The following is a 288,358-nucleotide window of genomic DNA, read 5'->3' as shown; positions in this document are numbered from 1 at the left end:
ACATCTCTCAAAATCTTCTGACTTTTATCTTGAACAGAATATTATATTTCCTTGGTTAATAAATTCATGTCATAGTGCCATTCTGCAATGAGCAACTTGTTTAGCAATTTCCAGTTTCTAAGTATGGTTTCTTGGCCCCTGCAAAATACCTCAACAAAATCTGAATTTGAGACTTGCTTCAGCTCTTCACAAGTTTGAAACCATGCAGCACAAAGATCTTTTGGCCTACAGGGTTATCCCTTCTTAATATTAGTGATGGGCCTGTACCAAAATCCTGAATCTGAAAGTCTAAAGTTCAGATGTGTTTAAAATCCATATCGTGATTGCAGTTTCACAGCTGGTCACTCCTCCTCTCTATGGGACCAAATCAAAATCCTGGATCTGAACACCTTTGAACTTTTGGGTGTTCAAAAATCCAGACGAACATTTTATGGCTCAGGTCTATCTCTACTTAAAAGTATATTTACTCACCTTCCAACCTTTACCCAGTACCCAGGGGCATTAAGACAATTCTACAAGAATCATAACATTTCTTTCTTCTCCGTTGCTTCAGCAGAGGTCCAGCACTTGTATCCTTACATTTGCCAAGTTGTATCCTCAGTTGCATGTGTATGTGTGCCCCATTGAAGAACTTGCCCCCAAGTGTTTAATGCTGCACATTCAAGAAGATGTGAAGGTTCTTTCATATCTGTGTTTCTAGCAATATGAGACTAGTCAGCATAATGCCTACTTTAGTGGAAGGGTCTCCAAAGTCTTAATGCAGATGCCCAGTGTTTCTTTAGTAGGCTCTGATTAGTAAAATACGTTATTCACAGAACCACATAAAAACGTAGAGATAGCTATCAAGTCCATCCCTGCTTAACACAGTATTCCCTACAATAACAAATAAAATAAAATAAAAGTTTAATTAGAAATATCTATGATTCTTATTCATAATCTGTTGCCACTAAGAGCTGTCTTTCTGTTTAACTGCTGGATGCTTCAAACTATGCACAGTTTAAACAAGTAACTCTAAGATTTTCTCTTAACAAAAGGATTCTCTATCATCAATAGCTCCTGCCTCTGCAAATTATAGTTGTCATTGAATGTAAACTAGTCTTTCTTAATATATGTGTATTGTAAACTTCAACTGATCGTCTTTCCCTTTTGAGTTTGTTCAAGCCACATAGATCATTCAGCAAATGTCACAGTCCAACCTGGACACAGTGTATACATAATGGAGAAATAATACTGAAAAATCAGTTTCCTGTTTTTTGGGGTTTTTTCCCCTATTGTAACAAATTTAGGGTTGTTCCCCCCCCCCCCCATCACTTATGTTTATTTTCTCTAAATGTGGGTACTGAACAGCTAAACTTTAAGTTTATTAGTGCTTCTGAAAATGATGCAATAAATAGCTCAGGGGCTCTCTGGACACGACTGAGGGGCAGACTTCTTAAGAGGGGTAATCACAACACAGACATTTGTCCTTTAACTGGTCCATTAATTTTGAGGGCTTAAGTGAGACCTAAAGGATGGACAGGTCTTGTGCTGGCCCTCTGGGGGGGAGTGAATTTCATCCCTTAATCCTGATTTCTCTTGCAACACACTTGAATTTCTAGTAATGGGCCTCTATCCAGAAAAGACTGCTTGCAAACACCCCAAATTATGATGTATACAAATAGGAAATTAGTATAAATCCATCAGTCCAATTTTCACTTGTAAGCTGTTAGAGAATTTGAATTCAGATTTCCTGAAGTGAAAGTCTAATACAGTAATTTACTGTTCTACATTACTCCATGGCCCTTTTCTACTTTTAGCGAACATAATGACAATAGACTTTTGTTGAAGACACTACTTTGTGTTAACTGGATTATTTTCTGTTTTCCCATCAGATCTCTAACAGAACTAGAAGCCTTGTTTCTGTAGATTTGTGTGGTGGTGACTTCCAGATCTAAGTCAAATGTAGCTAAATATTGCAGAAATCTCATTATAACATCTGATCCTACATTCTTTCCACCATTCAAGATGGCCAAAATCTTGCAAGATTTCTGCACTATTGAACCCAAACCTTGGAGTCAATTTGGACTCTAACATCAAAATCCTAGTTTAAACCTAATCCAGATTCAAGCACCACCCACTTGATCCATCTCTAGTTACACTATACCAAATATGTTTCACCTTATTTTAACTTTCACTTTGTTACCGCTATGTATTTTTTAAAAATAATTTTGTAAAGTATTAGACTAATTGGATGTTTTTAAATTCCATCCAGCTCTCTCAACAGTTGAGAGCTGAGAGTGGGCTATTTCAGCAACCATTAAGAATCTCTTCTTTTTACTTTCAAGTTTTTCTTTCTTGTGAAAATTATAAAATATAAGACCATAAGACATAGAAGCTGAAAAATGTGTTTTTAGTTTTATTAAAAACCTCAACATCCCTCTTAGTCACCAAAGGAAAATAATTGCATTGTATTTTCAGATATCTGAGGAGACAAGGAGTGTGTGGCAATGAAAACCCAAAAAAGAGAGAGAGTAAAAATGAACTTTGTTTTGATCAATAAATTGGTTAGTCTCTAAGGTGCCACAAGTACTCCTTTTCTTTTTGACTTTGAAAAGCTACCTACTGGAAGTAAAAATGAAACAGTATTCCATGCCACTACTGATCTTTGAAGAGAACTTGTTTTAAGAATTCCCTAAAAGTGCTTCGTATTTGACGACAGCACATCCGTAATTCAGTTAATCAAATCGGCTTTCTACAAATGAGTTAGCTCATGAGTCAATTATTTTCAGTACAAATAGGTTCTGAAGTGTCATCATCAACTCAGTATTACCAACTGAAGTGTTAATAAATTGCTGCTATGGCTCTCCCAAGTTTTCTGGAGGCGGTATTACGGAACAGGCTGATGCCTCTAAATGTGGTCAGGATTGTCCAGGCCACAGATTCCACTATAGAAGGCCATTCTGGCATGCCTTTTAGCTGAGGGGAAGGAGGGTTTTCTGAAATGTAATCTATAGAGGCATGTTGAGAGGAGGGTTTAGGTTGTTGTTTTTTGTACAATGACCGTTGAGCAAATCTTCACAGACAAGAATAATAGTGGTAGTGAATGAAACACAATTATACCTCTTATACCACATCTTAAAAATATCTAGTCTTTCTGAAGAAAGAACATGATAGGAAAACAAAATGAAAGAGGAACTTTTATAATATGATCTATTGAACATGCAGTTGGAAGGCTTTGAAAAGCACTGTGAGTTGAAAGTGAGTAAAACCTAGGCCCTTTCTGTACAGTTCAAACAACCTTAGACACAGTTTACTTTCATTTATGGAAAACCAGGTTATACTAATGTATATAGTTGTTCTACCCAAGTAGAAATTTAGACCAGGACACAGTTTTTTAACCTGATTATACCATGGTTGGTCCTGGGGCCAGACAAACTGTATTTAAACCATGCTTAGACTGCAGTTCAGACATGAAAAGTGGCTCTATAGAAATGGCGTTTAGGGGTTCCATGTTGTATTGTGTTCCAGTAATTTGGAGCTTGTTCACCCTACAAATTAAAAAAATATAATAAAATCTAAGCATCAGCCCTTCAAATTCAATCTGCACTCTGAGAATCAAATTGGGCTCTTCCCTTCTCATGTGTCCTCATCTGTAATTGATGATTTTGCAGGCTCCCAAAAAAGATCAGTGCAAACCATTGTCTTCAAGTATAGCCCTAAATTAAACTTGTACAAATGTATGGAAAGCTGATGGTTTTGCACAGCTGTAACTGAGAGATCAACATTGCTTAATTGTTATCTGACTCGCAGCTAAAGCAAGGTACATATACAAATCCTGATTCTGAAAACACCCTTTTAGTGCTTGAAATGTTACCATTATCTTTTAATTTGCTGTGTGAATATCCTTAAGATTAACAGGGATGGATTGGGGATAAACATGACCTGCTTTAATTAAAAATGTGGAATCTAAAACTTTTCTCTGGGGAGAGAATGCTGATGAAAAAGAAAATGGAGGAGATACGGTAGGTGGCTGAGAAACAAAGTCAATGGTCACTGAATGATGCTGATATTAGAAAAACGTGGGTGGGGGTGTATTAAAGCACAGTATATGGTCTGGATGTGTCCTTCATCCAGCGCTCATCTCAATTGACAAGGGTAAATACTAAATGAAAGTGCCCATTAGCCCTGCTTTGAGCAATGCTGTCCATGTTACCCTTAGCTGCTTCACATTAGATTTGTGAAAAGGATGGTGGTTTCTGTTTGTCATGTTTCATGTGCACAGTTTCTTCAGTTATGGATTGTGTGAGCCCATAAACTGCCTCCCCGTGTTTTCAGTTCAAACAAGTCTAAATTAGTCATAGGGGAAATTCAGTCAACACTACCAAATTTCTCTGGGTTTCATATCAAAACCATCTAGTATCATGTGGCTTCAGAAGTTGGCCCAACTGGGTCCAGACTTTTTCTACAGCAGAGGTTCTCAAATTATGGTCCATGGACCACTTGGTGGTGGTCTGCAGAAAGACACCAGGTGCTAGCTTGCTGAGGCTCTCTCTAGGGAAGTGTGGTTCTGCAGCACTCTCTTGTTCCTTGATGCAATATCAGACATTCAAAGAAGGGTTGGATTTGTTTGTTTGTTTGTTTTTAAATGTAATAGATTTTCTGCTACAGATTTGTAAACTGAGATGCATGTACCTTTATTAGGTAAACAGGTAAAGGCCATGGAATTTTTTTATCTAATACGTGCATAGCGTAAATGAACTGTTGTATTTGTTTTCTGGGTGAAAGTGTTATGAAATATTGAACTGCTCTACATTCGATTGATTATTTCAAATGCAATGTGCTGTTCAAAAATTCATTTTTCATAAAAATATGAGTTGCTTCAGTTTTGATTTGTCTACATGGGGGGAAACAGTTTAATGAGTTGGGCTTCCCCACTGCCCCAAAAAGCTTTATTAATGATTTATTGGGTTTTAAAATAATCTGTATATATATATTTTTAAAACCCTTTGCATTTTGCCTGTAAGAAATTTTAATATGACAACTGATATGAACAGAAAATAGTGATAGTTGGTTATTAGTAAATCTTTATTTTAGTTTTTAAAATATAAGGATTGTGCCCATGGAGTTAAGCAATGATATTGGGCTACATTAAATACATTCCCAGCAAACTTTCTCAGAAGCTGAATATGACTTTTTTGAAAACTTAAAAACCATTACAAAGCATTGCGGGTGGAGGAGTTGGTGGGAACAGCTCATTTAATATTTTATATTATATAATGTAAAGGGTTTTTTATTTGTGTTTTACTCTAGAAACACCAGGACTGTCAATCCTGGTCTTCGCTGGTTTTCTTGGAAGACTTGTTGAAGTTTTCAGAATATGCATATTTTTTGCCTTTACACCTTAATTCGAAGGAACAGGATGGTTGGATATTTTAACAAAAACATCTTTTCTTCAAAATGTCAATTCCTTTTTGAAGTTTTAAACTTTAAAAGTTTTGAAGTTTTAAGGCTATTTTTCCACGCTTGCCTCTTGTGATATCTTAATTTTACTAGTTCTCCACTTGCCATAAAATATTCCAAGCTAGTCATGGTATGAATTTCTAATGTTAAAAAAACTTCTTTAAAAAGTCATGTTTTCTTTATGCATTGTAAAGAAGCAAATAAGGACACTTTTTTTTTGTTAATCACCTTTCTTGTGGATTGAGGAGACATGGAATTAACTTGTTAGCAACATGATGTTCCCTTGGATACCATCTCTGTGTAAATCCACATGTTTCTGTGGTATTTAGCAGTGACATAAGAGAGTTTTCCAGTATGTGTTACTAATCCAAGTGGCGTGGCATTGTATAGAAGCTGCTACTCTCTAGTACAAGCATTTGGTGACTTAACTAGTGATTGTATCATCTTTTGTATCAAAGCAATCCTACATTGGTGCTCATATGTAAGAGGCTTCTGGCCATTCAGACAATTGACTTCAGCAATGCAGTTCTTTAGAAGTAGGCAAGTAGAATACATTGACGTCCTCTCTCTGCGTTACAGTAAGTGATGTCTTTATGTGAGGCTAATTTTTCTCATTGTATACAATTCTAGTTGCCAAGTTAGTACATGAAGGCAGACTTTTTAAATATGCTGTTTGGTATACCACAGCCACAGAGCAGTCAGAGGGAAATAAGAAATTGGCATAATCTTCTCTATCACAGTTCACATCCATCATCATCATCATCAAACTTAGTGTGTACCCTTATAGCAATATTCACATTCCAGGTTTTTCATGAACATTAATTTAACTTCTCAACATTCCTGTATTATCCCAAGTTTACAGATGGAAAAAACGGAAGTATAGAGGCTAAGTGATTTTCCCGAGATCACAGAAGCAATCCTCATCAGAGCCAGGATTAGAATTAAGAACCACCGAATTTCTAGTTCCCTGTTGAAATCACTAGACCTCTCCCTCTTCATTGTGTAACAATCCACCTTGCTCCTCCCTTTCTGGATCCTGCCTTGAGATAGAATTTGGAGTTTGCAATGTCCATGAAATCTTATTTTCACAAGTGGTCAGTGAGATTGCTCAGTCACATGAATGATCCAGCCAGAGGTGGGGACAAATTGGCAACTTTGCATGAAGATTGGCTTTGGTTATGCTATGGGTGGGTTTACTTCCCTTGAATTTTGCTTCAAGTTTCTGGTTCAGGCAAATGAAAAACTCAAACTAAAACTCAATTGATACCACCATGGTTCACCTAGTTTTGCATTTAACCCCACCTGCCAACCCTTGCCCAAAAAACAAAACAAGCAAACAAAACCCCTACAGCTTTTGTGTGGTTATATGTGAAATTATAAATTAATACTATGCCCACACTTCCTTGGGAGGCCTGGAAACTTTTTGATACATGTAACAAAACCAGGTGAGTTTCATAAGGTTAGAGTTTTTATTATGAGCATGAGGCCTGTCTCCAATTTCAACAGGTCTCTTCGGAAACAAAAGACACCTGTAGACAAAAAATCTATCTCATGGACCACCCCATTTCAGACTAGGGCAGGAAGAATGTTCTTTTCAAGTATGAATTATTTTTCCTTTCAATCAAAACTGCTTGTGCTTTACAAAATATTACTAATCACTTCTGATAAAGTTAATTTCTTTCTTTTAGGGTCAGTGTGTACACATGAGGAAAAAACTTCCCAGTTTTATTTCTTGGTCTTTTCTTCTTGACCAAATTGTTCATGTGACAATGTTCAATACCCAAAGAAATATCATTAAGTAGCATTTAATATATAAAATAGAATGTGTGCATTTAAAAAATAAAATAAAATAAAATAAAATCCTACCAAAACAACCACTCTGCTCTGCACACAGTTCTCCCTCTGGGCAGTGGATGAGAGCGAATGAACCACATGTGACAGATGTCAGACAGGTTGCTTAATGCACTACTGCAGGCCACTCAGATACTACAGTGATGAGGATAGTATAAATTCTAGGTAGAATAAAGCAGAGACAAGGATATAGGTCAGGGGAGTTACTGTAAGAATGAACTGCAGAAATCATTTGGGGTATCTTTATAAAATTAAGTACTGTGTATATGAATTGCATTTCAGGTCCTCCGACTATACTATGGGCACTCGAGCCTTTTCCCATGACAGTATTTTTATACCTGATGGGCAAGCAGAGAGTGAGCAGGCAGTCCAAGCAATGTCACAGGACAAAATCCTAGGCAAAGTCAAAACCCTTCAGGTAAGAAGGAACAAGCATGTGACTATGCAGGTGTAAATGTTAAAAACAAAATGTTTTTTTCATCATGTGCCATAGCATGCTAAGCATGTAAGAAGACCAGTCACTTCCCTGAAGAACTTAGGGGCAGATCCTCAGCTGGTGTAAATTGGCATCGCTGCAGTGGAGCTATGATAATTTACACCAGCCGTGGATCTGCCTTTACAACCTATGGCCCCAATCCTGTAAGTAAATATGTGCGCCCTGCAGCCATGTGGTGTTCCATTAAAGTGTACGGGGGGAGGGGACTTCATATGGATGTATATGTTGACCCCCTTGGATCAGCCTGCGTGGTCGGGGCCTAAGTAAACAACAGAGGAGAATAATGGAATACAAGACAAAGATTTCCTTTGTGTTTTTTCTTGTCATTTAAATATTTTTTTCTCTTTTGCCCTCACATATTTCCCCATTAATTTTTGTTAGTCCTTGCCTTTTAGTCACTTAACTCATGTCCATTGGTTTCTTGATTACCAGTTTGTTTGTATGCTTTCCCATTGTTTTTCAAATGCATTAGACTTTTTGCATGATGTAGAAATAGTCAATCCCCAAAGGTCTTACTTTTCATTTGCCTTCCATTTTTGTCCTTGAAGTTCTAAATGCATACAAAACAAGGCTCTTGAGGAACCTTCCCACTGCTCTTTCCCCAGTCCACCTGCATTTCAGATACATTTAGTCTTCAAAATAAATTAATACATAAATGGCTTCCTTCTTAAATAAAACCATACCCTGCTGTTAAGAAATTACTTACCAGCCCTCCTTTCATGCCTGGCTTCCATGATTCCTGTCCCATTAATGCACTAATTAATTTTGTGCTCTGTAATATACTTGAAAGATTTGCTCCATATTCCTAATTGGACTTTGGAAGAGCTGAAGAAGAGATACCTTTCAAAAATTCATCTGTTTTTACAGTGGGCACAGGACATGTTGGGGCAGGACTTTGAGAGCTTGTCAGTGTTGTGTAACTGCCCACTCACAGGGGTTGAATTGGAGGGTGGGGGGAAATTAATTGTATTCCTCTAAACTCTGCTCACAAACCAAACTGTGCCCACTTGAGATGCCAAAATGAGATACCAGACAGGATAATAGCTGGAAAGTTCTTCATGGTCAAGTAACTGGCTTCTTTTGCAAAAAGAAAAGGAGTACTTGTGGCACCTTAGAGACTAACCAATTTATTCAGTTTATTTATTTAACCTTAGTCTCTAAGGTGCCACAAGTACTCCTTTTCTTTTTGCGAATACAGACTAACATGGCTGCTACTCTGAAACCTGGCTTCTTTTGGACTTCTTTCATGTTTCAAGGAATTGGTAGGTGTGCTTCTTAGAAGCAAGCATTAACAATTCCCATTAATAGTGGGTATAGTTTTTCTTCACTGGCTTTCATCAGCCAGGAGAGGCATGGATCTCTTAATGTTAATTCAAAATACATTGTTGCATTGAGAAGAGAATAGTCTTCAAAAGCAATGCATGAGGATACTTACAAATGGCAGGTAGCTTTTAGAATTAGGTAGCCAGAAAACATAGAGATACAGGAAATTTGGAATCATTCTAAACATGTCTCAGGGGACTATTATATATGCAGTCTTTCAGATTCTGCCCTTGGTTCAACAGGAAAATATTATAAACTAGTAAAGGGAACATAATATTTTCCTTGTCTGCATCTCACTTTCAGATGACAAAGTAATAATGAGCTGTTTGGGATTTTGACATTTAGCGGTCAACATCAGCTCTTGGAGATTAAAACGTTGAAAAAAAATTGGCCAGTGGAAAGTTATTAATAGAGTTTATTCAATTAAAATAAATGTATTTAAAAATGCTAAGAGTAACTACAGAAAAGAGTGTTCTGTTCCCTGAGGAAGCCAGCTACATGCAGAAATGTGGGCATTTGTAGACTTTCAGCCTTCAAACTAATTTTTGTAAGTCTGAGTGAATAAATCTTTAATCTTGGGAGTAATTTTGAAAACTGCATATGTGCCACAAAGTACAAATGTTCTACCTCCTGGGAATATCAATAAAATAATAAAAAAAACTCATACATATGGAGAGGCATTTTTACAGCCCATTTCTCAAACATTCCAGATTACAATAAAATTCTTTAATCTGAACAAATAAAATAGAGCTTTTCTTTTATTGCACATACCATTCTCTACAATAGCTCTATTCATAGGCATCCTCCAGTGTTCACTGCACAGTTTGTACATGTGAAATGTCATAATATGTGTAGAAAAAGGCACCCCATCCATCCCTCTATTCCTCAGCACTGTAATTAGTATATAGTCAGGCACATTTTATAAGCAATAGATCAGTGGTTCTCAAATTTTTGTACTGGTGACCCCTTTCACATAGTAAGCCTCTGAGTGCGACCCCCCTTCGTAAATTAAAAACACTTTTTTATATATTTAACACCATTATAAATGTTGGGTTTTGGAGTAACAGCCGTGTTAGTCTGTATTCGCAAAAAGAAAAGGAGTACTTGTGGCACCTTAGAGACTAACCAATTTATTTGAGCATAAGCTTTCGTGAGCTACAGCATCCGATGAAGTGAGCTGTCGCTCACAAAAGCTTATGCTCAAATAAACTGGTTAGTCTCTAAGGTGCCACAAATCCTCCTTTTCTTTTTATTATAAATGTTGGTTGCAAAGCAGGGTTTGGGGTGGAGGCTGACACCTTGCAACCCCCCGATGTAATAACCTCATGCCCCCCAGTTTGAGAACCCCTGCAATAGATCCAGAGAGACAGCAGGCACATTTTCTCACCGCGAGCCAGATTCTGATACCCTTACTCACATTGAATACCTCACTCTGAGAGTCGTACCACTGCCTCCAGTGGGGCTACTCAGAGCAAGACCACTATCTGTTGTAAGGGTATTGGAGTCTGGCCCTAAATTAAGGGTTCATTTTTAATTTAAGAAAGAAATTACTAAATGAAAATTTAGGTTCTGTGGGTCCTAGATTCACCTAGATCTGAATCTAGGTCCCGATTCAGTTTCCACTATAATCAACGAGAGCTGAGGGCACTCAGCAGTTTACTGGATGATACCTTCCCAGGGCCATTGTTTTGCTCTGCATGTGGAATTGCTGTTTATTTCAGTGCGGGTGTTATAAATCCAAGGTAGAATGCAGACCTAGAGAAGGTAAAGTCTGAAAAGACTGGCACCAACTGACTCCTCTTAAAAGGAGTTTTCTATTGACTTCAGTGGGACCAAATTTCCTTCTGGGTATCTAAGCAGGTGTGACTTTCTGCCATTAACTTGGTCCATTTAATCACACAAGTTATGTTTGATCATCCACTATCAGGATGCAGATGGGCAGCAGCAATACCCGTGCATACCTGAGTGAGTTGGTGGAGGAACATCAATCCTAGTTCATCAACCTAGTGATAGAGAAATTCTCTCTTTCTACACTCCCTCCCCCCCACCAACTGGTTTTGCGCTATGGGACATTAATGGCTTCAGTTAATCTGACTAAGATTTAGACACGAAATGCAAACTTCTGGATAGTTATGTGAATTGAGATTGACCTTTGTGGTTTACCACTCCTATTAAAAACTGTGTTTCCGTGCCAAGTTCTCACCTAAACCATGCTATTGATTCAGAGCTGAAGTCATATTTTTACTTTACATAATTGCTACTGTAATCTACATTGTGTCTTTCTTAAATTCAGAGGGGTAAATTCACGGCAGACGTCTGTGCTTGTAATTGACATTCACAGGAAGGGAAGTTACTCACTTGAATCCCTGCTATGAGCATTAACTTGTGGAGATTTTCACAGTGATAGGAGATCCTCTTTGGAGAATTTCCTGTCCTTGAAAGAGAGTAAGAAAATTACCACACGGTCTTATCTCTTTTAACTGGGTGTGGTTCTTGTAAATATTCAGAAAGAAAATCAAATACTAAAGCATCCTCTTTCCTATTCATTACTTCTTCTAAATCTCATGCTAAAATATGTTCTCTTTCAAACATTTGATTCTTTTAGGCATACATAACAGAAATTAATTTCTGTACATTAAAGGAGGATCTTATTCTGTGATCTCTGTGTAAGCCCAAAGTCATTACTGCCGAAAAGCACCAGTCAGAGGCTCTGTCTCTAGACAGCCATAAAATGCTCCTTGTTTTGTTAACTTTATCCTTGGTGCAATTCAATCTTACTTTATTTATAGGTCTTTCAGAGAGAAGGTTTTAAATCATCTCTGGAAAAGAAACAGGATTAAATGAAAATAAAAAGGGAAATAGAAAAGTAAAAGTTGAATGATGGAAAAGCTACAAAACTCACATTTTCTGTTGACCTATGTGTTACAGTTCTCCTTATGACATTAGTCTCTGCAGAGCCTCAGTGTGGGATTTCTGTGCTCTCTTGTACACGAATAGCCTTGTGGCATGGCAGAAGGGGATCTGCAGTGGGAATACATCTGGTCAAGATTTGCAGAAGTGACTAATGACTTTGGTAATTGAATTTTTGGGAACTCAACCTGAGATACCTTAAAGGGGCCTGATTTTCAGAGGGTAGATGCTCTGCATTCTCTGAAAATCAGGTTCCTTTAATATGCAGTATTGCCGATCCTCAAACATTTAAAAATCATGTCTGGTCCCTCAAATTGTGAGATTTTTTTTAAAAAAAATAATAAATGTAGGGTTCTTTTTATGGCCTTCTGGATTGAGACCTTGGAGGATGCACGTGGGTCATGAATTCAAGATTTTCTCTGCAACCATGAAGCCTAGAAATATACCTTTTTGTTTTTGTTTTAATGAAAGCTTGATTTTGGTGTGTCCACATGACTCCAGAAAACACCAATATTATGAAAGTCATAATAAAACAGCGAATAATAATAATAATAATAATAATAAAACAAAGAGTCTTTGTTAACTCTTGATTGAGGAGGACAATAGTTGCTACTGATAATTATGCTTCCTTTTCTCTGCCTTGTTGCGGCTGTTGAATCTGGAGTTGGTTTGCCTTTTAGCCCTGGTAATCGGTCTGCGTATTTCAAATTGTTTGCAGAGTATGCAGATTCCATGGGGAGAGAGGGCATGTGCAGTAGAGTCAACTTATTTCATTTGTGACATAAATACATTTTTCTTGTTTTTCAGCAACAGTTGTCCAAGACTATTAAATTTGGACAACTACCACAAATGACCATTTCTGAGAGGACAATGGAGGAGGCAAATGCTAGTTTAGAAGAGGACTTATTACTCAGTAGCCCAATGGAGATTGAGACTCAACAGGACACAGTGCTCTCGGACAGTGATAACAAAGTAAGCATTTTAAATGGACATATTCACTACATCACACTATCATTGAAAGCATAGAACTCATTGGGGCATAGACGCAATGTCCAGTAAGCCAGGGCAGAAGGCTTTTGATGTGCGGACACACACATTTAGTAGGACTTTTCAAATTCTGCACCCTAGACTAATGATAAGTATATGCACTGGGGGGTGATGTACTTGGTGTCCTGGGAGGGAGGCCATGATATTAACTATTCTAAAGGCCCACAGTTAACATCCCACAGAGCAGGTGGCAAACATAGCCTCTCTCTAAAGGTCAGGAAAAGGCTGGTGAGAGAAAGAGAACACTGGATTTCCCAGAGTGGGAAGTTGAGCACAGGTGATGCATAGCAGCCTACAGGGGAAATCCTGTGTGAGAGGGATTGGCGCCAAAGCCAATTTGCCTGTGGGCCAGTTACAGGACAAATGTCTGTGCTGTGATCAACTCTCTTCAGAAGTCTGCCCCTCACAGATTGGAGTGAGAGCCGGGGTAACCTCCTCTGATGATAGCAGTGTCTACACTGACATGACACAGTGGCACTACTGCACCATTTTAAGTGGAGAAAAACCCAAAGCCAGTGGCAGACTGAAAATAGAACTGGCTGTCTAAAGCTCAAGCCACTGTACCTCCCAAGCCTCGGACATACCGGGTATATGGGGTAGTCTATGGGTACGTTAACACAGCAGCTTGGCATGTGCTTCCCAGTGCGGGCAGACTGACGCACGCTAGGGGCTTGTCTACGTTTAAAACCTTACTGCAGCATCATTGCAGCTTTGCCACTGTAGTGCTTCAGTGTAGACTCTGCCTACCTTGACAGGAGGGGTTCTCCTATCGGTATAGGCAGGTGGTCACCAGCTGGTAGGTCATGATCGACTGTTCAATCCTGGAGCCTCTGATAGTCGATCACGATCTCCGGCCGCTAAAAGTCCAGCAGCACAGCAGGGATAAGGCAGACTCCCTGCCTGACCTCCCCCTGCACCACTCCTGGAAGTGACCAGCATGTCCCTGCGACCCTTGAGGGGGCGTGTCTGCATGCGCTACTCCTGCCTGCAGGCACCGCCCCGTCAGCTCCCATTGGCCGGGAACGGGGAGCTGTGTGGGTGATGCCTGCAGGGAGGGGCAGTGCGCGGAGCCACGTTCTCATCCCCAGGGCCACAGGGACATGCTGGCCGCTTCTGGGAGTTGCATGGGCCCAGGCAGGCAGGGAACCAGGAGCCACCCAAGGTAAGCACTGCCCATCAGGAGCCCACACCCCAATGCCCTCCCTGAGCCCCCTCCTGGAGCCAGCACCCCAAACGCCCTCCCATACCCCAGCCCTGAGTCCCCTCCCCCACCCCACCCACTGCCCCAGCCCTGATTCCCCTCCCAGAGCCAGCACCCCATACCCCCTCCTGCACTCCAACCCTGCTCCAGCCCTAAGCCCCCTCCCAGAGCCTGCATCCCAAAACCCTCCTGCATTCCAAGCCCCCTCCCAGAGCTTGCACCCCAAAACCCTCCTGCAACCCAACCCTCTGCCTCATATCCCCTCCTGCACCCAAAAGCCTTCCCAGAGCTTGCACCCCTCTCCCACATCCCAACCCCCTGCCCCAGCCCAGCAAAAGTGAGTGAGGGTGGGGGAGAGAGAGCGATGGAGGGAGGGGGACGGAGTGAGTGGGGTGGGGCCTCAGGAAAGGGGTGGGGTAGATCCTGGGTTGCCCTTAAATTCAAAAAGTGATCTTGTGTGTAAAAAGGTTGGAGACCACTGGTATAGGTTAGTCCACCTCCCTGAGAACTGGTAGCTAGGTCCATGGCAGAATTCTTCCATCAACCTAGCACTGTCTACACAGGGATTTAGGTCAGCTTAAGGACAGTGCTTGGGGGTGTGGATTTTTCACACCCCAGAGCAACATAGCTATGCTGACTTAATATTCTAGTGTAGACCAGGCCTAGCTCTTCTGAGCTAGCACACTGAAAATAGCAGTGTGGACACAGGCAGTAGCTTGGGCTAGCCCAAGCTACCACCTGTGCTGCCAGCCACGCCGCTCCTTTTAGCATACTAGCTCAAGCAGACGCTATCTATGCTGGGAAGCAGGCTCCCAGCTACTGTGTAGACAGACCCTCTGGGCAGAAGGAAAGCATCTGTTCCCACCTGAGCATTTATCAGTTGTGTTTTTCTGTATATTTAAAACTGTAAACTCCTGGGAGCAGGGACATAATCTCCCTGTGTATTTGGAAGGTACTGTATCTATCCATCTTTAAGAAATGATCATGCTATTAATGGAGAAAATAGCAAATACTGCAGCCTTCCTTCACTACACAAATCCTCAACAAACAGTAGCACTTCCAGATGAGTTAGCACCTTTCTCTGTCAACTTGGAGCACACCGAGTGACATTTGGATCCCTTGCACAATGCCCTAGCAAAGGAGCTTTGTGCAGTGGGTGGTTGAGGAACATAAGAACGGGCCATACTGGGTCAGACCAAAGGTCCATCTAGCCCAGTATCCTGTCTAGCGACAGTGGTCAATGCCAGGTGTCCTGGAGGGAGTGAACCTAACAGGTAATGATCCAGTGATCTCTCTCCTGCCATCCATCTCCACCCTCTGACAAACGGAGGCTAGGGACACCATTCCTTACCCATCCTGGCTAATAGCCATTAATGAACTTAACCTCCATGAATTTATCCAGTTCTCTTTTAAACCCTGTTACAGTCCTAGCCTTCACAACCTCCTCAGGCAAGGAGTTCCACAGGTTGACTGTGCGCTGTGTGAAGAAGAACTTCCTTTAATTTGTTTTAAACCTGCTGCCCATTAATTTCACTTGGTGGCCCCTAGTTCTTATATTATGGGAACAAGTAAATAACCTTTCCTTATTCACTTTCTCCACACCACTCATGATTTTATATACCTCTATCATATCCCCCCTTAGTCTCCTCTTTTCCAAGATGCAAAGTCCTAGCCTCTTTAATCTCTTCTCATATGGGACCCATTCGAAACCCCTAATCATTTTAGTTGCCCTTTTCTGAACCTTTTCTAATGCCAGTATATCTTTTTTGAGATGAGGAGACCACATCTGTACACAGTATTCAAGATGTGGGGGTACCATGGATTTATATAAGGGCAATAAGATATTCTCCGTCTTATTCTCTATCCCTTTTTTAATGATTCCTAACATCCCATTTGCTTTTTTGACTGCCGCTGTACACTGAGTGGATGTCTTCAGAGAACTATCCACGATGACTCCAAGATCTTTCTCCTGATTAGTTGTAGCTAAATTAGCCCCTATCATATTGTATGTATAATTGGGGTTATTTTTTCCAACGTGCATTACTTTACATTTATCCACATTAAATTTCATTTGCCATTTTGTTGCCCAATCGCTTAGTTTTGTGAGATCTTTTTGAAGTTCTTCACAGTCTGCTTTGGTCTTAACTATCTTGAGCAGTTTAGTATCATCTGCAAACTTTGCCACCTCACTGTTTACCCCTTCTCCAGATAATTTTTGAATAAGTTGAATAGGACTGGTCCTAGGACTGACTCTTGGAGAACACCACTAGTTTCCCCTCTCCGTTCTGAAAATTTACCATTTATTCCTACCCTTTGTTCCCTGTCTTTTAACCAGTTCTCAATCCATGAAAGGATCTTCCCTCTTATCCCATGACAACTTAATTTACTTAAGAGCCTTTGGTGAGGGACCTTGTCAAAGGCTTTCTGGAAATCTAAGTACACTATGTCCACTGGATTCCCCCTTGTCCATGTGTTTGTTGACCCCTTCAAAGAATCATGGAATCTCTTCCCACTAATTCACAGAGGGATGTAGAGCCTCAATCTGTCCACAAAGCCTTCCTCCTCCCCACCCCCCAGCACTATTGTGGAGTTAAGCTCTGAACTCTGAAGTGTGTTCTGGAATCTCCTTAATTGATCTCTCAGATTCACAGCTCCCCTGTGCAGCAGAAATGTATTGTTTCCACTGTATTTGTATCCTCCAGGGCTGTACAGGAGGTAGGGTTTGTGTGTCTCTCAGTATTTTCCTATCTGACCCATGGGTTCCCTGCAAAAAGATTTGTCTATCCACCTCCCATCCTACATCCCTACCCTTGCAGTAGGATGTTTGAATAGAGCTTGAGGGCCAGATTGTGTTTTTAAGTCACAGCCCTTCCTGGAGGGAGGTTCAGAGGAATTATGTTGCAGCCTGAGGAGGAATTTGGGTTGTCTCAGCCAGAATTCTTCCCAAGGCTTCTCAGGGAGAGCATACCAGAGCTGCAGTGGTCACTCATTCGCTACCACTAGTTGGCTTGGTACCACCTCTCACTGGCTTTCAGGTGTTGCCATGCCCCTACGCGGAGCCATTTGGAGGAGAAGCCATACTACACTCCCCCAGATGTGCACATGCCCAGGGCCAGGCTCCACCATATTCTTTATCATTGGCTGATTTTCCTTTTCTCTTTCATTCTGCACTCCCTGTTCACCTTGAGTACAGTTACTGAATCATACAGAGCAAAATCTGCCTGTTAAAGGATTTCCAAAGAACTCACAACTTTTTATCTGTTTTTTGCTCTATTTAAACAAGCCCATCTACTCGCCTGAAGCTTTACAGCGTGTAATATAAAAATATTTTGGATTTTTCACATCTCGAGTGGTGTAGTTATGCCTACCTAATTTTCTAGTGTAGATCAAGCCTTTGTATCCTCTCTGTGCTTCCATTTGTACACAGGGAATAAGAAGGCATATGCATTTTATGCAGCACTTGGAAAGCTACAGATTAGAAGTGCTAAGTATTGTTGGTGTTGTATTTCTTATATTCCATGTGGTTTTTCATTATTATTATTTAGGTAAATTGGATTATTGGCTTCAGTTCTCAATTTGATTTGGCATGTGTTTGAAATGCTAATTTTGAGGCTATCTACTAATATCTGCTAATGAGTCATAAAAGGAGAATCACAGAGTGTACATAAAATAGGTCAGAACTGAAAAATGTGGGATTAAAAATCAAGCCCGTCATTTTATATCAAAGATGCAAATAGGCTATAATTCATATCACAGAAAGCTTCACAAGCTCCTAGCTAAAACGAGTCACTTAAATACGCTCTATAATGCATAAACATAAGAACAATTATAAAAAGAAAGACTGTTAAGTTAATGCCCATAAATGATACAGTAATACCAAATGTAGGGCCCCAGTACTTTCCCATGCACCCAGGGATTGCTTTTTAGGGGGCAGAACATAGGGGAGTGTTGCCTCCATGGCATGGTGTCCACGTCCCTCTTGGCCCCACTGAGGACCACTCCAGATCCATGGAATTGGAGGGCACAAGGATGGGGATTGGGAAGGGGATGAAGGTCAAGTTTCATTGAATAATTTTCCCCACCAAATCCACAGGCCAAAGCAAAGCAAGTTTGTCTGTGAATAAGGCATTGGACTAGAATGTAGCAGACCTGGGTTTTGTTCCTGCCTTAGCTACTGACCTTGGGGAAAGTATTTTGCCTTGGTTTCCTCTTACCCTTTGTGTGTCTTGTCTAGTTAGATGGTAAACTCTTTGGGACAGGGACTGTCTCTTACCGCATGTGTGTGTACAGCACACAGCACAATCTTGGTTAGGGCCTCGAGGTGCTATACTAGTACAAATGGTTAATAATGAAGTTCCCTCAGTCTTCAGGAATTAATGTAGTTCTTCCTCCATGGTTTAGAATCCATTCCCATAAGATGGGTTCTGATGGCCCTGGACAGCACGACTCTTGCAGCATTAATGAACCCTTACGGATGGAACTAAAAGGTCAAAGGGGCCTCCCTGTGGATCCCATTTGGCTCCAGAGGAAAGGAGTTCACAGGAAGCACTGGGTTGAAATGCAGTATTTCCACTCCTCTATGTAGATAATGTCTGCCTAAGAGAAGATAGGACTCTTAATTCCATTTTATTCTGGTCTATGCTTCAGTCAAGTTAATACATTGATTCTTAATATGACAATATATCAAAACTGCTAGAAATCATGATAGGTTGCATTTTGCTTTGGTGTTAAATCTAATTATCTAGTGCTAAAGAATAAGAGTGAACTCTTATCATTTAGCCTGTGTAGCCTGTAGGGTCTCATTAGTTTGATATCTACAGACTCTTCCTTATAGGCAGCTATAAGATTATAAAAGTGTAGAAGAGAAAACTGTGTTAGACCAGGAAGCAGAACTGTGCATCCGTCAGACCTATGGTGCTAGTGGGGGTGGAGGAAAAGTCCTAACCGGCCTTTTCACTCTCACTTTGTGATTTCACTAGTTCTTTTAATCATATTTATTAAATCCTTTACATTCTAATATCTAGCTGTGCTAATCTTATTTTCCAGTTAAGTGACACTCCGGATTCATTAAGCCCTATGAGCGTGCCTGGGACAGGACATGAATCGGAGAAGAAGGTAATAAGACATGAATAGTTAATTGAATATGTATCAAATTCTTTTCTATTTTAATTACTTTTTCCTCCTTTGTTTTAATTTATTTTTTAGTAAACCGCCAGTTATTTTACTGCAGTATTCAGTTTCATTGTCCCAAATTCATCCAAACCTGCAGTGAGGCTGTACAATTCTGAGGTACTGGATTTGAGGAGACACTGGTAAATGAGTAGTGACTGAAGTTGGGAAGTCTGTTACTATGGTAATAGATGACTACAGAAAACTGAACATAGCTCTATCTCATCTGCTCGTCAAACATTCAAATTATTGCAGAACCATCATTTTCATAAGTACTTTTACTACTTTATTATGCCTAGATGTAATTTAATAAGGCTATGCAAAATATTTCAAGATCTTTAAACAACTGGCTCTCTGATAAACCTGGGTTTAACCTTTGTGGTTTTCAGAGCTGTCTTGAAAAAAAGATACTAATTTTTCCTCTGTAGAAGACTTTTCCTCCCTTTCTGAGTTCACACCAATTGCAAATCTAACAGTGGTAGCTAAATGGACCATATGGAGACACTTTTGATTTTTGTCACCTCTTAAAGGTTACTTTCTTGTGTACTCACTTGTAATTTCCCCAAGATAACAGCATCTGCTGTTGCGAGACCTACAGTGGATACAGTAAGATTCAAGTGCTTCAGCCAAGCATTGTAAGGTTTTTTCTTTTTGTAGGGTGCAGCGTGTTTTCAGTATGGCTGGAAAAAGTCCCAGTCCTGCAAACAGTTAGTTATATGTACAACCTTATTCATGAAAATAATCCTGTTGTGTTTAATGGCAGCTGCCTACATGAGTGAAATTACACTCATGCATAAGTATTTGCAGTATCTGGGCCGAAATATTTGCAGTCCAAAAGACATGGGCTCTGATTTGATTCTCTGATTTCAACAGGAGACTTTCACATGCAATGAGAAATGTTACTTGTCACTTTATGCTTAGAACTCAACACCTATTTTGAGGAATGTATACTTTAGTGTTGCCTTATACCAATTAAATATAGTTTTGGAAACTCAAGTAGTAGTAAGTCCAACCCAACTGATTCAGGCCTAAAGGCTGAACATAACTAAAATACCTGAAATACAACACGCCCTATGTTAGCAAACCTGAGATTTAAAAAAATAATAAATGTTAGGTTCTTGTTATTTCTCTGCTGATTTCTCAGCTTCTAGTGTGCCCTCATGTAATATTTTCAAGCTTTTCACCACAACCATGAAATCTAGAAACTTAATTTTGTTTTAAATAAAAGCTGAGAGTCTCTCATAAGCACTTGCCTCCAGGTTGGGCGTAAAGAAAAACATCAAAATATTGTGAAAGTCATGATAAAATCATGAGAGCTGGCAACACTAAAAAATGTGACCCGGCTGAAACTTTAGCTGCTAATCTGTCTTCAGAACTGATTCATTGGCATTTATAAAAATTTGTAATGTTAGTTATGCCCCAGTTGGGGTATCCAATTAGTATGAATGAAAATTATTTCCTTAGTCATTGAGTGTTTCTTTAAAACAAAATACCAAGTTCTTTCTTGAAAGTTGTTAATAAATGAACACATCTGAAGATAAACCTTTTTTTTTTTTAACTGCTTAAAACTGACCAGCTGTCCTCGTTTGGTTCAGTGTGTGTGATCCAGGAACCTCTTGGTGCCAATTGGTGGAGGGCACAGGGAATGCATAGGATTTTACAGGGATCCCTGGGTCAGACATGTCCATATCAAATTAACCAATGGGTGGTATGTAAGGTCTCTATCAAGAGCCAGTAGCCCAGTGATCATTATAATCATTCTGAAATGCTATGTACGATAATATTTAAGAAGTTATGTATCCACACTGGAAATTCTTCTTTGAGTGCTGGTCCCTGTGTGTATTCCACTGTGGGTAGGCATGTGATCCATGAACCTGGAGCTGGAGTGTTTTGAAAGCAGTGTCCATTGGTCTACACATGCGTCCTGTCTCACCTCATGCCTCTGACTGAGGAGATAAAGGTTGGAGTGGACCAACCATTCCCCAGTTCCTTCTCACCACTGCATGATCTTGGTCCAGTGTCCAAAACTCCAGTGTCCAAAGCTTTGGTTTTATTCCTTTATCTGTGAACATATATATAGATATCTGTAAATTGGTTTTAGAAGTTTTTACAGTTTCAAGTTTTATCTGATAGTTTTTAATGTTTTATAGTTAGCCTCCCTGACCTGGGGAGCCCCCTTCCCCCTCTATTACCCTGCTTTGGGTATTGGACTATGCCCAGGACTTGGGGCTTCAAAATCTGTGCTTCCTGCCCAGGCTCCTTCTCCATCAGTGATGAGTACCAATGCTGTCTGTACTGCCTTGAGGAAGCCCACTTTGTAGCAAGGTGCACTATCTGTAGTTCATTCCTCAGTTGCACCTGGAAAGGGCGGGAACTTTGCCTTAGGAAGCACCTAATGGAAAAGACCTTAAGGCCACTGTCAGACTCAGGCCAGGGGACCCACCCTGTACAGCCAGACTCTGCAAGGAGTGCGCTTCCTGCCACAATGTTCAACTCAAGAGTGAGGAAGTCCACACCCACAGATTCCTCAGCAGGGTTTTTGGTGGAAGAGCAGGGAGCCTGCCTAAATCAAGCAAGTCTCATTAGAGATTCCAGGGAGGGTGGCACTGAAGCAGAGGGGAACTGGTGGCTGAATAAGTGCAAAGGTTCAAGGAGGATTTAAAGCAGGGGTGGGCAAACTAGAGGCTGCGTCCAGCCCATCAGACCTTTTAATCTGGCCCTTGAGCTCCATTGCCCCACTCCAGCCAGGAATCAGGGTCGGGGGTTTGTCCCACTGCTCCCGCCTGGCACTCCCGTGTGTTCGTGACTGCCGTGAGGGCACACATGTTATCCAGCTGCACAAACCAGACATGCCTCATGTGCCATCAGAGCCTGGAACGTGCAAGCCCACATGCCTGCTGCTTGTTGGCTTAGGTGACTCTGATGTTTTAGTAGTGTTAATTTTCCATTATTGATGAGAAAACAGAGTAGTTGGCCAGGGAGTGCTCAGTGGTGGTTTTCAAAGTTGTGGGGTGTTGGGACCTACATGGGAGGAGATTTCTGAGAGCAGGGGGCTGGTGAATCTCGATAAGTTCCAGTGACTGGAATCTGGTGCCCAACAAGTCAAGGCTAGAGAGAGAGGGCGTGGAAAGGGGGTAAATTGAGTTTAATTATTATAATACATTGTTATGATGTGGTGTATTTATAATAGTAGTTAAAGTTTTATATTTATTTCCACTAAAATGTATCTTTATTAAATAAAGTTTATTTGAGTATCTCTGAATTGTTAATTTCATGAGCATTCATGGCCCACCATACAATTTCCGTACCCAGATTTGGCCCTCAGGCCAAAAAGTTTGCCTACCCCTGATTTGAAGTCTGTGCTAGGGATGGTGCAGCAAAACCTCACAAAAAGCCACACAGCTCAGAATCTTTTTTTTTTTTTTATTAATTAAACCTCTCTGTCTAGTTTTCTTGAACCTGTTTAATATTCATTGTTGAAAACAACTTGACCTATTTTCCACCAACATTTGTTGTAATGGGTTATTGCAGGGATCAGCAACCTTTGGCCCGCGGTCCGCCACAGTAAGCCCCCTGGCAGGCCGGGCCGGTTTGTTTACCTGTCCCGTCCGCAGGTTCGTCTGATCGCGGCTCCAAGTGGCCGTGGTTCGCTGCTCCAGGCCAATGGGGGCCCCAGGAAGCAGAAGGGGTGAGGGATGTGCTGGCCTATAGGTTAACCAGTGGCTAACTCTACTGCATCAATATAAAGGGTGAGCTATAAGCCAGGAACTTCTTGGTGCCAACTGTTAGCGGGCATAGGGAATGCATAGAGTTTTTATAGGGATTCCTCGGGTCAGATATATGCATATTAAGTTCACCAAAGGGTGGCATGTAAGGTCTGGATCAGGAGGCAGTAGCCCACTTGTCATCATAATAATTTCAAAATTTATGTACAGATAATATTTAATGGGTTATGTATCTATACTAGAAATTGTGTTCTCAAATCTTTGGAGTTAAGGCAGGTAACCAAGAGGTGCCATGTCTTAAACGGGTTACTTTCAAACAGTAGGTACAGACGCTTATCTTTCTGTCTGGTCTTGGGTAGTGAGCATTGTAAGTCTCACAATGGAAGACTGTCTGCATACTGAGCATGAGACCAGTCAAAATCTACAGAAGAGGAAATTTACAGGAAAAAATAAACAGCAGGAGGGGATCCTATTTACTAGTAAAGACAATAGATTGTGGGGGGATATATCTGAGAACTAAGAGGATGCTCTCGTTCCTTCATCTAGGAGACAAGCTATGTAAACACAAACACATATACCACTTGAAGCACATTAGACATGAGAGGATCTTGTTAATTAAGTCTAGGTTCTAGAATGCCTGTTACAATTTTATTTTATATGTAACTAATTGTTTCCAATACTACTACTTGCTGTCACTTGAATCTCTATACTTTTTAAAATAAACTTCTACTCATTTTCACTATAAACTTATCTAAACGGAGCAGTTATCTAAGATGTAATTAGTAAGCTGGGGTGTTCTGCTTATTTGGGAGCAGCAAATCTGTGAATACTGCGAATGTCCAGTGGACCAGGAGCTGGACACGCCAGGTGAATGCTCAGAGGGCTTGGGGGTTGGAGTGTGTCTATCGCTATGCGTTCTGTGACATGTAGAGACATGACCTATATTACATATGCATTTAGGGCTCAGTTGTGCCCAGCCCTGCACAGGAGGAGGGTGGGTGAGAGGTTGCAAGGAACATCTCTTCCCCTTGTATCCTCTGGTAGAGCTAAGTAGAATGGCAATCCCTGTGCTTCCAGCAGCACAAGGATTGCTCCAAGCTAGTTCCACTACTACTGCTAACCTCTCCAAATGAGACAGAGAGAGGCAAAAAGGGGCGGGAGAGGCATCTTGTTGCCCTGCTTCTGCATCAGTCAGCACAGCTGGCCACACATGAGAGAGTACACCAAGCATGATGCACTGGCCATGCTCCCACTGTGCTCCACGAAGCATTGTACCTGCCTGAGGCATAAGGTTTCTAGCATTTCCCACTGGGGTGGGGTGGCTCTGCAGCACTCCCTACTGTAGGCTCTGTTGTAATGCTTAGATTGGTTTATCCTTCCTATCTTTCAGCCATTTCTTGATGTAGCCTTACTCAAACGAGTGTGGTGGGCAATACTTACAGAAGAATTAATTGATTAATTGATTTAATTGGGGATTGGTCCTGCTTTTGAGCAGGGGGTTGGACTAGATGACCTCCTGAGGTCCCTTCCAACCCTGATATTCTATGATAAGAATTCATGTCTTTTTTTTTTACCTTTGGCAAACTTAAAATGTCCAAGGGAATATTGCTGGAAATTCTTTCCTCGTTTTGCATGTTTTCTACTAACCACTCTCTTGAATGCATACATACAGAAATGTTTTTTGTTTTAAATCTTTTTGTATGGTTTTAATGAGAGTTACTTTGTATATATGGTACAAAACAGGTCACTCCAGTCAAATCGTCTCGGTCAAAAAGACACATTTCCTCTGCTGGCACAATTGAATCAATCAATCTTGATGCGGTCCCCCAGGCAATCGCTCGTCTGGACAACAGCGCGGCTAAGCACAAACTCTCCATAAAGCCAAAAAAACAGAGGCTGTCAAGAAAACACAGAAGATTAACAAAGGTATTGAACTGATTTGGGTTGTCAAATGATGAGATGAGATGGTCTGCTTTAGAAACTGTAGTAAGTACTCACAAAATAGTTGCAACTGAAAATAACAAGATGAATGGTAGGTATGATGCAGGTACAGACCTGGCTGGGTAACACCGGGGAGATCTTTGGGAAACTTTCACAACGTTGACTTTGTCTTCACTGCAAAACGAGGCATGTGGTTTTTATATTGAGAGAACTCAAGATAGCTGTCTGAATGTAAAGTTCTAGTGGAGACAAGGGACAGGTAGTGTTTAGCTCCGTGTAGCTATCTGGGGCTGATGATGTGCTGCACCCATCCAGGAGAGTTCCAGGAGGCACTGTGAGGGTGCAATGTGCTCTCTTCTCCACAATCAGCCAGCTTCATTGACCTGTGTGGAGGGAGGGTGGGCCATGGTCCTTTCTCTTTTCCCTTCCTCACTCCCTGTGCACCCTTCCCATCCTGGTGTGCCCCTGCCATAATCTGGCCATTGGGCTTCCAAAAGAAATACTTCACAATCCAAACAACGATAGGAAAGGAATGATGGAAGGAGCCCTACGTCTCTCCCACACTGTCTTCCCTCCTCTCCAGGAACCCGAAAGAGGCCAGTGGGCAGCTTCCCTGGAGTTAACAGGAATTTCCAGATAAGGGAGGGTAGGTGGGGCAGGGAGGGAGCTGCTGGGCTAAGACATTTATTCACGGGAGGACAGCAGGACAGAAAAAAGAGCCCAGCCACCCCTTTGTTTTGCTCTGTCTATTCCCTCATCCTCTCTCCCTTCTGGTGAGAAACGTGTTGGCCCAGCATCTCCTTCCCCCTCAACTAACAGAAGGCATTTTAATGGTAATGGTGTTGTCTGAGGAGCTGCAGAGTCTTGGTGAGCCTGTTATGTCTACGGAAGGTCCATGTAGCTGGGAGGAAGCACGCCCTGTACTGGGCAGAGAGTGAGTCAGCTGCTTGCCTAGAACCAGCAAGACTCCTGAAGTGGCGTGTGGAGCTGACATGCAGGAAACAAATTGGCAGTCAGAAAGAGGCAGCAGCGAAGGACTTCATACAGCTTCTGCAGGTATTGCAGCTTAGTAAAAGCTGTTGATAGAGACGGAAACGTGGAATCAACAGGAGACTGAGGGTACATCTCCACTGCAGCTGGGAACCTGCTTCTCAGCTTGGGTAGACAGACACATGCTAACTCTATTTGAGCTAGCACACAGCAAAATAGCAGAGTAGCCAGGAGTAGCTCTGGCTAATGGCCTGATACAAACCCGTCTGGAACCTCTGGGTACATACTTGGGTGGCTAGTCCAAGCTGCCGCTTGTGCTACCTCCCGACTACAGTGCTATTTTTAGTACATTAGCTTGAGCAGAGCTAGCACATCTGTCTACCCAAGCTGGGAAGTACGCTCCCAGCTGCAGGGTAGACATACGGTCCCTGAAACAAACAAAATACCTCTTGTACCACTAACCCACCTCATGGTATCCCATTTAATCGCAATGGCTACCTTCATTAAGCAGCAGTCATCACACCTCTCCACTAGCATAGAAAAGCTAGGGATCTCCAGGTTTTTCATGATTTTTAGGTAGCTCCCAGATTTCTGCATTGGAACCACCAGCGTGGGGAGCCCCAACTAACTGGGGTTTAGCCAGGCAGAAAGTAGCAGCCAAGCAGCATTTCCTTTACCATTGTTCCTCCTGTCCTTGCCGTCACCACACAGCTGCTCTCTGCAGGGCTGCATGCTCATTGTGTGGAAAGAGCCAGCCCTGCAGAGAGAACTGACACAGACAATGCTTTTGACCAGATGCTTAATGTTTTTGAGCCTTAACAGAACAAATTCTGGAGCTTACAAAGTGGTTAAATGTGGGACAGTGCTGGAAATGTGAATGTCACATTCTAAAATCTATTCACATCATGGGTGGCCAAAGAGAGGCCCGTGGGCCGGGTGAAGCCCCTGTGTGATTGTGGCCACCTTCATGTGGCCTGTGGTGACTACAGATCCCAGCATACAATATTCCCCAATGAGCCCGGTGGCCTCCTTAGCTTTTGGCTTTGGTGGTCTGTATCAGTACGCTCTGCGCTTCAGACCCAGTTTTATGGTGAGGGTGGCTGCTGCCTACTCCATTTTACACAAATCAGCGTGGCCCTTAGACTTCCCTGAAGGTGCTGCTGCAGGTCTTGGTTAGTCAGAATTTGGGCACCATTGATTTACCTGCATTAGTGTAAACTGTGATTTATTATTTAGTATTACCATGTTGTTGGTGCCAGGATGTGTCCTTTCTTTTACAAAATATCACTCCTGTAAAGTGGTGAAGCAGATCAACCCACATGTTGTTCAGTTACTCTAATATGTCATGGGTTATGATACTGTAACTCATGAGTTAGTGTGTGTAGTCTCTGTACTCAAATACAGTAAAAATATGACTTTCTAACAAAGGACGAAAATAAAATGATCTATATCTCAAGCCAATTGTTAAAAAATAGAGACTAGTCAGTTTGCAACTGATCAGTTCACCATTCTGTACAGTGAAGAAAGGGAACAATAACCAATATTAAGTAACTCTGCTTTTGTTTCCCAACATTAGGAGTCACAAAGCGTAACAGTGACAGAGTTTGAGCAAGAAAACCCAGAAACCCCCCAGTACAGAGAGAGATACCCAGATGACCATGGGCGCATTGCCACAGCGAAGCCAACCCAGAACAGAGAGGGCCGAAAGCATCTTGAGTTAGCAGATGAGAAAAGAAAGCAAGAAGATCACTGGAGAATCCTCGAGGCTGAAGAGAAAAGACAAATGGCAGAAGCAGAGGGAAAAAAACATTTGGAAGAACAAAGATGCCAGGAAATTGAAGAGATGCAAAGGCAACAGGAGAGAAAGCATTGTGAGAAAGAGAAAAGGCAGCATCTCCTTAAGGAGGAGAAATATTTGAAAATAAAAGAGCAGAGGCACCAGGAGGAGGAGAAAAGTCAAGAAGAAGAACGGAGACAACAGGAACTGGAGGAGCAGAAAAGACTGGACGAACGGAGACAACAGGAACTGGAGGAGCAGAAAAGACTGGACGAATGGAGACAACAGGAACTGGAGGAGCAGAAAAGACTGGACGAATGGAGACAACAGGAACTGGAGGAGCAGAAAAGACTGGACGAAAGGAGACAACAGGAACTGGAGGAGCAGAAAAGACTGGACGAACGGAGACAACAGGAACTGGAGGAGCAGAAAAGACTGGACGAAAGGAGACAACAGGAACTGGAGGAGCAGAAAAGACTGGACGAAAGGAGACAACAGGAACTGGAGGAGCAGAAAAGACTGGACGAAAGGAGACAACAGGAACTGGAGGAGCAGAAAAGACTGGACGAACGGAGACAACAGGAACTGGAGGAACAGAAAAGACTGGACAAACGGAGACAACAGGAACTGGAGGAACAGAAAAGACTGGACGAACGGAGACAACAGGAACTGGAGGAACAGAAAAGACTGGACAAACGGAGACAACAGGAACTGGAAGAATGGAGACGAGTGGAACTGGAGGAGCAGAAAATAAAAGAACTGGAAGAACAAAGGTGTCATGAGATTGGAAAACAGCATCAGGAGGAAGAAAAAAAGAGACAAGAGGAACAAAAAAGACAAGAATTGGAAGAACAGAGACAAGAATTTGAGAAAAGGCATCTTCAGGCTGAAGAGAAGTTGCAGCAGGAGGAAGAAGCTAAGAGACTGGAAGAACAAAGCCAGCATCAGAAGGAAAAAAAGAAGAGACAAGGAGAACAAACTCTACAAAAACTGGAGAAGCAAAAGACACAAGAAGAACAAAAAAGACATGAGCCAGCAGAACAAACACCCCTGGAGAGTGAAGAGAGAGAACAACAGGGGAAATTTAAAATAAGGCAAGAGGAATCAAATGAACAAGAACTGAAAGAACAGGCAGAAATACACGTGGATGGACAACAGCATTTGGAAAAGCAAAAAGAACAAGAGCAAGCCTTAAGACAGCAACAGGTCAAAGAAGAAGTGTGTTCTGGGGATGCTGGTAGTGAATCTATGGAGAAGCAGCTTCAAGAAGAATCAAACCAACAAAAAACAAAAGAGTCACAGAAAGGGAAAGAAACAGTGCTTGAAAAGCTAACACCAAAACAGAAGAGAGAAGTCGAAGCTCAGGAGCAGAAGACAGGTGAAGAACTAAGGTGGCAGGAAGTAGATGAAAGGCAGGCTATGCACAGACCATTCACATTTCAAGTGTCATCGGGAGAGAAACAGATCATATTTCAAAAAGTGAATTTGAGCCCCGTTACTCCTGTCAAAGAGGCAGCGCACCTTTCTGCCCTCAAAGAATCCAAGACCCACAAATTTAGCAAAGGTTCTCCTGCACTTCCCTACTCTTTGTGTGTCCCACACACAGCTATTTTGGTTACTGGAGCACAGCTTTGTGGCACTGCCGTAAACCTGAATCAGATCAAAGATACAGCTTGTAAGTCTTTACTTGGTTTGACAGAAGAAAAAATAAACCTGGATTTTCCCCCACCAGAAAACACCCAGAAAACTACTCTTGATTCCAAATCTAGCCGCAGTAAAATGAAGTATACACAGGAGACATTGAACAACCAGGATGTATTAGCTGAATGGGCTTCTATTAGATCTAGAATCCTAAAGAGTGCAGAAAACAGCAAGCTAAATGAAAAAGACCGAGTAAGTGTCTGTAGATACAGTGATGACTGGACTCCCAAAGGACGAGGTGCTTCCCATGCCAATTTAAGGAAAACACTTTCTGCGAATGCAAAATTTTCCATAACACCAGCATGGCAGAAATTTTCAGAAACCTCAAAAGCCAGTGCAGATGCTGAGAGTGCCTGTGGTACAGAAGGTACTGAACCAGAGAACACAAGAAAAAAGACAGATTCATCCAATGATGCAAATGATGATGTGGCTGCTCGCAATGAGACTCCAGCTTGTAAAGATAATGTGACTGAAATGGCAACAAAGAGTGAAACACACCTTGAAATGGCAAACTACACAGAAGGCTATAAGTTTGCCAAAGATCTTCCATCTTTCCTTGTTCCAAGCCTCTCTCATTCTTCAGGAAAAGAACTGCCCCCATCAGAATCTCCAGCTACTTTGGAAAGTCAGCAGAACACTGGTACAAGAAACCTGGATAAAACAGCACCACATGAAGAAGAAAATGTTTCTCCATTTGGGATAAAGTTAAGAAGGACAAATTACTCCTTACGTTTTCACTACGATCAACAGGCGGAGCAAAAGAAAAAGAAAAGATACAGTGCAGGAGATAGTTTTGATGGTGTACCTGCCCCACTATTTACAACAGAAAGTGGAAAAGAAACCATTAATACCACTCTAAAAGACAATATATCCCCTAGCCTAGAGAGAAGGGATGCCACTGTTAATGTTTTAAAAGACTCTTCAAATAACGTTTCGGAGAACTCAGACACAACAGTTACACTTCTATTCCCATCGACCAACAGCCAGATTCCTTTACCTAGTCATGAGAAACCTGTGTGTAAATCGTCACTCCAACAAAAACCTGCATTAGCTCCAAAGCCCACAAACCAGACCCCGCCATCCTCTCCTCTCTCTAAAAGGAACAGATCAAACTTAGCTGACACATTAGGTCAAAAGACGGCTAAACCAGAGTTAGACACCACCTGGAAAAAAGAAGACAGTAAAGTGAACGTGATGCACTCACCAGCACAGAATGAGAACAAAAATGAAGAGGAAGAAACCAGAGAAAAGAAGTCATTTTTCCCATCTATCACCATGCCATGGAGAGAGAAAGCTGATAAAAAGGCTGAGCCACTGAAAAAAGGTAGGCAACATGAAAGTGTCACATGTAACTATGGGCCATGTTTCCAGAATGAGAGGCTGGAGGTTTGTGTGCAGAATTTTGGCCTTAAATGTAGACTATTATTAATCCTTATTTGGCCTGGTAACAACTTAGTGCAAGTGGTGTACAAATAAATCAGGAGACTAATTCCAGTCACAACTAGCTTACAGTCTAGTTTAGACACAGACAAAACAGATCAAACATAAATAATAAGTGATATACTGGTGTGTCTGGTAGTGGCAATCTAGACATCTAATTGTGATCTCTCAAGGAAGTGTGTTTTAAAGAAGCAATTGAAGTCTCTTGTTCAGTCAGGAGATATGCATATGGATGGAGGCCCCCTTAATATTTTTAATTAAATAAATACTACTGGGAATTGTGTGATTATGGGAGACTTTAACTTCCCAGATATAGATTGGAAGACAAGTGCTACTAATAATAGTAGGGCCCAGATTTTCCTGGAGGTGATAGCCAACAGATTTCTTCACCAAATAGTTGCTGAACCAACAAGATGTAATACCATTTTAGATTTGGTGATTTTAGATTTAGATTGGTGAGTAGTGAGGACCTCGTAGAAGAACTGGTTGTAGAGGACAACCTTGGTTCAAGTGATCATGAGCTAATTTAGTTTAAACTAAATGGAAGGATAAACAAAAATAGATCTGCAATTAGGGACCTTGATTTCGAAAGGGCAAACTTTAAAAAATTAAGGGAATTAGGAAGTGGACTGAACTGAAGAACTCAAGGATCTGAATGTGGAGGAAGTTTGGAATTACTTTAAGTCAAAGTTGCAGAAACTATCTGAAGTCTGCATCCCAAACAAGGGGAAAAAATTCATAGGGAAAGGTTGCAGACCAAGCTGGATGAACAAGTATCTCAAACAAGTGATTAAGAGAAAGCAGAAAGCCTACAAGGAATGGAAGAGGGGATGAATCAGCAAGGAAAGATACCTCTTGGAGGTCAGAAAGTGTAGGATTAAAGTGAGAACAGACAAAAGCCAAGCAGAGTTGGACCTTGCAAAGGGAATTAAAATCAATAGTAAAAGGTTCTATAGCCATATAAATAAGAAGAAAACAAGGAAAGTGGAATTGCTAAACACTGAGGATGTGGTGGAGATTAAAGATAAACTAGGCATGTCCCAACATCTAAACAAATACTTTACCTCAGTTTTTAATTAGGCTAATGAAGAACTTAGGGGTAGTAGCAGGGTGGCTAATGGGAATGAGAACATAGAGGTAGAAGTCAAAGTCAAACTCAAACAGTTTATGGTGACTAAATTGGGAGGTCCAGATAATCTCCATCCAAAAATATTGAAGGAACTGGCACATGAAATTGCAAGCCCAATAGCAAAGATTTTTAATGACTCTAAACTCGGACATTGTACCCTCTGACTGGAGAATTGCTAATATTGTTCCTATTTTTTTAAGAAAGAGAGAAAAAGTGATCTGGGAAACTACACACTTGTTAGTTTGACCTCAGTTGTATGCAAGGTCTTGGAATAAATTGTGAAAGAGAAAGTAGTTAAGGACATAGAGGTTAACAGTAATTGGGATAAAATTCATCATGGTTTTACAAAAGGTAGATCATGCCAGACCAACCTGATCTCCCTCTTTGAGAAGATAACTGATTTTTTTAGACAAAGGCAATCCAGTAGAGCTCATCTACCTGGATTATAGTAAGACATTTGATACAGTTTCACATGAGAAATTATTAGTGAAATTGGAGAGGATGGGGATTAGTATGAGAATTGAAAGATGGATAAGGAACTGGCTCAAGGGAAGACTACAACAGGTCATACTGAAAGGTGAACTGTCAGGCTGGAGGGAGGTTACTCAGGATTGCTCTTGGGACCAATCTTATTTAGCGTTTTTATTACTGATGTTGGCACAAGAAGTGAGTGTACTAATAAAATTTGACACAAAGTTGGGAAGTATTGGCAATACGGAGGAGGACTGGAATATCATAACAGAAGATCTCAATGACATTGTAAACTGGAATAATAGAAACAGGATAAAATTTAATATTGCGGAATGAAAGGTCACACATTTAGGGACTAACAAAAACATTTGTTATAAGCTAGGGACATATCAGTTGGAAGTGACAGTGGAGGAGAAAGACCTGGGTGTATTGGTTGATCACAGGATGACTAAGCTGCCAGTGTGATGTGGCTGTGAAAAAAAGCCTAATACAGTCCAAGGATGCATCAGGCGAGGTATTTCCAGTAGAGACAGGGAAGTGTTAGTACCATTATACAAGGCACTGGTGAGACACATCTGGAATAGTGTGCAATTCTGGTCTCCCCTGTTTAAGAAAGATGAATTCAAAGTGAAATATGTGCAGAGAAGGGCTACTTGGAGGCTCCAAGGAATAGAAAACCTATCTTATGAGAGGAAACTTGTTTAGCCTAAACAAAAGAAGGCTGAGGGATATATGATTGCTCTCTATAAATACATCAAAGGGATAAATACCAGGGAGGGAGAGGAGTTATTTAAGTTAAGCGCCAATGTGGACACAAGAACAAATGGATATAAACTGGCCAACGAGTTTAGACTTGAAATTAGGAGAAGGTTTCTAACCATCAGAGGAGTGACGTTCTGGAACAGACTTCCAAGGGGAACAATGGGGGGCAAAAAACCTTCTGGCTTCAAGGCTGAGCTTGATAAGTTTATGGAGGGGATGGTATGGTGAGACTGCCTACAACGGCATGTAACTGATCTGTGATTGCTAGCAGCAAATATATCCAGTGGCCAGTGATGGGATACTAGATGGGGAGGGCTCTGAGTTACTACAGAGAATTATTTCCCAGGTGTCTGACTGGTGAGCCTTGCCCACATGTTCAGGGTCCAACTCAGGTCGGCAACCTTTCAGAAGTGGTGTGCCAACTCTTCATTTATTCACTGTAATTTAAGGTTTTGCGTGCTAGTAATATATTTTACATTTACAAGGGCCGACGGACGGAACCCCAGACTGGCAGCGGGCTGAGCGGGGCCAGCAGCTGGGACCCCGGCTCACAGGGGCTGGCGGATGGAACCCCAGACTGGCATAGGGGGCAGCGGATAGCCCACTGCCGGCCTGGGGTTCTGTCCATCCAGGCCGGCAACAGGCTGAGTGGGGCTGGCGACCAGGACCCCAGGCTGGCAGCAGAGTGCCATTGTAAATCAGCTCGCATGCTGCCTTTTGCATGCGTGCCATTGGTTGCCGACCCCTGGTCTAACTAATCACCATATTTGGGATTGGGAAGGAATTTTTCCCTGGGTCACATCGGCAGAGACCCTGGGGTTTTTTTGCTTTCCTCTGCAGCATGGGGCATGGGTCACTTGCAAGTTTAAACTAGTGCAAATGGTGGATTCTCTGTAACGTGAAGTCTTTAAACTAGGGCTGTCAATTAATTGCAGTTAACTCAAGCAATTAATGCAAAACAGATTAACTAGATTAAAAAATTATTTTTGATTAATCGCCATTTTTATTGCACTATTAATAATAGAATACCAATTTAAATGTTCAAATATATTAATTTCAATTACAACACAGAAGTGTACAACACTATACAAAGTGTACAGTGCTCACTTTATAGTATTATTTTAATTATCTTTTTACAGTTCAAATATTTGTAAACAAAAGAAATAGTATTTTCAGTTCACCTCATACAAGTACTGTAGTGCAATCTCTTTATCATGGAAGTGCAACTTACAAATGTAGAATTAATTTTTGTTACATAACTGCACTCAAAAACAAAACAATGTAAAACTTGAGAAACTACAAGTCTACTCAGTCCTACTTCAAGTTCAGCCAAGTTTGTTTACATTTACGGGAGATATTGCTGTCCGCTTCTTATTAACAGTATCACCTGAAAGTGAGAACAGGTGCTCACGTGGAACTGTTGTAGCCCACGTTACAAGGTATTTATGTGTCAGATATGCTAAATGTTCGGATGCCCCTTCATGCTTCTACCACCATTCCAGAGCACATGCTTCCATGTTAAAAAAAAATATGTCAATTAAAATTGTGACTGAACACTGTGGGGGAGAATTGTATGTCTCCTGCTCCATGGTTTTCTGCCATATATTTTGTGTTATGGCAGTCTCAGATGACAACCAAGCAGATGATGTTCTATTTAAGAACACTTTCACTGCAGATTTGACAAAATGCAAAGAAGGTACCAATATGAGATTTCTAAAGACAGCTACAGCACTTGACCCAAGGTTTAAGAATCTGAAATGCCTTTCAAACTCTGAGAGGGACTAGGTGTGGAGCATGCTGTGAGAAGTCTTAAAGAGCAACACTCCAATGCGGAAACTACAGAACCCGAACCACCAAAATCAACCTTCTGTTGGTGGCATCTGACTCAGATGATGAAAATGAACATGCATTGGTCCACACTGCTTTGGATCGTTATCAAGCAGAACCAGTCATCAGCATGGAAGCATGCCCTCTGGAATGGTGGTCAAAGCATGAAAGAGCATACAAATGTTTAGTATATCTGACACATAAATCCTTGCAATGCTGGCTACAACAGTGCTATGCGAATGCCTGGTCTCACTTTCAGGTTACGTTGTAAATAAGAAGCAGGCAGCATTCATAGAATCATAGAATATCAGGGTTGGAAGGGTCCTCAGGAGGTCATCTAGTCCAACCCCCTGCTCAAAGCAGGACCGATTCCCAATTAAATCATCCCAGCCAGGGCTTTGTCAAGCCTGACCTTAAAAACTTCTAAGGAAGGACATTGCACCACCTCCCTAGGTAACGCATTCCAGTGTTTCACCACCCTCCTAGTGAAAAAGTTTTTCCTAATATCCAACCTAAATCTCCCCATTATCTCCTGTAAGAATAAACAAACTTATTTGTCTTAGTGATTGGCTGAACAAGAAGTAGGACTGAGTGGACTTGTAGGCGATAAAGTTTTACATTCTTTAATTTTTGAGTGCAATTATGTAAAAAAAAATCTACATGTGTACGTTGCATTTTCATGATAGAGACTGCACTACAGTACTTGTATGAGGTGAATTGAAAAATATTATTTCTTTTATCATTTTTACAGTGCAAATATTTGTAATCACAAATAATAATATAAAGTAAGCACTGTACACTTTGTATTCTGTGTTGTAACTAAAGTCAATATATTTGAAAATATAGAAAATATCCAAAAATATTTAAATAAATGGTATTCTGTTATTAACGTGTGATTAAAACTGCAAATAATCATGACTTTTTTTATCTCACAATTAATCACAATTAATTTTTTAATTATTTGGCAGCCCTACTTTAAGCCATGATTTGAAATCTGCGGTTAGTGGTTATTACAGGAGTCGGTAGGCAGGGCCGGCCCACAACATTTTGGCACCTCAGGCGGGGAGCTCAAATGACACCCCCATGTCCCCTTGCTTGGGCCAAAACTTTGAAAGGTCTCAATTATGCCTTCTTCCTGTTCTACTCTTCTCATGGTACTGCTCTGCTTCCTACCCCAATAAAGGAGAACTAACAACTTAAAATGCTTTGTTCAAAAATTTTAAGTAACACTTAACTTTCAAACGCCTGAACAGCAAATGTAAATTTTCTTGTCTGCATAGTAAACACTGGCATTTTAATCTGTTTGAATAATCAAAGTCGTGCTTTCCGTGCCTTCTTGGTTGCAAAGATTTGAACTGCTTCCTGCTGAAGGTCCACGGTTTGGGCCAGCTCATGCTCTGTTGAGATGGTTGCAAGGCCGACCAGCCTCTCCTGTGTCATTGTGGAGCGTAGATGTGTTTTTATTAACTTCAGCTTGGAGAAGCTGCGTTCTCCACTGGCAACTGTTACAGGAAGTGTTAGAAGTATGCACAGAGCAACAAAAGCATTTGGAAAGAGGGTGGTCATCTTATCTGTGCACATACATTTCAGCAGGATCAACTCCAAAAGCTGTTCTGGAATATATCTTGAAAGGGCTTTCAATTCATCACCTAAATATCACGCATGTCATCATGTGTCAACACTGGCTCTAGTGCCCTGCATTGCTGGTGTAGGTCTTCTTCTGGTATGGTGAAGAGTTTTGGAATATCAAACAACATCCCAAATATACTGATGTGTTCCTTAAGCTGCATGAAACGTTCTTCAACTGACTGTATTGCACAATCTAGCACCTGGTTAAAGAATTCAACTTTGAATTGTTGTTTGAGGTCTCTTATGGGATTATCCCGTGCCTCGTAATCAAAATGTCGTCTTCTTTGGTGACTCTTATATTCTTGAATGGGTGGGAAAATAACTTCAGTGTGAAGTTCCTCTGCCAACTTCTGTGCACTCTTCAGAACGTTTTGAAATCCCTCATCTGACTGGTAAGACTAAAGATATGACTTTGTTTTGTCCAGTTGTTCCATTGCTCCAGATATATATCAAGGTCAACACCTTGGAGTCTCTTGCTTACAACATTTATTTCAAACAGTATGTCATGCCACAACACTAAGCCACACAGAAATTTGAAGTGATGTATGTTTCTGGAGATTCCATTTCCCTCTGACACTGTTCTCCCACGAACAGTTCCTGTCATAGCAGTATCCTCCATAATGGCAACTATGCCATCATCTATCTTCCCAATTTGGTATTTGATAGGCTTTATCGCCTCCACTTGACTTTCCCATGAAGTGAGCTGTAGCTCACGAAAGCTCATGCTCAAATAAATTGGTTAGTCTCTAAGGTGCCACAAGTACTCCTTTTCTTTTTGCGAATACAGACTAACACGGCTGTTCCTCTGAAACCTGTCAGTGGTTTCAGTGTCAGAGAGGATGTTCCCAGATGTTGCTTCAAAATTTGCCATTGATGAGAAAAATACATAGATGCTTCGAATTACATTAAAAAATTCAGCAGCCTCTCTAGAAGCTGATGCTGCATCACTGACCACCAAGTTCAATGATGAGAACTGCAGGGGACAAAAAAAGCTCGAGGGTTTAACTCTCAGATCCATGCCTACACTCCTCTATTCTTTCCTCTCATGTTGGCACCATTATCGTAGCCGTGACCTCTCATGTCAGCTGTCACAATTCCCGTAACTTCCAGCGTTTTAAGAAGCACATTTGTCATACCAGCTCCTGTAGTATCATCAATGTCAATACATTCTAGAAAATGCTCTCTGACCATCACCATTGCAGGGACATTTTCACTAGGTTCTGTTATTGTTACAAAATGCACCATTAAAGTCATTTGTTCCGTATGGCTGATGTCAGGTGTGCAGTCCAGGATAACGGAGTAATATCTTGCTGACTTCAGATCTGCCACAATTTTCTATTGGACTTTTGTTGCCAGTAACTGTATGATCTCATTTCGAATTGTTTTTCCAAGGTAGTGGTGTGTGTACATTTCTTGGGTGGTGACTCTTCTTAGATGCTCCCGGAGTACAGCATCAAATTCAGCCATTAGCTCCACAATTTTAAGGAAGTTTCCATTGTTTGGTACATACAGCTGATCTGAAGTGCCACACAGTGCTAGGTTTTGGTAGCAAGCAGTCTCACAATGGCAATGAGCCTTTTCAGAACATTTTGCCTGTATAGAGACTCTGATGCAATCTTCTCTTGATGCTGATCATCTATGGTGGCCTTTAACCTTAGTCTCATCTCAAGCTCTTTCCACCTAATGAATGCTCTCTGGTGATTTGCTGGCTTCTCATGGCATGCCAGATTTCCAGCCAGATTTTTCCAGTCCTTTGTTCCTCTAGAACCCAATGTGGCTGGAACATTAGACTGGCAGAGTTTGCAACAAAAACAGTATGCAGCATTCTGGGTTTTTGAGTACATAGGCCATGGCCTCTCCACTTTGTCACCATTGGGGATTTCACGCCAGTAATGCTTTGGATGGAAACGTCTATTTTCATTGTCTTTGGGGAACATGAAGTTTTTCACTTGCTGTGGCCTAGGCAGTACAAGGAAGTCCCTCAGGCTACTGCTCAAGTGGGTCCACAGTCCTGGATCATCTAGACTTAAGGAACTAACCTCAGCAGCAGCTGTTTCTTGTGCCTCCACCACACTCTTCTCTGATCAACACTTTTCTTCAGGAATGTGCATGGTTACATCCATTTCAGATGGAGATATGGATGCTGCAGTAGCTGCCAGGTCACCTGCACTCTGACTAAATGGAAGATCAGGCATCTCCTCACCACTCACATCCTCACTGGAGCCGGAAGGCTCACCGTGAACATTTGTGTCTGTGTATCTCAGGAGAGTTCCTTCCTGCTTAGATAGAAAAGCTTCCTTTGCTTTCTTTTTCTGAATGCTGCCCCAGAGGGGCTTTTTTTTCTTTCACTCATGACTGCTGTTCTGTGCCAGCTAGAGTGGCTCTCAACACTCAGTTGAAGGGGACAAATAAGCAGGCTGGTAGCAGGGCCTGAGGGAGGGAAGATATCAGTGACTTAAGGGCCTAACTGGCTCCTACTCTTTCAGTTGACTGCCTGTTCTCCTCAAGTGGGTTCAGGGAAGCAGCAGGAAACAGGAAGCTCCCTGAGAAGCTGGTGTTAATCAGTGCAGGCTCCTGGGGGTGCTAGAGAGGTACATAAGAGGCTCCTCCTCCTCTCTCTCCCTGCAGCTCTGGCTGCTTTCTGTTATTCCCTCTCACCTTTTCTCCTGCCTGCCTGTTATGTCTCTTGTGCTCTCCTTCCTCCTGCACAGCACTCCACTATCTCTGTGCATCTAGAGCAGAGATAATACATATGCGCCAGCAACAGACGCAATTTTCTACACTCTGGGTCGTAGTGGCGCCCCCCCACAGTTTGGCACCTGAGGCAGCCACCTCAGTTTGCCTCATGGTAAGGCCAGCCCAGTGGGTAGGTGAAGTTCTGTGCTGTGCAAAGTGCAGGTCAGACTAGATCAGTGTTTTCCAACTGGTGTGCTGTGGCACACTGGTGTGCCATCAGGCCTGAACAGGTGTGCTGCAGAATTTTTTTTAAAACTATATGTGGAGTGGGGATAGGACAGGGGGAAAGAAAGTGGGGGAAGCCATCTTCTGATTGTCTGCCTCATTGCCCCATCTCCTCCAGGGGCAGAGCAACCAATGGGAGCTCAATCTCCCTCTCCTCCTCACTCTCCTTTTGTGAGCAACTGGTCGGTTCCTCTGTCTCTCCCTATCCCTCCTGCAGCCCCCCTCCTCCCCCAGGATTGGGAGGGGGAAGAATCTCAGGAGAGGAAGGGGGACTGAACTTGGGGGTGGGGGCAGAACTGGTGTGTGTGTGGGGGGGCAGAATTGGGGTGAGGTGGGGGCTGGACAGGCTGGGGGGCAAAGATGGGCGTGTTGACCCCCAAACTCAATAAGTTACAGAGGCAATGCATGCGTCTGGGGGACAGAGTTCTGCCTTCCATTTGGCCCTCCTCCCTTTCCAAGCCCCGTGCCCCTCTAGGGGTGTGGCCAGAGTCCCTTGTGGGGGCACAGAGGAACATTTGGGGATCGGGGGGGCACGAGCAGTGATGACAGCTGCTGTGTGTGTCCAGGTCAGTTTCTCCACCTGGGCTGGGTAATGACCACTGCGCCCTCCAGGCTCAGATACACAGTCCCCTGTGCCGCAAACCACTGGGTGCCGGTGGCCATGGGGACTGTGTAGGACGGCATGGCCAAGCCCAGCCCAGCGTGCACATGGCCACGAGTGGAGCAGCCTCCACTGTGCCAACTAGGGACTGATCACATGGCTGGGCCCTGTAGCGGCAGCACCCCTTAGGACACAGTCCCACCTGCACCCTGAGCTACATCCTCTCTGCACACAGCCCCTAGCTACCCCCCACCTACATCCTGAGCTACACCCCTCTGCCCACAGCCCCTAGCTTCTCCCTGCCTACACCCTTCTCTGCACACAGCCCCTACAGACTGTGAATGGCAAAGGTAGTAAACAGCTTAAACCAAGGTGATAAGGAGGCCAGTTCATTTGGAGACAATATGATGGTGTGCCTCAAAATAATTAAAATTCTGAAGGTGTGCCGTGGCAGAGAAGTGGTTGGGAACCACTGGTATGTAACACTACCCTTCATGTATTATTCTTCAGACAGCTTGTATATATCTTTATAAACGGCTATGTTCTAGATCCTGTTGTAATTCAGTGGCTTTGTGCCCTACCACTGGCAGATTGCCATAAACCTCACAACCCATCAGAGAGGGACCCTGCAGTGGCAGCGAGATAGGATAGTGGCTCCTCAGCCATCTTCCTTCCCCGTTGCCAGCAAAGGGATATGGTCAGAGCTTCCCTGTGTCCCATTACTCCTCAGTTGTTGCATTGTGGAGGGAGATCTGTAGCTCCAGCATAGTGAGAATGTAATTTGTAATTTCTAGGCTCTAGAAATATGAGACCATGCAGAACTGTGTCCCGTTGTCAAAAGTGGGCCAACATTAGGATAACCATATGTGGTCCAGTGTGTTATGTGAGATCAACAGCTATCATTTGTTTTGAAATACAAGTTGGGCCTGAAAACACGACAGCTTCCAGCATGTGATCTCCACTGTGATATTGTTCAGATTAAGATGAAGCATTGCATACTGGGACCACCAGTCTCTGTGGACTACCCAGCTGACCTCCATTTTATACAAATAGCATTTATGGCAAGTCGTCACTTGAGCCCACACTTAGGCAAAGCTGGGCACATCTGGTCTAAAGGGATTAAGAATCAAAATAGATAGAAGGCCAAAAGTGAAATGGGAGGTTGCGGAAATCCATCCATGAGGGCTCCTTCACCAAAGGATGCAAGGATGTGGTTGGGTCCATATGTCAAATTAGGATACAAGACTGAATTCCTGCCTGGAGTAAGATCACCAGTGAAGTTAAACCAAGGATGAATTTGGCCTTCTAAGTATTAAGGCTGGACTACTGTAATGTCTCTTCTTGATGAGTAACAAAATCTGCTTCAGAATGTGATAAATGCTTGAAAAGCTGTGACTGACACTGAGTTCAATGTGTTTAAACAATGTTTACTGTCTATATTGCTGTATTTTATTTTTTTAAGGTAAGGGACTAAGGAAAAATGAACACCTTTTGTATTGCACTCAACCAATCTCCTTGTCCTTTCCTTTTTCTTACAGAAAAGCCAGTTCTCCAGAGCAGGCATTCTTTAGATGGTTCCAAATTGATGGAAAAAGTTGAATCTGCACAACCGCTGTGGATTACATTAGCACTACAAAAGCAAAAGGGATTTCGTGAGCAGCAAGCTACCAGAGAGGAGAGGAGACAAGCCAGAGAGGCAAAGCAGGCTGAGAAGCTCGCTAAAGATAATGTAAAATAATAAACAAAGAAGCTTCAGAAAACTTTTTTTAAAAATAACACTGATATCTTGATTTAGTTGTATTTGAATGCCTGTTCAGTTTGTGAAATTTTATAAAAAGCTTAAGTGTCAGTCAGTAAAATCAGGTGGTAAGTCTGGCGTTTAACTTTGCACAAATGAAGAACGTTGCAAACCAATTTTCAGTACAAAATGCTGTACACTGTTATTGAATTTCAATCTGATCTCCAGCCCTTCATGAATTTCACTAACATTTTGCATGTTTTTATCATCAGTTACGTATGAAAGATGTGCACATAAAAGCATCATTGTTCATTTGGGGGTGCTGTCACTACAGGCCATCATCTATATCAGGGGGTTCTCGTTTTTCTTTCTAAGGTTCCCCCCCACCCCAACATGCTATAAGAACTCCACCATCCACCTGTGCATCAACTGTTTTTCTTCATATAAAAGCCAAGGCTGGCATTAGGGGGTAGCAAGCAGGGCAGTTGTCTAGGGCTGCATGCCATAGGGAGCGCTGCCAAGCTAAGTTGCTCAGGCTTCGGCTTCAGCCCTGGGGGGGGATGCTTTGGCTTTCTGGCCCGGGCCCCAGTGTGTCTAATGTTGGCCCTGCTTGGTGGACCCCCTGAAACCTGCTCATAGCCCCGCCCCAGGGGCCTCGGATACCTGGTTGAGAACTGCTGATCTATATGAAAGCCAGTGAGAGCCCTGCATCTGCTTCTGAGGGTAGTGTTTGGTACTAAAACTTTTCTAGGCTGTGCACCAGAAAGAGGAGTGTACGTCGCACGGTTCTTCAGAGCTCAAGCAAATATATGTTAGGAGGGTAAGGCATCGTATTTGGGATAGCATCAAGTATGAGATCTCTTATTTGTATATAATAGACCAGGGGTTCTCAACATTTTTCTTTCTGAGGCTCACCGCCCCCCACCCCGCTATAAAAACTCCACGGCCTGCCTGTGCCACAACAACTGGTTTTCTGCATATAAAACCCAGGGCTGGCATTAGGGGGTAGCAAGCGGGGTATGAAGCAGGGAAATTACCTAGGGCCCCACACTACAGGGGCCCCCTTGAAGCTCAGTGGCTCTGGCTTCAGCCCCGCATGATAGGGCTTCGGCTTTCTGCTCTGGGCCCCAGCAAGTCTAACACTGGTCCTGTTTGGTGGCTCCTGTGAAACCTGCTTGAGGCCCCCTAGGGGGCCCTGGGCCCTTGGTTGAGAATGACTGTAGTGGACAATACATAATGGATTGGTTCTGATCTAACACTTTTCCTTTTCCATCCTAGGCTGCTGTAAGCAATCCGTCAGATGATAAAGGCAGCAATATCAGCAAAGCAAGTGTACTACAAAAACCTACACCTCAGGAAGATGAGAAGAAAATTGAGATGGCTATGTCAAGACTAGAACGCAGAGAGCAGTTCAAAAAGTCCAATACCCTTCCTACTTCTGTGACAGGTACAGTGATAGATTTAGGTTTTCAATAGTGCTCACTTTCTTTTAGTGGTAACATTGTAGAGCTCTCAGGAGGGAACTAGATTCTTTTTTGGTTTACACATCATCATCAGAATTGTAAACTAAGTTCCAGCTGCAGCATCTTTATTATTTCAGCAAGGAGGAACCCAGCTTGTCTGTCAGATCCCTGGTAAAGTCTGATGAGCTGGCAATTAAGTAAGATCCTTTTTCTACTTTTAAAATGACCACTGGAAGGCCCATGAGAGACTATAAGTGTGGAATTCACAATGTAATTTTGACAGATGCTTCCAGATTAGCACTTCTGTTTCAAGATTTGGTTTATAGGGCTGAGACTAGGGTTGCCAGCCATCTGCAGCGGGGCTAAGGCAGGCTCTCTTAGCTAAGACCCAAAGCCCCCTCCTGCAGCCCAAATCCCCAGTGCCACCCTGGAGCCCGCACCCCCAAACGGAGCCTTCCTGCCCTTCCACCCCTTGCCCCAGCCTGGTGAAAATGAGTGCGTGAGCAAGGGTGAGGGAGAGCAAGTGATGGAGGGAGGGGGGATGGAGTGAGCACGGGCAGGGCCTCAGGGATGGGGCAGAGCATTTTGTTTTCCGTAAATAAAGTTGGCAACCCTAGATGAGACTGGTACTGTATGTATGTCCATAAAGCAAAGAGGCCATACTATTCCAAGGTTTTGTTTAGTTATGAACTTTGCCAGATCCAGACACAGGGCTGGCCTTAGGGAAAATGACACTCTGGGCGAACTTGGTGTCCCTGGCCCCTGTGGGTGTGGTGCCCCCCCCATGGGCTCCCCACACTCCTTAACCCCTGCAGTGTGCCCCCTTTGCCCTTACTGCCTGCTCCCCCTTTTGCACCCCTAATCCTTACATCCCCTTCACTCCCAAGATCTGCCCCCCTCCTGTGCCCTAACCCCTACACTGTGCTACCTTCACCCCTAATCCCTGCACTCCCTCCTTAGCCCTAACCCCTTCACTGTGTGCCCCCTCACCCCAGCCCCTGTACTCCCTTCATTCTTACCCCCTGCACCTCCCTCCTGCACCCCTAACCCCTACTTTTCTTGAAGTAACTGGCAAAACATTACAGGGAAAGCACTTTCTAAATTTACAGAATAGTGTGAAGTGGAAAAGGGTGTGATGGGTGTCTTAGACATCTGTATTTTAATAATGTGCTTCTCCAGCTATGTTAGGGCTATAATCAATAGGGCTTTTCAAATATTTCTCCACACAGCATACTTGTTCCTTGCGTGTTTCACTGTTAAATCCTGTCTATGCAATGAAGAGACCAAATTAGCTGATACAAACCATTGTGCTGTGCTGATCAGGGCAACAGTGCAGGGACCAGGATTTATTTTACCGACTGATACAGGACCCATGTATGTTTTGGTGTTGATCACAGTATTCTATAATACACGGCTATAAATTAAAGCTAAATTGAAATGGGATTCCTTATTCACATATACATGAAAAACATTTTTACTACTACTACTACAAATAATAGATAATGTTTAAAATTTAAGGTACTATAATATTTATAATAAAATAAGGATTAGTATGAAGTATTGCTAATGCTCTTTGGTTAGAACTCCTCTGACATAGCACATTTGTCTCCAAATAGTAAGTCATAAGAAGGCTGAGAGAATGTTGCTAAACGTTACGTAGTATCTGATTTATGTATTCTCAGTAGAAGTCGGTCTGAATCTGTATATTCTGTACTACTACGTGCTAAGGGTTATGGTTTATAGTTGGCTGAAAAGTGATGAAGTAATCCAGTTAGTGTTGTCTAATGCCTCATAGATCAATAATAATGAATACTGTAACATTATTAACCACTCAGCCAATATATACCAATGACTATATCTTGATAGCAGAAGAATTCAGTGAAACACATTTACCTCTGAACTGCCCACCAACTATATACTAGACTTTTTCCTAATTAGATCATTGGAAGCTAGTTATAATTTTTCTGGCCCTCTTAACTCAGCCTCACCGCCCTAAAAACTGAGTTTCACAGGAAAAATTACTTTTGCAATTCATAATGTAGAGATTTTCAAACAGGGTCTGAATGTCTTCAGAAATATGTAACAATGCCTGTGCTGACACCTCTTGTTTTGATCAAAATTCATTGTGCCTCAAACATATATTGAACTAGATTTCATCTTGGTCACTATTTACCTCTGAGATCAAATAGCGATATTGGAAGAACAAATATAACAGGCATCATATCTGCTTATTATGAATATAGATGTGGTTGATGAAGGTTATGACCATGCAGTCATTTAATATAAAGGCCTACACTGGAACTTGGCAAATCTACCGTCCCTTATGACATTATGCATGTTAAAGATATCTTTAGAGAACTGAAAAATATTTGAAAACCAAGATACTTCAGCCTTGCACTGAAAGCAGCTACAACAGGGGCTGTTTGGAAAGTGATATTTCAAACACTCTACCTAGAGAAGCAACCATCTTTCCAAATTCTCTGCTACCAGCTGTTGTGCAGGCTTATAGAATTCCTACTGACAAAAAAATGGGTCAGATAGAATTTTAGAGAAACACTGATTAGTTTAAAAACTGTGGGAAACAGTCTGCTTTTTAAAGTTTTGGGGGTTTTCCCCCACACCCTGCCCCACCAGTTACAGATTCTTTTTTTAAATCTGTTACAAAAGTTGGGCAGACTCAGTCCCATAGATAGGGGACAGCTGTCCACACAAAGTGCCTCCACATCTGATACTTATTCCAGTGGTGCTAATCTAGAGGTGGTTCCTTTAGGTCAGGGTTGAACAGGATAGGGCTGCTTGCACTATACCTGAGCCATGAAAATAAAGACAGGGGTTATAGAGTTATCTTTTAGTGTGGGAGCATAATGTAGTAAAATCTCATTTTGTGGGCAAGTTAGCAACAGAAAGGTAAGGGAGGGGCCATCTGGTTTGTAAAAAAAATCTACAGAATCATAATTCCAATAGTGTCATACTTTGCAGCGGGGTGAAGAGAGAGAGACGACATGCTACATCCCAGCTCCTCCGGTTGGTGGAAATTTTAATAATACAATGTTGTTAGAAATGGGTTGAGTTGGGTATATGTCAAAAGTCCTTTCTCCTGCAAACACAGTGGTACCAAACCTAGAACAATTAAATATACACATATATACATACACATATATATACACACACACGAAAATGTTTAAAAATCAATGTTTGTTTTTAAATGATACTTTAACAGTGATTCATTGCTTACATAAAGAGAGATACTGATCTTTCACTGATCCTAATGAAGTTAGCCTTGACATGTAAGACTGAAACCATTTGTTAATCAGTGTCATCTCAGTCTAGGGCTTCACTGCTAGACACGGGACACTGATCCTCATCTGCACAACACACTCACATCTCTGTACAAGGCAGACTTCTGGCCAAACATCTGCAGGATGGTGAGCATCTGGTCTTTGACACAAGCATTTACTTAGTAGAAGGATTGTTCGGGGACCACATAGTATTTCACACATAACTGGCATGATCAGTCCATTCTCCAAGACTCATTTATGTCCCGTTGGGAAGGGTAGTTTCTGGATGTCCTAGAGCCATTCTACTGCATGGAATTTTCCCTCTTGACTCTTGTCAGTGGCAGTTTTTCTCCTTTTTCTCCATCTGCTTTTGGAAAACATTCAGCTATGTAGCTGTGCATGTGCGGTAATGCTGGCCTTCAAATGGTAAACTCGGCATATGAACATCTTTAGTGCTTTTGAATAAGATAATTTGGTCTTTTCAGCCAAACTTCCAGTATTGTCACATCCTGAAAGGGCATGGAAACTTCGCAGTGTGGCAGCTTTTAATGGTCCAAGGGATAGGAACACATTTCTGAGGGACATACAGCAATTGTTCCCTAGCACCAGCCACAAAAACAATCTTGCAGAAATCTTGGGTAGCATTTCACAGAGAGCACTAAAACATCTGTGTCTTGTGCAAAAATCCAGAGTTTAGTAGTACCTCTGTGGCACTGACGGCATTCAAGATAATTTTAGTATCAGCCTCCTCACAGGAACTAGGAAGAAACTGCACTGAACGGAAAGAGGTAGCAGCTTCATTATGCCATGCAACAATGAAATTCTTCAAGCAATTCTCCATGGTACCAGGATTGATGTGGAAGAACTCGGAGTAGTTTGTTGTAATCAATGGAGGAGCCAATGCTGTGCCTAAGCTGCTTGAGGAATTTACTATTGGTTCTGGAATGAATTGTTAAAGCAACAGCCAATTGTAGTGGTAGATTATGCACATACCACAACATTGTTGTGTGTATATTGGAAAACTGCCTTTCACTCAAGCACTCATCCATGAGGCTTTTCGATAAAATGACAGCTGTGTGCTCCACTTGCTTACCTTCATGCTTGCTGGTGCTGAAGTCAGTGCAACCATCAATGCACCACTTAAAAATGAAGTACAGGTCATGGGGTATTATTTTTTCAGGTTTGGCATCAGCTATGGATCCTTGAAACTCCTATGTACTACAGGACAAAATGCTTTTGTTTAAAAACAAATTTTAGTAGCTGCACCTGGAGTCTTCATACTATTGACGACATCAGTGATTTCACTTCTCACACCACACCTTTTGTAGCTGTTAAGGACATACGCAGTGATTCATTTCTGCAGACAGGATTGCTAAAAACTATGTCCCTATCCCACAGTTCAATAACTGCTTTATAAGCCTTTCTGCTAAGCATACGTTCCTCCTCACTTTCATTTACAGCACATATTTCTCTGTACTTCACCTCTGCATTGACCATCTCTACCACTTTCCATCCATTAGAGCCTGAGGGAATTTATGAACTCCAGCTGAGTCACACACTTTGCAGTAGTAAAATCAGTATTTGTTTGTATTGTTTTTTTCTTGATACAACACATTAGATACATTTTCGGTGCAGTCCTCGATGGGATAAGCAGTGGTGTATTCATGCGTATCCTTTGGGTCAATGCACCAACTTAACTTTCCATGCAACATTCTCACAAAGAGCGACTGCTTCATACAGTGTCTTATGTTGAAACTGTGCTTCATGGAGGCCTCCATGCTTTCAGTTTAGGGCAGAAGGTGGTGGTCTTCTCAATATAAGTACAAGGCAAGTCTTGTCCACACCCAGCACTTGTCCCAGCATCTTCAACTTTTTTCTGATGGTCGATGTACCTCCGCTCCAGCCTTGCCAAATTCAGTTTAGTGGGTGCTCTTCTTATAGCAGGTAAGGTGCCACTGAATGTTGTGTTTTAACCAGGTCCTCTTCAGTGGTATTCTCCAAAGTGGTGTTCTTCAGCTACTAGTTGGTACTCTTCACCTCCCCATTGATACCTAAAAATGATCAACTCTTTTGTAATAAATTACTTTGATTCTAATTACGTAATGTAATGCATGTTATGTAACTACGTGCATGCAGTTTTCAGATGAATTCCAGTGATTTCTGGCTCGATGCTGATGTCTTAACCAGTGCCTCATTACAAGTCTTTTGGCCTGATAATCAATACTGAAATGTTTCTTTATCGCCAATGACAACAAATCAACTTGAAGCACTCCTTCCACTTTTAGTAATCTGTAAACATGAAAAAAATTAATCAGGTATTCTCAGCATTAACTGATAATACAACACCGTCAGTTGAAGCCACAATTTAATTTTGTGAGGGCTGCATATCTGACATACCTCCATTAAAGTATAATTTTTTTTTAAAAAGTTGATTTTTAAACATTTTCTCAAACATAATTTACATAATTGTTCTAGGTCTGTAATGTCTGATACCCTTGTATTCATGGGAGACAGGGCTTTTGGTTGATACCCATTTCCAGTGATGCTGGATTATAAACATTTCCACCACCCAGAATACTGGGAAATGGAGCAGGCAACGAGTCCTCTCTGCCACACTGCAGAGGGTGACATAATTGAAATTATGATTCTGTAGATTTTTTTTTTTTGACTCAACTGACCGCTCCCTTACCTTTCTATCATTAACTTGCCCATGGAATTACACATACTCCCAGCCCATTGAATTCTACAGGCTTTGATCAAGGAAATTTATTCTAAAATTTCTAGTCATAAAATAATTGGGGGTAAAGCAGAGATTGTCCCTGTATTACAGAATAATAGACTTGCAAAAGTCTATTTAAGGGTTTTTCTATAGCATCCATCAGTATAGTATTTAGTAATGTTGTCATCTGATCCCTGCATTATACTTTATGCAGTTCTGCTCTGAAAAGTGACTCTGCAAAAGGCAATTTCTTATTCAACAGATACGCCACTTGTATATAATCAGAGATATCAGTTTGTTTTAGTGATAAATGGTTTTGGTACTTGTTAAGCTTGCAGACAAGTAGCTATGGGAAGGGGAGCTAGATTCTACTCCTACTTAAACAGTAACATCAGAATTGATAGCTCTGCAGTTTCTACTTAGTTACATTTTTCTGTGTAAATGTATTGACCTTGATTTGCCCAGGTGTCTCAGAGGGCACAATTTGGAGACAGTGGGTTGCATATGTGTAAGAGAGCAGAACTGTGCCTGGAGAAACTTGGTTATTGATTATACATAAGGAGGAAAAAATCTAGCTTGTCAGGGTGGGGAGGTTCCAAGATTGACAACAAAATTAAAAACAGCATTTTTACTTATAATCAGAGCAAATTTGCTCTGAAAACCATTGAGACTATAAAAAATAGTGTCCTACCATTCCATGTTCGCTGAGTTACTTTTCAGCGTAGCACCATGTTCAAGTGTGTGGGTTAGTCCAATTTTAAATGACCAATTTTCTTCATCTATAAATCTGAGCCAAATTAATTTGGTTTTCAACATATATAGAAAGTTAAAAAAAGGAAGACTGAATTATAGTTTTAAAAAACAACAAGGAGTCCGGTGGCACCTTAAAGATAAAGTTTTAAAGATACGGTATCTGTACATTTTGTGAACACATTCACAGCAAAGTTCATAGTTCTCTATTATTCTACAGTGTAGCATGTTTCATCTGTTTTATTTTTTTCTCTCCCAAATCAAACAGTGGAGATTTCAGATTCTGTTCCATCAACTCCATTAGCAAAAGAGGTTACCAAGAGATTCTCTACTCCTGATGCTAACCCTGTGTCAACAGAACCAGCCTGGCTGGCCCTAGCCAAGAGGAAAGCAAAAGCCTGGAGTGACTGTCCACAGATCATTAAGTAAACTAACCTTTTTGCTTTTTACTTTTGTTTCTTAGTTGTTTTCTCCTTTTTATTGATTCAGCTTTTTACACAGGACAAAAGAAACTGAACAAAATTTAAATGCATTCCGTGAAGGATTTAAAACTGATCACCATTTTGCTCTAGGTACTATAGTGTGTGCTCACATCATAGATCCCTTTGCTTTGAAAAACTAGGTAGAGAGTGGGCCCAGGCATACAGTTCAGATCCAATTTATCAAAATTCAGTGCTACTCAAATGTGAGATTTTGGTTTTGCCCGGTATAAAAAGAGGGGACAGAACTTCAGATCAAAAGCTCTTTCAAATTTTGTGAGCATTTGAGTCTGAGGTTTTGGATCTCTCTTCTCCATGCAGACAAAGAAAAGGTTCTGGCCACTCAGGCATTTTACATTCATTTTTTATATCAGTTCCCTCCTCTTAGCCCCAGTGGTCGCTTTTGAACTCTGTTTGATGCAGTTTATTTGCAATTTGAAAACCTCTCCCCATCCAAGGCATTTTGGGAGACTTCTTCCCACCTGTGAATGAAGTGATAGCAAGTGATGGTAGCATCCAATTACTGAGGCACTATTGTCTTTCATGCTGGGGACTCAACACAATTGCTGTACCTCCCTCCTCAAAAAAAGTAAATAATTTGCCTATCATTCTAGTTAACATTCATATGGCAACCAAACAAAAAGTGATGGAGCAGGGATACAAAAAGTGTTTCCCCCGTTCACTCAGAGGCAAAGTCCATCCATGTGCTCAGAGCACTTGCAATCTAAGACCCTATTCCTACAAATAACTGTGTCCATGAGTTGCTTTACATACCTAATGAGTCTCCTTGAGTTTAAAGGGACTGTTGACAGGTGTAAAGTTATTCATGTGTAAATGTTTGCAGGACTGGGGCCTAAAAATCAGAAAACCAAGGCTCTGGGATCCTCATGACACGGTAGTAACTTAAACTTATTTAAAATTCAGTTTCCTGAACAGAGAATAAAACGGGTTTGGAATGCTAATTCTTGCTAAGGTTGTTCCCTGAGTGACTTCAGACAACCCAGCTGTAAAATTGAGTAAAAAATTTACTTACATGGGGAGTTGGAGGAATCAGTTGTTGCAGCTGAATTTTTTTTAAATTAGTCTTTAAAATGTAATAAAAAATGTTAGCATCCTTAAATTTTCTACCCAGGAAGTTGTGCTTTTTTTTTTAAAATGGCTTTTTACACATAGTAACTACACCAACAAAAAGCAAGCGTCATCTTCCTTAAAAAATTCCTGTGTTTTCAATGAACTTTGCATATTGCTGCAAATCCCCCTCTGTTTAAAAATATATGTTTTCTTTTGAGCCATAAGAGCATTTTAAGAGGAGGCAATTTCAATGAGAGAGGAAAAATTGCATTACTACAGCATAATGTATCTGATAACTTCATATTATTACTTTTCTTTAGCCACATTGCTATACATCGCATGAGGAGGGGAGCAAACTGTAAATAAAGCAGAAAACAATGAGCCTTGTACTATCATCCTTGTTCTAAGAACTGAAAAAAGCTAGTCAGCAAAAGTTATTGAATAGACTGCATCCTATGTAGGAAACAAAGGTTCAGCAGCACACTTAAAATAGCACAAACACAGACATTAGATTCAATAGAGGTGCAGCTGGAAATAGGTTTGCTCTTGTGGCTCTTGCGCAATCAGTGTTCCACTCTTTCATATTTAAACTAGAACCTTTAAAAACTCTCTCCTTGCTCCTAACATATTAAGTATTTAAAATTTTTATACACAGAGGAACAAGTGAGCTCTCTGGTACCTGCACACAACTCCTATGGACTTCAATGAGAGGTCTGTGGTTATCTGAAGGGGGGATTGGGCCCATAATATGTGTGTGTTTAATTAGTCCCATAAAGTAGCACTACTTAATGTACATTTATATCTCATCTGGGTTTTGAAGTGTGCAATAGAGTTGTTCTTGTAATTATAACTCTAAACTGCTTGAAATCAAACACCAGAATTTTGGATGCAGTTTTAGAAGGGGGGTGGGGGTACCAGGAAGGAGATGCAGGGGGTTGGTGGGAGCAGGCCAACCACAAAGGTAGAGAAAAAACAGTAGTCATGATCAAGGAACGTTCAATGATTTAAGGTGCTATTGTGCATGACAAAATGAACTGACCTACCAAAACAACATTAGGCATATTTATAGCACAGTTTGAATTGATTAAGGATGGTTGTAACCTAAAGATTCAAAGCAGAGTCTTTCCAAGTGTAGGGTATCTAGTATACTAAAAACTGCACTCAGTAGGTACAGTACTTGCTTGGAAACACTTCTAAAAAGTCTACAAGTTGAACACTGACACTTCATGTAAAATCAACACTGAAATTTGCACTAAACACCTGTGAAGTGTTACTTTGCTTTAACTTTGTTGCGTCTTCTGAACAAATTGTCAGAATTCTGTAAAATAAAAAAATTGTTACTACTGAATTTATTCAAATCAGCAAAAATGTTTTAAGAACTGAATGAACCACTATGTAGAAGGTCTCAATTTTTTTGTAATTTATAAACACAAAATACCATTTCTTCTGAACAGGTTATATATGATTAACCTCTATGTTCATATAGTAATGTACAAAATGTATAATTGTGAGGTTTTTGTTTTCTGTACTTTTTTAATTTTTCAAATGTTTTACAGTGCAATTGTTTCTTATACAAACGTCATTTTAATTCCTATTAAATTATAATCCAGTCAAAATTATCAGATGATGTATGTATTCACTGTCTCCTTCTGTTAATGATATAGGTCAGATTTATAAATAGAACTTTTAGTGCTACAGGTGTCTTGCTATGTGTTTTTATCAACAATAAAACTGAGTAACAAGACCTATGAAGAAAGGATACATTAGTGTAATTTCTACTTTATTTTCATATTTTAACGTAAATGGTCCCATTATTGAAAAACGTTCTACTTAAATAAAAAAATGGTTCCTGAGTTTAAAATACAGCTTTTGTCATTGATAGACACTGGAAATTTAGATGCAACAAATTCACATCACTGCTGCTGGTTACTTTGAACTGGGAAAAAATGACAATACAAAATTAATTTCAACATCACCATTTTAATTGTTCATGCAGAAGCTTTAAAAGTCACTAAGCTCAATGGCTTCACAGCTGGACATATGTTGAACTGAGTCTTGAGTTTTACTCAATGATCCAAGCTAATTAGTAAATGCTTAGTACAAAAACTGCTAAATTTTTTTAAATGGGTCATTGTATTCAAAGCCTAATACATTAGAATACCATTGGTAAGTATTATTAATGTTTCAAACCTTTGTCAAGGTTGCTACAAAAGCAAGCTTACCTCCTCTCCTTCTAGCTTGTCAGGAAATTGAATGTTTAGCTGTAGTCAAGTCAGCAGTAGTACTGCTGAAAAGGATCTGGAGTCAAAGTGGATCACAAATTGAATGAGTCAACACAGTGATGCAGTTGCAATAAAGGCCAATATTCTGGGAGGTATTAACAGCAGAGTTGTACATAAGACGAGTGGTAACTGTCCCACTCTACCCAGCACTGATGAGGCTTAACCTGTCCAGATCTAGGTGCCACACTTTAGGAAATAGGCAGATGATTTACAGAGAATCCAGAGGACATCAACAAAAAAAAGATTTAGAAAACCTGATTAAAAAACAACAACAAACCAACTGGGCATGTTGAGTTGAGCCACAGCAGGTGGCAGGCAACCCTCGGAGCACCAAGCAACTCCCTGCGGTCCTGGAGCGCTGAGCCCACAGGCAGTGGGGACCCACAGCTCCCAGCTGCTGTGAGCAGCAGCAGCAGAGGGGTGCTAGACCCCCCTATCCATTGTGTCAGGGTTATTTTTAGTAAAAGTCAGAGACAGGTCACAGATGTCCATGATTTTTGGTTATTGCCCATGACCTGTCGGTAATTTTTAGTAAAAGTCACTGACAAAATCTTAGCCTTAACTGCAACTACAGCTACAGGAAAAAGGTGAAGACAGTACTTGTAGCAAGCTAAGAGCACCAAGGAACAGAGGTTCTGACTCTGGCCATGTGGCAGTAAGAGGAAACTGGACCTGCATGGCCTCTTAAAGCCTCAGATGTGTCACACAGTTGACGCATGACCCACATGCGGGTCAACCGACACTACTATGAACAGTTCTGGCTCCAGCACATGGCACGCATGCGCACCCCACGGTCGGAATCCAAACAGAGATCATTACTCGGAGAACTATTGAAATCTGACTTATGAACAGCAAACACAGCCTTTGTGCAGAATGCAGGGATATCCTGAGCACACAAGGTCCGCACAGCACTGCGTGATGCAAGTTCCTGTTGTGCATGTGCTGCTAAAGCCCTGAGTCTGGGAACCTCCTGCGGGGCTGAAGGCCCGAGCCCCAGCTCACCGCACTAACACTAAAAGAGCCACATGCAGTCATGAGGTGCAGTTTGGCCACACCTGGCTTAGATCAAAAATGTCTACACAGCTGTTTTTAGAGCATTAATGAAAGCTCCACTAGGCTGAGTCTGTCGACCCAGGCTCAGAGCTTGCTCCCACCTGCTCCAAAATGCTGCATAGACATATCCATTGAAATATCCTGTATTTAAAGTCAAACATGGGCTTATAACAATCATGCAATTTTGGAATGGGTTCCAGTTTAAAGTTCATAATGTTGAAATCAACTATTTTTGGGCTAAGCATTTACTAATGGACTGTGTAAAACTGAAGATTCAGTTTATTCTTGCAAGTTAGGTTAGCTTCCCTAGATACCATAAAATGATCGAGACATGGTCTCCAAACTTTCCACTTCATGTCCCCCCTTACCCGTCTGCTCCCTCCCTTTCCCCCCAAACCCGGGGGGGGGGGGGGGGGGCGCGGAGAAGGAAGCTGCAGCTGGGGACCGAGGCTGGGCCACGCTCGTCTCCCCCCGCCCCCCCCATCAGGGCTGGCCCAGGCCCTGCTGCATCCCCTGAATGCATTTTAAAAACCTATATAGAATAGAATAATCGGCCTTGAAGGATTCCCCACAACAGGTAGCAAGCTCAAGTGGAAGGTGCTGGGAGGGGCAGAACACCTTGGTCTATGCATGTGAGTAGATACACGGAGACACAGTTATCTGTTTACAAAATATGTTAATACAGTCAATAAAAAGACCAAATTTCCCAACCAAATACTGGAAAACTTGAGGCCAGACAGACAAGCTATTTTCACATTTTCATGCTAGACATGACATATGGCACAAAATTCAATATAAATTGCCAGAAACAGTTATATCAGAGCGAACACATTTATTTTCCCACCAAAATTCATCTTAAATCAGACAAGTGATGCTGAGATATCATTAAGTCAAGTGCCCTCTCTTGATTAGGAAAATCGCTTGACTTGGAAAACATGTTAGCTAGCACCAATGTCCACCTAATGCAGACACTAACACCTTAAAAATGTGTTCAGAGATCATGATTGGGGGGATGGGGGGGAGTTTAATGTTGACCATGACCACATAACTTTTTTTAAAAATATTACACACTGTTGCCGCTAAGCACTCTCGTGTTTTTAACAGCACATAGGCACAATTTTAAAAGAAAACCACACATTTTTCCTACTCCAGGCATGAAAACAGGTACATTGACTCTGCGATAACAAACCTGCAGAAGCAAGTCTCAGAGCTCAGGGTCAACTGACTCGAGCTCCCATTACGGAGCTAAACAGAGCTCTTTTTAGCCGCACAGCATGAGTCCAAGTCAGTTGATCCAGGCTCTGAGACTCACTGCCACAGGTCTTTTATTGCAGCGTAGACATGCCTGTTGGTGCAAAATTGTTAACTAAAATGTTTGCAAACATGATCAATTTTACAAAAGTAGAATGGGCTAAGAGCAGGACCGCACAGGCCTGGGTGCTTTAAAGTACAATTCAAGGATGTTCTTAACATCCAAGTGTAAACACTAGAGATGAGGCAGTTTAACACATCCTAGTAGTTCTTGTTTTTTCAGCAATGCACAAATCCAGGCAATAAACGTAATCATTTCTACAGCCAACAACAAGCCTTGAGCCGCATACTACAGGGGAAGAGAATACTTCTCCTGGAAGTTTCTCGACACCTGCTACCAATCCATTTTTAGCATTCAGGACCCACACTGTACCATCTGTAGATGTTGCTGCCAGCAGCGTTTCACTCTCCAAGTCATGACTATGGAAAACAAAGGGAGTTGCATATACACTTGAAGTGGTTTCAAATTTCCACAGTAAATTACCTTCCATATTACAGCAGTAGATAAAGCAGTCATGGGAGCCAAAATATATTTCTTGCTTAATTAAACTTGAGATACATGGGGATGAAAAGACTGGTCCACTGGTGGAAAACTGCCAAACCTACAGAACAGTATTAAAAAATTAATCCATTATTGCAGGTTGTTCAGGTTATCAATGAGATATCATCTAATCTTCAGGGACAAGCTGTTAACAGAGAGGACAAATATACTGCATCATCTGGATTCTGGCATATGCTGTATATCATACATGGCTAGAAAATATTTGCAACATTCACAAGCTAAGCTCCACACATACATTCAGCAGGCAGGCATTCACATGATAGTTTCCTATAATGCAGTGTTGTAGCCATGTTGGTCCCAGGATATTCCAGAGAAAAGGTGGGTGAAGTAATATTTTTACTGGACCAACTTCTATTGGTAAGAGACAAGCTTACAAAGAGATGAACTGAAGAAGAGATCTGAGTAAGCTCAAAAGCTTGTCTCTCTCACCAACAAAAGATATTATCTCAACCCCCTTTTCTCTCTAGTTTCCTGTAAATTATTCACCTATGTGGAGGCTCTACTGAAAGGAGGCTAAACAGGCAACACAATTAGTACCTCAAGGCCATTACAGTATAGGTGTCCCTCCAGCAGGGCAAACCCCACATCCTCTCTCCATGCAGTCTATAGAGAATCTTTTCTCACTGTATTGGTGTAGTGCAACAAATCCCCGTCTTGTGGGATTTCCAAGAATCACCTACATAAAGGTCCCTGCAAGCCAATGAAGAGGGGGAGGAGTCCTAGCATCACTGTTTTAGAACATCAGACACCCAAGGCTGGGAAAGCTATCCAGCTAGAGAGGGCTGCGGTCATGCCACCCTGAGAGGAGGATATGGCTTTGTCAAAGGGAGGACACTGGCTGTTGGTTACTTCTTGCAGCAGGCAGTGCTCCCCCCCTACTCCCACCCCACCCACCACAGTGATGAAGAACCATTATGCTGCCCTGACAACGAGGAATCACCTGCAAATATGGAGGAGGAGAAGCCATGTACCCCCAAGGCTGGGAGGATCGCAGTTCCCAGGAGGAAACGTAGGATAGTGGTGGTTGGTGATGCTCTTCTGAGAGGGATGGAGGCACCCATCTGTCATCCTGACGTATGCTGCCTGCCAGGGGCCCATATCCGAGACGTTACGGAAGGGATGTCAGGGATCATCCGGCCTTCTATTACCCCAAGCTACTCATCCATGTGGGAATCAATGGTACTGCAAGGTATGACCCTGAGCAGATAAAAAATGACTACAGGGCTCCGGCAGTAAGGGTGAAGGAGTTGGTGGCACAGGTGGTGTTCTCTTCGATCCTTCCAGCTAAAGGTAGGGGCCCTGGCAGAGACAGTTACATCCTGGAGATGAATGCCTGGCTGCGAGGATGGTGTCACAGATTTGTTGAAAGTCTCTGAGTAAGGATAAAAAGGTAAAAAACCCAAGGGTGGGGTCATGGTAGGGGTCTACTACAGACCACCTAATCAGGAAGAAGTGGATGTGGCTTTTTTTTAAAACAACTAACAAAATAATCCAAAGAAAAGGACTTGATGGTAATGGGGGACTTCAACTACTCAGACATCTGTTGGGAAAATAATATGGCAGGGCACAGATTATCCAAGTTCTTGGAATGTACTGGAGACAATTTTTTATTTCAGAAGGTACAAAAAGCTATGGGGGCCAAGCTGTTCTAGATTTGCTTTTGACAATTAGGAAGGAACTGGTTGAAAATCTGAAAGAGGAAGGCAGCTTGGGTGAAAATGATCATGAAATGGTAGAGTTCATGAATTTAAGGAAAGGTAGGATGGAAAACAGCACAATAAAGATAATGGATTTCAAGAAGGCAGACTTTAGCAAACTCAGGGAGTTGGTAGCTAGGATCCTATGGGAAGCAAGTCTAAAGAGAAAAATAGTTCAATGGTTTTTCAAAGAGACATTATTAAGGGCACAAAATCAAACTATCCCACCGCGTAGGAAAAATAGGAAGTATGGTAAGAGACCACCCTAACTTAACCAGGAAATCTTCAATGAGCTGAAACTCAAAAAAGAATCCTACAAAAAATGGAAACTAGGTCAAATTACAAAGGATGAATATAAACAAGTAACACAAGTACGTAGAGACAAAATTAGAAAGGCCAAGGCACAAAACAAGATTAAACTAGATAGAGATATATAGGATAACAAGAAAAAAGTCTACAAATACACTAGAAGCAAGACGAAGACCAAGGAGAGGGTAGGCCCGTTACTCAGGGAGGAAAAACAATAACAGAACATGGAAAAGGCAAAAGTGTTAAATGACTTTTTTTCTTCCAATTTTCATCAAAAAGGTTAATAGCAATTCAACATCAAACGTGAAGAATGCCAGTGAAAATGAGGTATGATCAGAGGTAAAATAGGGAAAGAATAAAGTTAAAAAATTACTTAGATAAATTAGATGTCTTCAAGTTACCAGGGCCTGATGAAATATATCCTAGAATATTCAAAGAGCTGACTGAGGAGATATCTGAGCCATTTGCAATTATCTTCAAAAAATCATGGAAGACAGGAGAGATTTCAGAGGACTGGAAAAGGGCAAATACAGTGCCCACCTATAAAAAGGGAAATAAGGACAACCCAGGGAATTAGAGACCATTCATCTTAACTTCACTGCTGGAAAGATAATGGAGAAAATAATTAAGCAATCAATTTGCAAACATCTAGAAGGTAATAAGTAAGGCTACATTTTAGTGACGGGTATTTTTAGTAAAAATCATGGACGGGTCATGGGCAGTAAACAAAAATTCAAGGCCCTGTCACCTGTCCATGACTTGTACTATATATCCCTGATTAAATCTTGGGTGGGGAAGGTGGCCCAGGGGATGGTGCGGGTGCTTATGGTGGGGCAGCCTGGGGGTACTGCAGGTGCTCAGGAGGGGAGCACCCTGGGTCCCCTGCTGGTGCAGGGGGGAGAGGGCAAGCAGCAGTGCACGATCCTCGCTGGTGCTGGGTGGGGGGGGTGGTTGGCAGGGCTGGCAGGCTCCCTATCTGGCTCCTTGCAGCTCCACAGAAGCGGTGACATGTCCCTCCCTCAGTTCCTAGCTCTATGCGCTGCCCCACCCCCAAGCGCCAGCTCCACAGCTCCCATTGGCTGGGAACCATGGCCAATGGGAGCTAAGGGGGCAGTGCCTGCAGGTCCCAGAAAATCATGGAAACCGTGACAAACTCACAGCCTTAGTAATAAGTAACAGTTAACATGGATTTGTCAACAACAAATTGTGCAAAACCAATCTAATAGCTTTCTTTGACAGGGTAACAGGCCTTGTGAATAACGGGGAAGCGGTAGATGTGGTATATCTTGTTCTCAAAGAGTAGTTATCAGCCGTCCACAGTCAAGCTGGAAAGGCATATTGAGTAGGGTCCCACAGGGATCAGTTCTCACTCCGGTTCTGTTCAATATCTTCATCAATTATTTAGATAATGGCACAGAGAGTACACTTAAAGTTTACTGATGATACCAAAGCTGGGAGGGGTTGCAAGTGCTTTGGAGGATAGGATTAAAATTCTGAATGATCTGGAAAAACTGGAGAAATGGTCTGAAGAAAACAGAATGACATGCAGTAAGGACAAATGCAAAGAACTCCACTTAGGAAGGAACAATCAGTTGCACACATACAAAATGGGAAAGGACTCCCTAGCAAGGAATACTGTGGAAAGGGATCTGGGGGTCATAGTGGATCACAAGCTAAATATGAGTCAACAGTAAAGCAAACGTCATTCTGGGATGTATTGTAGGCATATTGTAAGCAAGACTAGAAGTAATTCTTCCATTCTACTCAGTACTGATTAGGCCTCAACTGGAGTATAGTGTCCAGTTCTGGGTGCCACATTTCAGGAAAGATGTGGACAAACTGGAGAAAGTCCAGAGAAGAGCTACAAAAAATGATTAAAGGTCTAGAAAACATGACCTATGAGGGAAGATTGGAAAAAAAAAAAAAAGGGTTTGTGTAGTCTGGAGAAGAAAAGACAGAGGGGAGATAATTTTCAACTACATAAAAGATTGTTACAAGGAGGAGAGAGAAAAATTGTTCTCCTTAACCTCTGAGGATAGGACAAGAAGCAATGGGTTTAAATTGCAGCATGGGTAGTTTAGGTTGGACATTAGGAAAAACTTCCTGTCAGGGTGGTTAAGCACTGGAGTAAGTTGCCTAGGGAGGTTGTGGAATCGCCATCATTGGAGATTTTTTAAGAGCAGGTTAGACAAATACCTTTCAGAGATGGTCTATAATACTTAGTCCTACCATGAGTGCAGGGGACTGAACTAGATGACCTCTCAAGGTTCCTTCCATCCTACGATTCTATCAGTGACAATTTTTACCAAGGACAACACTTTTGAGTTAAGTACGCTATGGCTGTACCCAGGCAAACAAACAGTTTCAACAGCAAAAATTAAACCAGAGGTGCAGATCTTGTACATGTCTGAGAAAACAAATCTTACCATCGCATCCAAGATTCTAAGAACGAGACCAAGCCACACAAACACTTACACAGATACCTCTGCCATGACACCAGCACTTTGTTTGACACTTTGATAAACATGTGAGTGAAACTTTAATTCCAGTCAGTACCTTTATAAAACAAACCTGGAAGAAAGGGATGGGACTTGAAAGCAAGAGTTGCTTTCAACCCTGCTGTATATGTCCCTGGCATCTGCTAACAGAATTCAAACCAAAAATGTCACCATCCCTCTCATCCTCCCCTCCCAAATTAAATGATTAGAATTTGAACTGAGGTGCTCAAGATTTTTACCTGTGCATTAGAAATGGAGGGATGGCTGGGGAGAGACTGGGATACTGGGTTCCCATTTCAACTCTGCCACTGACTTGCTGGATAGCCTTGGGCAACCTGCTTTACCTCTCTCTGTTAGAATTTACCTTTCTGTAAAATGGGTTCACACTAATACTTGTTTTATCTGGCTGGCATAAGTAAGAGCTAATATATGTTAACCACTGAAATCCTCAGAACAGTTTATAAAACTGTGATTTATTACTAAAAGGTAAATCAAAGCAAGAGTTTGTGATGTAAGAAAGTACAATAATCTAATAGTGATAGTTTTTCACCTTTTCTCCTGAGTGGCTAAAACAGTGCACATTCCCATCCACACATCCAATGCACACATACTGCTCGCTGCAGTGGGGAGAGGAGAAGAGGGGTTTTCCACAGGAACTTTTCCAGATCTTATTCCCCGTATCCTGTGAATGACAAAGTACAAGACATGGCATTTAATGTGACTGTAGAAAGCTGCACAAAACTACTGGGCAAATCTTCTCCCTAGTAACTGGGCTGGGCCCTGGGACTAGCCACAAGAAAAGAGAATTCAGTCCCCCAAGCGGCAGAGCAAGAGCAGACCTTCTCTCCAGAGATTACTCCAACTTAATACCTAGAACAGACTGTGACCCTCATGCCTCTATCCTATCCTCCTCCAGGGACAGATGAGAAAGGACCAGAAGATCCACGCAACTAGCTCCTAATAGCATAAAACTTGTTACTGCACATGGTGTTAACCCTAAACAGCGTATGAACAGCGGCAACCCATAAATCACAATCATCACTATAGCTCAGTAATATAGCTGGTACATTAACAGTTGTAATGTAGTGAATTATCTGAGCCAGTGCCTCTGCTACTCTGTGCCATTTCACTGTGTTAACACATACAGCTGACGAGAAAACTTGGATGAAAGCTTGTTGAAAGCTGCATGTGGAAGCTCAATTGTGGGGCTGACTGCTAGTGATGGCTGTTTCCTTTCCCTCTCGCTTCCCACACCCATACAGCGCTCAGCTCTGGACTATTGTTCCTTCAACAAGCCATGAAGCTGTCTCCACAGCCTCTAGAAGTGCAACTTCCCTGGAGTGGTGTACTGTATGGGAAGCCGGGTGAAAGAAGTGGAGAGTTCCACTGGGATTGGCCTCTGCAGGTGAGAGACGTGGAGTGGTGACAGTAGAAGGAATGGCGGGAATTAGTTTCTCCTTTATTCTCCCCAGGCTTCAAGAGATTTTGCAGATTTTTTTCTTTAGCTAGGGAGATGAAAGCTAGCAGGCACTTTCTCACAAGCCCCTAGTTCAGAAACACTGGTTCAATGGACAGAGCAACAGATGGGGAGTCAGGAAACATGATTTCCTACAGATATAGAGCAGGTTGCACAGAGGAGCCAAGAGACCAGTGAAGAAGCTTGGCAACATGTGACCTCCAGAAGAGGTAAGCGGAATGTCCGGGTTCCAGTAACACAGACACAGGTAACTAACCGCTTTCATGTTCTCTCCACAGGTATCGTTGCGGAGAGTGGACCAGATGATATGTCTGGGGCGAGAAAGCAGAAGGAGACTCCGCTGGTTGGAAGGCATGAGATGCGCTGTCCTGAGGTTGGGGGTTCCACGACCACCACCCCCAAGAGGAGAAGGCGGGTGGTGGTGGTCGGGGACTCTCTCCTCCGGGGGACTGAGTCATCTATCTGCCGCCCTGACCGGGAAAACCGAGAAGTCTGCTGCTTGCCAGGGGCTAAGATTCGTGATGTGACGGAGAGACTGCCGAGACTCATCAAGCCCTCGGATCGCTACCCCTTCCTGCTTCTCCACGTGGGCACCAATGATACTGCCAAGAATGACCTTGAGCGGATCACTGCGGACTATGTGGCTCTAGGAAGAAGAATAAAGGAGTTGGAGGCGCAAGTGGTGTTCTCGTCCATCCTCCCCGTGGAAGGAAAAGGCCTAGGTAGGGAGCGTCGAATCGTGGAAGTCAACGAATGGCTATGCAGATGGTGTCGGAGAGAAGGCTTTGGTTTCTTTGACCATGGGATGGTGTTCCATGAAGGAGGAGTGCTGGGTAGAGACGGGCTCCATCTTACGAAGAGAGGGAAGAGCATCTTTGCCAGCAGGCTGGCTAACCTAGTGAGGAGGGCTTTAAACTAGGTTCACCGGGGGAAGGAGACCAAAGCCCTGAGGTAAGTGGGAAAGCGGGATACCGGGAGGAAGCACAGGCAGGAATGTCTGTGAGGGGAGGGCTCCTGCCTCATACTGGCAATGAGGGGCGATCAACAGGTTATCTCAAGTGCTTATATACAAATGCACAAAGCCTTGGAAACAAGCAGGGAGAACTGGAGGTCCTGGTGATGTCAAGGAACTATGACGTGATCGGAATAACAGAGACTTGGTGGGATAACTCATATGACTGGAGTACTGTCATGGATGGTTATAAACTGTTCAGGAAGGACAGGCAGGGCAGAAAAGGTGGGGGAGTAGCACTGTATGTAAGGGAGCAGTATGACTGCTCAGAGCTCCGGTACGAAACTGCAGAAAAACCTGAGTGTCTCTGGATTAAGTTTAGAAGTGTGTGCAACAAGAGTGATGTAGTGGTGGGAGTCTGCTATAGACCACCGGACCAGGGGGATGAGGTGGATGAGGCTTTCTTCCGGCAGCTCACGGAAGCTACTAGATCGCATGCCCTGATTCTCATGGGTGACTTTAATTTTCCTGATATCTGCTGGGAGAGCAATACAGCGGTGCATAGACAATCCAGGAAGTTTTTGGAAAGCGTAGGGGACAATTTCCTGGCGCAAGTGCTAGAGGAGCCAACTAGGGGGGGTGCTTTTCTTGACCTGCTGCTCACAAACCGGGTAGAATTAGTGGGGGAAGCAAAAGTGGATGGGAATCTGGGAGGCAGTGACCATGAGTTGGTTGAGTTCAGGATCCTGACGCAGGGAACAAAGGTAAGCAGCAGGATACGGACCCTGGACTTCAGGAAAGCAGACTTCGACTCCCTCAGGGAACGGATGGCCAGGATCCCCTGGGGGACTAACTTGAAGGGGAAAGGAGTCCAGGAGAGCTGGCTGTATTTCAAGGAATCCCTGTTGAGGTTACAGGGACAAACCATCCCGATGAGTCGAAAGAATAGTAAATATGGCAGGCGACCAGCTTGGCTTAATGGTGAAATCCTAGCGGATCTTAAACATAAAAAAGAAGCTTACAAGAAGTGGAAGGTTGGACATATGACCAGGGAAGAGTATAAAAATATTGCTCGGGCATGTAGGAATGTTATCAGGAGGGCCAAATCGCACCTGGAGCTGCAGCTAGCGAGAGATGTCAAGAGTAACAAGAAGGATTTCTTCAGGTATGTTGGCAACAAGAAGAAAGCCAAGGAAAGTGTGGGCCCCTCACTGAATGAGGGAGGCAAACTAGTGACAGAGGATGTGGAAAAAGCTAATGTACTCAATGCTTTTTTTGCCTCTGTTTTCACGAACAAGGTCAGCTCTCAGACTGCTGCGCTGGGCATCACAAAATGCGGAAGAGATGGCCAGCCCTCTGTGGAGAAAGAGGTGGTTAGGGACTATTTAGAAAAGCTGGACGTGCACAAGTCCATGGGGCCGGACGAGTTGCATCCGAGAGTGCTGAAGGAATTGGCGGCTGTGATTGCAGAGCCACTGGCCATTATCTTTGAAAACTCATGGCGAACCGGGGAAGTCCCGGATGACTGGAAAAAGGCTAATGTAGTGCCAATCTTTAAAAAAGGGAAGAAGGAAGATCCTGGGAACTACAGGCCAGTCAGCCTCACCTCAGTCCCTGGAAAAATCATGGAGCAGGTCCTCAAAGAATCAATCCTGAAGCACTTGCATGAGAGGAAAGTGATCAGGAACAGCCAGCATGGATTCACCAAGGGAAGGTCATGCCTGACTAATCTAATCGCCTTTTATGATGAGATTACTGGTTCTGTGGATGAAGGGAAAGCAGTGGATGTATTGTTTCTTGACTTTAGCAAAGCTTTTGACACGGTCTCCCATAGTATTCTTGTCAGCAAGTTAAGGAAGTATGGGCTGGATGAATGCACTATAAGGTGGGTAGAAAGCTGGCTAAATTGTCGGGCTCAACGGGTAGTGATCAATGGCTCCATGTCTAGTTGGCAGCCGGTATCAAGTGGAGTGCCCCAAGGGTCGGTCCTGGGGCCGGTTTTATTCAATATCTTCATAAATGATCTGGAGGATGGTGTGGATTGCACTCTCAGCAAATTTGCGGATGATACTAAACTGGGAGGAGTGGTAGATACGCTGGAGGGGAGGGATAGGATACAGAAGGACCTAGACCAATTGGAAGATTGGGCCAAAAGGAATCTGATGAGGTTCAATAAGGATAAGTGCAGGGTCCTGCACTTAGGACGGAAGAACCCAATGCACAGCTACAGACTAGGGACCGAATGGCTAGGCAGCAGTTCTGCAGAAAAGGACCTAGGGGTGACAGTGGACGAGAAGCTGGATATGAGTCAGCAGTGTGCCCTTGTTGCCAAGAAGGCCAATGGCATTTTGGGATGTATAAGTAGGGGCATAGCGAGCAGATCGAGGGACGTGATCGTTCCCCTCTATTCGACATTGGTGAGGCCTCATCTGGAGTACTGTGTCCAGTTTTGGGCCCCACACTTCAAGAAGGATGTGGATAAATTGGAGAGAGTCCAGCGAAGGGCAACAAAAATGATTAGGGGACTGGAACACATGAGTTATGAGGAGAGGCTGAGGGAGCTGGGATTGTTTAGCCTGCAGAAGAGAAGAATGAGGGGGGATTTGATAGCTGCTTTCAACTACCTGAAAGGGGGTTCCAAAGAGGATGGCTCTAGACTGTTCTCAATGGTAGCAGATGACAGAACGAGGAGTAATGGTCTCAAGTTGCAGTGGGGGAGGTTTAGATTGGATATTAGGAAAAACTTTTTCACTAAGAGGGTGGTGAAACACTGGAATGCGTTACCTAGGGAGGTGGTAGAATCTCCTTCCTTAGAGGTTTTTAAGGTCAGGCTTGACAAAGCCCTGGCTGGGATGATTTAACTGGGAATTGGTCCTGCTTTGAGCAGGGGGTTGGACTAGATGACCTTCTGGGGTCCCTTCCAACCCTGATATTCTATGATTCTATGATTTCCTTTCCAAATTTTGCCTTTCACTCAGCATGTGGCCCTGGGCCAGGTTCACAAAGATTCACAGTATCTCTGGGCCAGATTCACAAAGACACACTTAGGCACCTTACTGCTCTTTAGATGTCCAAGGCCAACATTTAGGAAGCAATTCACAAAATGGCTGTTCAGCTGCCACCTATTCCTTTATGCACCCAAGTTTCTGCCAGCACCAATGCACAAAATACCTAAATCCTGATGCTGCCCCCCAGCTAACAAGCTCCTTGGATCATTAAGCACTGGTGAGACTCTCAAACTAGGCATTCCTAAGAGCATGCTTAACTTGCACAAAGACAACCAGTATCTAGCAAATCAGGAATTTTTTTTTTTTTAGGCGGGGTGCAGGGGGAGTAGAGTGAGAGACCCATTAAAAATCCTGCTCTATTTGCCTGATTCTGAGCAGTGACTTGAACACGACTCTCCAAACATGCCAAGTAAGTATCCTAACCACCTGGTTATAGAGTCTCTCTCTTGCTTCTCTCTTCCTCTCTATCCCAATGAATATTTAATTATTTATACAAAGTGGAACAGCTTCAGCATGAGAAATTGAGACCCAGCCCAGATTACCCAATAGCCCATTGGTTAGGGCACTCAGCTGGGATGTGAGTTCAAGTCCCTGCTCCAAATCAGGAAAAGCAGGGATCTGAAACTCTCTCTCATATCGTAGGCAAGTACCCACTCTGCCATGGAGAGGGTATCTGTGTGTATGTCTTTCCCTCTCTCGTTTTTCACATGAAAGAGCTGACTTGGTTTAGGCAGCCAATTCCAGGAGAAGGTTCATGGCCGAGAATCCTGAGAAGAGACAGACACCTCCCTCTGGCCCAGAGTTAGGCTATGCCCGTGCTGCTACAAGGCGCACAGTGTAGCCGCTATTTGTCGGCAGGAGAGAGCTTTCCTGCCAACAAAAAACTCCCACCCACAATGAATAGCATTAGCGTTGTCAGCAGGACAGCGCTCCTGCCAACAAAGTGCTGTTCACACCAGCGCTTGTTATTGACAAAACTTTTTTGGTCTTTTGGTGGGTGGGTGTGGGTTTTTTTTTTTTTGTTTTTTTAATACCTGTGAACGACAAAAGTTTTACCAATGTAGACAAAGCCTTAAACACCGAAATACCTTTGAAAGGCAGTGCTCAGGCCACACCCCTCTCCTCAGCATCTCCTACTGGCTAAGTTAGGCAGACCCCGCTAGCCTCCATGAATCCCTTTCTTAGGCACCTGACTCTCCTCACACATTGTACAGGAAAACTGGACAACTACCTTAAGGCCAAGAATCCCACTGGGAGGTAGAGGATCTCTGAGTCAGGAGGTTCACAGAGTCCTTTTGTGAATCTAAGGGCTTGGCTACACTTGCGAGTTAGAGTGCATTAAAGCAGCCCTGGGCACACTAGCTCACTACCTGTCCACACTGACAAGGCACGTAGAGCGCTCTGACTCCACAGCAAGAGTGTTTCTGGTACTCCACCTCAGCGAGAAGATTAACGCTTGTTACCTCTTAGCTGGGGGTCAGTGTGAATGAGGTGTTGCATTACTGAGCTCTGATCAGCCTCTGGAAACGTCCCATAATCCCCTTAAGTCAAGTGGCCACTCTTGTCATTGTTTTGAACTTGCTGTAGGAATGCGGATATGCCCTCTGAAAGCTCCATTTCTGACAGGTGGCATGCTTATCTGCTCCGAGACAAAGCAACCATTACTGTGGAATGCTGTGTGTGTGAGAGAGAGAGGCAGACGGGGGGGAGGGGGAGGGGAGGTCTGCTGCTATCTGAACTTACAAGACCGCATGCTGACATGCTCTCAGCCCCCCCCAAAACCCACTCTCTCTCCCCCCACATACACACAACACACTCCCTGTCACACTCTATTTCCTCCCCCCCCATTTGAAAAGCACATTGCAGCCACTTACATGCTGGGATAGCTACCAAAATGCACTGCTCTCTGTGGCCATTGCAAGAGCTGCTAATGTGGCCACGCCAGTGAGCTTGTAGCTGTCGGTGTGGACAGATTGCAGCGCTTTCCCTCCTGCACTCTATGAAGGCTGGTTTAACTCAAAGTGCTCTACATCTGCAAGTGTAGCCATGCCCTAAGTCTTCATCTCTCTGCGCCTCAGATTCCCCATCTGCAAAAATCAAAATAATACTGCTCTCTTTTGAAACGCAGTGAGATCCTGGGATGAAAAAGATTGTTATTAGAAAGTATGACCTTACAGTCCTTACTGATGCAAAACTTCTACTGACTTCAGAGCAGGTTTTGGCTGAATAAGGATTCAAGATCTGGCCCAGAGATAGCAAGGAAGGTACATACTGGATTTACAGCCAATAAAAGTCCGCCTAGCGTAGCAACATACAGGTGATCTGGCAAGATGCTTAGATATGGAGACGAAAACACAGCTCCACCTTCACAATGCAGCTTCCAGACACGCTCCTCCTTCTGTCAATCCAAGAAAAAAGTACATAAAAAGCTATACAATCTGATAACTGAGAGTTAAAGTTCATTATGCTATTTGCAAGGACTCAAATGTCAAAGTTTTATCAACAGCAAGTTTAGTATTTTCCAAGTAGTTATTAACTGAAGATTATAATTTGCCAGCAATCAAAGAGACCCATACAGCTCAAGGCAGTTTCTTCTTTCATAGAGCTAAATATTGGAAACTCAGTTAAGAAATACGTAACACTCACCCACATCACTTTCCTTCTCTCAACACATTCTGGAGAAAGGGAAGAGATTCAGTCTCATCCACACCAAATTGTGGGGTTATTACAAGTTGCCAGCACTGGGAGCACACATTTTAGATTTGCCCTAACCACCCAGTTCCGTACTAGTGATAGAGGGTAATTTGCCATATAGTTCTCAACTGGCATTGGCAGTGCTGGGAGTGTAATGTAGGGAGGCCACAGACTGCCAACAGCACTTTTAATCACTGTCATTTAACTCTACTCCAAGCAGTCCTAATTAACTCAAGGCTAAAATGAAAGCAGTTGGCAGTCTGTCTACATTAGGGCTCCCAAGATTGCCAACACTGATGGAGCTTATAGATATGGTTCAAGAGGGTCAGATGTTTTACTTTTGATATACATAAAGTTAGTCAGGGTGACTTCTTACATAAATATCCAGAGCATATATGTGTTGGTCATGCGATCCAATGTAGACTAGTCCAGTGGAAGGATGCACAACTGCAGAGCTTTTCACAGCATCTTCAGTGGTAAAGATACAGTGTATTTCCCCATTCTGGCTTCTGAGTACATACACTAAGCCGTTATAGCAGCCTGCATAAAATAAAGTGCAATAGGGAAAAAACAGGTAATGATATTTGGATTAGCATTTTCACTGCATCATTGCTGATCAAAAGATAGCTCATGAGTCAACCCATCACCTCCAAACATATTTCCCAGCACTTTTTGCATTCAAGCTTCTTGCTGAAAATAAAGCCTCACAAGTGCATTTGACATTAAGCACTCAGTGCTCTTCTTCTGAGTCATTTTAAAGCTATGCCTATTTTTACTGTGCTATTACTGTGAAGTTTGTTGGAGGATAGGGTGAGCTACTGAATATGGACAAGGGAAGTGCAAAGTTTGTGCATATTAATGAAATTACTTTTATTCTCATTTATGTTTCTGGCAATAAACACAAAGCTTGCCTCTCTCACCAACAGAATTGAGTCCAATAAAAGGTATTATCTCACCTACCTTGTCTCTCTAATATCCTGGGAACAACATGGCAACAACTGTACATCTGGCAATAAAGACCCTCCATTTTGTTTAATAAAATGCAGGCTCTGCTTCAAGACACGTTAGGGCATAACACAATATCAGCACAATTTTGTTACCTGCAGGCTCAACAGCAATCAAAATATCAGCCAAAACTTTGGTCACCACTACCTTATGTCAAGCCAAAAGGCAAGAGATCCAAGCTTTGTATTATTTAACCTGTTAGACCACAGGTGGTCAAACTATGGCCTGGGGGCCACATCCAGCCCTTCAGACATTTTAATCCAGCCTTCGAGCTCCCACCAGGGAGCGGTGTCGGGGGCTTGCCCTGCTCCAACCTGTTATGGCTCCACACAGCTCCTGGAAGCAGCAGCATATCCCCACTCTGGCTCCTATGCATCGGGGCAGCCAGAGGGCTCCGCATGCGGCTCCCAACCCAAGCACTGCCCCCACAGCTCCCATTGGCCGGGAACCGCGGTCAATGGGAGCTGCAGGGGTGGTGCCTGTGGATGGGGCCACGCGCAGAGCCGGAGCGGGGACATGTTGCTGCTTCCGGGAGCTCCTTGAGCTAAATGCCAACCGGAGTCTGCACCCGAGCGCCCCTTCCCCATGCTCCAAACCACCTGCCCTAGCCCTGATCCCCCTCTGAACCCCTTGGCCCCAACCCGGAGCACCCTCCTGCATCCCCAACCCCACCCCAGAGCCAGCACCCGCAGCCGGAGCCCTCAGCCCCCCCCCACACACACCCCAATCCCGTGAGCATTCATGGCCCACAATACAATTTCCATATCCAGATGTGGCCCTCGGGCCAAAAAGTTTACCCACCCCTGTGTTAGACATTTTATATTTTATATATATATCTCAATGTGCATGCACCACATAGAAAAATAATATTAGTAAGTATTTAATTACTCTCTTTTCATCTAAGCAGATGACAAAAACCCTCCTGATTTTTCATGGGGAAGTCAGTTACAGGTGACATATTAATCCTGTATGAGGCAATTATGGCCACTTTGACTTGCCAACAACAAACTGCTTTAAAATTCAGACAGCATACACCGATGGGGTGGAAAGTGAATTCACCAATATCTTGTATAAGTGACCTTTGCTCAAAGTACCCACAAAACGCTTAAAAAAAAAAAGATTATTTTGCATCAGATTTAACTATCTGAGGTATCATATGCTAAGTTCTACTGTAACACCGAGTCTTCGGCAGGCAGGATTGAACCTGGGACCTGGAGCTTAGTACATGAGCCTCTACTGTAGGAGCTAAAAGCCATATGGCTGTAGAGCAGACTCAATCTCTCTCTCTAAGTGGTCTCAGTGCCACTAGATAGGACAGAGCACCGCACTCAGGAGGTGTGTGGTTACATTACCTCTTAATTTTTAAAGCTTACTTTCAAGGCAATTTTAAAACTTATCCCACGCTTTTCTAAGCAGTTCAATGATCATGTTCTAACTAAATTCTTCAAATGGAACTTGTACCTGTTGATTATCATTGTACTAGTACAATACAGTTAAGAAAAGGAGAATCCATTGGTGCATAATAATCCTACTTGATTGCAATACTTTAAATAAGTTGTCCTTCCATTATTTTTTATGCCTCCTGAACACCTACTCAGGGGACCTTAAAAAGTCCATACTGTCTAGATATTCCCTTCCCATAGTTCAACGTATTAAGTGCTGCACAGAGTCATTCAAAATAGAACTCAAACCTACAGAATCTTCACCCCAGTTTCAATATGGGCCCAGCCCGTCCTCCCTGAGTATCTGTCTTCCTTTCAGAGTTCAAACACAAACAGGCTCCTCTACGCAGTCCCCAGCTGAGCCCAGATCCTCCCACCTGCAGATCTGTCTCTCTAGGTCTCCAAAGTCTTCCTCTAACAGAGGAGCCTCACAGTTCCCCTCCTTGGAGCTGTGCTTATTCCTGTCAGCTGTGACCTTGGATCAGCTTCCCTCAAATGGTTGCTCCTTTTCTCAATCTTATTCCTTTCTAGATTGGAAGAGATCAGCAGACAGACCTCTTTCCCCTCTGCTGATTCAGGGCCCTGCAGGAGCTTTCTTTCTACCTGAGGAATCTGCAAACACTCACTTTCTCTCTCTAGGCCTCTTGCTTATCTGCCTTAGGGCTGATTCAGCCACCTGACCCACTTGTTACATGACTTCACTCACTATCACACATCTTCCTCACCTGGGGAGATGAGCCACACTTGTCACAAGTGGACTGGAACCCATCTCCCTTTAAAGGGCCCAGCCACCCTCAATAGTGGCATTGAAACTGCTTTCCCCTTTTGTTCCCATTTACTGCAGTTTAATTTTAGACAGACACAGAACACGGGTTAGTGGAAGCAGAGATGCCAGCTACATATTGCTTGACATTGAACAAGCTGCTGTGTAATTTGGTTACAATTTTGGGGGTGGGGGGGTGGAAGGAAAATCATTTAAAATACATACCAACAATAATGAAGTTTCCACACTTAGACACACATGCAGACGATTCAATACGATCTCCAAGGATTCTCTCCCACTTGATTTTTCCTGAGCATAAATCAATTGCCTGCATTGTGTGAGAATGGGACCCAACATATACAGTTGCAGATAAATCATCCGTGGCTGGTATTATAACTAATGGGGAGGCATCAACACATTTGCCCATATTTGACTTCCATCTTACATGTAATATCAGCTTCTCAGGCATTTTTGAGAAAGTCTCTTCTGAAGGAGCTTGTTCTACAGAATGAGTACCTGTTTCATTTGCCTTCCTTGCAATTTCTGGACTGCTTCTGCTCTTTCCAGATTTATTCTCTGTCACTTCATATTCCATTGTATTAGAAGTTACAGCAGATGAATAAGATGCTTGTTGTCTTAACATTTTTCCTGCCTGTCCTGCATTATATGGGTTCATAAGAGACTCAGGGGAAGTCATCGACAACATCCGATTTCCTCGGTTTAGTGCAATAAATGCAACCGATCCTGCAGCAGCATTAAAGTACCTTCTAGATTTTTGTTGTGTGTGTTCTCCATGGAATTCCCCTCCACTGCTCTCAGTCAGTGTTCTTTTCACAGTGTTACGATCCATTATTTGGTCCTCACTTGGGAATACAGCTTTAAGAACATGTTGGTAAACCTGAGCAATGGAGCTGCTGAGAATAACTTCCAGGAGCCCAGGGATGGCTTTGCCTGTCAAATTCTCAATCTCATCATGAAACCGTAGTGACTTCAAGGAGTCTCCACCACTGTACAGAAACAGTGAATCTTTGGAAATGCTGGGTGAATCATCTGGAAGATTCAGGAGAGACTAGAGAAGAAGCAGAGAACAGAGCTTGTGAGGTGAACAATGTCCCAGTGCCACAGGGAAAAGATGGTTACTCACCTTTGTGACGGTTGTTCTTCGAGATGTGTTGCTCATATATATCCATTCCAATTAGGTGTGCGCACGCCACGTGAACGGCCGTTGGAGAATTTTTACCCCAGCAACACCCGGTGGGTTGGCTGTGGAGCCTCCTGGAGTGACGCCTTCATGGTGCTGTATATATACACCCCAGCCAACCCAGAGCCCCCTCAGTTCCTTCTTGCTGGCTACTCCGACAGGGGAGAAGGAGGGCGGGTTTGGAATGGATATGAGCAACACATCTTGAAGAACAACAGTTACAAAGGTGAGTAACCATCTTTTCTTCTTCAAGTGCTTGCTCATATTGATTCCAATTAGGTGACCCCCAAGCCTTACCTAGGCAGTGGGGTCAGACTGAAGTACCGTGGATTGAAGGACCGCTCTACCAAACACCGCATCGTCCCTGGCTTGTTGGGCGATGGCATAGTGAGAGGCAAAAGTATGTACTGAAGACCAAGTAGCAGCTCTGCAGATCTCCTGGATTGGCACCTGGGCCAGGAAAGCCGCTGATGAGGCCTGGGCCCTTGTAGAGTGAACGGTGAGGGGCGGGGTTGGAACACCGCCCAGATCATAGCAAGCACAGATACAGGAAGTGATCCAAGAGGAGATCCACTTGGATGAGACCGGGAGGCCCTTCATCCATTCCGCCACTGCGACGAAGAGCTGGGTCGTTTTCTTGAACGGCTTTGTATGCTCAACGTAGAAGGCCAGGACCCTACGAACATCTAGGGAGTGTAGCCGTTGTTTCTGACGACTAGCATGTGGTTTTGGGTAAAAAACCGGGAGGAAAATGTTCTGGCTGATATGAAAGGTTGATTCCACCTTGGGAAGAAAGGCCGGGTGAGGTTGTAGCTGCACCTTGTCCTTATGGAAGGTCGTGTATGGTGGTTCCGAGGTAAGAGCTGCGAGCTCGGATACACACTGTGCAAACCCATTTTCCAACAGAGGTATAGGAGGGAACAGGTGGCCAACAGCTCAAACGGGGCCCCCATAAGCCTGAAGAGGACCAGGTTCAGGTCCCAGATGGGGACTGGCTGTCGTACCTGTGGGTAGAGATGGTCCAGGCCCTTAAGGAACTTACTGACCATGGGGTTGGAGAAGACAGATCAGCCATTCGCTCCTGGGTGGAAAGCCGAAATGGCAGCCAGGTGAACCCTGATGGATGATACTGTCAGGCCCTGCTGTTTCAGGCTCAGGAGATAGTCCAAAATGAGAGGCACGGACGCCCTGGGGGGGTGTGTGTGTGTGCTGCGGTGAGTGCATAAGCATGAGAGTCACCCCGAGTGGAAAGTTTCCTGCTACCCAAAAAAACCTGCTGTACCAAATGAGAACAGAGTAGCTCAGAATGGCTCAGCCATGCAGCATCCACGCCGTGAGGTGGAGGGATCGTAGGTCAGGGTGACAGAGGCGGCCGTGATCCTGAGTGATCAGGTCCGGGAAAAAAAAGGCAGCAAAACTGGGGCGTCCACCAAGATCTCCAACAGCGTGGTATACCAATGCTGTCTGGGCCACGCCGGGATGACCAGAATCAGTCATGATCTGTCCCTGCGCACCTTAAGCAGGACCTTGTGTACAAGAGGAAATGGAGGGAAGGCATAAAACAAACTGCTCTTCTATGGGAGTAGGAAGGCATCTGTGGAAGAGCCCGGGGAGCGACCCTAGAGGGAGCAAAACACCAAGCATTTCCAGTTGCTGTGTGAGGCAAACAGGTTGACCTGGGGAAACCCCCACTTTAGAAAGATGGAGTGAATGACAACAGGACAGAGTGACCATTCATGGGATTGGAAGGACCTGCTGAGGTGATCCGCCAACATGTTCTGGACCCCTGGGAGAAACGATGGCACCAGGTGAATGGAGTAGGCTATGCAGAATTCCCACAGTCGAATGGTCTCTTGACAGAGGAGGGAGGAACGAGCCCCTGCTTGCTTGTTGATGTAAAACAAGGCCATGGTGGTATCTGTGAGGACCACCATGCAACAACCATACAAACGCTCCCCTAAGGCTTGATACGCAAGAAGCACAGTCATCAGCTCCCATATGTTGATATGGGGAGAGAGAGAGATCGGATGGGGCCCACAGACCTAGTATCTGGATGTCCCCGAGGTGGGTGCCCCATTCCAGGGCTGACGCATCTGTGATGAGGGACAAGGAAAGCTGAGCGGTATGGAAGGGGACTCCTCCGTATACTGCCTTTGGGTCTAGCCACCACTGGAGGGAGGCCAGGGACTCCCTCCGAAATAACCACCAGGTTTAGGCTGTCTCGACCTGGGTGGTAGACCGATTCCATCCAGGCTTGAAGAGGGCGGAGCCATAGTCTGGCATGTCTGGACATGTACGTGCAGGACATGTACGTGCATGTGTCCTAGAAGACTCAATAACCTTCTTGCCCTTGAGGTTGGGAAGCTTTGAAGGCTCCTGATGAGGCCTGAGAAGGCTTGGAAGTGAGCATCCGGAAGGAGGGCTCGAGCCCGCACGGAGTCTAGGAGCGCCCCGATAAATTCTATTCTCTTGGTTGGCTCTAGCGTTGACTTCGCCATGTTGAGCAGAAGGCCTAACTGTTGAAACGTGTCTGTGATGAATCGAAGAAGGTGAACCTGCACTTGCTCTTTGGTGCGCCCTCGGATGAGCCAGTCATTGAGATACAGGTATACCTGTATCTGTCGTCGACGAAGGAAGGCTGCCACTATGGCCATACATTTGGTGAACACTTGAGGGGCCATGGAGAGGCCGAAGGGAAGGACCGTGAACCGATAATGTTCACAGTTGACAACAAAGCGGAGGAAGTGTCTGTGAGCCGGATGAATCGCAAAGTGGAAATATGCGTCCTTCATGTCGAGGGCGGCGTACCAGGATCCAGGGAAGGTATAATGGTGCCCAAGGAGACCATGCGGAACTTCAACTTTACCATGAATTTGTTGAGTCCACACAAGTCCAGGATAGGCCGAAGCCCGCCCTTTCCCTTGGGGATTAGGAAGTAACAGGAGTAGAACCCCCTACCCCTTAGCTCCCTTGCAACCTCCTTGATCACCCCCATAGCGAGGAGTGACTGCACCTCCTGGATAAGCAGTTGCTTGTGATAGGGGTCCCTGAAGAGGGACAGGGCGGAGAACAAAAATTGGAGAGAGTATCCCCTTTCCACCGTGCGAAGAACCCAAAGGTCTGCGGTTATGAGGGACCAGGCACGGTGAAAACGAGATAAATGATTCAAGAATGGGGTAGGATCCGGAGTGAGGTTGGGTACACCGTCCTCAGGCGTCCCTTCCAAAGTTTTGTTTGGGACCCGCTAAGGGCTTGGAAGGACCTTGGGCCTGGCTGGATTGGTGGTTGGAGGGTTTTCTCCTGCCACCGAGCCCCCGTCTCCTATAGAAGTCCTGCCTCGGCCAAGGAGGAGGGTAGGAGCATTGAGGCTGCATTTTAAATATGCCTCATTGCTATCCCTGAAGAGAGGGTCCGAGCGGCAGAGTCCACAGTGACCAATGAGGCCTGCAAAGCGGTTCGCGCGACCGTTTTGGCCTCCTCTACCAGACCCCAAACTCTTCTCTGGACTTCAGAGGAGCCAATTCCTTGAACTTCACCATGGAGTTCCAAGAGTTAAAATTGCATCAGCTCAGGAGAGCCTGCTGGTTTGCAATCCAGAGCCGGAGCACCCCTGAGAAGTAGACTTTGCGCCGAAATAAATCGAGGCTCTTGGCCTCTTGATTTAGGTGCTGGGGCTTGCCGACCATGACATTCCTTCTCATTCACTGAGGCCACCACCAGTGAACAGGGCTGTGGGTGAGTGTAGAGAAGTCATATCCCTTGGAGGGAACGAAATATTTTTGCTCCACCCCCTTAGCAGTTGGGGGAAATGGAGGCAGGTGTTTGCCAGATTGTTCTGGCCGTGGTTTGAATGGTCTGGATAAGTGGTAAGGACACCCTGGAAGGAGCCTCTGAGGACAAAATGTCAACCACAGGGTCCTCCACCTTGACCACCTCCTCTGCTTGCAGGTTCATGTTCCGCGCCACCCTGCGCAAGAGTTCCTGGTGAGTGCGGAGGTCTATGGGGCGGGGGTAACGGAGGGACAGACACACCAATATAGTAGTCCCCGCCGCAGCCTCATCGGGCGAAGATGTGGAGGATGCCACAGGAGGGAGAGGATCATCTGGGGCCTCTAGCTGAGCTGTGCCCCACTGCTCCAGTCCCGAGACCTCAGTGTTCGGGCCGGAAGCTGGAGCAAGAGGAGCTGGTGCCTGTAAGGACGATGCCACCATCTCCATGCCTCCAGGAGCAGGACAGCTGGCAGAGGTCTCAGGCACTTGCGGCTCGGACAAGGCCGAGCGAGAAGTCCCAGAGGGAGCACCCTGTGCCTAGTGGTACACGCAGGGTGTCCAAAAAGGTCCACTGGGTGGACCCTTGAGCGGGCTCCAGTTCTTGTGTCTGCCACTAATCTGCCCCTGAGCCCAGTCGGCCGTGATCAGAGTGGTGGTGGTCTGAGAAGCGTGACCCTGCCTCAGACCGTGATGAGCGAGAGGTGGAACGCGATGGCCATGGTGGTGCTGAGTGGGTCTGCGCCAAATCACGTTGATGAGATGAAGTTGATCGGTACTGCAAAGCTGGAGATCGGTACTGAGATGGAGAAGAACGGTGCCGCGACGCTGGGGAGTGGTGTCTGAACCTAGATCGGTTCCAGGACCTGGACCAGTGCCTAGATCTGGACCTGGGTCTCAACGACAATGACTGGTGTCGGGAGCGGCGTCGGGACCGGGATCTACTCCTGGATGGCGACTGGCAGACGTAGCAGTGTCGAGACCGGTGCCGGGAGTCGGAGCGGTGCAAAGGCTCAACTGACAGTGCCAACAGGTGAATAAGAGTCGGCTTGCCCCTGGATGGTGCCATGGGGACAGGTGGCGGTGTCTTGGTCTGTTGAGGAGATGCTGATACCGTCAAGGCAATCAGATCCCTTGTCGCCACAAAGGTATCTGGTGTAGATGGGAACTGGACCTCAACCACGCTGTGAGTCGGGGAGTCCAGTCACACCGGACTCAACGGCTCTGTCCTTGGTTCTGGAGTCAACGGTACCGAGGCCGTCACCTGTGTCCCCGGACACTCTGCTGTGGGATGAGGTTCTGTAGGTGGATCCGGAAAGGGTGGTGCCTGCTGAGGTGAGCCAGCCTTTGCCGGCTTCCAGTGCCACTTCGGCACTGCTCTCGCTCGCCTGGTCAGGACTGAAGATGTTGGTTGCGGTGCCGGGGAACCTCAGTGCCGCGGCTCTCTATCAGAGTCCGACCGCAGTACCATTCCTGTAGCTGAAGCCAAGGTGCTGCATACCGAAGTGCTCGGCATTGGGTCTTGCCGCACCACTGGAGGCTGAGGACTAAGAGCCGCCTCCATAAGGAGCTGTCTCAAACGAAAGTCCCGCTCCTCCTTCGTTCGGAGACGAAAGCTCTTGCAAATCCTGCACTTCTCTGCCTCGTGAGATTCCCCCAGACACTTCAGGAAAGAGTTGTGGGGGTCACCCGTTGGCATGGGCTTGGAGCAGGATCCGCAGGGCTTAACGCCCAGAGCTTTGGGCATGAGCCCAATCAAGTAGGGGGAGGAGGGGAAACCCCCTTCTCTCCCACTAATACAAACTACTATACTATAACTAGAACCACAACTATTAATCTATAACAACAAACTATGAACAAACCGTAGGGTAAACTCTAGGGAGAGTAGCAAAGCCAAGCTCCACAGTTCCAACGACCATCACGGGCGGTAAGAAGGAACTGAGGGGGCGCTGGGTCGGCTGGGGTATACAACTAGCACCATGAAGGCGCCACTCCAGCCGACCCACCGGGTGTTGCTAGGGTAAAAATTCTGCGACGGCCGTGCACACAGCGCACGCACACCAAATTGGAATAGATATGAGCAAGCACTCGAAGAAGAAGTAGGGTCTGAGCCTGTCAGTGTCTCAGACCCCCACTGAAATCAACAGGGACTAAAAGTATTCAGCACCTTGCAGGATTTTATTTGCACTTTTTGGTGCTCTTTGAGAAATGCAGGCTGATCAAGCCATGGGGGAAGTGTCAATTTCAGCAGTGCTAACCAAATTTTAGGCTTGATTCCGATTCTGCAGTTCATTCCACAGCCAAAGAATTAAAACAGTTGCAAAGAACTCTTTAAAAAATGCATATCAGAGCACTTTACTCTAAGATGCATTTTTTAAAAAAAAACTTTAAAGGAGTTTCTGCTGCTCAGATCAAACATTGTTGCCTTTGACAAACAATTTTATTTACAATTCCTGAAGCACTTTTTTAATGTAATTTTATTAGGGAGGCATGAGACTAATTATTATGGCTTTTTTATTGTTAAAATAATGTAACCTACCTGGCTCTGAACAAAAGCCCTAACCCCCTTCCAACAATGTCACAAAGGATTCTGGGTGCAGCACCCCCAGCACAGAAAGAGCAACATACTGTGTACCTCCTGCTGCTGCACCTCTGCTTGTGAAAACTAGGCCCTGTTCTAGAAAGCCCCGTTCTCTAGCACAGCAGATCTAGGCCTAGGATGTGTCCACCAAGATCTCATTCATGTCCAATCTCCCAGGGCTACTAGGGTAGTCATGCAGCACTACCCATTGCAAGTATCTGACAGGGCACAATTTATAGCCACACCTGCTTGCCTTTATCAGAGAGGCCTCACCCACACATAGGGGTTTGTGGAGAGAAGCTCAGGAGCCCACTTCTGAGGCACAATGAGCACTGTTTTCATTTGCAGCTTAAACTAAATACAGAATTCTTCACTTTCTGTCTGGTGATGTAACATTGCCATGTGCTGTGAAACAGCTACTGTGCTCCATATCAGTAATAGCTGAAGTGACTCTTGTAGTCATACATGAAGGGCACGGCCTAAAGGCAATATGTTTGTTATTTTACTGCGATGCTGCTGCTGCTATTATGAACATGTATATCACCACCACAGGATTCAGCATATAACAAAACCAGATTGCTCACAAGATAATTATGACAATAATCTCTCATAAAAAAATTAAAAAGTTAATAAAAAGTAATATATATAAATTGGGGGACGCTGGTAACACAGCAGTTTGTTTGTTAAAAACTCCATGCCCCAATTATTGGCCTCCCTTATGGATATCTTGCTTGGCATGGGAAGAAGTATTTAGAAACGGCTGACAGATTATGTGGTGGCATTCACCCTACATACACTAACATCTTAGCCCATTACAGTTTGCAACTTCAGCTTATGGGAAAAAATAAATGGCTCCCTCCTGGCTGTTACAGAGAAACTGTATTTAAGTATTAAATGAACGGATGGAGCTACAGTACATAATGTATGTGCAGCAAAAATATTCTGGTTGCATTAGTCACACTTATTAAAACTATTTAATTCCTGACATATGCATAATGATCCACTGGCAATGATAAAAAGGCAGCTTAAAATACTACCTTCCATAAATACTGCAATCTTTCCCACAATTCCTCTGCTCCACTCAGCTTACTGTCATGCCTTCTGAAATTTAGATGGTTACTGTAAATCTTGCTCAGCTCAGAAACATCGATTTTGCCTTCAAACAAAATAAAAAGCACAAGATTTTTTCATTGCATTTTAGACTTTGTATTTTCAAATTCTTGTTATGGCCTACATGTTCATCTGGGTCTCAGTCTAGACCTTCTTTATTTGTGAGCAAAATTGCATCCTTTTTTTTACATCAGCAATCAACTGCACCCACAGAAAAGGGAGCAGGTTTTTGAAAATTTATCATATGACACACACCCACATATCATGCCTTATCCTGTGCCAACTGAAAGCAGTTGCCATAGACTTCAACGGAAGAAGAGGAGGTCAAGCAAATACATGTGTGTGTATTTTCAATATTAAAATGCTTTTAATTATTATTATTCAATTACAGAGAGTTTAAGGGTATCAAATAAATGCTATAGAGGAATGCAATGGAGAACAAATGAGAGCCAGGTAGATTTGCTACAGAACAGAGCTATAGCTTACGGTGATGGCTTAATACCATGGGTCACATCAGAGCACAACGCTATAAAATAAATGGTGCATGAACCAGCTACTACTGTTTTGGGGTAAAGTTTCAGTAAAGAAGAAAAGACAACAAATTTAGCTTCTAAACCAAACAGAAAAGGCACACAGAAGCATCTGCACTGAAGAGCACTTGTTAAACATTACTTCATTTACCATGCAATGTGAAAGGCAAAGTTTCTATCAGCACAAGTTCATCAGGGATTGCATAGGTTGGGAGATGTTTCTGGAGTTCCTTAAGAGTGTCTCTTGCTAAGTTGTCTTTAGGTACAACAAACAAGATTAACTTTTCCTGTTGATACCATGTCACTGCACAGGCTTCCACATGACAAAGACGTTCAGCAGCCTGCAATACAAGAACATTAGCCTTATTTGTGCTGAAGTGCAGGTAAAAAGCACCACCAATAAATAAGAAATTGTTGTGAAGTTTATATTTTGTCACTGGCAGCTACTGAATTTGTTGCTTCACAAACATCATGAAGTCCCCCTTGCCCATCCCCTTGTTTTTATTTTTGTTTAATTTAAATAAGGATTTAGCTCTCACAGAAAGTGTCAGAATGGCAGCACTGAAGAATGAATGTATTTAATCCCACAATGCAAGCACAGCACAGGCAGCAGCAGTACGAACTTCTCAATGACCCACACCCCTGTACCTCAGGAATGACCTGGAAGAGGCACATATAGGAGTGGGAACACAATTCACTCTCCATATTCATTCTATGGTTAGCATTTCTGCTGAGACTACCGACAAAGAGGCCAAATGTAATCCCAGTTTTATCATGGGAACACCTCCCCTCTAGGACAGGAGTGACACCACCACTGTACACCAATCAAATCTGAACAACTTTTGTTACCCTACCTGGTTTGGATTTTATCCATCCCTTGTACGGTGACCAGAGAGCAAGTATGAGAAATCGGGACAGGTTGTGTGTGTGTGTGGGGAGGGTATGTGTGTAAATAGGAGCCTATATAAGAAAAAGACCCAAAAATCAGGACTGTCCCTATAAAATCAGGACATCTGGTCACCCTAATCCCTTGAGTCATCCAATCCGCTTAAGAATTTCAAAGTTAAAGCTTAGTCCATTTTACAGTAAGTGACCTTACATATCCTATTCAGTATATATTGATTTAGCTAGACCCAAAGGTTTAGACCGGGGTAGTCTACTTTTTGTCTAGGTCCAAATTTCTTGGTCAAGGTATAATCAAGGTCCAGACCCCAACACAGCTTCCCTCCCCTACCTCCCAATTGCCCCCCCAAGTTCCCTGATTGCCTGCCAGCTCCCTACCCGGAGAGTTAGGTGACCTTATTTCCCTTAACTGAAAATGGGACGCATGGGGCTAGCCCAGGGGTGGGCAAACTTTTTGGCCTGAGGGCCACATCGGGGTGCGAAACTGTATGGAGGGCCAGGTAGGGAAGGCTGTGCCTCCCCAAACAGCCTGGCCCCCGCCCCCTATTCACCCCCTCCCACTTCCCGCCCCGACTGCCCCCCTCAGAACTCCCGAGCCATCCAACCCCCCATTCTCCTTGTCCCCTGACCACCCCCTCCCAGGACCTCTGCCCCTAACTGCCCGCTGGGACTCCACACCCTATCTAACCCTCCCCCTGTTCCCCATCCCCTGCCCGCCCCCAGAACCTCTACCCTATCCAACTGCCCCGTTCCCCATCCCAACCACCACCCCCCATCCCAACCGCCCCCTGCTCCCTGACCGCCCCCCGGGACCCCCTGCCCCTTATCCAACCCCCCGGCTCCCTTACCATGCTGCTCAGAGCAGCATATCTGGGAGCTGTGCCGCACGGCCAGAGCTACACACGCTGCCGCTCAGTCCTGCAGGAGCGCACAGCCCTGCCGCCCACAGTGCTGCCTGTGCAGCAGTGTGGCTGCAGAGGAGGGGGGATAGCAGGGGAGCGGCCAGGGGCGAGCCTCCCCTGCCAGGAGCTCAGGGGCTGGGCAGGACGGTCCTGCAGGCCGTAGTTTGCTGCTCGCATCCTCCCCCCACAAACATTCCTTCATGCCCTCAACTGAGCCAAGTGGCAGAGATGTAGTGGCATGGCAGAGGAATGAGCATGGGCTAGGATCTAGGCAGCAAAGCAGGGTGTGAATGTGAGAGAGTACTTTTGAGCTTAGACCCAGCAGGTGAAGCTGCTGGACTATGATCCAGTTAGTGGTGCAAAGCACCTTTTGGGGCTGGGATAGCAGAGGGGCAGGAAAGAGGCTCCAGATAGTGCGAGGAACCAAGGAGACTCCAGACAGTAGCCCTGGGAACATGGGGGGAACCTGGGATGTGGCAGGGTAACTGGAGGCAGACTAGGGAAGGAGAGGCGGATTGGGGCAGCGGGAAGGGCTGGAGATGGCTCCGGGGACTGGCCCCAAAGAACTGGGCCTAGGGAGAACATTAGGCCAAGGTGGGGGGCTCTGAGAACTGCTCAGGGACAGGGGGCATGAGACCAGGGTGGGTGGGCTATGGGGACCACAGAGGGGCTGGGACTTGAGGTGGGAGTGGGTGGGAAGGCTCCGGGATGGAGGCACAAGGTTGGTTTCAGGGGCAGGGAACATGGGGGTGGGGCAATGGGCTCCAGGGACCGTTTGGAGTACAAGCACAGCTCTGCATGGCTCCAGCCCCAGCTCAGCTTTAGCCTGCACGCAAAGGCAACACATACCTGTGACTAGTGAAAGGGGGAACCACATATGAAAGGTTCCGGGGGGTTCCCCCCCTCAATTTATTGGGACGCCCAGAAGCGAGGAGGCAGCACTTCCCCTACCAGCCTCACTGTCCGTGTGTCCATGCAGCAGGGGGAGAAAGCAGGGTGGCTGGCTGAGCTCCTCCACTCCCCCCCACCATGGGGCTGTTTGCCCCACCCACGCATCGCCTCTGTCGACCATGGTCCACTGAAAAACATCTTATGGTCTGGATTTGGACCATGGTCCACCTATTGACTATCCCTGGGTTAGACTAAAGATAAACATCATCTTTGAATATGAATGTCATTGTATGTGTTCGAGTCAGATACCTAACATCAGATGCACTGATGTGAACTGAGGGCACAATCTGGAACATCCTTGAGGATGAGCTTTCTGGGTTAGACAGCAAAAATGGCTCCTACTGAAAAGATTAAGGAATGGACTCAGTGGGCCAAATTCTGCCTTCACTTACATTTGTATCATCCAATTGAATGCAATTAAATTGAACCAGTTGTAACTAAGGGTAGACTTTGGTCCAATCATTTCATTTTTCTGTGCCTCAACTTATTGGACGAAGTTTTAAATTTTTTCTGTAGACACATACTTCTGATCACTTTATGAAAAACAAGAGCAACTAAAGGATACCTTCATTCAGCCACAAACATCCTCTTGTCCCCAGAGATACAACATTAATTTAGACATAAATACGATGCCCTATGGGACAGTAAGGAGCTACTTGTGCATTCAATGCAGTTACAATCCTAGTTCTACAGAAGGCTCTGTTTCCACAGTCATTTCCATTGGGTCACAGTAGGGAGAACTTGGATCATTGCTATCAAGCATTAAGAATACTGTACATCTCTCTGCCTCATTGACTTTCCTAGCCAAACACAGCCATTGACTTTCCTAGCCAAACACAGCCCTGATGTAATAACACTGATTGCAACTGAGTTGTGCCTGCTAACAAGACAGCTTGGATTTGATCCTCTTCCTTTTCCCAAACTTCATATCCCTTCTTCTCCTTCTCCCTTCATCTGTTAATCTCTCTCTGCTGATATTTGACTCATTACAGATCTAATTGTAATCAACATTTAGTACTCATATAGTGTCTTTTGCCCAAGGTTCACAGTGCTTTAGAAATATTAATCAATCCTCAGAGTACTTGGCTGAGGTAAGAACTTATTGTACCCATTTACAGATGGGTAAACTGAGATAAAGAGGGGTCACATGACTTTCCCAGACCACTTAAATTAGGAACAGAATTTAAGAGTCTTGATGCCCACCCTTGTGCTCTAAACACTACACTATCCTTTTCAATGACACACGTTAGTATTCTTCAGTTGTCAAATTCTTTATACTTAGTTTTGAGATTTAGTTTGCATAAAATAAACTATAAACAAAGGCCAGATTTTCAAAAGAGCTCAGCATCTGGTAGCATTCCTGAGAACAATGGGAGCTGTTGGAATGCTGAGCACTTTGAAAAATCTGCACCCAAAGTTTGATTCAACTACATTAATTCTTGCACTTTTTTGCTGATGAACAAGTCACTGTAGCTTTCCGTCCAAAATGTTCCACATTGCATAAGTTCTGAGCACTACACATCATATTACCTGCTGTACACATTCAATATTAAGACGTTTGCCATGACGTTTAATCTGACTGTCCTTCCGTCCTAAGAAAAACATCTCTGCATCCTTCACTCTCACAAAGTCCCCTGTTTCTCTCATTGTGTTCAAAGGGACAATTACTTCATCATCAAGGAAGCAGATTCGTTCTTTACCACCTATGCAAAAGAATGTAATATTATAGCTTATAACTACAAAATTATGAAGGTCCTACCTCATATTTCAGAACGTTACAAGTATTAAAATAACTTGGCAAAGAGCTGTTGACATTTGGCATACATAAAGGCACTAATGATTGGAACTAAACTTCTGAAAGCAGAAATATCAGTGGGACTCTATCCTACAATTAATTTAACTGATACAGTTAACTAACTTCTATTTATACTGAGCCAAATGGAAGCAGAAAACAAGTCATTAAAATAAACTGGTTGTGTGTGTAAAATAATGTTAATTTCTTGCCTGTTAATCTGATTTCCCGAAGACAGTTTATATTGCTAAGTATGTGGTCCCCATTAAGGTGGTATCTGCTAATTTAGATGCCCCACCCTGTTTCAGGCTGTAATGAGAGAACTTGAACCATTTCTCTGAATGTTGTGATGCAGTCTTTTTAGGATTTATGGAATTTTTATTCCCTGAGCATTTTCTAATTGAGAAGGATCAGCCACCATGTGTTGCTAGGAGGGTTTACATCCACCAACTGTGCTGGCACAGAGGGCCTATGGAGAATAGATTGGATTCTTTCGCCACTGAAGAGCACATGACACTACTGAAGGTAGTTTTAAACTGAAAAGTTACAAGCAGTGGCTTTTAGATGTTAATATCTAAATGTATGAAACAATAATTCTGGCAGTCCTTTAAAGAACTTTGACAGGGTTTTATCACAAAAATCAGTATCCAGCCAGGTAAATTGTTTAAATACTGTACAAAATTTAAAAAGAACATTGCTAGAGAAAAACACCAGATTTCACTTCTGTATTTCAGAGTGTTTTGTTATACAGGCTGTGGCACTTTAGAAAACAAAATGCACAGAGATTAAAACATTAAGATATTTTTTGAAACTAAAAAATTAAGAGAAATAAATATAAGAACCTATGAAAACTTGTCCCTCTCCATCTAGAACTGCAGAACCAGTGACATCTCTGACTTCAACTGTTGTTCCAAGCAATGGTGATCCCAGTGGCACAGGCGAATCAAATCTAAACATTTAAAAAAAAATGTAAAAGTAAAAATATTTTCCTTCAGATAGCAGACAAAACAAAAAATTCAAAATGCAGGCCAACCACAGACATTGCAGAGGTCGGTGGATATGTCTACACTGCAGTTGCAAACATGCTACCCCAGGCTACACTCCTATTTTTAGGACTCCATGCATCTGAAGAAGTGTGTTCTTTACCCACGAAAACTTATGCCCAAATATATCTGTTAGTCTTTAAGGTGCCACCAGACTCCTTGTTATCTTTGTGGATACAGACTAACATGGCTACCCCCTGATACTTGACTCCTATTTTCAGTGCATCAGCTCAAACAGAGCTAGTGCATGTCAGTGTACCCAGGCTGTAAAACATACACTGAACTGCAGTACAGATATACCCCATGTGAAGTGAGATTTGTGGGGCCCCATCCAGCTTCCTCCTCATCATGTTCCCCACTTAGCAGTTCCTCCACCAACTCCCGCTATTTGGGCTGTGGCAACTCCTCCCAATTTCCTGTCTGCAACTCTGGTCCACCAATGAATTCCCTACCTCTTGCTGATTAACTGGAAAAGAAGCACCTTTGTGAAGTGAAGCACTCTGTGAAGTGCACCTTTGTCCCCAACAATAACCTCTCACCTCCTTTCCTATCCCACTCTGTTGCACCAATTTGCAAATTGTTGGGTGGGTTCAAAGTTGACACGTGTTACAAGCAGATGGGGAAAAGACCTCTTTGTTAAAGGAGAATAGAACACCCACGCTTGGAACTGAAAGACCACCAGCAAAAACAAAGATGACAAGACTATTTTTCTTGTTTTTACTTTAGGACTATAATCTTATTTAAAAAAATGCCAAGTCTTCTATATACACTACAAAGCAGCAACAAAGGACACTCCCCCCACCCACAGACACAGAGACACAAATCCACCCCTCCAGCAAATCACCTTTAAAACCCTGAGGCTACATTCATAGCTGTGTCTAGCATAAGCAAAACACAGAGAGGAGGAAGCCTAAGGAGTCAGCTGCAGCTCTCTGATCTTAGGGCAGGTATTCTGCTGGCCCCTACCATTAATTTACATTGGTTGACTATCTGCCCAAGGAGCCATTCATCACTCAGAGCACAGCATGCTCCAACCATGCCCCCAGTAATGGGGGCTGCTGGGGATGGAGCAGGAGAAGTCTATATCAGCTCTGCTGCAGCTTAGAATTCTCCATGCCAGGGGAATCACCAGCAAAGGAGATGCAAAAGGAATGAAAAACCATTGTATCATCAGTGGCACACAGTGAGCAGAGTGAGGCCCAAGAACCAGAAGTTATAAATATTCCCAATTTACTGGCACCTTTGTAAGTAGAAATTAAAAGTAGCACAGCTACCTCTGGAGCGCAGCAGCCAGGCTGAAAGAAAGCCAACATTTCACTTGGAAGTTCAGCCATTGGGGAAATGTTGGCAGCTGGACTTCCAAGAGAAACCACCAGATCATTTCTGCTGCCAGTTATAAATTTCTTCAGACTGGAACCCCAAGTAGGCAACAGAAATATGAGCAAATTTGTTTACAGAAGTTATGTTTTTCTTTTCACAAATGAGAATTTATTTTTATATAAATAACTGCCTAATAAAAAGTCATATTGCAACACCAGATTTTGAAGACAGCTCTTTACTGATTTCACTGGGAGTTTTGCATAAAAAAGTATGGGACTTTAAGACTAATCACCACCATTTGTTATTGAGGATCCAATTATATCTATATCAGATTAATAAGGGATATCGTTTGTGCAAAAGAAGATGCTTGTTTGTATTCAGCAGACTTCAGAAAATACATCTAGCACAGGTTACACATGTAACTAAGGATGCCAGGCAATGAGTTTGCTACCCCATTTTCAGGGCCACTGTATTAAATTAATTGTTTATGTATGAATGTGTTCTATTCCAGGGGGGAAGGATTACACCACTCGTACAAGAACTAAAAACAGTGGGAGGTAATTAAGGTGCGTCACTAAGATTAACCACCACAAATTAGTTACCAACCCCTGCAGTGATTTGCTTATACTGGTTTAAGATGGGTTTTCCAGGAACTAGAAGACAAAGAAGGGGCTTTTGGCATAAAAGGATGAGCTTGAACTGACACAGGGCCTTCTTTCTGATCCAACAAACAGACAGGACCTTGCAGAAAGCATAGAAAGACTTGTGCCGACTAGAGCCCCATGAGACTGACATGTCTTCTGGTATCCAAAGAGGATGGAGCTCAGCTGTTCTCAGTGGTGGCAGATGACAAAACAAGGAGCAATGGTTTCAAGTTACTGTGGGGGAGGTCTAGATGGGATATTAGGAAACACTATTTCATTAGGAGGGTGGTGAAGCACTGGAATGGGTTACCTAGGGAGGTGGTGGAATCTCCATCCTTAGAGGTTTTTAAGGCCTAGCTTGACAAAGCCTTGGCTGGGATGATTTAGTTGGTGGTGGTCCTGCTTTGATCAGGGGATTGGACTAGATGACCTCCTGAAGTTTCTTCCAACCCTAATATTCTCTGTTTTATGTGTTTAAATCTCATGATTGTTTTTATTATGTTTTCTCTGTAATGCTTTTACCTTAATGTGCTTATTTAGACAAAGATACATGGTAATTTGTAACTGATAGCAGCACACTGTTCATAGCCCTCAGAAAGAGAGCAAAGCACAGGCACTTGTCTTTAGGCAGACTGGCTTCCTGGAGATATCACAGTGTAAGGCATGGATCTGTGCAGACTTAAAATCCCTATCACAAGGGTAAGACTCAGGGCTCCATCCAAGACAGGTAATAGCTGGGAGCTGGAAACTTTAAGTGAATACCCTCAAGGGACCATAGAGGGGAACTACAGGGGCACTTAATTTGAAAGTGTGAGCATGGCTACATATTTCAGAAAGCAAAATGAAAACTGAGGGTCAGGAGCATCATGCAGTGCTTAAACATTTCCACAGCTCTTCTGGGAATTTCTAAACCCTCTGTAATTAATAAATTACCTGACCACAAACACCAGGAATTATATGAAACTAGTAGAAAGCATTGACAGAATGGTTAAAAAAAGTATCATGCCAAAGAGACCAAGAAAACCATTAGCAATTCATCATACATCGCGCTGAGGAGAGGATGGAAGCTAATTATAGTATTTACTTATTTTTACTGCTGGGTTCTGTACTGTAACAATATCAGCTGGACTCCCCTGTTCATATATATAAAGTTAACATGACCTCTGTTAAACTTCTTCCAGCATAAACAGCCTTCTCATTATTGAGAAAACCATGTGACCAGTGGATAGCGCACTAGCCCATGAAACAGGAAATCTGGTTCTATTCCCAGCTCTTCTTCTGAAGATATGTCTACATTGCAATTACACCCTCGGCTGGCCTGTACCAGCTGACTGGGGCTTGGACTGTGTAACTGCAGTGCAGACATTCTGGTTCAGGCTGCACCCCAACCTCTAGGACCTTCCCGCTTCTCAGGGTCCTAGAGCCTGGGCTCCAGCCCAAGACTGGGACATCTACACTGCAATTAAACAGCCCCACAAGCCTCAGTCAGCTGGCACTGGTCTGCTGTAGGTTTTTAACTACAGTGTAGACATACCCTGAGTTACTTCAGAAAATCAGTTAGGATCAATTTCTATTGCCCTTACTCATGGAATAATTTCAATGGAACTATCTGCTGAACAGTAAGGTATGCCATAATGAAAGGATGGGTGGAATAAATAACGCGTATGTGCCTCAGTTTCCCATCTATAAAATGGAGATAACAATGCTTCTCTGCTTAGCAGGGCACTTTGAAGTGAATGAAAAAGCACTATATGTGCGCTAAGTATTGTTACTACATCTATTATTGGATTTTCAGGTCAACTTCTTACAATAATCTTGCCAAGAAACCACGGTGAAAATATAACACATTTTGAAATTGATAAAGCCAAGCACCATTACTCTTTCTAAACCTATGTTCATCAGCAGTTATCCTTCCACATATGCAACTTCTAGCAAAGTGAATGGGAATTCTGCCTCCAATGGGCTTGCAATGTTGGGCCCTTAATACTTGATCATTGACAATTGCACACTTTGTGTGCACCAAAGCAGCAAGCAAAACAGTGAAATTTCTCACCGAAGATCAGAGCTAAGAACTTCTTCAGGAATCCTGTAGCAAGTGGCCCAGCTTGACACTTCTGTAATGCCATAGAGATTAAAAACATGTGTTTTGTTTTCCCTGCTTTTCCAGCTTCTCAAGACATTCAGTGCAGGAAATGCTTCTCCACCGAGGGCTAAAACACGGAGTGAAGTGCTGGCAGACAACACAGTTGACTTAATAAGTTGAGCTCCAAATCGTCTGAGAAATGTTGGTGTTGCCTGAGCAATGTTTAAAATAAAAAAAAAGAGCACGTCACACACAAAGATATTTATGCTCTTACAGGTTATGGAAAACTGCAGGCCTACAAACACACAATAAGGTTTTTCCCAAATGCAACGAAAAGCCAAACGGATTCATGATTACAATAACATCCATCATCAAAGTACTGAACAGATCTGCTAATGATCTGAGTGGTGAGGAAGAATGTTTGTAAGGAAAGGAAGATTATCTTCAGTGGAATTTTACAGGTGTAGACTGTTATCCAGTCAAAGGAGTTCTTCAAAACGGTCTTATCTGCAGGTCAAACAGCAGCTGATTGTTGATCCACATGATACAGGCCCTGATTTTGCTTTGGGATTCACTAATACAAACCCCTTCATCAACAGGGAGTCCCACTGCATTGACATGGAATTCTGCGTAGGAGCAAGGATCACACAAATTTATTCTAATGTGGGATCAGGGCCATACAGTGCAACTTACATCTAAAAAGAAATTACTCACTTTGTGCAGTAATAGTGGCTCTTTGAGATGCATGTCCCCATGGGTGCTCCACTGCATGTGTGTCTGCGTCCCTCCGCTGATCTGAGAATTTTGGTAGCAGTGTCCGTTTTGCATGCACATGCACTGCCTCCCCCTCATGCTCTGCCACGAGGCTAACCAGTGCCGTGCAGGCAAACCCTCCCCAGTTACTTCTCTACCACAGAGTTTATTATGAGAACGCCAAAGTACAGGGGGGGGGGGGGGGTGGGTCGTCTGTCCGGGCCACGCGGGAGCGATCAGTATCATGTTTGCTTTCTCTTTTTATTTTCAACAGGACTTTTAGCAATAGAGGGAATGGGGGAAGACATAAAGAAGGCCCTAGTGCCGTAAGAAGAGGAGAGCGTCTCCCGTGGAGTCCGGGCTGATGTCTGCTCTGGAGCAGTACCGTGGACATTTTTTATTCTGGTAAGTAACCAACAAGTCTATTATCAGCACCCCCCATCCTCAGAATATGTCTCAGAGTATCACTGAGTCCATCTCCCATTCGTGGCTGCGTGGGAATTTGTGGCTGAGACGGTCTACTGTCGTGTTGTGCATTCCCAGTAGGTAGGCCATCAATATGGCAACACTGTGGAAAATGTATCAGTTCCATAGCTTTAGTGCTTCCCTACAAAGGTAGGGTGATCTGACACCTCCTTGATGGTTTATGTAATACATGCACACTATATTGTCTGTCATGACCTGTATGCGTGTACCTCTGATCAGTGGAAGGAAGCATAGGCACTGACTCCGTGGGTGCTCCGGGAATGGAGAACCCATGGGGGAAAAAAAAAAAAAAAATAGGGATGACCACTGGGATGACCAGCTGTTGGTGGCCAGGGATGAGCTGTTTCATATGGGTAGCCCGCACACAGCTGCAATCAGCGGTTTGTCAGGCAGGCTCAGATCAACTGTTTCATGCCTCCCTAGTCCGGCGAGTGAGCGAATCTCAATCTCTCTCTCTCACACACACACACACACACACACACACACAAAAGCCTTAGAGTTAGGGGCGGGCAGGAGAGCTGGGCTATCAGCAGCAATGCAGACAGCCCCTGCTCACCTGTGGCCGCCCCATACCTCTTAGGCTGGTGGCCATGGCGTCCACCTGTATGGTTGCTCCCTCCCAGCCAGGCTCTACTCCAGCCACAGCAGGCATCAGGTGACCCAAGGAAGCCCAACTAGGCTAGAGTTGGGTACAGTGGCGGATTTGGGGGAAGAGAAGCCCCAGGCCCTGTCAGAAGCCACACAGGGCAGGCAGGAGAAGCCCCGGATCCCAGCAGGAGCTGCGTGGGGCAGGAGCCCCAGACCCTGACAGAAGACGTGGGGCTGAAGCCCCCAGCTCAAGAGCCCCAGCCACCCTAGTGGCAGAAGCTGCAGGACTGAAGTGCCGAACCCCCCCTCTGTGTGGAGCTGGCCTGAGCCCCTCTCGCTGCCATCCCCCCACGCAGAGCTAGCTCTCACTTTCAGGCTGTGGAAAAATTCAGTCCAAATATCTCCATTTCCCACATCATCACACAGCCATGAATGGATTTAGCCTAGGAGGCAGGGTCAGCACTAGCCCCATTTGGCAGGTGGGATCTAGGGCACACAAAGGTGTAATGACTTTCCCAAGGCTAAGCAGAGAGTCTGTGGCAGAGCAGAGAATCAAACCCAGAACAACCTGAGCCCAAGGCCTGTGCCTTAACCACTAGACAACCCTTCCTACCTGAGGAGGGGGAACCTCCTCTGCTGCTTTGAGTGCATGGGTGGGGACTAGACAGAACCACCAGGAGGTGGAGAGCAGAGAGAGATAGGAAAAGGGACATGGGTGGGAAGCAAGAAGGGGAGCAAGGACTTAGAGAAGAAACAAGAGAGAAGGAAAGAGGCAGGGAAAGCAGTAGGAAGGGAGAGGAGAAAGACTCCCCACTGCTTGTCCCTCCCATCCACCTTCTTCCCACAGCCATCAGTGTCCCTCAGCTCCCAAACAGGTATGAAGCACAGAGCGAACGTAATGTCTTTAATCTGGGATATTAGTGAAGACAGCTTGTATTTGAGCGTCATGATTTTAATATATTGTAATTCATGATAATGTAATGATATAATTCATTACTATTTTAATAATGATTATCATTGGTATCTTAATGTAGACACACATTCAATAACTAGAATATGAAAAAATGTATAAATATGCTGAAAACTGCTAGTTTTGGGGGGGGAAGCTGAGCCCCCCCAAACACTCACACCTCACCCTTAAGGCAGGAGCGGGCAGAAAGGAATAAGCAGTGGGCAGGAGGCACTCAGGGGAGGGCAGAATGAGGGCAGGAAGAGGTGGAGTGGGGCAGGTCTTGGGGGAAGGAAGTGAAGCTGGGGTGGGGCACCCACCGGCAAACCAAAAGTCATCACCTATGGAAGGAAGTGAGCACATGCGTTCCTGACTGTTCTGAGTTTGAGATATTGATGTGAAGGCATATCTTGGATGGAGACCATTTGCCCTGCACTGTGAGATCGTTGAGATTACCCAATCCTATGAGGGATGCATCAGCGGTAAGAAGTAGTGATGAGAGAGGCTGAGCAAACAGGATTCCCGTGTAGGCATTTGCTGGGTCTTTCCACCTGGTCTGGCTGACAACTGTGCCCTGGGAGGGCTGCCAAGAAGGACACACCAACTAAGGGTACCATGATGCACCCATTAGAGTGTTAGGTAAGGCAGTGTCTCTGGGAAGGAAGCCTTGGTGCTACAGCCCCATACCAGGGCCATGAGAAAGAACTAGACACTGTATACCCCTGAAAGGGGCACAGAGCATGTGACTCAGCCAGAGAGCTGAGTCCCTGAAGACCCATCAAAAGAACCACTGGCCAGGGTGGGGAGGGGGGAGAATGAAAGGGGGTGCGCTAGCGAGAGGTTTGTCCCACCATGTTGTAAGAACTGAAAGAAAAGCAGACTCCGACCTAACCAGAAAGGGGGCACCCACGAGAGGTGGGTACTGCCCCATTCAAAACCGAGTGATTGCAGGCACATATCTGCCAGAGAGGGGGCGCTTGTGAGAGGCAGATTTATTATGGTACCAGAAGTGAGATCTTTGTACTGACCCTGATCTACAAGGATGCCACCCCATTACAGGCGCTTCCAGTCTCGGTCATAGGGGGTGGATTTCAGGTGATGATGGCCTCTTGAGTTCACCACGTCCACAATGATCAAATTAGGGGGTGGGTGGGAGAAGAAAAATTCAGTGTCTTTTGCTGGCATGTAATTTTTTTTTTAAATCAGGCCACTTGCATGTTGGTGGGACCAATACAGGGATCTGCCATATGAGTTTGGCAAGCTCCAAGAGAGCCTCATTAATAGGGAGGGCTACTCCAGAAGAAGCAGAAGAGTGTAAAATGTCTAATAGTTTATGGTGTATCTCGGTCATCTTTTGTAATGGTAATTTTAATGCATCTGTCACCCTCTCAGCTGGCTCCTGGAAAAGCTTGAAGTCATCTGCCAATGACGATGGAGGGGGCATCACTGTCTCGTCTGGTGATGACTAGGAGAAGTTAGTCTGAGACATAGCCTCCTCCTCGACTTCAGACTCTTGTTCCTTTCTTAACTGTTCAGGGGACTCGGATGTCCTCGATGCAGCAGTTGAAGGAGAGTGTCTCGTTGGCTCCTGATAGGCCCGAGCTAGAGCCATGGTGTCTATGTGCTTGCCAAGGGTCCAATTAAAGCCACTGAGAGGGTGGGAAGGGTCCTGGAGGTGGGTACCATGGCTCCCCATACCCAGGGACCTGAGGGGTGGTATGGTTGAGGTCCATACTGGAAAGGGGTACAGTAGGGTGGATAAGAGGACCAATAGGAGACTGTCTTTTTGGTCACTGACTCAGCACTTGAAAATGGGGGTGCACTGCATGATGTCTCTGGCAAGCCTGTAGCTCTCGGTGGACTCAGTACTGTGATCCCTGTAGCAAGTATAGGTGAGTCCAGTCCATCAGACATTGAAAGGTCTGTCATGTACCAGAAGTCCAGCAATTTCATAGGCATTGGTACTGGTAGTGATTGGAGGTGCCAAAATGTCTGCACCAAAGGAGTTGGCAATTCAGTCACGATTGAGCAGACCACTGGTTTCTGGCATGCAACCAGTGCGGACATCTGCATACCAACTCAGATGTTCGCACTGAAGGAACCTTCCCCAGGGAAGTTCTCTTGTTTTCTCACGCCCTGTTGGTACCGATGATTCCCTCCCTGTGCCCATCAGGTCCTTAGGCAACCCAACACGTTCAGGGGGGCGTGGTGTTGTGCAAGCTCTGGGTACAGGATTTAAATAGCTTCAATGCTGTCGGTACCGATGATATTGAACAAGCCAGAGATCATTTTAGTCTTCATCAGGGCTTGCTGTGGAGACGTACAGCCCTTTCATTAGAAGCCTTGTGTGAGTGGCTCATAGTTGTTTTCTTAGGCTCACCTCAGAGGGTTGCAGTGAGGATTCCTGATGTCCAGAGTCTTGGCGTGGCAAGGATGGTGGTTGGAGGGCCGCTTCCATTAGGAGAAGCTTAAGTCTCTGTTTTCTATCCTTTCTGGATCTGGGTTTCAATTGTTGGCATAAACCATACTTCTTGGGGATGTGGTTCTCTCTCAAGCAGTGGACACACTGAGAATGACCATCACTCACTGGGATAGATTCTTTGCAACTGAGGCACTTCTTAAAGCCCGGTGAACCATGTATACCCTGTGTCCAGGGAGGTCCCTAGATGGGGTGAGGTCGATGAAAAACAAAGTTTTTTTATTATTAAATAAAAGATAAAGGAGCAAAAAAGGGAGCTCTAAAAGGGAGCTAGAGAACCAATTAGCAATTCTATAGAAGATGGCAGAGCATGGGAGGAGGGGAGGTGCATGCGTGGGCTGAATGGACAATGCTATTAAATTATCTGATCAGCAGCCAAGACAAGGCAAGGAATGAGTTATAATTGGCAAGAAATGTTAGAGACAAGAGATTCTACAAATATGTCAGACAAAAAAAAAAAAAAATCAGGGATGGCATGGGCCTGCTGCTCAATGGAGAAGGTGAGTTGGTAACAGAAAATAAGAAAGTGGAGTTGCTTGATGCCTACTTTGCTGCAGTCTTCTTACAAAAAATAACATGACTGACCTACAAGCGAAGTTACAGACAATAAAGGGGAAGAGATGTGGATTGGGATAAGTAAGGAACACATCAGATCTTCTGACTAATTTGAATTAATTTAAGTCAGCAGGGCCTGATGCTATTCACCCAAAGGTGCTCAAGGAATTAGCTGAAGAAAGCCGGTGCCACTGCCAATAATATTTGCAAACTCATGAATGACAGGAGAGCTCCCAAAAAGACTGGAGAAGGGCTAACATAGTGCCCATCTTTAAAAAGGGGAAAAAGGAGGAGCCGGGGAACTATAGTGCAGTCAGCCTGACCTTGATACATGGGACACTACTAGAGCAATGTATAAAATACTCCATTTGCAAATACCTGGAGGATGAAGAGGTGATCACTAGCACCCAGCATATATTTACCAAGAACAAATCATGCCAAACTGGCTTGATTTCCTTCTTTGACAAGGTAACCTGTTTGGTGGATAGGGGAAATGCAAGGAACATAATATACCTGGATTTATACCTGGGACAGCAGCCTTGAAGTTTGAGAAACACTATCACAGAAATTAATCATCAATTAAGCCCTAGAGTGTCATTTATTTCATTAAGGGCCCTTCCCTTTACTGATCAAGATAGTGATTAAACTCAAGGAAATGCAAATTAAAAGCTTCTTATCAAAATGACTCAACCACCATCAACCCTAAAAACAGTTCAGCTGCTTAAGAAACATCTGACTTGCTAATTATGGTTACAACTTAAGAGAAATAGGCCAGGAAAAAAACCATCTAAAAACATCAGGCAAGACAGTGGTCAAGATGTTTTAGTGTGCCAGAAAAGAGTCTGTAGGTATGTCTACATATGGCATGACTCACTGCTGTGGGTCTTTTTTTTTTCCCCTCTGTGTAGAAGTATCCTGTAGTACCAGGATTTTACTTACTCCCTCCATTGTAAACAGAGCAGAAGTAAGAGGACCTGACCATTAATATTTTGTAACAGCTGGATTATTTTTGCTGTGGTGTCTTCACTTAATTGTTAAGTAAACCTGAATTTACACCCACAATCACTTTTCTCCAGGAGAGAAGGAAATCTCTAAAAAGAGTGTGTGCATGCAGGAGGGAAGGCTAAAAAAAATGACTTGGGAGTTGGAGGGAAGATAGTGAGGCTGGAGACAGAACTGAACAAGAAAATACCTTTTCCTATGCTGGTTGTGTGTCTGGCTAGTAAAAGTATTGCAGTTGCAACGTTAATTAAAAGCCTGTCACTTTAAGAGGCTGTGTTGTTTCAATAATGGATACTCCTCACTAACCAGACTATTAACATATTACTGCCTATAGATAAAACAGACATTCTGCTTCAAGTTTTAGATTCATGAGAACAACTTACATAGATCCACCTCTCCCGCAAGAGCAGATATTTTTGAAGTTTTTTACTCAAGTATTAGCCTTTGCATAGTACCATATCGTACCACAGAACATACAATTCGGCTTATCCAGTTAGTAAGGATTACAAAAGACTTATTTCTAGTATACTTCATAGGCAAATTAGATTTTAGTCTGTTAAAATTCAGATCACACAGGAGTAGCTCTCTCTCTCTCACACACAGGAAAGGAAGCCAGTGCAATCTTGGGTGAGCTAACAGCTTATAAATAGCCAAACTTATTGAGGAAATAACCATTCTGTTTCTTATTACTCACACTTTATCATGTTATAAATGGCACTATTGAGGGGTACTTTAGTTTATCGCGTTTCTGGCAACAGGTCTATTTCCATGATTAAGAATTACTTAGGGCTGCAAGATCAAGCCCATTATTTGGTGCCAGAGTGAATGTCAGAAGAAATTAAAAAGCTACATAATTAGCAGGAGCCTTCAGCTGAATGTCAGCCTTGGCTTCAGTCCAATCTCATCTGTCATACATCACTGAGAACAATCCTTTCAAATGGTAATTTCTTATCTTTATGAAGCTCTAGTACTATGTAGCAAAGAGGATAACAGGTGCATAAAAACCAAAGGTGAACTGATGCTGCAGGAAAAACTTCTTTATCGTTACTGTCTGGTATCATGAAGCAGCAGCACACACAGGCAAACAAAGAAGACGACACAAAATACATCCCTTGTATCTCAACAGGACCCCATTGTGAATGGCCTACCTGTAATACTGTGACCCTGTGACGGTGAAAAAGAGCGGCAGACAACTTCAGAGGCATCATTTTTATGGGGTTTGGTACTATAAGCAGAGAGGCTCCACTTATCAGAGAAACGAACAACTCAACTACAGATGGATCAAACGTCAGAGGTGAGGCCATGAACAGCATATCATCTGGTGTGATCTTAAATAGGGATCTAAAACAAAAAAAGGCCAGAGTTATTAAGCCTGGTGCATATAAATGCTGGTAACTGGTTGGCATTATTTAAAAACAGAAGGGGTCCTGAGTTGGAGCACTTGTATGGCATAACATCTGTACCCAGATTAATAAAAATTTAATGCCAGAAGGGACCATTAACATCATCTAGTATAACTGCCTGCATACACAGGAGAATTTCACCAAGTGATTCTTGCATCTTCAAACCCGTAACTTCTGGTTGTGCTAGAGCATGTCCTTCAGAAAGGCATCTGCATCTACCTTCTGCATGCTGGGGAGGAAGCTCTGTGCAGATTTGAATGGTCTGTGCTCATTCATCAGTACCGCTCTATAGCTGCACTCCGTATTGGGCTAGCAGTGTTTTCATTACTAGTATTTTCCAGCAGGTATTTACCAGAACAAAGAAAAGCCAAGAAAGCTAGAACAGTAATTAGGACTTACAGAGGAAAATAATTACTATATGAGAGGTGGAAAGAGGTATCTGAGAATCACAAGTTCAACTTTGAAGTTTCTGTATTTATTTCATTTAGAGTACCAGCAATAAAATGTCTGTATTATGATCAACATGATATATGGGAGTAATGAAATCAGGTCAAGCATGTTAAGAATAATGAATATCCAAGAAAAGTAATAAATATTATTCTATTCAGAAACTGACTGAAAGAAAACTTGGAGGGAGAGGGGGAGCCACCCACACACACACCCTCCCCCCAATGGCAGCTCATAGAATTTAAGGCCAGAAAGCACCATCATGATTATCTAGTCTGACCTCCTGCACATTGCAGGCCACAGAACCTCACCTACACTCTCCTGTAATAGACCCATACCTTCAGGCTGAGTTACTGAAGTCTCAAATCATGGTTTAAAAACTTCAAGTTACAGAGAATCCACCATTTACACCAGTTTAAACCAACATGTGACCTGTGCCCCATGCTGCAGAGGAAGGCGAAAACCCTCCAGGGTCTCTGCCTATCTGACCCAGGGGAAAATTCCTTTCCAACCCCAAATATGGCAATCAGTTAGACCCAGAGCATGTGGGTCTTCAACTCCAGTTGGCTTCAACTGTTTGCCAAATGAATCTGTGAAGAGTACTTCTACTGTACTGAAGTTATTCTTGCCTCAGTCATTCCTGGTAGTTCAAAGCCATATCTGATACTAGACTTTGGCACAATCCCCCCTTAATCACACTTTTGTAATCACCTTATTTTGCAATGTACTTTGTGAACGTAAAATATGATTACTTTCAAGTTAATAACACTTTCAAAAGGGCACCAAGTCTTGGCTTTATATACTTACTCAGCTGCAGCTAGCTTTTGCAATTTTTCCCTTTCCTTTGCAGACCAGTGAAGATCACCTCCAGTGAGGTGATTCACAAAATAAAGCAAGACTATAGCTATCAGTGACAAACAAATACAAGCACTGTTAGATATTAAGATATTTTGAAAATCTGGCCCCTAATTGTCAGTCCTTTGAAAAGTGAACTTACTGAAGATGAAGAATATTTGGCACAATACATTTATGAGGTACTCTGACTATTTTGGGGATCCCTGTAGTTCCTGACGTATGCAAGATGTATGCCAAAGAATGTTGCTGCCTGACATCCATGTACCCCCTTTGTGATGTCTTTGCTTTAAGTTGGTCCAGGTCAGCTACGTAATCTGTCTCCCAATTACTTGTAGCTTTGGAGATTCCAGTTTTGTCTTCTGCGCCATCTAACAGCAGATTTACATCAACATCATTCCAATTAATTTGGAAAAGAGTTAAACCAACATGATCTATTGCAAAAGAACTCTGGTAAAACCAGCCAGCATGGGATATTTTGAATTTCTGTAAGAGAATAAAATAGTTTACAAGCAAGTTAAAGGCAAAGCTCAGTGCACAGTTTTACTGTCTCCATTCTCACATTGTACTACTAACAATAAAGATCGAATTTTTCAAAAGTGACTAGTGATTTTGAGCGCCTCCACTTTTGGGAGTCCAACCTGAGAAAGCTTTAAGAAGTCTGGTTTTCAGAAAGCAGCTGCTCACTCTTTTTTAAAAAATTGTGGATGAATTTAATACTCATAAAAATGACGATCTAATAATCAGTAGTAAATTAGATGTTGTGGAAGTTTCCTCAAAGAGCTCTGCATTCCATCTTGATGTGCAACACCTATAGGGGAGGAATACTGCAAGGGTTCCTGAATACCAATACCCACCATTGTAGAATGTGTTACAAAACCATGGAAGTGAATAAGTGAACCGGAAAATAAGGTGATGTCTAGAGAAAAGCATCCGGGTACTTCACATTATCTGAAAATGTCTGTGTAAAACCAAGGTAGATCACCATTGTCATGCTGGCAAACCAGGTGCTAGCTCATACCAAGGCCTCTAGGTCTCAACGGAACACCGACAAACATAGAGCTGGAACCTCCTGTCCCCCGAGAGGTAGTAGTTCAACAGGAGAATTCTCCTCTTGACCTATCTAGTGCTGTCTACACTGGGGTTATTGGTTTAACTATGTCACTCAGGGTATGGATTTTTCATAACCCTGAGTCATGTAGTTATACCAATCTAATTTCCTAGTATATACCAGGCCGTAGTCTCAAACAGGGGGTGTCTGTCCAATAAACAAGGCCCAACCACACCAGAGGAACTACTGTGGAATATCAGAGGTCAAAAGACTTTGCCAATTCCACCCCACCCCCCAGGAAGAGGAGACATGTAAGTGAATTCCTCCCATTAGCTCATTGGCAGCTCACAGAAGACACTAGGGGACATATAGAGTTTTCTTATTATAGAAGCTTCTATTACTCTTTGAAACTTAAGACTAACATTTCTGTGCGTGTTCACCTGCTTTAACTTTGTAAATAACTCTATTTCCTTTTCCTACTTAATAAATCTTTAGATCTGTTATTATAGGATTGGTTACAAGCACTGTCTTTGGTGTGAGATCTAAAGTGCAACTAACCTTGGGTAAGTCACTCATCCTTTGGGACTGGGAGAAACCAGTAATACTGTTGTGACTTTGTGTGTAAGAGACCATCTATCACAAAGGCAAGCTTAAATGGGTGGTACCCAAGGAGACTGTCACTCCACATTAAGACTGTAATAGTGCCAGAGGCGTTTACACCTGATAATTGGTTGGAGAAATCTAAGTACAGAACTCCAAGCCAATTTGGGGTTTGTGCCCTGTTTCTTAACAGTCTCCCCTAAGGTTGAGACTCATGTTCTTGACCCACTGCAGAACAGCTTGAAAACCACTCGCTGTCAAAACGAAGACAATTACATCTGAGCATGTGGTAAATAGAAGGCAATTAACTCAACTGCTGCAATTTTCTAAATCTCATTTTAATGTTCCTTTTAGTATTCTTAACACTTACATTTATTTTGTCATTCTCAACAAGGATATACTGGAGGTTACATTTCTTCATAAAATAGGTAGATAATACTGGTGGTGCATCTGGATCAAGAGGAGAATATGCAGCTGGAACTTGGAGGATTCTAACAAGGCAAAAATTCAAGTCAATTAATAGCATTGTAAAAGAGAGTTAAAAATATATCTTAAGTTTTACATAAATTCCACAGATGCTTCTTTTATGCTATAAGATCCCTTAGTTTCCAGACACAGGCGGAATGTGAGTCTTCCATTTGGGGAGGCTTAAACGCAAGCGCCAGAAGCTCCCTAGAAGTGGGGGAGCCCCCGCCGGAGCCTGGATTGTGGCCCAGCCCCTGCTTGCACCTCTTTCCCTGAGGCTCCCCCATCCCCCGCTGCTCGCTCCTCTTCCTCCAAGGCCTGGGTACAACATGTAGCACATGTGTACATGGAGCAGATACATAATACATGCTAGGAACATCAGTTTTATTCTCACTTGTTCATGAGATCTGACTTGTGAAGATTTGAGTTATATCTGTCTTTGTTTTAGAGAAGAGATTATATAAGTATCATCCCACTGTCATCAGTTATGCTTCTTTTATACTGCTGTGTTTCTTCAGTGCCTACTATTATCACTACTGTGCATATGAACCACCTAGTGGCTTAATTTACCAAATAAGAATTCTTGACTTTTTGTCTTTATCAAAAAGCCTTGAGCATCCAGATTAATGAAACTGATGGTATATTAATCGGGTTTTTAAAATCTGAGGTTTCATTTTTGAAATAAATCAATCTATTTCTATTTGGCTTTCCCTTACAAATTAATTCTCATCACACTAACAGAACAAGGGATAGCTGGTGTAAAACACTACATGAACAAAACCAGCCAAATTTGGCAGAAAGAGCATATAAAGGGATCAGCAGTTGCTCTAAGAGCCTGAGCAAAACAGGTTCAGTACATAAAGCCTGTTTTAACTCACTGTTTTCTTGCTTTCCATCAGTGAAGTTGAGCATGTGCAGGAGAAAATGCCATTAAATCTAAAGGTGCAAGTACACACTCATTGGTCAAGGAACTTACAAGTTATATTGGTGAAGCCAATGGAACCTTTAAGCACTTGTCACTCAGTATGCATGTGTAGCATAATGCCTCCCAAAGCACCAAGAATTGTGTCCACTGCTGCACACATTGGTCACATGTTAATAAAATGTTATGGTTGTGACACACAGTTAAAACAGAGATTTAGGAAGTGCAAAAGTTAAGATTCCAGCAGTCACATGACTTTAGCTGTATTGCACAATCCATACGTTTGATATATTTTATGATTAGGCCTGGAAGAATACAATTTTTATTTTGTTACGATTTTGACAGATGTCTGTTTATTTGTAGGCATTTTTAGATCAATTTAAATTTTCACAATTACATAAAATTATGGGTTTTAAGCATTTTTTAAAATCTATTTATATTTTCACAGTTCTGGGAAATTATGGGGCAATGGTAAGACAGCTGAATAACTGATGTTGAGATTCAAAAAGTTAAAGCTTTATAAACTGTTAATACACAAACTGCCAACACCCCATGTCAAAATATACAAAGTATACTTAAATCAACAAATCATACCTGTTTTTAATATTTATTCACTAGTCCGTTTGTAAACAAGCCTAATTCATAAGTCTAAATCACTGGATTTTGACTCTAATATGTTCTCAAGCAGCATTTTTCTTACTTTGCCTGTCTGTAAATGTTGATTGTGATCTATGGAAATATTGTATCATCTTTTTAATATGAAGAGTGAAATCAAACGTCTACTGACATTTACTGACAAAAATCGTATTCTTTCAAGCCTATTTCTGATGTATATGGTAACATTTTAAACTAGTTAACCAGAAAACAAGGGAACAAGGGAATAGTGCTTATGTGCAATATTCTTGAACTGACAGTGCTGAAGCCTCAACTTTTACATTTCCTCACTATTTGTTATTTTAATCGTGTGTCCTTATTGTTCCAACTTAATTCTGCATTTCATTTTCTAGATTTTCTTTTAGAGAAAAGATCCAAAGCAATCAGGCTACAGCCAAATCAGATGGATTTAAAGCCTGAAATTTGGACCTAGCCTTAATTCTGAATTAGTACCTTTGTTTGGGGAGGGAGGAGAGACGGGGCTGGGGGCGAGGAGATGGAGAAAAGGACGGGGGGAGTTAACTGAACAGAGGTATGACTGTCTGGAAAAAAAAAACCATATAAATTAGACTATATGCTTCTGTCTGTAGATATGCATTTAAACAAAGATGTGCTGCATATTCATGGACAGTTACGTAGATATGCACTGGTACAGGGAACTTAAAAGTTCTAATAGCTTTGCTAGCGAATCTAAGAGCCACAAGCCAAAGTGCTCTGGAATTTTTTTTTTTTTTTACAAGAAAAAACACCACACCACACCCCCCTTGGATTTACCAATACAGCAATAAGGATGCATAACATTCCAAACAGTTCAGTTAAACCAGTTTATAAAATCAGTTAATATGGGTCTAGCTACTAGTGCTCCACTGGTTTTGAAGTTTGTTGATTTAAAAAAAAAAAATTCTTTAGTGTAGACTGACTATAGAGAAGACAAGAGGTAAAATAGAAGTATTACCCTAAAATCCAAGATGGTAAATTTATTCCAGGATAGCAGTACAGGCCTATTTCAAATGTTCCCCTGTGATCACAGTAGTGTTGCAGGAAAACCGTTAATTCTGTGGCAAGACTAACAACCTCCTTGTAAGTGTAGAAAACTGGAGGCTTATTACATTCATCAAAACATACTGCTTTTCTATCAGAATACAGGCTGGCTGCCTGATGCACCATCTCCTGAAGAGTCATTTTAGGTGCATAATCTTCAGTCCCTAAACAGATAAAAATAATAATCAGAATTCATTGTAATCTTTTATTAACATTATAAATATAAAAGGCAGCTTAGTCTAGTGAAAAAGAAATCCAAGAAAACAGCATGACACTTCTTCTAAAAGCTATTTAAAGCGACAGTGCCCAATTAAAGACTATATCATTTAACAAAAAGTTATTCATATTACAAACCTTAATCTGAATTTTAAATGTTTTTTATTTTACTATTTGCTTACTTTTAAAATTAGAAAAATTAAAAAAAGTCTATTCAATTTCCACTCAGGTTTTTATGCTCTAATGCAATGCTTAGATTGCAAACGCTGGAGGAAATTATTTTACTTTTGAGGGGGGAACGGAAAGAAGTACTTTCTATTGGATTTGTTTAAAAGGAAACCACTTCTACTGGTGTTCAGTTTTGTAAAAGCTTGTGTTTATAAAACGTGTATTTTGGATCCTTTAGAGGTAAACTGAAATACTCGTTTTAAAGAAATAAAATTTAAAGATCCCAGTCTTCCCACTGACTTCAATGAAGCCAGGATTTCTTCACCAGAGTATGTCTGCACATAAACATTACAAACACTCACAATATAAATTAGTTTCCCCTTTATTTACCTGGCAAGAGTTCAATGTTCTGTTTTTCTCTAACAAGGACTGTAGACATCACTATTTTAGTAATCCTTCTTTCCCACATTCCTCAAGTACGTAATTACCACATTTGTATGACAAGTCAATTTTTACAGTGTGAGATCTTATGGGTAGGGCCCTACCACATTAACTGCCATGAAAACCGTATCATGGACTGTGAAATCTGATCTCACCCCCCCCGTGAAATCGTGTCTTTGTGCTTTTACTCTATATTATACAGATTTCATGGGGTTGACCAGCAGTTCTCAAATTGGGAGGCCTGACCCAAAAGGGAATTGCATAGGGTCACAAGGTTATTTTAGAGGGATTGCAGTATTGCCACCCTTACTTCTGCACGGACTTCAGAGCTGGGTGCCAAAGAGCAGTGGCTGCTGACTGAGGGCCCAGCTTTGCAGGCAGCAGCGCAGACGTAAGGGTGGCAATACCATACCATCCTTACTTCTGCGCTAGTGATGCTGACAGTTCTGCCTTCAGAACTAGGTTCCCAAACAGCAGCTGCTGCTCTCCTGCTGCCCAGCTCTGAAGGTAGCATTTCCCCCAGCAGCAGCACAGAAGTGAGGGTAGCAGTACTGCAACACGCCCCACCCTACACAACTCCTTTTTGGATCAGGACCCCTACAATTACAACACTGAAATTTCACATTTAAATAGCTGAAATCATTAAATTTACTATTTTTAAAATCCTACAGCCATGAAATTGACCAAAACGGACTATGAACTTGGTAGGGCCCTACTTATGGGTTGGGGCCTGGCTTCTGTGTGTTCTCTGTGCAGATCTTATTACGTGTGTGGGCATGGTAAAACAAAAACAACTAAAAAACTGCAAGGAGCCCAGCTGTCTGCATTGATTAGGGACTATGTTCAGTTTGCCTTACTTGTGCAAGCAGTCCTATTGATTTTAATATGACTTCGCATATAAATTAGGTGAGCAGAATTTGACCTTAAGTATTAGTGATGTGTACTGCTGCAGAAGAACCACGTACAATTCTCAAAAACAAAGCAATCCCGTGCACCAAGGAGCGAAGAGATCAAAGTATTTAAAGAGGTAATTTAAGGCCATTTAAATAAAAGTGAAGATTTGTGGTATTAAAAACAGAAAAGTGCTTTCAAAACCAAATCTCCTAGGTTTTCCTCATACATATGTATCATTTACTTACTGTTATGAAGGATACATAGATTCTACTTCCAAATATTTGATGACAAACTCTTCGACCTGTTTATAACTGCACAAATTCGGTTATTTTTTAATCACAATTGTCCACATATGTTCAATGTCATCAAGCTGAAATTCTGCATGAGCTTGAAGGAAACAAACAAGAAAACTTAAGAGTTGATACAATTATTGTTAAATAACTGCTGGAGTTTTCCTGCAGGTTGTAATTCCACTCCCAGGCAATTTACATTGACTGTAAACAAATATCCACCACAAAACATTACATAAAGATAACAGGCTTTCTCGCATTAAAATAAGTGGCATATTCTCACTGATTTCAAGGGTGCAGAAACAGACCCGATGTTAGAGGAGAGATCAAACTAAAATTTCCTAAAGGTAAGATAACCAAACTTTCTATCATGCCTAGGCATTGACTTATATAGTGAGAAATATTATGAGGCATATATCCTCAATCATCTACACAGGCTTTTGCCTGCTTATCAACATTAAACAACATATTTTTATAAACATGGCAGAGGAACACTTACAAATAATACCCATGATCACTAAAACTAAAAGAGCTTTCTGTTAAGATTAATGAGAAAAATGTTTCTAGTTCTTCAGTTTGTTTTATTTTGAATTTGCCAGCATTTAGTGTATGTGGATCTTTCACACAGTAACATTTTTGAAAAACCAGGAAAAATTTGAATTTAAAACCACAAAAATTGACAGGGGACAAGGAGGAAATTATTGTTTATGGAATTGTTAGCAATGTTGAGTTGGCATTGCCTTTTAAAATACAGAGGGAACATATTTTTGTAACCAAAGCCACAAACTTCCAGTGCTAATGGCTATCACTCCATTTTATATGTTACAATATGTTTATATAAACCATTGTTTTCCAAAATAATATATATCACCAGATTACTTGCAAGCGCACACATCTTAAACTAGGAATAAATGTTTTTGCAACCTGGTTGGACAAAAGTAACCATGACCTGTAAAACTAGCACAAGAATACGCTTCAAAATGACATTTAACTACCTAAATGTATGACACAATCAGCATTGCTCATTACATCAAAAATATACTGTAGAAATTAGAAATATACTTGGATTAAAGCTGATTATTTATTGAAGCAAAGAGCGTTGGTTGATTGTTATTTATTCAATTTATTGACAGACCTCAAAACAATTAGCAAGATGGTTAAACACATCTGTTCTCTCCGAGAAGGACGTCCAGGGCACACATCCCAGCATATCTGGATCCAAGCGCAGGAAACAGAGCAGGACACGCTGGGAACGGCAGTCTCCCTCGGACGCACCTCACATCAGCCCAGACTCTGCAGGTGATAGCAGCCCCAGGGCCCCCGCAGACGAGAGCGACGAGGTGGGTGAGGTAGTACGGCCTGTCGGCGACACGCTTCCCAGCACCACCGAGCTCCTCTTCAGGGCGGAGCGGCTCCGCGGAGCGCCAAGGCTGGGGTCCCCGCACCCACCGTGTCCTCTCACAGCTGAGGGGCGGGTACGCTGGGCCAGCCTCTTCCCCGAGAGCGGTTTAAATCTCCCGCCGGCCGCGGTGGGACCCAGCGCCTTGGCTACCGCCCACGGCTCCTCTGGCCCACGCAGGGTACCCCCGCCCGGGGTCCTAGGGACCCCGACAGCCGGGTGCGTGAGGGGAGAGGCTGCGCTCGGACGAAGGCGGCTACAACCCTCAGCCCCAGCAGCGGTTTAGCCAAGTGCCCCGGTCCGTTTCCACCCCCCCCACCGGGCCAGCTCCCCCCGCCGACACCTGCCCGAGAGCAGCCGCCGAAGCTCGCACCCACCTGCGCTCGCCGCTCTCCAAGGCCGCCGCGACGCCATTGAGCGGCGGCAGCTAAAGAACGCCCTAGGCTCGCCCCCAGTCTTGACGCAGCAACAGCAATCCGCCACTTTTGATTGGCTGAATGAAGCTCTTTTTCCGATAGGCTCCTTCTAGGCAGCTTCGGATTGGCGGAGCTCTTTCAGCGCAGCGGTGTTCGCATTGGTTAGTAGCTGCATTTTGATTGGATGCTGAGGCTCCAGGGTCGGGCTGTTCCATTCTTCCAGCAGCGGGGGGGGGGCGGGCCTTGGAGCGGACAGCTCAACACCAACCTCTGAAGTGAGCTGTAGCTCACGAAAACTTATGCGCTAATAAATTTATTAGTCTCTAAGGTGCCACAAGTACTCCTTTTCTTTCTACTGAGAGAGATTCCTGGTGATCGGGGATAAACCATCTCCCCCCGCGCGGCGGAGATAGGACAGTCCGCAGCTCTCCGCTCGTTTAGAGGGGAGGTAGGGTTTAGTCAAGCGAGTGCCCCCCCCCCGGAGCATGCGCGCTGCTGGCTCGGAGCGCACTGGGAGGCATCAGCCGCCACTAACAGATAGTACCTCACTCACCCTGTGTCTTGACTCAACAGTCACTCTTGGAAAAAGTGTAATAAAATGTCTATGCGAAACATGATCTTTTGTGTCTGCTATTTACAGTTCTGGCTCTTAAAAAAAAAAACCACACTCCAAGCTGACATAGGAAATGACAAGTAGCTAGAACTTCAGGCTGCAGGAAATTATTTTTAGTTGATTGAATACCAGTGACAGTGTACCTAAACTGAAAAAGTTTTAGGAGTGTAATATCAATGTTTTTAAAAAATTTAAAGTACTTTTGGCTATATATAAGTAACTGCTGGGGAATGAATCAGGACTTTGATGCAGATTCTTGGTATGTTTGAAAAGAGGGAACACCATAAAAAATATTGACCGGTCAGCAGAATCCACTGCAAAGGAGTCTCCTTTATTTTGATAGATGAACAGTGTCAGAGGAAAATGTGTATGTGGAAGGAAATAAAATGAGAAACTTGGAAGGGAAAAAGTTTAGGAAGCAATTTTAACTGCATACAAGTAAGCTACCATACCATGCACTGAACAAGAAACAGTGTGGTCTTGATTTTTCTTAGGCTGGAGTAAACCACAAGTGAAAGTCAAAACCTTTGCCTCTAAATGCAGAGGCTGATACTATGATAGCCCTTTATAGTCATATTTTTACATTTTAAAATGCACAGTTGCGATGTTCTGTATCTTGGGGGAACACCCAGCACACCCAAGTTCATCCTTATGGTTGTGTGGTGTCTAATGCAAAGTTTTTCATGGCAAGTGTCTTCAGAAGGCTCATGATGTACTGAGCATTGTTATGGTAATATATATAAGTTTGAGGCTGAAAATGTGTCCTCATGGCTTAAAGCAAGCCCAGGCAAATATTGTCCAGCAGCAGAGGGGCAGTTCCCACCTCATCAGGGCATGTATAGGACAAACCTGGGGCCCAGCCTCACAGGAACAAAGGACACTGGCCTAGGCAACAAAAGGATCTGTTGGACTCTGAGTGAGTCACCACCCTTCCTTTGGTCAGTTTGGAATGCGATGAAGTAATGCTCACCAGACATGCTCACCAGACACTGGGGGGGGGGGGGGGGGCGGCGCAGGCGTGGAGGGGAGGGGGCAAAGCTAAGAGGGAAGAACGAACATGATAAAAGGGAGAGAGCTACAGCCACCACACCAAGTGACTGAAGCGCTGATCAAAGGGGAGAGCATTTAAGTTTATAAAGGCATTGAAAGTGTTAAGATCAGCTTAGAATGTGTTTTGCTTTTATTTCATTTGACCAAATGTGACTTGTTATGCTTTGACTTATAATCACTTAATCTCTTTGTAGTTAATAAATGTTTGGTTTGAAGAGTGTCACTCCCCTTGGGATAACAAGCCTGGTACATATCAATTTTTTTGTTAAACTGACAAACTCCTATAAACTTGCAGCATCCAGTGGGCATAACTGGACACTGCAAGACAGAGGTTCCTAGGGTTGTGTCTGGGACCGGAGATATTGTCTAGTGTCATTTGGCTGCACAATCCAAGGAGCAGCTTACCTGCCAGAGGGTGTGCGTGAACAGCCCAGAAGTGGGGGTTCTCACAGCAGAGCAGGGTAAGGCTGGCTCCCAGAGTCAAGGATTGGGGTGACCTAGTTGATCACCAGTCCAGACAACTCCAGGGGAACGTCACAACAGTATATGTGGGAAAAGGAGAACACTTGATCTTTAAATGTTAAGCCACTAGAGAATCTGTCCTGAATGAAATCAGAACCATGTTAAATGTACAAACTGTGTTTACAGTTAAAAGTAACAATGCTAGTCAAGTTTCAGAGTAGCAGCTGTGTTAGTCTGTATCCACAAAAAGAAAAGGAGGACTTGTGGCACCTTAGAGACTAAAATTTATTTGAGCATAAGCTTTTGTGAGCTACAGCACATTCTAGGGTACATGCATAAGTTCTATATAATTTTGTTTGCCATAATTTTTCCAAATTGTAGACAGGTTAAAACCCTCTTGGCAACATCTGTGATTAAATATGGCTTTAGATAAAGTTCTTATCCTAGAGTGGAAAGGACTCACTGTAAAACGATAGGATATAGGACCAAGTTACTCCAAGTCCTTCCCATAGAAATACCTGCTTTTTGGTGGTGGAGGAAAGGTAGGGAGAAAAAACTCCAAGGGTCAGGCTGGCATGGGCATCATTCCTCACACTTCCATTTGTGGGATGCCACTGTTTGATTCTGTAAGAGAGGCTTACTACCCACTTCTTGGTGAGACAGAAGATGGACATGCAGCGAGCCTCTCGCTACACGTGTGGACCTGAGCTTGGTGAGGAACAAAGTAAAGGCCCAATCTTGCTCTCATTAAAGTCCCAAGAGTCTGATCTTAAACTTCAGTGGAAGCAGGCCCTAAACCTAACTCAAACACTCATTAGGCAAAGTACTTAGCTTTGTGCTTAAATCTCAGTGACTTCAAAAGCATGCTTAAAGTGAAATCCTTATTTAAATGCTTTGCTGAATGGGGCGTTAGTTCTGAGGTTATGCATCACACACAACTAATAATACTTGAGTCAAAAGATCGAGGTTTAATCACCATCACTCTGGCTCTCAACTACATCATACGGGGGGGGGGGGAGGGAGGAAATAAGGGGGAGACTTTCTAAACTTTCTCTTTTGTAAAACAGTATTTACAAGCAACCTTAACACCAAAAACATTAAAAACATCTAAATTAAGTTTCTGACATACATAAGAAAAGTCTAAGGTATAGTGAACATTTAAAAAAATGTGAAAGTTCATAATTAATAGTTTTGTGAAAGGTGTTCATTTTAGCCAATTACTAGCTGTTAATTGAGAAGTATATACTTTGTTATCTGTAACATTATTTAAAAAATATAATGCATTTTGCCACTTCATAACCAAAGTAAGTGTTCTTTATAACCCACTCATTTCATGATAAAAACATTACATTCAGTAACCCATACAGTACTGCTGGAAAGCAGTAGACTAATAGTTGGAAATACAACTTAGTGTATTTCTCATGAAAACTCATTCCTCCACCCTTTTGCAGTTTTTACAGTACTGTATTGACATATCATGTTGATTACAAGCTAAGCAAAATGTTATTTTACTTTTGATTCTAACTGGAAGGCCCATTTATAAAAACACATTAGCTCAGACCTCAGAATTTTTAAGGATTTATACTGAAATAAAATAATGAAGTGATGGAGAAAGTTAGCAACTTTGCAATGCAGGTCTAATCATACTTTCTAGGTTTGTAAATATCACAACTAGTTTTCCCTGTCATATCCCAATGACATATACTAAAAGCAATTATGCTGGGCTTCAATATGCTTAAATTAAGAAAATATCAAATTAGAGAGATTTTTTGTTTAGTATTTTCCTGAGTCTTCTGTTTTTAAGGTCACATGCTATAAAGATAGTGTTCACTGAATATGGACACATATTAGATGTAGATACATAGCTTGAATATAAAAGCCTTTTAGTAACATAAGCAAAAAACAAACAAAAAAACCCAAACACTTAAGTACATCTCCTGTTCTTTACAATATAATATTCCACAAAGTACGAGATAAGAATTCCTTGGAAGCCATTTAACTCTTCAGAATTGGGCATTTTCTTCAAAAAAAAAAAGCAAAGTTCACCTTTTTCTTTTGCACTAATACGGTTTGATAATTATAAATTATTCTGTATGATCCATGAGCTGTATCCTAAATTGGTTTTTAAATAATTTATCAATGTTGTGAATAAACCTAAAAAGAACATCCAACTTCCTTGACAAGATTAAAACAAAAAACAGTTTAGCTGGGACAACTAAGTAATCCAAAAGACCGGGTGGTTTTTACATTACATCCACGAGGAAAAAAAACCCAAATAAAAGGCACTATTGTCCGTGATTTTTATTTTATTTATCCAGGTACTTACATTATATGGTTTTCGTCATCATAAACTTTATAGAAAGTCTGCAAAGACATGTCTGTAACAGCAATTAGACGTCACTAGCTTTAAGTGGCTTGCTAAATGTAAGAAGATGCTATGCGCTGTTATTGACAACATACTTCTCAATTCAAAAAACTACATTCAGCAACGGTACTTGGGCATTAAAGTCACCAGTCGAGCTCTACTGGGTATTCCCCAGTAAGACATGCTGTACAGTGGCCAATCTTTCTAACACGAGACTTATTGGTTTTAAGGCTGTTTTGATTTTCTTGCTTTGCTTTGATACTTTCTTGCACAGATGATACCAACCCTTCCACAGAAAGATAAACCACACTGTCTGCTCCTAGGGGAAATAAAAGAAGACAATGAAACATTAAAAGCTACACTAGTATTAAACAAAATAAAAGCATCTTGAACATGTAGTCATGATATTACATGGGTTCTCTCCCTGTGGGTCACCTCCCCTGCAAGGAAAAAAGACTATAAAACAAGGTGTTAGGGGATCACAATCACCTTGTCCTTTCCATATTACTAAACTGAAGTAGGGGTCCCTTGTTGGCTAGACAGGAGGCGGGGATTCTGGTATGGAAAAGACTGAGAACCACAATGTTACTCATTTTGTCAAAATGGAAACTAAATCCAAGCTGGTCATTGAGATTCTCTGAGCTCATAGCACATTGCCTCCCTGAATTAGCAATTATTCCAAGTTCACCTTGGAAGCAGCCACACACACAGCTGTTTCAAGCTGTCTTTGTTCCATAAGCAGAGCATCCATGACTTTTGTTCTTCTTGCTGTATTTGGCTATTGGGCCTTTGAGATAATGCAGTAAGTGGTTCACGTGAATGCTCTAGCAGGAGGAGAGAGTGTTTCACCCTCTCATTTTATCACTTTTGTTAATTACATTGTGAACAGATATTAAAATGTGATCCTCCAGCAAATTCATAATGCTTTATTTGTGCCATCACAATTAATGCCATGGGGGGGAAAAGGCTGATTAAAAGATTAGACAGAAGGAGCAATGAAGTCAATCTTAAAAACACTAAAAAAAACCCTGCAAGTTTAAAGGCTTTTTACTACAGCTGTGTTTTTAAATTGGTAAGTTTTCAAAATCATTGCTACAGCACAATACTATATATGATAATAGACATGCCCATTCACAAGCCATTACTGATCACTATTGCTCCATCATGATAATGCACATCTGTTATTTGCAATGGCACAAATAATAATTTTGGCATTTGTTCTCATTTTTTTTTGTTCTGTAGCAAATATTGCTTACTGTAAAGATTCTAAAATACACTGCATTTATTTTGTTTAAATCTTATAGTTTTAAGATGAGATGCCTTCAGCTCAAGAAAAATATTTACATAAATTCTACAATTTGAGTTTTAAGCAAAACCAGCAAGCATTTATAAATTTAGTAAGAATATTTTATTATGCTTAAATTTTCATCACTACTCTGTCTTCAACTTATCTTCCTGAAATTTTGCATGCCACAGCTCAACACAGGTAGAGTTTTTCTGGGAAGTTTGGCAAGAATCAAAACAACTAGAACTTTGAAACTGTATTTGTCGTTTACTTTTTGAAAGTTATTTGAGTGCTCTATATTTTGTAAAGGAAGAACTATAAACTGCAACAGACAAAACATACAGCTGGTATCAATGTGATCTGGTGTGAGCAGTTCAACAAAAAATTCAGTAGCTCAGTTTGGGGGTTTTTTGGTTTGTTCTTTTTGGGAGAGCGGGGATGTCAGTTTTTCCCCACTGAAAATTTGTGATCATATTTTTCCTCATGACTGAAAAAACTCAAGGGCGGGGGGTAAAACTATAGCATTTACCTATGTATTTTGCAAGGTCATGAAATTCAGGTCTGTTGGCAATGAGTTCTTCTTTTGTTGGAATATTTATTCCCATGTAACAAGGAAATTTTATGGGAGGTGAAGCCACACGAATGTGCACCTGAAAGAAAATGAATTTTCAATATTACATTACCAGTAAAAACTTGCATCTTGATAAAAGTCATTGCTGTTAGTTAATGTTATACTCAGACACGAAAGCCCCAACCCCTGAAAGGTGATCAGCAAAGGCAAAGCCCTGCCTCTATTTGGAGCCCCACATACGTATAAGGATCCACTGTGTGCATTACATTTCAGGATCAGGGTCTTCGGTCTCTCCAGACTCCAAAATATCAGTACGGGTAAAGAAATTTAACAAGTAACATTATTAAAGCCTTTAAAATGGCTTCTTAATTTTCAAATAAAACTATTTTGTCTTCACAACTTTTCTATTAAAAATAGATTTAAAGTGTGAGTAATCCAATTTAAATTAACAGAGCTACTCATGGTAATAAAAATAAGCACACGTGTAAACGTTCACAGGCTCTGTGCTTAGGCAGTGTCTACTCATTGACAGCTTTGGTTATACAAAGCACATTTGCTTCTGTGACAGACTAGCACATTCTATTTCATATGTAAATCAAAGAAACAAATTAAACCAGAAGCAGTATTTTTCTTGAGATTTAGGACAAATGCCTATTTACCTAAGAAGTAAGGTTAAAAACAATACCGCAGCAGGAATAAGTAGTTGAAATATATAGCCGCCACACTGATTTTTAGATAAAACTATCAGTTTTCCATTCAGTCTTGATTTGTCAGTTACATCTTAGGCCATGTCTACACTACCACTTTTGTCAGTATAATTTATTTTAATTCACGGGGGAGGACGGGGGGGGGGGGGGGGGGGGGAGACAAAAAACAAACCACCACTCCTGAGCAATATAAGTTACACCAACAGAAATGTTGGTGGGGACAGTGCTATGTTGATGGGAGAGCTTCTCCCACTGACACAGCTACCGCCACTCGTGGAGGTGGTTTTATGTCGAGAGGAGAGCTCTCTCCTGCCGGCATAGAGAGTGGCCACACAAGCGATCTTACAGCAGCGCAGCTGCATCAGTACAGCTATGCCCTCGCTAGTGTAGACGCACACTTACTTTAAAATAGAGCAGTACCCCCTTTATTCAAGTTTTTCTGCTGCAGATTTTCCTAAGATCAAGCAATCACACAAGAAACTTTTCACACTATTACATATTGTTGTGCATTTGCTTTCTTTGTTTTTATGGCTCTCTTTCTACCACACCTTGTGAGTGCACTAAGGGAAATATTCTGACGTGTAACTGAAACACTCCAACTTGTGTCTCCATCAAATTTCCCTTTACATCTGCATTACAACTGCTGAAAGTGAACTTACCTCCTTCGCACCAGATTCCCTGAGCAGCTTTATTATCGGTGAGATTGTATTGCCCCGCACAATAGAATCATCGATTAGCACAATTCTTTTGCCTTTAAAGTTATCAGATAGGACTCCAAATTTTTTTGCCACTCCAAGCTGTCTTAATCGCATGTTTGGCTGAATAAAAGTTCTTCCGACATATCGATTTTTACAGAGTACTTCAACATATGGCAGCCCACACTACAAGCAAAAGACAATTATACACACAGTTAAATAAAATAAATACATTAAAAATAAGGATTAGGAATTGTAAAGATTTTTTTAAAAGATGACCTGCAGATTAGGGCTAATCAAAGGCCTTTAGCTTGACCAATGTAGTGGCAACAGTGCACTGGTGCAGCATACCACAATATGAAACCCAGCTCACAGAAGACCCACATACACTATCTGACAGGAGGAAAACACCAAAACTAACTTACTGTAAAGGAGAGTCTAGCGTATTTCACAGAAAGTTAGAAACACTGGCGGGGAGGGGAAGAAATAAATATTAAAAATAATCCATCCACAATACCTTTTGTGCATAACCTAGTGCTGCTGGTGTTGCAGATTCTGGTACTGTGCTAACCAAGTCTGCTTCCACTGGTGCTTCAACAGCAAGCTGCTGACCGCATCTTCTCCTGACTGAATACACCATTTGACCTATGGACATTGAGGAAATAATAATTCTTTTCCCTTATGTAATTATGATTTAACTTTCAGTTTGCACAGTACAGGAACTATTCCTATCAAATAAACTCTACAGTAAGTTTTAGGTAAATAGGAAGCCTCTAAAAAGTAATGAGAAATATTCACCACCACCAGTCACCTTACACCTTTCATCTCCTCCCATAATATCCATGTTGCTTTCCATCTTTCAGGCCACTGTGAGGACCAAATCCTTCTTGCCTTATTCAGGTGATCAGTCCCACTGACATTAACAGAACTATTCACTTGAGCAAGACCAGCAGGATTTGAACCTGAATTTTTACTCTCTCCACATCCTGTTTTTGTTCTTGCATCAAATGGTTCTGCTAAGTAGCTTGACATTAGCACAGAATAGAGGCCTGTCCTATGAGAGCTTTACCAAGGTAGTGATCATAGGACAAGACTGATAGCTCCATGTACACTGAACATGTACAGAACTGAAAATTTAATTAGAAAGAAGGATCCACAGGAATGGTTGCTTCTTGTAAGGAAAGATAAGATAAGCCACACTTCAAATGCTTTAATAAGTCCTAAATATTTTTTTAAATGTTGTCTAAAATGATACAATAGTATCTTATATATTCATACATTTTAAGGCCAGAAGGGACCACTACATTATCTAGTTAGACCTCCTGAATAATACGGGCCACAGAATTTCATCCAGTCACCCAGGTACTGAGTCCAATAACCGGGGTGAAAGTAACTTAAAGGATTTACCATTAGGCTGGAGTCCTGAGTGGGGGCATGGCCTCAACCTGAAGAGGTGGGACCTTTAAATCAAGATTTAAATGGCCCAGGGCTCCCCGCAGCAGCCCGAGCCCCTGGCCCTTTACATCACTGCAGGAGCCCTACCGCTCCCCACAATGGGCAGGAGCACCTGGCCCTTTAAAGTGCTGCCTGAGTCCGGCTGCCGGAGCCCCAGGGTAGCGGCGGCAGGGCTCCGGCGGGGATTTAAAGGGCCAGGGGCTCCGGCCCTCGCGGGGAGCCCCTGGCCCTTTAAATCACCTCTGCCAATAACTTGTGTTTGACTACAGCATATCTTCCAGAAAGGCATCCAGTGCTGTTTCAAAGACATCAAGAGATGTACAATCCACCACTTTCCTTAGTAGTTTGTTCCACTGCTTAATCACTCTCACTTTTAAAAAACTGCACCTTGTTTCTACATTAAATTTGTTTGGCTTTAACTTCCAGCCATTGGATCTTGTTATGCCTTTATCTACTAGATTAAAATGACCTTTAGTTCCTGGTTTTCTCCCCAGAAAGTTACTGTGTTATAAGTACCTAAGTGCAAACACTTCTCGACCTTCATTTGAGAAGTTAAACGTATTTCGCTCATTTAGTCTCTCACTGCAAGACCTTTATTTCCAGTCACTGAATCATTTTTGTGGCTCTTTTCTTCTTTTCCTCTCCAATTCTTCAACATCCTTTTTAAAATGTGATCACCAGATCTGGATGCAGTATTCTAGTATTTGACTCATCACTAAATGTATACAGACAGAAAAATCTCTTCCTTCTTCCCTCCTAGTCACTACTCCTGTTTATATATCCAAGGATCGCATTAACCCTTTTTTGACACAGCATCACAGTGTGAGCTCCATGTTAAGCATCTTGTGCACTGTGACCCCTCAACTGTTTTCAGAGTCACTACTTTCCAGGATACAGTCCCCCATTTCAATAACGCCTGCATTCCTTGTTTACTATAGTTTATCTTCATACCTTCAAAAATGCTGTCAGGCCTTGCAAAATAAACATATTCAAAGATACAGAATGCTGATGGATCTCCTCCAGGTCTTGGTACAACATCCAGTGTTTGGACATCATATCTGGATATCTTCACAATCTCTCCAGGGAGGACTTCACGATAATACCTTGAAAAGACATTTGCGGTATTTAGAAATTTCCATACACTTGCATGTTAGTTTTAGAATATAAACAAAGCCATGTTCTGCTAAACCCAGTCAACTTTCTGATATTCAGCAGTCACAAAATATTAGATTATTATTTTAAAGTTGACTCTTTGGCTCCTAGCATTGGACTTTGCCAGCACTAATGCAAGACTAGTGCAGTAACATTGACAGCCTGCATTAGTACCTGAAAATGGTAAATCTCCAGTCTTAGCACTAAATGGTTAAGGACATCTTCCCATTACATGAAACAGCCAAGACGACACTGAAATGCTTTATGTATATTAGTAGCAGTTATAAATTTAAGATAGAGTCAAGTCCTGGCCATCATGAGATGAATAAACTGACTCTTAATTTAGTCTTGACTAGTTTAGTCACTTTTCTATGAAACACAAATCATCCCATAAAATCAAATGGCCTGGAATGAGGAATGTAGTCATAAGAGCTGTCACTACAGTCAGTAACTAGGGTCCTGTCAGTATCAAAATAGAAGGTGGAAGGCAGCTACAACTGAATAAGGGCAGGATTACTGGAATATAGGTCTGCTGTTCCATATGCTTAGATTATAGCTTTTCATAATTAGAACAAAAATTGAATATGGAGTCTTAATAAAAATATAATAAGCTCAGCGATTGCATTATTAAACATATTCTTAGATCTTCTATAAGCTGATCTTCTAACTACTGTTGTTTAAGTATACTGCTTCAATTGACACTCCTAGAGGAATTCTGCACCACTGCACATGGACCAGAATTCATGTACGGTACAAAAAATTTTTTCTTCTTTTCCCCACAAAAAATAACTTTCTGCCTGGAAACTTCTGCAGTTCCACCTTTCACACCTCAGAGGCTGCTGTGGCGCCAGAACAGCCAGCAGACAGCTCCAGTCATGCTCCATTCATCCTGCTCACAGAGCTATGTTAGGACTGACAGAGTGGGGCACAAGGGGCTGATGGGGGGTGGGGGGGGAGGGTGGTGTCATAAGCTGGGGTTCAGAAGGGCTAGTGAGGGGCACAGACAGGGATGTGGGCTCAGGAGCTAGTGGGGTGACAGCTTTGAGTCAGGGACCGAATGCAAAAGGTTCCGCAGGGCCACATGGGGACGGGAACAGATGTGCCTGACTGAATGGGAAAGGCTTGGTCAGCCAGGGTCTGCATGGGGGAGGCTCCCCAGCTCCTTAACTATCCCTCCCTCCTGCCCAAAATCACGTTCCGTACTTCTCCCACCCACGGCCAACAACTTTCCAGATTCACTCCCAGGCTCCTTCCCCCTTCCTCAGCTCCTCCATTACCCTTGGACTCCCCCAAGCCTATAGACTCCTTCTGAAGGATGCAGGAAATAAGTTTCTGTATTGTAGTTTAAATGAATTGCTCAGAGTTCTGTATTAATACGCTAGTAAGGAATCTGTCAAAAAAAACGTTACCTGAATCTTTCTTTTTTGGGGGAATGTATTGTTACAGACATACTTGCTGACAGGTATTTTGAAATAAATTACAAAAATAATTGAAACTAGCATGATTAAATTGTGTTATTTTGACAAATAAAATAAATATGCAGAATTTTAAAATATTGTGTGAAGAATTTTTAGGTACAGAATTCCCCCAGGAGTAAATTGAGTTTAGTTATCCAATTAATTGCATCCTATCACTAGAGGTTAAATGGCAAAAAAAAAAGAACCAGGAGTTCATTTCCTAAGTACTTAGATTTTCAGTTTTACTAAACATGAATCAAGATATTCATATCTGAGTAATGTTGAAAAATATTCACTGCACATATCACACACCAGCAAGTCTTAAAACATGCAGATTAAGTGACTCTGATGAATGCTGGAGATGTAATTTAAAAGGGGATGCATATTCATTAGCCAGATACTAGAATTAGTGGACTAGCTGATAACATTGAGAAAGCTCTACGATACAACCGCATTTGCTCCAACCCCTCAGACAGAGACAAACACCTACAAGATCTCTATCAAGGGGAGGGATAGCTCAGTGGTTTGAGCATTGGCCTGCTAACCCCAGGGTTATGAGTTCAATCCTTGAGGGGGCCATTTAGGGATCTGGGGATTGGTCCTGCTTTGAGCAGGGGGTTGGACTAGATGACCTCCTGAGGTCCCTTCCAACCCTGATATTCTATGATTCTATGAACTACAATACCCACCTGCTGAAGTGAAGAAACAAATTGACAGAGCCAGAAGAGTACCCAGAAGTCACCTACTACAGGACAGGCCCAAAAAAGAAAACAACAGAACGCCACTAGCCATCACTTTCAGCCCCCAACTAAAACCTCTCCAATGCATCATCAAGGATCTACAACCTATCCTGAAGGACGACCCATCACTCTCACAGATCTTGGGAGACAGGCCAGTCCTTGCTTATAGACAGCCCCCCAACCTGAAGCAAATACTCACCAGCAACCAGACACCACACAACCAAACCACTAACCCAAGAACCTATCCTTGCAACAAAGCCCGTTGCCAACTGTATCCACATATCTATTCAGGGGACACCATCATAGGGCCTAATCACATCAGCCACACTATCAGAGGCTCGTTCACCTGCACATCCACCAATGTGTTATATGCTATCATGTGCCAGCAATGCCCCTCTGCCATGTACATTGGTCAAACTGGACAGTCTCTATGTAAAAGAATAAATGGACACAAATCAGATGTCAAGAATTATAACATTCAAAAACCAGTCAGAGAACACTTCAATCTCTTTGGTCACTCAATTACAGACCTAGAAGTTGCAATTATTCAACAAAAAAACTTCAAAAACAGACTCCAACGAGAGACTGCAGAATTGGAATTAATTTGCAAACTGGATACAATTAACCTAGGCTTGAATAAAGGCTGGGAGTGGATGGGTCATTACACAAAGTAAAACTATTTCCCCATGTTTATTCCACCCCCCACTGTTCCTCAGACGTTCTTGTCAACTGCTGGACATGGTCCACCTTGATTATCACTACAAAAAGTTTCTCCCGCACCCCCCCCCCCCCCGCTCTCCTACTGGTAACAGCTCACCTTACCTGATCACTCTCCTTACAATGTGTATGGTAACACCCATTGTTTCATGTTCTCTATGTATATAAATCTCCCCACTGTATTTTCCACTGCATGCATCCGATGAAGTGAGCTGTAGCTCATGAAAGCTTATGCTCAAATAAATGTGTTAGTCTCTAAGGTGCCACAAGTACTCCTTTTCCTTTTGGGATTTATATGTAGTGCAAAACACCCCCGTTGATGATGATTCTTAGCAGAAGTATCTCAGTCTCAGAAGGTAGGTCCAGAGTAAAGCAACTTTTGTTAAGAAAACAAAGATGGTACCAACAGTTAATTATTGGTACATGGAAATGACAGAACTCACCACAGAGGAACATATGTTGTAGCTTGTTTCTAGAACATCTCTCAATGTAATAGATTACTGAAGTTCAGACATTATTGGTTTCCAGTTTTTGCTCTGAATTTAATTTTTACTTCTTGCAGTTTTTGCCTTGTTTTTCCACTTTAAGGGGACACAATTTTACTTACCAACATAACACTCAATTAGTGGCAGATTTGTTAAATGTCGGATTTGCAAATTAACTGTAAATTCCTCATTATAGGTATGAATGATTTTGTTGATTTGACTGTAGTTTTTATTTTCACTGAAAATTAAATGTTTTTGCACAGAGAACATTTCTCCGGTTTCTTTTTTAACTATATACTGGGCTTGTCTTCACTATAGTTAACTTCAGTATTGTCCCAACTTGAATCCTGCCTGCACATAAAAATCCATAATTTGAGTGTGGTGGAGCTGTCAGCTGAAGTGGCTAGCCTATCAGGAGGTATAGGCTACAGTTTGAGTCAACACAACCCACCAACTGCTAAAACAACCACTCTGTAGTTGGAATATTCATTTTACATTGTGGCTGTACTCACTTAACTCCTTTTCAGTTAGCTTAGCTAACTCTACAGTGAAGAGATAACCACACAGTCTTCTTTGCAGATGATTTCTGAATACACTATTGCCATATTTATTTAAATCCATAAACTGATAGATATAATCTTTCATACTGTATGTGAATACTATCATTTGGCTATTTAAATCTCTATTCACTGTTTAAAGTGTTTACAGATCACCTTGTATGTGAAGGAACTTACTGTGCACCAATAGATAAAAAGCTGCAGGATTCAGAGGAGACCACCCATCCTTCTGTTTCGCTGTTTTTCTTCCCTATAATAAAATTTTCAATTATAGTTACATTATCTTCACAGGTCTTGGAATTATAATCACTAAACATGTTAAATTTCTGCAACAGTACTGGCCTGTTACATTTTGTAATCATGTACTTGGGCAAGTCAAATAGTCACGATTTCTAAATAGAAAGTTTGGAATTGAAAGTTGCTGTAACATTTGTTGAAAAACTGTTCTTTGGAAACATTATATAAAACTTGTCCTTGAGAGATTAGAAAAGCCAGTTTCACACAGTCACTGTTCATAAGGACAATTCAGAGAAATAAATTCCTTATCTCCGCAGGACTTTTCCCCCCTACTTCCATCTCAATAAGTTTTTGGGGCCCTGGTGTATACACATGCTTTTTGTTTAGATAAGAAATTCCTTACTCTCTGTATATTAAGTGGTGCCTCCAATGCCACTGAAATCAATAAAAGGGTGCCCTTGGACTTTAATGGGCATTCACTGGACCCAAAGTGAGAAGAATTCTCAAAGATAGGCAAATGAAAGGGAACAAATGGGCAGATTAAGAACATAACAGGATACAAACACTAATATACAGTATTTGGACATTGCGAATATTTTCTAAGAGATTACAAAAAATTCTCACACACAATCCTCCATGCCATATCAATTTCTTTGGACAAAGAATGGCTTTATACATTTTTTCCTGCAGTTAAAAATGTCAAGTTCCCATATCTTACAGCACACTAGGTCTTAAGGTTTTTCCTTGAAAATCACTGGTATCACTCAGGGCACTGAGATGGGAAGGTATGTACAATTCTCCTTTGGGATTATCTTCCACGAATGACCAGATTTTATCCTGACTCAGAACATTTTGGTTTACAAGAACATGCAGAGCCTTTATTCAAATTCCTATATTTGCGTTTTCACGTTAACTCCTTGCCATAATATGTGGACAAGTGGGTTTCCCAGCTCCTTCCAGAAGAATCCCCCCCAAAAATAATTTTTCCTTCAATAAAACAAATAAGCACCAGTAGCCCAAAGCTAATAAGCAACCCTACAACAAAAAGGAGAAGAAATAGGGCCTGTATCTAGCCATCCCCACTTTTCTCCCAGGGCAGAGGGGAGAAATCTCTCTCCAATTATCTCTGCTGCAACTAGGCTGCCTCTCTCTGCTGCTGCCATGGGGGAATGGGGATTTACTATTGTCAAGAGAGAAGGGGTGCTTCTGATTTCCTTTAAATTTGTTCCCACCATCAAAATGTATTTTGTATTTTATAAATCAACCAATATTGGGATATTATTGCATCCGATGTTCAGAGAGAGCAACATTTTAAAGAAAAGTTGCTCAACTGCATGAATGTGGACATGATTCCCCCATTAAGTGCAAATGTATTATTTATCTAGCTTTGCAAATGTAAACATACTTATGGCTGGTTACCCAGTCTTTACATAGGATTTACCTTTTCCACTCATACTGCCTACTGAAATGAGACGACCAATGCAGAGTGGACGATTCCCATAGGGATCACGTACTGCATAGATTATGTCTTTATGCATCATTAGTAGTGAATATGAAGTAGGGGTTTCATTCATTAAATTTTTGATTCTGAAATGAGATTAAGTAAACACAATGGTATGTTACAGATGGCTGTATTCTGTTACTTACTACTGCTGTATTTTACACTCAGACAATACTCTTGTTTCTAATTCCAGCCCCTAACCGCTTACCTTGCCACCCAGTCTGGGGTATCATCATTCTCGAGTGGAGGTGTGAATGCCAGCAGCTGGGTGATCAATTCGCTGTCAGAACTGGTCGATAGTCCCACACCATGTCTCATCAGCTTTTTTTTTTTTAAAAAAAGATAAAATGTAGTGTTATCAGTCTACGAAACCACTGCACCATTTTTAGTTTAGCAAGGAGTTACATGTCTGAAAAGTTGTTTTAATGTAGAAGTCACCAAGAACCAAAGAACGTGGATTGTACTTTTGTCCAAGGAGCTGGTGCACAACATCGGCTCATATAAAATGACACTCTGAACTGCATCCCTCACGCTTCTTTTCACTGCTTTGCTTTACTGGTGACCAAAGCATAAAGCAAAGTTGACATTCCCTAATATCCACAGTGCTACTCAGGGTCTGGGGATTTTGTCACCTTCTCACTGCTGCTTACACATGGCAAACTGAAGTAGGGCACAGAGAACAGGTGAAGAGAGGAAGCACAAGTAAACAATGAAAGAAGAAATGACTGAAGACAGAGTAAGGGGAAGGAGGGAAAAAACAACAACCTAAGATGTGAGAGACTGAATCAGACTTATGGTCCTTTTAGTCTGGTGTGCTCAACACACACGTTGCATTTAAGGAAGAGGAGAACCTGCAAAGTATCTAGCCTACTATTCATGCCTGTTCAATGCTTTGCACCGGAGGGTTCCTACCTAACCTTTGTAGATCTTGCATCCTGAAGAATAAGACTGGATACCATTTTTACCATTATCACATTTACAGTGATGCTTGAACATAAAATTAACCCATCATTTTGAAACCAGTCACAATATCTGTCTTGATACATTCTTGCAGCATTGGTGGCATCCACAGACTGACTACATTCTACATAAAGTTCCATTACCTTTTCCAAGTCATAAATTTACAATTCTTTGATGTAGTAGTATGTTCCCTTGTTCTTTGAACAGGGTTAAAAGAGAAGCATCTGTGAGGTTTTAATTCTGCTCTGCAATATGTCCACTTCCTTCTTTACGGGCTATGATATCCAATTTTTGACTGTCTCCTTATGTGTTCATATCACTATAAATTACTATTTTCTACTACTATTTTCAATATTCACTATAGCTTTCTCAAGGTGATGACAAAAAGAGATAATATTGCAGATGAGGACACATCAATGTATTAGATGATATTTTCTAAGCACTCTTTGCTTTCTCTAATGACTGCCATGCAATGGGCAGATTCAAACTGAGCTATTCATAACTGTATCTGGATTAGTTTTCCCTATTGGATCAACATTAACACAGAAAATAAAATAAAAGTAGATTATCCCCCCCACCATGGGAGTTACAAATTAAAAACTTTGTTTCTCAGTGCACTGCCCAATCCATTAGTTTGGAGTTCCTCACCATTCTCTGTAGTTTTCAATGACCTAAAGCATTGTATGTCAGCTAGGAGATGTGACCAAGTTTTTGTCCATGTCTGCCTCCTACTCATTAATAAATTATACTGGAAAACCCAGGACTGATTCCTACCTTTCTTCTGAGTTGTTTAGCATTTATTAATTCACCATTGTGTGCCACAGCAATCTTCCCATGAAGAGTTTCTACAACGAAAGGCTGGCAGTTCTCTAATTCAGAGATTCCTGACGTGGAGTACCTGGTGTGGCCAATTCCAAGATTTGAAACATACAGCTTCTTCAGATTGTCTTCACTGAACACATGATTAATAAGACCCATTCCCTTGCAGGGAGGAAAAAAAAGACTGTATTTATTATTGTTTCCAGCAACACACTCATTATGCCAGCACTTTACAAGCAAAAACCAACAGCAACAAAACAAAAACAAAAAACAAAAACAAAAAAAGAAAAGAGCTTACCTCTAGAGAGACAAGACAGACAGGTAGGTCACAGGAAAGGGGAACAACATAAGAAGGCAACTGGTTTCATCAGGATAATACACAACATAAGGGGGAGATTGTTTTGAGCAGATTTTATTTTCAGATAGACAGACTGTCCCCAGTTACCACACAGTAAGAAAATATCCTTTGAGAAACCACTAGCAGAAGAAAATTTGGGAATACTATATGTATTTATATTCAAATGTAATTTTAAAAGCTCAACTGGCTTTGTTCTTTTAATGCTATTTTAAAGTTTAAAAGCTCAACTACATTTATTCTTTAATGCTATTTAGAGAGAACACTATAAAACAAATATTTCAATATATTCTGTGCTTTTTTCCCTGAGAAATAGGATAATACATTTAATCACCAGCACCATAATGAATTTGTTTTTATACCAGCTTCAGATTAATGTTTAAAAGACCCCATTATTTGTAATTCCGGCCACTGCTATAATTGGCACTCAACCTGAAAGAGCCAGAAAACTCTGTTGAAAAGTCTTCAGGTATCCAAGTTGACTTCTATGGCAGAAATGACTCAGAACTTTTATAGATAGGCCCCAGGAGATTCTAGCATATTCAATAGCCAAGGCAGTGCTCCTGTTGGCAACAAGCATTGTGAGGGAGGAATTTAAAAGCATGCAGGGTCTAAGTAATTAAAGTACAGGACTGGGAAACAGGTGCTCCAATTTCTATTCTGAACTCTGGCACAGACTTTTTTTGTAACCTTCAGAAAGTCTCTTCATCTGTTTAAATCTCTTTATCTCTCTAAAATGTGGATGATATTTACTTCCCTTGAGTGTTATGAAGATTAATTCATTAAAGAGCTTTGAATGCCTTAGAGGCTCAGAATTATGTTTGAATCTGATAATTAGAGGAAGGAGAAGAGAGGTTAGCACAAACAGAATTTCAATGCAAAAAGTAAAACGCTGCTGTGGCAACAGATAAATACAAGGCAAGGCAAAAAGAGCAAGCTCTGGCCTACACACCAAGCTACACTGGTTTAACTAAGGCCATGTCTACATTACAGCTGCTACAGCACCACAGCTATGGCACTGCTGTAGCCCAGAGTGTAAACGTTTCCTTCATCAATGGAGTTACTCCCCCTCACCCTGGCTACATTTACATTGACCTAACTATGGTGCTCAGGGCACAAAATTTTTCATAGCCCTGAACGATGTAGCTAGGTTGACCTAATTTAAGTGAAGACCAGACCAAACAGTGTGGCTTTAGACCAATTTAGTTACATCAGTGCAGAACCCTGCATAGACTCTTAATTTAAAATGGTCTGAGAGTCAGGTCAGTAAATTCAAAAAAGTGCAAGCTAAGCAGAAATAACCAATTTTAAACTAATAAAAGTATGTTCTACAGGGATTTGCACCAGTTTAATTAAATCAATTTTTAAACCAGAACAGCTTCAAGGACAAGACCATATTCACTGGTTTGTGCCCTTCAAGTTTTCTTTTTTAAATAATAGTAACTATAGAATTTAAATACTGCAGCCAAGACATATCCCAAGGATAAGAGAAATCTTATTATGCAACTGCTGTAATATCAAAACTTCCTGAGATGATGCAGTCATCGTATTTAATTCTTAATATTGATGTCATTCTCCACAGCTCTTATGGAATCAATATAAAGTATTATAGTGTCTGCCAACATTTTATTCTCAGCGCATTACTTTTTACTCAGAGGCTAAAGGAAGTGCTAACGGTAGAAGTGGAAATCTCTCATAACCTAAAAAGAAGTGGAAGCTCAAAACAAGAACAGGGTCTGTCATAAATATAAAGGGAAGGGTAACCACGTTTCTGTATACAGAACTATAAAATCCCTCCTGGCCAGAGGCAAAACCCTTTCACCTGTAAAGGGTTAAGAAGCTAGGATAACCTCGCTGGCACCTGACCAAAATGACCAATGAGGAGACAAGTTACTTTCAAAGCTTGCAGGAGGGAAAGAGTCTGTGTGATGCTTTTGCTGGAAACAGATCAGGAATGCTCTTCAGAACCCCTGTAAAAAGTTAGTAAGCAATCTAGCTAGAAATGAGTTAGATTTTCTTTTGTTTAATGGCTGGTAAAATAGCTGTGCTGAATGGAACGTATATTCCTGTTTTTGTGTCTTTTTGTAACCTAAGGTTTTGCCTAGAAGGATTTGCTATGTTTTGAATCGGATTACCCTGTAAGGTATTTACCATCCTGATTTTACAGAGGTGATTCTTTTACTTTTTCTTTAATTAAAATTCTTCTTTTAAGAACCTAATTGTTTTTTCATTGTTCTTAAGATCCAAGAGTTTGGGTCTGTATTCACCTATGCAAACTGGTGAGGATTTTTATCAAGCCTTCCCCAGGAAAGGGGGTGTAGGGCTTGGGGGAAAGATGTCTCCAAGTGGGCTCTTTCCCTGTTCTTTGTTTAACATGCTTGGTGGTGGCAACATAGGGTTCAAGGACAAGGCAAAGTCTGTACCTTGAGGAAGTTTTTAAACTAAGCTGGTAAGAATAAGCTTAGGGGGTCTTTCATGCAGGTCCCCACATCTGTACCCTACAGTTCAGAATGGGGAAAGAACCTTGACATGGTGGCAGTGGTGGGATCAATTTGAGATTTTTTTTTGGGATCATTTTGAAACAGAAGCACAGTAGGATTTTAAAAGGACATTTTTTTCCCCTTTGGGCTGCTTGAAAGCAGGTTTTAAGCTGAAAGCAATTATAGTTTTTCTGTGTCTGCCAGGGGGCCAGAGCAGCAGACATAACAAAAGGGATCATTCTTTTTGAGCTGGAGTTTTCTCTACCTAAAGGCAGGGTAGTTAACCTCCTGCAGGGAAATTCACAAGTTTTTCACAGACCTGAAGTGTTTTTTTTGTTTTTGTTTTTTGTTTTTTTTTAGCTAAGAGCAACTAGAGGGTTTTTCTATTTGCCTGGAGACAAAGGATTTTTCTGTAGGCTGAGAATAGCTATCATATTACAGCACAAAAATTTTACAAGCAGTTTTTTTTTTGTTTTTTTTAAACTCTCGGGTGTAAAGTCAGTTAAAAACAGAGAGGCTAAGATGACAGAATCCAAGGCGGAAAAAGCCAAAGAGGCTGCCCACAGGAGAGCTATGGAGGCAAGGGAAAAAGAACTGGAGGAAAAGGAAAAAGAAAGGAAACATGCACTGGAGATGGAGAAGGCAAAGGCTCAGCAGAATATACCAACAAACCCTAGCAATCCTTCTCCAGGTACCGCCTCACATCCCAGGAAGTTCCCCACCTACAAGCCAGGCGCTGATACTGAGGCCTTCTTAGAAAACTTCGAAAGGGCCTGCCTTGGGTACAACATCTCTACAGATCAATACATGGTAGAGCTGAGGCCGCAGCTCAGTGGACCCTTAGCTGAGGTGGCGGCTGAAATGCCTAAGGAACACATGAGCAAGTATGAACTGTTTAAAACCAAGGCGAGAGTCAGGATGGGGCTAACACTCAAGCATTCCCGTCGGCAGTTCAGAGCCCTAACGTGGAAACCAGACGTGTCATTTACCTGACATGCCTACCACATTGTGAAACATTGGGATGCCTGGATATCAGGAGCAAGTGTTAAATCTCCAGAAGAGTTGCCCTTCCTAATGCAAATGGAGCAGTTCTTAGAGGGTGTTCCTGAGGAAATAGAAAGATACATCCCAGATGGGAAGCCCATAACTCTAATTGAGGTGGGGGAGATTGGAGCCAAATGGATGGAGATGGCAGAAAAGAAAAAAAACTAGTAGCAGTTGGGGCGAATATCAGAAGGGGCAAACTGGAACAAAACAGGTGGAGGGAGGAGAGAGGAACAATCCTGGTCGCAGTTGGAGCGGAGACCAGAAGAGACAACCTCCGACCTCACCCTACTACAAGGGACAGCCCAAGGCCTCAACTACACACCCAGGAACACTCCAGACACCTTATTGTCCTGCCACACCGTTCTCCAGCAACCCACCTCGCCCCAGGACTTGTCAGCTGGATGACGAATTAAAAGTGCTGAAGGATAAGAAGAAAAGTAGGATTAAAGACAAAAGGCTATGAGATACCTCCCCCTCTGATCTGTTATTGGAGTAAGCAAAGATTGAGCCAGTTTATCGGCTGAGAGCCTGCATCAAGGCAGGATTCTCATTCCTGGATTTTGTTTCTCCACTGTGAGCTAAGTAGGACACTCATGTTCTACTTGAGGGACCTGTTAGTGTCAGAGCTCTGTCCTGCTGGGCATGCTCCCACTTCCTGGGACTCAGAACCTTCTAGTACTGAAGTCAGAAGGAGATCTGGGCAGAAGATGCAGTTTTAATTGACACAGCTCCAATTCCTACGTTCCTTCCAGGAGGGTAGTTGGTTAACTTGTATTTCACTTCCTGACATCAGCTCAGTGTAAATATAGGAAGTAAATTCTCTAGAGCAAGTAAAGTGCTTTGGCCTAAGATCTTTTTGGGCTTGGCCATTTTAGGCCTGTTGGCACCCTCTGGATTTCTATCAGGTTGGAAATAGATGAGGGAAATCTGAAAAATCCTCCCAGTCTCTGGATCTATTAATTTGTGTGCAGCATTCAACTCTTCAAAGAATCTGCCATGATATTTACTAAAGCCAGAGTCAGTCATAGATGCATCTGCTTCCAGGCATTAATCTAGTTTCAAGGATTGTGGTTTTTTGTTTCACTCTTTTCCCTCCATTCCACTAGAACTCTGCTGGTTTCACACATTAGTACTTAAACTGCCAGCACCAAACCCTTTCAACTCACCAGAGCTAAACACATTAGAAGAAAGGGGCTCTGGTGTTGACAGCTCCAGAACAGATTGCTTTTTACTGAAGCAAAAGATTAATTTCAGTGTTGTTGGAGCTGTATTGGTCCCAGGATATTAGAGAACAAGGTGGGAGAGGTAGTATCTTTTATTGGACCAACTTCTGTTGGTAAAAGAGACAAGATATTGCCTCACCCACCTTGTTTCTTCAAAAGCTTGAAGTGGACTTGAAGGATAACCTGGTCTGAGTTTTGTTGTTGATTTTTTAAAAATAAGTTTAAGCTTGGTCTATACAACAACAATAAGTTAAGGAACTGAACTCGGTACTCTTATTATGACAAATTCTTGTCATTTCCTGTCTCTTGCTTATTATTCCTATTTCCTGGAACAAGCAGAGACTCTCCTCATGCACCTCAGGTGGAAATGTGTTATTTTTTCCTCCGACTTTTCCTTTGAGTACTCCTTATTTCGCTCTATTTTAAAGACTGGATTTTTATGTAAAGACTAGATCTTTACTTCTTAAAAATGGCAACAAATTAGTAAAAAGTCCTTAAAATTTTACCTTGTGCACTTTGAATGTTTGGGCTGAGTCTCCATCACTTGTCACAATTCCACCACTTTCTTGGCCCCTGTGGACAAAATTAGCATAAATACTGAATGGCTCACTGAGCACAACATCCAAACAAAATATTAACTTGTAAAGCGTAAAAGAACATAACCGTTTGTGTTTAAAATGTCTTAAGTACTCCATTTTTATAGACTTATCAAAATTATGTTTTTTGTATGTTCATGTTGCACTTTATTGTAAAATATTTAAGGCTCAATCCAAAGCACACTGAAATCAAATAAAAAGTCTTTCCATTAATTTCAATGGGTGCTGGATCTGGTCCTTACTGCTGACTTTCTATAGTCTAAATTTCAAGGTGAACATAAAATACTACCAGATCCTTAAATTGAAATGCCAGGCAGCCCAATGGCCAGTCACACCAGCCACTTGTGTGACCCTGCAGCCAGCCGCACCAGCTACACTGGCTGCTGCTAAGGTGGCCGGGGAAGGCAGCTGGCCCTGGAGGGGGCCTCCCAGAGCAGAAGCCCCCCAGCTAAGATTTAGTCAGGGGTATTCATAGTACAAGTCATGGACAGGTCACAGGCCATGAATTTTTGTTTATTGCCTGTGACCTGTCCATGACTTCTATTAAAAATATCTATTACTAAATTGTAGCCTTAACAATAAAATCGATGCAGATGTGGTCTTTGGGTTACTGGTAAATTCCCAATGCAACCTTTAATTGCTCAAAAATTGAATACCCTGAAATAAAAATGTCTGTAGAATGCGCTTACAAGCTGTAGCCAAGAAAAAAACAAAAACAAAATGTAACATATATATATATATATATATATATATACATATACATATACATATATACACACACACACACACACTAAATGAAGTACTTTAATGAAGATGAAAGGGAAAGAAAATATATCTATTAGATTACTTAAATATAAAACAGCTAAAGGTCTTGTACAATAGGATGTGATTTTGCTCTCATATTAAACTAGTATAACTCAACTGGCATCATTGGAGTCATTCTCGAGTTATACTACTGTAACAGCTTGTCTACTTGAAAAGACAATTCGGATTAAGGCAGGGCATGCATTTAAAGTGCAGTAACTATTCTACAATAATTTTATGTATCGAAAAGACCTTATAAAAAACAGGAGAATAAGGTGCAAATGTTCAATATGCTTGATCCCAACAATAACTTAATACTTTCCACCACTGATTATGCCCAAGTCTCAAAGATATTTTAGAAGGCCATGTCTACACTACGAAAGTACTCCGATTTTACAGAAGTCGATTTTTGGGAACAGACTGTATAAATTCAAGTGCATGCGTCCACACTAAGCACATTAATTCGGCGGTGTGCGTCCACAGTACCGTGGCAAGTGTCCCACAGTTCCCACAGTCCCCGCTGCCCATTGGAATTCTGGGCTGAGCTCCCAATGCCTGATGGGGCAAAAAATTTGTTGCAGGTGGTTATGGGTAAATGTCGTCAGTCAACCCTCCCTCTGTGAAAGCAATGGCAGACAATCATTTCACGCCCTTTTCCCTGGACTGCCCGAGCAGACGCCATAGCATGGCAAGCATGGAGCCAGTTCAGCTCACTGCGGCAGTTATGACCATTGTAAGCACCTCGCGCATTATCGTGCAGTTTATGCAGAACCAGCACCTGAAAAACCAGGCGAGGAGGCAACGGCAGAGCGGTGAACACAGATTTCTCTAAAACCATGGTCCCCGGCAATTTGGAGATCATGGTGTTACTGGGGCAGGCTCATGCCGTGGAACATCGATTCTGGGCCCAGGAAACAAGCACAGAGTGGTGAGACTGCATAGTGTTGCAGGTTTGGGATGATTCCCAGTGGCTCTGAAACTTTCGCATGCGTAAGGGCACTTTCATGGAACTTTGTGACTTGCTTTCCCCTGCCCTGAAGCGCAAGAGTACCAAGATGAGAGCAGCCCTAACAGTTGAGAAGCGAGTGGCAATAGCCCTCTGGAAGCTTGCAATGCCAGACAGCTACCGGTCAGACGGGAATCAATTTGGAGTAGGCAAATCTACTGTGGGGGTTGCTGTGATGCAAGCAGCCAACGCAATCATTGAGCTGCTGCTATCAAAGGTAGTGATTCTGGGAAATGTGCAGGTCATGGTAGATGGCTTTGTGCAATGGGATTCCCTAACTGTGGTGGGGCTATAGCTGGAACGCATATCTCTATCTTGGGACCAGACCACCAGGGCAGCCAGTACATAAACCGCAAAGGGCACTTTTCAATGGTGCTGCAAGCACTGGTGGATCACAAGGGACATTTCACCAACATCAAAGTGGGATGGCTGGGAAAGGTTCATGACGCTCACATCTTCAGGAACTCTGGTCCATTTAAATGGCTACAGGAAGGGACTTACTTTCCAGACCAGAAAATAACCGTTGGGGATGTTGAAATGTCTATCGTTATCCTTGGGGACCCAGCCAACCCCTTAATGCCCTGGCTCATGAAGCCATACACAGGCACCCTAGACAGTAGTAAGGAGCTTTTCAAATATAGGGTGAGCAAGTGCAGAATGGTGGTAGAATATGCATTTGGATATTTAAAGGGTCGCTGGTGAAGTTTACTGACTCGCTCAGACCTCAGCGAAACCAATATTCCCATTGTTATTGCTGCTTGCTGTGTGCTCCACAATCTCTGAGAGAGTGAGGGGGAGACGTTTATGGCCGGGTGGGGTTGAGGCAAATCGCCTGGCTGCTGAGTACACGCAGCCAGACACCAGGGCAGTTAGAAAAGCACAGCAGGAAGCGCTGCGCATCAGAGAAGCTTTGAAAACCAGTTTCATGACTGGCCAGGGTACTGTGTGACACTTCTGTTTGTTTCTCCTGGATGAAAACCCACCCCCTTGGTTGCCTCTAAATTCCCTGTAAGCCACCTGCCCTCCCCCCTTCAATCACAACTTGCTTGCAAAGGACAAAGTCACTATAGTTTAAAAAACATGTATTCTTTTTTAATTGGTTATAAAAACAGGGAGATATCACAAGGTAGCCCGGTTGCAGTTTGGAAGGAGGGAAGAAAAAGACCACTTTAAAACTTGTTGAAAGCCAGCCTTCTGTTGTTTAGGCTGTCCACTGGGGAGGAGAGGTTGGGTGCCCAGAGGCCCCTCCTCCCCCCCATTCTTGGGCATCTGGGGGAGGAGGCTATGGAACTTGGGGAGGAGGGTGGGTGGTTAAACAGGGGCTGCAGTGGCAGTCTGTGATCCTGCTGCCGTTCATTAACCTCCACCAGACGCTGGAGCATGTCCATTTGATCCCGCAGTAGCCCCAGCGTTGCCTCATGCCTCTTCTGATCTTCCAGCCACCACCTCTCCTCACATTCATCAGCCCCTTTCCTGTACTCTGCTCTTGTGTCCCTCCACACATTCTGCTGAGCTCTGTCAGTGCCGGAAGACTGCATGAGCTCAGAGAACATTTCATTGTGCGTGCATTTTTTTCGCCACCTTATCTGAGATAGCCTTTGGGACGGAGGAGGGAGGCTTGAAACATTTCCAGCTGCTGGAGGAAAAAAAAGGAAGCGAAGATACATTTTACAGAACAATGACTATATTCTTTCACGGTGAACAACACTATTCACATTACATAGCATATGTGATTTTGGTACAAGGTCACATTTTGCATCTTATATTGAGTGCCTGCGGCTTTGGTGTTAGAGATCACACATGCAGTGCCAGGCAACAGAATTCGGATTGCAGGTGGCCATGGTAAGCCATAGTCTTTCAGCTTCTGCAGCCTTCCTAACAGCAGTGCCCTCCTCTCCCATAGCAAGCAAAGCACGCTGAGTTGGCCATTTAGTGCTGTGGTTTTCCAGTTAATGTGCAGCAGCAGAAATCAAACTATCCCACCCCCCACCCCACCCCCGATCCAATTCTCTGGGATGACTGCTTTACTCCTCACCCCACCATGAGGCTGGTATCAGGGAAGATCCCTGCTAGCCAAACATGAACGGCTCAGCACCAATGCCACCCCACCCCCACCCCCTCCACACGCTAACTGCGGGGAAGATTTCTTTTCAGCCATAGGCAGAATAAGGCTGCTCTCCCCAGAAACCTTCTGCAAAGGCTTTTAGAGTACCTCCAGGAGAGCTTCATGGAGACATCCCTGGAGGATTTCCGCTCCATCCCCAGACACATTAACAGACTTTTCCAGTAGTTGTACTGGCCACGAATGCATCCCAAGTCCTCAAGGCTACTTAATCATTAAAAAACGCTTGCTTTTATAACATGTATTATATTTTAAAAAGGTACACTCACCAGAGGTCCCTTCTCCAGCTTCGTTGGCTTGGGAGGATATTTCAGTCAGGGTCATAAAAAGATCCTGGCAGTCAGGGAGAACGGTGTGCTGTGTGCTCTCCTCAAGCTCCTCCTCATCTTCCCCGTCTGCAAAATCCTCAGGCATGGTGGAGAGTACCCCATCACTGGAGTCCACGAACGGGGTGGGGTAGTGGTGGCAGCCCCCCCTAGAATTGCATGCAGCTCAGCGTAGAAGCGGCATGTCTGGGGCTCTGTCCCGGAGCGTCCGTTTGATTCTTTGGTTTTCTGGTACATTTGTCTGAGCTCCTTAAGTTTCACACGGCATTGTGTTGCATCCCTGCTGTAGCCTCTGTCCCCCATGGCCTCGGAGATTTTTTGAAACGTTTTGGCATTTCGTCTTTTGGAACGTAGATTGATAGCATGGATTCCTCTCCCCATACAGCAATCAGATCCAGTACCTCCTGTGCGATCCATGCTGGAGCTCTTTTTCAATTCTGGGACTGCACGGTTACCTGTGCTAATGAGCTCGCCTGACCAAACAGGAAATGAGATTCAAAAGTTCCCAGGCCTTTTCCTGTACACCTGGCCAGTGCATCCAAGTTCAGAGTGCTATCCAGAGTGGTCACAATGGTGCACTGTGTGATAGCTCCCGGAGGCCAATACCTTAGTATCTACACTAACCCTAATTCGAAACGGTGGTGTCGATTTCAGCGCTAATCACCTCGTTGGGGAGGATTATAGAACTCGGTTTTAAGAGCCCTTTATGTCGAAAAAATGGCTTCGTTGTGTGGATGGGTGCAGGGTTAATTTGATTTAACGCTGCTAAATCCGACAAACGCATAGTGTAGACCAGGCCTAAGTCATTAATACCACCTGTGTGTAAAGTTAATTTTTAAAAATATAAAAATAAACTAGGGCTGTCAATTAATTGCAGTTAATGCACGCTATTAACGCAAAACAATTTAACTAAATTAAAAAACAAACAGTCATGAATAATTGCTGTTTAATCACACTGTTAAACAATAACAGAATACCAATTTAAATTTAATATAAATATTTTTGGATTTTTTCTACATTTTCAAATGTATTGATTTCAATTACAACATAGAATACAAAGTGTACAGTGCTCACTTATTATTTTTGGTTACAAATATTTGAACTGTAATAAAGAAAAGAAACAACATTTTTCAATTCACCTCATACAAGTCTACTCAGTCCTACTTCTTGTTTAGCCAAATCAGTAAAACAAAACAAGTTTGTTTACATTTATTAGAGATAATGCTGCCCTCTTCTTATATACAATATCACCTGAAAGTGAGAACAGGCATTTGCATCACACTGTTGTAGCTGGCGTTGCAAGGTATTTATGTGCCAGTTACGTTAAACATTTGTATGCCCCTTCATGCTTTGACTTGTAGGCTCTAAAGTTTTGCATTTTTTAACATAGCTGTACTCAAAAACAAAACAAATTGACATCTGTAAATTTCACTTTCACGATAAAGAGATTGCATTACAGTATGAGTACTGTACTTGTACGAGATTGATTGAAAAATACTAGTTTTTAAATTTTTTTACAGTACAAATATTTGACATAAAAAATACAAATTGAGCAAATTTTGTATTCCGTTTGTTTTAACCTCATAATTGTGATTTTTTAAAAATCGTTGACAACCCTAAGACGAACACTTTTGTGCAAAAAATTATTTGCTATTGTTTCTTGTACTACCAAATGTTATTATAACAAAGAAGTTACAGAAAAAATTCTTTCCTGCCCTCACCAGTTTACTTTGCTCAGAAAAATGCATCTGTAGACACAAAAATTGACAGAAAAACTTAAAGGTGGGTACAGTACACTCATCGACTTTAAACACAGTTTTTAAAATTTAGGCCATTTCTATGTTGATCATGGCCCTCCAAATATCATAGCAAAATCAAATAAAGGATGGTTGCAGTTAACCTTCAGTGTAATGCCTCTGATTTTCACTGATTAAAATTCTGAATCCAACCCTCACCACCTCCCCCCGCCCCGGCAACCCCCGTCTCCCCCAACACACACACACACACACACACCCTAATAGGCAGTCAACCCTCTGAGATAGGCTGTGCAAAGCTTGGCAGGGGCTCTGTACCCCATCCAGCAAAACAATACTCAATAGGTACTTTTGAAGTCAGTAATGGCTGGGAAAGGAGTGGAACTGGTAGAATCATGGCTGTGCAGATCAACTAACCAAGCCAAGCAACCTCCTTACTCTAGTGAAAATATGCAGCAAGGGGCCTCCGCTTCTAGTCTATGAGATTCTGTTCTCCCCTTTTGCTTTCCTTAGAGTTCTCCAGCATAGAGCCCATATACCTGAGCTGCGGGCAGGAACTAGGATTTGGTCCTTAGTACAGTACCCATATGGCGCTAAAAAGGTCAGTTTCATTAACATGCAGCCTATACCATCATACCTCTTTAGCCTTAGAGCAGGTCTACTCTACTGCTTAAGTCGACCTAGCTTACATCATTCAGGTGTGTGAAAAAGTCCCCCGCTCTCCCAAGGCAACTCAAGTTTTTTGCTGTCCACACTGGCGCTATGCTGACAAGAGTGTGCTCTCTCATCAACATAGCTTCCACTTCTAGCCGAAGTGGAGTAATTATGCTGATGGGAGAGCACTCTCCTGTCAGCATAGTGCATCCTCACCAGACGCAATACAGCTGCGCCGATGTAGTGCAGTAGTGTAGACCTGCCCTTAGTTTTCAGCTTTTTTGTTTAGCTCAGTTGTACTCATGAACAATGCTAGAATAAAATAGGAGTTTTATAAAATACAGGCACACAATTTAAAACGTGGATGATTCCAATGTGTATTTTTAATGCTAATAAAATACCAAATGCAATCATAATTTGTAACTTAATGAGAACTCTTACCAACATCTTTTAGGTTCCAAAATGTAAAACTGGCTGCAAACAAAAACTGCTACAATGTCGAATTAATTCCTAACAAACTACAACACGACATAATCTTAAAAAAAAGAATGCATTTACTTTCTTTCTTAAAATATTCATTAAAAAGAGTGATCATACTTAAAACATTGTTCATAAAAAGGGTTAAAGCAAGTAGACACCCTGAGTTTATTTTTTATCTTGTGGAATACTGGGTACTAGATTACACTTCATTTGTGCAGGAGCGGTTTTATTTGTCTGCTTCTAATATAAAGCCTGCTTATTTGGCAGTTTCTCAAGTTACTCCCCTCAGGCAGTTTGAGCCAGTAAAACTAGATCCTTTCATCTCTGTGGAGCTTACTGACAACCAGCCGTCTGGTTTCCAAGGAAACAAAATCTTGGCTAGAAATAGTGAATCATTTCCAGGTCACTTTCAACATGGAGAGTGGAGCAGGAAAGCATTGGACTGAAGAGGAGGTTAAAGCCTTGCTAAGCGTCTGGTCAGAAAAAAACATAAGAAAGCAACTTCATGGAACACTAAGGAATAAAGGAATATTTATCTACATTGCTAAAAGACTACAGGAGTTAGGAGTTTGCAGAGACTGGAAACAGTGCCGTGCAAAGTATAAAAATCTGAAGTATGAATTCAGAACAGTTAAATATGCCCACAACTCTGGAGATGCCACTAAAACCATGAAGTTTTTTCATGATCTGGATGCCATACTGCAATATGAACCAGTCACACAATTAACAGAGGATGAAAACGGCAAGTGCTCTGCAACTGAGAGACAGCTGAACATAAGCACTACCACAGAGAACACTGAAGGTAAAAAATAATTTCTATTTCTTGTCTTTGCACAAAAAACAATAAATCTGGTAAGATTAAAAGCCACATTATATAGCCCTAGAAACAGAGTCAGAACAGCAACTGACTTGATGCATCCCCTGCAGATGGGGAAAAAAGAAGGTTAGCACCACCAGTGTCGAAGTCTGTAAATACAGCATAATCCTAACAAATTTCACTAACTGCTGGAAAGGTCCAGTCCTGCAGAGGCTCTGTACCTTGTGCAACTGGGTCCTAATATTCATCTAAAATTTTTTCTTTGGAATATAATTTGTAATACTTTGCAACAGGTTTTGAGAGCTTCAGTTCAAAAAGAAACTAATTATTATAGCATATACTGTATTACAAATTTCCCAACTCAATTATAAATTTGGTTTGGTTTTTTTTTAAATAAATAATTACTGTCAGGTCTGAAGTCAAAGAGATGTTTAATTTTAGCATACTTTTATTACTATTTTAAGATTTACCCCCTTAAATGCAATATTATTAATTGTGAAGTATGTGAATACAATGAAATGGAAATGCATGGCTTACAAAATTGTATTACATTTGTGCACTGAGTATTTGATAAACATTTTTGAATGAAGCTATTAGTGTATTTAGTCATGTAAAATTGGTTATGTTTAAAAATATATAAACAGAGACCATTCTGAAGCAAGACATAAATAATTTAAGAGACATTTTTAAACACGAAGAAATGGTGGTATTTACCAAACCAGTTGCACATCAGGTTCTGTTAAACCCCCTCAGTGTGCATAAGCATCATTAGCATTACACTGGGATTTACCATATCACAGGGAGAGGTGGAAGAGACAAGACAATTAGAGACAGGCTGAGACAATGTTTTGATCACAATTAGAATTAGGTGAGGGTTCAGGTTTGAGGCTAGATTAGGGCTGCAGTTGGTGATCTCACAGTGCCAAAAGCCCCTGTGATGCTGTTACAAGATTTCAGTCACATCCGAACTGACATCAAGAAAAAGGCCCCCCTTGGTATTCATTATCTACAGCAGTACCAGAATCTTGGGGGGGGGGGGGGGAGAGGAGAGATGAGAGATTCAAATCAGAATCCAATTTGCTCCCACAATGTGAAGAGGTTTGGATTAAGTTACAATTGTGAATCATTTTTACAAAACAAAAATCAATTAAAGTATAGGGGAGATTTTCAAAGGCACAAAGGGGAGTTGGATGCCTAACTCCCGTTTGTCCCTTTGCACATCTTCCTCTACAATGGAAGTGGACATCTCTTACAGTTGGGAAAGTGTGATTTTTCCCATATTTTAAGAAAAGACTCAAATTTTTAGTTTTTAATCTTAAAGAATTTTTAAAAATTTATATGAATGTAGTTCTATGATAACGTGTCATCCATTTGAAGATATTTAGTTAAAATAAATTAAACATGTATTGTGAATTGTACACTACTGTAATCTGTGCATTATTTAAAACAAAAATCTAAAAATGGAAGAAGTTCAGGGGGCAGATCTTAAGCTGGTATAAATTGCTATAGCTCTATTGACTTCAGTGGAGCTATGACCTTTACACCAGCTGAGAATCCACCCCTGAACTCAAGGTTATCCTGCATGTTTTAAACTGCTTTGCCCAAATGGTTAGTTTCCTTTGAACCTTAAATCATTAAGGGGCATTTTCAATTAATGTTTCACATCTCTTACCCTTAATATCTTTAAGATAACTTCAGAAAGGACCCAATAATCAGCCAGCTTTTCTGATGAACCCCAATCCAGGATATTAATTTAAAAAATTGCATCCTTGGTGGAATGTACTGCATTTTGGGGCATGTGAAAAATCTGATTTCAAAAGTATGATGTAATAGTGGTACATTCAAATGTCTATACAGAAAAGGAAATAAGGGAAGCCTTTGTGCATTTGGTTTTAATTCTTCTTTATAAAAAGCACAGAAATTAAATAAAGTCAACGGCAATAATGTAGTAGGAATAGTTCAGAATTGAAATGCAAAAATTCACACAACCATAACTCCGCCACAACACACACACACACACACACACACACACACACACACACACACTAAAACATAAATGTAACTTACAACTAGTATATAGGTAACAAGGGACAAACCGTGATAAGACTAGTATCTAAGAATTGTCCATTAAAATACACAAGTCAGAAAAGTCACACAATACTGCATTATGGGCCCAATCCTATTTCATTAAAGTCAGTGGGGAAATTCCCATGGAAGTGACAACTCTCAATAAGAATGTTTTTAACTGAATTTTTAAATCTATTTTCTGACACAGCATCCTTTAAAATGTATGTCCTAGACATTTTATTACTTCTCATAAAAGAAAAGATTTCATAAGAGATTTTCTGCTCTTCTGCTCATGTGTTTTGGAGGATAGGATTAAAATTCAAAATGACAAATTGGAGAAATGGTTTGATGTAAATAAGAAGTTCAATAAGGACAAATGCAAAGTACTCCACTTAAGAATGCACACATATAAAATGGGAAATGATGGCCTAGGAAGGAGTACTGCGGAAAGGGAGCTGAGGATTGTAATGGATCACAAGCTTTTCCAAAAAAAAAAAAAAAAAATTATATATATATAAATAAAATAGAATTCTGGGATGTATCAGCCGGAGTGCTGTAAACAAGACACAAGAAGAATTCTTCCACTCTACTCCGCACTAATAAGGCCTCAACTGGAGTAATGTGTCCAGTTCTGTGCACCACCTTTCAGGAAAGATGGTAACAAACTGGAAAAAGTCCAGATGAGAGCAACAAAAGCGATTAAAGGTCTAGAAAACAACCTATGAGGAAAGATTGAAAAAAATTGTGTTTGTTTAGTCTAGAGAAAAGACGACCAAGGGAAGACATAACAGTTTTCAAGTACAGTAAGCCTCAGTTACGAACACCAGAGTTACAAACTGAGCGGTCAACCACACACCAATCAGGCAGCAGCAGATACACACAAAAAGCAAATACAGTATAGTTCTGTGTTAAATGTAAACTATTAATAAAAATAAAGGGAAAATTTAAAAAAAAATTGACAAGGTAAGAAAACTGTTTCTGTGCTTGTTTCATTTAAATTAAGATGGTTAAAAGCAGCATTTTTCTTCTATATATAAATTTTCAAAGCTCTATTAAGTCAATGTTCAGTTGTAAACTTTGGAAAGAACAACCATAACATTTTGTTCAGAAGTACAAACAACCTCCACTCCCGAGTTGTTTATAACTCTGCGGTTCTACCGTACCTAACAGAATGTTACAAGGAGGAGGAGGGAATTTTTTTTTTCTCCTTAACCTCTGAGGATAGGACAAGAAGCAATGGGCTTAAAATTGCATCAAGGGAAGTTTAGGTTGGACATTAGGAAATAACTACTCTGACAGGTAGAAGGTGAACACTGGTACAAATTGCCTAGGGTGGTTGTGAAATCTCCATCATTGGAGGTTTTTAAAAACAGGTTAGACAAACACCTGTCAGGAATGGTCTTGTTCGGGGTAGGCAACCTATGGCACGCATGCCAAAGGCAGCACTTGACCTGATTTTCAATGGCACTCACACTGCCTGGGTCCTGGCCACTGGCCCAGGGGGGGCTCTACATTTTAATTTAATTTTAAATAAAGCTTCTTAAACATTTTAAAAACCTTATTTACTTTACATACAACAATAGTTTAGTTATATATTAAAGACTTATAGAAAGAGACCTTCTAAAAACATTAAAATATATTACTAGCATGTGAAACCTTAAATAAGAGTGAATAAATGAAGACTCGGCACACCACTTCTGAAAGGTTGCCGACCCCTGGTCTAGTTATTACTTAGTCCTGCCATGAGTGCAGGGGGACTAGACTAGCTGACCTACTGAGGTCCCTTCCAGTCCTACACTTCTATGATTCTGTGTTTAGAAAGGTCTTTGGGGCAGACCTGAAAGAAAACACTCTTGTGGGGGGGGAGGAAGGGGGGGGAGAAATACCACACACAGTCTGCATCCATAGGAAGCCCTGTTCTCCCACAGTAGCTCTGGCACTCTGTGCCTCCCACTGATCTGAATGGGAAGGGGAGGGGAAGAAATACAAAAAAAAAAAAAAAAAAAAAAAACACCCACCAGTTCATACTCAAATTAAAATAGCCACAGGATGCATCTTCCACGAGGTCAGAGAGGGATGAAGTATCTCTCCACCACAGCCAGCCCCCATTTTGTGCTGGACTTCACCCCTTTGGACCATGCAGAAAGTCTGAACACCTTTAAAAAAATCTGGGCCTAGCTGCCTAAATCTCATTGCAAGTCATGGGACTTTGGGATTTAGACTCTGAAAACTGAACCCCTTTTTAATTTTGTCTAATATGGGGTTAATATCAGATATTCCAACAGCACTGTGTAAGTAATACATATATGTATACAGACTAGACATGCAGTGCAACAATATACTACCTGTGTGACAGGGTTGGGCCAGATGGCTACAGGAGAGTAATAGAAGGCAGATATATTAGCCCCAGGTTAAGTAGGTCCCTTTTTCCTGGGTAAGGTAACAGGGACGGTTCCAGAACAATCAGGAACCTTCTGGAGACAATTAAGATGACAGGCTAATTAGAACACCTGCAGCCAATCAAGAAGCTGCTAGAATCAATTAAGGCAGGCTAATTGGGGCACCTGGGTTTAAAAAGGAGCTCACTTCAGTTTGTGGTGTGCGTGTAAGGAGCCGAGAGTGAGAACGCATACTGTTGGAGGACTGAGGAGTACAAGCATTATCAGACACCAGGAGGAAGGTCCTATGGGGAGGATAAAGAAGGTGTTGGGAGGAGGCCATGGGGAAGTAGCCCAGGGAGTTGCTGCTGTTGCACAGCTGTTCCAGGAGGCACTCTGGACAGCTGCATTCCACAGGGCCCTGGGCTGGAACCCAGAATAGAAGGCGGGCCCGGGTTCCCTCCAAACCTCCCAACTCCTGGTCAGACATAGGAGGAGCTGACCTGGACTGTGGGTTCATGAAAATGGCCAAACTGAGGGCTGCTGTGAAGCTCCAAGATGAGCAAATCTGCCAATAAGCGCAAGACCCACCATGGTAGAGGAGGAACTTTGTCACACTGCCCCACAGACATCCATGGCTCAAATTGTTCAGTAGCAACAAAAAATTTTTTTTAATATTAATCAACACTAAATAAAACATAACATGTTTATAGGATGTTTGGAAATGCTGAAAGGGATGATGGCCATTCCAACTAGGTAAGTCACACAAATTCATCTTCTCTCCCTGGCTAATCAAAATTATTCTTCAGATTCAGTAGATTCTGAACTTCACTTAAGCATGCCTGCCTTACACACCTGTCTGGTGTTTGCTACAATAACTCTCTCAGAACTCATGGAGGGACACCATAACAAAGGTTAGCGTTCAATCAAGTAAATGTCTGTTCTGGTCCAACTTTATTAATTCAGTTTTTCCCTTATCACATTTAAAAGCTATTCTGGCAATAATTCTAGCTGTTTTATTGTTGTATAACTTGCTTTGGATAATATGGATCCATCTGGAAATGGTGTTTATTTGGGATTTTTGCTTCTGTTTTTTATTTTGAAGTGACAGGCTAGTAGTATGTATATTCTGAAAAATAGACTATCCCTCACAAACAGAGGCAAAAAGGCATATATGAGCCAAAAGGGGTAAATCAGCTCTGTTCTTTACATGTATTTTAAAATTTGCTTCTAATACAGTAAAATGAATATATTAAAGTTCACTAACACATCTATCCCATTATTACAGTTACTTCCTGCCTACATTTATATGCTTGCAAGCAAACAAATTTGTCACTGTAAATTGACTGCAGTTTACACATTGTAATATTGTCTAGATAGATTTATTCCATATCTGTTTATAAGAAAATTCTTTCCCTACCCCCTTCAGGTGAAATATCAGTTGCATTAGAAGAGGATGAGGATGTCCCAGAGGATCCATTACTTTTTATTTCACATGTCAGACCAATTGAACTAGGTACAGTATGATGGTGCGGGGAGAAAAGCAAAACACAGCTATTAGATTTATTTCTCATTGCATTTTAGAAAAAACTAAAAGGAGTTAAATAATGGTGTCTTGCTAGGAACAGCTTCCATTAGCCTCAGTACATCAGCAGTCAGTTTCTGATTAATAAAAAGAAAAGGAGTACTTGTGGCACCTTAGAGACTAACCAATTTATTTGAGCATAAGCTTTCGTGAGCTACAGCTCACTTCATCGGATGCATCTGATGAAGTGAGCTGTAGCTCACGAAAGCTTATGCTCAAATAAATTGGTTAGTCTCTAAGGTGCCACAAGTACTCCTTTTCTTTTTGCAAATACAGACTAACACGGCTGTAACTCTGAAACCTTTCTGATTAATGTAACTTTACAACAGACATTATTGCTCTCTTTCTTCCTCCTAGTTTTAAATTTCTGCAGCCTCATGAACAACTGGATGTTAACCACTATGGGTGGCAGATGACCACTGCATGACCAATTTGTTGACTCCATATCAGCTTTCACCCTCAAAAACCACTCCCTGCAACAGCTAATCAGATTAAGTTTATTTTAGAGTAGAGTATTTTATGAAGTACTAATTGAGGACCTGTCATATGATAGCATGTGAGGCATGTGTCATTTGTGGAATTTCTGCCAAGTCATGCAATTTCTGTACAAATTGGAAAATCTATGAGTAAATGGGCTGAGCGCAGAGATCTGCAGGGATTTAACAAAGTAGAATGAACAACTCAAGACTGCAGTAGCATTCACAGCAGCTGCATCCCCATTTCATGCGGAGGTTTGGCAAGCAAATCCACAGGTCCACCGATGATCCAACAACTCAGTTGGGAACTGTCTAGTTGCAACAATGCCTTTGCTCAGGATACTCATGTTCAGCAGAGACTTGAGCAACGTAAACCATTTGCTTTCCCAGCAAGTCGTCCTCATGAACTGTTAGTCCTGCCAGTCACCAACTGATGGATCTGAAAACCCAAATATACATTTTCTCCAACACAGACCATGAGCTTTTGACTGGAACGTGAGGCATGTCTACGCTCATTAAGTAGGAAACTTTTTCCAACTGAAAGCCAGATGAATAGAAATTTTATTTAAAACATATGAAGGTTTATTACCTTAGTTGCATCCAGGGAGTGGTCTTCCAACTGGATCTGGGATTTTTAGAGCCCTTTTTTTACCCCTTTTATTTGGCACAAAAGGGGGTGAGAATTTCACTCCTGATGTATATAGCTTTGCTTACAATTCACACTCAGATTAATGATTAAGGGGATAGAGGATCTAGATGAATATTGTACTGATGGAAAACTGAGGCACAGAGCAGAACACTGAGTCCTGGAAGAAAATCTAATTCTTTTTTTAAAACCTAGGCCAAGATTCACTCCAGGTGCTGCATTAGCAGAAGCTAGCACACCATGTTGCTAGGGGGAAGTTGCAATGATACAAAACCATCTGAGACTTCTTCGGCAGGAGCTGGCAGACAGCGCGAACAGCCTCAAAAGCAGGGTGGCACAGATGCACATCATTGTTGCAACCTCTCTCTGAGAGGCTCCTATGAAGCCCTTACTGGAAACTGAAGCTGACTCCCCAGTAGAACACGGTCATCCTTCTCAGGGCAGAATTCCCTCATGGGCATTGTGATCCTCAGGCAGGGCCAGATTAACCTTTTGTGGGCCTGACGCCAAACATATTTGTGGAACCCCATGGGGAATAATTGTAAGAAACGGTGGGGTGAAGGGGGCTGTCAGTTCACAGAGTAAGGTAGGGGCTGGGGTCAAGCACAGCTGGGCAGGGGTAGAAGTTGGCCCTGGAGCGAGGCAGGGGCCGGAGGCAAGCTGGTACCTACCTCCCTCTGCCAGGGCCATGTCCTTGGGAGCTGGTTCTCTCTCCAGCTGAGCTGCAGCTCCTCAAGGGAGCAGCAGCTACTCTTCCCACCCTCTTGGTGGGCAGGCTGATTGTGGTTACTTCTGTTACTGGACTTTTAGTGTCTGGTCAACTGCCAGGTCTACTTTTTGACCAGACTTTCTGGGCAAAAACCAGACACCTGGCAACAGGAGTGCTGGAATGGGGGGAAAGAGATGTTCATGGCCCCTTTACTTTTTTCCTGCCTTAATGATGAGTAATGGGGGGGAGAGGAAGGCGGGGGCGGGAGTAAGCGCCAGGCAGGGCCTCAGGGGAAGAGACTGAGTGGGGGTAGGGCCACGAAGAGAGGGGCAGAGCAGAGGGTGGGGCGTTGGTCCAGGCACTGGTCGTTCCCCCCACTTCTAGGGAGCTTCCAATGCTCCTGCCTGGCAACCATAATGGGCCTCTTTTGAGTGTGGGCCTGGCACAACGACACCATTGTAAACCTAGCATTGCCCTCAAGAGGGCACGCTGCTACTATTTGCACCTCCATGCAACAGCAGAGTAGGTATAAGCCCTATCTTTTATTGGTGCCCAGCACTGCAGAACCTGAGCACCTCCCAAAAAGAAAAACGACTTCACTCTTCAGTCTCTGGATTTGTTTTTAAATTCCTGCATACAGTAGAGTGGGAGTGTAGATGTAAGGGTACTATTGTGAGAAAGTTTAGGCAAAGCTTTAGCTCTGAAAACTGTGAGGTATTTAGTCTTTCATTTGTCAGTGCATAAGGCTTAGGCTCAAATCACAGTGTATGCTTTGCAAATTACCATGCTAGCAAAACCATCCCATTGACAAGATTATTTTTTAGAGCTGGTTGGGAATTTTTGAAACTTTTTCCATCAAAAAAATGCTCACTTGTCAAAACCATAACTTCTTGTGAAGTCAGTTTTGACAATTTTTTTTATTTGAAAAGTTTTTGGGAAAGGTTTCAGACTTGTCAAAGCATCCCATTTCAACATTTTCTAAATGAAAAATTCTGGAGTTATGTTCAATCCACCTACCCATTGAGACCCAATCCAGAACAATTTCAAGTCATGCAAGTCTGGAAGTCTAGCTCATATGCAGTCTGATTTACCTATAGAAGTGTTGGCCAGACGCAAAAGCTAAACAATCCTCCCCCCTACCAAACTATCGCATGTTCCTTAGTCATGAATTGTGGAATGTGAAGAGTTAATGGAGGACTTTCCCATTCTGCACCTTGGGCTCTTTTCTTCCTTTCTCTCTCTAGCCAAAATGGTTGGCTCTTAGACAGCAAAATGATAGCCTCTTAAAAATATCTAAGATACAAATAGAAAGCAGACCAGCTGCCAAGGCAACTCCAATAATTCTGAGCTGCAACCACTTCAAGCTTCTTTGGTGTTCACTGTGATCCAGTGCGATTATTCCTGTGGTGCTCAACTCAACTGCAGAAGAAACAATCCCATGTTCCTCTAACGCAAATGCAGGAAGCCTAGCTGTTAAGCCACCTGGGAGTGGTCTCTCCACCTGTAGTGTATCAATGGGCCAGCAGCTGCAGAGGTTCCTGTATGCTGACTTGGGACTTAATTATTAAAATAAAAAAGGGGGGAAATGCTATCTACTAGTAAAGCTTCCTTATGAGTAGAATGGCTTAAAGAGACTCATACACAGTGACTATTCCCTCTAGACCAAGTTTATCACCGAATAGGTTTATTCACATAAGTATGCTTCACTGAATCAGACTGTGCTAGCAAAGGTCATTTTTGCCACCATACAGAACTTAATGACTTTGAAGTATCCAACCACCACAGCATGGTTTACTATTTGGAAAGGGATGGTTGTAAAGGCAAAAGTCACATAAGCACACTTATTGCAAAATTTATGCCAATTACTCTCACTTCCATGCTTGCACTTCTCTGTAAGTATTGAAATCACTAAGAAAACAAAAAAGGAAAACAATGAGTTTTCTAAATCTACAAAAACATTAGAAAGACCTAATCCTATTTCATTGTTTTAAAGGAGTACAAAATAAAATAGTTTAGTAAACTGATTTGATCAGAAAACTAATAGTAAATTCAATTAAGACTTCAAGTCTAAAATAAAACAATTTAAAAAAATATTGAGAATATGTTTCAGCATTAGGAAATTGTGATATTCTTCCCCCAACCTCCCCAAAAAATTGAAAACTAGAAGTTGCTAGCAAAAGTACAATTTGAAAAACTTTTAAAATGAAAAGGAAATTAATTATCTAAATCGTTTATAAAACAAAAATATTTTTACTAATATACACAGTAAGTTCTCTGATTTGGTCACATAATAATCTTTTATATTGTACTGTATCAAGGAAATGCAAAGCTTCAAGTTATAAGAATTGGCTTCTAGTCCTACCTCTTCCATTGAGTTCTTGTGATTTTAGGCAAGTGTGTGCCTCAGTTTCCCCCAACAGGGTTGTTTTGCAAGGATTAAGGCTCAGACTCTACTAATCCTTACTTACACTTAACTTTCTGCACCTGTGCAAACCCAAAGGAATTACGTGTGCATAAAGTTAAGCACATGTATAAATGTTGGCAAGAATGGGACATAGTTTATTAGTGTTTTTACAGCTCTTTCAGATCATGATGAAAGCGTAAAGCACTACATCATAAAGTACTAGTAACAGCAAATCTGTCACTCCTGAAAGTAAAGTTAAATTTTTTTTTTTTGAAGGTGGAGGGCAGCAAAAAAATCTCTCTCTTGAGTTAGTGCATTCTGGTTTCATTATAATATTACTGTCTTTACAAGTCAGAAAATACAGTTTTATCATTAACAGCTTTGTTTGATACCTTGATTTTATTTCTAGTTTTGCTCCAATGTTGTGAAGAAAATAAAATATTTTCCTTCACTCTCATTCTCTCTGCCCTCCTCTACCCCACCCCACCTCATGCAGGTAACCCATACCTGTGTCTCTCTCCCACCCCACCTGATCTAGGTAACTCAACATCAATATTAGAGACGTCCAAAAATCCAGCTTTTATTCCAACGGTAGCCAATGAAGGAGGAAAACACTGGACTGTCAATGAAGTCAGAGCTCTAATACATATATGGTCAGACAAAAACATCCAGCAACAGCTTGAAGTGACAGTAAGAAATAAAAGAATATTTGAACAGGTTGCTGCTAGGCTTCAAAAATTCGGCATTGAAAGGGACTGGAAACAGTGCAGAACAAAGTATAAGAACTTAAAACATGAATACAAGAGTGTAAAAAATGCCCAAGACTCAGGGAACATAAGTAAAAGTATGAAATTTTTTAATGAACTGGATGCCATTCTGGGACACAACACTGGAGAGCAATCAAGCAAATCAGATAATGATGAAGGTGAGAGGCCTACAGAATGGATAGAAGCTAAAACAGAAAAAGACTCCTTAGGTAAGAACTTAGCTATAAAACTATTATTTACAATTATTAGTTTCACAGCACTGATGTGACATTTAAAAAAAAATACACAGCATTTGAACATTTAAAAAATAAATGCCAAATGGAAGCATGGTAGTTAGTAAGATAATGTTTTATAATTAGATAATGTATGGTAACTTTTCATACTAGCTAATTATCTCCTGTTATATAAAAGGGATTGAGAAACAAAGATGCATAAAGGCAAGGGAGAAAAGATGGTGTTTTCAAAGGATATTTGAAAAGTGGTAGAGAAGTTAGGAGTTACTATATTAAAAAGCATCAGAGGAGTCTGTTCTTGCACCATTGACAAGATGAGTTGAAAGAAGGAACACAGAAGGCAAGCATCACATGTGAAGGAATTTAACAATTAAACATCCATGGCCCATGTCAACTGACTCAGACTTCTGGGGCTCAGGCTAAGGGGCTGTTTAATTACAGTGTAGAGGTTGAGACTCAGGCTAGGGCCTGGGGAACGTTTACACTGCAATTAAACAGCGCTGCAGCCCAAGCTCAAGTCAGCTGGCATCGGCCATCCATGGGTTTTTAACTGCAGTGTAGACATACCCTGAAAGACAAAAAGACTGGTCCATGATCTAGTTCAGAGGTTCTCAATCAGGGGTACACATACCCCTGGGATTACACAGAGGTGTTCCAGGGGGTACATCAACTCATCTAGATATTTGCCTAGTTTTACAACAGGCTACATAAAAAACACTAGTGAAGTAATTACAGACTAAAAGAAAAGGCATATTTCTGGCACCTTAGAGACTAACAAATTTATTTGAGCATAAGCTTTCGTGAGCTACAACTCACTTCATCGGATGCATACAGTGCAAAATACAGTGGGGAGATTTTATTTACACAGAGAACAAGAAACAAGGGGCGTTACCATACACACTGTAACAAGAGTGATCAGGTAAGGTGAGCTATTACCAGCAGGAGAGAAAAAAAACCTTTTGTAGTGATAATCAAGGTGGGTCATTTCCAGCAGCTGACAAGAACCTGTGAGGAACAGTAGGGGGGGAAATAAACATGGGGAAATATAGTTTTACTTTGTGTAATGACACATCTACTCACAGTCTTTATTCAAGCCTAAGTTAATGGTGTCCAGTTTGCAAATTAATTCCAATTCAGCAGTCTCTCGCTGGAGTCTGTTTTTGAAGTTTTGTTGTTGAAGAATTGCCACTTTTACGTCTGTAATCGAGTGACCAGAGAGATTGAAGTGTTCTCTGACTGCTTTTTGAACATTATAATTCTTGACATCCATTTATTCTTTTACGTAGAGACTGTCCGGTTTGGCCAAGGTACATGGCAGAGGGGCATTGCTGGCACATGATGTCATATATCACATTGGTAGATGTGCAGGTGAACAAGCCTCTGATAATGTGGCTGATGTGATTAGGCCCTATGATGGTGTCTCCTGAATAGGTATGTGGACAAAGTTGGCAAAGGGCTTTGTTGCAAGGATAGGTTCCTGGGTTAGTGGTTCTGTTGTGTGGTTGCTGGTATTTGCTTCAGGTTGGGGGGCTGTCTGGAAGCAAGGACTGGCCTGTCTCCCAAGATCTGAGAGAGTGATGGGTCATCCTTCAGGACAGGTTGTAGATCCTGGATGATGCGCTGGAGAGGTTTTAGTTGGGGGCTGAAGGTGATGGCTAGTGGCGTTCTGTTATTTTCTTTGTTGGGCCTGTCCTGTAGTAGGTAACTTCTGGGCACTCTTCTGGCTCTGTCAGTCTGTTTCTTCATTTCAGCAGGTGGGTATTGTAGTTGTAAGAATGCTTGATAGAGATCTTGTAGGTGTTTGTCTCTGTCTGAGGGGTTGGAGCACATGTGGTTGTAACGTAGAGCTTGGCTGTAGACAACGGATCATGTGGTGTGGTCTGGATGAAAGCTGGAGGCATGTAGGTAAGTATAGCGGTCAGTAGGTTTCCAGTATAGGGTGGTGTTTATGTGACCATCGCTTATTAGCACCATAGTGTCCAGGAAGTGGATCTCTTGTGTGGACTGGTCTAGGCTGAGGTTGATGGTGGAATGGAAATTGTCGAAATCATGGTGGAATTCCTCAAGGGTTTCTTTTCCATGGGTCCAGATGATGAAGATGTCATCAATGTAGCGCAAGTAGAGTCATTAGGGGATGAGAGCTGACGAAGCGTTGTTCTAAGTCAGCCATAGATAATGTTGGCATACTGTGGGGCCACGCGGGTACTCACAGCAGTGCCACTGATTTGAAGGTATACATTGTCCCCAAATGTGAAATAGTTATGGGTGAGGACAAAGTCAAAGTTCAGCCACCAGGTTTGCCGTGACATTATCAGGGATACTGTTCCTGATGGCCTGTAGTCCATCTTTGTGTGGAATGTTGGTGTAGAGGGCTTCTACATCCATAGTGGCTAGGATGGTGTTTTCAGGGAGATCACCGATGGATTGCAGTTTCCTCAGGAAGTCAGTGGTGTCTCAAAGATAGCTGGGAGTGCTGGTAGCATAGGGCCTGAGGAGGGAGTCTACATAGCCAGACAATCCTGCTGTCAGGATGCCAATGCCTGAGATGATGGGGCGTCCAGGATTTCCAGGTTTCTGGATCTTGGGTAGCAGATAGAATACCCCGGTCGGGGTTTTAGGGGTGTGTCTGTGCGGATTTACTCTTGTGCTTTTTCAGGGAGTTTCTTGAGCAGATGGTGTAGTTTCTTTTGGTAACCCTCAGTGGGATCAGAAGGTAATAGCTTGTAGAATGTGATGTTCGATAGCTGGCTAGCAGCCTCTTGTTCATATTCTGACCTATTCATTATAATGAGAGCACCTCCTTTGTCAGCCTTTTTGATTATGTCGTCAGAGTTGTTTCTGAGGCTGTGGATGGCATTGTGTTCTTCACGGCTGAGGTTATGGGGCAAGTCATGCTGCTTTTTCACAATTTCAGCCCGTGCACGTCGGCAGAAGCACTCTATTGTATAAGTCCAGTCTGTTGTTTTGACCTTCAGGAGGAGTCCACCCAGAATCCTCCTTTTTGCAGTGTTGGTAGGAAGGTCTCTGTGGGTTAGTATGTTGTTCAGAGGTGTGTGGGAAATATTCCTTGAGTCGGAGACATCAAAAATAGGATTCTAGGTCACCGCAGAACTGGACCATCATAGGGCCTAATCACATCAGCCACACTATCAGAGGCTCGTTCGCCTGCACATCTACCAATGTGATTTATGCCATCATGTGCCAGTAATGCCCCTCTGCCATGTACATTGACCAAACTGGACAGTCTCTACGTAAAAGAATAAAATTGACACAAATCAGACGTCAAGAATTATAATATTCAAAAACCAGTTGGAGAACACCTCAATCTCTCTGGTCACTTGATTACAGACCTAAAAGTGGCAATTCTTCAACTTCAAAAACAGACTCCAATGAGAGACTGCTGAATTGGAATTAATTTGCAAACTGGACACCATTAACTTAAGCTTGAATAAAGACTGAGTGGATGTGTCATTACACAAAGTAAAACTATTTCCCCATGTTTATTTCCCCTCCTACTGTTCCTCACAGGTTCTTGTCAACTGCTGGAAATGGCCCACCCTGATTATCACTACGAAAGATTTTTTTTCTCTCCTGCTGGTAATAGTTCACCTTACCTGATCACTCTTGTTACAGTGTGTATGGTAACGCCCCTTGTTTCATGTTCTCTGTGTAAATAAAATCTCCCCACTGTATTTTCCACTGCGTGCATCTGATGAAGTGAGCTGTAGCTCACGAAAGCTTTTGCTCAAATAAATCTGTAGGCTCTAAGGTGTCACAAGTACTCCTTTTCTTTTTGCAGATACAGACTAACACAGCTGCTATTCTGAAACCTGTCATTACAGACTAAAATGTTCATACAGGTGACGACTTGTTTATACTGATCTATATACCATACACTGAAATGTAAGAATATTTATTTTCCAATTGATATTATGTGGCAAAAAATGAGAAAGTACGCAATTTTTCATTGATAGTGTGGTGTGACAATTTTGTATTTTTATGTCTGATCTTAGTCTGGTTGTAAGCAAGTATTTTTTAAGTGAGGTGAAACTCTGTGGTACGCAAGGAAAATCAGACTCATGAAAGGGGTACAGTAGTCTGGAAAGGTTGAGAGCCACTGATCTAGTTAACAATGCCATCCCTCAACTTTTGAACTCACTTCCTCCTTTGGTCCAAAACAGTCTACATCTGTTGACCTTTAGGGCAAACTGCAATACTTGTCTAGTCTTCTAAGCTTTGTGAAAAAGAGGAAGAATTGTGAAGTTTGTGAGTGGAATGGTGGTAAGATCTGTGTTTATTTTCTCTTTGGTCATTGTTGGCTAGCAATATTGGGTGAAATTGCTGTGATTAACAGGTTTGTTTATTTATTTGTATTTGTCAAGGGTACCCACAAGCCTGTTTTAGACCCTTTTCATTTTTAACAAATTAAATAACCTGTAAAAGGTAACGTAAAGTAAAACTTCCATAACTACAGAATTATTGCAAAATGTGTTACCCTAATTCAATATATTATTTACACAGAAATGCCTGGAGACACAGGTGAAGAGGACTCTGTTAGTAATATGTCAGAAGATCTACGGGTCACAAATATAGAGCAAGTTTCTGACACAGGTAAATAAAAATTCCTATTTTACATAAACTCCTCAATTTAGTAAGCCAATTTATATCTGAAAAGCCACTGGAGAGATATTCTGAAACACTAATTGGACAACGTAACGGTCTACAAATCCTTTAAGTAGGAGAGAATACCAGCACCTTATGTAGTGACATCTATGCTTTTCATTAATTCAGTGTGCATTATACATTTATAGTGCTCCCTGACAAATTCAAAGAAGACAAGTCTGTAAGAAATCTTTTAGAAGAACTAGGTGCCACACATATAAAGGAAGAAGATGATATTGGTTTAGGTGAGTCAAATGGAACTTACCTTTATTTCTTTTTGTTTTACATAAACCCTGTCAGTCCAAGATTCGGAATTATTATATGCTATGGTATAACTAAGTATGATATTTTACTTCCCATTCATAGTAAAATTAGAGAAGAGGTCAAATCTCATAATAAAAAACCCACAAAATACACCATATGCTTCTTACAGTACTCTATACTCACATATTCTTTGCAAAGATTCAGGACTAAATATTGTCTGGCAGGGGGGGAAGGGGAAGCTTAACACCTAACTGGAAAGGTGTGGGAATGCCTTTGTATTGCCTTGAGTATTTCCAGGGAAGGAAACTCCATGACCTCCTTTGGCAGCCTTAAGCACAGTATTCAGCCTTTAAGCAGAGTATGCTCAAAAAGTTTTAAATGTCAAATTTAAATCTTCTGACAGATAAGGTTTCCGTAACCATTACTTCAGAGAATCTGGCAGCTTTGCATGTACCAAAAGGGAAAGCTGAGTGATAGACATGAGATTACTTCTTGTGATTAACCAGATGCTCTGTTGGACAGCATTGCTCTTGCTCATCTACCAATGGCAGAGAACTGCACTCTATTAATTTAAATTCACTAAAATTCTGCCTGTGTAATAAAAGCACATAATTACACCCTTTACAGATCCCCATGACAAACAGCATGCTCAGATTCTAAGGTAAGGAAAAACAGGCTGTCATTTCCCATAAAAATCTAATTTGAGAGATAGAATGTAAGAATAGTTCTTGTGGATCAAAATTAAAGATCTCTGTAAAATGTGTAGAGTGACATTTTACATGCGGATATGTTATCTGAATGCATGAACCCAAAGGATAAGGGAATTATAGGCTGGTTGTGCTACATATAATTAAGATAGACTTCCGTTATAAGACCCTGCTTTCAGTTGCACAGAACTCTGCCAACTTTAACCTTTGGGGCTGAAATTTTCCATGTCAAGTAACCATTGTATCATGATGTGCACACACACATACACCTTAATTAAGGCTGCAAAAACAACCTTAATTCTGGCATTTCCTAACTTTTCAGTGCTTGACTTCACAATCTTTTTTTAAAATGTAGTGTTTTGTTTTATGTAATGTGTATATAGATTACTTTAGTCATTGCCATTTTAATCACTGGGAAAAAAAACAAACTATGAATTCCTTCTTGCAAAATTTCATTTAGTAGTTTGGCAGAACTGTGATTGAGTGAGCATTTACATTTCAAAAACTACTGTTTTCAAGTGTAATTCTGCTAAAAACTGCCTCTTGGATGACACTTTGCACACAGTTTCTTATTCCAGAAAAGAATTCTATCCTGCACTTCCCCAGTTCAAATAAGAAAGAGTTTAATTATTCTGAATACAGAAGATAATACCACTCAGATTTTTCTTGTTACTTTGCTAACGAAATGGGGTGGGAAAAAGAATGATTTTTACATTATGAAATTATGGAGGTCTTTTGTTCTTTTTGCAGTAGTACCTTTTGATATTTTCAAAATGAACATATAGTGAGAAACTGATGGTTGAAGCATTAGTATGCAGCCTTGTGCAGTCCAGTACTTCATAGACTCCTATGCTGCTGAATAAGATTAAGGCTGTCACGGTTATTTTTAGTAAAAGTCACAGACAGCTCGCGGGCAATAAATAAAAATTCATGGAAACCCTTGACCTCTCTGTGACTTCTACTAAAAATAATGGGGGGAAGGGGGCTGACAGGGGAGGACTGAAGCCCGAGTCCCATGGGGGGAAGGGGGAAGAGAGCCAGACTCCCCGCTGCAGCAGGGAGTCCAACACACGCAGCGGCTGAGAGCTCTGCACCCCATGAGCTCTGCACCTCACCACTCCAGTGCTGAAGTGGAAAATGTCACAGAGATCTCTGAAAGTCACGAAATCCGTGATATAAATCTTATCCTTACTGATGAACAATGATGAGGTGAACACAGAGTGCTCATCAGCTGGTATAAGTTGTCCCAGCTATATTGAAATCAATAGATCTAGGACAATTTACACCAGCTGAGAATCTGCCACTGGTCCTTTACAAATACTCCATACTCAGCAGAATATTACCAAAAGATTGTGTGCATCAAATAGGCACGTGGTTATTGGACAGACTCAGATGTTGTAGTTTAAATAAAAATACCTTAAAAAAAATGAAACTACATTTGCAAAGAAAGGTTCATACTACATTTTATATTCACAAAAATAGGGAAATTCAGGTAACCTTCCATCAGACGGTCACATCTAGGCATCTTCCTAATTATTACATACACACACCCCTTTTGAAGTTTGATGAATACCTGAGTTTCCTAGATATTACTTACCGTATATACTCAATCATAAGCCGGTTCGTTTATAAGTTGACTCCCCCCAAGATGGATAAGTAAAAATGGAAAATTTTTATGACCCATGCATAAGCCGACCCTATAATTCAGGGGTCAGCAAACTTTGACTCCCGGGCCATCAGGATAAGCTGCTGGCGGGCCGAGATGGTTTGTTTACCTCAACAGTCCGCAGGCATGGAGGTAAACCTAAATAAACAAAGTGTCCCGGCATGCCAGCTGCTTACCCTCATGCGCCGGGACAGCAACTGGTGGGGAAATTTTTTGGGGGGCGGGTGGGGGGGCGAGAAGCTGGGGGGGGTCAGGGGAGTAACCCCTGTGACCACCCCCAACATGACCCCACCCCAGCACAGGACCCCTACACTCTCCCCATTCCATCCCTTCCCACCTTATCTGGGGAGGGCCAGGGGAGGATGTTCCAGCGGGCTGGGCTGGGCGGCACAGCTGCAGCGTGCTCCAGCAGGCCAGGCGGCGTGGCCATAGCCTGCTCTGGTGGGTGGCACCGAGTAGTGGAGCTGCAGCTGCTTCAGAAGCTGGGGGGGGGGGGGGGAGGGGAGACGGACTCTGGCCCTGCCTCTTCCCTTCTGGCTGTGCTGCCTCTCCTTGCCTCCTCTATTGGAGAGAGGGGGAGAGGTGGGACACAGCCCCTCCCTATACCCATTCATAAGCTGACCCCCTTCTCTGATACTTCCCTTTTTTACTAAACAAATTCAGCTCATGAATGAGTATATACGGTACTTTTAAGCTTATGGCTCAGGATTCATCTCTCACTTTGTTATGAGAAGAAAATGAAATAGTGTTAGTCAAAATCCTGATCTAATTGCCTCAGTGCCCATTTCACCACAACTACACATTAGTTGAGGGTTCTCAATTTGTCTTCCCCCTCCTCCCCTCCAAAAAAGTATAGTCTCTAAATAATGCCTACTTTTAGAAGTACCAGCCCACACATACCTCTACTTATAGGAATTCTTCCAAAAATAGTTGCTCCTTAATCATCTTTTCTAATAATTTCTCCATTTCACCTTTGCATTCCAGTAGCGGTCTCAATGGATTTTCTAGCAGAGGATGCCAAAGTAAGGCATTTATTACAAAAGTGTCTTAATTTTTGGCAATAAAAGCCTAAGACAGTGGTTTTCAACCTTCTGGGGCTCAGGACCATTAGTAAATGTTTATGGCCTGTTGCAACCCAATAAACAGTCTTGAGGGGGAGACCCTGGAGTGGTTTTGGTCAGCTCCTGACCCCCCAGGTGGGGGGTTGGGTCCTGCCCAGCACTTACCCCACAGTAACAATTCCTGTGCTGTGGGGCTGGCTGGGCTTGGCTCCCAACTCCAGCCACTGCAACTTCTGGGGTTGCAGTGCCACTCAGGTTTGGCCTTGCCCCCCTGACTGGGCCAAATCTGTGAGAGTGAAGTTATGACCGAGCTCACAGGTCTACCAGGGCTCCCGCCATCATGACAGCTGGGCTAAAACTGAGTAGCACTCGGACCCCGGAGGTTGCAGTGCCTAGAGCAGGGAGGCGAGCCCAGCCAGCCCTAAGAGAGAGGAGCTATCACACAACCCTCTGAAACATTCTGGCGACTCAATTTTGGGTCATGACTCAGAGGTTGAGAAACCATGGTCCAGGAGAGTCTAAATCCATTGTTAAGTTTTGCTTATTCTGCTACAGGGCATGAACTAGTCATATTTTTCATGAATCCATATCAAACACTAAATATATATTTATTTTCAGTGATTTTTTTTTAAAGACAACTTTTAGGCAGGGTTCATTCTAGAAACGTATTCAGAGTGGACAATTACTTCTACTCATACAAAGGGTGAAACTGAATTCACGCAGAGGTAAAACTAGTCTATTCTGACCCAGTATATCAAATTTTCCATAGACCTATCTATCAAGACCATGGATGAGGTCCTTACAATATTAAGTACTTGGTTTAATTTTATAATTTCTCTTAGTCTTGATATATGAAAGATCAGTGAAGAAAGAGAAGAAGCTTCCAAAAAGCTATCTTCCTAACATGCTTTAAAAAAAATAAATAAATAAATCTAATCTTTCTTAGGGCTTCCCCCACCCTTTTGATTTTACTAGAACGCAAGTTCAAGCAGATCTGTAGGTAATCTTCCTAAGTTCCTAGGCCATGACTTTAAAAACACTGTGCTTAAAGTTTGGTGCTTAAATCCATACTTATCGGACACCCAAATAAATGGCCTCTTTATGGCTGCTGCTGGGTGCTCAGGACTTTTGGCAAGACAGGTGACAGATACAGATTTCGGATCCTAACATAATGCATTTCAGCAAAATGGGGTAGGCAGAGTACTGGATGTTTTCTGTTTCAGTCACTTGGACAGTCAAATAATGCATACATCCACAGAGTCTCAGCCCTACGTACACAGTGCCACAGATCTGCCCAGCATTTTATTTTCTCTGAAAAGCTGCAGGGAATTTTTACAAGCTTGGTAATCTAGGAATAAAGAGTTTCTTTACCCTGCAGCAATGTTCTCTAGTTTCGACATCTTCAGGTTCTTAGGCAGCCAATTTGTGCTACAGATGACGAACATGAGACTGAAATTTATGAAACAGACTCCTAATTCCTGCCCACAAACCGAAGAAAATGGGATGCGAAGAGATGGTCTATGAAGGAATGAAGAAGATGACTAGAGAAGCTGCTACTATACTGCTCTAATCCCCAATGAACACAGCAAACTGTCTTGCTTCATACCAAGCTGATCATGCATAAAGTAAAGATTGAATGTGGCTATTGGCAAATGCTCATAACTTGGTTTGACTAACCAGTGTTGATGGAGCCAAGGCATATTAGAACTAAGGTAAAAGAGTGTGCTTGATGTTTGCTCTGTGTAGATGGGGTCTAAAAGTCTATGTCTACACTGCAGTTGGGAGAGAGACGCCCAGCACGGATAGACAGACTCGCTAGTGTGCAAATAACTAACCAAACAGCATTGACGCTATGGCTTGGGCAGCAACTCAGACTTTCAAGCCTACCTGACCCCATAGGTTTGAGCTCAGTTGGCTAACCAGAGCTGCAACATCCACACTGCTATATTTAGCACACCAGCTTAAACGGAGCTAGTGAAAGTTTGCCTGCCCAGGCTGAGAGGTTCTCTTCCAGCAGCAGTGCAAACATACCCAGAGTGCCCTTCACTAAACTTTTAGCAGTAATTTCAGAAAAAGCTGACACAGTCTAGATTCTTGGCTCATAGGAAATGAGCATTATGATGTGAATGTTGTACAGAAAGCTAAAGCAAAGCAACAATTGACAAAAGCAAAACAAGTCCACACTGATTTTTTTGGTACATTTTTAATAACTTGTTAAAGCTACAGATCACATTTTGTTGATTAATGTTTAATGGTAGTGTTCTCCAATGGACTGAGAACAGGCCTAGAAGCCAGCCACTGACCCGTTCTACAGCCTCGTGCTTTTACCCTCTCTATATCAGTTTCTTCAGCTGCATAATAAGGATACGAATAAATTCTTGCCTCATTTGCCAGTTACAAAGGGAGCGCCACCAAATGGAAGAGAACCAATTAAATGGGAGACAAGCACTCCTCCCCATCCCAGAGAAAAACAAACATAGACGCATGTCAGCAGTAGCCAGCAGAGAAAAAGGCAAGTCATGGTAGCACAATGTAAAGAAATGGCACATTTTTAGAATGTGTCTTGTTTGTGGATTGCAAGTGTAGCATTCTCCTCTACTGTCAGTCTTCCATCACAGATACACTGTGAACATGGCATCACAATGCACTACCACTGAAAAGGCAGACTATGCATTTCTTGCCCTTTTTCAGTCTGATTCAATGCCCACTAAAGTCAGTCCATGGAAGTCATTGAACCAAACCCTTTACCAGAATCACTATATTGCCACCTTATAAAATGCACACATGCATTGTCAGTTCGTTATTATTTTGTGTTACTGTTGTACCTAGAGGCCCCAAATGAGATCTGACACTGTACAAACACATAGTAAGAAATAGTAGTTCCCCCAAAGAGCTTACCATCTAAATAATTCACTGATGTCAATTCCATTCCCTAACTTAAACTGACCAATTATAAATCACATGGTATTTATTCTAACTAGAAGAATCTTTTTAATGATATCCCAGGTTTGTTTCACTGTTGCCATCATATTTTTTAGCCAACAGTCCAAGAGAGCAAAACATTTAAGTGAATTAACAATGAGAGTTATTACTCTAATAGCATGAATTTGCTATTACAGAAGCTCTGGTGTGTGGGTGGTTATGTTTAAGACATAAATTAAGACACTAATTATAAAAAAATACTAATTATATGAATTTACACAGAAATCCCTGAAGATAAAGAGGACTTCATTAATTTCATCCCAGAAGACTTGGAACCGACACATATAAAGAGAGAGACAATTGACATAGGTAAGGTAAGAGTTTTCCATAATAATCTTGGAAGTCTATCCCATTTTAGTGGATAATTATGCTGTTTTATGAAGTAAAAAGTTAACATTTTTAAAGCGTTCAGTAGCACAAATACAGTTTTTGTTTTATCACACCATTTAATTGTACATACACAAGATTCCCCTAAAAATGCTAATTTACAAATCACGAATTAAAAAAAGAACACAGTTACACTTTACAGTACTATGTTGGACATAAATACTTTTTGTATTTGATCTTATTTTATCCAAAAACTAGAAAGTATTGGCCAAACACCTAAAACAGCTGCCACTCAACAGCAGTGGCCATTTTAGGACTATTCAGGTTTTTCAAACCATTTTATGCTAGTGCAGTTCTTTTAAGAAATGTATGTATGGATCACAATCCAATAATTGCAATAGAGATGTTATGACTTATTTTATTAAGAAATTTAATTCAAATCACTAATTTATAAATGCGTATCTCATGTCAAGCATTTGAGAAAAAATGGCCTAATTAAAACAGTTAGTCATGAAAGTAGACGAGATATACTGATGTTTCAGAATCAAAGAGCATAGAAGCCAGATAAGGACAAAACCAAGTCACATTTGGGATTAAAGGGTACAAGGCTGATCTGGAATCTACAGGTCTCCCACATGGCATCAAAATGCGCTAAAATACCACAGGTTTACGCCACAATGATTACAGGTCTAGAAAACATGACCTAGGAGGAAAGATTAAACAAACTTAATTGTTTCAGTCTGGAGAAGAGAAGACTGAGGGGGAAAACCTGATAGTCTTCAAGTACATAAAAGGTTGTTATAAAGAAGAGGGTAATAAATTGTTCTCCTTAACCACGGAGGACAGGACAAGTAGTAATGGGTTTAAATTGCAGCAAGGGAGATTCACGTTAGATACTAGGAAAAACTTACTAATTGTAAGCATAGTTAAGCACTAGAACAATTTACCTAGAGGTTGTAGAATCTCAGTCATTGGAGGCTTTTAAGAAAAGGTTACACAAACACCTGTCAGGGATAGTTCTGCCTCGGTGCAGGGGACTGGACTAGATGACCTAGCAAGGTCCCTCCCAGTCCTACATTTCTATGATTTCTACGACAACCACAACTACATCAAAGCAATTCTATGAAGGCGACACTGTATGGAGAGACAAAACTATATTGAGAACAGGGCAAAACAACATCCATCTAGGTTCAGAGACACAGCCAAGTCACATGAATGCAGGAAGAACTTTTCCTGTAGAATGATACTATGAATAATAAGATGTCATGTGAATATTTTCATTTGCGTACTATGCAAATCAATTGGTTTTCTGTTCCTGTCATGCAATATCCATTCCACAATATGAATCATTTAAAGACAGCAGTGCACAAATAGGTTAAAAACACAACATGGTTGAGAGGAATGAGCATGGGATTAGAATGCAGGAATTCCTATCACTGACTCACTGGGTTGCCTTGGTCAGGTCACTTAAAAGCATAAGAATCACCATACGAATCAGACCAAGTGGTCCTCTGATTCAGTACAACAGTAGCTAGTCCTACGTTTCAGAGGAAAGTGCAAAGATTCCCATAAAGGGCAATTATGGAATAATTTGCTAATTTTTTGTAATGAGACAATTAATGGTTGGTTTATGGCATGAAGTATAATTTCTGAATCAGTTTGCCTTTCTATAAAATTTAGACTTAGGTGTATTTTTATGAAGATACAAATATTTGTAAAATCCTTTCAAAATATAATTAAAGGTATAAAGAGCTGCATAACTGCTAAGAACTAATTTACATGTAGAATATTAATCTCACTTATCCTGATTGCATCCAATAAAGTCATGCTTATTTACTAGTGATCTTATATGTTTACAAGAGTACACACAGCCCTGTCCTTTATTAAAAGCCCAAGTGGCCTAAGACATCCAAGTATCCAAAAACAAGGAAAGAGGAGAAAACTCAACCTTCCTCCAGATCCTGAAACCTCAGAAAGGGTGAAATCCTAGCCCTACTGAAGTCAGTGACAAAACTCACATTAGGCAGTAAAATTCTGGCCTTGAAGAAATCAAAGTTTTTACATAAAAACCTGACTCAGGAACGAAGGGGGGGGTGAGGGGGGGGGAGTCTTGTGTCATGAGACTTGTGTTCTGATGAACATTGACGTTTTCAAGAATTCTAAAGATTCCTAACAAAGCTTAAAACCTTTAACTTTTTATTTTTATTACTATTTAATAGAGGTTTGTGTACTATACAGAATGCAAATCTGTATTAATGGAACAGTACGGGTAAGCTATCAATAAAGCCCTACATTAGAGTCTTTCCCTTCAACTGAAGCAGGCTGAACATGGCTCCCTCCAAAGGGGCACAAAAATCATTCCATCTGTTGATTTAACTCTACTATTTTCTATAATGAAGGCATCATTGGGATTCAGCACATGTGAAAACCCAAATGGCAATCCCTACTTGATAACCACATCAGCCCACTATATTAAAGAAGCCCTTTAACTTAGATGGTTTAAACTCTTTTAAAGTCACATCTCTCAGTTAATTTTTAAAGACAATGCTAATATTTTTCAACTGTCCATTGAACTTTCCTGTAAATATAGGGTAGACAGGATCTACACTTGTGTGTGTGTGGGGAAAAAAAACAAAGCACTAAAAACAATGAAAAAAAACAAAAAAAGCACACACACCTTTGAAGAGAAGAAAAACAAAACAAGAAAGGTTTCAGAGTAACAGCTGTGTTAGTCTGTATTCGCAAAAAGAAAAGGAGTACTTGTGGCACCTTAGAGACTAACCAATTTATTTGAGCATGAGCTTTCGTGAGCTACAGCTCACTTCATCGGATGCATACCGTGGAAACTGCAGCAGACATTATATACACACAGAGATCATGAAACAATACCTCCTCCCACCCCACTGTCCTGCTAGTAAGAAGGACTGCAGAAGGAGAACAGCATGGCTGTCTGTCAGTCCTTCTCCTTCCCCCAGTCACTTAGGATTTATCTTGATGTAGCTAGTTGAGGAACAAACTACCTCTGCCTTGCCTCCACAACACCTTTTTAGCTATGAAGACAAAGCCTTTGATAGACAGCTAGCCATGCTATCCTCCTTCAAGGACAGCTGAAAAATATCAGGATTATGACCAAGGCTGTACCTAGCTATTTTGCTGTCCTCCACGGGCAAGCGGGCTGGCCCCAGGCCTCCGCCGGGGGGGGGGGGGGGGGGGGGGCTGGCCACTTCCTGTAAGAAGTGGAGTGACCCAACCCCAGCCTGCTCTGCTCCCCTGGCTCCCAGCCGTGCCACCAGCAAGTGCGGGGGGGGGGAGGGGAGGGGCAATTCTCCCCTCCCCCCAAGCCTGGGAGTCAGGGGAGCGGAGCAGAGCAGGCTGGGGCCAGGTCAATCCATTTCCAGCAGGAAATGGCCACCCCCCCCCGCTGAGGCCTGTGGCCAGCCCCCACCTCCCACCCGCGGAGGCCTGGGGCCACAGGCTGCTCCACTCCCCTGGCTCCCAGGCTTGGGGGGAGAGGGGAACCGCCCCCCCCAGCACTCGCCGGTGGCATGGCTGGGAGTCAGGGGAGCAAAACAGGCTGAGGCCGGGTCATTCTACTTACTATGCCGCCGTGAGTGCAGGGTCGGGCTTGGCTGCAATCTTCAGGAGAGTGGGGCTGGGGCAGGAAGAGCCCGGGGCCTAGGAAAGAGCCGGAGCAGCACGCAACCGCGCAGGGGACATCAAAATTTCCTGGTGCCCTAAGCAGCTTTGCGTATGGGTAAAGGTGGCCCTGATTATGACTTTAGCAATTAACAGAGTTATCTTTATGTGTAAAAACAAAACAAAAACCACACCACACCACACACACACACACACCCACCACTTTTTTTTTGGGCAGTGAAGATACCCTCTAAGGCAGTGGCTCTCAACCTTTCCAGACTATTGTACCCCTTTCAAGAGTCTCATTTGTCTTGTGTACCCACAAGTTTCACCTCACTTAAAAACTTACAAAATCAGATATAAAAATACAAAAGTGACAGAGCACATGATTACTGAAAAACTCATTTTTGCCATATAATCATGAAATAAGCAAAGTAAATCAATTGGAACATAAATATTGTATTTACATTTCAGTGTATAGTATACAGAGCAGTATAAACAAATCTATATATATATGAAATTTTAGTTTGTACTGACTTCACTAGTGCTTTTTAATGTAGCCTGTTTTAAAACTATACAAATATCTAGATGAGTTGATGTACCCCCTTGAAGACCTCTGAGCCTAAGGTACTTATCTGGCCCCCATTACTGAGATATTAGAATGCCTCACAATGATTAACATTTATCCTTCCAACACCCCTCTGAGAAGTACAATTATTCCAATTTTATAGATAAGGTACTGAGGCACTGAGAGACTAAGTGACTTGTCCAAGGGCATATAGGAAGTGTGTGGTGGAGCAGGAAACAGAGGGATCTGGGTTTCCCATTACCAAGCTAGTGCCCTAATCACTGGACAATCTCTAGCTAATAATTAGAACTGTACAGGTTAAAATGTAAATGTCACAATCATGGGACAGCACTTCATCAAATCAGTGGCTCTGCCAGTTCTGTCCATTTTATAAACCAAACGACTTTAACAGAGTTCCTGTGCTAAGTAACTTGTAATGTGTATAATATATAGTTATTATACTAAATGCAAAGTGAGGCATAAAACAGCAACAGTACGGTCTATATTTACATCACATTTGTATTTGCTTGGCAATAATTTGAATTGCCAAGTACTGGGGAGATCCATCAGATAAGTTAAAAAGGTCTTAGTTTAATTCTGATTTTTTTTTCTAAAGGCAAGGCAAACTGGTTGAGACAGCTGTATCTAAGCATTAATGTTACTACAATCTTTTTAATTTAAGTTGTTATTATGGATCTGCAGAAGGTGGGGAGAATATACACAACTCACATATCTAAACAGATTTAACATAAAACTGCATTTTTTGATAGATGATGATTCTATAAGCACTACTTCAGAGGATATATCTGGCCCATCAGTAGTGAAACAGATAACCGGGACAGGTAAGTGTCCAGTTGTACACATCTCAGTTTAAAAAAAAAAAAAAAAATGTAATTTCAATCACAATAGCCCAAGACAACCTGATCTCTACTGTGGATTCCAGCTGCCATTGTTTATCATCTACTTCAATTCAGCTGTGGATAAAACTGAATTGTCAGAGAGACACATAGTAAACGTTTAGCTACCAAAACACCTGTCTTAATTATACACAGAGGTAAAACGTGTACATTCATCTTGTAAACCATTGCTCCCATTTTAAGGTTTCAGTTAGATCAACTATTATTCCATCAGTACTGTCTCAAGTTAACTGAAGTGAAATCATCTAATCTACACTTGAGACAAAAATGTGTTTTTCACTCAAGTTTGGGTGCATCTATAATCATGGTAGGGATCACAATCCCTTCATATTCCCTAATATGTATGCTCCGAGCCTCCAGACTGGATCCTGGTGGCAGCTATCGGGTGTGAACCCGCTGAAACAGCCTCCAATACCTTGATTCACTGAGGAGCAGTCCCTATACCAGCTCTACTCAGTGGGGCAGGAGCACCGTCCACGCACTAGGCTCTGTTCTAGCAGCAAGAATTGCTAGAATGGAGCCATAGTGCATATAGGTATTTTCTGTACAAGCACCAGAGAGAGCTGCTACCACACAATCACTATGAACAGAGGTTACATTCCAACAAATTACATAAGCACGTACTTAACTACAGGCATGGGTATAGTCCCATTGAAGCTGAAAGTTCATGTCTGTAGTTAAGCTTCTGCTTATGTAATTTGCTGGACTGTCCCATTGTTTGTTTTCTTTAAATATATTTCTCACTCATATTGAAGTATTAGTAAAATTCTGTCACCCTTAATTATTTAATCTTAAATTACATATTCAACTGAGCCAGCTCCAAAAATACAGCTTTGTGTTTTAGCCAATTCCAGACAATCATTTTTAAAAAGTCTCTTTCTAGCTTTCATCACCAGTCTCATTCTGCAGTATATCCAAAACTCTACAGTTCATTAAATACAGTACTTTTTAACCTTGTATTATGTTACACTTCTATTTGGACGGTTACATTGACTTCCCGAATACCTAAGAATTAGGTTCAAAATCTTAAACACTAACCTTTAAATTTATTTCATACAGTACTTGTTCCCATACAGTAGCAAAATGTACTTGCTCTTGGTGTTCGAACTCTCACTTTGCGCTATACCCAATTTATGATTGATGTCACCACCTGGACACTAGGAAACTTCCAGATACTGGGCTTTTGCTCATCTAGTCTACCTGCTACAATTTTCACCTTCATGATGCATTTGTACTAGTACATCCCTTTCTACTTTTAAAGTTAATATGAAAATATTTTCCTCTTATTACTGATACAGAAGTTGCTGTTTATGCTTGAAATCTAATTGCTACTCTCTGTACAGCTTGGATACGAATGTTTTAAAGTTAATAATACACTGCAACAATAAAAACACACGGACAAAAATCTGTTACCATCTGAAGGCACTGATAACTTAAGTTTCATAAGCAGAAAAATATTTTTGCATGCATGACTGAATTGTTCCCATATATTATTGCAACATATACACCTTTAAAGTCCTGAGAAAATATTCAGAAATCCTAGTTCAAATGTTAATTCACTCCACACTCCATTACTGAATAAAATTTAACTATAGATATACTTTTATTTTTGTGTATTCTGCAATCCCGTTATTTGTTTCATTCATATTTTCAGACAATTTAATTCCTCTGGATGAAGCACAGAATCACTTTAGGGTTATTACAGTTCATGATACAGGAGCAGGAAAACACTGGAGTGATAATGAAGTCAGAGCTCTGATAAATATATGGTCAGATGAGAAGATACAACAAATGCTTGAAGGTGCAACAAGAAATAAAGAAATCTTTGAGGAGATTGCCAGAAGGTTAATGAAAATTGGCATAGACAGAGACTGGAAGCAATGTCGCACAAAGTACAAGAACTTAAAATATGAATACCGCGCACTGCAAAAAGAAAATGATCATCTTGGCAATCCCAGACGAAAGATGAGGTTTTACGATGAAGTTGACTGCATCTTCAGAAGACAACCTCTAGTTGCATCTAGCTGGGGATGTGAAAGTTCTAACCTCATATCAGGTATTAGAACAGTAGTGAAAATACCACTCTCTTAAGACTAAACTTATAAACATGACAATTTTGTGCTCTCTTTGACATTCAGCATTGGAGTTAGTTGAAGTGACAGGTTGTAGAGGTGGTCAGACAGGTTTTGTAAAATAACATGCACGGTGAATTCTGAGAGCAGTAGCAAATAAGAGCATAGGCTTTATTGTATCCAAGCAAAATGAAGGGATAAAGGACAGGGAGCCCATCTCTCTATAATAAAAGTGTTCCCCGTTAATTTGATAACAGCTGTGTCCTGGGCTGATAAACATTGCTGCCTAGGATTATATTTTAGCCCAGATGTAATTATTACCTACCTCATAAACAGAATCAACCTCAAGTTACATTCTTTATTAAGGTTTCAGAGTAACAGCCGTGTTAGTCTGTATTCGCAAAAAGAAAAAGGAGTACTTGTGGCACCTTAGAGACTAACCAATTTATTTGAGCATAAGCTTTCGTGAGCTACAGCTCACTTCATCGGATGCATACTGTGGAAACTGCAGAAGACATTATATACACAGATACCATGAAACAATACCTCCTCCCACCCCACTCTCCTGCTGGTAATAGCTTATCCAAAGTGACCACTCTTTACAATGTGTAAATCAAGGTAGGCCATTTCCAGCATAAATCCAGGTTCTCTCACTCCCCGCCCCCCCCCCCTTTTCCAAAAACCACACATACAAACACACTCTCCTGCTGGTAATAGCTCATCCAAACTGACCACTCTCCTTACAATGTATAAATCAAGGTGGGCCATTTCCAGCATAAATCCAAGTTTAACCAGAACGTCCGGGGGGGAGGAAAAAACAAGGGGAAATAGGCTACCTTGCATAATGACTTATGTTGCCGCGCCGCCCAAGTCATTATGCAAGGTAGCCTATTTCCCCTTGTTTTTTCCTACCCCCCCCCCCCGACGTTCTGATTAAACTTGGATTTATGCTGGAAATGGCCCACCTTGATTATCATACACATTGTAAGGAGAGTGGTCACTTTGGATGGGCTATTACCAGCAGGAGAGTGAGTTGGGGGTGGGGGGGGGGGGCAGAGGGTGAGAAAACCTGGATTTGTGCTGGAAATGGCCCACCTTGATTATCGTGCACATTGTGGGGAGAGTGGTCGCTTTGGATGGGCTGTTACCAACAGGAGAGTGAGTTGGGGGGGGGGGGGGGCAGAGGGTGAGAAAACCTGGATTTGTGCTGGAAATGGCCCACCTTGATTATCATACACATTGTAAAGAGAGTGGTCACTTTGGATAAGCTATTACCAGCAGGAGAGTGGGGTGGGAGGAGGTATTGTTTCATGGTCTCTGTGTATATAATGTCTTCTGCAGTTTCCACAGTATGCATCCGATGAAGTGAGCTGTAGCTCACGAAAGCTCATGCTCAAATAAATTGGTTAGTCTCTAAGGTGCCACAAGTACTCCCATTCTTTATTTAAAAAGATTTAGAGATATTGCTTTCATTTTGGTATCCTAATGCGGTCTTCACAAACTTGCACTGAAGAAAAAAATGTAATGCTATAGTTTGACAATGAATCATTTGAGAATTTAATGAACTCTTACACCAGTGTCAGCTCATGGCTGTCTCATAGTCTCAGACTATCAGAGTTGGAAGGGACCTCAGGAGATCATCTAGTCAAACCCCCTGCTCAAAGCAGGGCCAATCCCCAATTTTTTTTGCCCCAGATCCCTAAATGACCCCCTCAAGGACTGAGCTCACAACCCTGGGTTTAGCAGGCCAATGCTCAAAACCACTGAGCTATCTCTCAGGTCAGCACCAGAAAGCAGTACTGACATGTGATAACTTCGTAGCAAAGCTCATCTGATTTTGAGCATCAAATTTGTGAATGCAAACATACTTTCTAGTGGCACCTAACCTGTCCAGGACATTCCTATTCCTGCTCTGAGTCACCTTCTCTAAACATTACTTACGTATCATAAAGACTTTTTTTGGTTTGTCTGTTTTTAGAACACCTCTAAAAGTATATTCGTTCACAGAATACTTTGTTTTTCTTTTATAAGAATCAGTGGGAGACATTATCACAAACACAGGACCTTGGGGTATCAAGAGAAAAGCATCTGATGGTAAGAGTTTTTTGCCTTTTTGAGGATATGCAAATAATGTTGAATGCGAGGTGCAAGTTTCATCAAATATTCAAGCTGTAAAACAATCAATCACTTATTAGTAAGGCTGCTAGTTTGTCAAGGAAGTCACGGATTCCGTGACCTCTGCAGCAGCTAGTGCGGCTGGCCTGGAGGCCATCTGAGCAGCTTGGGCAGCCCCAGGGCCAGCTGCACAGGCTGCTGCTGAGGCAGTCTCAGGCCACCGTGCTCCCCTCCTCCAGCAGCAGGAGTGGGGGGCAGATCAGATGTGGGAAGGGGTGAGGGCTTTGGGCGGCGCGGCAACATCCCTCAGCTCCTGGGGAGGTGCAGCCAGAGGGCTCTGCACACTGCCTCTGCCTGCCAGCACTGCCCCCCGCAGCTCCAATTAGCCACAGTTCCCAGCCAATGGGAGCTGCAGAGCTGGTACTCAGGACGGAGGCAGTGCGCAGAGGCGCCTCCGCCTAGGAGCTGAGAGAGAGCGATGTCGACGCTTCCAGGGAAGCACAGAGCCAGGCCACACACCGCTGCCCCCCCCACCCCGAGATTTAGTCACGGGTATATAGTACAAGTCATGGACGGGCATGTGCAGTGAATTTTTGTTTACGGCTTGTGATCTGTCCATGACTTTTACTAAAAATACCCATGACTAAAACATAGCCTTACTTATTAGGCTAATCAAGATTCTGTGGGGAAATTGTGTGATTTCTTTGTCCCAGTGCTTACTAAGAGGGAGAGAAATATGCCACCAACACAAATTTCTCAGGCCTTGAAGACTAAGACCTCAGAAAAGGTAAAGACACTGTTCTGGATGGATGGCATCTGAGCCATCTGAAAGAAGGCCAAATAAAAACCACTCAAGACTGGAGGTGTTTGGTGCCCACTGCACACTGGTGAGATGCTAACAAGACACCAGAGAAAGCACCAGAAGCCTATAAACCTGTGAGCCTAACTTCCATATTGAGAAGATTCTAGAATCACTATCATGAACAAAAGGAAACACGTTAAGGGGAGAAGACTGGCCTGTTAGTGTCAGCATAAACTCAAAAAAGAGGTACCATGCTTTCCTTAGTAAGTAAATAATGGAAATACAGATTAAACAAGAGACTGTCAGCACAGTACTCACTAGGCTAATGTAAATGGTTAGCTAGAAGATCACTTATAGTGATGTTCTATTTGCTGAACAAGTGGCTTTGTTAAGGGTGGACTAATTTAAATCAGAGCTATTTAAATAACCAAATTTTAATCATGATTTCCATTTGTACCTTTTAGTCATTTTCCTAAAGATAAACTGTATAGGATGGATCAGCCTAACATAGCAAAGGTGTCAACTAACAGGAAAAGGGTTTTCCTTGTTTGTGACCATATGAGTTATATCTTAAGTGGTTACAAGATTCAACACACTGACCAGAGACAGGATCGGAATGTAAGGAGTACTGACCCGTAATGTAGAGGACAGTAGTGTGGAGAAAAATGAAGCACTATCAGCTTGATATCAGGCAGCTGTTAGAATACAATAAACAAGCACTGGGATACAGAGAAAGGAATAGAGCACAAATCAGAAAAGAGTATGGTATTACACAGAAATTTAGCAAGATCATATCTGAAGCAATACAAGTCTACATATTACAGCAAAGCTATCCAAGTGCTGGGGAGGGGAGAGGATGACTACAGTTTCCAGGATTAAAACCAGGGGATGCACAAAAGTTAAAAAAAAAAAAAAAAATCACACCAAATATACAGGTTTCCAGTCACAAAAAAGACTTCAGATCTATATACAGAGCAGCTAAATGTCACATTTCTGAGATTACCCTGCTCAGAAAAGAGGTATAAACTGAAGCTAAGAAAGAACTATGGCTGGGCAATTAAATATTTTCATTTATTATCAGCTTATAAACAGTCTGAAGAGAGCACTTGTGAGTGGCAAGTAGAAAAGTTTGAATACCTGAGGTTTAACAGTGATTTTACAAGAAACTGGTCAGATTCACTCCCTGTTGGACATGGTATTAAAGTTTCGATTTGACAAATCAGCTTTTTTCAACAGAAAAATGTTAATCACAGAATTTCTGACCAGCTCTATGACCCAGATACATCAGGCAATTCTTCTCCCCACCAGCAAGATGTGGTTGGTGAATAATAGCTTTAGAAAACAAGTGTATGCCAGTCTGTAGAGTTATACAGTGTAGACTCATCACTTTGTTTGTCTTCTCTTTACATTGCTATGCCTCTCTCTCCCCCTCTCCAATAACATACGGTGCTTTCTTCTACAGAATCATCACCTGGTCCGCTTAAGAAGAGTGCTTCTGAGAAAGCTGTAGTACTGTTTCGAAGAAGTTTAACGGACAGAATGCATACAGTAACAGAAGGCAAAAAAGCACTTTTAGAAAGGCTTTGTAAACAGGAGGAAACACAAGACATCAGCAGAACACAGCTGCATGGTGATCCTCCAGCTATAAAACAGGTTGGTTTAATGAACTTTCTACCAAACTAGCATGCAAAAAGAAAATACACACAATCCACAGATTACAGAGACGGAAGAGATCTATTTGGTTATCTAGGGCAGGGATCGGCAACCTTTGGCATGCGGCCCGCCAGGGTAAGACCTCTGGTGGGCCAGGCCAGTTTGTTTACCTGCCGCATCTGCAGGTTCGGCCGCCAATGTGGGCTGCGGGAAGTGACGCAGGCTGAGGGATGTGATGGCCGCCCCTTCCCACCGCCTCCATTGGCCTGGAGTGGCAAACCGCAGCCAGTGGGAGCCGCGATTGGCCAAACCTGCGGAAGCGGAAGGTAAACAAACAGGCCCGGCCCACCAGGGGGTTTACCCTGGCCGGCCACAGGTTGCCGATCCCTGATCCAGTCCATCCATACTAGTACAGGATTGCTTCTCTACAGTAAATTTGTGCTTGAGCTATTAACAACTAAACAGGAATGGCTTTCCCATCTCTGCTCTTGAGAGATTATGCCACAGATTAACAGACTTAATGGAAAGGAAATTTTACCTTGTTTTAAGCCTATATTTTCCTTTGCTTTAAATTTCACCCCATCCCATGCAGTTACACCCTTATTGACCATCATAGCAATTACGCGTCCTTCTCTGCATTCATAACCTTCAAATACTTGAAAGTTTTATCACAGCTTCCTTTAGCAAAGTGAGTAGGAAGTGAAAAATACAAGCTTCCTCTGAACAAAACAAAAATCTCACCAAATTATTGTGTTGATGATGTTGATTTCCTAAATCTGCAGACAGAAAATTCTAGTGCCAGGGCTTCTGCTCAAGCAGTAGCATAAAATTAACAAGACTGGTCAGTTTCGCTACAAATAGTCAAAACTAATGCATCAGTCACACTTCTGCTGCCTTGCACTAGACATTTTCATAAAGTTGTTCAGGAAAGCTATCTTTTTCCTGTAAATTTACAGCAAATAAGTAAATGAAACATTGACAGTCGACCTGATACATTACCTTTAATTTGCTCAAGTTAAAATTACGTACTACAGTGAGAAATATTGGAGAATGGTCATTCCATTCCACCCCTTAATGTGTCTAAATCTTTCTGGTGTTTCTCATAGCCCACTATGATTTCAATAATTGAAACAACTCTGTCAACAGCGAACCAATTCGCTGTCTACTACTGCCTAAGTATTGATATGTATAAGGAATACAGAAATCCCCCTATTATCCACGCTCCACTTTAAGAGGCAACCATTGCCTATGACTGCTATCACTAAGCCACTTTTTAGTTCTCAACAAGACTGTCTCTTACCCCATAATTATTTATTTTCCCTGTTAATCTTATGACGGGCCTTATACAAAGCTTTCTGAAAATCCAAGTTAAGTTATTTTCACTGGGTTGACTTTATCTACTATTTTATTAACTTTTTCAAACAATTCTAAGAAACCAGGCAAACATGGTTTTCCCTTGCAGAAACTGTTTGACCCTATTAATATGTACAGCAGCACATTAGAAAAAAATCCCAACTACATATATGTAATGATGGCTTCTAAATTAGCTGTTATCACTCAAAAAGTTGATTTTGGAATCACCAGGGATAGTTCTCTGAAAAATTCAGCTTGTGCACAGCAGCAGTCAAAAAGTCTAACAGAATGTGAGGAACTACTAGGAAAGGAGTTAAAAAAAAATAAATAATAAGACAAATTATTATAATACCATTATATAAATCCATGCACCCACACTTTGAATACTGTGCCCAGTTCTGATTGCCCCCTCTCAAAAACAATATAGTGGAACTGGAAAAAAGTTCTGAGAAAGGCAACGAAGATGATCAAGGGTATGGAATGGCTTCCATATGAGGAGAAAAAAAATATTAGAAGGGGCTGTTCATCTTAGAAAAGAGATCACTAAAAAAGGATATGATAGGTCTATAAAATAATGAATGATGTGAATAGAGTGAGTATTATTTACTTTTTCCCCCACAATAAAAAAATCAGGGATCACTCAATGAAATAATAGATAGCAGATTTAATAGAAACAAGAGGAAGTATTTACAGTGAGTTTAAAGCACTGCGTAACTGGAGTTAGTTGGCCCATGGGGAGAGGGCTTAGAAGTTTTAGAGGTATTAACGCTGAAGCTAGTAATCCAGTGGGAACTCAGCTACTCCATGCTGCTAGTACAAACAGTGGGTTTAGGTCCATTGCAGTCTGACAGCTCTCATTCAAGCTAGGATACAGTTCATTAGAACTCAAGTTATCTACACCTGGGTTAACACTGCAGTAAAGACAATTCTCTCAATGAGGCACAAGCCAGAACAGAATCCCAGTCTCCCCCACAACATTGTTCTGAAGGAAAAAAAACAAAATACCAAACACAAACCTCCCTCCTCCCTACACCAAACAAAAATGAATCTTAGTTTAGTCACTAAAGTAGACTGATCTTTCCAGTAAGAAAAATTACTATTTTAACAGATCTTTCAGAGAAGAACATTTTAGTCAAAGTACTGTCTAGTAGAGACTATGGTAGAGCAGTCCTGCAATCTGCTTGGTATACATTGGCTTGAAAACTGGCAGTTGTCATTTTAAAGACAACAAGAAAAGGAGTACTTGTGGCACCTCAGAGACTAACAAATTTATCTGAGCATAAGCTTTCATGAGCTACAGCTCACTTCATTGGATGCATTCAGCGTGAAGTGAGCTATAGCTCACAAAAGCTTATGCTCAAATAAATTGGTTAGTCTCTAAGGTGCCACAAGTACTCCTTTTCTTTTTGCGGATACAGACTAACATGGCTGCTACTCTGAAACCATTTTAAAGACAGTAATGCAGTGTAATGAGAAGAGGGTAGACCATGAAGCACAGAAAGAAAAAAAATTCATTTTCAGTATACTATAACTTTTTAAAGAGTGACTTTCGAAGTAATTACTTTTCCTTAGGAAGCACACCCTCACTCTTCAGAATTTCACTGTCCGCCAACTTTCAGAACAGGTGCACATGCATGCTGTCTATGCTCCATTTTCATTCCACTTTGTTCCTGGGAAATGTATCATGTTCTCAGAAACTTCCTTCCTCCACTGTTCATATTCCTTTGGCTCAGAAATGGTAACATATGTCCACCATAATGAGGCACTTGGCGCTAACATATGCTCCTGCACTGTCCCACTGAAATGGCTCTACAAATAACACTTCATTTGCTTGAACAGTTAGAATTCTCATTCAAAACATTTTTGCTTAACGAGTCAAATTGACTACCTTGATTGCTGTGCTACTGTTAGGGTTAAGTGTCCTTTTCTGTTTAAAGAGGAACTGTTCTAAATATTCTAAAATCCACAGGCTCACTCACATGGTCTTGAAATTTACTGGGGGTGCTAGATAGCATTAGGATCCAAAATTGGGGTCATTTGAGAAAGTAGTTACCAAGATAAGAGTTCTCCCCAGAAAACCCCAGCATTTTACAAAGCAATTCATTCTTCTGGGGTTTTTTCTGCCCACATATGTGGGTCTCAAACTGTGGCTTTAATTGTTCCTCATCTGATCTCAATTAGTGCATGGCACCCACTGCTCCTTTGGGGAAGCAGTACTGAAGTTTTTAACCTTGGAGTTTGGAACTCTAGGTCAGTGCAAGCTATACTGTAGTGCATAGACCTACGGATGGGTGGCAGAGAGGGGGTGAAGTTGATGGGGTGGGAGAGCTTAGAGTCGTAGGGGGATATTTGTGTGGGGCTCAGAAAAGCAGGGATATGCAGGTGGTCAGAGCAATGGGTGTGATGGACAGACTGTTAGAATAACTGGAGCAGTATGGGGGGGGGTGTCTCTGAGCAGTTAGAGAAAATGGGAGATCAAAAAAGTGAGAGAGAACATGAGGGAGGGTGTTGGAACAGTACATTGAAGAGGAGGTGGAAAGGTGGGGGCCAAGCTGGACAGTGAGGGATATTGGGGGCTTTATCTGTCCCCCCCAAACCTCCACATCCATGTCTATGTGTGTCCCCACTAAAAAAAATTTCTCACTGACTCCATGCTAGTCCCTGCACGGTTTCTGCACCCTCTACCCAGTTTCTAAACCGGCAAGTTTGATGGTGACACCTGCCTCTTGTGGGGAGGAGAGAGAACCAAGCTGTGTTGGACAGACAAAGAGACATAAGACGATGCAGAGGCAGTGAAGGAATTAACATGCACCCAGTGTATTCAGTGACAGAGTAATCATTGCCAAGCAAAGCAACCAGAAGCAGTGAAGGGTGAGAGCTGGGCAGTGTGGTACATTAGGTTACTGAGAACTTTCTTTTTTTTTTTTAAACCAAGAAAATTAAGTTCCCCAAAACTTTACACATAATTAAGGATGCCCAGTGGTACCCTGTGCCCTTCCAAAATGTGTAGAGTGGCTAAACTGAAACCTCTGAAAACCAAGAAATAAAGTTAAGGTACACAACACACCCACAATCTTATCTAATTTAAACGGCATGGGGAATTTATGTAGACAGAATACAATTAATTACTGAACATAGTCAGGATAAGAGGATAAATACCACTACTCTTTGAAAAGGTGCTTTCGGATCTTTTAATCTGAACTATAGTGTAAATCTCACTAGGTATGGCTTTAAGAGGGGAAATAGCCACATACTGAATGATTAACACCAGTTCTTGTAGGATCTACACAACCCTTGAAGGCCGCCAATCCAAGTGTTTAACTGGCTTGCTCTTGCTTCTACTGCAAAATCTGACAGGATCATAATACAAGGTGGTCTGGGTACTAGAGGCTAAAACTCTCTCTCTCAAAAACAAAAAACAGGGTCTGTGTGTGAAGACAACAGGCAATGTATCAAGTTTATCTACTGAGAGCAGAAATACAAGCCAACAATATTCTGTTCATTGCCTATGATGTTCTGTTCATTCCCTCTCTAGAGCACCTGGCATTGTCAGAAGACAGATACTGGGCTAGATGGACCATAGGTCTGACCCGGTATGGCCGTTCTTATGCTCTTATGAGATCCAACCTGCAATATCGAATTAGGTATATGGAGATCTGTGGCTAAGAGGGAAGATACTGTTAAACTTATTAGTTAGTAAAATAGATTACAACTTCTTCACCCCAAACTGGTAACATTGTGAAAGTTGAATAAAAATAGGTTTTAGAGTAGCAGCCATGTTGGTGAAGAAAAGCATACCAATGAAGTCTGACGCCTAATCAACACCTAATCAACCTAGATACACTGGCTTGGGGGGGAGGGTGTGAAAAATCCACCCCTCTGAGATATGTAGTTCAGCTGACTTACACCCCAGTATAGACACCACTAAGTCAATCAAAGAATTTTTCCATCAATTTTGCTACCGCCTCTTGAGAGGAGTGGATTATCTACAGCAATGGAAAAACCTCTTCTGCCATTGTAGCAAGTGTTTACACTATAGCACTACAGCAGCAGTGCCATAGCTATAGTGTCTGTAGCATAGACAAGCCCTCAGTCTCTACCGCTTTTGGACTCTCATAACAAATCCCACACAGAGCCTGATTTACTAGCGATCCCATATGCTGAACACCCACTAATTTCAATGGGAATTCTGCATACAGAGTGGGGCTACATTTCTCCTTTTTGGTCAGAAGCAAGCAAAATGGGTTCAGATGTTTTGTACATAGCAGTGACACATTTTACTGTCAAAAATACCCACCAGAATAGTTACTTTGGGAAAAATTAACAGGCCTCACAATTGTTCCAAGACTGACTTTTTTCAAATTTGCCCTTGTCAAGGACACAAATGACGTTTTAACTTAATTTGTAGCTCAAAGTACTCCATATATCTCTCCTCCACCCCAAAAAACTACTTTTGTTTTTTTAAAGGCATCCTGTCAAAATACTAGTTTTATAATGACCTTTTTCCTTGGCTCTCAAATAATCAAGCTAAATCAACAGACTCATCCTTAAGACCTCTGCACATTAAAGCTTGCGTAGCAAGTGCTTGAAAGTTTCAAACAGTCTACATCAGGGGTTCACAAACTGGGGATCACAAGATTATTACATGGTGGGGGTCACGAGCGGTCAGCCTCCACCCCAAACCCTGCTTTGCCTCCAGCATTTATAACGGTGTTAAATATATTAAAAAGTGTTTTTTTAATTGGGGGGGGGGAGGGGCTTGTTATGTGAAGGGGTCACCAGTACAAAAGTTTGAGAACCACTGGTCTACATGGCTATAAAATGTGTTACAGTCATGCTGAGAATCACTGCTTTAGACAGGCATTTCTACAGTACCCACCACAACATTGGTGTTTATAATGTCACAAAACAAATTCTGGGATCTCTTTAGTTCATGAGGATGCATAAGAGGTTTAAAAATAGTCTTTTTTTTTTTTTTAAGAAAAGGTTAGTTAAAATATGCTAAATGCCCTCCACAGCACAGTTAGTGCACATGTGATTATGAAAATTATGCATCTACTGATTCATTTTAAGTGGTGGGATCACAGATGCCAAAAAGTTTTAATTGCTGGGTACCACTGTATCAGAAGAAGGGACATAAAAATATGTTATTTGTGTTTGTTGCACATTAAAAAGTGCAGTGTTTGTGTACTGAAGCATATGATGTGATGCCTAATAACCCTTGGCTAGTTGAACTCCGGTCTGTTTTAACACGTTCCCTATAGCTGCTTTCTCCTTGTTGATCAATTATCTCAAAGATTCAGTCAGGTACACTGCTAGCTTTGTCATTTCTACCTTTTAAAATTGGAGATAAATGTTGCTAAATATCAAGGGCCAAATTCTTCCCTCTGATGTACTGCATAGGGTTCCCTTTAAAGTCAATTATCAGAAGGGTAGCCATTTTAGTCTGTATCCAGAAAAACAACAAGGAGTCCAGTGGCACCTTAAAGTCTAACGGATTTATTTGAGCATAAGCTTTCGTGGGTTAAACAAAAAAACACCACTTCTACCAATGCATGGAGTGAAAATTACAGATACAAGCATAAATATACTAGCACATGAAGAGAAAAGAGTTTTGTAAGGTAACTCCCTTCTTTTCATGTACTAGTATATTTATGTTTGTATCTGTAATTTTCACTCCATGTATCTGTAGAAGTGTTTTTTTATCCACAGAAGCTTATGCCCAAATAAATCCATTAGTCTTTAAGGTGCCATCAGCAGGGGGGAGAGGAGAGTGTGAGTGTGTGTGTGTGTGTGTTTTAAAGTCTGCGCCAATTCAAGGGCCTTAGTGGTTTACTAAATGTCCTTGTTTATTTCAGTATACAGCCTAAAGAACTTATTTTAGCACTGACACAGCTTTCATTAAACTCAACTAAAGGGCTCCCCCATACACTTGAATGGGACTTGGATTGGGCCTTAATTGGTTGGCCCCTCAACAGTTTTTATTCCCCCCATTGCAGGTTTTGCTTTTATATATTTATTTTGTTAATGTTTTATAGAGAACATGGCTTTAATACACACTTTTAAGTTAAAAGAAAAGAAGTACTAGTGGCACCTTACAGACAAACCAATTTATTAGTCTCTAAGGTGCCACAAGTACTCCTTTTCTTTTTGCGAATACAGACTAACACAGCTGCTACTCTGAAACTTTTAAGTTAGAAGAAAATGAGTTTCATAAAGCACATTTGATTCAATTAATGCCAAATTTTAATTTTGGTTTGCAAGTTACCTTCCATCTGGAGAAAATAGAGATAAATCACATGACCTATTGATGACATACAAATGGTTTTAATCTGTGGCAGATTTACTTATTGGTTGCATCCGATGAAGTGAGCTGTAGCTCACGAAAGCTTCTGCTCAAAAAAATTGGTTAGTCTCTAAGGTGCCACAAGAACTCCTTTTCTTTTTGCGGATATAGACTAACACGGCTGCTACTCTGAAACCTGTTATTATTATCTGTATATAGTCCTAGTTCCACATACCCTGAAGAGAACTCTTTTAGTAGGTTTCAGTTAAATATCCAAAATGTATCTAGATGTTGTACACTGCATTTATTGCATGGCTGTAGCACAAATATGCAACAGGTAGGGATGGATTAAGAGAGATCTAAATTATACAAAACCAATCTTGATCAAGCAGCACAGCCTCAATTTAAAATAAGCAATAGTTTACTCTGTGCTTCATGTCTTCATTGAAGTTGATTGAGAAATAGGGACTTGAGGTGAAACCCATCTCTGCCCTGGAGTGCATGTGCTAACTCATCAAGGAGCACGAAATGCTCCAAACCCCAGGCTTCCGAGCTGGCGTCAGAACAGGCCAAGGTCAGTCGTAGGTTAGAACATCTATGCAAAACAGTGTAAAGCAATCACAAAACGGAAGCTCTGAGGAGCCCTGGTTCTATGGTGGGTTAGAGAGAGTGCAACTCGCGGGGCGAGGGGGAAATATGTCGATTTGGGCTATTGCCGCTAGAAAAGCTGAGGAACCACTGGATAAATTGCAGCTTTTGCGTTAGGATGGATGCCCCCTGAACCTACCTCTCCTCCTTTACCAGGGAGCGCAGCCAGGGAGTACACAAATAATCGCAGATGCTGTGTCGCCCTTTCCTTACTTGTGGTGCTGGTCCTGTGCCCCCGACCTGCGCAGGCCCTCACCGGCCACACCTCCCCACGTGCACCCCTCCCTTTACGCCGCGCCGCAGGCGGCCCCCCCCCTTACCTGTGTTGCAGCCCCACCAGCCCTAAAGTGATCACATGGGGCACATCGAGCTCCGCGGGCCACGAGCCGGAGGCGATGCAGCCGAACACGCCGCACTCCTCCCGGATCCCCAGCTCCTCAAACTCCATAGCGCCCGGCCACCCCGCACAAACACGTGCTGCCGTCGGCCCTGAAGCGCGGGTCTGGGCGGCCGCCGGCTACCTCCCGTGCGAGGCCAACTCCTGCTGCGCCGGCGCCGCGGCAGCCAAGGCCAGGCCAGCGTCGGCCCGCCCGGGACCCCGCCACAGCCCCCGCCCCCTTATTTACATACGGGGGTGGGGACTGTAACGACCCCCCCTGCCGCGCTCGGCCCCCCCCGCGGCGGGGTAGGAGCTGCCGCTGGGTCTGTTCTTGGAAACATACAGTTCATCAGCGCGCGCACCTCCCCCTCCTCCGTTTGGTACGTTCCGCTCTCCGCCCTCCCACGTGCTGCTTCCCCAGACTCCCCGCTGTGTTCACAGCCCGCACGAGCTGCGGCGGGGAGGGAGCGGGTCCAAGTGCCCAGAGACCGGCGGAGGGGGGCAGTTGCACTGGCGCGAAGGAGAGCAGGGGGAGGGCGGGGATGTTGGCGCGCGCAGTGAGGGGGGCAGGCGAGTGGGAGGTCTCATAGGGAGGGGCCACGGGGGGCAGCGGTCGGTGGGTTTGCCAGTGCGGGGGGCGGGCTCCTTGCGGCTATTGGGCTGGGCAGTCACGCCCCGCCCTTTACGCTGCCCGCCTTTTACCCCTCGCGCGCGCTGCGTCATCTGGTGTGCGCGTGACCGCGGGTGCGGAGCCGCCACCAGCCCCACGTGCTAATCGGGCCTCTCTGTGTCTCGTAGGTGCCTGCTCTCCTGGCCGCCGCCGGCGCGATGGCTCCCGTAGCAACAGGTAACGTTCCGCCCCCTCAGCCCCGGCCCGGCGCGAGGCCTCGGGCGATCAGCCTCCCCCGAAGCTGGCGGGGCTCGGAGCAGAGCCCGCTTCCCCTCTCGGCCTTCCCCAGGGCGGGAGGCGGCTAGCGCTGCTGCTGGGCCCCCGGGGCTGTGCCGGAGAGGCGCCTTCCCCCGCCGGCAGAGAGGAGCAGCGGGGGGAAATGCTCGGGCTCCCGCCGCCGCACCGCGTGGGCTGGTGGGTAATAAGGCGCGCATGCAGCCTAGGCCCCCAGTGCCCACTCCGTGCGGGGGGAAGGGTGGTTTGCTGTTTAAACCCAAACTGGGGAACAGGTTAAATGAAACCTGAAGGACAAGACCCGCCATGGCAAGAGGCTGGCTCCAAAGTTCATGGGGGTTGAAACAAAACTTTAATGGAGCTGTTTTCGTGTTCTCCTTCGCTGTAAATGGGGCCTTTAGGCTTCTGGCTGCCCTGCCTTAGGTTTGGAAAGGACCTACCTTCAGAGCTGTACCACGTGAAGCTGGCTATAATCCAGATAAGTCCAGTTTCGCTCTAGGATGAGTGAAAAGCAAACATAGCATGAACATAATGGCCTACCACTTGAAACTTTTTAGTTTGAACAGTTAAGGTGCTGATAACCCCCAATAACCTTCAAATGGCACTTGCTTAAAATCACTCCTTTGAGCTAGGGGTGTGATTTCCCTGCTTGTGTGCGCATGCTTGCCCGCTGGCTAGCTCTCATTGAGCTGGCACAACTATAAATAACAGTGTAGCACAGGTAGCAGCAGCAGCAAGAGGCATTGCTGAGTCCTTGCAAGTACAAATCTGCCTGATGCCCGGCAGGTATGCTTTTCTTCCCATTTCCCGAAGATGAATTGATCAGCCATACCCATCTGTTGTCACACTATGTCTTGAATAGAACTTCTCAATTTTCACCTGTACATTTGCTTGTTTAAACGTCTCTTACTGTTAGAATAGACATAAAGAATAAAAGGATACATACAAAGAAATGTATCCAACATGTAAAGTCCTTACCATAGTTCAAGGAAACAAATCCTGATTGTTTTGCATCAGTGGAACCATTTGGCCAGTAGTCATGAGACTTTACAGACTTTTGTCTGTGCTGTTGGAACTAAAGTTTTCCTTTTCTACCGGTTTTCTAGATGGGCTTTAAATGTTCCTTTATACTCATTGAAGAAAACTTGAATGTTGGGGCATTGTCAGTTAGTTTAAAGACCAGAAGCAGTATGCTATCTCTGTTTCCCAAAATGTACTTGTATGTATGATTTGCCAAAAATAATAATTTGTCCAAAAATTTAATTTTAGAAATTAACTTTATTTCTCTAGAACTGAAACTTGGTAAAAAAATTAATGAAGGTAAAACAAAAGAAGTCTATGAGTTGCCAGATCTGGCAGGATGTGTGATGATGCAATCAAAAGACCAAATAACAGCAGGAAATGCAGCTAGGAAGGATCACATGGAAGGAAAGGCAGCAATTTCCAATGCAACAACTAGCTGTGTGTTTCAGCTGCTACATGAATCTGGTAAGTATTTCAAAGGTAAAATAGATGCATTTGTGTTCTGTTATATATATGGTGAGTCTTATGGAGTGATATGACTGTCTGAGAAGGTGTAAATGTTAATGTTGATTCACCCTAGGTTTTGTAACTGACTGACTTCAGTAAATGTCCTTATATCAGTGTCCCAGAGAATAATCTAAGATTATTGATTTTGGTTACTAAATTAAATTTTAATTTATCATATTTGAAGTCCTCCCCCAGCCCCAAAAAGCTTCCATATGCATTATTGCTGTCTTCCTGGACACCATTCTCTTCCCTCCTCACCAACCACCTCATGCTCCTTTTCAACTCCCAGGTTAGAAGCAGATAGTGAGAGTTTGGCATTAAGCTCTTTTTCCACACATTTGTCTGGAAATTACTACTGCTGGTCAGTGACCGTACCAAAGACTGCATTTAAAAGCAAAACTTTACCTAGCTTTACTAGAGTTAAACCATAATAAAAATGAAGATGGATAAACTTCATTAAATGTGCTTGTTTTTTCAGTGTCTGCCATATCACTTTCAAAGACTGTTTGTGGTATAAAAAGCGTGCCAAATACTTTACAGGTAGCTGTGAAGAAGCTATTTTATTTTGCAGAGTTTATGATGTAGCACATGGTGGATACTGAGATGAATTGAAAATCTTAAGATTATTTTTGAGGCTTCAAAAATGGCTTACCTTTTCATGCTGTAGAAGACTATTGATGAGATCCTCACCCCTTCAAAATCAACAGCAGAACTTCCATGAACTTGAGTAGGGCCAGAACTTCATCCTGTACAATTTAGGTCACTTAACGAGTTGGTACCTAATCTGTAAAAATGGTATTAATCCTTGCTTGTTTTACAGAAGGTAAATGACTTGAATGCTCTGCCTTTCCTTCAAATAATTACTGTCAAGTAAATCTTTTTGAGAAAGTTCTTCAAATTTACTTTGAAGTGTATTAGACTTATAAAAAATAATTCATAATTTCCTTCATAGGGCTTAGGTGCACTTTTCTCAAATGTCTTTCTGACAAGCATATACCATACATTAAAAATAAACCCATGCTTTCTTGATTAGGGCTCTGAAGCACTACTGTAACACAAATAACTTGATTTTAGTTGCTCAGCACTTAACAAGGTACTGATTATGCAGTTTTAACTCCAGTTTGAATATTATAAGATCTTTCATAATTGTGTTTGCAGATTTTTAAAAAGAAAACTAAACATCGATCCTCATTAATCTCTCTCGTGGAAATACTTTGGGTGAGAGCATAGCTCTTTATTCTGTTTTAACTGTTAATGAAAGTGTAAAGGTTCTGGGATTTCTCTTTAAGATTTTTAGTTTAAAAAAAAGTCTTGTCTTGCAGTTGCAACACTGAGTAATCCTGTTGAATAAAAATAGAGGGTAATGTTTTCAAAAGGGCTAGGATTGTTGATTAATCGCAGTTAACTCACACAATTAACTCAAAAATTACTCTGCGTTTTAATCAGTGTTAAACAATTGAATATCAAGTGAAATTTATTAAATATTTGTAGATATTTTCTACATTTTCAAATATTGATTTCAATTGTAACACAGAATACAAAATGTACAGTGCTCACTTTGTATTTTTGTTATAAATATTTGCACTGTAAAAATGATAAAAGAAATAGTATTTTTCAATTCTCCTCATACATGTACTGTAGTGCAGTCTCTTTATCATGAAAGTGCAACTTAAAAATGTAGATTTTTGTTGTTGTTAGATAACTACACTCAAACAAAACAATGTAAACCTTTAGAGCCTACAAGTCCACTCAGTCCTACTTCTTGTTCAGCCAATCACTAAGAAAAACAAGTTTGTTTACATTTGCAGGAGATAATACTGCCCGCTTCTTGTTTACAATGTCACCTGGGACTTTTGTGGCTTGCAGTGCAAGGTATTTACATGCTAGATAGGCTAAATATTGATATGCCCCTTCATGCTTTGGCCACCATTCCAGAGGACATGCTTCCATAGTGATGACACTTGCTAAAAACGATAATGTATTAAATAATTTGTGACTGAACTCTGGGGAAAATAGTATGTCTGCTTTTCTATTTTACCCGCAGCCTGTTATATATTTCATGTTATAGCAGTCTTGGATGATGACCCAGCACATGTTGTTCGTTTTTAAGAACACTTTCACTGCAGATTTGACAAAATGCAAAGAAGGTACCAATGTGAGATTTCTAAAGATAGCTACAGTACTCAACCCAAGGTTTAAGAATCTGAAGTGCCTTCCAAAATCTGAGAGGGACGACATGTGGAGCATGTTTTCAGAAGTCTTAAAAGAGCAACACTCCAATATAGAAACTACAGGACCTGAACCACCACCAAAATAAAAAAAACCAAAAACCCTTCTGTTGGTGGCATCTGACTTGGATGATTAAAAATGAACATGTGCCCGGTCGCTCTGTTTTGGATGGTTATCGAGCAGAACCCATTATAAGCATGGATGCAAGTCCTTTGGAATAGTGGTTGAAGAATGAAGGGACATGTGAATCTTTAGCGCATCTGGCACGTAAATATCTTGCAACGCCTGCTACAACAGTGCCATGTGAACCTCTGTTGTCACTTTCAGGTGACATTGTAAACAAGAAGCTGGCAGCATTATCTCCTGCAAATGTAAACAAACTTATTTAAGCGATTGGCTGAACAAGAAGTAGGACTGAATGAACTTGTAGGTGCTAAAGATTTACGTTGTTTTTTGAATGCAGTCATTGTACATAAGTTTACATTTGTAAGTTCAACTTTCATGATAGAGATTGCACTATAGTACTTGTATTAGGTGAATTGAAAAATACTGTTTTGTTTCTTACAGTGTAAATATTTGTAATCAAAAACATAAAGTGAAAACTGTACTCTTTGTATTCCGTGTTGTAATTGAAATCAATATATTTGAAAATGTAGAAAACATCCAAAATATTTAAATAAATGGTATTCTGTTATTTAACAGCACAGTTAATTGTATGCTCCATTTTTTTTAGTCACGTAATCTGGTTTTTTAAATAGCTTGACAGCCCTAAGTGACTTAAGGTCGTCATAGGTCACTTACGTGTTTCAGAGGCTTTTACCTAAAGTAAACTGGGCTATAAAGGGTACAAAACGCTATGTCTGGTAGTGTTTGCAAGATCACTACTTTAATCATTACAAAAAAAAAAAAAAAAACCCAGTGACTGCTTCGTTCATTAGGAATTAGAAAACATCCCCTTACTAAACTGACCTGGATATGCACTAGAAGTCTAAGCAAAAGTATCCTTGGTTTCTCGGTCACCAGTTGATCAATCTAACTACCACAATTGACAGGTCATGTTAATGCTTTGGGGGGGGGGGGGCATAAATTATTTACTTCACATAACTCTTCTGAACTAGAGTTTCTTTCAAAGTCCACAGGTGATACAAAAGCTATGTGTATAAGAGGAGACATCTGTTAATTTCTTCCACTCTTCTGATAGAAACAAAATTTGACTTGCAGTTCTTGTGAGCGAAGAATAGCAGCTCTAAAATACACATTCAGGAAAAAGAGAAGGGCAACAGAAGCAGCCGAGATGGACATTGTGGTTATTCTGCCCATCAAGTCCCTTTTAATTTCAATTTACAGTTTGATTGCACTGCATCAGATGATGTGTTTAAACCAAAATGGACACCATTGTAGACACTGAATCTTAAACATCTTGTTTGACCACAAAGGAGAGCATCCTCTTTTGGCCCTACGTGTTATCTCCTGACTTAAAATCAATTAACACAGCTACACTTGATTCATTACCTATTAACTGTCTTCAAACTCTTTATTGAATGTTTTTTAATTCGTTGTCAGCAGAGGCAGTCAATCTGTAATCCTGAAAATATTAAACAACACACCCACCTTTAAGTGCAAGAAAGATTGACAAGGTTACATTAATCTAGTTATTCTAGAAATCAGTCCTGTAGTCCTAAAATTGCTTCATTTAAAGTATTGTGAAGTACAATAACACCGTAAAAGATTGTTGACTGGACTTTAACTTTGCTTTGTGAGTGAAGGCTTACTGTCAAATAGGACCAAAAATCGCCACATACAGCACAGTTCAGAGCAACAAAAAAGTTCGAAATTGTTCAGAATTGGAATGGAACATATCCACTCTGGATTTACCAGATACTGGCTACTTTGCCTTTGGCAGATCCTAAATCAGGGACCTTACAGTTGGCTTGGCATAGCTAAAACGGGTGGAGGTTTTGGAACTGGAGTAGGAGAGGAGGGCCACATCATAATCAAAGGTTTCAGAGTAACAGCCGTGTTAGTCTGTATTCGCAAAAAGAAAAGGAGGACTTGTGGCACCTTAGAGACTAACCAATTTATTAGAGCATAAGCTTTCGTGAGCTACAGCTCACTTCTTCAGATGCATATCGTGGAAACTGCAGCAGGCTTTATATATACACAGAGAATATGAAACAATACCTATTCCCACCCCACTGTCCTGCTGGTAATAGCTTATCTAAAGTGATTTCCAGCACAAATCCAGGTTTTCTCACCCTCCACCCCCCCACACAAATTCACTCTCCTGCTGGTGATAGCCCATCCAAAGTGATAACTCTTTACACAATGTGCATGACAATTAAGCTGGGCTATTTCCTGCATAAATCCAGGTTCTCACATCCCCCCCACCCCCATACACACACAAACTCACTCTCCTGCTGGTAATAGCTCATCCAAACTGACCACTCTTCAAGTTAAAATCCAAGTTAAACCAGAACATCTGGGGGGGGGGGGGGGTAGGAAAAAACAAGAGGAAACAGGCTACCTTGCATAATGACTTAGCCACTCCAAGTCTCTATTTAAGCCTAAATTAATAGTATCCAATTTGCAAATGAATTCCAATTCAGCAGTTTCTCGCTGGAGTCTGGATTTGAAGTTTTTTTGTTTTAAGATAGCGACCTTCATGTCTGTGATCGCGTGACCAGAGAGATTGAAGTGTTCTCCGACTGGTTTATGAATGTTATAATTCTTGACAAGAATTATAACATTCATAAACCAGTCGGAGAACACTTCAATCTCTCTGGTCACGCGATCACAGACATGAAGGTCGCTATCTTAAAACAAAAAAACTTCAAATCCAGACTCCAGCGAGAAACTGCTGAATTGGAATTCATTTGCAAATTGGATACTATTAATTTAGGCTTAAATAGAGACTTGGAGTGGCTAAGTCATTATGCAAGGTAGCCTGTTTCCTCTTGTTTTTTCCTACCCCCCCCCCCCCCCAGATGTTCTGGTTTAACTTGGATTTTAACTTGAAGAGTGGTCAGTTTGGATGAGCTATTACCAGCAGGAGAGTGAGTTTGTGTGTGTATGGGGGTGGGGGGGATGTGAGAACCTGGATTTATGCAGGAAATAGCCCAGCTTAATTGTCATGCACATTGTGTAAAGAGTTATCACTTTGGATGGGCTATCACCAGCAGGAGAGTGAATTTGTGTGGGGGGGTGGAGGGTGAGAAAACCTGGATTTGTGCTGGAAATCACTTTAGATAAGCTATTACCAGCAGGACAGTGGGGTGGGAATAGGTATTGTTTCATATTCTCTGTGTATATATAAAGCCTGCTGCAGTTTCCACGATATGCATCTGAAGAAGTGAGCTGTAGCTCACGAAAGCTTATGCTCTAATAAATTGGTTAGTCTCTAAGGTGCCACAAGTCCATCATAATCAAAATTGCCCCAAATTTCATGGCGCCCTAGTCATCTGCGTGCTGCATATGCGGCAGCACCAGCAGCCAGCCCTATCACCCGGCTGCCGCTGCACCCACTACAAGGGGCAGGGCCATCCCTAAGGGGGCGTGGTGCCCAGAACAGCTCCCTCTGCTCTGCCTCTTAGTCTCCACCCCTGGCCCACCCCCATTCCATCTCTTCCCCCAGCGATTCCCCCGCAGCCCGGAGGATTAGCAGGGGGCCTGCACCAGCGTCAGGCCTGACCCCACACTCATCGGCAGCAGCAGGAAGCGGAGCAATCCAGCCCCAGCCCGCTCCACTCTGCCAGCTCCCAGTCATTTCGCTCTGCTTCCCGTTGCCGGTGAGTGTGGGGGACGGTCCTTCCCCCTCCCAAGCGACATGGCTGAGGCCAGGTCGCTCCACTTCCTGCTACCGGTCAGTATCATAGAATCATAGAATATCAGGGTTGGAAGGGACCTCAGGAGGTCATCTAGTCCAACCCCCTGCTCAAAGCAGGACCAATCCCCAATTAAATCATCCCAGCCAGGGCTTTGTCAAGCCTGACATTAAAAACTTCTAAGGAAGGAGATTCTACCACCTCCCTAGGTAACGCATTCCTGTGTTTCACCACCCTCCTAGTGAAAAAGTTTTTCCTAATATCCAACCTAAACCTCCCCCACTGCAACTTGAGACCATTACTCCTCGTTCTGTCTTCTTCTACCACTGAGAATAATCTAGAACCATCCTCTCTGGAACCACCTCTCAGGTAGTTGAAAGCAGCTATCAAATCCCCCCTCATTCTTCTCTTCTGCAGACTAAACAATCCCAGTTCCCTCAGCCTCTCCTCATAAGTCATGTGTTCCAGACCCCTAATCATTTTTGTTGCCCTTCGCTGGACTCTCTCCAATTTATCCACATGCTTCTTGTAGTGTGGGGCCCAAAACTGGAGTATGGGGGGCGGTCCCTTCCCCCACCCCACCCAAGCAACTCAGCTGGGCAGGAGGAGCGGACTGGGTCATTCCACTTCCTGCTGCTGGAACCAGGCCCCCTGCTAATCCCCCGGGCTGCTGTGGGGGCCCCCCACAGCTTCTGCCTCCCCGGCCCTGCAGGCCTTGAGCGCAGCCCAGACCCTCCGTTGGGGGGAGCAGGTGCTCAGGCTGCGTAGGGCACCATAATTGGTAGGGACAGCCCTGCCCTTCATGACATCTGCCCACTGTGACTCGAATATAAGGACATAAACTAGCAGAAAGATGAAAATGGGAAGGCATCTATTAGGAGCATTGACTTAGGTTATCTATAGCAGTGGTTTTGAACCTGGGGGTCTGCAGACTTTATCTAAAATTTCCAAAAAGGTCCACAACTCCATTTGAAATTTTTTAGGGATCCGCAAATGAAAAAAGATTGACCACCACTGATCTATAGCATGATCAGGAAAAAGTGTTCTATTGCAAAGTGATTTTAAACAAGTTCTGAAAATGCACTACAAACTAGTTTCTAAGGCTCTCTATAATGTACTGTGTATTTTGTTGGATGGAATTGGGGAAGTGAGTGCTTTCTGGACTGAGACCATTTTGTGTTTGTCCTAATTATTTAAGGCCTCTCACTTGGGAAGTAATCATCTTAGGTGTATTGTAGCTACAGAACAACACATTAAGGTCTTTGAGAAAAGGGATCTTCTGATGAAATAATTTTCTGTTTGATCAACTATACGCCAAGCTGGTCGCAGTTCTCATTTCACTCATAGAAATGCACAGAGTAAACTGTGTTTTCTTTTTACATTTAGGAATCAGAACTGCTTTTGTCAGAAAACATAGCGACACCGCGTTCATAGCAGCTCAATGTGAAATGATTCCAATTGAATGGGTGTGCAGAAGAATTGCTACTGGTTCTTTCCTGAAAAGAAACCCTGGTGTCAAGGAAGGTTATAAGTTTTACCCACCCAAAATTGAGATGTTTTACAAGGTAAGTAAAACTGTAACTATTAAACAAAAGAAGGCAATTTGTTAAAGGTAACCGTCCACCTGAAGTAGCATCATTTTTACATAAGAATGGCCATACTGGGTCAGACCAAAAGTCCATCGAGCCCACTATCCTGTCTGCTGACAGTGGCCAATGCCAGGTGCCCCAGAGGGAGTGTACCTAACAGGTAATGATCAAGTGATCTCTCTCCTGCCATCCATCTCCACCCTCTGACAAACAGAGGCTAGGGCCACCATTCCTTACCCATCCTGGCTAATAGCCATTAATGGACTTAACCTCCATGAATTTATCCAGTTCTCTTTTAAACCCTGTTATAGTCCTAGCCTTCACAACTCCCTCAGGCAAGGAGTTCCACAGGTTGACTGTGCGCTGTGTGAAGAAGAACTTCCTTTTATTTGTTTTAAACCTGATGCCCATTATTTTACAAAATAAGCTGAACACAGGAGCAGGGTTAGTGCCTGAAACTGACTTCTGTCAATTTTTGTGGTTTTTGCACTTCTGTTTGTGTGTTTGCTACCCTTATTACTGCATGCAAGATCCATACAAATATGAAACTGGCTAATTGATCCTACTGAAAAAATAATGAAACTGACTGGCAAACAAAGGGTGAAAAGAAATATAATTATAGCAGCTATAAATATAACACTTTCAGACAAGTGTATTTTTTAGGATGACAGATGTCCCTTTAAACTGAAATGAAACTACTTATTGATGGATTTTTAAAAACTAGTATTGATACTGTATTTTGCAAACATTTCTAAAATGTCTTTCTTGAATATTCTCTTAGATCAGAGATTCTCAAACTAGATCAGAAAGCTGGCTGGTCACATAGTGCAGACTCATTTCCAGCATTTAAATCTCATTACAGAACAGCTAAAAATGCATTAAGCACTCTCTGTTTGTTACTCTTCGTTGTAAACTATTGCTGTAATTGAAATGGGTGTGAGGTAAATGAGGAGGGAAGGAGACCTTTGTGATCACAAATGGGAAGACAGCATGCATAATAGTAAGTGAGAGAGGAGGTGGTTCACGAGATAATCTGTTAAAATGTGGTCGATGTTATGGACTTTTTCTCTTGTCCTTCCTTAGATCACTTAAGCTGCCACTAAACAAATGTAACATGATAAAGTAACAAAGGGAGTTCATGCATGATTTTCATTCTTGTGTTGGCAGGGTTTGGGAGCATAGCGGAAGTGAGGTGATGCAGGAAACTCAGAAGGGTTTATTCTGCTGTACCAGCAGTCCATGCTAATCCTGTTGGGGAATGGTGACTTTATACAGGGAGTTTTGCCTCAGTTCTTAATGTGACAAGATCATGTCAGTTAACTACACATCATGCGAGCCATCAACTAAAGGAAACCTCAGCATCCTTATAGAAGGGTGTGGGGTCACGGCCCCACTACCATTGTGACAAGATAAGGATGTATCTCTCCAGGGACTGGCCTGTTTAGAGAGGAGGTCCCACTCTGGGGGTAGGGAGTGGGAGGGTAAACCTTCTGGTTGAACTGTAAGCAGAAGGGGTGGGAAAAAGTATTATTGGGAGAGTGCTACACATTTCAGAGCATCAACATTTTATCTTTCTGATGTTGGCTTGATCCTTGTCCTAGAAGTACTTCGCTGACGAAGTCCTTTTGGTATATGTAGTGTCTGATTTGAGTAAATTTACTGGTAACCCCAGGCATTCAGTGGATCACGGTCTTTGTATTCAGCATTTTTGAACAATCTTAATAGCATGGAAACATTGGGACTTCTTCTCTTATGCTGCTGAAAGGGACAAAAGCAAGCTGAGTTTGGTTAGGGAGCATTACAGAGTTCTGCAAGCTGGTAGGGGTATGTTGGGGGGTGAGAGTGAGAGAGAAATGGAGCAGAGAGGAGAGTGACCAGTCTTTAATAACTATTCTGACTCTTCAGTGATATTCAGGGGTACTCAGTAGCAGAGAGGTTCCAAACAGAGTAGCTGCCTTGGGCTGGATGGCGAATGGGCAGGGAAGACTTTCCCCAAGGGACTGTGATCTATTTCCTTGCACGCGGGCTCCTTTAGGAGGTTGCTAACTTCTTCCCTTTGAGGGGAGAACATGGCTAAAACTCTGAAGTGGTATCCTTGTGAAACTGGGAGTCTCTCTTTTTTTTTCTTGTCACCTTTCCCCCAATTGGAGGAGAGCATGAAAGGACCTAGCCAGTAACCATCCTGGTGTCAGCAATATACAGGGGCGTTCCCTTCTGAAAGCAGATGATAACCATGCATCTTGCATAATAAATAGGTTGTATTCACTGCATGCTCTGGCAAAATCTATACTTGAAGATTTTACAACAGTTGCTTTCATACAGCAACTTCTGTCCAATTCAAGATTAAAAGAACTCTTGAAAAGTGATTTAAAAATACAGATCAAGTAGTCTTAGTGTAATGTGCTGACTGCCTCCAAATAAGCAGGTTGAGAATAACATTTAGAGTCAAACTTGCATTACTTGATTAAATACTAGCAGCGAAAGTCCTCTTGGAATTCGTTAAAACTGAACTCTCTGTAGTCCAGTGGAAATAGATTTGTAGGTTAAGTGGTGATTAGAGTTGAAAGGCATACAGTGTTGCAGTTTATTATTTTTATACCACATACAGTGGAGATAAAATAAATATAGACACCCCAACACCCCTCCACTGCTGTCTGCTAAAGTATGAATGGTGTAACTAGCTAATCCTTTAGGATTTAACAGCGTTTCTAGAAACATTTACCAAATTAGAAGTTTTGTGGACTATTGACTGAAAAATAGTTAAAGCTTTGTCTTGAACTCACTTCTCTGATGCACCTTCCAGACTTAATGTTCAAGTAAGTAATGCTTTTTTCAAGTTATCTTAAGGTAGTAAAAGTCTTGCAGCTTGGATTTCTCAGTACTGTTGTGATTAAAAAATCTTGCTAGGACTTATCAAATATCAATTTAAAGCCACAAAACCTGTCTGATACTGGATTTCAAATTGTTCTCTTCACTGTTTGTTAGGCTTTCTTTTAATCTAACTCAAGTCTGGTGTAATTGTCATTAACTGATCTTATTCTATGCAAGTTTATTTTACTTCATTTTCAGGATGATGCTGCTAATGATCCACAATGGTCTGAGGAGCAACTAATTGAAGCCAAGTTCTGCTTTGCTGGACTTACTATTGGCCAAACCGAGGTGGATATTATGGCCCACTCTACACAGGCAATTTTTGAGATACTGGAAAAATCTTGGTTACCCCAGAACTGCACTCTTGTAGACATGAAGGTATAAGAAAAAAATCTGTCTTGTAGATATGGTTCTGCAAGTAGTGGAATAAGTTTTTGATGCTACTTTACAGCTCTTGTTTAATTTTGCTAGATTGAGTTTGGTGTTAATATAACTACAAAAGAGATTGTCCTTGCTGATGTTATTGATAATGATTCTTGGAGACTGTGGCCGTCAGGAGACCGAAGCCAGCAGAAGGACAAACAGGTAATACTATTACCATTTTGGGTCTGAATCAGAGATAAAAAACAAAACTACATCTTATTTTGGTGGGGCCGGGGGGCTGTGTGGACAGCATTCAAGCAACTGCTGTGAGCTGCTTTCCTTGGCAGTCTATGCTTATGCAAGGTAGGCCACAAAGCATTTAAGGTCTGATCCTGTTCAAGTCAATGGCAAAACTTCCATTGATTTTAATGGCAACAGAATCAAGTCCTTAAGGATGCCTGTGTCGTTAATAGGAATTCCTGCAATATTTTCTGGTGTTATCATAGTGCCTTGTGTATAATGTTAAGTCTGCAGGGATCTCCAGAACTTCTTGCATAAAATGTACTCCTTGAGTGTGAATTATTCAAATAATTGAGTGACACAGACACACACTGATGAAGTACTAGAAGTCAGAAACATGCCATGAAGATGAAAATTGGCTCACCAATGGGTCCCAAGTTTCTCCTTTCAGAGCCTCTTGATTTGTCTAGGCCAAAGTTTGTCCTGTTTTAACTCAGTTTAACTGATAACTAACATTGATGTAATTGCTGGTCTAGACCAGTGGTTCTCAGCCAGGAGTACACATACCCCTGGGGGTACATTGGCTCATCTAGATATTTGCCTACCTTTACAACAGGCTACATAAAAAGCACTAACAAAGTCAATACAAACTAAAATTTCATACAGACAATGACTCTCTATACTGATCTATATACTATACACTGAAATGTAAGTACAATATTTATATTCCAATTGATCTGTTTTGTAATTATATGGTAAAAAATGAGAAAGTAAGCATTTTTTCAGTAATAGTGTGCTGCGACACTTTTCTATTTTTGTCTGATTTTGTTTTTAAGTGAGGTGAAACTCTGGGGTACACAAGACAAATCAGACTTCTGAAAGGGGTACAGTAGTCTGGAAAGGTCAAGAGCCACAAGTCTAGACAGTCCACAGATGTTTGTTGCCTGGAACAAAGATTTGTGGTTTATCCTAGACTGAGTCCATTGTGGGGCACCATTTTAGCTGCACTGAATGCTGCTTTCGTGGAACTTCTGTGATTTTAGTCACTTCCACTAATACTGTAGACTCTCTCGAGTAGGCACAAGCTGCCATAACTTATGTCTATGATAATCCAAGATACAGTAGTGTTCCAGTGCTATTACTAACAAATTAAAACTGGAAAGCAGCATTAGGTCTGCTTCCTTTAAAAACTGAATGAAATGAAAAATTATGGTGTTTCCTCTTCACTCATTTTAGCTGTTATACTACAAATATACAACTGTATTTGCTTCTGAGCAAATCGCTGGTGTGGTGGTAATCCACCATTACTATAACTTTGGCGTTTACTTTTTTTTGTTAGGTGTTGGCTGTACTTTACTGCAGTTGCTGTCCTGTGATTGAAGCTCTGCTTCCAAATTAAAATTAACATGCCAAAGCAGCATGGTGTATATTTGCAAGGAAGCCTCCAGCTGACTTCAGTTGGGCATGAGAGGGCTAGCTAACACATCATGGCTGAGGCAACCAAGCACTGAAGTTGAGTTTTCTCTCAGAAAGGAATTGACTGAAGTAGAGGGTGCTGTGACTCTACTATAATGTGGTGGACAATAGTGCTTGCTGGAGCTAATGGCTCAAAATTTGAGATGTTGGGATTCTCTTGATGTCATGTTGGCCTCAATTCATGGGGAAGAATCTATTGTAGAATATATATATTTCAAGAAACAGGTGTTTGAAAGATGGCATAAATTTCTCTAGCCTCTGGTAGTAGAATGGTTGCACCTGGTTGAATATTTAAGAGCAAAATGATTGACCATCACACTTCCAAATAGAACATCAGGAATAACTTGCTATCTGTGTATTTCAGTCTTACCGTGATCTAAAAGAAGTAACTCCTGAAGCGCTTCAGATGGTTAAAAGAAACTTTGAATGGGTTGCAGAAAGAGTGGAGGTACCCCTGTTAATATTAACTGTAGTCTGTGTAGAAATTGACAATCTTGTGTACTCTGTTCAAGTTCTGTGGTTCATTTTTCTTTTTTTCCACTCCAGTTGCTGCTGAAAACAAAGAGCCATGGTAGAGTTGTGGTGTTGATGGGATCATCTTCTGATCTTGGCCACTGCGAAAAAATTAAAAAGGCATGTGCAAACTTTGGAATTCCTTGTGAGCTACGAGTGACATCTGCTCACAAAGGGCCAGATGAAACTCTGAGGATCAAGGCAGAGTATGAAGGTAAACCCTGACTAGTCATGTATTAAGTTTAGAGCCAATAACTAGAGTTCTTCAGATTCCTGAGAACTTTGCCACAAACTGCATGAAATTTATCGCCCTCTTCTTTATAAGCACCTTGTACGTATGTGAAGACTTATCGTGTCTCCCTTCAGTCTTCTCTCCTCCAAACTAAACAAACCCAGGGTTTTTTTTTTGTTTTTTTTTTCAATCTTTCCTTATAGGTCATGTTTACTAGACCTTTAATCGTTTTTGTTGCTCTCCCCTAGACTTTCTCCAATTTGTGCTACTGAGAACTGGACACAGTGTTACAGTTGAGGCCATGTCAGTGCTGGGTAGAGTTGAAGAATTAATACTTTTTGTCTTGCTTAAAACACTTCTGCCAATACATCACAGAATTGGGGGAGGGGTGTTTTTTGCAGCAAAATTACATACTTGACTCATTTCATTTGTGATCCACTGTAACACTGAGATCCTTTTCTGCAGGACTCCTTCCTAGGCAGTTATTTCCCATTTTGTATTTGTGATTATTCCTTTCTAAGTATAGTACTTTGCATTTGTCCTTATTGAACTTCATCCTGTTTATTTCTCCAATCTGTCAAGGATTGTCATTGAATGCTAATCCTGTCTTCCAAAGCACTTGCAACCCCTTCCAGTTCGGTATTGTCTGCAAACTTTATAAATGGTACTCTGTATCATCACCTGTTTCATTGTCAGCTGCTCCTTCTCCCGCATCCATACCTGTCTAAGTCTAACGGCTTCTTTCTCCCCAAAAATCTTGCCTTCCTCTCTATCCCAACAGCTAAAATTCTTTCTCAGGCCCTGATCATCTCAACATCTTGGATTACTGCAATGTCCTGCTATGTACACACACATTGTCACTTCTTATTCTGGAGAAAAAATGCCAGCTGCTAAAACTTAAGTCTCTCCTTCATCTAATGTCATCTTTTTTGGACCACACCACTGGCTGCCCTTTGCACACTGCAGCTGGGTGGAAAACCATATCTTGTGATGCCCACAGAATAGAAAACAATGAATAATGGGGTGGACACTAGTACTCTGTACCAAAAAACCCTTAGATTTTATTAAAAAACCATGTGCCTTGACTGAACATAAGGAGTAATTTCACTTGTTGCTCCTGCAGACCTGTGCTTGCATGGACATGTAGGTACTTCCATGCACCATTGTACACTCTGTGCATGTAGATATGGGAGTTGGGGACACAGTGTGGGCAAGCACAGATTTTCCAGATGTTATTTAGAAGCCCTGATATTGAACTTTGCAGAACTAATATTTACAAATTTTGTTGCAACAGGCCAAACTTTTTAATTAACAAAAAATCCAGTGATTCAACAGTTTCCATTAAGAAATGGCCAGTACGCACCATTATCATGAATCTTCAAAGTTTTCTTCCCCTGTTTGAGAAAGGAGTTCGATGTATGAGTTGCCTCTCATATGCTGCTTCTGTAGATGGTGTAACAAGAGCAGTGATTGATAGTTACTGAATATTACTAAAGGAAATTACAACATTGTATTCCAAAAAAGAGAAATCTGAGCAACACTAAAACTTAACTGATTCGTAATAAGAATTTCAAAAAAAGGTGTGTGTGTTTGCAGGGGGGAGGTATTTAGACACAGAGCCTTTCCATGAAAGCAGGTGTGGGAAAGGAAAAATGTATAAATCTCTCTCTCTCCTCTCCTCCCCCCCACTGGTTTTTGATATTTACTTGCTAATGCTCGTGTGTGTGTGTGTTAGGTGATGGAATCCCTACTGTGTTTGTGGCGGTAGCTGGCAGAAGCAATGGCTTGGGACCAGTGCTGTCTGGTAACACGTCATATCCAGTTGTCAGCTGTCCTCCTCTCTCAGCCGATTGGGGTGCTCAGGATGTCTGGTCTTCTCTTAGACTGCCCAGTGGTAAGAAGCGTCATGTTGACCTATGGCATATGTAGTTACATTCTTGTAGTAATTAGCCCCCCATTTTTTTTAATACTGGACACATCTGCCAAATTCAGCAGTGCTGAAAATGCCTTTGACCCATTTATATTGTCAGTTCAGCCACTGCTGAAGAGGGTTTGGAGGGGTAAATCCTTTTGACAGTAACATTTCAGTTTCCTGGTACAGATGGAGGTGGAGCCGTAGAAAATGAAGGAGGGGTAAACTTAACTTTCATTATAGTCTTACTCAAATAACTGACATTTAAAATAGGTACTGGAATTCATATGACATCTTAAAAAAAAAAAACCTCAGCTTGAGACTTAATTTTATGTTTTACCTTCATGAAACTGCTTTAGTATGTTTGTTAACCTAGCAACTGATCATATAAAACTGAAAGAGCCTTTCTATGATGCTTTAATGTTGAAAGAATTACTTGGCTGTGAAACTGCATCAGTCCTAAAGGTGCACATAGCTTGAAATTAAAAACCGCATTTTCTTAGACACTGAACAGTCCTCTGTATACATTCAATAGTCTGTTCAGATTTCAAGGTATATGCTGACTCAATCATTGTTGTCAGTAGTTATAGCAACATTGAATGAGAGAGGCTAAGGGGTTCTCAAACTGGGGGGCCGCAAGGTTCTTATATGGGGGGTTGGTCTGAGAACCACTAGGCTAAACTATACATATGGGGCGGATTTCTTTTTTTTTTTAAATCATCAAAGGCAAGGGAATTCCACTTTCTTCAAATATGCAGAGAGGTTTGGGGCATGTTGAAACTGTGTCAGTTGAAAACTGGCCATCTTGTCTTGTTTGGGAATGAAGGAATAAGGCAAGGATCTTTAGGGTTATTGAGGTTGCTTATGCTTTACCTTTTTTAAATTAGACTGGACAAAGTAAAATAAAAAATCCTGCAGTAACCATCAGGGCCTGAAAAATTACTTGTTAGTAATTTTTAGGATCATTGTAAATCCTGTTTTGATAACAGATTCGATTTTTTTCTTCTTCTACAACAGGTCTTGGCTGTCCTACTATACTCTCACCCGAAGGAGCTGCGCAGTTTGCTGCTGAGATTTTTGGATTAAATAACCACTTGGTGTGGGCCAAGCTGCGCTCAAGCATGTTGAATACATGGATCTCCTTGAAGCAGGCTGACAAAAAACTTAGAGAATGCACCTTATAAATAACTTGTTAAAAGGAAAGTAATGCAAACTATATAAAAAATAGTGCCATGTGCAAAATTGTCTTCACGCTAGGATCTTCATGTAGATCACTTGGAAATCTTAAGCCCTTTGTTGTGTAAGAGGATACATCTTGTATGGTAGATGATAGCCTCTACAATTGGTCTTGTTTTTTTTAATAAATGGAAGCATACAGGATAGTTGTTTGACTTGCTCAGAATTGTGTTCTGCTTTAGTCCTTGTATACTGCTTTAACTACAGACTACACAATATCAAAATGCAGGTTTAGTGTAATTTGCACTTGGATTTATCACTTGTCCCTAGCAGTATTACTACAGAATGTTATTGATAAAGCTTGGATTTACTAACTCCACTGAATGGACTGCCAATCCAAAACAGAAAATGTTTATGCTGTTCTGTTTGCAGTTATGAAAATGTGTTCCCTAAGCAATAACACAGCTGTAGATTGCAATCCTAACTGGAAGACAGTTCTGGAATGGACTTGGACATCCAGCCATCCTATTAGAGGTTGTAAAAGTATATAGAAGAAAGCCAGCCATATCACAAGATAGGATGTTAGCTTATTCAGTATTTTCTGAAGCAATGTCCTCATGTTAACAGTAATGCTCCTTATACAGCAGCAGACAAGATTAACTCAGAGTAGTAATCATGAGTTCAAAACTGACTTGTAAGCCTTTTGTCCTCTGTTAGAGTACAATGAATTCTTTCCATTTCACTCGTTCTGCTTTAAAGAGCCTCTGATAATCTCATAGCAGACTTCATTTTTAGAAAATTTTGGTGTGTGCGCGTCTTTCTTCCCTTATTTTTATAGTGGGAGAAGAAGTTGGTTGCTAAGGAAACTCATTAAATAATTGAAGGTGGAAATAAACAGTTAAGTGAAATACTGATGAGATCTAAGCATGACTTTTACCTCCATGAAACTCTTGTTCTTAATTAGGTCAACTTTATTACAGTACTGATTCTAACAAACATGCAATTTCCCAACTTATGTGATAGCCTATGCTTTTAAAATAACAAATAAACTGTTAAATTCCAATTTGCTTTATGCAGAGGTTTCTCCAGTAGGTATACTCACGGTATCTAGATTTTTTTTTTTTTAATTTACATGCCATGGCTGATACTAAATTAAAATGGCTGTGCTAAATAACTTGCTTGACATAGTGCTTTATAACTACATGCATGCAGCACTACTAACATGCAGCACACTATTACTTTGGAAGGGGAGAGGAGGTTTCACTAGAGATACAGGAACAAGCCCCTATGCCTATAGGCTGTCCTGGGGGTGCTTTCATAGTCACATTGATAGATGGACCCTATAGTCTTGGTTACCTCAAAGGCCCACACACAATGACCTTTATGCTACTTAATTTATGTACCATGGAAGGAATGAAGAACTCAGTTCATCATGCTGGGATTTGAACCTCTGATTCCTGAAAGTTTAGGAAGAGGTTTATGCTACATAACTATTGTGACAGGAAACATGTTTGGCATTACAGAGGCTTCTTGTGATGGTGGTCATCCATTAAGATACTGTAATAGAGAACATGGACCATGTGGCACAGTACAAGACCTGAGGCCTGAACCAAAGGCTGGGAATCAGTCAGGCCATGTATTAAAGCAGATGCTTACCAGTTCACTGTCTGGTACATGAACTTGGCAGAGTACTGCTAGTGTTGCTAAAACACAGGCACTCCTACAGGTATATCTATACTAAGAACTTAGGTCAAATTTATAGAAGTCGATTTTTTAGAAAGCAGTTTTATACAGTCGATTGTGTGCGTCCCCATTAAAGCACATTATGTCGGTGGAGTGCGTCCACAGTACCAAGGCTCGCGTTGACTTTCAGAGCGTTGCACTGTGGGTAACTATACCACAGTTCCTGCAGTCTCTACCGCCCATTGGAATTCTGGGTTAAGCTCCCAATGCCTGATGGAGCAAAAATATTGTCACGGGTGGTTTTGGGTACGTCAGTTGCCCCTCCCTCTGTGAAAGCAACAGCAGACAATCGTTTCGTGCCTTTTCTCTGTGTGGACGCCATACTGCTTTCAGCAGATGGTGCAGTAGGACTGCTAACGATCATCAAATGACCGCTTCTGCTGCCACTCTGCTCTTCTGATGCTATGAATCCACCTCACAGGTCCTCTATATGACCGTCATCATCCACTGCTTCCGCTGCCACTCTGCTCTCCTGGTGGTCTTGCAGGGCTGTTTCTGTTGCAACTCTGCTCAGCTGCTCTTGTCTCACCATACAATGGCAAGTGTGCAGCCTGCTCAGCTGCTGTGTCCTGGCAGCAGATAGTGCAGTAGGTCTGCAAAACTGGTCATCCAACCACCGCTTCCCCTGCAACTCTGCTCTCCTACAGACGCCATACCACGGCAAGCATGGAGCCCGCTCAGATCACCGTGGCAATTATAAGCATTGTAAACACCTCGCACATTATCATACAGAACACGCAAAAGCAGGCGATGGCAGCGCGGTGACAAGAGTGAGGAGAACATGGACACAGACTTCTCTCAAAGCACAGACCCTGGCAATTTGGCCATCCTAGTGGCAATGGGGCAGGATCTTGACGTGGAATGCCGATTTTGGGCCCGTGAAACAAGCACAGACTAGTGGGACTGCATAGTGTTACAGGTCTTGGATGATTCCCAGTGGCTGCGAAACTTTCACATGCATAAAGGCACTTTCATGGAACTTTGTGACTTGCTTTCACCTGCCTTGAAGTGCAAGAATACCAAGATGAGAGCAGCCCTCACAGTTCACAAGCGAGTGGCAATAGCCCTCTGGAAGCTTGCAACACCAGACAGCTACCGGTCAGACGGGAATCAATTTGGAGTGGGCAAATCTACTGTGGGGGCTCATGGATCCAAGTAGCCAATGCAATCACTGAGCTGCTGCAATCAAGGGTAGTGACTCTGGGAAATGTGCAGGTCATAGGGAATCCCACTGCAGCCAAGCCATCCACTAATTGTGGTGGGGCGATAGAACACATATCCCTATCTTGGGACCGGAGCACCAAGGCAGCCAGTACATAAACCAAAAGGGGTACTTTTCAATAGTGCTGCAAGCACTGGTGGATCACAAGGGACGTTTCACCATCATCAATGTGGGATGGCTGGGAAAAGTACATGATGCTTGCATCTTCAGGAACACTGGTCTGTATGAACAGCTGCAGCAAGGGACTTACTTTCCAGACCAGAAAATAACCGCTGGGGATGTTGAAATGTCTATTGTTATCCTTGGGGACCCAGCCTACCCCTTAATGCCCTGGCTCATGAAGCCATACACAGGCACCCTGGACCATAGTCAGGATCTGTTCAACTATAGGCTGAGCAAGTGCAGAATGTGTATTTGGATGTTGAAAAGCATGCTAGCGCAGTTTACTGACTCGGTTAGACCTCAGTGAAACCAATATTCCCATTGTTACTACTACTTGCTGTGTGCTCCACAATATCTGTAGGAGTAAGGGGGAGTCATTTATGGGGGGGTGAGAAGTTGAGGCAAATCGCCTGGCCGCTGATTACGCGCAGCCGGACACCAGCATGGTTAGAAGAGCACAGCAGGGTGCGCTGCACATCAGAGAAGTTTTGAGAACCAGTTTCACTGCCGACCAGGCTATGGTGGGACAGTTCTGTTTGTTTCTCCTTTATGAAAATCCCCCCCCTTGATTCACTCTACTTCCCTGTAAGCCCTCTTCTCTCCCCTCCCCCCCAATCACTGCATGCAGAGGCTATAAATTCTTTATTAATTCATCACACAAATAGGGGGATAACTGCCAAGGGGTGGGGGAGAAGTCAAGGACAAAGCCACACTGCATTCAAAACTTATTGAATGCCAGCCTTCTGTTATTTGGGCAGTCCTCTGGGGTGGAGTGGTTGGGTGCCCGGAAGCCCTCCCCCACACCTGTGTTCTTGGGCGTCTGGGTGAGGAGGCTACAGAACTTGGGGAGGAGGGCAGTTGGTTACACAGGGGCTGTAGTGGCAGTCTGTACCTTTCCTGCACCTCAACCATACGCCAGAGCGTATCAGTTTGATCCTCCAGTAGCCTCAGCATTGCATCCTTTCATCATGCTGCCACCACCTCTTCTCTTGATCCTGCCACTTGTCCTCACGTTCATTTTGTGCTTCCCTGGACTCTGCCATTGTCTGCCTCCACGCATTCTGCTGGGCTCTTTCAGTTTGGGTCGACTGCATGAGCCCAAAGAACATTTCATCGCAAGTGTGTTTTTTTCACCTTATCTGCACTAGCCTCTGGGACAGAGATGCTAGTCACAGTGTTGAAAACATTTGCAGCTACATGAGGGAAAAAAGGGAGATTAAAATTGAAAAAGACACATTGGCCATTTAAAAGGAGGGGCTGATGTTTTCGGGTTAACGTGCTGCACAAACCCAACTAAACCCCCACACACCCCCAATTCTCTGGGATGATGACTTCACCCCTCCCCGCACCGCATAGCTAACACCGGGGATGATTTCTTTTCAGCCACAGGCAAACAGCCCAGCAGGAATGGCCACCTCTGAATGTCCCCTTAATAAAATTCCCCTATTTCAACCAGGTGACCATGAATGATATCACGCTCCTGAGGATAACATAGAGAGATAAAGAACAGATGTTGCTTGAATGCCAGCAAACACCAGGACCACATACTGACATGCTTTCTTATGCAATGATTCCAGACTACGTGCTACTGGCCTGGCGTGGTAAAGTGTCCTACCATGGAGAACGCAATAAGGCTGCCCTTCCCAGAAACCTTTTACAAAAGCTTTGGGAGTACCTCCAGGACTACTTCATTGAGATGTCCCTGGAGGATTTCTGCTCCATCCCCAGCCACTTTTTCAGTAGCTGTACTGGCTGTGAATGCATCCCAAGTCTTCAGGGCAAATTAATCATTAAACATGCTCGCTTTTAAACCATGTATTATATTTACAAAAGGTACACTCAGCAGAGGTACCTTCTCCGCTTTCAAGGTCCGGGAACCTGGGTTGGGAGGGTACTGTCTCCAGGGTGATAAACAGTTCCTGGCTGTCGAGAGAACGGTTTCTCCACTTGCCTGGTAAGCGCTATATTCAACCTTCCCCTCATCATCTTCCTCGTCCCCAAAATCACAAAAGCATTTTAGCATCTAAAATAAAAAAGTAAACAATATGCATGCCTAGCATCTCCCTACAGATTCTTCCACAGTCTCTGTGTGTGTGTGTCTGCTTGTCTCCCTGTCAGAGCTCACTGACAACTGACTCTTCAGAGGAATCAAGTCACTTTTAATTATTTAGTTTTCTTTTGATCTGGTAATATGCAGCTTTGGCAAAACAAGGTTTGCAACTGGTTGGAGAATAGTAAGCTAACAGCTTGCCTCATCATCTTCCAAGTGGGTGCTTGGGTGTCCTTATCAGGGAAGCTATTGTATCACTTTCATTCAGACCCCACTGAATTAGAGCATTATAGATGTAAACATTCCACTATCCTCAATGTAAGTTAGATCAATACGGTCACATGAAATTCTAACACCCCAATACACAGTAACACCCCCTGAGTGACTTGGTCACCTACAGTGTTCATAAAATTGTTCAGTATCTACAACATACCAACTACACATCTGTCAGCGTGAACACAGGACGACGACTTCAGCAAGGCACAAAGGAATAGCTACCAATATCCAAAAGAAGATTGTTTAAGGTAAATAGCCAGAAAACTTTAACAGTAAGGTGTATTGGAGTATGGTATATACACCTCTACCCCAATATAACGCATCTGATTAACATGAATTCGGATATAACGCAGTAAAGCATTTCCCCTCCTCCCCCTCCCAGGCTTGCACAAGCCTGGGAGGGAAGAAGAGTGGCAGCGCATTCAGGCGAGGAGGCAGAGCAGACGTGAGCTGGGGCAGAGCCGCAGCAAGTAACTGGGGAGTAGGGGCAGAGGAACCGCTCCCCTCCCCAGCTCACCTCCACTCCACCTCCTCCCCCCGAGCGTGCCACCGTTCTGCTTCTCCCCCCTCCCTCCCAGGCTTGCCACGCCAAACAGCTGATTCGTGGCAAGCCTTAGAGGGAGAGAGGGAGCGGGGAGAAGCGGATCAGTGGCAGCGCTCAGGGGAGGAGGTGGAGCAGAGGTGAGCTGGGGCGGGACAGGGAGCTGCCGATGGGTGCTTTGCACCCACCAATTTTTCTTCCTGGGTGCTCCAGCCCCAGAGTTGGCGCCTATGGCAGCAGTCTGTCTAGCTCTGACACGCTGCTCTGAGCAGCGTGTTAAGGGGGCCAGGCAGGAGGGTGGGTTGGGGGTTCTCAGGGGTCAGTCAAGGGCAGGAAATAGGTGGGAGTCAGATAGGGGGCGGGGCCAGGCTGTTTTGGGAGGCACGGCCTTCCCTACCCAGCCCTCCAGAGCAAGTTCGATAGAACGCAGTAAGATTTTTTTTGTCTCCCGAGGAACGCATTACATCGGGGTAGAGGTGTAGTATCTTGTTCAAGGTACACGATGACAGTCCTATTCCTGCAAGCATTTCGAACTGGACAGGAAAAGTGCTAGGAGACATGAAAGAACAATCACACTTACAGGGAAGACTCAGGATTTTTTCCCACCATTCTCAGTGTGTGGACATACCACCATTTTTATAAAAAGACTTATAAACTACCTTCCCTCCCATTCATAATCTCATCCCTGGGGCAATTGTACTGATTGCTTATGTCGAATAGTAATATTAGGAAAGAAATATTAGTAACTAATACAAAGTATTTTGCTCTTTTGGGAGCATACTGATTTTGCTTTTTTATTTTCTCCCACAGAAGGATGGCAGCTCCAAAACCAGGAGACAGATCTGTCTCCTCACAGTGGCCATTAAGACAGGCGGTTAGGTTTTGATAGGCCTCCAAGGATCCCATTTCTATTAAAGAGCCTGGAAGCTATAAAAGCAGCCAGAAAGCCGTGTAACTAGCCAGCACTTCAGACCAGGGATTCTCAACCTTTTTCTTTCAGAGGCCCCCCCAAACAGGATATAAAAACTCCATGGCCCACCTGTGCCACAACAACTGGTTTTCTGCATATAAAAGCCAGGGCCAGTATTAGGGGTTAGCAAGCAGGGCAATTGCCTGGGGCCCCATACCACAGGGCCCCAGCAAAGCTAGGTTGCTCAGACTTTGGCTTCAGCCCCAGATAGCAGAGCTCAGGGCCCTGGGGTTCAGCCCCATGCAGTGGGGCTTTGGCTTTCTGCCCTGGGCCCCAGTGAGTATAACACTGGCCCTGCTTTTAGGACCCCCAGAAACCTTCTCATGGCCCCCCACAGTGCCCCAGACCCCTGGCTGAGAACCACTGCTTCAGACCACTAAAAAGTATTAACTTTTGGAACTGCTGGATTAAATCTAAATTATCTGTCATCTCTACTTTCTATGAAGCAGGGGAAACCAAACCAAACCCCCAAATACTTCTCTCAGGTCTAGAGTTCCAACTGATTTGAACAGGATTATCTTGATGAGACCTTGTTATTACATTATTGACAAACTGTGACCATATAGATCATTGTTGCAACGAAGGTCCTATGGTTGCACCAGGTCTTGTACAGAGGAGGCCAAGTAGGGTGTCTGTGGAAAGGGTGTAGTTTGCTGGTTATGCTGTCTATGTGTATCATTTTTATATTTGAAGTTATGAATATTGGCTATGTATTTGTTTGATTCTAAGTAGCCTCAGTGAAGCAGTTGGTCAGCTTCTTGAGAATGGGCACTTACTTAACGGACAATGGACTTTGGGCGACCCTAATCCACATCTGAGCTTTCCTGGGAACTTTCAAACTAACATGTAAACAATGGTGTCGGCCTGCAAAAAGCTGAATCATTCAGAAACATGTGACTTGCTCAGGTGGCTACAGGCTCCATCTTGTTGCTGTGATTTTGCACAGGAGAACAAAGGGGTTTCTGCCCACAAGAGAAAGACCCTGGAAACCCCTCCATTTGGTCTTCAGCTGGCTCAAAAGGTAGCCTCTCCCCCCTAAAGAGATGCCTGAAAGAAACTGGAACAAAGGACAGTAACTATAGGGGTGTGAATGATCGCGTTTTTGTTTTATTCTTTGTTCTGTTATTATTTGGAACCACTTAAACCCTACGTTTAATATTTAATAAAATCACTTTTTGCCTATTGATTAACCCAGAACAAGTAATACATGCCTGGGGGAGCAAACAGCTGTGCATATCTCTGTATTATAGAGGGTGGACAATTTGTGAGTTTAACCTGTAAAAGCTTTATACAGAGTAAAACTGATTAATTTGGGGTTTGGATCCCATTGGGAACTGGGTGTCTGGGTACTAGAGACAGGAACACTTTCTAAGCTGTTTTCAATTAAGTCTGCAGCTTTTGGGGGACGTGGTTCAGAGCTGGGTCTGTTTGCAGCAAGCTTGTGTGTCCTGCTCAACAAGACAAGGTTCTGCAGTCCCAAGCTGGCAGGGAAAACTGGCTCAGAGGTAGTCTCAGAGCACGTCAGGCGACAGTTCCAAGGGGGTCTCTGTGACCCAACCCATCATACTTGCAACTGGCCAAGTACTAATTTTACATCAAGAATATCTGCCACTTAATACCAAGGAAACCAAGTGGGTATAATAAAATTAGAGTTTTTAAGATATTGTCAAGAGGTCCTCACAAGAGGTGGCGAGGGGAGCAAATAAGAAAGGGAGAACCTAGCCTGACTAAAGCCTTTAAGCAGAAAGTATTAAGAACTTGACTCAAAACAAAAAGCTTCTTTAGTTCTCTTTCCTTCTTACTACTGATCAATGAAAACTGGCATTTTCCACAAATAACATTAAAGAACAGGTTGTGTTGATAAGGCCGTAAGAATACTCAAATTGCACGAATTTGAGGAGCCGCTAATATCTGAAGACGACTGTGGGTTGAGGACAGAACAAGGAACAGAGTTTAATAAAATGTAAAGCTCAAGTTCTTAAATTTGGAAGGAGAAAACAAAACTACAGCTAAAAACAGGACAGACAAATTATTCTGATGAAACCTCAGTGTCTGGTCTGACAGAATAGGAACTGATGGCAAGAAATCAATGTACATGCCATACTCATGTCCATGAAGTGCTTGCAACCCTGACCTAGGCTAACAATGCTTCTGGCTCTGTGTAAGACCCCCCCCCCCAAATGGAGATGTATGAAAACAATTTTATAAAAAAGTAACATTTAGTTAAGTTACCAAGTATTACAAACATAGCTTTTCTTGAAAATTAAATATATTAGCAAAAGCAAGATTTGTAAGAATTATTTTACAAAATGATTTACATACAAGAAAGCCTAATGTGTCAGACATTCACAAATATGCAGCCAACGGATAATTACAAAAGTACCAATTGGCAACATGAATTCTAACCTTGCCACTGCAGTTAGCTCTACTATTAATATGAATAAGGCATAGAGGCAGCAAACAATTTATAAACTTTTTTTAAAGTCACCCTTTAAGCTTGTTTAAAAAAAATCTGAATGCACAATTCTAGCATACTATATTAAAGCTTCTTATTATAAGCTCTATAAACTACTTAAGTGCTCAGAAGGACCACCAGTCTGAAAAGCCCAATAAAATTGTAACTGGTACTAAACGCTTGTTTTCAATTTTCCCTTTGAACATGTACAGTTATAGGTACAAAAGCCATATTCACAGTTTAATTATCTTTGACAGAAGTACCATGTTCATTTTTTTTGCAGTTGTTCCTTAAAACCAGCTCTAATTTAATCATAATTCATGGCACTTGTTCTGTGTTGCAAATATTTATAAGATAATTAAGAATCGGTGCCATAGTCAAGACAGTTCAGCAAGAGCAGTAATTTCCAACAGCAACATTCAATACTATATTTCAAATATTTGTGCAAATAGCAGCAGGACAGTTGTATCTGAGGCAAGCTCTTATTTGCAAAAAATGCATCCTTAATGCTGTAAACTTGGACTGTCAGCCTTAAGTCTTGCATTTTCCACAGCTTTAAAAAGTCAGTGGCAATAAATTCAAGTCTTAGCATGACTGTCTCATACACAGTGCAAATAATGTAGAGTTTTTCCATGTTCTGTGGCTGGATTGATTTTTGCATGTGCAACTTTAGTGGTCTATCCTTCTAGTTGAAGACAGTGCCCATTTGAAGAACCAGATGGTTCAGGAAGTTGGCGAGGAGAGGAAGCAAATTCATCACACTTTTCAAACCAGCACTAGATGTGCAAAGGCAGCAAAAACTCCGGCTGTGATTACAACCAGAAAAGAGTAACTCTTCAGGAAGATCCAGGCGGTTAGTCACTTCGACTGGTCTCTAGAAAAATATGTGAGTATATGTTGGATTTTGATTAGACGTTCTTTCAAAGACATCATTGAGAGAACTGAGATCTGATACCTGGGATCTACAGGGAGGACAGCTAGAAGCCACCAACACCAAGCTGGTCCATTAGGTATTGCCTAAAATTAGAGAATGAATTGGATTACTGAATTAACAATTTAGCACAAGGTAAATTATATGCTGAATAATTTTTTAAAAAGACAAAAGCTAACTATGGAACAAAGTTTAGTCTAACATTAGTGGTCAAATAAAGTTATAATCCTCCTCTTCTGGTGCTTCAACCATGTTACTTTCTCCTCAAATCCCTTCTTTAGCTTCCTGTTTTATATCACATTTAATTCAAGACCCATACCCTCACCTTCAAGATTTACATAATCCTGGTCCCATGCACAACTGCTCTCATTCTTCCTACTCCCTCTTCTCAATTCTCTCTACTCTCTGCACCTTTACTTTGGAAGGGTCTCCATCTTCCTATCTGCCAACCACCTCCCTCCTCTCCGCAAAATACCTTACTTCCATGAAACTTTCCACCCTTGTTTTTCCACCAATAAGCTTACTACACTTCCTCTTTTAACAGAACAATTGTCCTGTGTCTCACTGTTAGTGCAAAGACCCCTTTTAAACTTATAGCACTACACTAAGCAATAACTAGTGTTCCGCATTTTCAGTTTTCATTTGTAAAAGAAATTCTGGTAATTTTTTTATGTTTATTTTCCAAACAAAACGGGGATGAAATTGGGAAAAAATCAGGAACAAAAAAGTTTGTAATACACATTTTACTACAGTACAGCTGACTTTTTTTTTTTAAGTTATTTTTTGTCTGTCTCAGAGAGAGTAGTTTTTCCAGAAATCCTAGTTTATGTACAGTCACAATTTTCTCCAAAGTATCCTCCCTCACGTTGAGCCTCTTGCTGTCTTGGAAGTAGTCCAACTTTGAAAATTAGCACTATCCATCATCAATAGACCAATAAATCCAGGGAATACACCCAAAGCTTGCCATACCCAAAGCTTGCCATACCACTCTGCTGAAGTTGGAAAGCGTGTCTTGATTGTTCCAAAAATCCAACACATCCAGTTTCACGTTGTCAGGGTTATGCATGTTCATGTAAGCATTTCAGATTTGAAATATCTTTAGTGGCAAATGGAAGAAACACTCTGGCATAACGGATGTAGTCTGTGCAAAGTTCACCTTGAGAAAAGTGGGTGACATTCCAAAAAGAATCTTTGGCACAAAAAGCTCTTCAGGGTCCAGATTACGGGCCACGATCAACTCCCATTTTTTGGGGAGTGTTGTGTTGAAGGTTTTGAACACTTTTTTGTTCTTGTGTTCCAAGGTTGGAAGGATTTCCAGAAACAGCTGGGTTCTCTTACTGTATGTTTCTCCTGCAGCTTTTGTGCTCAATTCAGCTGGATTTTGGTTGTCAAGATCCGGTAAACAGCTGTATTGGCTAATATGTTGGCAGTACTCAGAGAAAACTCCAGTGTTTTTTGTGTGTCACACCGACTCCCAGTTTTCAACAATGAACACTACCTTTGTATGCAGAATCTGCCGGTCATTTTGGTTATTTGCCAGTCTCTTCAGAGTTTCTGCTTTAGAACCAATAATCTCAAGATTATCTAGGTCTTCTAGGAGATGTATTAGCATGGTCCATGCGTTATTTACATGACAGGCAGTGAAGTACAAGCTCATCCACTGATGTGGCACAACAGGGGTACGGAATTGACAGTCACATCAAACACAAAACAAAGTGGGTTTATTTGCTTTGAAATTGAACTAAAACAAAAAGGCCAAGAATTGGACGGTCCAGAGCATCAGACTCATCAAAAATCAGACTAGATACCACATTTCCATCAATTTGTTAGATACTAAAGCATCACCATTTTCTTTCAGATACTTACGAGGCAGGTTGTCTGCACTAGGAAGTGTTTTTGCTGGTGGACAGTACGGTCGCACAAAGTCACCAACAGGGCCCTCTGCAATTAGCAGCAGTTGTCTGACTAAACAAAGAGCACGCACAAAGTAACTGACACAATCATGCTGTGTCCTCTCTTTCATTATAGCCCTAGTGAAAGCTCCTGATATGGACTGTTTATTCCAAAACCCACTTTCTTCTTCAAGCTTCTTGTATCGCTTGCTTTCAACGTGCTCCTTTATTCTCTCAGCACGAGCAGTGACCTCACTGCTGCAATACCTGCAGCGCGATGCATCCTCTTCATTCCAGTCTTTACTTTTCTTGAAAACTTTTAAGCACTGATTTCTTATTGGTATTCAGACAGTTTTCCCTTTTCCCCCCATGTTTACTTTCTCTTTATCTGTGGAGGATTGACTGGCTAAATTCAGCGTCGCACTAAACCGACAGAAAGAAATAGGAGGCAACATTTCCTTGTGAGCCAGTCATAGCGCAATATTAACTTGATTTTCCGACCTCTACCATGTGTGTTGTGTATGTTTTACACTGTGGAATTGCTTCAAATCTCTGAGCTGCAGGACACAACAATCGCACAAAGCATTAGAATTTAACAAAAATAAGTACCCCCAAAAAATAATTAATGAATAAGTGGGTGTAAATCAGTAGAAAACCAAAACGCCTTTAATATTTAAAACAAAACAAAAAAACACCACCACACAATTTATCGGTGAAAAATCAGAAAAAACTGAAAACACGGAACACACAATAAGCAAGAACACTGGAGTTCCCAAAGGATTAAAATCTGATATAATCACTAACTGTTGGTATCTGCAATATTATCAGAGTATTTATATAGCGCTTCACATGCTAAGTATTATTTACTTCTAGCTGAAAGTTATTGTATATCAAGTAGTCAAAATTAGTCTTGCAGAAGCTTTGGCTGAAAAGCATGAGTACTAATATAAATATAGCCATCAGTGTTTGAAGAATATCTGCAGATTGGGTGTCCTTGTCTTCAGAATAAACTACCACCAATATAAAAGTAACATAGGAGAAACTTGAAACGAAAAGAAACAATTTAACATCCTTAGCTAAATGAAGCTCTTCTTTAAATGGACAGTTTTCAGCTACGCTCAGGCCTGACTTCTGTCTGCAGTTCAATTTGTGCTTGCAAAAGATAAGCCTGTACTTCCTGCACCTACAAGATTTGTACCCACAATGAGGTAATTATGTAGCTACTAAGGGCTTTGGGATCCACACTGCTGCAATCAATGCAGTGGGTGTCGATTTAGCGGGTATAGTGAGGGCCCATAAATCAACAGCAGAGTACTCTCTAGTTGACTCCGGTACTCCAGCTCCCCCAGAAGAGTAAGGTAAGTTGACCAGAGAGCGTCTCCTGTTGACACAGCGCAGTGAAGACACAGGGGTAAGTCTACCTAAGCTACGTCGACTCCAGCTACGTTATTCATGCAGCTGGCGTAGCGTAACTTAGGTTGATTTACCCCGGTAGTGAAGACAAGCCCTACGACTGCTACTATCCAGTGTGCCCACAAGGATGAGACTGGAACACTTGATATTTAGGGGCAAAAAATTAAAAGTTCACCAATGAACTGGGTTAGGTACAATATAAGACAAATCTATTTGACCAATAGTGTTAAGAAGCTATTTAAAATAAAGATGATCATGTTTGTTTTTTGCTAACTTTGTAGATAAAAATATCTACAAAGAAGCACTACCCTGCCCTGCCTAGAATGTCAATGAGGGATTCATGCAAAGCAACTGCAGCACAAAAAGAGGGGCAGAATGACCTCCTGTTGCTGCTTATAGAATGGACATAACTAGTGGAAATGGAAGATGGTACTGCATCCTCCACACAGCAGATCCCTGTAAAAACTGCTATGTTTAAAAGTGCAGGTTTTTTTAAAAAGTAATAAATGAATAACTGATGCCAAAATCTTCACTCACCTGTAGGTTTTCCTCTCTCTCTGGCATTGGCCCAAAGTGCTGAAGGATCTGGCTGCGAAATTTGTTCCTCAAGCTTTGGAACCAGCCACAAGCCTGATTGTATACTATGTCATGAAGCTCTCTCAGTTTCTTCAGCTCTTCTTCATCTGCAACCTATGATAGAACACTAGAGTAAGCTTAAATACACAACAAAGAATGAGATAATCAGTTTAACATACATTCCATTTCAACTGTTAGTAACAATCATTAAGCCTCGGCATTCATCCTAGCCTTGAGGGGCAATGGCAGAAAGGAGAAGAAAAAACCTTGTCGTACCGAAATCCCTCACTTCAGACCAAATACCTCTCATAAAATAGCAACATGACAAGAATTATGTAAGACACAATTGTATTTAAGTAGGTCATATTTAGAGTCTTGCTTTAAAATCATTCTGCATATTTAATTTACATTTGATGGGCCCACCTTTTTTATTATATTCTTTACTACAGTCACAACATTTAGATCAAGTTCTAATTCCGATGCAGCTAAACTCTAGAAATCAGTACTTTGGCATGTTTTATAGTTATGGTGGATAGCCAATACATATTTTTTTCTAATTTAAATAAGGTGTGGTGGGTTTTTTGGACACCTATTAGCTATGTACCAGTTCAAAAGTATTTTTTACTTCATAAAAGTTGATAGTATTGATTTGGCAAAAAAAGTACAATTCTAAGATAAATCTGACATCTCAAAAGGTCTAGAAAATCTTAGCTATTTTTATTTTTCTTTAATATAGGAGAACCATGTCTCCCAGTAACTGCTGTATAATCCCAAACATTTGAAGCCGAGTCTTTATGAACAAATGGTATAGCAAACTAAGAGTGCTGGTTAAGAGGAGTGTTACTGCTCAGAAAGAGTTCTAGATACCTTAATATCTTCCAAATATTCGATGTCTGCAGTACAATAGCCATCTTTCATCCCTCTTTGTAAAACTCTAAATCTCTTTCCACCAACTGTGTCAACAACAGACCTCCCATCAGGTAGGAAATGAATATTCCTAATTTGCAGCATACAACCATAATCTGCAAAACTGGAACCAGAAGCATTGTCAGCAATGCTAAATTCACAATTTTCAAGCATTTTTGAAATCCAAATGGGGGGAGAGGGTAGAACCATGGAGAACTCTTAGCTCATAAGAGCACAAGAATGGATGCTTACTTGTTTTGAGGGTCACTGACACACATCCCAAATTGTTTAGTCCCGGTTTCCATACTTCTGCGAATCATCAGTCGGTATCTTGGCTCAAACACATGAAGAGGGCAAGGCACAGTGGGGTATGCCATAGTGCAAACAAATACTGGAACATTCTTGGTCAAGCTAAAGACAAAACCAAAATAGATTAAATACACATTTGAAATCTAACCACAAGACTGTGCCAAGCCATAATAAACAACAGCAAAAGTGTTGCAATACATTTATTTTGCCAAAGGTGATCTAAAAAAATATATATATAAAGTAGTAGTGCTGGGTGTCTGTTGATTTTCATTATACCTGAATTCATAAAATGTCCCTGGCAGGGTGAACATTTATTGCTCTTTAAACATTTAAGTGTATTGTGGACAGTAGTTTATTCTGATCAAATATTTATAGCCAGAAAAAAAATTCAGTAGTTTGTAGCATATAAACTACCATTGAAAGAACACTTATTCTGTGAGATGCACCAATCTGTGAAAGTTTTACCAAAGTGAGAGGATAGTTTCTATAGTTGCAGTTACTGTAAGCCATCAGTGCAATACAAGGTAAAATTTGCTACACAACTACATGGCTCAAGTAGTAGCAGCTAACTGAGGGAATGAAATGGATTTGGTCAAATATTTTTTCCAACCTGTTTTTTTTTTTTTTTAAATCAATGTTTTTATTTTTGCTAGAAGCAGACACAAACAGTTAGCACTAAAAGTTACCCTATATCTTGCACTACACCTCTGCCTTTCAGAGTACACAAATGGTCATTTGAATGTTAGTGTTTTGCTCTGCACTGTAAGTTGCCTAAGTGGTAGTTTCTCACCAGTATTTTCTGACAGACAGATGGCTCTAAATATTAAAAGGAACAACTTGAAAGTCACTTTATTCGAATGTTTTGTACTTAAAGATAACCCCTAAGATTACAACTGAAAGATTAGAGAAAGTACTCATTTTTGAACTTTGTTTATTTTGTGCAGTTTTATCGATCACGCAACTCTGAGGGAAACTCAGAAGTATGCTTTTCCCCAGGCTTTGCATGAGGATATTTACCTATAACAGTAGCAAAGCTGAAACTGAATAGACAGCAATGTAGGCACAGAGAAGGAAGAGAGATGGGCCTGATCATGTTAGGTGGTGCTAATCATGAGCTCACCTAAGAGACCCTTATAAAAATGTTTTATTTTTAATTTCATGCCATACTAACTAAAATAGGACATTCATTAATTTTCTGAAGTTAGTAAATTTAAATACTAAGTTAACAGATTTTCCAATATTTAATGTTCCTTCACAAAACTATGAAATGCCATCATTAGAATCATTAACAAATGATACAAACATTTCTACCCTGACAGTAACTGGATTTCTTCAAGCTGTGTCCCCCTATGGGTGGCTCCACTTGAGGTGCTCACACTCCTTCAATCAGAGATTTTCAGCAGCAGCACTAATTCAGTCCACATGTTCCCTAGCTATTCTCAAGCCCTGTACAGAGCACATATAGAGCTGTGGATAGACCTTGGTTCCTTCTCCACTGCAAAGCCTAAGGAGACGAGGCTCTGAAGCAAAGTGGAAGGAGGGAGGGTAGTGGAGCAACCATAGGGACACACATCTTGAAAAAGGTCCAGTTACTAAACAAGGTAAGTAACCTTTCTTTCTTATCTGAGAAGCTTCCCCACTATGGTGTTCAATTTGAGGTGGCTCACGAGCAGTATCCTTTGAGTTCCAAAGTTCCCATCTCCTGCAATCTAAGACTGATAGTAAAATTGCAGAGCCTGTGACAGTATCTATTCAAGAAGCACGAGGTATGGTAGAGTGTCCTGAGACAGAATGAACCAAAGCCCACAAAGCAATCTTGCAAATCTCCATCCATTAGCAGAACAACAGATGTAGACTTATATCTGGAAGGTAGGTATAGTATATTACAAGCTGTATAGCAAGAGAGGATCCAGTCAGAAACCAATTTAGAAAGTCTTTGCATGGACACTAGCACTCCTTTAGCTGTGTCCACAATAGAAACAAATAGTCTCAGAGGCTCAAAAAAGTCTAATCCTGCCCAAATAATAGGTCAGTAGCCTCTTAACATCCACGTTATAAAGGGCAACTTCTTGACTAGACAAATGGAGTTTAGGATAGGAAACTGGGAGGTGAACTGTCTAGTTTATGTGAAAGTCTGAGCTAACTCTGGGCAAGAAACATGGGTGTGGTCAAAGGGATGTCTTTTCTTTTAAAAAGAGAACATATGGAGGGTCAGCCATCAAAGCTCTTGGCTTGCCAACTCTTTGGGCCTAAAAAGGCTGTTTTAATGGAGAGATTTAGAGACAAGCAGGTAGCTAGCAGTTCAAAGGGAGGCTCCATCAGAAAGTTAAGAACAAAGTTTAAGTCCCAGGTGGGAATGGGGTATCTGACATTTGGGAAAGATTAGATAATCCTTTGATGTAGCAAAATTGCAAGGTGAGCAAATACCGCGAAGCCCTCCACCAGAGAATGAAGTGCTGTGATGGCTACTACAAGAGCTTTAATTGAACCCAAAGTAAGATTTCCTTTCTTCAGAGCAAGAAGATATTCCTGAATCTCAGATAGTGGAGTCAACAAGAGATTGGTACACCAGTCAGTACACCAGTGGTAAAATCTTTTCTATTTCTGAAGGCAAGTCTTTCTGGTAGAATCTTTCCTACTATTCAGCAGGACTTCATATCCTTCTCCTTAGGAGTGCGCTAACCCTGAGAGCCATCTAGATACCAAGCCTTGAGCCACAGTGTTCAGTTTGGGGTGAAGAACATTCCTCAAGTCCTGAGTGAGAAGACTGGACATTGATGGAAGGCTGATGGAGGAGAGGCAAAGGTAGTAAGGAAACTACACTAGATTTGGCCAGGTTGGTGCAATGACAACGACCATGGCCTTGTCCTGTCTCTGTCTTGGGCAGAATTGTTCTAGAAAGAACTGAGGGCGGTCCATCTGTTGCAGCCCTATATATCCTCAGTACAGGGCATGAGAATAACTGGGGCACATATGCAGACTGAATGTACACTGCTGCCAAAAATCTCTGATCAAAGGTACATGCACATCTCAAGTGGAACACCCATAGACACTATTTTACAATGCTACTGTGCAAAAATACAGTAATTTTGCTTTCAAATTTCCTTGGATAAAAAAAAAAAAAAAATACACATGGTAGGCTTACTCCGAGAGTTCAGCAGTTTCTTCATCATGAATTCTTTTTCTCTCAGATAATTCATCTGCCAGATATTTCACCACTAATTCTTCCAGTAGTACTGTGACACTGTATTTCCTAATTGCCAAATACTAAAATAAAATAAAATTATATATTTACCATAAACCATTTCTTATACAACATTAACACAAAATTCAGAGCTACTTTTAATTAAAAAGTACTATAAACAGATATGGGACTATAAAATCTGTCCTAACAAAACAGTATTAAAGAGACAGTAAACTTAAGACATTCCCGCAGTCTTAGTTGTAACCTCTAAAATTATTGTAACGGAAAGAGAATGAATTCTCTACTTTTTTCAGTTTATTTGGTACATTTGACAAGACGTGTGTCTAATCAGTGTCAATATTTCCTCTGCCTAGTCAGTTTCCCCAGCCTTTCCACAGCCACAAGAGAGGAAAAAATACAAAGAAAAATGTGATAGAAAAATTACATGAGTAGGCAGGAGAACTCTGATTGACGAGGTATCGAAGTTGGTAATGTTTTAATTCTGTAGCATGAGTCAATCATGTGTTCATGTTTCAGTGGCCACATAAAGTACCATCAATACATAATCGATTGGGTTTTTGGATTCTGAACGCATCCAAGCTTTCAGTGGACTCAAGTCATCTGGGTTTTGTGTGATGGTGTATGAAGTTCCTTCTACTACAGTTTAATAGGTCTTCTGAATATTTACCTCTTTTAAGCTCTCTTTACATAGGGGACACTGCGGGGCATGGTCTAAACAGCGTTCTAAACAATTCTTGCAGAAGGTATGTCCACAAGGGGTTGTCACTGGCTCAAAAAATAACCTGAAATTTTTTTTAAAACAAGTCAGTCAACAATTGATACAGTGATTCTAACATATTTTAAATAAATGTTAAAGAAGTCTAGCTATACTATAAGAAAATAGACAAGTTAAATGAAAATTAGAAATACAAGATTTGTGCTAGAACTTTTTTTGAATGTGTATTTTCCATTTTCTCAACACTGCACAACCTAATGTATTCTGCGCTTCATAGTTAATTTGATCACATTTCTAGGTTCAAATATTTAATGTCTAAAAGTATATTAATATAAATAAGTTACACAAACACAGACAGTGCTTCCTTAAAGCATTAACTTAATGTGATATGACAATGGTCATGATAAACCGTATACTTTAACCAACATCATCTGCACACATAATAACTACTTCTGATTTTTAATACTTTAGAACATATGGTGTATATTTATACGACATACCAGAAAGATTTGCAGTTCTTAAGAAGCCTATCTACTAAAAGAGGAGGTGAGATTTTCAAAGAAAATACATGTGTAAATCCCCTATACTGCTTTGAGAATCTCAACCAATACCTTAACCCAAAGGCTAAATTTAGGTGCAAGTGTTAAACAGTATTTGTCAGTTTATCCACCAAAACAAAATGACTTCTAGATAAAAAAAGTGTAGTCTAGTTTTAAGACATTTTCTCTTTCTTGTGTTGTTGACATTTACGAATAGAATACCATTTTTAACTCAATTATCAGTTTGTGTCACACCTATAAAATTAAATACAAATATTCTGTCCTTACCAATACTCATCTACCAAGGGTACGTCGACAGCAATGACAGCCATGGGTTAATGGGACTCGAATCAGCTGACTGGTGTCTACATTGCATTTTAACCCTAATTTAAGGATTTTCTGACCCACGGTCGAACCTAGGGCTCTGGGACTCACTCTGCAGTGCACAGACAAATCAGAGTAACCCTATCCCAGAGGGCCTAGCCTCCTTTGGTGGCTGTCTCAGTAGAAATGACTGCAGTTTGGGAAAAATTTATACTGAACTACCATCTAATCTGAAAATTGGGCTCTCCGCCTATAGGCTGTGTCACATTGGTAGGAAAATGCCCATGTGCACATGTTCTGAAGATAATTAGGACATCAGTCTCCAGGACTGTCAAAGTATTAAAAATGAAATTTTGCAATTCTTAATTTTTAAAATGGAATGCTCAATGAAGGTGTTTTTATTCAGTTTTTTATTTTTCTGTTTTGAAGTTTGATATAAAATGTAGGTATCAGAGGAAAAACACACCCACAGACACACCCACCCCAGCCCAGCTGCTGCCAGTGAAGTGAATCCCTAGGGCTTGATGTGTAGTGTGCTCCAGCACACCCCAGGGATCTGTTATCCCTGCACCCACCACACCCCGGGCAGGAGGGGGCTCCCACTCAATACCCTCATAGTGCATGTTGCCCTGACCCCTCTACACACACAACCCCAAGGAGGGCAGGAGAGCCAGGAGCAAGGAACAGAGAGCCAAGTAGGACCAAGTGTTTACATATATGCTGCTACACATATGTAGCTCCTGGCTTAGCACAGCCAGGGGAGGGATGATCCATGGGAGGGATGACTCCCACCGATCAGCTGTGCTCCCTGCCCTGGGCAAGCTCTTCACAACAGCGAGGAGGAGCTGAAGCCACTGCCGCAGGAGGCATCATGGAGGTTTTGGGGCTGGCTCCCACCTCACCGTCCTGACAGCACACACTGCCTGAACACTCCTGCACATGAAGCTCCAGAAAGGGGAGGTTTGGAGGCGAGGAAGAGGGCAGAGAGCAGGGCAGGGATCAAGCGACTACACTGCAGGGAGGGGGAGCACCTGGGCTGTTGGGGAGTTGGGTCGGAGGGGGATCATCCTTCCCTAGCCATGTTGAGCCAGGAGCTCTGCAGCTCCCTTTCCCTGCAGGGCAGCTGCTTAGACCCTGCTCTGCTCTCTGGCCCTTGCTCCTGGGCCCCTCTGGGGCTGTGTGTGCAAGGGAAGGCAGTGTATACCAAAATCTGGCTCTGCTATTGTGACCAGGAAGCAGCTCTTTTTGCAAAAAGCTTCTTCTGACCACTCTCCATAAAAAACCGTATAGGCTCTCTGACAATGTGCTTGCAAACTAGTGTTCTGTAGACAATGGGTTAACACTGACCTGAGTTGCTGCCCTCTGTGAAGGGTGGTGTGGCAACAGATTGCACCACAGACTGTCAGCATAGAGAGGACAAAGGAAGTTTTCCCCAAGGAACTCTTGGGAGCATCTGGAAGACTTCTGGGATTGAGTCAAGCCAGGGACACGTGCACACAAGAAAGCAACAGGGCTCAGACCCTAGGTCCCAGCTTAACATGGGCTCAGACTCTTTAGCAATGCAGAGTCCTGGGACCCTAGGTTCGACCTCTAGTTTAGTACAATTGGTGTGTGGATGCAAAGAGGGTTAGATTTGAGCCTAGGCTTGCACTGCTGTGTAGACATAGCCACGAGTCTGCAACTCTAATATGGGTAACAGCAAAGGCCCAAGAAGTCTAGGTACTCCTTATGTCTATGCTGCAACCTAAGCCCAGGATTCGAACTCAGGCTCAAGTCTAATCCCCCTCCTATTATCTACATGAACATCACACTAACCAAGGGCTCAGACCAAGGGTCCCAGGACCCCACAGTGGTGGAGGATCCAAGACAGAGTCAAACTGGGACCCAGGGTTCAAGCCCTATTGCTCTGCAATATAGACACAGCTCCACTGGATTTGTCCTCCGGAAATCTACCAGAAGTATTCCACAATCCCACGGACCAACTTTCTTTGTCCTCTGGAGAATCCAGTTTGATGGAAGTCGTCATCTAGCATAACCTCATGCCCATTGTAGGCCACTGAACCTCACCCACCCACCAAACCTCACCCACCCACCATTCTCAAATAAAACAGACAATAAGGCAAGTCATAACCTCTTTACCTCAGTTTACACATAAAAGGTATCTGCCCACATCTATAATGCAGATATCATATAGAAGATACTATACAAATAGTAAATATTACCTCATACACAGAGAGCATTCAAAATCTGCCACATCGATTAAGTGCTGTGGAACTGTTCCACAAACCAGTGAAAATGCAGTATCCCTTTTTGTAGTTTCTAAGAAAAACAAGAGAAGATACTGTTTGAAGACAAAACAAATCAAAATAAGTATGTTTAATCTTGACATTAAGTGGCTATTTACCTCCTTGTTTTTTATGTTTGCTTCTTCCATCTTCACACATGATTGCATCCTGTTCTGAAAGGGAAAGCTTCCTTTTTAAGAGAGCACTTTTTTCCTGACCAGAAAGCAAAGGTTCAGAAGAAACCCTTTTTAATCCATCTCCTTTAGCAAGCTTTTCTGTGGAGTTAAGAGCATGGGCAGATTGTACACGATTTAGGCTTCGTCTGAAAGACTCCACTGTTATCTCGGACACGTCTAAATTCTACAGAAATAAAATGAACAAAGTTAATAGTACTTATTCTCATTTTCAAATTGAGGCTAATCATTTATGACAGCTGAACATGAATAAGTTGAAGCCAAATTCAGATAAACTTCTCCACTGCACAGCCAGACTCAATGATTAACTTATGGAATTTGGCAGGTCAAGAAAGCACCTGCTGAAATAAAAAAAAGGGATTAAAAACCTCAGTTTCCTTCAAAGGGGAAAATAATTTGGGAAAAGAAATTTAGAATTATTGTTATCTGGAAAATAAATCTATAACAATACCCTTTTTATTTTGGAGCTATTAGCGTTAAACCTTAAATAATGAAAAAGTTCACTAGATTGTGTCTTATGAACTGTCAAAAAATTAAGATACTTTCTAGCTGATTCATGAAATCCAACAGAAAAGTCTACAACTAGCAGAAAGAAAGGTGTAGCAGCATATTATGTCTGGAGCTTAATATGAAGCTTAATAAAAGTTTGATAAAAAGCTTAAGTTCTGATGCCCTGAGTTTGTCTATTAACTAAGGGACAAAAATATATATAATACTACATGGTTTTCCTTACTTACCTGCTCTGGACAAAGCTGTAGATTACAGCCAGACTCCTCCATTTCAGAACCAAGTGTAAAAGGCTTATTTCGAATATGAGGTGAAGTCCAAGTAGATTCCTTCAGACTCTCTCTCACATTTTCTGGTGACAGCAAATCATACAATGTCTATAAGATAAACATCTTAACATTAAGATTAGGGGGAAAAAAGATTCAGCTATAACTTTAGTTAATATAACTACATAACCACCATGAAGAAGCTTACTTTATATCAAAATTTCTTGTTTTAAATATACCCTTCATCTTATTCTCTACCTTATGATCAGCTGTAGCACAAGTTCAGTTCAGTAGTTCTTCTCCTAATTAAAGGTTTATATCCTTATCTTTATACACAAGTTAAGCTCTTAAATTCCCCCCCTTACAGGAAGTGATGATAATCTTCTCCCAACTCTTATTTAGGTGAGGTGTAACTAAACAAGATGCAGTTCTGTAAAAATGTTAATCTGTATTGTGCAAACTTGATAGTGCAGATATTTGTTTCCATAGAATGAAAAGATTCAAGTGTTTGATTTCTTACTCAAATTTGTTTGACATCTACTGGAAAGTGTGAAAATCTGATGCCTGTTTTACTTGAAAACTGTACCAACTATAATTGTAACTGGGTTAAGTATATATACTCTCCCCTAACCCAACTTAAAAAAATAAAAATAAAAAAGATTTTTCTGGAATACATGGGCACAAGAACTCTTATTGCATCCAAGCATATTAGGACCCTCTCCTCTACACAGAAAATTAGATATGTGAAAATAAAGTCATCCAAATTTTTAGCTGAACATCTTCTTACAAATACAGACATGATGAGCATAAATACATTGAAGACTGAGATTCTAGGGTAAAGTGGGCCACCTAAGAGAAAGAGCAGCAAAGTTTATAAATACCACGTTACCTTTTCCACTTCTAGCTTTGCTGGAACAAAATCCTCATCAAGGGATAAGCACTGTAGGAACAGTTGTAAGGCATCACCTACAAACCCAGCATCATGCAGCACCTTTGCTTTCCTGAAGTAAATCTAAAGATATAGAAGTAACATTTGATATTTTCATACTTTCATTAAAGAGACTATATATTAATATTCGGACACACTATGGCATTGCATGTCTTTTCCATCTCACATGGAGGTGAGAATTAGAGATGTTGTGATAGGGAAGAAAATATACCTCTTCTGCAGATCTTAGAAGGTCCACAGAAAGGAGGAACATACCACGTTCTCTAGTCTCTGTCCTCCACACAGCTACAGTAGAACCCCAGAGTTACGACTCGGGAATAGAGATTGTTCGTAACTCTGAAATGTTCATAACTCTGAACAAAACGTTATGGTGGTTCTTTCAAAAGTTTACAACTTAACATCGATTTAACACACCTTTTAAACTTTACTATGCAGAAGAAAAATGCTGCTTTCAACCATCTTAATTTAAATGAAACAAGCAGAGTTCCCTTATCCTGTGAAATCTTTTTTTTTTTTTTAAGTATTTACATTTAACACAGTACTGTACTTGCTTTTTTTTCCTTCTCTGATGCTGTCTGATTGCATACTTCTGGTTCCAAATGCGGTATGTGGTTGATTGATCAGTTCATAACTCTGAGGTTCTACTGTATTTCAAGGTCTGCAGGAGCAGCATTCCCCTATTCAGGAGGTCCACAGGAAGGGGAGACTGGGTAAGATGGCAGTTTTGTAGAGTATACTCTCCTACTTACTTTTGAGGACTGCAGAAAAAGGTAAAATCCCTATACTAAGACTTGAAAAATGCGTTGCCATGTGCCGCTTCCCACCCCACAAGCCTTTGAGTGGAAAAATTCTCTGATCTGGATATGATGGCAAAATAGGACAAACATAGGGATGGATTTTAAGTGATAAGTTTAATAAAGTTACAGCTTAACACAGAGGAGGGGTGCTACCTGCCCTGTCACCTATATTCGTACATACCAGGCATTTTAAATGGGTCCAGTGTGGGAGCTACAGTGATTTTACCATACAACCCATAACTTGGAGTAGACACTCCACAGCCTACCCCTAGAACTCAGCTCTTCTGAGTCCTATCACCCTAATCCTACCCACAAGGGGGACAGAAGATATTAAAGGGGGGGGGCGCTGCCCCAGGAAGATCTCCCCTTATATCATAAACACAAGGCCCATTAGTAAAATCCCAGGTCTTTCAATTCTGGGAACCATTCCTTTCAACCCCAGTGGAAACTGACTGCCAAGTTGCGACAAATTAATATCATTACCAAGTACTTTCGCTATTTACTCAACCCACACCTATTTAACTGCACTACCCAGGCCTTGGCCAATTTGGCTTCTATAGGAAGAAAAATTCCTTCTTGATGCCAAAACAGGCAGCTGGTCAGACTTGCAGCATCTGCAAAATAGCATCAAAGCTACCAGTACAGGATAGGGAGGAACTGGAACAGAGCAAAAAGAGGCTCCACATGGCCTGGGCTAGACTTTAAAATTAATGACTGGTCCCTCACTCTCCCTTATCAGCTACCTTTTCCATTGACAAAGTCTTCCCAGTGATGACAATTCTCCCACTGCCAAAGCCCTCTGTTCTAACCTAGAGAAAAAGCTAGATACTTACTATTTTTTAAAAATTGAAAACTCATGTCTCCAGCAATCATGTAGTATGCAGTATTAAGTTTATTTGAGCTCACGCTCCAAACACAAAAGTTAAAAACATTTGACATTTGACTTTAATCAACTAATTTTGTTCGTGAGCACTAGATAGCTAGATCTCAGAAGTCAATAAACTAGATTCTTTCCCCTTTCAGATTTTTTTTTGCTATGGAAAGATGAAGAAACAGGACTTTCTGAATCCTGATGTACACATTTAGTGTGTCAATTCAGAAACATCTTGTCAATCCACTATAATTTTTTCTAACTAACAATATTGAGGCCAATGACTTTTTAATAATTTAGGTAAGTGGGCCAAAACCAAGTTGATAAAAAGGAAATTCAGTGCAGCTTTACCTATGGAGCAACTGCCATAATTCCAAAATAATTGGCTGTGATAGTTTCCCTATGTCAAGGTTCCTTCCGCACTCTGAACGCTACGGTACAGATGTGGGGACCTGCATGAAAAACCTCCTAAGATTCTCTTTACCAGCTTAGGTCAAAACTTCCCGAAGGTACAAAATATTCCACCCTTTGTCCTTGGATTGGCCGCTACCACCACCAAACAAATACTGGTTACTGGGGAAGAGCTGTTTGGACACGTCTTTCCCCCCAAAATACTTCTCAAAACCTTGCACCCCACTTTCTGGACAAGGTTTGGTAAAAAGCCTCACCAATTTGCCTAGGTGACTACAGACCCAAACCCTTGGATCTGAGAACAATGAAAAAGCATTCAGTTTTCAGTTTCATGGGGATAAGAGCTTGGGGGAAATGTAGTTTTATTTATGTAACAATGAAAATAAGTCTCTCTACTTCAAAATTAGGAATGAAGAGACATGTGTTCTAAGAATGATATAAAAATCTGAAGTTTTTAGTCCTGGCTGACAACAGTATGCATCTCCCCTTACAGGACTACTCCAAGTATTATTTAATGTTTAAATGCTTTAATGAGAAAAAATGTTATGCAAGTGCTTATACTTTCACATTAAGTGCAGAACTCTAAAGTGAGACATTTGCAGATATAATTCAATTTTCATTCAAATCTCCACACTAAATTACCTACTGCATATACAGACAGCACATTTTCCCAGAAAGATCCTGCCTTTAAGTGATTACAGCTACCTGCACCACATCCGGAGTCATCCACAATTCCCAAGCAATGAATTTAAGCTGAGTTAAATTTGTAAATATTTACATTTTCAAGTGTTTTCCCTTAAGTGAACAATAATCTCTTAAAAAAAAAAAAAAAAAAAGGAAAGCCTGGAAATTCTTAACTAAGGTAACATTTAAAATTAGATAGCATGAAAATACATATTGGAGAATCAAAAATCTTTCACCCTACGTAATTATCACACCTCACATGTGAGCTGAAGGCATTGCCGGTCTTTCATGAAGTTTTTGATAAATTTAAGACAAGAAATATCTTAATTTTTTTAATTCACAAGACAAATTCAATTACACCAATAGCTGTTGAACATTTTCCCCCTACAGGAACTGAAAGACATACTGAAGAAACACCAACATAAAAAAAAATATCATACTTCCATCTGAAAAAACAAGAACAAAAAATGCTGCTTTTGTTACACCCACCAAAGAATACAGAAAAGCACTTTGTTTTTAGTTTGTTTACATTGTGCATTTGATTCCATTTTGTGTAGTCAATTTCATTATTTCTTTTGTATAGTCATTTTTCCTCTTTTTGCAAGTCTTTTATATAGCAGGAGAGAGAAAAAACGTTTAAAAAACAGGATACTGTGCCTATAAGGCCACAAAAACTGCCAGGGGGCCTCAGGGGCAAGGGTAACACTAGATACTACAGGTTTCAGGGTAACAGCCGTGTTCATCTGTATTCGCAAAAAGAAAAGGAGTATTTGTGGCACCTTAGAGACTAACCAATTTATTTGAGCATAAGCTTTCGTGAGCTACAGCTCACTTCATCGGATGCATACTGTGGAAAGTTTAGAAGATCTTATTATACACACACAAAGCATGAAAAAAACACCTCCTCCCACCCCACTCTCCTGCTGGTAATAGCTTGTCTAAAGTGATCACTCTCCTTACAATGCTGATATGTATGATGAATGTATGATAATTAAGGTGGGCCATTTCCAGCACAAATTTTCTTTGTTAGGCCTGTCCTGTAGTAGGTGACTTCTGGGAACTCTTCTGGCTCTATCAATCTGTTTCTTCACTTCCGCAGGTGGGTATTGTAGTTGTAAGAATGCTTGATCGAGATCTTGTAGGTCTGTCTCTGTCTGAGGGGTTGGAGCAAATGTCACGGCTAACCTGGTGGCTGAACTTTATGACTTTGTCTTTACCCATAACTATTTTACATTTGGGGACAATGTATACCTTCAGATCAGCGGCACTGCTATGGGTACCTGCAAGACCCCACAGTATGCCAACATTTTTATGGCTGATTTAGAACAATGCTTCCTCAGCTGTCATCCCCTAACGCCCCTACTCTACTTGCGCTATATTGATGACATCTTCATCATCTGGACCCATGGAAAAGAAGCCCTTGAGGAATTCTACCATGATTTCAACAATTTCCATCCCACCATCAACCTCAGCCTGGTCCAGTCCACACAAGAGATCCACTTCCTGAACACTACAGTGCTAATTAACGATGGTCACATAAACACCACCCTATACTGGAAACCTACTGACCGCTATTCCTACCTACATGCCTCCAGCTTTCACCCTGACCACACCACACGATCCATCGTCTACAGCCAAGTTCTGCAATACAACCGCATTTGCTCCAACCCCTCAGACAGAGACAGACACCTACAAGATCTCTATCAAGCATTCTTACAACTACAATACCCAAATGCGGAAGTGAAGAAACAGATTGATAGAGCCAGAAGAGTTCCCAGAAGTCACCTACTACAGGACAGGCCTAACAAAGAAAATAACAGAACGCCACTAGCAGTCACCTTCAGCCCCCAACTAAAACCCCTCCAATGCATTATTAAGGATCTACAACCTATCCTGAAGGATGACCCAACACTCCCACAAATCTTGAGAGACAGGCCAGTCCTTGCCTACAGACAGCCCCCCCAACCTGAAGTAAATACTCACCAGCAACCACATACCACACAACAGAACCACTAACCCAGGAACCTATCCTTGCAATAAAGCCCGTTGTCAACTGTGCCCACATATCTATTCAGGGGACACCATCACAGGGCCTAATAACATCAGCCACACTATCAGAGGCTCATTCACCTGCACATCCACCAATGTGATATATGCCATCATGTGCCAGCAATGCCACTCTGCCATGTACATTGGTCAAACTGGACAGTCTCTACGTAAAAGAGTAAAATGGACACAAATCAGATGTCAAGAATTATAACATTCATAAACCAGTCGGAGAACACTTCAGTCTCTCCGGTCACGCGATTACAGACATGAAAGTCGCTATTTTACAACAAAAAAACTTCAAATCCAGACTCCAGCGAGAAACTGCTGAATTGGAATTCATTTGCAAATTGGATACAATTAACTTAGGCTTGAATAGAGACTGGGAGTGGCTTAGTCATTATGCAAGGTAGCCTATTTCCCCTTGTTTTTTCCTACCCCCCCGCACCCAGACATTCTTGTTAAACCCTGGATTTGTGCTGGAAATGGCCCACCTTGATTATCATACACATTGTAAGGAGAGTGGTCACTTTAGATAAGCTATTACCAGCAGGAGAGTGGGGTGGGAGGAGGTATTTTTTTCATGCTGTGTGTGTATATAATAAGATCTTCTACACTTTCCACAGTATGCATCCGATGAAGTGAGCTGTAGCTCACGAAAGCTTATGCTCAAATAAATTGGTTAGTCTCTAAGGTGCCACAAATACTCCTTTTCTTTTTACTAGAAACTACAGTAGTTTATGGACATGATTAGATTTCCAGTTAACGGTGTCCCTCTTTTTAGCTCCACTATGGAGATTTTTTGCAAGGCTTCACCATTCTCAATCAAACTGCTCTGTCAGAAATCCAAGCAAAGCTAACAAACCATAAGGACCCCGTCCTTTCCAAAATTCTTCCAACCCATGTATTGCCTTGCCCACCTCCTTCTCTTTCACCCCACCACAGTCACGTAAATATGCCAAGACCAAATTTTAAACAAATCCAGACTTCATAGAATATCAGGGTTGGAAGGGACCCCTGAAGGTCATCTAGTCCAACCCCCTGCTCGAAGCAGGACCAATTCCCAGTTAAATCATCCCAGCCAGGGCTTTGTCAAGCCTGACCTTAAAAACCTCTAAGGAAGGAGATTCTACCACCTCCCTAGGTAACGCATTCCAGTGTTTCACCACCCTCTTAGTGAAAAAGTTTTTCCGAATATCCAATCTAAACCTCCCCCACTGCAACTTGAGACCATTACTCCTCGTTCTGTCATCTGCTACCATTGAGAACAGTCTAGAGCCATCCTCTTTGGAACCCCCTTTCAGGTAGTTGAAAGCAGCTATCAAATCCCCCCTCATTCTTCTCTTCTGCAGGCTAAACAATCCCAGCTCCCTCAGCCTCTCCTCATAACTCATGTGTTCTAGACCCCTAATCATTTTTGTTGCCCTTCGCTGGACTCTCTCCAATTTATCCACATCCTTCTTGTAGTGTGGGGCCCAAAACTGGACACAGTACTCCAGATGAGGCCTCACCAATGTCGAATAGAGGGGAACGATCACGTCCCTCGATCTGCTCGCTATGCCCCTACTTATACATCCCAAAATGCCATTGGCCTTCTTGGCAACAAGGGCACACTGCTGACTCATATCCAGCTTCTCGTCCACTGTCACCCCTAGGTCCTTTTCCACAGAACTGCTGCCTAGCCATTCGGTCCCTAGTCTGTAGCGGTGCATTGGATTCTTCCATCCTAAGTGCAGGACCCTGCACTTATCCTTATTGAACCTCATCAGATTTCTTTTGGCCCAATCCTCCAATTTGTCTAGGTCCTTCTGTATCCTATCCCTCCCCTCCAGCGTATCTACCACTCCTCCCAGTTTAGTATCATCCGCAAATTTGCTGAGAGTGCAATCCACACCATCCTCCAGATCATTTATGAAGATATTGAACAAAACCGGCCCCAGGACCGACCCCTGGGGCACTCCACTTGATACCGGCTGCCAACTAGACATGGAGCCATTGATCACTACCCGTTGAGCCCGACAATCTAGCCAGCTTTCTACCCACCTTATAGTGCATTCATCCAGCCCATACTTCCTTAACTTGCTGACAAGAATACTGTGGGAGACCGTGTCAAAAGCTTTGCTAAAGTCAAGAAACAATACATCCACTGCTTTCCCTTCATCCACAGAACCAGTAATCTCATCATAAAAGGCAATTAGATTAGTCAGGCATGACCTTCCCTTGGTGAATCCATGCTGGCTGTTCCTGATCACTTTCCTCTCATGCAAGTGCATCAGGATTGATTCTTTGAGGACCTGCTCCATGATTTTTCCAGGGACTGAGGTGAGGCTGACTGGCCTGTAGTTCCCTGGATCCTCCTTCTTCCCTTTTTTAAAGATTGGCACTACATTAGCCTTTTTCCAGTCATCCGGGACTTCCCCCGTTCGCCAGGAGTTTTCAAAGATAATGGCCAATGGCTCTGCAATCACAGCTGCCAATTCCTTCAGCACTCTCGGATGCAACTCGTCCGGCCCCATGGACTTGTGCACGTCCAGCTTTTCTAAATAGTCCCTAACCACCTCTATCTCCACAGAGGGAGATAAGCTGTTTTAGAATCAAAACTGCAACAACAAAATCATGAGCAAGATGTTTCAGAAGTGAAAACCACCTCAACTTCTGACTGTCTTGCCTCCCAAATGCCTCATCCAAGTTTTTTTTTTTTTTTTTTTTTTTAAGAAAGACAGCACAAAGCAGAAGTCTGACATTTCAGGCAGCTTAGTTAGGTTTTGCCAGACTACAGGGCATGTCAAAACCGAGCCTGTAACAGCAAGTTAGTTTCAAACTTATAAAATAGTGTTGTCTATTTATATTTAGCAATAACAAAATGGTAATAGAATTTCTCTGGTTTGAAAGCAAACATCTTTAGTCTTGTCCGGGAGTTCCCAAACATTTTACTAAGATGACTCACCAACTGCATTTTGTCTTTTCATGACCCACCATTACATATAGCACTCACAGTGCAGGCACCACAACCCTAATCCCAACCTGGTGCAGAGGTAAGGGGGAACTGGGGACCAAGCCTGCCACATACTCATCTCAAAAGAGTAGCAGCAGCTCCTGTCCATGACAGAAGAGTAGCTGGGCCAAACCTGACTGAGTGATACTGCAACCTGGTGCATGGGTTTGCAGAACCCCTAAGGTTTGGCCTGGCCATTCCTGTAATGGACAGAGGGGTGGTCAGAGTAATCTTAAGTGGCACTGAGGTCCCAACAACCATGCACCAGGTCACAACACCCAGCCCTGAGGGATGGAAGCCACCACAGTGGGATCAGAGAGAGAGATAGGCTTGCTCTCCAACACCCTCCTGCCCCACAAGCTCCTCTCAAGGCCTCAAGAAATTTAGGTTTGCCTAAGCCAGGGCTCAGTGATGAGTTAAATAGCGCAGGATGTGGCAACCCACCTAGAACCTTCCTGTGACTCACTGGTGGATTGGAACTAATCCTCCCCCCGGTCTATTTAACATAAAAGAACAAAAAAAATCCATAATTTTTTAATATTCACTTAGCATCGAGGTACTTCACTGACAAAAAAAGATGGATAAGAGGTTCCCTCCACCCTGAAGAGTTTAGAATCAAAATTGATAAAAATGTAAACAAGGATGCAGAAAAGCAATATTTTGCACATCTCATCGACTCACAGATTTAAGGGTGGGGGTTTTTTTTTTTTAAATCAACCATTTAGACAACATTGATTTGAAAGTTTAAATAAGTAAGAGTAACCAGGTCAGCCAACTTATTTTGATGCCATTTGAACATAATTTAGCATTAATTATATTGTGGACAAATTCAGATTTTAAAAAAACACACAGATTGTAAACCAACTTACCTCTGGCCAATTTGACATTTTAGAGATGATAAAATTTAGTTCTTCTATGGCTGTTTTAAACTCTTGGAGGCCAGCATATGATTCAGCTCTGTAAACTCTTAACATCAAGTCACTGGGATCTGAAAACAAGACATTTTTAGTTAAATACATATACACGTTTTGACTTAATTAAAAAAGTTACACATACCTATAAGATGACAAGACCCACAAGCATACGAGATTTTTTTTTTTTTAAAAATGCAATGCTTCCCTAAATTGAACGTACTTAAAAACAATGTTTGCATCAAATGATTTGCAAAATATTTGGTACCTCCCTTAAATCTTAAGGATAGCAAATTCTAATGTACTTACACAATCTTAGATTAAAAAAAGTAGATAAAACTACTTATTAGTTACAAAAATGGACAAAAAGGTAACATTTGAAACCTACTTAAGATGCCCAAACAAATAAATTTTCTAATATACTTAACGTGGACAGTCTAAGTATCTGCAAGTTAGTTTTGCATTCACATGTACATTACATTTTGTTTAGACTTTTTTTTAATTTCTCACCTCTGCACTGAGAAAAGCAAAATCATTTTAATTCAAAGCACTTACGCCTCTTAGAAGAGGTCTAATTTACTTTCACCTTTTCTGCTGTAACAAGTAAGTTAACATTTCACTCTGCCTAGGCCAGGAAGTTAGACTGATCAATTTTACTGTAATTCTCAAGCACTACTGTGTGTCAGGATTCAAAGCGTTATAGAGAAACAGTCTCAAGGAATAGGAGACTATAAAAAAAACACAATCATTGGTAGGGGCTTGGCAACAGGTATAGTACCTGAAATTACTTAACTTTTTGTTTTTTATTGACTAGATTCTGAATCGACAGTGTCCCTTAAATAAAAATATATTTTGAATTTTAAATGTCAGAATATTTCTATTAATATTATGGTTTTGCCAGTCCTCTTGTTTGCCTGACTTTTTAAAGAAGATGATAAACTGAAGCCTAACCCGAATCAATAGTGTTCTTTTAACACACTGTACACACCAATTCCCTTTCCAAAAAAGGATAGGATAGTTGTTTTGAGTGGAGTTGTACAAAATGATGGGCCAAGATTTAAAGGGTCTTAATCAGCCCTTTAAGGCCTCTACTTGGCAAAATATGTACATTAGCTTTACACATGCGAGTAATCCAGTTTACTTTAGTGGACCTTCTCCCATTGTAAAGTTACTTGTGTGCAAAAGTGTTTTCAAAATCAGGGCCTAAATTTGCATGTGCAATTTTGTAAACATAATCTAAATGCTACGTTACATTATATGCAGTGCTGCTGTAGCAGTGTTGGGCCCCAGATATTAGAGAGACAAGGTGGGTGATGTATGTATTTTATTGGTCCAATTTCTATTGGTGAGAGCAACATGCTTTCAGGCTTATGCAGAGATCTTCAAATTTGGGAAACATACCCAGAGTGTCACAGCTAAATACAAAGTGGCTAAATACAAAGAGGAACAGATTGTTTAGCATAAGTAGTTACATATTTCAAGGGACCATTTGAGCTGAAGTGACCCATTAACATGTTATCAGCCACTAACTACCCAATATGCATATGCATATAGCAGGCATAAATCCTATTTGCAAATGGGAGTGACTGTACTTGCCAAAACTGCAAGGTGTTTTTAAGTGTTTGTTGCAGCACTGCAATGCTTAAAGAAATACTGTTGGGTCAGTTTTGGCCCCAACTTTAGGTTAAGCCTATGCTTTTATAAAAATTAAAAATATATCCACGCAACATCTAGATTGCAAACATCAAACCTATTCTATTACAAATTACAGAAGTGAGACTACAACTAGCCAGTTTAACTATTCAAACAAAGATACCAAAAAAATAAATAAGGCAGCATAAACTGTAAAAAATACATTTGTATGCGAAAACTTTCAGTTTCACCAAATTAAAGTGTTATTCAGGAGGAAATCAAATAAGTGTTTATTTTCATAATTTATTATGGTATTTCAGATATGCTAAAAGAAAGATACAAAATTCAAATCATACTATTTATGATTACAGTATAAATTTACTAAATGGTGGAGCTGCACCTATATCAGTTATATGGGAGGTAGGAGGTACATGCTAACCTAAAAGACTCAAGATGCCTTCATTCTGATTTTAACCTGAGAGCATCCCTTTAATGACTTCTACTTAACTTCATTTCAACTTAATCGGCATAAGAACTACGCATCCCCACATTTGTGAAGAGTTAGGGGGCAAACTTCCATGTTTATAATTAATTCACGTTCCCAAATAATAGGAGAAAGTTATTAAAAGCAGTTGTCTGAATAAAGGTTTGTTCTTTTACAACTCATCTTCTCTTTTAACCTGATTAAAGCGGAGTTTATGGCATTAAGTTCAATTTCAGGGCAACAGATTTATGTCAATCAGATTTTGGACTGTATATCTGGGTAAAGTAGAACTAAGATGGGCTGACAAGGAGAAAAGCTTCTTTAAAACACATCTGAACCAAGGGAATTATTTTTAAAAAGAGTAAGCTAATATTGTTTCCCTCTCTCTCAAACTCTGAGCCTTTTGTGAGAATTCATCTGTGTTACAGGAGGAAAAGAAAAACTTGTCAAGCCAATAGCTCAGAATATATACTAAACAGAATCATGTATCTGCCTTAGTTACATTACAGCAAATGTTTTGTAAGAACACACTCACAGATCAATGAATTTAAAGGTCCCTAAGTATGTATGACATCTATTATAGATTTATACAGTTCTCTTATACACCTCTGAAACATTAGAACTACCACACTGAGTAACAACTTTATTGTACACTTAGTCAGTACTTGGAATGCTGAGTTTTTAGGGCTACACAACAGGAAAAGAAACAATGTACGGAGGATCATGGACTGAGTAAATCTCTAAATCTGCAATCTAATATTTGCATGAATAATCTGCATAAGAAAACTATGGATAAATATTAAGATTGAAAGCTATATTTTTAGGTTTTACCTGCCATTTGTTAAACCCAAACCTAAATGTAAACTTGGTACAACAATGTAATGAAAAAATTCTGCATTCATACACACCTCAAGTATTATGACAGTCAGAACCATTAGCAAGGCGCACGGGGGGGGGGGGGAGGAGAAGAGATCCCTTGGATTCTTAATGTCTAACCAGAAAAATCTATTTCCTCCTCCTTCCTCCTCAAAATTCCTAAACTATAAAGTGATGTGTGTCTTCCATATAAATGTTTATAATCACAGAGACCCATTTACAAACCAAAAGCCATTTAGATTTTACTTCGTTTGTTTGATTCCCTTCTGTGTGTGTGCCACAATGCTAAATTCTAGATCATTAAAATAAAATACTTAATTCTTAAGAAGTTCCTAGTTTAAAAATAAATCACTCAACACTTCACACTTCTTTGGCTCCATTGACACAAGATGCTACAACTGTGCTAAAAAATAATTCAGGACACTGCTACAATCAAAATAGTTCACAGTCACACATATTGTGCTACCAAGAGATGACTGAAATATTCTGTAACACTCCTGTTTAAGATTTGATTTTGACAACAGTTTATGAAATTGCATCTAACATTTCTCCCTAGTATGTATCAGAAAAGAGATTTGTGTCAAATGAATCTGTTTAGCTTGATATCTGAACTTCTCCCCCCCTGCAGCTGGCAATTCCATAAATGCAGCGTCCAAGTATTAAAAGTCAAGTGTTAAAAAGGTATCATTTCTAAATGTACCAGACTAAGTTTCTGAACAAACTCAGTGAAAATAAGACACCAGCACTTAACCAAATTCAGTCTTCCAAACTGGAACTAAGGCATCATAATTGGGAACCTGGCATTGTTTCTGTCTAGGTGTTTATATCTTTCTCATCACTATGGTGTCAAAATGCTTGGGTGAACTACACTAACCTCACTGATACAGTGACCACGTAGGAGTCTGTACAGAATCAAGAATGCTGCCAGTGCTCAATAAATAATAATCCAAGCACACCCTTTCACCTCCCCCCTTGACCTCTCTAGCAACAGTGTATTATAAAACTCCTACCACACCCATCTGTGATGTCACTAGCATTACATAACCTGTCCCCCTCCATGCCCCCTCTGCTTATGCAACTAGGCCTGGCCTGCTGGGAATTGTCTCAGTGACACACTTGAGAGGCTGGGAAAACAGCTCTCTCTTTGGAAACAAGGCAAATACAACAGGCATGGTTCTAGGAGACCGTATCACCGTCCAACAAGGTCTATCTCGGAGACACGGCAAAAGCTGTCCTGGGAAAAGGTTTGCAGTAGAGAGTTGCAGCAGCGTGCCCTACTCCACAAATACCCCTCACGTGTATCTGCTCACCAGCCAGCCCTCATGCAGCCCCACAATACGGTCTCTCGCAGCTCATTCCCGTAGTAAGTTAGTGACATTAGGAAAGTCAACTCTTGGAGCTCTAGCAAACTTCAGACTTATTTCAAATGGCTGCCTATCCCTGCCAGCTTCCCTTCATGATTTCGGAAGCTTATTTCATTCCCGGCTTCGACTCGCACCCGACTGAGCGCTGAGGGGAGGGGCACAGTGGAGATGAAGGGACCGGAGATTGACGAGAACACTCCGCGCCCTGCGGCACACCCGGGGAGCCAAGTCTCTGCCCCTCGCGCCAACGGCCACTAAACCGAAGCAGGTTCCCTTCCCGTCGGGTGCAGACTGGGGGCCCGTCCCAGGGCCCAGCGCGCAAGCCGAGCTCGGCCTCCCCCGCTGCCCTTTACCTGCTCGCAAGGCCTGGCTGGCGGCGCTCAGACTCTCTCGGAAGCGCCCCTGGCTCAGCAGCTCCCTCAGCCGGTTGCCGGTCCTCGCCCTCTCACACTCGGCTGGGAACCACTTCTCCGCCAACTGGCTGAGGATGACGCTGGTCCGGAGCTGGGCGGCGGGGCCGCCCCCGGCCAGCGGCAGCAGCAGGTCCCGGCACAGGCGGCAGCGGGAGCGCAGCTCCCCCCGGAGGCAGCGGCGGCAGTAACTGTGCCCGCACCGAGCGGTCACCGGCTCGCCCAAGAAGCCCCGGCAGCCGCAGCAGGTCAGGGGCCCTGCGACCGCGCCGCCTCCCTCCTCCCGGGCCCCCTGGTCCCGGCTCCAGTCCGGCCCCTGTCGGAGGCGGTAGTTCAGCACCAGACAGTCCACAAGGGTCTCGAGACGGCGGGGTCCCGCAGGCGGCCCGAGGCGCAGTGCCGCCGAGTAAGTCTCCAGCGCTTCCTTCAGGTGGTTCCCCAGGGCCAGCAGCTCCCCGCGCCGCAGCAGCCGCTCCTGCTCCCCTTCGGGCTCCCTGCGGGGCCAGCCGCTGCCCCCTGGCTCCGGGGACCCCTCCGAGCTCACACCCACCGACGACGACGCCATCCTGCTGCGAGCTCCCGCCCGGATCCCAGAGGGGGGTGTGGCGCTCCGCGCGGCGCGGCTGTGCGCACGGCTCTGAGGCACTCGCGACGGGGGGAGTAGACACTTAAGCGGGTGACGGGCGCAGCACGCGCGCGCTCTACAGCAGAAGCTTCGCAGCGCGGTCGTTAGACCGTAACCCCCTTTCAAACATCGCCGCAGACCCGCCGCTGGCTTACATAAAAAGCTGCGTCACCTGACCACAGCAGGCTCTCCCCATAGGCTGAGAGGCACGGCGTGGGGGAGGGGGCGGAGGAGATTACAAAACACAGCTCGACGCTCCCCGCGTGCCATAGCTCAGCGAGGAGAGGGCGGGGCTTAGAGGCGCGGGGGAGCCGTGGGAGGAGCCCGACGGGGTGGTGGGCAGGGCCTAGGGGAAGGGGAGGAGACTCGATGCTTGTGAGGCGTTGGCAGTCAGGGAGCTCGTTCAGGTCAGCAGGGCTGGAGCGGCAAGGAGGGGAGCTGGCCGGGACCCAGTGCGCCAGAGGCTCCAGCAGACAGGCAAGCAGAGAAGAAACAGCCCAGTGATGTTAAAAATGCTGGAGCCTCTGTGCTCTACAGCGCCCCCCGTTATGAAAGAACCTGCCCCCCCGCAGCCAAACACACACGTGCACTTTTTTCAAATAGCTTTTAAACAGTGCCTGTGTCTGACTCGGGCTTTCATGAGATCAAGACGCTTCTTTGAGCCTGCGCTGAGTGATCAGCGGGTACCAAACTGCCCCTGGGCGGTGCTCAGTGGGTCACTGTAACCTACAGCATTTCAGCTGGGGTTGAAGGCTACTTATTATTTATGTTACTGTAAAACCTAGGAGCCCCTCTCATGAACCAGAATCCTGCTCTGCTAGGCCCTATCCTGTTAGGAGCTGGGTGAAATTAGGGGGTGAGTTAAAACCCCATTGAGATTGAAGGGTCACACTTATCAATGAACATAACTCTAAGCATAAGCCCCCACCTCAGATGAAAGGTGGGTGCAGGAGATTTTGGTGGAGTAGCTCTTTGGGTAGGTGGTGGGGAGAACAGGGGGGAAGGGAGGACAGGTAAGAACAGAGAGAGAAGCAGGAAAGCCAAGCAATAGGCTATGATCCTAGAAAAAGCTGGAGTGAGTGTGTTTGGGTCTGTTAGCTGAAGAGGCTTGGGGCTGTAAGCTAAATAATTGCTCCATTTATGCCTCCTGCATTGGGGAAAGCAATTCTACATTCTTTATAAATAAACCCAGTTGCAACAAAAAATACTTGACTCCTTCAAGGTCTACTTCTAAATTAAGCATCCTCGGGCTTCTCAACTTTGAGTTGCTGCTCAGGTCAAAGAGGGATAACAACTGTGTTAGCAGTGGGATTTAGTTTCCAAGGAGAGAGACTGTGAGCTGTTAAGCAAGATAGAACAAATAATGGAGGTGCTTGCAGGAATCAAAAATGGGCAGCAGGATGTAAAACAATACTTAACACAGGAGCTGGACCCTTCACAAAAGAATTTGGTGTAAGACCTGGAAGTTTCACAAACATAACTAAAGTAGCATCTGGAGGATTCCCAGTTCAAATAATGCAAAAGCCTCATATCTTCAAGGGGTAAAATGCTCTCTGGGAGACTTATTGGCTCAATTCAACTAAAATGAATGGGTGGTAAGTGGGACAGAAAGGAATGTTTCTAGCAGCCAATTTACAGGTCCCAGCTCTTTCTGTCCTGCAGAACTTACCCCCAGAAAAGAGACTGCTTATCCAGACCTGATACAGGCCCTTAGCATGCAGTTTTGAGCTAGCCTGGCAGAGCTAAGAGCTAGAAGGAGAGGCATTTGGCAATGGACCAGTTTATAGATACACAGCTGGAGTTACAGATCAAGAGCAGCAAAAGGAGACCCGAGACTGTGGAATTTGCCACAAAACTTTAATCTTTCCTTGCAGTAGTTCACCAGAAGAGGAAGCAACTACTATTGAGGAAGATGGAAACTGATCAGCATTATCCCTGGAAGTACAGTTCTGTGTCTAATATGTATGATAAAGAGTGGATTCTAATCTGGTTCATGAGCTTACTGAACAATTCAAACAGATACATTTGGTTTGTTTAAAAAAAAGGGGGGGGGGATTGCTCTTTTGTATTATTGCCAAACAGTTAAGTGTCGATAGTATGACAAGAGTAGCCACAAAGAAGGATTGCTAAAAATTGAAGGCAGACCAAGACAGTTGAAGGTGTCTAGCAAAAGCTTCTGTCCCAGTTCAGGAAAATGGGGAACACCACACAGAAGAGGCAAAGCTTGATGGAGGTGTAAGTATGAGACCCGGTGTTTTTGTTTAGATCTGGGCAGTTAAATAATAATCGGAGTTTGGCTATTGATTGTAGAATAGAATCTGTGATGTGTATGGGAATAGTTGAAACAGGCTCAAATGTAAGTTATTAGATCAGACATGTTAAAAAGGCTAAGGAATAGGGGATCCAAAACTGAACTGCCTAATTAGTCTCAAGTGTAGACTGACTGGGGCAAGGGTACCTATTCAAAAACTGGGAAAATTGGGTTTGAAGATTGGACCTCTAAAATTTGAGCAAGAAGTTTGTGTGGCTGAAAGAATGAATGAGCTAATAATTTGCTTGGATTTCCCTACGTCTAGTAACTGTGTAATCAATTCCAGGAAAAGTGTCATACAAATTTAGTCTGTGAAAATTCCTTTAAAAATACGGCTGTGACATTCCCCAAGGTTCAATCAGGAGTGTTGAACAGCTGTGCCCCCTTAATTCTCTAGCCTGAGATACCTCTTACACTGCTTTGCTGCTGAACAGCCACCTCTCCAGGTTCTGCTTTCACACAGCCTCAGGCATGTAACTTGCTCCCAGCCACACAATATTGAGTACTACTAGCTAGCCACTCATAAATTACTTATAGGGTGACACCAACATGTTCTTAGTCCTAGCCTTGACCCCAGAAATGTGTATATTATATTGCACAGTTCCCCCCCCCCCGACAGTATAAGCTCATAGTCTGTCATTTAAACAAAAGAAAACAATAATGCACCAACTTTGTTATCCCAATTGGAGTTTCCCCATACTTTAATCTAAATACACACTGATTAAGATAAAACAATAAAATAAGTTTATTAACTACAGAAAGGTAGATTTTAAGTGACTACAAGTGATAATGCATAAAAGTCAAGATTGGTTACAAAACAAAATAAAAAGATAACACAAGATAATTGCTAAACTTTAACAAGCTAATAGGATTTAAAGCAAGTATCTTTCTCTCACCACAAGTTGTAATAGTTCACAGACTGGATTTCCTTTCAGCCAGGGACCTCTCCCCCAGTTCAGAGTCCTTCAAGTGTTTGTTGATGTCATGAGCAGAGATATGGGAGAAGGAGAGGTGAGGTGGAGGCCACTGTTTTGCATACTTACACCCCTATATGAGGATTACCCCTATAATTGGCCCATGGAGCAGCGAACAGCGGCCACTGGGAACCGCAATCGGCTGAACCTGCGGACGCAGCAGGTAAACAAACCGGTCTGGCCCACCAGGGGCTTTCCCTGCACAAGCAGTGGAACAAGTTTGGGAACCACTGGACTAGTCACATTGGGAGGCTAATGGAGAGGGTATTATGTGGCATTCACCCCTCAGCCTGTCTATTACTCCTAGATGATTGATATCCTGGTGCACGGTAAAACATTTAAGCAGGAACTAAAACTTTTATAAGTGGTCTGTGATAAACTGAAGGTGGCCAATTTGAAACTGAACCCAAAGAAATGTGAATTGTTTTTTGGGTTTTTTTGAAAACAGATAGTCTACCTTTAAGAAACACAATTAGTGAGAAGGGAGTTTTCACTGAGAACAAGAAAACTGAGGCTGTGCAGAGCTGACCAACTCCCCAGATGTGCAGAGTTTTACAGGGCTCTACTTCGATTATAGAAGGTTCATTGCTGGGTTTGCCAATACTGCAAAACAATTGCATCGGTTGGGTGAGAAAGCAAAACCATTTCGGGTCAGCAAATTACTCCTGGGGAATTCTCCACCCTGCTGGGGGTGCAGAATTCATACCTTCCACAGATTTCTAGTGGCTCATAGGTGCTATGATATGAATGATTAATAAAATAATAAAAAAATCTAATTCTAGTATATGGGTAGATGATTGTAACACCTTTGGGGAAAATAGCAAATTCTAGCAAATTTAAACATACTGTACATATCAGTAGAAATTTCAAGCATTCCTATTATATTTTTGAACATATGCATAATGCTCACATTTCCTTCTATAAGATATGCACTGTGTATTAAATGACAGTCCATAATAATAAGGAACTTGCTTTATGGGAGACAGGATATAGAAATATTAAATAGAAACTTGTTTTACTGAAAGTTTTCAGTGACTTATGTAAAGTAAATTGTTATCTTGTGAGGCAGTGTGTTGCATAATGCAATCAAGGGCATTTAATGTCAACTAGCACAGATGACTGTTTTTGATTCTAATTCCCTGATATAAGCATATTTACATCCTAAATATAATAACTCGTACAAATCTATAGAGAAGTAAGCTTAAGAGTGTTATGCAAAGAGGTGAAAGCAAGGAAGTACTGCAATAAGTACAGATATGTTACTCTAACACACTGATGAGAGCTAAGCACAAGGGATGAATTCAGAAGTAAACTGAGTGTCAGTCTTAACTTCACGCTGTTTTGCTTTTGTTTTTTTGTGTCATACCTTAAACTTTATTTTGCTTCCTTTTGGGACAGTAGTTTTTAATGACTCATTCAGGTGAAGTAGAGCACATAAATATATATATGATGGAATTTTAAAGTATTTCTTTTGGCCTGATAAATTGCCGTAGTCACTTTGGAGCCAGTGTGAACTATTGTATAAATATGTATAACAAAGTGTTCAAAATACGCATTGTTGACTCAGTAAGTTGTAATGGGTTGGTTGAGCTTTATACAGTTGATTTTTGTAATAAATATTTTAAATACTGTAATTTCCATCAAGAAGATTGGGACACTCAAGGATTTCAGTTAAATAACATTTTGGGTATCATGGGGCAGACTGGCTTTTTTAGCCCTAAAATGGAACCTTGTATAAAAAATTTCTGAGCTTGCTCAAACTTGGTGGATTTGAATTTGCCATGCTAAAGTAAAATCTCATGTAGACATTTGAATCAGGATATTGCGATGTTGCATTGTGAGGTAAATGTCACCATATCCTGTTTTGTCATGTCCTGGAAGTCTACAGTCAGAGAGTTTGAGGGTGGAGAAGAAGAGAAAAAAATGGGCTGGCTGCTTCTCTGCAGGCATTAAAGAAGAAACCCCTCTCCAATCTGCTCTTTATCATTTTGTGTGCTTGGGATGGACTTATAGAGCAGGGGGTTGTTCTGCGCTGGTGTCACAGCACAATGAAATTTTTATTGTGGTACAAACATCATCACTAAGGTTGAGTTTTATAACTATAATCCAAACAGCTTCAGATTTATTCACTCCATGCTATATAATTAATGTCCTTCAAAAGGAAACTGAACCCATGTTACTCAAAGGAATATACTGACATTATTGAAAAAGAGAATCATTACTTCTCATGAATTAAGATAAATATTTGTATTGTGATAGTACCCAGAAGCTATGTTAGGATTGGAGTCCTATTGTGATTAGCACTGTACAAACTTGGACCTCGTCCTGAACAGCAGAGAGAGGCAAATCCTGACCACAGCAAGCTCAACTATAAGTAGCTCTTGCAAAGTGAACCTCAGAGTCTTCAGTCTAATAGACATGCTTTTTCTGTTTAGGGAAAGATCAAGGCCTAAACATGGAATATTTGCTTTAAGGCCTAGATAAATAGATATCCCCAAAGGTGGATGTTTAAATTGCAGCATTGCTACAACATTTGCTACAGTGACACTGCTATATAATAGGGTTTTAAAAATAACATTGTTTATGAGGTAGGAAAATATATTCTGTTACTGGAACAAAATTACTTTCCATTACATATTATTGCTTATGTAACTCAATATGTATTGAGTCAGTATTAAGCAACAATTGCCAAGTAAGGTGGATAAACTACTTGTTCTTACTTTTGTAATGCAAAATGTAAAGAATGCATGATTTATTCCACCACAAGAGCAATAACGCTATAAAAAAGCTTGGCTTGTAACAGGGTTGCCATTCACAGAGCAACCCCTTGGGGCCTCAGGTTACTCTGCTGCACTCTGCCTCTGTTTCTCCCCTACTTCAGGGCCCCTTGAGAATTGCACACAGACTTCTTGGTTAACACCATCTGTTCCTGGGGCTGGTTTAATGACAGAAACAATTTTTAATGCTCAGTGTCCCAAAATAAAGTCCATTACCACACAGGATTGGCTAGCCCCAGAGTCACCAGCCCTTAAGGGGTGAGCTACCCTGTTACAGGACTACGTTGGATGTGATTTGTCCTTCCTCCCCCGGTGTAATATTAGCTTTTTTCAGTTTTACAAGGTTCCTTTCAGACAGTTTGATTTTTGTTCTGAGTTTGTGAGGAAACACAGGAAAAACAACCAACAAATACTCAACCTCTGTTTCATAAGGGAAAAAATGGGTAGAAAACTCTTGTACTTTTCTTTCTGTCTCTGAAGTGTTAGAGTCCAGTCCAGAAAACTTGAACTCACTGAAGTAGCCTTTACTAACCCAGTGAAGTCAATTCAACTACACAGGTAAGTAAAGACTATTTGGGTAGATGAATAAGGATTGGCAGGATCAGGCCCTAAGTTTTTCTTATTCATTTATACACATTTCAAAGAGGATCCCATAACTTTTATCCAGTCCTTGGGATAAATGCATTTATTTACAGTAATGCATTTTTTCTTTGTCTATAGTTACTGAGTATTTGAAAATCTAATTTGATGTTAACTTTTTTTTTTTTTTTTTTTTTTTTTTAAGGATTTTGCTTGGGTCCATGCCAACAGACTTTACATCAGCTCCAAATCCTCTTTTTTTTTACACAGTTCCAAAACATATGTGGGGAAAAAGTGCACTCATATTGATTGCCTCTGACAAATATTTCAACATTCTTTATTTGTTCTGTTCATTCTTCATGGAGTTAAATATACTATTAAAGTAACTAAATTATAACTATATAGGTGTATATGTGTGGCTTTAATTTGGAATGAGCTATAAAACAGGTTATAGGGGCAAGGTTGCGGAAGATTGGCGAGGAGCTAAGTGGTGGACTGAGTGACTGTGACTGGATATAAGCGGAGGATGCAAGCAGTTTCAATGAACTTTGTTTGACAGACCCTGCCAACAGATATTGTAGCATAGCTCAGCATATTTTTGCCTGTAAACAAGTCAGTTTATATAATAAGCATAAATCATACATGTAAGAATGTAACCGGCTGTTGATCCCATGTAACCCCGAGATAAGCGTGGAGAATATAGCGCCACAGAGGACTCCCCCCCGGTGGAGTCCTGACTGGTCAGCTATCCCGAATGGCCAGAGTCCCCAGCAGCCCCTCCGCGTGTCCTAGGGGCTTCCCATGCAGATTGGAGCGTAAGTTCTTCCTTCCTTCAATAAAGCATAGTTTACTATTCTTAGGCCTGAGTGTCCTCCTTTCGCTGGTATCTTCCCCCTCAGCCCTTGCGGTCACACAGGTTTATGCCTAACCTGTTGAAGTTTGTTTTTAAAATAACTTGTATTATCTTTAAACAATTAATCTACCCTGACTCTCCTTGTGAGCTGAAGTTACCATCTCTTCTCACGTGACCAGCAATCAGGCTATCACACACAACATTTGTCCCCTTCATGTAAGGGCAAAGGGAACATCCTCTTAAAAAGCAACAGATACCTGGTTTTCTTAAACTAATTAGGCTTTTAATAGCAAGTACAATATAAAAGGGGAAACAAAAAGAATTAACAATAAAAGCTGTTAAACGTTTAACTGCATCACTCAAGCTCCTAGAAAGATCTGGTGAAGATGCATGATAAATGCTTGAGCTGGATTATGGACTTCATAATCCTCTTTCATGGAAGCAATGATTTATGAAAGATCATTCAGTTAAGATGGCTACATAGAGCCCAATAAATTAAATGCAATGCATATGTTAGTTCTAAGTGAAATGTTAATACTAATATTACTGATAAAATAGAAATTCATGAAATTCATTTATAACATAGCACTTTTCATCAGAGTATCTAAAAGCACTTTACAAATATAATTAGTTATGTCTCTTAGAACCCCTGTGAGGTAGGTAATTATTACCACACAAATTTTATAGATGGATAAACTGACTCTCATAAAGATCCAGTGACTTTTCCAAGGCTACACAGTAAGTCTAGTCTCCTTTTCTGAACAAATTCCAAATAAAACATCTTCTCTCTTATATATCCTAATAATCACAAATCCATGCTATAACTTACATTTAGGGTCTGGTTTCAAAATGAGGATAGTTAAGAGTAGAAGCTGTAACATATTTTTCTTGTCCAGATTTACTGTGCTTACTAGTTTCTGGACCCCAACACATCCCAATTCAAAGGATATGCCCTCTGGGATGACTTCAGTGCCTATTGGTCTTGTTGTCAATTGCCTAAAAAAGCACACAGGATTTTCAGTTACTAGTCCTGGGGCTTCCACAGGTGCTAAGCGCTGCAACTTTATTTACAAATTTAGGGATCAGGGCAACAACTGATCCCATTCTTCAAAATTAGGTATTACACTCATGTTAGGGACAGTTCTTATCTCAGCCAAAGTCATTGACTTATTAAAAGTAAATGATAACACAACATAATAGAAGGCTTTTGAAAAAGGTCTATGCGGAATTCTTATGACCTGTCATAAACTGTGAAACCAGAGGCAAAGGGGAATGATGCCCACAATCTCACAGCTTTCTACCTAGAATGTACACACACACACACACACACACACCCAGCAGAGGAACACACACATTTTGGGGGCAGTAACAAAATATTTTAAGGGGAGAATTCTAAACAGAATACAGTTAGACAGGGAGCAGGTTGGAAGTTGGTTCATAGAATCATAGAAGATTAGGGTTGGAAGAGACCTCAGGGGGTCACCTAGTCCAACCCCCTGCCCAAAGCAGGACCAACCCCAACTAAATCATCCCAGCCAGCGCTTTGTCAAGCTGGGCCTTAAAAACCTCTAAGAGTGGAGATTCCACCACCTCCCTAGGTAACCCATTCCAGTGCTTCACCACCCTCCTAGTGAAATAGTTTTTCCTACTATCCAACCTACACTTTCCCCACTGCAACTTGAGACCATTGCTCCTTGTTCTGTCATCTGCCACCACTGAGAACAGCCTCGTTCCATCCCTCTCTTTGGAAGCCCTCTTCAGGTAGTTGAGGGCTGCTGTCAAATCCCCCTCACTCTTCTCTTCTGCAGACTAAATAAGCACTTCCTTCTTCTCCCAAAAATTTAAGGCAGTCAGACTGATGCTCAGTTACACAAAGAGGCAGAATTACCCACCTGAGAAAAACTCCTTTTTCTGAAGGCCTCTCCAGCTTGTGTAGAGCTGGCATATTGGCTCTGTACTGGAACTACTCCCACCTTCTGATGCAGAGGGAGTATATCAGTTGCATGAGAGGGTGCTTTAGCTATAGACAGACTAGGCAGATTCTTTAGACTTTCTCAGATTCCTTCTGTGGGCAGCAGTGGTTACAGATGAAGCTAGTGGGACTGCCTGGGGGAGGTGGCAGCCCCTAGCTGTGGCTCAAGGAGCAGGAAGCAGCCCGCAGCTAGGGGTTAAGATAGGGGCTCTGTCTCAGTTGCTGCTCCTAGCAGCACTGTGAGTGCTGCTGGGGCTTTGGCCACAAACGTAGCAACCCGCCTGGCTCCATGTCACTGCCCAGCCTTCGCTGTCTCCTGCACGTCCCGGTGCCCAGGCAGCCTTCAGCCCCTCCCCTGCCACCTTGGACTGCAGCTGCCACTTCAACTTCACTGTGTCCCAGGACAGTGAGGAGCTAATCCAGAAAGGTGTGGGGGGTAGGGTTGCCAACTTGTAAATTGTACAAAACCGAACGCTAGCCCCAGCCCTTCCTTGAGGCCCCACCCTGCCCCTTCCCCGAGGCCCTGCTCCTGCTCACAATATTCTCCCTCCCTTGGTGGCTTGCTCTCCCCCACCCTCACTCACTTTCACTGAGCTCGGGTAGGGGGTTGGGGTGAGGGCTCTTACTGGGGGTGTGGGCTCCAAGATGGGGACAGAAATGAGGGGTTCAGGGTGTGGGAGGGAGCTTCAGGCAGGGGCAGGGAGTTGGGGTGCCAAGGAGGGGAGTGAGGGCTCTGTGGTGGGGCTGGGGTTGAGGGGCTTGGGGTGCAGGAGAGGGCTCCAGGTTGGGGCTGAGGGATTCAGAGTGTGGGAGGGGGCTGCAGGTTGAGTCAGGGGGTTCTGGTGTGGGAGGGGGTGAGGGTTTTATGGTGCAGGAAGGGGCTCCAGGCTGGGGGGTGGGGCCTCGGGATTCGGAGTGCAGAAGGGGGCTGCAGTTTGAGGCAGGGGTTGGGATGCAGGAGGGGGGTGTAGGCTCTGGAGTGGGGCCAAGGATGAGGGGCTTGGGGTGCAGGAGGGGGATCCAGGTTTGCGGGATGGCTCAGGGCTGCAGCAGGAGGTAGGGCTTGGGGTTGGGGTGTGGGCTTACCTTGAGCGGCTCCCAGTCAGCGGTGCAGCAGGGCCAAGGCAGGCTCCCTGCCTGTCCTGGCTCAACGCTGCGCCCTGGAAGTGGCCAGCAGGTATAGTTCCTGGGGGGAGAGGGGAGGCGGCTCTGCGTGCTGCTCTCGCCCTCAGGCACCTCCCTCCAGCTCCCATTGGCTGCGATGCTTGTGACAATGATCAAGTATTGCCACTGATGAGGCAGTTGCTCTGAAGTGGCCTATGTTGACACTTTTCTTAAAATCTCCCACCCCTGCAGTGCTTACTGGTGCAGCCTCAGCTGCAGAACAGTTAGATGAGATGATGGTAGAAATTCCTGTGTCTTGCCCTGTCTACTCCACTGATTCCACTGTTGCTGCTATTGGTGTGACTGCACCAATGTTGAAACAATGGTAGGATAAGTACTGAAAATTTCCCCTGTAGACCCATTCTCCTGCCTGGTTTACACTACAGTATTTATGGAAAGCTCCAAGCAAAGCAAGACCACCAGTGCAAGCAGCAGTGGGTGCTGTAATGTGTATGACCACTGGTGCTTTTACCTCTTCTTTATCTATATCTGCTCTGGAACAGTAGGGCACTCACTGTTGCTAACACTAGTAGAATTGCATGGGTGACAGAGCAACAATGGGAGACTTCCCTGAAAACCTTGGTTGAGATCCAGCACAGCTGTCTAGCATGAAGGAGAGGAGCTGGCAACAGCCCTTTTGGGAGGCTTGGAGCAGTCTACTCAAGATGAAAGCACAAGGATTGCCATTGTACGGAGCAAATAGACAATGGCACAGAGGAAGGCTCCGTGTGCCCTCTGCCTCCTCCTCTGCCCAGCATTGCCTTTTAATTCTGTTGTTATTTTCAGGACAGTGCTGTGTGAGCAGGACCCTTAAGTATCACAAAAGACATGAATAAACCACATGCACAAAAATAATTAATAAAGAATAACCCTGATATTGTGGCCCTCCTAAGTGATAAATACTTAGCATAATGCTGGGCCAAATTCTGGTCCCATTGAAGTGTATGGCACTGACTCCGATGGAATGAGGATCTGGTCCACTAATATACTGTACAACTTGGAACTGCTACTTATTATCTATTTAGACATCTGATAAAAAACTTAATATCAGTAGTCTACAGCAAAAGAACCCCAAAACATAAAGCTACAGGGAATAAAACGTTCAAGTTACTTCTGGCTCCAACCTGGTATCTAGCTGTGCTACATATAACTCTGCTCTTCCTCAGGACAGCCTAATAATTGCTTTGCACCACCCACAAACCTCCCTTACTAGAATGATGAATCCTTAGTTTGGTGGGAAAGAAAAGACGAATGAAGCCTCACTGTTCTTATGGGAAGGCTTTTTTTTAATGGTTAGGAGCAGCTTTATTTCAGTATTACTGGGGTTCCCAAGCAAGGAATGGTGATGTTGTGTGTCCCTTTTATATGACAAGTCACTCTGCTTTGCTGTAAGAATTCTGTCCTTATCTCTGATATTTGAGAGTATAAAATATTATTCTCTTGTTTACTCCATGACAGCATACTTGGCTAGCTCTGAAACAGACATATAAAAAACAGGCTACAGATATTTGCTCAGTAAAGGGATAGTTTCAGGAAAAGTGGATTAGCATACTTGGAAAATCAGCTACAAAGTGTCAGGTGATTATGCAGTGTTACATAAGTGCTGTGTTTGGGGTGTAGCCAAGTACTTCCAGAATTTATGGGACAAATTCTTCTCTTAACTAGGCCAGCATAAATCTGGAGCAACTTCAGTGAAATCAGACAGCAGAGTTTGTTCCTATTATTTTAACTTTTTTTAAATGCCTCTTGTATTAAAGACAATTTCTTATCACATGGCACACCTGAACAAGATGGTCTTGTGGTTAAGGCACTGGACAGGGACTTGAAAGCTCTGGGTTTTATTCCTGCCTTTGCCACAGGCCCCCCATGTGACCTTAAGTAAGTCACTTAATCTTTGTTCCTCAGTTTCCCATATGTAAAACTGAGAATATACCCACCTCACAGGGATGTTATAAGGAAAAGTGTATTAATGTTTATTTGGTGCTCAGATACCACAGTGTTTTGGGGTGTGCGTGCATATAAGTAGCTAGTTAGATTAGACATGGGTTGTATTCTTCACATCTAAAATATATGAAAGAGCTATGTAAAACCAAATTGTTGTTGTTGTTTATTATTTTTGTCTTCTCATGTGGGAATACCCATAGGCAGAGGCTAAGGGGGATGAAATCTCGACTAGGTTTTTCCTGGAGAGTTCCTTCCCCCATTGTTCTGTGTTATGTTTGTCTTCTTATCTTCCCCCACAGAACAGAGCATACCCACAGATTTCCACTGTATCTATGGAATGCTAGAGACTTCTGCTCAGGAGCCCCATGCCTCTTTGCTGATTCTTGGTCTCTGGCAGTTCCCCACCCAAATGAAACCCTGGTAACCTGGGTCCAATAGAGACACTCTGATAGGGCTCCCACAGCTGGCAGCTGCCTGGTGGAGGTATTGTTGAGTGTGGCGGGGCTTGAAAAATAAGACAGCCTTAAGCTGTTTTAGAATTCCTTCCTGAATTCTGCTGGGCTCAAGGGTGGAGTGGGGGTGTCATGGGGTACTCTCTCACTGCAGGTGACACCTCCTCCTGGCTCCTCTGGGGAATAGCTCTCTTTTAGGTCCAAACACCTCTCCTCACAATATCTCAACCTCTTGTGCCCTCTCTCACACTGCAACCCCTGCTCTTCCTCTTTGAGAATCAGACCTCTGGCCATGTCACTAAATGTTTTCCCCTTCTGGGATATTGGGTCAACCTGTACCTACTGTCCAGGCAATGCCACTCCATCAGTGGCTGGTGGGGGAACCCGGGCCCACCCACTACTCTGGATTCCAGACAAGGGACCCTACAACATGCAGCCAAGGTCTACTCAGTCCTCAAGCTTGCTGCTCCCTGCTCTGCTTGTCACAGGCTCTCTTCTTGGTATGCCTTTCCATAAGCACCTGGGTTCCCTCCTTCCTGCTCTAATGCACAGAAAGTAGCTGCTGACTTCCTCACCATCACAGTTTCTGTTGCCTGCTTCCTGGCTTTATACTAGCCCACCCCACAAGTGCTCAGCTGAGCTTCATCTTCCAATCAGGTGTTGTTTCTCCAGCCTCCGACCCTTGTGTGGCCTATCACACTAATTGGACCTTTCTCAGCTTCCTTAACCTTTTCAGGGTTGGTGTGGGTGTGGTCATCCGATCATAGGGGGAAATAATGTACATTCACTGAAGCTCTCTCACTCATTGCTTGGACTGTCCACTCACAGTCAACAGTCCCCTCCCTCCCTCTGATCTGTGGATCCACAGACAGTCTTCCATGGGGTCCAAAAGGCTGATGTTGCAGGAGAGCTTCTTTTATTCCTGGTGGGGGTAATCTGAGGGGATCCTCAATGCAAGGATCTCAGGGGAGAGTGTACATTTGGGTCCATAGCTCTAATTATTTCAAGAAACCATGCATCCTACAGGAGAAGAAATAAAAGATAATATTGATCTTGCATTTTACTAAGTTTTAAATACATTTTATAAAATTACTTTCTATTTTGATGCCAGAAGTTGCTCACACATCTTTAGCTCATAGGTCACTCTTGTCACAAAAATACATACACGCTTCATATAAAACACCTGCAATCTTTTGGATATGGAGGCAGGATCCTTACCTGTCCACAGCTCATATAGAAAGATGGGTTGATATTAAAATACACACAGATACTAATATAATCTTGCACAGTATCTGGAAACAGCCTTGTAAGCCCCTCACTACTGCCATAATGCTCTGGCCCCATCTAAACCACAACTAACTGAATCAGAAGATCTGTTTGTAATTTATTCCCTGACCATGATGAACACAGTTAAAAATTGGTAGTGTGGCTGGGACCTAACTGGGTCCCCATGTTGTATGTAACCTGGTCAGACAACAGCTGTGATTGTGTCTTTTCACTCAGTTTTAATGATAGCATAGATAAGGCCTCAAACTATTCTATTAATGTGAATTAAGTTATAGCAATTGAATAGAAATACAGACACAGAGAGACAATTTATTATAAGGTGAGCAGTGAAGGAAGCAATGTGTCTTGTGTCTGAGAGTTCTTACCGGTATTTGTGCTCTTTGGTACTCCCTGCTGTTCTTTCTGGAGAACTACATTAATTCATTCTCCAAGTCAGCAGTGTTTGACAAGAAAGGAATAAAAATAGGACTTAATACAAAGAGTTGTTGGGGTACAATTCACACCCATGGTTTCTAAAATCCATATATATATATGTGTGTGTGTGTGTACATACACATATACACACACACATATATATAAAAGTATACATACATACAGTATATGTTGAAAAGAATCAGTTATGTGATTTTTAGCCATGGCTCAGAAGAACTTCCTGGGGCAATCATTATGAATTCACTCTATGAAGAGATGGCTGAGACAGCGGTTTAGATGAAATAGAACCGGTTAATAATCAAAGATGCTTTTTTCCCCCTATCACTTAAGGTATATATTTAGCGTACATTGCCAAAATATATGTAAGTACATTACTTATATTGGCACTGGAGTTTCATAACCCATTTTGGGGTGGAACATAGCAGCTGTTTATCAGCAATGTTACTCGATAACTTAGGACATGAAATGAAGAAGAATACTGTACCTAGTTGAAACTCCAGGGAATCAAAATGTAGTTCTCCAGGCTAGAATCTCCCTAGGACTTTGGTTTGGACATTTCTACTCTTGAAATAAGTGCCACAGGATTTTGATGATCACGAATAGTTTTATGTCTTACCAAAAGATAGCACCTCCAATAACATATTTTTCTCTCAAGCACCATGCTATGGCATTGATTGAATATTGAATCAGAAGTAAGAATGCCACCCACTGAATCACCTGTACCACTTCCGGCAGCACCCAGGGTTTTTCTTTTCACTCCCCAGTCAACTGTGTGACCAGGCCCCCCTGCTCCGCTTTCGGGAGTAGATAAGATCACAACCTGAGGTGCTATGGCTGAAAGCTTCATAAAGTTTGAGAAGGTTGGAAATTGTATCAGACTGCAACTTTGTCTCTTTTTCACATTTGCAACGAAATAAAGCTAATATGAAAAAATGGCAAGGAAGGACTTTTAATATTTATCTCTCACTTAAGAATCATATTGTGACTTATTTGGTTTCCTGACTAGGCACTTTGGCGGTTTGTTGGGTTTTTGACTGGTTCTTGATATTACTTAGCAAATTTAAGTTTATGGTTTCATTGTTTGGCTATCCTAGCCTGTTTTGGTATTAACTACATTACTCTTTCCTGCATTATATAATTACATGTGCAAATTATAGTTATTTCTACTCATTATTTCCCCAAGAAATATCCTTTTTGATATGCAAGGCTTATTCCTAAGGCAAAGATTTTGTCATGGTTATTTTTAGTAAAAGTCATGGACAGGTCACGGGCAATAAACAAAAATTCATGTAAGCTGTGACCCGACTGTGACTTTTGATGCTGCGGCTCCTTGGTTTCCCCCACCATCATGGTGGCTGGAAACCTCAGGGCCACCCCCTCCGCCCCCACCCATGGCAGCTGGTAGCTGCCAGGTAACCAGATTTCCCAAAGAGAAAATGGGACACCCCCAGCCGCTTGCCCGAGGCATCTGCCCCTCCCCCCATGCGAGGCTGTCCCCGATCGCTGGAGGAGTCTGTCACCTGTCATTGGAACCTTGCGGGGGGGCCCCTGTGACTGCTGTTGCCTGTTGCTGGAACCCTGCCAGGGCCCCGCTGGCTGCCAACTCCAGAGTCCCACAGCCCCTGGGCCTGAAGGGAGAATGCCACAGAGGTCTCTGGTAGTAACAGATTCCGTGACTTCCATGACCTCCATGGCATAAGTAGCCTTACTTATTCCCAAAACAGTGCACAAAATTCCAATGACAGCCAGGTATCAGGGTGGCTAATTAAATATTTTAAAATCTTCTTGCTGCTGTTTACTTAATTTCATAGCACTTATCCCATCATGCCTTTCATAGGAACCTTTATATGACCACTGACTTTTGCAGTCTCGGAAACAGAAAGAAAAACTTGTGATTACACACTAATTGACAAGTACTTCAGTAACTTGCCAAGTCCCTCCACGTCAACTGAGTAACAATGGTAGGAATTTTACCATTAAATCAAACAAATAATATTTCTGGTTGTATCTCTTGTGGGGAATTAGGCCTTTGTCTAAATTTTATCAGGAAAGTAATGGGGAACTCATTTGCCATATTGCTGATAGGGATATTTGCATATCTTCACATACACATTCATAGTAGTTCCAGTACTAAAATCCGTCAGTCCTTTCCCATCATAGTTAACCAAAGATAGGTAGATAAAGTAATCATAGAAGACAACTAGGCTCATCTCCCTGCCAATGGAGGGTTTTTCCCTACATTCTTGTAGTGCGCCTTGTGAAGTTTTATATGTGCCAAATAATTGATCTTTCAACCCCTTTCCTTGAGGAAACCATTCCACAACCTAGTACTGTCCCTGACAGGAAGCTTTCCCTGTATTCAGATTAACATTTCTATTTCTTAATTTTATCCCATTACTCCTAGTTTTCCCCCAGTGTACCTTCCTAAATAATTCCTCTCCAGTCACTTGTGGTCCCCCCTCACTCACCCATCCCCCAATTTAGTCATCTCGTAGCCAATTGCCATGTGACATCAGACTCTATATCCAAACTGGTCAAATGGGTAAATATCCTGTTTGACTAATTTTTAAATTTTGTTTTCCCAAGTGACTTTCTGAATTGATTTTAAGTTGTTTCCAAAACAAGAAAACTATTCTCTTTCTAAAGCAACAAAGGCTATAAGAGGAATTCACATTTTTCAATTTGTTGTAACTTCTCCTGAATATCTACTGTGTTGTTGATTCAGACTAGCTTTCAGAATGAGAGAGCTGGCTCTCTGCCAGTCTACTTACATAAGAAAATTAAAAAATAAGTCTTTTGTTGTTGCTTCAGTCCTCTGGCTGCATGGATTATCTTCACCATAACCTTTGAAAATGTTTGTAACCATTAAGCGATGCTACATAGTAACAAATCTACCTATGCACAAAAGCTATTTCTACTCTTTAACTCAAAAACTGGCTAATAACTTTTCAAACTATAGTATTAAAGTAAGGTGCATAGCTGAAAGAGATCAGTACACCAAAAAATCCAGCCCAAACAAACAAGAGAGAACCTAATGCAGACAAACAGATGTATTAAAAGTTATGGTATGGCATAGTTTTACTTAGAAAGAACGAATATTTCTCTGCATAGTTTCATGAACACAGTCTGTACACCTCATGCCTCTGTAAATAAGTGCCTTTGTAAATATTCCCTCATACTCTGTTTGAATGCATCTCTGCTCCCTCTGGGCATGTTATGCTATTAAATTTGATCATAAATTTCCCTGTTTATTACAGAAAAATCTAAAAGACTGCTGTGGGCATAGCTTTGAAATGTTTTACTGGACTTATGATCTATTTATGTAATTGTTAAGATCTATTTGCAGATTTCTCCAGAAGCCCAGAGACTCCAGCCCTGGCTAGCAGTCTCAGCCAAAAGACATAGCTCTCACCTCTCAGGAGAAGCTTTCCCATTAGCGTAGGTAGCATCTTCACAAAGTGCTACAGTGATGGAGCTGCACCACCACTGCAGCACTGTAAGAGGAGACAAGCCCCTATTTGGGCCTACCCTGAGTCCCACCTTCAACATATTGAAAGAAATAAACCAAAATGAAAACGTCTGGAGTAGAACTGATTTATTTCAGGTCCCGCAGCTGCCAGAGTGAGAAACACTGAGGCTGAGGAGATGAAGGAGGTGCCTTGCTACACAATAATAAAGAATAATAATTAATATATTGGTTAATGTTTTGGGTGAGATGTAAAACTCAAGCCCTGCTGACTTTTGATCAGTAAAAGTCTTATAACCCCTTTTGAAAGAGTAAGACTATTCAAACTCTGGTCTCCTGGCCAGATTCCATCCTGGACAATTATACTTTGCTTACCTAAAATTATTTTTCTTCACTTTCTAACCTAAACTGTTGTATAGTGTTGCTAACACTGTTAAATAGTTGCCACATTCTTCTTCAAACATGATTGCCTTGCTTTGGTGGGCAAAAGAGTCGGTAGTGTTTACACACACTTTAAAGTACTTTGGGATCATGCTGAAGAAAAGTCCCTTTATATAATGTAAGAACCACATGTTCTTCTCGTGTGGAAAAACAGTGCAGTGGTGGCAGATACAGGAAAGAAAGCTGTGATGAAGACCTGAAAAATTAGCATCACATCTTGCCTTGTGATATGCACACAACACTTGCCCAAGGACTCTAGAGTAAGTCTGATTGAAAAACTCATTTTCAAGAAGCAGTACCTGCTGTGATACTACTGGTGAAGGCTCATAGGTCAGACTTCCAGTATTCAGTTGCCCGCGGCAAAGGGCCTAGGTGTCTTTTTGCACAGAATTATGTTGAGGCAAGTGCTGTACTTTGTCTTGCACACATACAGTTGAATCATATGGCCCCAGTCTGAATCAGTCAGCGATTACATTGGAAAGCAAGACTGTGAAGTACGTATCTCTCTGTGCTCAGTTACAGGTGTCCATGCAGCAGTAATTTGGATGTTCAACAGATGTTCAAAAAGAAGCAAGGCAATTGTTCTGAGGTTAGCATAGGATATGTTGGATTTGATCCTCACTTCTCCCATCCTAATCATGTCCCCATTTCAGAGCGTTCAGGTCTCTTGCAGATGAGCTACACTGTAGCTTTACTGCAGCATGTTGTCACTTAAGCACTTTTCACCCATGCAGTAATTTTACTGTCCCTTTCTGTACTACCGTACTGCAGACATCTTCACTGTGTGCTGTGAATTAGGCAGGAGCATATGGCTGCTATTACTGTCTTTTCATTTTAAGTCATTTGGCAAGTTTTGTTTTTTCACATAGGTGTTTTTGTTTAAAAGGTGTTTGCCTCATTTTTAGGGAATTGAATGTTATTGAAAGATATCTTGTGAACGTCACTGAAAATTGAAGTGCCCACGGTAGTCCTGGAATGAGTACAGGGACAGTATGAGCTTCTCCATGGGAATGAGAATTTGTTTTAATTTCTCTTGGCGAATTTAACTTACTATCCTCACCTTCCAAGATATTTTTAATATTTCATCAAATCATTTGAAAACTATGTGGTTTGATGGTCCATTATGATGCAGTCTAGGTAGGCTAAACTTGCATCTTAACTTTATAGCATAGCGGAGTGAGGTAATGAGTAACAGTAAAAAAGAAACAACAGAAAGTGCACTGTAGAAAACAATCCTGCATTGGCAGGGAAATGGACTGAATGACTAAATAGAATTGTTCTAGTTTAAGATTGTACAATTCTAACTTCCTTGGTCACTAAAGTACATATCCTAGGCTCCCCATTGGTGTCTGATCCTGCTGAACCGTTTCCATTTGAATCATAAGCATTGTCACTACATGTTACATAAATAGGGCTTACAAATGCAGTGCTGTGCAGACAGTGCTGCATATGGTGGGAAGTTACCCAATTACCAAGTCTGGTGGTGGCATCACCTGCCTACAGGACCAAGACCAGAGGTTTTGTGATTTTGAATACTGTGAACTGACTTTTTGTTCTGTGACAAAACTTAATAAATTAACTGGAAAGCAGAAGTAAGATTAACAAGATTGTAGGAATGCAGAACTCTGACATTCTGTTTCCACTTGGCCAGGTTTAGAACTTGTTGAGATAGTCGGTGTCTGGTTCATACCAGCCTCCCAGTTCCTTACCCTACACCCATGAACTGAGCAAAGCTGGCTCATTGGATGTACTGCTGTTGGTCTGCTGGCAGTGGCTGTACCCCTCCCTGTGCAGGTGTATGTGAGTGTGATATGAAAGCCATATAGTGTCTGCCATTGATGCAATGAGCAACATTACACTACACTGAAATTTGCCCCATAACGTAGAGCCTTTTTGAATGGGAGTACCCAATGGACAACAGCTGTTCCTGGCTCCACCTTCCTTGTGACCTTTCCCCAATGACTAATTTAGAACAATATGTGTGTTTTGATACAGAGAGCCTCCCAGCAACTACGTGGTGCTGGGGCAATGGGGTCAGTATGTTGCTGAACTATCCATGTCTTCTCTATGATCCAAACAGTCTCATTCTTGGCTATGCTGTGCAGAAAGGAGTGGACCATAGGGCACCTAAGGACTTTATTATTCTAAAAGCAAATCATGGACATTTTCATCTGGTCTCTCTTGGTGTACATCATCAGCAATTCCATCAGGCCTCTTGGGTCATGTGAAGTTGAAGTCCAAGTGTTATTTGTATTGTTACATTATTGTTCTAATACTATGGTTGACAACTTTTTCTGAGATTGACATTCAGTACAGGTGAAATGAGTGCTTGAGAGCAGAGCATATACTGAGGCAACTCTGGATATTACAAGTACCTGCATCCTGAACTGCAAAAGTCCTCAGCTTATACGCAAGCTGCTGTCTCTCAGAATGATGTTCTCTGCTCAGGTGGCTGGCCCTAAGTGAGTATTGTTAATACAGATTTGTTCTATGAGAGCTATAACTAGACTACAGACAATCCTTTTGGATTTATTTTCACAACTTGATCACACAGTAAAAACTCCAAACAAAGCGGATGCAGCAGGAACCTGCTAAGTCTATCATATCTATTAGTCCATTTATATTGGCTCTTGCGGTGTTCACTACTGATACCTGGGGTAAGTATGCCTCACTATGCTTAATATAGCACCTCCCAGACCTTAATACTGTCCTCATTTTAGGATTTTTGAAGTATCAATGTTCATCCGCTTAGCTCTAAACTTGCTAGTAAAATAAAATAAAATAAAATAAAATCCTTTATGACTACTTTAAAACTTGCCTCCCATTAAACCTCCACAAATAATTGCTAACATAATTAACTGTGTGACCACAAATGATGGCAGTTTAGTATTATTTCTATCATGGCAGGTTCCATGCATCCTAATCACCTACACATAGTGAAGAAATGGTCTCCATTCCTCTGAAATGTGAACCTTCCAACAGTTATGAATGCCTTTGGCATCTCCAGGCTAGACTATTGTATTGTGCTCTACTTCAGGCAACCCTTGAAGTTCACCTTGCCAGAAGAAATCTGATGAGGTTCAACAAGGACAAGTGCACATTCTTGCACTTAGGTCAGAAGAATCCCATGCACTGCTACATACTAGGAACCGAATGGCTAGGCCGTAGTTCTTCAGAAAAGGACCTAGAGGTTACAGTGGACAAGAAGCTGGATATGAGTCAACAGTGTGCCATTGTTGCCAAGAAGGCTAACAGCATTAGGGGCTGTATAAGTAGGGGCATTGCCAGCAGATCGAGGGATGTGATCATTCCCCTCTATTTGACATTGGTGAGGCCTCATTTGGAGTACTGTGTCCAGTTTTGGGCCCCACACTACAAGAAGGATGTAGAAAAATTGGAAAGAGTCCAACGGAGGGCAACAAAAATTATTAGGGGGGCTGGAGCACATGACTTATTAGGAGAGGCTGAGGGAACTGGGATTGTTTAGTTTGCAGAAGAGAAGAATGAGGGGGGATTTGATAGCTGCTTTCAACTACCTGAAAGGGGGTTCCAAAGAGGATGGATCTAGACTGTTCTCAGTGGTACCAGATGACAGAACAAGGAGTAATGGTCTCAAGTTGCAGAGCCGGAGGTTTAGGTTGGATGTTAGGAAAAACTTTTTCACTAGGAGGGTGGTGAAACACTGGAATGCATTACCTAGGGAGGTGGTGGAATCTCCTTCCTTGCAGGTTTTCAAGGTCAGGCTTGACAAAGCCCTGGCTGGGATGATTTAGTTGGGGATTGGTCCTGCTTTGAGCAGGGGGTTGGACTAGATGACCTTGTGAGGTCCTTTCCAACCCTGATATTCTATGATTCTATGAATTAAAACTTGAGTAGTCTGGTGTATAGTTCTTTGAGAGGCCACGTCTCATCCTGTAACCCAGTCCGGTAGTTAAAATTAGACAGGAAGCTCTTATTATCAGTTCCTGGGATTAAAACACTCCACAAACAGAGGCAGGGCTATCCACTTCAAGATCCCACCTGAGGAATTCACTAGCTTTTTTGTCTGCCTTTAGAATACTTATTCAACCAAACATGGTGATCACATTTGGTCCAATTCTAATCTCATTGAAAACAGTGTTAAGATTCCTGTTCTTAAATTGAAGCTGAAGTGGGCCTACTGAGCTGACAGTGATAAAAGGCTGTTGAATTGTGAGACCTACAATTTGCTCACACTATGGTTTCAAGAAGGCTATTCTTCTAACGGTGTAATTTCTCTAGCCCTTCAGAGGCGCCTCCTTTTTTAAACCTCTTGTCCTCATTCAAGGCTAATCTTATTGCATATTTGTTGCATGGTCTTGAGCTACATTGTTAAATACACTGCAAAGCAGCTAATTTGTTTCATCTTCAAATCCTGTAGAATAGTTACACTTATGCTTTAGGTATGTGGACAGATATTAATTTATGCTAATTTTGAATTTTACTCACTTGTTTTAGCTAGTAACAACAAAGGAGGCTATTCTCAAACCATGGATAACAGACCTTGCTTCTTCTGTCGTGGCTGTTGCCTATGCTTCATCGTCCACACTGCTGTTTTTAGCATACTAGCTCGAGCAGAACTAGCATGTGCCTGGCTACCCAGGTTGGGAGGCATGCTCCCAGCTGAAGTGTAGACATACCCTAAGATATGATACACCAGCTAAGCTTTGATGATAAACTCCAAACTAAACCAAACCTCTCAGTCTTTTGAGGTTCACCAATTGCTAATACAGTATTTATTACTTTTAAAAATGTTTGAGTCAATATTTATATTGAGTAAGGATTAAAGGACTAAAACCAACATACACAGAGATTCTTTTTTTTTTTTTTATCCTCAGGCCAGGTATAGCTGAATTACAATGTGAGGTTTCAGTACTCTGACAAACTTGTTTGTAAATGTATTTTCTTACTCTACATATGACCTATGCCAATAATGCCGTGTGTATTAACAATGCTAACACAAAATATGAGAAAATGCAGCCCACGGTATATTTGGATTAGATATGGCACTGCTGCAGGAAAGAACTAGTTCATGTCTCTTGTATAATGCTTATGCAATAGATTAGATTCTGTGCCTGACTATTCTAGTTATCTGTAGTGGTATATAAAAAGCTTGCTGCATTGTTATTATGCATTTAGCTCATTCAATATCTGTAAATGAGCTTTCCTGCTTACAGGAAAGCACTTCCAATCCCCTAATTGGTTTATGTGTATAATCCTTTCCATACACTAACAAGTGCAAAAGTGGAGAATCAGAGAATACAGTGAGGGAAAAGGCTGAATATCATTTATAATGACAAATGTTTGTGATATATGTGAAGGCATCCCTTTACTGTGATTTCAGCCCCTCTTAGTATGGGGGATAAACCTCAATATTGATGCTAAATTGTTATCAGTAAAATTCTAGTTTATCCCTATAATGGTAGGTTATAACAATTTGGCCTGTGCCTTTATTTGACCCTTAAGAGATACTTACAATTGTTTTCATGCAACTTTGTGACTTCTATTGTGCTTTCTTTTACACTATGTTTTGAAAGTGTTAGTTACTGTGATTTGTGTTTAGTATAGAATATTTGATAGGAGTCTTTTAATTGCAAGTTGTAAATGATATAAATGGTAGATTGTAGATCTAAAAACCATTTGGTTGAAAGGCAAACCAACCAACAAGATTATCTTATCAATAACCAAGACTAGTGTGCAGTCTAGTCCTAAGAAAATAATAAGCAGAGCAATCAATATTCTTAAAAGCCAAAAATTTCCTCAAAGTAAGCATTTATCCCTTTCTTTTGTCTTTTGTTTCTCAGTACCCTTTTAAGGTGAACTCTCCTCTTCTGTTCCTATACACATTATCCTAAGCTACAATCAGTCTCCCAAAATCACACTCCTTCACAAACATGAACTCTGTGCGTTGTCATTTCTTACTTTGGGTAACTCAGTGTCAGAATTAAAATTTAAAGGGCCCCTATACCTATTCCCCAAAATGACTCAAAATGAAAATCGTTAAAATTACATAGATTAATGCATGTATTTTTGTATAGTAAATTCTAAAGCTGAAAACTTTAAAGATTATTGGTTCAGTCGTGTCTCTTGTAAGCCTGAGCCATCGTCGGAGGGGAAGGAGATGCACAGCTCCAGGGAAAAATAGCTGGAGAGAAGACGTTGGCTGCGCATTCTAGAGTCCCTGGACTGGAACCCACCATAGAGGGTGGGCCTGGGTTCCCAGCCACTGGGCGTGAAGCCCATTGACATAAGGAGGATAAGGACAGTTCAGAGCCCTGAGAGAATGATGTAAGGACTACTGGGCCCAGAGCTAGGAGCTGGAAACCTGACACAAGGAATTATTTGTTGGACTTTGTGTTACCACAATATGGGTGTGAAACTAAAATGCGACCTGGCTGGAGGCTGAGTTTTGAGACGAGGTACATCACCACAGAACTGGAGTGACTATTGGCCTGGTGTGCTAGAGAAGACAGAGCTGCTACGCAACACCCAGCCAACAGAAGGCACACCCACTGCAAGTCTTCTCTTCTACAATATATTTGTGAGATACCACTTGTTTTTATTAAATAAAATGATTTCTTTACATATGTAACGATGCTGCCTCTGGCGGGACACAACTAAGAGTATCAATTCAGGACAAATTGCTTAGAGCAGGGCAGTTACAACCCAAGGCTGGGTTTCCTTTACCATTAAGGTACACCAAACCAGCCAAACAGAGAGGACTTTGGTTTTACCCCACTAGCTAACCATACAAGCAATTCCCTTAGACACTCCAGTTTCCCAGTATCACCACTAGTACCATTCATTATGGGGTTATGAAAACCATATGTTTTGAAATGGTTATGAAAACCAATACCACAGGAAAAGAAAAAAGGTTCTCTTGATCCCAAAGAACCAAGCCCCAGACCCAGGTCAATATGCAAGTCAGATCTTACCCACAAATCACACTGTTGCCAATCCTTTAGAATCTAAAATCTAAAGGTTTATTTATAGAAAGAAAGAAATATAAATGAGAGTTAAAATTGGTTAAATGGAATCAATTACATACAGTAATGACAAAGTTCTTGGTTCAGGCTTGTAGCAGTGATGGAATAAACTGCAGGTTCAAATCAAGTCTCTGGAGTACATCCACAGCTGGGATGGGTCATTCAGTCCTTTGTTCAGAGCTTCAGTTTGCAGCAAGGTTCCTCCAGAAGTAAGAAGCAGGATTGAAGACAAAATGGAGATGATTATGTTGCCTTTTACAGTCCTTTTGCTATGTGGCTTGTGCTTTCTTTGTTCCAACCACAAGCCACCCAGCACATGACATGGAAAAACCTTAGAGTTTTGTTCATAAGCATATCCCTGCATGTCTTGCTGAGTCACAAGATGTATCTGCCTTCTCTCAGTGAGTCAGTTGTATAGCTGATGGTCCTTAATGGGCTATCAAGCAGGCTAGGCAGGGCTGACACCACATTGTCTGGGGAGTCACCCAGAAGCATAGCACAAGTTTGAAATACAAACAGTGTAGAGCCTATACTAATAACTTTAAATACAAAAATGATACATGCATACAGATAGCATAATCATTACCAGCAAATCATAACTTTGTCATAGACACCTCACACGACAGCTTTGTACAATATTTGCTGCAGATATATAACAGTGATTGCAACAATGATCTATACCGTCACAGTTTATGTCAATAACATCACAACATATTACTGTCCATCTTGAATTGTAGTAACCATATTACTGAACTTAGAAGTACATGCCTTTATTATTCAACTGCTTTTACCTGTGACCTACTGTTGCAGGGTGAGCTTGGCCTTCAAGTGGTTCACGTCTCAGCTGAGACTTGTGCCTAGTTTCTGTCCCTCCAGATCACAAGACTCAGATAACAGGTGATGGGGAGGCAAGCCTACTGGGGGAAATAGAAGAGACAGCCTATTCTTAGTATGGAAGAGGAGCAGTTCTGTGCTGAGAGGCTCTCCAGTGACCAGGGTCTGAGGATGGACTGGCGATAGCTCCCTGCTAGGAAGGAGCCAAACACAGCAGCAGAGTCCTGGGGCTAGGGACCAGGATGATTCTCTATGGGGAGCAAACTGGGAACAGAACCCACAAGGGGCACAACTAAAGAGGCCTGCAGAAGGTATAGTTGGAGAGAGGCATGTTAGGAAACACCCCCGCCTCCCCTGAGTGGAGTAAAACAGGATACTGAAGTTGGAGTGAACAGACACTCCTCTGTATAGAGCCCAGGGTACAGGAAAGAACCAACCTCCCCCTGTCAATCACCTTAGTTGTGCCACCTGGAGGGGGTGAACTGCTATCTGTGCCATGAAGGGGAAAAGGACTGTTGGAAAGTCCTGACAGAAGGGAAGACAGGTAAGGCCCTGGGGAGAGAGTGGTAGCCCAAAAGGTGGCAAACAGTGGCATGACCCATTTGATAAAGGGAAAAAAGAAAAAAAGAAAACCCCTACATGGGGTGGAAGACCTATTTATCCTGCTTTGGGCTCTCTTGTTGAACCCCAAATCCTAAAATCACTGAATTAATGAAGGGAAATGGAGGGGCATGCTGCAACTGACAAAAGTATGGAGAAGGTGATCCTCCTACACCTTCAGAAATAAAAAATAAAAACATGTTGAGAGACAAGACATGCTTATTAGCAGGTTTAAAATGCCATTAAACATGTCAGAAACCCCCATAATTGTTGCTTGATACATTGTCCTTTATATTGCACCATGCAGAAAAGGAGGCTTACCATACGGCTTGTACCTCCTCCTCTCCTGCAACACTACCTGTGTGAGGGGTTCTGCATGCACCAACACTAACCAAATGAGTGGGTGGGAAATGCTGGAAGAAGGGGAGGGGAGATATGTTGCATGCTTTTCCCTCCAACCAAACCAGCAGCAGCCCTAATCCTGCATTCCCTCAGTGCTTTTGTTATTCTGTGCACTGTGCAGGGAGGAGTGTCATCAGTTGGGAGAGGAGTGGAGCTCAGGAGCAGCTGCTCTTGGTGGCATGCTCCTCCCAGAAACCACCATCTTATATGCTGGAAAACACAGTGGATATTAAAGCTGCTTAGACAGGCATTAATTTAGAGCATCTATAGTTTGCAGAGTGCAGTAGTGCACAGCTACAGACCTAAGATGACCAATGACAGCATGATCATCAATAGACAGATTTTTAAAGGTAGGGATTTTCAAGTGTCTAGGTGCAGTTTCCTGGAAGTTAGGTGCCTAGATTCTTTTGTAAATCCCTCTAGGTGCCTCTCTGTTTCTTTAGGTGTTTAACTACTTTTAAAAATCTGTCCCCATGTCAGCTATATTGCTGGAGCATTATCAGGCAGGCAGTGTGGTGTGAGATAGAACAGAGTGAGTCCGGGATTTCCTATGTATCTTTGAACTTGGTGTAAGTACACAGCTGCATCCCCTGCCCCCTCTGTGCTACTGCTAATCCCTGCTTCTTGAGAAGATAATATATCTGTTTTTCGGCCCGTTCAAGTGTGTGCAGGGATTTTGAACTAGTTTTTTCACTTCCAAGCATTTTTGCATAGAAGCTAGAGTTCTAAAAATTAGCCAAGAGTAATTATTAATTATCTGAATTCCATCCACAAAATAGGGCTGTAGTTAACATGAACATTTTTTCACTTTAAATCTTTGAACTGTTGGCTAAACTAATCTTGAATTTCTGTGATCCATTCAGCATAGGGACAATTGTCACATTTCTTGAGTATTTGCTGGCAAATCAATGAAAGAGGTTATTCCAGCGAGACTATACATTAACATTTTTGTATCTCAGAGCAGAAATCTCTGCTTAACCCAGTAGCTTCAAACAATGGTTCCTACACTCTTAAATTTGCTATAAATGTGTAGCTCCATTGACTACAATGATTTTTTTCACAACCATAAAGACTAGAAACTTTACAATTTAACTTCTTCATAAACTGAGGGGCCATAATATTGCCTTGACACACTGTGGTTTATGCACCTGGGTAAGTCAGATGGATTACTTTTAAATGATAATATTTTAATTCATTTTCATTTTAATTCCTATTTTAATGGTTATTTTAGGAAACATCTTTTCTAGAGGAACTCTGAATATCACCAGCAAATTAACATGCTATTGCAACCATGACAACAGGTACAAAAAACCCTCAAATTGAACTGTTTGTGTTCAGATAGTGATCTGCAACTCTGTCTTACACTTTTCTGCTCTGGTGATGTAGCTTTTAGAAACTGGGAATACTAATAATGTGCACGATCCGGAACATTTTGACAGCTCCATTATTTTAGAATGCAATGTTTTGGAAATTATGGCTACCGCAAAGTGATTAAAAATTCATGTTTTGTAAGCTTGTGTACTTGTTTGGGAATAATTTGGATTTAGTCTGAAAAATATTTGAGGGATTTGGCACAATATTAGTCTAATCACAGTTCCATCTGATACATGGTAGTGCCAAATGATGAAAATATTCAATTAAGTCAAGATGAAAGCAATTAAATTTTTAATTAAAAATTAAATTTTTGCAGTAATTAATGAGGTATTTATACATCACAAATTATCTTTAATCTAATGTCATTGATAAGTGTGTATTACCAATAAGTTAAGTTGAAAGAGCTATATCGGCTTAGAATATGGGGTCAGATTCCAACTAAAGTATTATAAAGATGATGAAGCTTCTTTATAAAGTCTTTATTTCTTCTCAAAACCAAAAGCTTATTTCAATTGTCAATTGTCATTATTACATATTTTTCTCTTTTAGAGAGAGTTTGTAGTTTGGTAAAGAACACAATGAGAGAGAACTGCTTTCTCCAGTAAACAAAAATCTAAAATCTTTGAATATTTACAGCCAAAAAACCCCCATATTCTGGAAGTCTTTGAGACAGATTATCAGCTGGTGTGACACAAGATAGCTTAGCTGAAGTCAATAAAGTTATGACAGCTTACACCAACTGAGGATCTTGTCCATTACATTGAATGTTCCAAAGGAGTTTTTTTTTAAAAAAGGTCCTGTCTACTCTGCATGAACAGTGATAATCCCTTGGCACTTTTTGTTAGAGGCTTGCTCTCAGCATCAGCCAAAATGTCCTCTCCCTTCATTTTTCTGCAGCATACTCCGTGCATTTTGGTTGTAGCTCTCTAGCCCAGAAATTATTATTTCAGTGGAACATTATGGTTCTGAGGTCCTTTGGTACCCTTTAGGAAAAAAAGGTGCTGTACAAGTGTAAAATATTTTTAGTGGTAAATAACCTCGCGTCCCCATAAACAAATGTGAATGTTCTATTATTTGTCATAATTTTTAATTGACAGAGGGTTAGTTACTTTTAGAGTCCAGCATTGTGTTACAGTTTCCTCTCTGCTCTGCCAGTGCTCTTCTGCTTCAAGCTCTAGCTACACTGTGAAATTAGGTCGATTTTATAGAAGTCGATATTTAGAAATCGATTTTATACAGTTGATTGTGTATGTCCCCACTGAATTAATTAAGTCAGCAGCATGCGTTCTCACTAGCATGGCTATCATCGACTCACGGAGCGGTGCACTGTGGGAAGCTATCCCACAGTTCCTGCAGTCTCCGCTGCCCATTGGAATTCTGGGTTAAGCTCCCAATGCCTGATGGGGCAAAAACATTGTTGCAGGTGGTTTTGGGTACATGTTGTCAGTCTCTCCTCCTTCCTTCCCTCCCTCCCTCTGTGAAAGCAACTGCAAACAATCGTTTCATGCCTTTTTTCCTTGGTTACCCATGCAGACGCCATAGCATGGCAAGCATGGAACCCGCTCAGCTCACCGCTGCTGTTGTGAGCATTGTAAACACCTCACGCATTATACTGCAGTATGTGTGGAACCTGGCTAAGAGACATCAGCACGAGGATGATTGTGAGGAGGACATGGACACAGACTTTTCTGAAAGCATGGGATGTGTCAATTGGGACATCATGGCGGCAGTGGGGCTGGTTGATACAGTGGAACGCCGATTCTGGGCCTGGCAAACAAGCACAGACTGGTGGGACCACATAGTCTTGTAGGGATGGGATAATTCCCAGTGGCTGTGAAACTTTTGCATGCATAAGGCCACTTACCTGGAACTCTGTGAGTTGCTTTCCCCCTCCCTGAAGTGCAGGAATGCCAAGATGAGCGCTTCCCTGACAGTTGAGAAGCAAGTGGTGATAGCCCTGTGGAAGCTTGCAATGCCTGACTTCTACCGGTCAGTCAGGAATCAATCTGAAGTGAGCAAATCTACTGTGGGGACTGCTGTGATTCAAGTAGCCAATGGCAATCACTCACGTTCTGCTACTAAGGGTAGTGACTCTGGGAAATGTGCAGGTCATAGTAGATGGCTTTGCTGCAATGGGTTTCCCTAACTGTGGTGGGGTGATAGATGGAACACATATTCCTATCTTGGCACCGGACCACATTGCCAACCAGTACATAAACCGCAAGGGGTACTTCTCAATGGTGCTGCAAGCACTGGTGGATCACCAGGGATGTTTCATCAACATCAGTGTGGGATGGCTGGGAAAGGTGCATGATGCTCGCATCTTTAGGAACTCTGGGCTCTTTGAGCAGCTGCAAGAAGGGACTTACTTCCCAGACCAGAAAATTACTGTTGGGGATGTTGAATGCCAATAGTTATCCTTGAAGACCCAGCCTACCCCTTGCTCCCATGGCTCATGAAGCCATACACAGGCAGCCTGGACAGTAGCAGTTCAGCTATAGGCTGAGCAAGTGCAGAGTGGTGGTAGAATGTGCCTTTTGACATTTAAAAGCTCGCTGGCGCTGTTTGCTGACTAGGTTAGACCTCAGCGCAACCAATTTTCCCATTGTTATTGCTGCTTGCTGTGTGCTCCTCAATATCTGTGAGAGTAAGGGGGTGACGTTTATGGCGGGGTGGGAGGTTGAGGCAAATCGCCTGGCTGCCAGTTTTGAACAGCCAGACACCAGGGTGATTAGAATAGCACAGGTAGGCATGCTGTTCATCAGAGAGGCTTTGAAAACCAGTTTCATGACTGGCTAGGCTACGGTGTGACAGTTTTCAGAGTGGTAGCCCTGTTAGTCTGTAACAGTAAAAAGAACGAGGAGAACTTGTGACACCTTAGAGACTAACAAATCTATTTGGACATAAGCTTTTGTGGGCTAAAACCCACTTCATCGGATGCATGCAGTGGAAAATACAGTAGGAAGATATATATACACAGAGAACATGGAAAAAATGGGTGTTGCCATACCAACTATAATGAGACTAATCACTTAAGGTGGGCTATTATCTGCAGGAGAAAAAAAACTTTTGTAGTGATAATCAGGATGGCCCATTTCGAACAGTTGACAAAAAGGTGTGAGTAACAGTAGGGGAAAATTAGCATGGGGAAATAGTTTTTACTTTGTGTAATGACACATCAACTCCCAGTCTTTATTCAAGCCTAATTTAATGGTGTCCAGTTTGCAAATTAATTCCAATTCTGCAGTTTCTCTTTGGAGTCTGTTTTTGAAGTCTTTTCGTTGGAGTATTGCTACTTTTAGGTCTGTAATTGAGTGACCAGGGAGGTTGAAGTGTTCTCCGACTGGTTTTTGAATGTTATAATTCTTGATGTCTGATTTGTGTCCATTTATTCTTTTGCGTAGAGACTGTCCAGTTTGGTCAATGTACATGGCAGAGGGGCATTGTTGGCACATGATGGCATATATCACATTGGTAGATGTGCAGGTGAACAAGCCTTTGATAATGTGGCTGATGTGATTAGGCCCTATGATGGTGTCCCTTGAATAGATATGTGGACAAAGTTGGCAACAGGCTTTATTGCAAGGATAAGTTCCTGGGTTAGTATTTTTGTTGTGTGGTATGTGGTTGCTGGTGAGTATTTGCTTCAGGTTGTGGGGCTGTCTGTAAGCAAGGACTGGCTATCTCCCAAAATCTGTGAGAGTGAGGGATCGTCCTTCAGGATAGGTTGTAGATCCTTGATGATGCATTGGAGAGGTTTTAGTTGGGGGCTGAAGGTGACAGCTAGTGGCATTCTGTTACTTTCTTTATTGGGCCTGTCCTGGAGTAGATGACTTCTGGGTATTCTTCTGGCTCTGTCAATCTGTTTCTTCACTTCAGCAGGTGGGTATTGTAGTTTTAAAAATGTTTGATAGAGATCTTATAGGTGTTTGTCTCTGTCTGAGGGATTGGAGCACATGCGGTTGTATCTTAGAGCTTGGCTGTAGACAATGGATCATGTGATGTGGTCTGGATGAAAACTGGAGGCATGTAGCTAAGTATAGCTGTCAGTAGGTTTCTGCTATAGGGTGGTGTTTATGTGACTATCACTTATTAGTACTGTAGTGTCCAGGAAGTGGATCTCTTGTGTGGACTGGTTCAGGCTGAGGTTGATGGTGGGATGGAAATTTTTGAAATCATGATGGAATTCCTCAAGGGCTTCTTTTCCATGGGTCCAGATGATGAAGATGTCATCAATGTAGCACAAGTAGAATAGGGGCATTAGGGGATGACAGCTGAGGAAGCATTATTCTAAGTCAGCCATAAAAATGTTGGCATACTGTGGGGCCATGTGGGTACCCATAGCAGTGCTGCTGACTTGAAGGTATACATTGTCCCCAAATGTGAAATGGTTGTGGGTGAGGACAAAGTCACAAAGTTCAGCCACCAGGTTTGCCGTGACAGTATCAGGGATACTGTTCCTGACAGCTTGTAATCCATCTTTGTGTGGAATGTTGGTGTAGAGGGCTTCTCCATCCATAGTGGCCAGGATGGTGTTTTCTGGAAGATCACCATGGATTGTAGTTTCCTCAGGGAGTCGGTGGTGTCTCGAAGATAGCTAGGATGCTGGTTGTGTAGGGCCTGAGGAGAGAGTCTACATAGCCAGACAATCCTGCTGTCAGGATGCCAATGCCTGAGATGATGGGGAGTCCAGGATTTCCAGGTTCATAGATCTTGGGTAGCAGATAGAATACCCCTGCCATCATGTGCCAGCAATGCTCCTCAGCCATGTACATTGGCCAAACCAGACAGTCTCTACGCAAAAGAATAAATGGATACAAATCAGACATCAAGAATTATAACATTTAAAAACCAGTTGGAGAACACTTCAATCTCCCTGGTCACTCAATTACAGACCTAAAAGTCGTAATACTCCAACAAAAAAACTTCAAAAACAGACTCCAAAGAGAAACTGCAGAATTGGAATTAATTTGCAAACTGGACACCATTAAATTAGGCTTGAATAAAGACTGGGAGTCGATGGGTCATTACACAAAGTAAAAACTATTTCCCCATGCTAATTTTCCCCTACTGTTACTCACACCTTTTTGTCAGCTGTTGGAAATAGGCCATCCTGATTATCCTACAAAAGTTTTTTTTCTCCTGCAGATAATAGCCCACCTTAACTGATTAGTCTCGTTATAGTTGGTATGGCAACACCCATTTCTGCATGTTCTCTGTGTGTATATATATCTTCCTACTGTATTTTCCACTGCATGCATCCAATGAAGTGGGTTTTAGCTCACAAAAGCTTATGCCCAAATAAATTTGTTAGTCTCTAAGATGCCACAAGTACTCCTCGTTCTTTTTGGTGTGACAGTTGTGTGTGTTTCTCCTTGATGCAAACCCGCCCACTTTGTTGATTTTAATTCTCTGTAAGCCAACCACCCTTCCCCCTTCAATCACAGCTGGCAAAGGAAATAAAGTCACTATTGTTTTGAAACCATGCATTTTTTCTTTAATTTAAAAACAGGGAGATAACTGATAAGGTAGCCTGGGTGGGGTGGAGGTGGTGGGGAGGAGGGAAGGACAAGGGCACATTGCTTAATGTAACCACACTGCAAATCAAAACTGTTTGAATGACAGCCTTCTGTTGCTTGGGCCATCCTCTGGAGTGGAGTGGCTGGGTGCCCGGAGCCTCCCCCCGGTGTTCTTGGGTGTTTGGGTGAGGAGGATATGGAACTTGGGGAAGGACAGTGGATGCAGCGGCGGTCTGTGCTCTTGTTGGCTTTCCTGCAGCTCCAGCAGATGCCTGAGCATGTCCGTTTGCTCCCCCATTAGCCTCAGCATTGCATCCTGCCTCTTCTCATCGTGCTCACTTAATGCTTTCCTGGACTCTGCCACTGAATGCCTCCATGCATTCAGCTGTGCCCTATCAGTGCAGGAGGACTGCATGAGCTTGGAAAACATGTCATCGCGAGTGCGTTTTTTTCATCTTCTAATCTGTGATAACCTCAGGGATGGAGATGATAGGGAGAGCAGAGAAACATTTGTACCTGCAGGGGGATAAAAAGGGAGAGTAAAATTTAAGATGATACATTTCTGAGAACAAAAGGGAGACTCTTTCACAGTGAATCAAGCAATTCACAGCAGACAGCACATGTGCTTTAGGTACAAGGTCGCATTTTGCCTTTTATATTGAGCGCCTGCCGGTATGGTGACACATCACACATGGCTGGGTAACAGAATTCGGTTTCCAGGCAGCCATGGTAAGCCAAAGTGTATTGTGGGTTTGGGTTCTAATGCCTTCATAACATGTGGGAATGTTTTCAAACTGCAGTGTCCTCCTTTCCCATAGCAAGCAATGCTGGTTGTGTTTGCCATTTAAAAGAAGGGTTTTGGGTGGATGTGCAGCACACACCTCCCGCCACCCCTCTGCGTGGTTATTTGGGATGATCCCTTCACCCCTACCCCTGCTGCGTGGCTATGGGATGATCCCTTTTAGCCAAGCGCAAACATCCCAGCATGAACGGGGTCCTTTTACTATTCCCCTACAAAAATTCCCCTATTTCAACCAGGTGACCGTGAATAATATCACTCTCCTGAGGCTAACACAGAAAGATAAAGACCGAATGTTGCTTGAATGCGACCAAAACCCAGGACCATTTGCTGCCATGCTTTGTGCTGCAATGATTCCAGACTACTTGCTACTGGCTTGGCTTGGTAAAGTGTCCTACCGTGGAGGATGAAATAAGGCAGCCCTCCCCAGAAACCTTCTGCAAAGGCTTTCAGAGTACCTCCAGGAGAGCTTCATGGAGATGACCCTAGAGGATTCCTGCTCCATCCCCAGACACGTTAACAAACTTTTCCAGTAGCTGTACTGGCCGCGAATGCATCCTAAGTCTTCAGGGCAAATTAAACATTAAAACATTAAAAGCTATTGCTTTTAAACCCTGTACTGTTGGTACAAATGTGCACTCACCAGAGGTGCCTTCTCCACCTTCAGGGTCGGGGATCTCGCCTTGGGAGGGTATTGGCTCCTGGGTGTTGAAAAGGTCCTGGCTGCCGGGGAGAATGGATTCACCGCTTGTCTGCTGTGCATTCTCCTCCTCCTCATCCACAAAATTCTCCTCCCTGTTGTGTGAGACTCCCCCCTGGCAGGTGTCCACGGACAGTGATGGGGTAGTGGTAGGGTTCCCCCCTAGAATGACATGCAGCTGATCATGGAAGTGGCATGTATGGGGCTCTGACCCAGAGCGACCATTTGCCTCCTTTGTAGTTTGGTAGGCTTGCCTGAGCTCCTTAACTTTCATGAGGCACTGCTGTGTGTCCCTGTTGTAGCCTCTATCCACCATGCCCTGTGCAATTTTGGCATATATATTAGCATTTCTTCTTTTTGATCGGAGTTCTTCCTGCACAGATTCTTCTCCCCATACAGCAATCAGATCCAGTGTCTCCCGTTCGCTCCATGCTGGAGCTTGTTTGCGATTCTGGGGGGACTGCATGGTCACCTGTGCTGCTGAGCTAGCCACGCTGACCAAACAGGAAATGAAATTCAAAAGTTCCTGGGGCTTTTCCTGTGTACCTGGCTAGTGCATCGGAATCGAAAGTGCTGTCCAGAGTAGTCACATTGGAGCACTCTGGGATAACTCCCGGAGGCCAATAACATCAATTTGCATCCGCACTACCCCAAATTAGACCCAGCAAGATTGATTTTAGCACTATCCCCGCTGGGGAGGAGTACAGAAGTTGATTTTAAGAGCCCTTTAGGTTGCTTAGGTTGACGGAATGGGGTTGCTTGTGTAGATGCACTCATTATAAAATAGAACTAATGCGGCTAAATTTGACCTAACCCTGTAGTGTAGACCAGGGCTCAGCTAAAAAGAGATGATCAGCAATGCCATCCCCTATGGTGGATATTTGAGAGGGACAAATATCCACTAAGGGCTAGATAAAGGCCAGCAAGTTCCATTTTATTGTATCTGTGACTAAACCATGGTTTGAATCCACATGTCCAGAGGTAAAATTTTGTCCTCAGACATACTTATTCAGCTCCCCTTCTAGCTATTGGGAGCTATACATTCATTTCTGAGGGGAAAATTTAGTTTTAGTGACTTTATCTGGTGTTCACTACTCCTCATCTTTGCCATGGGAGAATTAATTTGTCTATTTGCATTCTTTAATAGAATCATAGAAATGTAGGGCTAGAAGGGACCTGGAGAAGTCATCAAGTCCCCTGTGGAAGGGCCAAGTAAATTTAATCCATCCCTGACAGGTGTTTGTCCAACCTGTTTTTAAAACCTTCCAGTGATGGGGATTCCATAACAGCCCTTGGAAGCCTATTCCAGAGCTTAGCTACCCATATAGTTAGAAATATTTTCCTAATATCTAACCTAAATCTCCCTTGCTGCAGATTAAGCCCATTAGTTCTTGTCCTACCTTCAGTGGACATGAAGAATAATTGATCACCGTCCTCTTTATAACAGCCCTTAATGTATTTGAAGACTGGAGTCAGGTCCCCGCTTAGTTTTCTTTTCTCAAGACTAAACATGCCCAGTTTTTTGTAACCTTCCTTTGTAGGTCTGGTTTTCTAAATCTTTTATAATTTTTGTTGCTATCCCCTGGACTCTCTCCAATTTGAACGAATCTTTCCTAAAGTGTGGTGACAAGAACTGGAAAGAGTACTCTAGCTGAGGCCTAAACAGAGCAGAGTAGAATGGAACAATTACCTTCTGTGTCTTACATACAACACTCCTGTTAATATACCCCAGATAATATTCACCTTTTTTGCTGCTGTATGGCATTCATATTCAATTTGTGATCCACTATGACCCCCAGATCCTTTTCAGCTATTACATATAGCCAGTTATTCCTGATTTTGTAGTTATGCATTTGATTGTTTTCCTTCCTAAGAGAAGTACTTTGCACTTATCTTTACTGAATTGTATCTTATTGGAAGCTAATTCTAATTCAGACTAATTCTCCAATTTGTCAGGGTCATTTTGAATTCTAATCCCATGCTCCAAAATGCTTGTAATCCCTCCCATCTTGGTATCATCTGCAAATTTTATGAGCATGCTCTCCACTCTGTTATTGAAAATATTGAATAGTACCAGACCCAGGACTGACCCCTGCAGGTTCGGTCCCTTCTCTGGGTTCCGCAGGCAGCCTGGAATCTGTCTGAGGCTTCGCACATCTTGGCTCTGTGGTCGGGGCCTGTAGCAGCTCCCAGGAGAGAGCCTACAATCTGCATCCTTCCCCCTGCATCCTTCAGCAGCCTGCCCAGGCTGAGCTGGACTGCTTCCTTTTATATCTTGTCTCCAGGCTGAGTATGCCCAGCAGGGATGGAGGCGTATGGCCTCCTCAACCTGTAATGCACAGTTAATCCCTGCGGGGCCAGTGTGGGGTAGGTACACCCCATCACAGGGACCATGTCAAAAACCTTACTAAAATTAAGATATATCACATCTACTGCTTCTGTTCTATCCACTAGGCCAGTAACCTTATCAAAGAAGGAAATTAGGTTGGTTTGGCATGATTTGTTCTTGACATATCCATGCTGGCTATTCCTTATAACCCTATTGTCCTCCAGTTGCTTACACACTGATTGTTTAATAATTTATTTCAGTATATTTCAAAATATCAAAGTTAGGTTGGCTGGTCTATAATTCCCCTGGTCCTGTTTATTCCCCTTTTTAAAGATAGGTACTATGTTTGCCCTTCTCCAGTCTTTTGGGACCTTGCCCATCCTCAAAGTTCTCAAAGATAATTGCTAACAGTTCCAAGATTGCTTCCGCTAGTTCCTTAAGTACCCTAGGAGGAATTTCATGAGGCCTTGCTGACTTGAATACATCTAATAATAACAGCAAAGATTAGAATATAAAACCAAATTCATATGAGAAATAATACTGCTCATTACTTAGAAACAAGAAGGAAATCATTGGGCCTGATTCTCCTTCAGTTATGCAGGTTTTACACTGGTGAAATGCCAATGCAAATGAAAAGAGCATTCAGTCCCATTATATTCAGAATTTTGTTTCCATCCAGTGTCTGATCTAATCAGCTGAAACTGTTTCATGAAAATGCATTGAAATGCATTGCAAAACTTCCAGCAAAATAATCAGCTTTCAGAACTTCCCTACCATTTCCCAAGTCCAGCAGAACAAGTTTGATTTGCCAATTAGCCTCCCTTTGGCTTCTTTCCTCACCCATTTCCTCTAAAAGTGCATTGCTACCCTGGATCATCTTCCATCATCTACCACAACTCTCTGGAGGAAAAGTCTTAGTCATAAAACCAAAAAAATGTTTTCCTAGCTTCTGAGTTACCTGGAGAAGACTGGACTCCAGGAGTGGGTTATTTCTTCCTTGAAAGATAAATGAGACAAGACACAGGATATTATATTCCTAGACTAATTTATTTAGAAGTATGTACATGTATGGGCAGTGCTCTATGTGGCTGGAGGTAGCCATGAATGAAGAATATTGAGGGAGTAGGGAAAACAGCATTCTGGACTGTTCTACCTCAGCTTAACCTCTGGTTAAGAATCCAATGCACATCGCTGCTCTGAGTTATATTTGGTCTTTGTACCACTATGCTGACCTGACACAGTCTCTGATCAGTTTGAATTGCACTTATATATTTTCTCTGATTTTAAAACTTAGTTAAAACCCTGTTGTATTGTCTTCATAGTTTATCATAATGAAGTCCCTACTTTTAAGATACTATTGTTGTCTTGCCAATCCACAAATTAATTAGATTTAGCCTCTGGTTGCCTTGTTAGAATCCCTGTGTTCTTCTTCCCGGAGTCTAAACAATTTCTGTTCTTGGTTATAAAATGTGTTTATATAATTCAAACCACCAGCCTGCTTGAATCCTTTTTAAACTTGTTATGCCTTGCTAGGATCTTGCTGTGGACCTTCTGCTAAATTCCTGCCAAGCAATATAAATATGGGTCATGGGTCCTGTGTCCTGACCAGAATCAACTGCTGACACTAGTGAACATTGATTCGGCCACATGTTGGCAATGGTGTATTATTTTTGGACCATGTTTTTGCAACAAAATATATTAATCATTCTATAGAATCATTACATGGTAACCTCAAGAATAAACCAGATGCTTGTACTTACCAGCATTACTGTTTAAACAGGAATGAAAAATGCAGATGAATTAGTCTATTTTAGGACAGTGACAGTGAAACTGATTGTTGGGAACTTGGCATATCATGCTAACATTGTGGGGGTTTGCACAGCCCCCCACCCCAAGATATTTGAGTGGTGTAACATCAATCCAGTGGGTGGAAAGGGACTGTGTAATACAGGGGAAGAGATGTACTATATTTGTAAAGCACAATGCAAATATATAGTGCTGTACTTTTCAATGTTAGTGATAATTATAACACCCTCTTTGTGTGTGTGCTTTGACAATACTAGGTAATTCTCTAGTACAGCTCTTCTAAAAAAAAAGATTTCTCTGTCCTGAGGACCTGTTCTTCTAAAAGTGGGAATCTCTTGAAACAGAGAAATCTCATTTTTTTTAAAGCACTACCAGAAAATTGCCTAATGTTACCATAGTATTTGCAGGCAGAGGATGTGACCATCTGGGAATTCCTATAGCTCACAATGTTCTCAGCCACTGAAGTATCTCATGCATCCTACAGTCTACATGTTCCAAAGTCAGTTCCTTTCTGGCCAGTCAGAAAGGGAATTCCCAGGACTTGTCTGTGCTTCCTTAGTGATTGGTATGGCTTGCACTGATCTGATCTAGCAATGTTAAAGGTTTCTAAGGCACCGATTAAGGTACAAAGCTTTGCAGCATTTTTTCTTGTATCTTTTTCTTGTTCTGTTTCCCATTTAAAACCCACATGTCTCTCTTCAGCACACTTTGAGTGATATCCAATTGCATTGCATTGATACCTTTGTCCTATATCTACTTCTAGGCAGAGCATCAGTACTTATCCCTGACTCTGTGATGATGCACTGGTGCATTAGATGAATATTCTTCACCCACAGGCTTTGTTGTGGAACTGGGGTCTCTTGACTTCTCAGCCCTCCATTTCTGAGGATGGGCTTCAACAGCATCCTGCATGTACTCCGTCATCTGCTTGGAGAACAGTCAGCTTGGAAAGATTAGATCCAGTGCAACAACATTTCCATGCCTGGAAGCATTTTGCAAAACCCAGAGCATTAGCATAATTTGGCTGGGTTGAGGTTTAGATGATCTACATGCCTAGATGCACCATCCCTGTGTTGCACAGCTCAGATCTATATTTGTTGAATGAGGTAATGTCTTCTCTGAACTGTCTTGTTTCCTACTTTTTATATCTAGTAATTAGCATTGTCAATCACTGAGCTAAGTTTCCACATCTTTTATCGCTTCCCTTAAGGGGTCTTCCGTGAAACTTTAAGTGTGGCTAGAAAGTAGATCCCATATGGTTTTCGTAGTGTGTACATATCACTCTGGGATGATGTCTGTGACAACCTTTATCAAAAAGTCAGACAGTTTTCTTTGCCTGAGGGGACAAAACAAGCTGCTAATATGCTAATGGAATGTCTTAGTGTTAAGAGGCAGGAATGGTGTCAGGAACGTATTGAAAGTCTGGACTTCATGAATTCAAGCCATTGAGCTCAGGGCTTTCTTTGTTGCCTTTGCGCAGAGGACACCCCTCTAACAGGATGCTTAATTATATTATACTGTTAAGCCACTAGGTGTAACATACCTTATATGAGCATACAACAGATGTATCTCTCTCTATGAAGGAACCTGTGTAGCCAGTCCATATGTGATGCTGACAGACTAGCGCAGGCCAGAGCCATAGGCCAATTCACTTGTATGTGAATATCAAAGGAGTTAAATGTATGAGTATTGTGACAGGGTCAGGCCAGATGGCCGCAGGAGAGTGATAGAAGGCAGATATATTAGCCCCAGATTCAGTAGGTCCCTTTTCCCTGGGTAAGGTAACAGGGAAGGTTCCAGAACAATCAGGAACTTTCTGGAAACAATTAAGGCAGACAGGCTGATTAGAACATCTGCAGCCAATCAATAAGCTGCCAGACTCAATTAAGACAGGCAGGCTAATCAGGGCACTGGGGTTTTACAAAGGAGCTCACTTCAGTTTGTGGCGTGTGTGTGAGGAGCTGGGAGCAAGAGGTGCAAGAAGCTGAGAGTGAGAAGGCATACTACTGGAAGACTGAGAAGTACAAGCATTATCAGACATCAGGAGGAAGATCCTGTGGTGAGAATAAAGAAGATGTTGGGAGGAGGCCATGGGGAAGTAGACCAGGGAGTTGTAGCTGTCACGCAGCTGTTCCAGGAGACACTGTAGACAGCTGCAATCCACAGGGCCCTGGGCTGGAACCCGGATTAGAGGGCGGTCCCGGGTTTCCCCCATCCCTCCATCCCCCCAACTCCCTACTTGATACCGGAGGAGTTGAACTGGACTGTGGGTTCCACCAGAGGGGAAGGTCTCTGGCCTGTTCCCCGATCCACTAGGTGGATCAGCAGAAACTGCGGGGATTGTTCTTCTTCCTTTCCCCATGCTGGCCAGTGATGAGGTTAACTGAGTGAACAGCAGATCTGAGCCACGAAAGTGCCCAAACTGAGGGCTGCTGTGAACCTCTGAGCCAAGCAAATCCTCCAGTAAGCGCAGGACCCACCAAGGCAGACGAGGAACTTTGTCACAGTATATATTCAGACCATTTCATTTGTGTGTTAATAGAGTTCAAAGGAGATGTTAATTGTATTGTTTTCACCTAACTATATTCTGTTATTTACTATTACATTACCTTTACATTATGCATGCCTGGTAATTAAATAACCCGAAATCAAAGTGTGTATTAATGTAAGGTATTCAACATGAAAAGTAAGGGAATGTTACTTGTATTGTTTTCATTTATCTATTCCTATTATAATGTAATGGCAGGCCTTTATATTATGTATATCAGTGTAACTAAATTATCTATCAAAAATCTTGTGAAATGCTAATGAAGGACTTAAGAACTTTAATAGAAAATGCTAATTTCAAAGTAAGTGGTCATTGTGTGTGATGTTCGAGGTCAAGGACTCTAAGTGCATTCCTCACTATCTGTCATCAAAGAAAATACCTATGTGGGTAAAAAGAAAAGGAGTACTTGTAACACCTTAGGGTATGTCTACACTACGGAATAAGGTCGAATTTATAGAAGTCGGTTTTTTAGAAATCGGTTTTATATATTCGAGTGTGTGTGTCCCCACAGAAAATGCTCTAAGTGCATTAAGTGCATTAACTCGGTGGAGCGCTTCCACAGTACGGAGGCTAGAGTCGACTTCCGGAGCGTTGCACTGTGGGTAGCTATCCCACAGTTCCCGCAGTCTCCGCTGCCCATTGGAATTCTGGGTTGAGATCCCAATGCCTGATGGGGCTAAAACATTGTCGCGGGTGGTTCTGGGTACATATCGTCAGGCCCCCGTTCCCTCCCTCCCTCCGTGAAAGCAAGGGCAGACAACCGTTTCGCGCCTTTTTTCCTGAGTTACCTGTGCAGACGCCATACCACTGCAAGCATGGAGCCCGCTCAGGTAACCGTCACCCTATGTCTCCTGGGTGCTGGCAGACGCGGTACGGCATTGCTACACAGTAGCAGCAACCCCTTGCCTTGTGGCAGCAGACGGTACAGTACGACTGGTAGCCGTCATCGTCATGTCCGAGGTGCTCCTGGTCGCCTCTGTGAGGTTGATCAGGAGTGCCTGGGCAGACATGGGCGCAGGGACTAAATTTGGAGTGACTTGACCAGGTCATTCACTTTAGTCCTGCAGTCAGTCCTATTGAACCGTCTTATGGTGAGCGGGCAGGCGATACGGACTGCTAGCATTCGTACTGTACCATCTTCTGCCGAGCAGCCATGAGATGTGGATGGTATGCAGTCCTTCTGCACCGTCTGCTGCCAGCCAAAGATGAAAAAGATAGATGGAGTGGATCAAAACAAGAAATAGACCAGATTTGTTTTGTACTCATTTGCTTCCCCACCTCCCCTGTCTAGGGGACTCATTCTTCTAGATCACACTGCAGTCACTCACAGAGAAGGTGCAGCGAGGTAAATCTAGCCATGTATCAATCAGAGGCCAGGCTAACCTTCTTGTTCCAATAAGGACAAAAACTTAGGTGCACCATTTCTTATTGGAACCCTCCGTGAAGTCCTGCCTGAAATACTCCTTGATGTAAAGCCACCCCCTTTGTTGATTTTAGCTCCCTGAAGCCAACCCTGTAAGCGCCCCTCCCGGCATCAGAGCAACGGCAAACAATCGGGCATCTGAGAGTGCTGTCCAGAGCAGTCACAATGGAGCACTCTGATGGGGCTAAAACATTGTCGCGGGTGGTTCTGGGTACGTATCGTCAGGCCCCTGTTCCCTCCCTCCCTCCGTGAAAGCAAAGGCAGACAATCATTTCGCGCCTTTTTTCCTGAGTTACCTGTGCAGACGCCATACCACGGCAAGCATGGAGCCTGCTCAGGTAACCGTCACCGTATGTCTCCTGGGTGCTGGCAGACGCGGTACGGCTTTGCTGCACAGTAGCAGCAACCCATTGCCTTCTGGCAGCAGACGGTGCAATACGACTGGTAGTCGTCCTCGTTGTGTCCGAGGTGCTCCTGGTCACGTCGGCTGGGAGCGCCTGGGCAGACATGGGCGCAGGGACTAAATTTGGAGTGACCTGACCAGGTCATTCTCTTTAGTCCTGCAGTCAGTCCTATTGAACCATCTTATGGTGAGCGGGCAGGCGATACAGACTGCTAGCAGTCGTACTGTACCATCTTCTGCCAGGCAGGCAAGAGATGAGGATTGCTAGCAGTCGTATTGTACCATCTTCTGCCAGGCAGGCAAGAGATGAAGATGGCTAGCAGTCGTACTGTACCATCTTCTGCCGAGCAGCCATGAGATGTGGATGGCATGCAGTCCTTCTGCACCGTCTGCTGCCAGCCAAAGATGTAAAAGATAGATGGAGTGGGTCAGAACAAGAAATAGACCAGATTTGTTTTGTACTCATTTGCCTCCTCCCCTGTCTAGGGGACTCATTCCTCTAGATCACACTGCAGTCACTCACAGAGAAGGTGCAGCGAGGTAAATCTAGCCATGTATCAATCAGAGGCCAGGCTAACCTCCTTGTTCCAATAAGAACGATAACTTAGGTGCACCATTTCTTATTGGAACCCTCCGTGCAGTCCTGCCTGAAATACTCCTTGATGTACAGGCACACCCTTTGTTGATTTTAGCTCCCTGAAGCCAACCCTGTAAGCCGTGTCGTCAGTCGCCCCTCCCTCCGTCAGAGCAACGGCAGACAATCGTTCCGCGCCTTTTTTCTGTGCGGACGCCATACCAAGGCAAGCATGGAGGCCGCTCAGGTCACTTTGGCAATTAGGAGCACATTAAACACCACACGCATTATCCAGCAGTATATGCAGCACCAGAACCTGGCAAAGCGATACCGGGCGAGGAGGCGACGTCAGCGCGGTCACGTGAGTGATCAGGACATGGACACAGATTTCTCTGAAAGCATGGGCCCTGCCAATGCATGCATCATGGTGCTAATGGGGCAGGTTCATGCTGTGGAACGCCGATTCTGGGCTCGGGAAACAAGCACAGACTGGAGGGACCCCATAGTGTTGCAGGTCTGGGACGATTCCCAGTGGCTGCGAAACTTTCGCATGCGTAAGGGCACTTTCATGGAACTTTGTGACTTGCTTTCCCCTGCCCTGAAGCGCATGAATACCAAGATGAGAGCAGCCCTCACAGTTGAGAAGCGAGTGGCGATAGCCCTGTGGAAGCTTGCAATGCCAGACAGCTACCGGTCAGTTGGGAATCAATTTGGAGTGGGCAAATCTACTGTGGGGGCTGCTGTGATGCAAGTAGCCCACGCAATCAAAGATCTGCTGATATCAAGGGTAGTGACCCTGGGAAATGTGCAGGTCATAGTGGATGGCTTTGCTGCAATGGGATTCCCTAACTGTGGTGGGGCTATAGACGGAACCCATATCCCTATCTTGGCACCGGAGCACCAAGCCGCCGAGTACATAAACCACAAGGGGTACTTTTCGATAGTGCTGCAAGCTCTGGTGGATCACAAGGGACGTTTCACCAACATCAACGTGGGATGGCCGGGAAAGGTGCATGATGCTCGCATCTTCAGGAACTCTGGTCTGTTTCAAAAGCTGCAGGAAGGGACTTTATTTCCAGACCAGAAAATAACTGTTGGGGATGTTGAAATGCCTGTATGTATCCTTGGGGACCCAGCCTACCCCTTAATGCCATGGCTCATGAAGCCGTACACAGGCAGCCTGGACAGTAGTCAGGAGCTGTTCAACTACAGGCTGAGCAAGTGCAGAATGGTGGTAGAATGTGCATTTGGACGTTTAAAGGCGCGCTGGCGCAGTTTACTGAGTCGCTTAGACCTCAGCAAAA

The 288,358-nt window shown here is 42.3% G+C and overlaps 5 protein-coding genes and 2 long non-coding RNA genes across 22 annotated transcripts in view; 3 read left to right on the top strand and 4 right to left on the bottom strand.

The window, feature by feature from the left end:
* The window catches only part of CRACD (capping protein inhibiting regulator of actin dynamics), a 70,505-nt gene extending 18,563 nt beyond the window's left edge, over positions 1-51,942 (top strand). The window contains exons 2-9 of one of the 2 annotated variants that reach the window (XM_073341966.1): positions 7,573-7,708; positions 12,827-12,991; positions 19,314-19,382; positions 24,905-25,087; positions 27,669-30,894; positions 41,929-42,119; positions 43,407-43,575; positions 50,607-51,942. In XM_073341966.1, the coding sequence (XP_073198067.1) occupies positions 7,589-7,708; positions 12,827-12,991; positions 19,314-19,382; positions 24,905-25,087; positions 27,669-30,894; positions 41,929-42,119; positions 43,407-43,575; positions 50,607-50,767 (4,284 nt within the window). In that variant the 5' untranslated portion in view covers positions 7,573-7,588 and the 3' untranslated portion in view covers positions 50,768-51,942. The remainder of the gene's footprint in view (positions 1-7,572; positions 7,709-12,826; positions 12,992-19,313; positions 19,383-24,904; positions 25,088-27,668; positions 30,895-41,928; positions 42,120-43,406; positions 43,576-50,606) is intronic. The other variant, XM_073341965.1, reaches the window with a different exon arrangement.
* AASDH (aminoadipate-semialdehyde dehydrogenase) lies at positions 46,082-109,902 on the bottom strand. Of its 12 annotated transcripts, none has more exons than XR_012158665.1 (18): positions 109,161-109,779; positions 107,981-108,122; positions 105,931-106,180; positions 103,305-103,425; positions 101,429-101,769; positions 99,730-99,922; positions 91,740-91,981; positions 87,522-87,628; positions 86,418-86,590; positions 82,283-82,472; positions 81,529-81,647; positions 73,167-74,010; positions 70,108-70,271; positions 69,310-69,435; positions 62,151-62,282; positions 57,019-57,136; positions 50,280-50,375; positions 46,082-49,158 (listed from the first exon to the last, which is right to left on the bottom strand). XR_012158665.1 is itself a non-coding variant. In XM_073341971.1 (17 exons), exons 3-17 carry the CDS (start codon positions 106,155-106,157, stop codon positions 49,151-49,153), a joined length of 3,105 nt encoding a protein of 1,034 aa, XP_073198072.1. In that variant the 5' UTR covers positions 106,158-106,180; positions 107,981-108,122; positions 109,161-109,779; the 3' UTR covers positions 46,082-49,150. The 12 variants fall into 12 exon arrangements, 9 of the variants coding, with proteins under 9 accessions (XP_073198072.1, XP_073198073.1, XP_073198074.1 ...); XR_012158666.1 differs by having other exon boundaries at positions 69,353-69,435; XR_012158667.1 differs by lacking the exon at positions 50,280-50,375 and having other exon boundaries at positions 69,353-69,435.
* Positions 109,903-112,918: 3,016 nt separating this feature from the next.
* On the bottom strand, positions 112,919-184,725 carry PPAT (phosphoribosyl pyrophosphate amidotransferase). Of its 3 annotated transcripts, none has more exons than XM_073341961.2 (11): positions 184,637-184,725; positions 133,280-133,346; positions 127,624-127,801; positions 126,098-126,210; positions 125,830-125,975; positions 124,329-124,401; positions 119,995-120,146; positions 118,106-118,233; positions 117,553-117,774; positions 116,145-116,265; positions 112,919-114,649 (listed from the first exon to the last, which is right to left on the bottom strand). In XM_073341961.2, the coding sequence occupies exons 2-11, from the start codon at positions 133,312-133,314 to the stop codon at positions 114,474-114,476; spliced, it is 1,344 nt and encodes a 447-aa protein (XP_073198062.1). In that variant the 5' UTR covers positions 133,315-133,346; positions 184,637-184,725; the 3' UTR covers positions 112,919-114,473. The 3 variants fall into 3 exon arrangements, with proteins under 3 accessions (XP_073198062.1, XP_073198064.1, XP_073198063.1); XM_073341963.2 differs by lacking the exon at positions 184,637-184,725 and adding an exon at positions 184,456-184,533 and having other exon boundaries at positions 127,624-127,830; XM_073341962.2 differs by lacking the exon at positions 184,637-184,725 and adding an exon at positions 184,456-184,478.
* Positions 140,930-204,461, top strand: PAICS (phosphoribosylaminoimidazole carboxylase and phosphoribosylaminoimidazolesuccinocarboxamide synthase). The gene is made up of 19 exons (XM_073343195.1): positions 140,930-141,317; positions 147,207-147,293; positions 152,094-152,573; positions 157,119-157,208; positions 157,409-157,504; positions 164,162-164,248; positions 169,241-169,312; positions 171,042-171,443; positions 173,491-173,553; positions 175,839-176,029; positions 185,494-185,542; positions 186,890-187,087; positions 194,566-194,744; positions 197,838-198,017; positions 198,111-198,224; positions 200,083-200,166; positions 200,265-200,445; positions 202,199-202,357; positions 203,393-204,461. Exons 1-19 carry the CDS (start codon positions 140,930-140,932, stop codon positions 203,557-203,559), a joined length of 3,267 nt encoding a protein of 1,088 aa, XP_073199296.1. The 3' UTR covers positions 203,560-204,461.
* A 2,846-nt stretch (positions 204,462-207,307) lies between these two features.
* Positions 207,308-209,598, bottom strand: LOC140910606 (uncharacterized). The gene is made up of 2 exons (XR_012158661.1): positions 208,531-209,598; positions 207,308-207,871 (listed from the first exon to the last, which is right to left on the bottom strand). It is a non-coding gene; the product is annotated as an uncharacterized LOC140910606 (long non-coding RNA).
* Positions 209,599-212,766: 3,168 nt separating this feature from the next.
* LONRF1 (LON peptidase N-terminal domain and ring finger 1) lies at positions 212,767-242,272 on the bottom strand. 2 transcript variants are annotated; one of them, XM_073341956.1, is made up of 12 exons: positions 241,406-242,271; positions 236,655-236,773; positions 227,922-228,044; positions 226,997-227,143; positions 226,185-226,425; positions 226,003-226,099; positions 222,870-222,984; positions 222,143-222,264; positions 218,941-219,099; positions 218,650-218,812; positions 217,744-217,896; positions 212,767-213,987 (listed from the first exon to the last, which is right to left on the bottom strand). In XM_073341956.1, the coding sequence occupies exons 1-12, from the start codon at positions 242,025-242,027 to the stop codon at positions 213,829-213,831; spliced, it is 2,220 nt and encodes a 739-aa protein (XP_073198057.1). In that variant the 5' UTR covers positions 242,028-242,271; the 3' UTR covers positions 212,767-213,828. The 2 variants fall into 2 exon arrangements, with proteins under 2 accessions (XP_073198057.1, XP_073198058.1); XM_073341957.1 differs by lacking the exon at positions 212,767-213,987 and having other exon boundaries at positions 217,783-217,919; positions 241,406-242,272.
* On the top strand, positions 240,763-249,524 carry LOC144930502 (uncharacterized). Its single transcript, XR_013635718.1, has 3 exons — positions 240,763-241,868; positions 243,962-248,707; positions 248,934-249,524. It is a non-coding gene; the product is annotated as an uncharacterized LOC144930502 (long non-coding RNA).
* The last annotated feature ends 38,834 nt before the right edge of the window (positions 249,525-288,358 follow it).

Source organism: Lepidochelys kempii, chromosome 4, assembly GCF_965140285.1.
Source record: "Lepidochelys kempii isolate rLepKem1 chromosome 4, rLepKem1.hap1, whole genome shotgun sequence".
Taxonomy (NCBI): domain Eukaryota; kingdom Metazoa; phylum Chordata; order Testudines; family Cheloniidae; genus Lepidochelys; species Lepidochelys kempii.
The sequence above is the reverse complement of the archived record's forward strand: the minus strand, read 5'-3'. Positions and strand labels throughout refer to the sequence as shown.

Bases quoted from the DNA above. Each gene is read 5' to 3' on its own strand.
- PPAT (XM_073341961.2), bottom strand. From the start codon at position 133,314: ATGGAGACTCAGCCCAAACATTCAAAGTGCACAAG. The intron at 117,775-118,105 runs GTATTGTGGATG...TTTTGCTTGTAG, and splicing joins CACTAGGTTATGCACAAAAG to TGTGGGCTGCCATATGTTGA. The intron at 114,650-116,144 runs GTAAATGCTATA...TATTTCCCCTAG, and splicing joins TGACCTTGCAAAATACATAG to GAGCAGACAGTGTGGTTTAT.
- LONRF1 (XM_073341956.1), bottom strand. From the start codon at position 242,027: ATGGCGTCGTCGTCGGTGGGTGTGAGCTCGGAGGGGTCCCCGGAGCCA. The intron at 227,144-227,921 runs GTAACGTGGTAT...TTTATCTTATAG, and splicing joins CAAAGCTAGAAGTGGAAAAG to ACATTGTATGATTTGCTGTC. The intron at 218,813-218,940 runs GTAAGCATCCAT...TTCTGGTTCCAG, and splicing joins GTCAGTGACCCTCAAAACAA to TTTTGCAGATTATGGTTGTA.
- PAICS (XM_073343195.1), top strand. From the start codon at position 140,930: ATGGAGAGTGGAGCAGGAAAGCATTGGACTGAAGAGGAGGTTAAAGCC. The intron at 147,294-152,093 runs GTACAGTATGAT...CACCTCATGCAG, and splicing joins TGTCAGACCAATTGAACTAG to GTAACCCATACCTGTGTCTC. The intron at 200,446-202,198 runs GTAAACCCTGAC...TGTGTGTGTTAG, and splicing joins GATCAAGGCAGAGTATGAAG to GTGATGGAATCCCTACTGTG.
- AASDH (XM_073341968.2), bottom strand. From the start codon at position 106,157: ATGACTCTTCAGGAGATGGTGCATCAGGCAGCCAGCCTGTATTCTGAT. The intron at 99,923-101,428 runs GTAAGTTCACTT...TTTTTGTTTTAG, and splicing joins CCAAATATTCTTCATCTTCA to ATCCCTATTTAAGATCACAC. The intron at 91,982-99,729 runs GTAGGCCATTCA...AACATTGCTCAG, and splicing joins ACAGGGTCACAGTATTACAG to GCAACACCAACATTTCTCAG.